The 288358-nt window shown below is 34.1% G+C and overlaps 1 protein-coding gene and 1 pseudogene across 6 annotated transcripts; one reads left to right on the forward strand and one right to left on the reverse strand.

Annotated features, from left to right (window-relative positions):
- Positions 1-1022: 1022 nt before the first annotated feature.
- On the forward strand, positions 1023-137190 carry KTN1 (kinectin 1). Of its 6 annotated transcripts, XM_074290202.1 has the most exons (44): positions 1023-1239; positions 44436-44977; positions 48996-49130; positions 49350-49520; positions 50190-50320; positions 56173-56289; positions 58758-58898; positions 60528-60634; positions 63830-63962; positions 65107-65191; positions 68874-69040; positions 69463-69531; positions 72279-72316; positions 73092-73182; positions 73902-73970; positions 75841-75878; positions 76041-76122; positions 76781-76849; positions 86576-86610; positions 87023-87113; positions 87829-87897; positions 90814-90851; positions 91841-91931; positions 92088-92156; positions 93582-93619; positions 95242-95332; positions 95716-95784; positions 96303-96340; positions 97488-97578; positions 97669-97737; positions 99908-99945; positions 101837-101927; positions 103626-103712; positions 106092-106181; positions 113817-113897; positions 119924-120013; positions 120132-120224; positions 121521-121592; positions 121862-121945; positions 122135-122218; positions 130350-130433; positions 131570-131662; positions 134405-134525; positions 136707-137190. In XM_074290202.1, exons 2-43 carry the CDS (start codon positions 44461-44463, stop codon positions 134504-134506), a joined length of 4038 nt encoding a protein of 1345 aa, XP_074146303.1. In that variant the 5' UTR covers positions 1023-1239; positions 44436-44460; the 3' UTR covers positions 134507-134525; positions 136707-137190. The 6 variants fall into 6 exon arrangements, 5 of the variants coding, with proteins under 5 accessions (XP_074146303.1, XP_074146305.1, XP_074146306.1 ...); XM_074290204.1 differs by lacking the exon at positions 122135-122218; XM_074290205.1 differs by lacking the exon at positions 103626-103712.
- Positions 137191-148166: 10976 nt separating this feature from the next.
- Positions 148167-174498, reverse strand: LOC141555970 (RNA polymerase-associated protein CTR9 homolog; annotated as a pseudogene).
- Positions 174499-288358: the final 113860 nt, after the last annotated feature.

The raw sequence follows: 288358 nt of genomic DNA on the forward strand, positions 1-288358 counted from the left end.
CCTGGACCTCGGCAGGAGATGAGTCCAATGGGAAGAATCAGGTCTCTTTTCTTTTCTTTCTTTTTTTTTATTTTTTTTTTTCTGAGTCTGGGGTTAAGTGACTTCCCAGGGTCACACAGCTAGGAAGTGTTAAGTGTCTGAGATAAGATTTGAACTCCGGTCCTCCCGAATTCAAGGCTGGTGCTCTACCACTGCGCCACCTAGCTGCCCCAGGTCTCTTTTTCTTTAGGAGGGTTGTGATGGGAAGCGTGTAAAACACTTTGACAACCTTAAAATGCTGTAGACTTGGACAATATATAAAAGTTATCTATAAATGTTGTTACCAAATAACAGTAAAACAATTATTGTCATTCATTTGAATCCCAACAAAATCCCATCTTTTATTGGGAACTTTTCCTCTAGTTCCATTGCCTTCTCTATTAAAAATTTATTTAACCTGTGTATAGATTGTGCCTTTTTGTTTGCACGTGGTCTGGCCCATGAGAGTGCAAGCTCCTTGAAGGTAGACCCTTTTGTATGGAGCGAGTAGCATGCTGCCTGGCACACAGTAGGCGTTTAAGGAGGCGTTTGTTTATTAGCTGTTTGTCCGGGTGAGATGACATCCGTTAATGCCGTCCTTCCAGATTCACAGCGCCTGACCAGCCAGCGGTTGGGGGTCTGGGAATGGCCCACCGGACCATGGGATGTTGCAAGCATATGATTGCAGCCTGCCCTAGGAACCGGAGCCAGAGGGCACTCGGTGCAGCTGGACTCGGGTGACGTTGGCTGAGCCTCAAATAAGGTGTCCCCTTATCCCTCTCACCGAATAGGATTCTTGAATTCCAGCGCCCGGCGGGTTTCTGGGTGGCAGAACACCAGCTCGTCTCCACAGCGGGGAGCTCCCAAGGTGATGGCCAAGCTGGTGAGTGAGTCCCGGTCCTAGCCGGCAGGGGCCGGGGGCGGGGCGAGCGGGGGCGGGGCGATCGGAAGAGGGCTGAGCGCCTGTGTCTTTAAGGGGCCGGTCTCCGGGCACCCGCGGCCCAGACGCCGGGGACGTGCCGCGGCTGCCTCCGCCCCTCAGCTCGGTCCGCTTCCTGCCGGGCGGCGACACAGGCACCTGAGTGGCGGCGGCGGCGGTGGAGACGGCGGCGGCGCGTCGGGACTGGGTTTCCCCCACCGCTCACGAGCTTCGGGACCAACCTCAGCTCCTCCAGCCTCCGCCCCTTTTCCCTTTCACCGGTCCCGCGGCCGCCGCGCACGGTGAGGAAGGGAGGCCGGGAAGGAGGAGGGCCGGGCCGGAGTCTGAGAGCCTCTGGCCCCGGGGGGAGGGAGGGAGGTAGGGAGCGAGCGAGCGAACGAGGCCACGGCGGGCCGTGCCCGGCTGGGCTGGGAATGGGGCGCGGCCGCGGGGATTCATCCCGAGGCGCGGCCGGGCCTCTCTGCCTTAGCGGGCTCTAGGCCTTGGGCCGCTCGCTTCTCCCGGCCTTCTCCCGGGACTCTGTGGCGGGCGGAGGCCCAGGCGATGCGGCCCGGTCCGGGGGACGGGACGGGGGCGGGGCAGGGAAGTCGGGGCACGGGCTCAGTTCTCTGTCCTTTCGCTGTCTTTTCCACACTTGGCCCCGGCGCAGGGCACCCGGGAGGACGAGGGTCTCCTGAAGTCACCGAGCTGCCCAACGGGTCCGCGACGTCTCCTTCCGGGGGCTTCTCGGGAATGTCCGAGGCTACTCCGAGAAGGGTGGCGAGGTGACTGTCCGAGGCACCTATTTTTAGCCCGACCCGAGGCCTCTCGGAGGAAGGGAGGATTATCGCCTGTAGCCGAAGAACAGGCCCTCCCTCCCACTCTGCCGGTGCCGGGCCATGCCGCTGCCATGCTGTTGCTCTCGCCCCACTTTTTCCCACAGAGACTTCCCGGCTGTTCCCTTGCCCAAGTTTTTCCCGCGCCCCTTTTTTCTCCTCCTTTCTCCCCGCCCTCCCCAAAGCGAAGCCTCTGAAAATATGACCTTAAATAAATGAAGTCAGAACCTTGGAATGGAAGTAGCCTTCCTGAGCAGCTTCCTCTCCTTAGTTTCCGCAGGCAGATTTTTTTTTTCGTGCTATAGAAATCTCAGTGAAAAAGCGGGACTGACTCAGAAAAATCGGTAATAAAAATGCCTTATATATAACAAGAATAGGATAGCACCACAGCTACTTATATTAATCTCTGGTGAAGAAGCATCTAATTGCATTGTGAAAAGTGGGACCAGGAAAGAGACATACAGCACTATGCAAGAGTAATTTTAATTTTTTTTTTTCAAGACAAGATTCTTTTAAATTTAGGTTCTTAACTAATTTTGGGTTAAATCAGAACTGCTATAGAGTCCTGGTGACTTTAATGGAGCGAACTATAAATTATAGTTGAGGTTAACTTTTAGAAATTTGCCACTGTAATTAGTTGAAATATAATGTGGAAAGTTTATGTAAATAAGTTTTTGTGGTGAAAACATCGTATTAGAGAGGAATTGAACAAAAAAAGATACAGATTTCTTTATTTCTTGTTTGGGCTTATCCAGTCTTTTTATGATCTTTTTAAAAACTTCCAATTTTGATTGTTAGCTTAGAGCTATCTCACTCATCCAGTTTCCTCAGCCTCTTGCTCTTCAGATTGAGGTTGAGTGGACTGATTTCAACTTTTTAGCTTTGAAATGACTGTATAGACATATTGTTGAGTTGATTTAGATATTGGGTCAACTTTTGTTCTGGACTTTTTCTTTATGAACTCATTATTTATTTATTTATTGGCTTAGAATGTTGTGGGAAATGTTGGTTAGCTAGTTTAGTGTTTACTAAATGCTAGACACTATGCTAAACTCTGGACATAGAAAGATTTTAAAAAAAGACCTTTTCAAGTAACTCATAGTCTAATGGGGGTAAATTGCTATATGCTATAAACATGCTATAAACAAGATGAGGGTAAATAAACAGGAGAAATTGGAGGTTATCTAGAGGCAAGATATCAAAGAGCACCAGGAAAGGCTTCCTGCAAAGGGTAGGATTTTAGCTGAGACCCGGGAAAAGATGAGGGGAGAGCATTTCAGGTATGGGAGACAGCAAGTGAAAATGTCTAGAAATGTAGCTTTTTGTATGAGAAACTGTAAGGAAACTGTAAGGTGGAGGGGATTAAGTTGTAAGAGTAGTAGAAAGGTATGAGAGGGCCAGGTTATGAAGGACTTAGAAAATCAGAGAATTTTATATGCAAGTAGGGTAGCTAGCATTGGAATTTAAGTAGTGAGGTTGACTTGAGAAAGATAAGTTTGACAGCTGAGTGAAAGGTAGATTAGGGTAGTGAGAAAATTGAGGCAGGGAGATTGAGTTTATGGAAATGAACCAGGTATGAACTAATGAGTCTGCATTAGGGTGGTGCAGGACTAGAAAGGGTCATATGTTACACTGGTGGAAGGAAACAAAGGGTCTTGACTACCGATGGAGTAGTCTCTGTCAGACTTTTTTTTCATTGAGTGCCATTGAGAATGACACCTACTTTGAGAGTCTGAGGGCATAATAGGGAAGTTCAGAAGAGGAAGGATTTGAAAGGGTCAATTTTGAAATGTGGAGTTTAAGATCTATTTGGAAATTTGTAAAAGGAGGTGAGAGAGCTTAGGACTGGAAAAGCAAATCTGGGAACTATTTGCATAGAGATAGTAAAAATCAAGTCTGATAGTATGAAGGGGGAGAGGAGTCCCAGGACAGAGTCTTGAGGGGATACACTATGATAAGTGGTCATCACCTTGTTGAAGATCTAGCTAAAGACACAGACTGGTAGGAGATCCAGGAAGGCAGTCATGAAAATGTAGAGGAGAATATCAGGGCAATAATCATTTCATTTTTAGAAATGGAAGCTAGGTAATCCCCATATGCTATGAGGATTGAGAAAAGACTTTAGATTCCTATTGAAGGCTGAAATTGGAAGCCAGACTACAAAAGGTTAAGCAAAGTAAGAAGAAAGGAAGGGAGGGAGGTACCTAATTCTAAACCACTTTCTTCAAAAGTGTTTAATAAATTCAAAATTTTCTTAGTTTTTTTTTGTAATGATGTTGCACCTGATCTTTTCTAAAACTGCAGTACCTGTATTATTTTGTGCCATTGTTAGAAAAATCTTGTGTCCTAAATAAATGAATTTTATAGATATATGAAATTTACCCTTTCAATGCCTAAAATCTTTAATTTTTAATAAATTTTTTCAAAACTGTTAATCTTATATTTGTGGATGTCTTTTTGTTACTTCTGTTACTTAGCAAGACATTGCCATCCTTTCAATCACCCAGTCTTGCTACATAGGTATTCTAGTCTTTATATTATTGTCCCATTCTTTATGTAGCAATGTATTTATAAATCCTGCAGTTTGTATTTTTATAACGTATCTCCTATATACCCTTTCTGTCTTTTTGCATTGCAGCTACTTTGGTGCAGACCCTCATCTTGTCACTCCTGATCTATTGATGTAGCCTTTTCATTGATCTCCCTACCTTAATTCTCTCCTCTTTCTCTTCCCTTCCCCCCTCCTCCCCATTCTCCTCTTAGCTGACAAATTAATCTTGTTAGAGTTTTACCCCTAATTAATAAACTCCAGTGATTCCCTATTATCTCCAGGATTAAATATAAAAGTCCTCTGAGTTTTAAAGCCTTTAATAGTTTAGCCCCTTCCAACTTTTCATTCATACACCTTATTTCTCTCAATGTAGTATTTGGTTCGGTGCACTAGCCTCCTTCTTGGTGCCAGGAGATGCTCGTCTTTATGGATTTTCTCTGGTTCTCCTTTATATCTGGACCGCTCTCCTTCCTTATCCACCCTCTTTTGGCTTCTCTGGCTTCATTCGAATCCCAGTTAAAATCCCACTTTCTGTAACCATCCTTTCTAAGTTCAGAAAGGCTCTTTTTGCCTTTTTTGGTTATCTTCAGAGATGAGCAGTGCCTGCTATTGTTCTTTTTTGTAAATACATGTTTTTGACTTGATTTCCCCTGCTTTCTTAGGGGATATTAAACTATATTGTTTAACCTTTTTCCAGACTATATATATATAATGATATATATATAATCATGAACATCTGTTATCGTATAGTGTTCTAATTTGAATTGGTAAATGAATTTAGTTTTGTCTCCTTCGTAATCAAAAGTCATTTTTATCTTGGTGCTGACCTCCAATAATGTGGATCCTCCACTTTGCTTCATATTTGCTGTAAGCTGGGGAAACTATAAGTTTTAAGAAGTGATTTTTATACTTTTTATTATTGTTGTTGTTTATTGTTGTTGCTGGGTCCAGCTCTTTGTGACCTCATTTGAGGTTTTCTTGATAGGAGATATTGAAGTGATCTACCATTTCCTTCTCCAACTCATTTTACAGATGAGGAACTGAGGCAGAATTGTGACTTGCCTAGACTCAGTTAATAAGTTAATAATAATAATAATAATAATAATAATGAGGTCAGATTTAAATTCAGGAAGATGAGCCTGACTTTGTATTTTATGCATTGCTTACCACCTAGGTACACCATTCCACTGAATGAAGTCCCTAAAGGATCACATGACAACTTTGAGAGGGCTCAGAGACCACCTTCTTTTTTATTGCTGAACACTGAGATTATGATTGGTGTCTTTTGATATTTTATTAGTACTGTGTTCTTACCATTCCTTTGTATTTTTCCTAAAAGAGGAAATTTAACTTTTAAAGGCCTCAAAATGTAATTACTGATTTTTCACATGTTAATTCTAATGTTACCTGAAATCTTAGTAAATAGTTATGATACAATTTAGATTCCTACACAAAATAACCTGACAAATTTAAAAATTAAAATATTGCTGAATTGTATGATCTTGCCTTTCCAATGTGTGCTACTTACTCCATCAAGTTCTGTTTTAAAAAATAAGTCCAGAGTATCTTTTTTTGGGCAGGGAATAAAAGTGATTCGATTTCTTTGTGTAAGAAAATGTAGATTAATTTAAAAAAAACCAAAAACTTTTTTTTTTTCCAGTGTATGCTAACATAACTTGACATTGATTTTTAAAAAATAACAAATGTGGGAAAACATTTGAATTAGATGAATGAGTAAATGCTCTGTAGGTTTTGTGGTAGAAATTGCAAGAAAGAAGAATTATAATTTGTCAAGTTACGAATTGGAATTTTTTTCAATGTTTTCAGGGCTTGGAGAGAGTAGACTATACATTTTTTAAATTAATAGTTGTAAATACAAAGGATAATTGGGGAAAAATGGTTGATTTGATGAATAGCTATCATACAAACCCACTAGAACAATTCATTCGGAAAGGGCAAATCACAATACAAATTTGCATATAGTAATATTATTTATTCATATGAGATAGAATATTTTTTGCTATTTCTTTTTTTGTGGGGAAGCATTTGGGGTTAAGTGGCTTGTCTAGGGGTCACACAGCTAGTGAGTAAGTGTTAAATGTCTGAAGCAAGATTTAAACTCAAGTCCTCCTGACTTTAGAGTTGGTGCTTTCTCCACTCAACCATCCAGCTGCCCTCACTTATTAACTTCTTTACCTGATTCAGAGGTAATGGGAAATTTTCAACCATTACTTACATTAACTTTAATAGCATGATTTGCTTCAATTGATAAAATTCAGTTAGCTTTGCTTGGTCTTAGTGATATTTAGTAGATTATGACCTATTGTTGTCACCTCTTAAGAGATGTTTCTTTGTCATCTTCCTAGAAATCAGCTTGCTCATCTCTATCCTCTTAGGGTAGTTTATCATTTGACATGGGTTTTCCTTTATATTTATGAAATATATAAAATATATGAAACATCTATGGAGAATGTAATGAGAGTACTGGAGTGCAATGAGGAAAAGTAGAAGGTTTTTTTTGAGTATTATATAATGCAAGGAGATATAGCATTGGAGTATTTTGTTAGAATGTTATGAATTTTTCTTTTGAGAATTGAAATGATTAAATTTTCATTATTCCCCTTTGCAATCAGAATCTATACTATATAATAACAACTATATAATAGTTGCTGATTCTAATATATATTGAAAAAATTTACATGGAAAAGATTGTCATTTTAGTTTTGACATCAACTCCTTATAATCTTATTCCCATGTGATCTTTGAATAGTTTCCTCATGTTAAAATGGGTGGTTAAATTGGTAGCTGGAGAATCTGGCATGAATAAGGACTTAACCCGTTTGGATCATCTGATTTTTAAAAAATCACCATATCAAAAGTCCTGTTTTCATGCACTGAGAAAGAAAGTGGAAATTGGAAAAAAAAAAAAAGTAAAATAACCAATAACCATAACCAGTCCTTTCCTTACACAATGAAATTGAATCACATAAGTTATTAGAGTGGAATGTTGGTAGACACAATTGAGAATTAATTGAATTGACTTAATCTAATGTAAGAGTATACATCTGTCAAAAAGAGCAAATTAAAGACAAATTAGGCTTGGGGCATAAGGGTATGTCCTCCTTTGACAACATTTGTACTTCTTCTTTTTTCAAATTGCATTTCCAACTAGTATTGAACCTCATTTCAGAACCACCCCTGATAAAGGATATGAAGCTTTGAGTAATTCATTTGCAGGTGAAAAAACCAGGAAACACTTGTCCTTTTCACCAGCCTTTCCTTTGATTTTATACAGAGGAAACTGAGGCCCAGCAAGGTTGAATGAATTGCTCAGGGTCATGTAGGTATTAAGCATTAGGTCCACTGACTTTCAGAGCTTGTTCTTTCTTTTATTTCTTAAATAGTATTTTATTTTTCCAAATACATACAAAGATAGTTTTCAATATTCACTTTGTGTTCCAAATTTTTTCTCCCTCTCTTCTTCTTCCTCCCCCTTCCCCTAGACAGTAAGCAATTTGATAGAGGTTAAATATGTGCAAATCTTCTAAACATTTCCATATTTGTTATGGTGGTCAGGAAAAATCAGATCAAAAGTGGAAAAAAACATGAGGAAAAAAACCCCTCAAGCAAATAACAACAAAAAAGGGTGAAAATACTATGCTTTGTTCCATATTCATTCTCCATAGTGTTCTCTGTGGATGCAGATGACTCTTTCCATCACAAATTTATTGGATTTTCCTTGAATCACTTCATTGGAAAGCTTGTTCTATTCTTGGGAGTCAACTGATAGCACAAGGGATAGAGCACTGGGCCCAGAATGAGGAGGAGATGAATTCAAATTTGACCTTAGATTTTAGCTTTATAACCTAATTGGTCTCAGTTTCTCCATCTATAAAATGGGGATAATAGTACCTATTTTACAGGGTTATTGAGAATCAAATATGATAACTTTTTTTTTTTTTAAAGTGCTTAGCACAGTACCTGGCTTATAGATGCTGTGAATAAAATAAAATTCACATAGCATTTTCCCCTTCCCCTTTGCTTTTTGCTGAGTGCAACTGAAGGTTTTTATTTTTTATGATCAACATTATCTAAATAGTTAAATTTGGCCAAATCCTACTTTATCCCATGAAATAAATTTCTTTTTCTTATGTTTCTTATTTAGGATTTTATTTTCTGGATAAAATTTTAGTTGTTACGCTGATTCTTTTGTAACAAAGTCTTTGCTGATAAATGCCACTCTGGGTATGATTGATGAACAATTTTAGATTTTGGACTGGACAACTGTGTTGTTAATATAGAATAACAGCAAGTAACTAAAAAGACAGAACACCTTATTGCTATTGCTTTCTGTATGGGAGGAGAGGAAGATTCATATTTTTACCTTCCTTATTATTGGGGTCATAAACTAGAAGACATATTTAGCAAGGAAGTATTGCCATCTTTATTGTTCTTTTGCTGTCATGTCAAGAATCTATTTTTGTCCAACAAATCATTTCCTGCACAGTGAAGAATATTAGTTAGAAAATCAATTAGATTTAAAAGTATTACTCTCCCCCCCCCCCCCCCATTAAGTGACTTGCCCAGGGTCACACAACTAGGAAGTGTTAAATGTCTGAGTCACATTTGAACTCGGGTCCTCCTGAATTCAGGGCTGGTGCTCTATCCACTGCACTACCTAGCTGCCCCAAAAGTATTACTTTTAATTGTAGTACTCAGTATCCTTAGTCTTCTATCTCTGTAAAGAAGGATAAGGATAGTTTATTTTCTCATCTTTTCAGGGGAGGGCCCCTAACTTTCTAAATCTGTCATTTTACAGATGAGGAAGCTGATTCCATAGATATTAAATGACTTGGTCAATCTTAAGTCCTTCAACATTTGTGACTGTTTAAGGGTTTAGGACCCCCATGAATGGGGAAAAAACATGGCCCCACCCCAAATCTTTTATTTTTAATAATTCTGATCTTTCTTATTTAACACAAAAACCCACATAAAATAAGATACTACCTGAGAGAGACTAGAGTCTTTGCAGCCCTTTGCAGTTTAACTGCAGCAGTTGCTTCATGATTTCCTTCTATGAAAAGCTCAAGATGCAAGGGATAACTGCAAGAGAAAAATCACCTAACTGTGTCTGAATGGTAGAAAGATTAAAAAAGGAGGCATTCACAAAGAAAATTCTTAGCTCACAGTTCTTTAGAACACTGAAACTTTAAACAAAATTTAACTTTATATAATAAATTTGTATATGGGTACTTAAGATCATAAGTGATAAAGTAGATGAATAATGCATTTTACTTAAATTTTTTGTTTTCTTTACAAACATGCATTGTCTGTGATTTTCCACATTACACAGTAAATTTCAATTCAAAAATTGAATTCACATTTAATTACAAGTTGTCAACCCATGAATAACTAAAACTGAAAATGTGAAACCCATGAGTTGAGGAATAACTGTAGTAGAGCTGATGTCTTCTGTTTTCAAATCCAATGGTATTGTTAAATATCTTGAAGTATATTAGTTGAAATGTTAAGCAATTTTTCCCCTGTACTTTTTTCACTAAGCTGTATGAGTTCAGTAGTTTTGTAATTAAGATATAAATTATAATAGCTGTTTTTCTTTCCTTTTTCTCGTAAATTCATCCCCTATAATGATGTGGTAAAATCAGAGTTTTGTTAAACTCCTTTAACAATATTTAAAATGTTTACATAACTATTGTTGAAGTTTTTTATTTTTTTTTAACTTGGGGAAGTGTACAAAAAGGAGAGATAATATCCAATAAGAACTGAGAAAAATGTAAAGAGTAACAGTTGCAAACTAGAAAACAAAGGCAAATCACTTTTAATCCAAGTGCTTTTTATTCATTTAAAATGTTTTTAAGTTATACTACTTGTTAAGTTATGTTGGGGAACTGATTTTCCCCCCAAAATATAGAATTCATGTAGTTCTGAAAAAGTACTTAATTACAAAAAGTTACATATTCATATTTTTGTTTTGTTATATACTTCATTGCTTTATGGATGAGATTGTCAGTTGAGTAGATTATTTATTTCAAGGACTTTTTCCCTCATTAATCCTTTGATTTTTGCTAGGATAATTGAACAATGACTCCTAGATCAATCACTTGTTTCACTGCTAAAAGTAGTTTACTTGGTGTTATTTAGATTAAGAAGGGAATTTAGGGATGATCTACCCTAATAACATTTATGTTATTAGAAGAACCTGAAGCCTAATGAGGCAAAGGGAATTGATTAGAATTGAGCAGATAGTAATAGTAGAGTGTAGGTTCTGTGTAAGTTGTGACTTTTTTTTTTTTTTTTACTTCTTCTATTCATCTAGTCTCCCATATTTGAAATATTAGTTTTATCTTAAAGGCTTCTCATGAAGATAATTAGTCAAAGAGACATGCAACCCAGATACCTTTCTTAGCATTTTTAGAAATTTCTTAGCATTGGTTAAAATGAGATTTTTTTTCCCCCCCATGCTTTTAGGTGGTAAGTGAAAAAAAAATTAAGTGATTTTCCTTAAGTTAAAGTGGGAAGTGAATATGAAAGGCATGAGTAGTATAAAACCCTTTTGTCATCAAATTTCAAATACTAAAACTAGAGAACTGTACTTAAAGGATATAAGTTTAGGGTGAATAAATTTAAGTATTGATAGAAAAGATGTTTTTGCAAATTATAAAGTGGTGACACCTTTATAAATAGGGGCTTCCTGTAGCCGACTAGAATCAGTCTTATTTTCATCCCTTTTTATTAACTATCTTTTCTTTGATAAACTGATAGCTTCTTAAGCTATCAGTCAAGTCTGACTTGGGAGTTTTCAAACCTTTCAATTCTCCAAGGAAATATTCTTACTGAATTCATCCTTATACCTTTTCCTTCAAACTTAACCCCTGAAGTTTCAATAAATGTTACCAAAAGCAAAATGGGTATAATTGTGAAGTGTTGGAAAAAATCTGCTTTTTAAGATATTAAGAATACAGCTCTTGAATTAACTATACTACATTTAAAATAATATCTAAGGGGAGAGTCACCATGGAAAGCTAGGTTGGGAGTTTGATAGATGTAAGTTCAGGTCCAATTCCTGTATAAGTTGCATAATATCTCAGATAACTTGTCTAATTCTATAAGTTACCAAACAATTTTGGATCTGCATTGGTAGAGGGAATTTCCTAATTGAGAATTTCTTGTAATAATGAAATCTCAGATTAGAGTAAAAGTACCTATCAAAACAACAACAGCATCATACCTGTTGGTCAATGTTTCTCTTAAATAGATTGGGTAATGAACAGAAACTTGAGCAGATGTCTAATTTGTTGTGACAATACCACTTTTTGTATGGACCTTTGCTATGCTGGGATATAGAAGTAGATATATAAAACTAGATAATGTATAAAATAATTTTGGGGTAAAAAGGAATTTTTTAAAATTAAAGTTATTTTATTAGAAGAATGTTATGAACTGGCTTAATTAAAATTAGATCAAGAATGAATGGAATTTATAGCTCCTGAGTGAGTTAAGAGAAGTTTAAGGATAAAACTTGGACTTTCTAAACATTTATTTTTTTTTTATTTTTTTGGTGTTAAGTGACTTAACTATGGTCACACGGGTAGGAACTATTAAGTATCTGACATCAGATTTGAACTCAGGTCTTCCTGACTTAAGGGCTGGTGCTCTATCCACTGCACCACCTAACTCCCCATTTATTTATTTATTTTTTAAAGATAGAGATTATGGAAAATGATTCAAGTACTATGTTACATCATGTACTCCTAAATGGTCAAGTATGGTAGCATTTACTGTCTTTTAAAATCTATAATACTTTAGTGAATTTATGATCTCTTTGATGTGGGAATTCCCTTCATCAATACAGATTGTGTGATTCATCTGTAAGTTTTTATCCATTTCAGTTAATATCTATGTTCTGCCATAGAATCTCTTAAAAGAATTACTTAATGTTTTGGAAACACACTTCCATGTCTTTTTAAATATTTTATGAGTACCAATTCAATATCTGTATTGTAAATTTGTTATCCTTTACTCTAGTCACAGGACTTAATCATTTTCTTTTTCATTATATATTTTTTTGATGCTCTTTATCCTCTTCTTTGTGTTTAGGTGATAACTGGAAATGTATTGCAGCCTACTTCTACCGACTAGGTACTTCTTTTTGCTCACATGAATTTTTTTTTTTTTTTTTTTTTTTTTTTTGGTATATCATGGTTTTCAAAGAATCACAATTATACAATTTTTTTTTAAAAGCAGAATTTCTATACTATTAGAAATACAGCAAATTTGCCCAAACACAATGCAGCGTATTCTTCTCAGTTTTCTTAACTCTTTGCAGTATAATTGCTTATTTCATCATTCAACTGATAGGTCTCTTGTAAGGGGCTAGAACTGAGCAAATGCACTTGGATAATGGAACACGTGAGACTAATTGCCAATTGGACAATTCTCTAAAAATATGTTTGAAGGATGACCTTCCCCAACTATTCTGTGCTGGCTCGATTGGTGGGACAAAGAGGGGGAGTGACTTGTGTGGGTGGAGTAGGAGGAGGAAATTGAGGCATTCTCTTGTCGGTGGAGAGAGAGGAATGTAGTCTAGAGATTAGTAGATCTAATCCCCTGACTGGACCTCAAAAGACCAAGAATAAACACTTTTGATTAGCCTGACTCCAGCTGATTTCTGGGAAGACAGAGTTCCAGCAGTCTCTTTTCAACTTTACCAGTCTCTTAATTACCAAATTGAATGGCCTTTTCTCATTCCTCATACTTCCAAACCTCTTATAGATTTTTGACACTATCAATCACTCTTTTCTTCTTGATATTTTCTTCTCTGTAGGTTTTCTTGACACTGTTCTCCCAGTTCTCTTGTCTGTCTAATGACTCCTGAATCTTCTTGCTTGATGTTCATCTGGATCATGCTCACCAAGGATATCTTGTCACTCTGTCCTGAACTCTCTTCACCTCTGCCTTTTAATGATATTATCAGCTGCTTCAGATTTGATTAATTTCTCTCTGCTGATTAAGTCTCAGATTTACTTATCCATGTATACTTTTGTCTCCTTCTAGTCTCCATTCTTTAGCCGGAACTTGATAAATGTTTGTGGACTGTGTTTCTATCTTGGTAAAATCTTTCAGCATTTGTATTTTGAAAATGTGCTTAAAATATGAGAGAGGAAAAAGCAGGATGCATAGTCTCTTGAACAGATCACATCTTCACAGTCACACCTGAATGAAAGGCATAAAGAATTCTATATCCTGCAGTGCTAGTTTAATTAAAGAAGCTTAAATCAAAGAAATAGAGCTGGAAGGAACCTTAGGATATGATCTATTGAACCCTCTCCATTTATATATGCATAATATAAGATCTAAGAAAGGCTAAATGACTTGCCCAAGGTTACAAAGTAGTTGTAATTAATCTGGTCTTTGGGAAAACGGCCTCGGTTCTCTAAATTCAAATTCAGCTCTTATTAAACTTTTATTTTAGGTTGGTCTGAAGCATTTATAAAGCATTTATTAACTTCCTATGTATTATCCCCTGGGAATAACAATAATAGTTGGGATCAGGAAAAAATATCGAAGGTAAATGATAGAAAGTAAATTGAAGGAAGAAAAGGAATCTTTGAGGTGAGGTTAGGATGGAAGTACATTGAGATTTGGGAGAATAGCTGGTTAAGGTACACAGTTGGGAGATGGAATGCTTTTTTTTTTGAGGAGTGTTAATTCACTTTGGCTATTCTGTAGAATTCGGGGGCGATGGGTGGGTGTAATTAATGTGTAACAAGATTGGAAAGATAGGTTAGGGCCAGATTGTGAAGGGTTTCCAAGCCAACCAGAAAAATACCTATTGTCCTAGAAACAATAAGAAGCCATTGGAGTTTATTTGATAAGAAAGTGATATGTCAGTTCTGTGCTCAGAAAAATTATTAGGGCAGTTGTTTGGATTTGGATTGAAGAGAAGTATGAAAAGACTGAAGACAAGGAGACCAATGTCCAAGAAGCCATATAGGTTACCTTGATAAGGGCCTGAACTATGATGGTGATTATAATTATGTAGAAAGGCAAGATTTGGCATTTGATGGCATATAGGAAATGAACTAGAGCTAATAATAAGAAGTTTGTTAACCTGGAAGAATGACTTTGCCTTCAACAAAAGACTATTGGATTTTTTTGGGAAAGATCATTAATTCTGTTTTAGACATGCTGAGTTGGAGTTGTAGCTGGAATACCCTGTTTGAAATGTACAGAAAATAGTTTTGGTGAGGTGTGTTTAAGGTACAGAATAGGACTGGATATGTATATCAGTCATTTGCACAGAAATGATACACAGGAATTCTTAACTTGGAGTTTGTAAACTTTGTTTTTAAGAAAATGTTCATAACTACATTTCAATTTAATTTGTTTCCTTTGCAATGATACATATATATATATATATATATTTTTTTTTTTATTTAATGCATTTAAAAACATTGAGAAGTCTTTAGACTTTATCAGATTGGCAGAATCCCTGGTATAAAGAGAGAACAGAAGTATGCTAATACCATAATTTATTCAGCCATTTTACAATTGATGGGCATCCACTCAGTTTCCAGTTTTTTGCCACCACAAAAAAGGCTGCCACAAACATTTTTGCACATGTGAGTCCTTTTCCCTCCTTTAGTATCTTAGGACAGGCCTACATGTCATTCTCGTGCATCAGGTGTGGAATTGGTATAACACAAACCAAACACTTAACATCTAGCAGATAAAATAATAGCTGAAATATGGGAAGGCTACTGGGCAGGGATATAATATTAACTCATTTGAAAACAGCTTTCCTGATTGTGTTAGCTCTGCTGTTCTGCTAGTCAGCAGGCTGAGGGAGTTGCTCCTGACTCTTTTTATTTATTTGTTTTATTTTTATTTTTTTAATTAAAGCTTTTTATTTACAAAACATATGCATGGATAATTTTTCAGTATTGACCCTTGAAAAACCTTTTGTTCCAAATTTTCCCCTTTCCCCCCACACCTTCCCCTAGCTGGCAGGTAGTCCAATACATGTTAGATATGTTAAAATAGGGGCAGCTAGGTGGCGCAGTGGATAGAGCACCAGCCTTGAATTCAGGAGGACTGGAGTTCAAATTTGATCTCAGACACTTAACATTCCTAGCTGTGTGACCCTGGACAAGTCACTTAACCCCAGCCTCGGGGGTGGGTGGTGGGTGGAGAAGATATGTTAAAATATATGTTAAATCCAATATAGGTACACATATTTATACAGTTATCTTGCTGCATAAGAAAAATCAGGTTAAGAAGGAAGAAAAAAAAAACTGAGAGAAAACAAAATGCAAGCAAACAAACAACAACAGAGACAGTGAGAATGCTATATTATGGTCCACACTCAGTTCCCACAGTCTTCTCTCTGGGTGTAGATGGCTCACTTCATCACTGAAAAATTGGAAATAGTTTGAAACATTTCATTATTGGAATAGAGCCACGTCCATCAGAATTGAATGTTGTATAGTCTTTCTTGTTGCTTTGTATAATGATCTCTTAGTTCTGCTTATTTCACATAATATCAGTTCATATAAGTCTCTCCAGGTCTCTCTGAAATCATCCTGTTGGTCATTTCTTAAAGAACAATAATATTCATATACCATAACATTCCATATGCCGTAACATTCATTTACCATAATTTATTCAGCCATTCTACAATTGATGGGCATCCACTCAGTTTCCAGTTTTTTGCCACCATAAAAAAAGGCTGCCACTAACATTTTTGCACATGTGAGTCCTTTTCCCTCCTTTAAGATCTCTTTGGGATATAAGCCCAGTAGAAACATTGTTGGATCAAAGGGTATACACAGTTTGTTAACTTTTTGAGGATAGTTCCAAATTGCTCTCCAGAATAGCTGGATCCGTTCACAGTTCCACCGACAATGTATCAGAGTCCCAGTTTTCCCATATCCCCTCCAACATTGGTCATTATTGTTTCCTGTCATCTTAGCCAATCTGACAAGTATGTAGAGGTATCTCAGAGTTGTTTTAATTTCATTTTAATTTGCATTGATCAATAGTGATTTGGAGCACCTTTTCATATGACTAGAAATAGTTTCAATTTCTTCATCTGAAAATTGTTCATTTCCTTTGACCATTACGTATCAATTGGAGAATGGCTTGAACTATTATAAATTTGTGTCAGTTCTCTATATATTTTAGAATTGAGGCCTTTATCAGAACCTTTGTAAAAATGTGTTCCCAGTTTTTTGTTTCCCTTCTAATCTTAACTGCATTAGTTTTATTTCTACAAAAACTTTTTAACTTAATGTAATCAAAATTATATATTTTGTCATCAATAATGATTTCTAAATTCTTCTTTAGTCACAAATTCCTTCCTCCACAGATCTGAGAGGTAAACTAGTCTATCTATGTTTTTCTAATTTGTTTATAATATCATTTGTTATGTCTAGATCTTGCTATTTTGACCTTATCTTGGTATATGGTGTTAGGTGTGGGTCAATGCCTAGTTTCTGCCATACTAGTTTTTAATTTTCCCAGCAGTTTTTGTCAAATAGTGAATTCTGATCCCCAAAGCTGAGATCTTTGGGTTTGTCAAATACTAGATTGCTGTTGTCACTGACTGTTTTTTTCTCTGAATCTAACCTATTCCACTGATGAACTGCTCTATTTCTTAGCCAATACCAAATAGTTTTAGTGATTGCTGCTTTATAATATAGTTTTAGATCTGATACAGCTAGACCACTTTCATTTGCTTTTCTTTTTTCATTAATTCCCTTGAAATTCTTGACCTTTTGTTCTTCCAGATGAAGTTTATTTTTTCTAGGTCAGTAAAATAGTTTTTTGGAGTTTGATTGGGATAGCACTAAATAAATAGATTAGTTTAGGGGGTATTGTCATCTTTATTATATTTGCTTGACCTATTCAATTGCATTTGCTATTTTTCCAGTTGCTTAGATCTGACTTTATTTGTGTGGAGTTTTGACTTTCCCTTGGCAGATAGATTTTCAAATATTTTATCCTATCAACATTTATTTTAAATGTAATTTCTCTTTGTATCTCTTGCTGTTGGATTTTGTTAGTGATGTATAAAAATGCTGATGATTTATGTGGATTTATTTTGTATCCTTTAACTTTGCTAAAGTGGATTACTTCTAATAGTTATTTAGTTGATTCAGTAGGGTTCTCCAAGTATACCATCATGTCATCTGCAGAGAGTGATAATTTGGTTTTCCCATTACCCACTCTAATTCCTTTAATCTCTTTTTCTTCTCTTATTGCCAAAGCTAGCATTTTTAATACAATATTGAATATTAATAGTGTTAGTGGGCAACGTTGTTTCATCCCTGATGTTATTGTGAATGATTCCAGTTTATCCCCATTATATATGATGCTTGCTGATGGTTTTAAATAGATGCTACTGATTGTTTTAAGGAAAAGTCTATTTATAGTGTTTTTAATAGGAATGGATATTGTATTTTATCAAATGCTTTTTTTGCATCTATTGAGATAATCATATGGTTTTTGTTAATTTAGTTACTGATATAGTAAATTATGCTAATAGTTTTCCTAATATTGAACTAGCCCTGCATTCTTGGTATAAATCCTACTTGGTCGTGGTGTATTCTCCTGGGGATAATTTTTTTATAATCTCTTTGCTAATATTTTATTTAAGACTTTTGCATCAATATCCATTAGGGAGATTAGTCTATAATTTTCTTTCTTTGTTTTCGTCCTATCTGATTTAGGTATCAATACCATGTCTGTCATAAAAAGAATTTGGTAGGAGTCCTTCATTCCCTATTTTTTTCAAATAGTTTATATAGTATTGGAATTAATTGCTCTTTAAATGTGTGTAGAATTCACATATAAATCCATCTGGTCCTGGGGGCTCCTGACTCTTAATGGGCTGGATTTTTTGTACTCTAGGTTACTAGAAAGCTCTGTGAAGAGCTTGAGCTTTAACTCTCGAAATTATTTCTATATCAAGGATGGTTTCAATAATTAGTAAGGAAAAACTACAGATAGTGCTTTTGTTTGCATTTGGGGAATGTCCCTCACTAAGGGGATATATGGTACAGGAACTTAGAAGAAACAGCCAAAAAAATAGGAGAATCAGGAGAGAAAAGTGTTCTGAAAACCCAGAGAGAAAAAGAGTATCCAGGAAGAAAGATGGTTTATAGCGTCAGATGTAAAAGAGTAGTCAAGGTGAATAAGGGTTGAGAAATTAGTATCAGATTTGGCAACTACAAGATTGTTGGTAATTTTGGAAAGAACATTTTGCTGAGTGCTTAAATTGGAAATCAAATTGCAAGAGAAAATTTGGCAGTCGAGTCAGTGAGTGGTAGCAACATTTTTCTAGGAATTTGGCAAAAGAAAGAATGGATAGATATAGAGGATGATAGTTTGAGAGGAGAGTAGGTTCAAATGAAAAGTTTATTTCATTTTTTTTTTTAAGAGGGGTCATTGCCAAGTTTGAAAATAGAGGTGTGCCAAAATGTTTGTGGCAGCCCTTTTTGTAGTGGCTACAAATGGAAAATGAATGGATGACCATCAATTGGAGAATGGTTGGGTAAATTATGGTATAGGAATCTTATGGAATATTATTGTTCTGTAAGAAATGACCAGCAGGATGAATACAGAGAGGCTTGGAGAGACTTAAATGATGAGACTTACTGATGCTGAGCGAAATGAGCAGAACCAGGAGATCATTATACACTTCAACAACATTACTGTATGAGGATGTATTCTGATGGAAGTGGATATCTTCAACAAAGAGAAGATCTAATTCAGTTCCAATTGATCAATGATGGACAGAATCAGTTACACCCAGAGAAAGAACACTGGGAAATGAGTGTAAACTGTTTGCATTTTTGTTTTTCTTCCCAGGTTATTTTTACCTTCTGAATCCAATTCTTTCTGTGCAACAAAAAATTTGGTTCTGCACACATATATTGTATTTAAGTATACAATAACATATTTAACATGTATGGGACTGCGTGCCATCTAGGGGAGGGGGTGGAGGGAAGGAGGGGAAAATTCGGAACAGAAGTGAGTGCAGGGGATAATGTTGTCAAAAAATTACCCATGCATATGTACTGTCAAAAAAGTTATAGTTATAAAATTATTAAAAAAGAAAGAAAGAAAATAGTAGGGAAAGAGCCAGTAGATAGAGAAATTAAAGATGAGAGAAGGGATAGTATGGAGGAAATAGTTTTCTGGAAAAGAGTATATGGGGTCAAGTGCCTTTGCAGCATAGCAGTATATAATGATGTATTGTCTGTGGTTAGGGAAAAAAATGCAGTTGACTTCACAGAGCAAAATGTCATTCTCTTTGAACAAGATGTCGCCTATGTATGACAAAAGCTTATTGGATAAATCCAACCAGATTGCTCTGATCAATAATAACTTCCTCCTTTCCTTATTAAACAAGGTAATTGTGAAGTTTAAATGAGCAAGGGATTCAGAAAGAAGAGGGGATTTCCTGTAGATAATGACAGCTATTCTATTTGCAGAATATCAACTGTTTGAGGGAATAGATTTTATTTTTGTTTTTTTTTCTTTGAATCTCCAATATTTAGCATCATTTTGTTGAATACTAAGTTCTTGATAAATGCTTTTTGTTGATTGTGGATTGATTGGTTGGTTGGTTGCTGACTTTCATTTCTTTTTTTTTAATTTTTTTTTTTATTAAAGCTTTTTATTTACAAAATATATGCATGGATAATTTTTTCAACATTGATCCTTGCAAAACCTTTTGTTCCAAATTTTCCCTTCCTAACCCCCATCTCCTCCCTTAACTGGCAGGTAGTCCAATACATGTTAAATATGTTAAAATACATGTTAAATCTAATATATGTATACATATTTATACAGTTATCTTGATGCACAAGAAAAATCAGATCAAGAAGGAAGAAAAAGAAAAACTTAGAAAGAAAACAAAATGCAAGCAAATAACAACAGAGAGAGCTATATTGTGGTCTACACTCTGTTCCCATGGTTCTCTTTCTGGGTGTAGATTGCTGTCTTCATCATTGAACAAGTGGAACTGGATTGAGTCATCTCATTGTTGAAGAGAGCCATGTCCATCAGAATTGATCATTGTATAATCTTCTTGTTGCTGTGTATAATGATCTGAAATGTTTTGTTCATTTCATTTAGCATCAGTTCATGTAGGTCTCTCCAAGCCTTTCTGAAATCATTCTGCTGGTTGTTTCTTGCTATCCTTCATTCTTGAAGAAGATCAAAATCACTATGTCCCGTTACGGTGTGTCCTACTGTAGCTGATCAGAACTATATGAGCTCCAAATACTCTGCTACTAGTTGGACACAAATAATCCCTTTGAACATTTGTTGTTGTTGTTGTTGTTGTTGTTTGCACATCTTGTATTTCTTCTGAGCTAAATCAGTTCTGCTTTGCTCCCAGAGCATAGCACCTCTGATCAGGGCATACCATGCTTGGTGGTCCTGTGTCAATGTCTCTCATGCTATGCAATCAATTCTAAAGTTCTTAAGAGAGACTTTGAGGATGTGTTTTGTATCATTTTTTTTCTGACTACCTTATGATTACTTATCCTTTGTGAGTTCCCCATAAAATAATCTTTTTGGCAAGTGTATATTTGACATTTGAACAGTGTGGCCAGCCCAATTGGTGTTGGGCTCTCTGCAGTAGAATTTGAATGCTTGGTAGTTTACTTGGAGAAAGAACCTCAGTTTCAGGTACATTATTCTTCCAAGTGATCTTAGAATCTTCCTAAGACACAGCTATTCATTACAGTTTTCTTAGGGAGATCCATCATTGCTCAAGAAAGTGACCCTAATAATCAATACAGGAAAAAATTAAATAAAATTTTAAAATAATTTCAAATTATAATTAGTTGATTGCTACTATTTCATGGAGCAGGGATAAGATTGCTCTTATAAAAAACAGCTAATTTCCCAGATACTGGAATCTTCAGAAATGAAGTAAGCATGATGACTTTTGCTCTGCTAAGAAGAGAAGTCAAAGTTTGCCAAATGGAAAATGTCTTCATTTGTATGAGTTGCTATATAGAAATATCTATTAATAAAAAGTTCTACGGAAGCAGTTATGTTAGTCAAACTTTAGTGTTGTCTTATTGGTTCTTGGTGTTTCCCATGTGATAGAACTTTTGAGTTATGGTTTGAGCAGCTGTTGGGGCTTAAAAATTTTATTTAAAGCACATACCTACTCTCCTTGGTTTATTAACATTCAGGGTGCTATTTTCATGAGTGTCTTCAGTATTGGTTACACACAGTTATGTGATATGAATTGTGATCAGTTAAGCCAAATAGCTCTACTGGCTACTAATCTATCCTGAGTGACCAAGCATTTTTTCAACCAAATATAGATATCCTCTAATTCTTGTATCTTCTATCTTTTCATTACACGATTCTTCAACTCTTTTATTTTTATATTAAAACATATGCATAATATTTACATAAAAATAAAGCCTCAAGAATTATGATATTATTTGAAAACTTGATGATAGAGAATTTTGTAGTTCCTTTGGTTATTATAGCTTTTCAGGAGTTCTGTCATATCATTCTTTCTGTGCCTCTTCTGTCACTATTGCTTAAATGTATTTCCTTGGAATGGCTGTTTTCAACATAGCAATTGCTGAACTGGAGCAGTACCTTGAATATTTTTTTTAAAGAATAGAGACATTGTCACCTTAGGTTATCTATCAGACTTATCTTTTCATTTAGATCTGTCCTGAGAGTCTTCAGAGTGTTATAGAGAATGCAGAAAGATGGTTTAAAAACTGATTTATCTGTAAAGAATAAGATGGTTAGAAGTCTACTCAACAATTTTATTTTAGAGAATCCAACTTGTAAAAGCCTTCAAAGACTATATTATTACCTTATTGCATCTATTCCTGATAGTCATCAGTGAACAAGCATTTATTAAATACTTACTGTGGCTAAGCATCTTGTATGCTAACAAATTTTATTTTGTAAAGAGTCAGTGAGTACATATTTCAGGTTTGGCAAGTCATGAGGCAAAATTGAAGTTATTGAGTAGACATAACAGGAGAAAAACAAATTTCTAAAAATTTTTATTGATGAAATTGAAAATATAACGAGAGTATATACATATATATATAGTAATACACTAAGAAGAATGAGTTTTTTTATTTTTAATTTTTTGAAGGGAGGTGAATAACATTTTGCTTAATTGGGATTCAAAGTTAGTGTCCTGATTATAAAAATTGGTTGCAAATGTCATTTAATAATGCTGATCTGTAATAGGATCTTATTTCATAGTTGAAAATGTCTTTTCACATGGGTAGGCACTATGTCAATATAGGAGCATATAATTTTAAATATATTCATCATTTGGAAAGCATTTATAGAATCTTACTATATTCTCTTCATATTTGCCTTTTATCATATAGTCATTACATTGCAAATTGATAACTTCCAATTGAAATTTAGATAGAAACTCCTTAATTATACAGTTAAATGGATTTTTAAATATATTAATTTCTTTTGTACTTGAATTGAATTTCCCCCAAATGCTGCTGTGCTGGTATTGTAGTTTAAATTTAGAAAGTATATCCATTGCAAATTTATGTAGAAATGGAGATTTTCTTCCTTGTTTGAACTTGCAGCCTGGGAAATGTATAAAGCATTTTACTCATTACTTGTGATCTAAATGTTACATGTCATTGAAGTAATTTTGTCACAGTCTAAGTTTTGTATGTATGCATTGTTTTATCTAGGAACTTTGGGTCAAATTCTGTAAAAAACAAAACAAAACATTATGAAGTATGCAATAAAAGCAATTTTTCCATATTGATTTAATCTTTGATAATACTCCGTACAAGTAGTTCCTTTATGGAAAAATTTCAAATTTAGCCTTGACATAAAAAATTGTTAAGTATCTTTTACTTTTGTTTAGACATGATGGGTATGCACTAGTAATTTAAAAAAATGTTATGGTATGTGAAATGCATGGTATTCTGCATTATGGAGTTATATCTCTGTATTCTATATTCTCTGTGAGAATATAGCACTTTTAAGCAGTGAGAAAGCCATATAAGTTTCTATTGCAACCATGCAGTTCAGCTGTTATAGCGCAGAAGAAGCAGTCACAGAGAATACAAACAAATTAAGTGTGATTGTGTTCTAATAAAACTTTATGGAAACCGAAATTTCAACTTCTGAAACTGTCACATGTTATGAAATATTCTTTTACTCCCCCCCCCCCCAATTATTTACAAATATAAAAGCCATTCTTGGCTTGTGTGATGTGTTTAAAAAAAAAAAAAAAAAGTAGCCAAATAACCCCTGATCTAGACTTTGCTTCAATATTTTCGAAAAAAGGTAATGCTTGAGGTAGTTCATTGCATTTTTGCATAACTTTGCTTATTAAGAAGTTTGTCTTTACATTGAACTTAGCTATTTTATCTTTTTGTGTCTGTAGTTTCTACCCAATTGTTCCCTAGTTTGTCCCTGTGGGGGCTAAAGCCAAGCATAGTAAACCTAATCCCTCTATCAGCTATTAATTTCTCCTTTTCCATTCTCTCCCCCATTCTTACCTTTTCTAGACTAAATAAAGAGCACCATTTTCTTCACAACATGGCATGATATTGAGATCCTTTAATATCCTTGTTGTTCCCTAACCTATAAATGCCTTTGCTATACTGATATACCCAGAAGCGAATATTATGTTACAAATATTGTCAGACCAGAGTAGATTTTATTGGGACTTTAGATACATCTACTCAATTTAGCCTAAGGTTGTATCAGGTGTTTTTTTTTTTTTTTTTTTTGACTGCTGGTGAAGTGATATCAAGCATTCCTTAAATCCCTGAGATCTTATAAAAATGGATTGATATGTAGCTATATTCCTTATTTTATTTTTATGAAGGGTTTTGTGGTTTTTTTTTTTTTTTTTTTTTTGAGTTCAAAAGAAAGGCTTTAATTAAAAAATAATTGTTCATGCCTGTTATTTTGCAGATGTAGAGAAATGCCTGGGAGGAAACACCCTCTATCAGGTAAATCAATAATTGCTCTGCATCTTAACAGTCTTTGAATTGTTTGGGGACAATCAGAAGCTTTTTTGTTTTGTTTTGTTTTTTGTTATTATTACATGTATTATTATTATTTTTATATTATTATAATATATTAATTTTATTGTTAATACATGTTTTACAAATCAAAATGCAGCCTGCAGGGATCTTTATGTTGGATTTAGTAGCCCCTGTTTCTATTAGAGTTTGACACCACTGACCTATACTTACTTATTTCCTGACAATTGATAGATTTGTGATGCAGAATGAAAAATACATTTTTGGACCAGATGATGTGAGAATTTATTTTGTGCTTGATTATGCATATTTGTTTCAAGAGGTTTTTTTCCTTTTTTTTTTTTTTTTTTGCTTTTAAAACTGGGGGTGAGTGGTAGGAAGAAAATAAATGTTTGTTAATTGAAAATGAAGGGAAAGTGTTACCATTGCCCCTAAGAAAGGTATGACAATGTATTCTCCTATGCTCCACTCAGGATGACTGTGATTGCAGAGTTAAAGACTAGCTATAGAAACACTCCATTTCCTTTGCTTCCACTCTTACTCCTTCATACCCATCTATGTTAGTCCCATCCCACGTGACCCTCACTTTATCCGCCTTTTCTACAGAGTCCTCTAGAGCCTCCATTATATTACTAACAAACTGCCTTTTAGAATAGACCTCTTCCTCTCAGTCGTACATATTCCATCTACTTTCAATGTCAGAAATCTGACTCTCTTTAGAAGACACAGTATTTCTATCTTCTCCAGGACTGCAGACACTTTCTTTCATGCCCTCTGACATCCTGGAGATATATTTCTTCTTGTCTATTATTACTTTTAGGACTTTCTCCTCATACCATCACTCATTAGCTTCTCCTGAGATTCTATCCTGATGTAGCACTCTAGAACCTGGGGCTGCAATTTAACTCTTTCCCCTTTTGTTTCTTCCTTTCTCAAGGAATTCAGAGCCACCTGGTCATACTCTTCCTCTTCATTCCAAGGATTGCTATTATTACATGGAGACCTCAAATTCAAACACCCTTGCTTACTTAATTCAGACAATGAGAAGTTAAATGACTTTCTATAATTACACAAAAAGCATTTGGCAGATAGGACTTTTTTTCTTTCTTTTCCTTTTTCTTTTCTTTTTTTTTTTTTTTTCCTGAGGCTGGGGTTAAGTGACTTGCCCAGGGTCACACAGCTAGGAAGTGTTAAGTGTCTGAGACCAGATTTGAACTTTGGTCCTCCTGAATTCAAGGCTGGTGCTCTATCCACTGCGCCACCTAGCTGCCCCAGGACTTTTTTTCTTAATGGTATTTTATTTTTTTCTAATTACATAAAAATTTAGTTTTCATCATTTCAACATTAAAAAAAAATCCCAAGAAAGAAAAACAAACAAAAATATGTTGTTTTACATTTAGTCTCCATAGTTTTTTGGATATTGATGGCATGTTCCATTATAAGTTTATTGAATAGTCTTGGATCTTGATAAGAAAAACTAAGTCTTATCATAGCTTATCATCACATAGTGTTATTCCTTTATACTGTGTTCTGGTTCTGGTCACTTCACTCAGCATCAGTTCATGTAAGTCTTTTTAGGTTCTTTTGAAATCCACCTGCATCTTTTTTTTTTTTTTTTTTAATTAAAAATTTTTTTTTTTTATTGTAACTTTTTAATTGACAGAACATATGCTTGGGTAATTTTTTACAACATTATCGCTTGCACTCACTTCTGTTCCGACTTTTCCCTTCCCTCCCTCCACCTCCTCCCCTAGATGGCACGCAGTCTTAATACATGTTAATTATGTTGTAGTATATCCTAGATACAGTATATGTGTTCAGAATCGAACAGTTCTCTTGTTGCACAGAGAGAATTGGATTTAGAAGGTAAAAATAACCTGGGGAGAAAAACAAAAGTGCAAAAATTTACATTCAATCTGATTCTGTCCATCTTTATCAATTGGAACTGAATTAGATCTTCTCTTTGTTGAAGATATCCACTTCCAACAGAATACATCCTCATACAGTATCGTTGTTGAAGTATATAATGATCTCCTGATTCTTATCATTTCACTTAGCATCAGTTGATGTAAGTCTCTCCAAGTCTCTCTCTATTCATCCTATTGGTCACTTCTTACAGAACAATAATATTCCATAACATTCATATACCACAATTTACCCAACCATTCTCCAATTGATGGGTCAGTTTCTAACCACTACAAAAAGGGCCGCCACAAACATTTTGGCACATACAGGTCCCTTTTCCTTTAGTATTTCTTTGGGATATAAGCCCAGTAGTAGCACTCACCTGCATCATTTCTTATAGAATAGTATTCCATCACATTCATATGCCACAACTTCAGTAATTATTTATTAATGATTTATTTAATAAATTTATCTAAATGCATCTAATTATTTAGTGGCAGTTAAGACCTCTTGAATCCTAGAAAGGGGCAAAATCAATATTAAATTCAATGAAAAGATAAAAATGAAAAGTTTAATTTTCATTTATATATTATCCTGTTTAAATTATTTCATCATCCTGTTTAAGTAAACTATTGCCTGTTTATAGTGAAAAAACAATTTGTAAAGGAAAAGAATTGACTTTGAAGTTTAGTACCAATCAGCTAGTACAGTGGAGCAGTAAAAGAACTTCAAAATTACCTCCAATCAATAAGCAATATGAAACAGAGAGTCAGGTGGTACAGTAGAAGGAGCATTAAATTTGGAGTTATACTCCCTACATTCAGATCTTAACGATTACTTTCTACCTGTGTGACCTTGAACAAATCACCCTCTTGAAAAAAAAAATCAGTACTATTTTCTTTTTCTAGTTATATGTAAAGATAGTTTTCAACATTTATTTATTTATTTATTTTCTGTGTGTGTTTTCTCAATAGTATTTTTATTTTTCCAAGTACATGTAAAGGTAGTTTTCAACATTCATTTTTGGAAGATTTTGTCTTCGAATTTTTTTCTCCTCCTTCCCCAAGACAGCAGTTAATCTGATAGAGGTTACATATGTACAATTCTTTTAAACTTATTTCCATGTTTGTCCTATTGTACAAGAAAAATTAGACCAAAAGGGAAAAAAACATGATGAAAAAACCCTCCAAATAAAAAAAAAAAGGTGAAAATATTATGCTTCAATACACATTCAGCTTTTTGCATGTGGATTTTGTAAGAGTTTGAGTTCCAAATTTTTTTTCTCTCTCCCTTAACTCTTCCTTCCCCAAAACAGCAGCAAAAATCTGATATAAGCTATACATGTACAATTATTTTAAATGTATTACTATTTTATTTCCTGTCAAATGCTTTTGATGATATTGATCCATGCATGTATCAAGGTGAGAGAGATGGCAATCAAAGGTAACAATTATTTAGAATAAAATATATTCAAAGTTTTTTGGAGAGGGCTAATGGCAGATGAAGACTATTAGCACTTCAGGAAATTAAAAAAAAATCAATGGAGGGAGAAAAGTGATATAAAAAAAGCTTTAGTAACAGCTGTTTTAGCAAAACCATTGCTAAGAAATTTAAGATTGAAACTGGATAGCAAACAACAAACAAACAAAAGATGGAAAAGATCTGCAAGATTTTCTTTTGTAATACATTTTTCACCATCAAGAGTAATGGAGCTATCATATTTGGAGTTTGACGTCATATTGTGTTTATAAAAGAAGTGTAAGTGATACTGAATAAAATATGGGGAAAGAAGCTACACTATATCAAATTTACACTCAGGAAGTTTATGGTGGAGGTAAAACAATTCTTAGGGAATCTGAAAGAGGAAAAAGATATTTAAAGTATGGAAAAAATCTTACACCATTATTAACTGGAATAATGCCAACTTAAGTTTATGGATATTTCTTTGAAAATAATCATATGTATTAAAGGTGTCCTTGATCAATGTGTCAGAAAGGTTCCTCTCTAACACTTAGATTTTTTTTTTTTAATTAAAGCTCTTTATTTTTCAAAACATATCCATGAACAATTCTTCAGAACCCTGCAAAGCCCTATTTTCCCCCTTCCCCCACATCCATGTAGAGACATGGCAAGTAGTCCAATATATTTTAAATATGGTAGAAATATATGTTAAATCCAATTATTGTGCAGTACAAGAGAAAAAGGGAAGCAAAATAAAATGCAAGCAAATAATAACAAAAGTGAAAATGCTTTGTTGTGACCCACACTCAATTTCCACAGTCCTCTCTTTGGGTATAGATGGCTCTCTTCATCAGTGAACAATTGGAACTAGTTTGAATCATCTCATTGTTCGAGAGCCATGTCCATCAGAATTGATAATTGTATAATCTTGTTATTGCCATGTATAATGATCTCCTGGTTCTGCTCATTTCACTTAGCATCAGTTCATGTAAGTCTCTCCAAGCCTCTCTGTATTCATCCTGCTGGTCATTTCTTATAGAACAGTAGTATTACATAATATTCATATACCACAATTTATTCAGCCAATCTCCAATTGATGGACATCCACGTAGTTTCCCAGTTTCTGGCCACTACAAAGAGGGCTGCCACAAACATTTTTGCACATGTGAGTCCCTTTCCCTCCCTTAAGATCTCTTTGCAATATATAAGCCCAGTAGAAACACTGCTGGGTCAGAGGTCTGCACAGGTTGATAAATTTTTGAGCATAGTTCTAAATTGCTCTCCAGAATGGTTGGATCAATTCACAACTCCACCAACAATGCATTAGTGTCCTGGTCTTCCCACATCTTCTCCAACATTCGTCATTATCTTTTCCTGTCATTTTAGCCAATCTGAGAGGTATGTAAAGATATCTAAGAGTTGTCTTAATTTGCATTTCTCTGATCAGTAGTGATTTAGAGCACCTTTTCATATGATTAGAAATAGTTTCAATTTCTTCATCTGAAAATTAACACTTAGATTTTGGCAAGAAATTTCACAGCAAACTACAACTTTATTATCTTTTGCTTTCCTGAAAGATATAGAGCATTGGTATCAAGCTCAAATAGAAATAGATTTCTACAACTACATTTTGAATGTTAAATATTTCTTAATTACACTTTGAAAGTATGCTGTGCTTAGGAATTTTGAGCTATACTGGAGAGTTTTACAGCTGAGGATCTTGAGAATTTAAGAATTTAGCTCAGACACTAGTAATGTCTAGTCACTTATTCCTGTACTTCAGTTTACTCATCTGTAAAAATGAGTTGCAGATGTAAATGACAAATTCCAGCTATCTTTTGTCATGACTCCAAATGGGGTCATGAATAGTTAGGACTGAGAAATGACTGAACGAAACAGGCTGCATTATTGATTTAGAAAATTACAAGTAATATTACTATTTATGTTTTATTGTGTTTTCATTTACTTTTCTTAAATATTTTCCATTTTAATCTGGTTTGGGCCGCATTCACAAGTGTTATGAGCCATATGTAACTGATTGAGGGTTTGAGTCCTTATAATGAACTTTGATGAATATGAGAGCTTCACAAGATGGATCTAGCCTATATAGGTTGCTTGACATGGTTGAAGCAAACTCCTGAATCATGGTATTATATTTGAGCTTATATCTCCAAAAATTAAATTTCATGAATGTGTGAGGATGTAGCCAAATATTTGTTAAGGTATTGACTTAGACTGCCTGAGTCCTATAACTTCTAATAGATACATGTCTAAATAATTTTTGATGAGAATTTTCTTTCATCTAATAAACAGCTTTAATGAATGATGATTTTTTCAAGCCATGGTTACATATAACATCTTACTTTAAGTCATTAAATTGCTTACTCTGATAAACTTGTAATTAATTTTTTTACTAAAATAATCTTCATTTAAATTCTCAAGTTTTATCTTAAGATCTGTCTTCTGGGAGATATTGGTACTCTGTTGATTGATGAAAATGGAACTCCTCCTTAACTTTGTAGTTGTTGCTTTAGAGTTTCTGTGATCTTAAAACTTAGCCATACCTATGCTTAACGTGGTAATTAGTTTCGTTGACTTAGGTCAATATTTGGACACTTAGCCCCTATATTCAAAGACTTCTTACTTAGGGAGAACCTAGCCATTGATAATGCACTTGAGTATATTTTTAGTGACGGATGTATCAAAATGAATACATTATTATCTGATATTACTTACATATAAACTTAGGAAATCTGAACAATATTGATTTTTATCTTTTTAAATTCTGCCATAGTGTATTAAGTTAGGAATTGTGATTTTATACAGTTACTTGTTAAAAGAATGGCATTTGAGAATACTGCTTCCAATTCCAATTTCTCTTCTTTTTTTTTTTACTTTGAAGCTTTGAGAATAATTGTTATGGATCCTCTGCTTTGGAAATTTATACAAGGGTTCTAGTACTATTGTACTCTCATTGAAATTATCTTTTTAAATTATAAAATAGCTTTAAATATTTTTATATATTCTTTCCCTAATTGGATTGGGCTTCTTGAGCAGAGACTGTCTCAATTTTCTATTTGTTTCCCAATATGTAACATCGCTCATTTGGGTTCATGAGTTCAAATCATTCACCTTGTGTGTGACTGAGCTAGTCACTTAGTGCTGTTTACCTCAGTTTTCCCAGCTATAAAATGAGCTGGAGAAGGAAATGCCAAATCACTCAAGTATGTCTTCCAAGAAAACCCTAAATAGGATCAGGAAGGGTCAGACATGACTGAAATGAGTCAGACATGACTAAAAGAACTGAACAACAAATTATAGCACAGTATTTGGCATGTAATAGGCACTTACTGTGTATTGATTCATTTATTCTTGGATTAAGATTATGAGATCTTTTCCTCATACTTAAATAAGTAAAAGTAAGCCTAAAATTACAGAAAGAAATAAACTTTTGACTTCATTTATTCACAAATTTATTCACTGGTACCTAAATTAAAAAAAAAAATTATTGTTTCTCTGCCCCTAAATACTGATTTGGAATTTCATTTAGTATTGATTAGGCAATGGACCAGGACTCTCAGAACTATTTTTCTTTTTTTTTAAATTTTATTTTATTTATAAATTTTTTTTGACAGTATATATGCATGAGTAATTTTTTTTATAACATTATCCCTTGTATTCATTTTTCCAAATTATCCCCTCCTTCCCTCTACTCCCTCCCCCCAGATGACAGGCAATCCCATACATTTTACATGTGCAGAACTATTTTTCTTGATAATTTTACCTAGTGTTGATAATTGCTCGGTAGTAATTCCAGAAAGAGGAGTTAGTGATTCATATAGTAAAAATTTTAATGGAAAAATCATTTTTACATTATCAAGAAAAGGTTTTGCAATATATTTTAAGACATAATTTTACATTCAATCAAGCTTGTGCTATTAAGTTAAGCAGTGTACCTTTTGCTAAAACTATTTGGCTTATAAGACTCAGGGAAAACACTTTTTAAGCATTCTTTTCCTTCCCTTCCTATAATAATTTGTTAGAAAAATCAGGTTGGATTCTTGGTTAAAGAGTTTTAGAAAATTTTTCTACAAGTTACTTTTAGGTATATAGCAGTCAATTCATTTTTTCATTATATTCTATAGTACTCTAGTGACCTAATAATAGAATGTTATTGGGAAGGAGGAGTAATGGTGGTAGTAAGATAGCAAGCTCTCTCCTGTTGGTCTATTCCTATTATTTCACAGTTATGGAAATTATATAGTGTAGAAACTCCTTATACATAGTATGTTATGGATGGGATTTTAACCCGGATCTTCTTAGCTTTAAGTCCCTTCCCTTTATTCCCTTTATTTATCCCCTTTTGCTATCTTTGAATAAAGTTGTCTGGAGCTGCTATCAACACATCAGGATAGTAAAAACAAAACAAAACCTTGAAAATGACACCTAATAACCTGTATTGGATTTGTCTTAGAGAAATAAAGAAAAATTCTGGTTGTATTATCTCTGAAAGATCATGCTTTTAGGGAAAAATTGAGGGGCATAGAAAACAATAAAAGGAACAAAAATAGAAAGGAAAAAAGCAGCAATACTGTATTTTGAGATTAAGATGTGAATAGTGGATTACAAAATTTTTGACTGTTTAGGAGATTGAGAACATTCTACATTTGGTACAGGTGAGGAAGTGCTCCCAACATTGTAGTTCTTCAGAAACTAAAGAAGTGTGATCTTCTTTCTAAGTGTGTGCACATGTTTGTGCAAAGGTTTAATCCTGTCATTCTTCTGCTTATTAGGGGCCAGTGGTGGCTTTCTAGTCTCTCTAGGATCAAATAAAGAAGAACTCCTTTATAAGAAGGTATGAAAAAGATTACAGATCCTATTATCATCCAAAAAAGGTGATTCAGAAGACATTAATTGACTACCTACTTTCTTAGAATGATGCATATATGGTTTAAGAGTATACTTGATTAAAAATATGGAAAGGGAACAGAAAACTTCATTAGTCATCACACATTTGTCAGGTGGTTACTATGTCCAGACTGTATCTTGAGATAGACAAAAGCAAAAAACAATCCTTGTTCTCAAAGAGTTTTTATTACAAAGGGAGAGAACATGTATACCTAAAGATACATACAAATCAAATGTAAGGTAAAAAAGGCACTAACAGGTAGGGAAATTTGAAAGACCTGTTCTCATATTAGTTGGCACATGAGTTGAATTTTTAAGATAACAAGGGAAGCCTGGAAGTAAGGAGAGGGAGAAAGTGAGGGAGAAGGAGAAGGAGAGAGAGAAAAAATGAGAATTAAAAAAGTTTTTGTGAGTATGAACAGGTAGGCCAATATAACTAGATAAATTAGAGTGCATGGAAGGAGTAAAGTTTAAGAGCTTACTGTGCTCCTCTTCTAACATCTTTCCCCTAGCAGAGAAGGATCATCAAACTTTGGCCTTCTCTTTTTATAAAGCCCTCAAGCTAAAAATACATTGTTTTGAGATTGGTTCTTAACATTTTTTTAGTGCAATAACACATTCTTATCTTCTAAGGCCTACAAAAATAGATCAATTCATAAGATTTGTCCCTTAGGAAATGTATTACCCTTTACCCTCATCCTCTTGCCTCTTGAATAGTTTCTAAATTGGTTTCCCTGTCTTCTCTTCATTTTCATCTCAATCCCAAATTGAAATTCCTAAAGCCCAGATTGGTCTTGTTACTCTCCTGCTCATTAGGAGTTGGTGGTGGCTCCCTCATCCCTATAGCAAGGGTGTGGAACTTTTTTTCTGCTAAGAACCATTTGGATATTTATAACATCATTCTCCATCTGTAAAAGAGTATCAGCTTGTAGAACTCAAGCTGTAGGAGGTGGTTCTGTCTTGCTTCCAGCTAGGATCAAATAAAGACCATATCCTTTGTTTTACATTTAAAACACTTCACAACTTTACTCTACCCTTTTTGAGTATATTATTCTTCAATTCTCTTACACGTATATGTTTGTCTGGCTAGACTGACTTTCTTGGTTAATTAATGTTATTCACCATGTCTTTGTACAAATTGTTTCCCATTCTGTATGCCAAAGAGATAATAGAAGGAAAAGGACCCACATGTACTAAAAAATGTTTGTAGCAGCCCTTTTTGTAGTGGCAAGGAACTGGAAATTGAGGGAATGCCCAACAATTGGGGAATGGTGGAATAAGTTTGGTACATGAATGTAATGGAATATTATTGTTCTATAAGAAATGATGAGCAGGCTGATTTCTGAGAAGCCTGGAAAGACTTAAATGAAGTGATGCTGAGTGAAGCCACGAGAACATTGTACACAGTAACAAGATTATATGATGATCAACCATGATGGGCTTGACTGTTTTCAACAATGAGGTGATTCAAGGCAATTCCAATACACTTATGATGGAAAGAGCCATCCACATCCAGCCTGGAACTCTGGAGACTGAATGTGGATCAGAGCTTAGTGTTTTCACCTTTTGTTGATGTTGTTTGTTTGCTTGTTTTTCCTTGTCTTTTTTTTCCCTCTTTTGATCTGATTTTTTTTTTTTTTTTGCACAGCATGATGACTATGAAAGTATGTTTAGAAGACTTGCACGTGTTTAACCTATATTGGATTGCTTGCTGTCTTGGAGAGGGGAGGAGAGGGAGAAAAATTTGGAAAACAAAGTTTTGCAAAGGTGAATGTTGAAAACTATCTTTGCATGTGTTTGGAAAAATAAAAAGCTATTAAAAATTATCTCCCATGCCTAGAATATATTTGATCCTCTTTCCTACTCAGAATTGAAAGCTTATGGCCTTATGCTTTGGTTTCCAAACTATAGAATACTCTCCATCATCATTTTTCTTAAAAATTCTTGTGCCCCTTAACATTTCTTAAAATCTTTGCAAATAATTTTCTTAAGCTGTTATTTTATTCAAATAAGATCTTTTAAAGGATATCTTGACTATTGATGAACACACATATAACCAATTGGTATTTTTATGTTTTCCTTGTTGAGGGAAAGTTGGTAGAGGAGGTTATCAGACCTTTACATCATTTTGACTGCTGAGCATAGGATGGACTGAAATGGAGGAGATACTTGAGGCAGGGAGACCAAAAAAGCAGGCTAATAAAATAGTTCAGGCCTTGAAGTGATAGAGGGCCTGCATCAAAGTGGTGGCAGTATCAAAGGAAAGAAGGGGACATATATCAGAGATAGTAAAGGTGAAGCTGATAGGTCTTGATAACAGATTATGAGGATGAGATATCGTGAATTGAAAGATGACATCCAGGTTTTGAGCTTGAGAAAATTCAGTTCAGGAGACATATAAGCTTAAATTAAATGCTGGGACTACTGGATCATAATATTTGGGGAAGATAGTTATATGATGTAAGAAAATTTGAAAGGGGTGAGAATTAATTTATGAAGAGGTTTAAATGCCAAAGGATTTTTATATGTGATTCTGGAGATAATAGGGGAATCACTAGAATTTAATATTCATTAAAACCTATATTAACCTATGCTAAAAAAAATTAAATGTTTTATAATAGTAGCTAAGTGATTTCCTATTTGGATAGAATTCTGAAAAAAATATCACTATGATAAATAATTGTGCTACTATGTGCCAACTGAAAATACTCATTTGATTAAACTGAAGAATGGTTAGTATTTGCTGAAACTTAGAGAATCAAAATAGAATAATGCAGTTTTTTGGGGGGAATAGTCTTAACTTTTAAAATCTCTTCATCTTTACCTTTCTTTTGTCCTTACTGAGCTGAATAGCATTTAATTTGATAAGTCAACATTCAAGACAGTGAATTAGGTTGAGAATACAAATATATACAAAGAGAATACAAAGAAGAATAATAGCTTTTGCTTTCAAGGAATTTACTTTGTACTGGAAAGATGCAATATTTACACAAATAAGTTAATGAAATATAATTTGAGAAAGGAAAATAGGATAACAAATAGGGGAATTCAAGAAAGGCTTCTAGCAGGAGATGATATTTGAGCTGATAAGAGTTGGAGGTGAAGCAGAAATTCATTATAGGTTTGAAAGATAATCATGCAAAAATAAGGCATAGAGGTAGAAGGAGCAAGCAGGCCATTTGGCTGAAAAATAGAGCTTGTCATGGGGAATAAAATAATTCCATAAGCTGCATTTGAAGCCAAAATCTGTGAGAGACATTTATTAATATATGTGAATTTCTGCTTACAAAGACATTTAAATATGGGTAAAGATAACTTGGTCATAATTATCTTTGATCTAAGCAGTTTCTACTAAGTTTTTATAGTAATTGTGAAACAAAAGACAAAACTTTTACAGAAAAATAAAATAAAAATATACAGTTGAAATTTAGACTTTTGAATTTATTTAATCAGATTAATAGTAATATTAATGCTTGCACACCATTAGAGTAATAGTTTTTAGAAACATTTTTATAAGATTTTGAGTTCCAATTTTTTTCTCCCTCCCTTTTTAACCTCTTTTCCTCCCAAAGACAACAAGCAAGCTGATGTAGGTTATAAATGTACAGTTATTTTAAATATATTTCCATATTAATCATGTTGTGAAAGAAAAATCAGAACAAAAGAGAAAAACTATGAAAAAGAAAAAAAAAAACCAAATAAAAAAGGAAATTGAAAATAGTATGCTTCAATCCATATTCTGTCTCTATAGTTTTCTCTCTGGATGTGAATGGCATTTTCCATTGCAAGTTTTTGTCTTAGAGCTAAGTCTGTTATAGTTGATCATCACATAATCTTGCTGTTACCATGAATAGTGTTCTCCTGGTTCTTCCCACTTCATTCAGTATCATTCATTTAAATCTTTCTTGAAATCAGCCTGTTCATCATTTCTTATAGAACAATAATATTCTATTACATTAATATACCATAATTTATTCAGCCAATTCTTTATCCAGTCATTTTCCAATTCCTTTACTGGCTGATTTTTTGTATGGTTCTAGGTTAGAAGAAGTCACTTATGAATTGTCATTGCATTTTTGATCAATATTGGATCAGATCTCATTTTCATATTTTTGCCTGAGCTGGCTTGTGGGTACCACGTCATTCTGTCTCTGTTCAGGCATCCATCTTGGCTAGAAGTCGAGTACATTTTTTTTTTAACCAGTAAATTTAATCACTTTTCTCCTTCCCTCCACCCCCTCCCCTAGATGACAGGTCGTCTAATATATGTTAAATATGTTAAAGTATATGTTAAATACAATATATGTATACATATTTATACACTTGCTGCTTAAGAAAGATCGGATTTAGAAAGAAGGTAAAAAAACCTGAGAAGGAAAACAAAAATGCAAGCAAACAATAACAGAAAGAGTGGAATGCTATGTTGTGGGCCACACTCATTTCCCATAGTTTTCTCTCTGGATGTAGCTGATTCTCTTCATTACTGAACAACTGGAACTGGTTTGAATCATCTCTTTGTTGAAGAGAGCCACATCTATTAGAGTTGATCATCGTATAATCTTGTCGCTATGTATAATGATCTCCTGGTTCTGCTCATTTCGCTTAGAATCAGTTCATATAAGTCTCTCTAGGCCTCTCTGAAGTCATTCTGTTGGTTGTTTCTTACAGAACAATAATATTCCATAACATTCATATACTACAATTTTTTCAGCCATTCTCCAATTGAGAATGTCAGCATATTGTCTCCTAAAAACGGTAGCTTTATTACATCATTGTCCAATTGGCTCTCTCTCTTATTGCTATTGCCAGCATTTCTAATACATTATCGAATAATATTGGTGATAGTGGGCATCCTTGTTTCACCCCTAATCCTACTGGGAAGACTTCTAGTTTATACCTGTTACAGATAATGCTACTGATGGAATGGATACTACCTTTCATTTTAAGGAAAGCTCCATTTATTCCTGGTCTCATTAGAGTTTTTAATAGGATGGGTGCTACATTTTGTCAAAAACTTTTTTTCTGTATCTTTTGAGATAATCATATAATTTCTGTTGGTTTTGTTATTGATGTGGTCAGTTATGCTGAAAGTTTTCCTACTATTGAACCAACCCTGGGTTCTTGGTATAAATCCCATCTGGTCATAGTGTGTGATTCTAGTGATATATTGCTATACATCTCCTTGGTAGTATTTTATTTAAATTTATTATTATTATTAATAATTATTATTATTAATAATTTTTTGTCTGTTTTTGCTCTTCCTGATTTAGGTATTAGCATCATACTGTTTCATAAAAAGAGTTTAGTAGGACTACTTTGCCTGTTATTCGAAGTAATTTATATAATGTTGGAATGAATTGATCTTTAAATGTTTGGTAGAATTCACTTGTAAATCCATTTGGTCATGATGCATTTTTCTTGCCTTTAATTTTTACAATTTTCAATTTGATGTTTAATTAGGAATTTTTAATTTGTTCTTTTTTCTAATTTTTTTTTAAACTGCATACCCAATTCATTGATCTGCTTTTTTTCTATTTTATTGATATAAGTGTTACAAATAAGAGTTACAAATTTGCCTTTGATTATTGCTTTTGTTGCATCCTATAGATTTTGGTATGTTGTCTGATTATTGTCATTCTCTTTAATAATATTTTTTAAAGTTTCTATGATTTTTCTTTAACCCATTCATTCTTTAAGATTAGGTTATTTAGGGGAAGCTGGGTGGTGCAGTGGATAGAGCACTAGCCCTGAAGTCAGAAGGACCTGTGTTCAAATTTGGCCTCAGACACTTAACACTTCCTGTTGTGTGACCCTGGGCAAGTCACGTAACCCCAATGACCTCAGCCCCCCCTAAAAATTAGATTATTTAGTCTAATTACCTTTTAATCTGTTTTTCATGGTCCCTTATAAAATGTTATTATTAATTTAAATTATTGCTTAATAAATTATTTTATTTATTACTGTAATATTTATATTTGTTAATTAAATATATATTCATTAAATTATGATCCGAAAAAGGATATGTTCAATATTCCTACTTTTCTGCATTTAACTATAAAGTTTTTATGCTCTTATATGTGGTCAGTTTTTAAAAATAAAGGTATGATATTTAGCATGTATGGGACTGCCTGCCATCTAGGAGAGGGAGTGGAGGGAAGAAGGGGAAAATTCGGAACAGAATTGAGTGCAAGGTATAATGTTGTAAAAAATTTACCCATGCATATGTACTACCAAAAAAAAAGTTATAATTATAAAATGAATTAAAAAATTAAAATAAATAAATAAAAGAATAGAAGTGGGGAAAGCTTAAAATATAAATAATAATAATAATTTAAAAAAAATATAGGTACGGAGCAGCTATGTGGTGCAGTGGATAGAGCACCAGCCCTGAAGTCAGGAGGACCTGAGTTCAAAGTGGCCTCAGACACTTAATACTTCCTAGCTGTGGGACCCTGGGCAAGTCATTTAATCCCAGTTTCCTTAGTAAAAACAAAAAAACAAATAAGTAAAGGTATTATGTGCTGCTGAGAAAAAATAAATTCATTTCTATTCCCATTGATTTCTTTCTAGATACCTATCATATCTAGCATATATAAGATTCATTCATCTCTTTAATTTTTTTATTTGTATTTTGGTTAGATTTATATAAGAAGGGAAGTTGAAGTCTCCCTTTGTTACAGTTTTGCTGTCTATTTCTACCTGTATTTATCCATCTTTTCCTTTAAAAATTTGGATGCAATAGGATTTGGTACATATAGGTTTAATATTAACTCATTATCTATGGTACCTTTTATGATAATGTAGTTTCCCTGTTTACCTTTTATTCAAATCTATTTTAGATTTAATTTGATCTGAGATTTTTACTTCTACTTTTCTTGCATCAGTTAAAACATAATAAATTTTACTGTAGCCCTTAAGTTTTACTCCTTGTATATTTCACATTTTTTAATGTGTTTTTTGTAAACAGCATGTTGTCAGATTTTGGTTTTTAATGCATTCTGCTATCTCTTTCCATTTTATAGTTGTTCATGTGATTCACATTCAAAATTATTATTATTAATAGTACATATCCTTCCATTTTATTTTTCCTTACAGTTTATCTTTCTCAGCCTCTCTTTTTGCCCTGTCCCTCAGATGTGTAATTTCCTTCTAACTTCCACTTCCCTATTCTGTACTTTTTGTAAGAATCCCTTCCTTATCCTTTCATCTTATCCTCCTATTTCTTTTTGTTTTGTTTTTGAGATAATTGGGGTTAAATGACTTGGCCAAGGTCACATAACTGGTAATGTCAAGACACTTAAGGATCAAGTGTCCAAGAACAGATTTGAACTCAAGTCCTCCAGACTCCAGGGCTCGTTCTCTATCCACTGCCCCACCTAGCTGCCTCCCTACCCTCCTAATTCTTGATCTGGATATTCTTTTTAGAGTCTCTCACTATCCTCTGTCCTTCCTGTTTGTTTCTCTTTAAGAAGATTTAAAAAAAAAAATCTTTCTAGATGTATGTTATTTCCTCTTTAACCCAGTTCTGTCTTCAATTCCCTCTTGCCTTCACTGTAATACACTTCTTCCAAACTTGCCTGCCTCTCTCTCTCTCTCTCTCTCTCTCTCTCTCTCTCTTTTTTTTTTTTTTGCGATAATTGCTCCCTTTTAACTGTCCTTATCCAATTTTAATTTTTAGGATCATCTCATCACCCTTATCACAAAACCTTGTATCTTTGTATGTTCTTTCAAAACTAGCGTAGTAATGCTGACCTTTTAAAAAATGTTTTCATTCTTATGAGTTACAGAAAAAGATTTCCCATCTAACAAGCAGTTTGATTTTATTGAATCTCTTTTAATTGGTTCTTCATATGTTTCTTTTAAATTCTTGTAGGCTAAATTTTTTATTCTCTTCTGGTCGTCTTGTCACAAATATCTGAAAATCCTTTGATTCATTATATATCCCTCCTTATACCCTATGTAGGATTATAATTCCTTCCTTCTCTCCCTCTTTTTTTCCTACCTTCTTGCCCTCCTGCCTTCCTCCTTCCTCCTTCCCTCCCTCCCTCCCTCCTTCTCTCCCTCTCTATGTCTCATGCTTGTTTTCCTTGCTATTGTTTTCTGAACTCTTACATAGACCTGATCTCAGGTACTCCTCTTAACTCTAGTTATAAGCAGAGGCCCCAGCAATTGTATCACCACACACAGTCTTATTACTCCTTTCCCATGGCTGCAAGTTTAAGTTTACCACTCTCCTTTGGAACCAAAACTAGTGACTCTATTCCCCATTAGTGACCATAGCCAGCATGGCCCTCAACCTGTGCTGCACTGGTGTGTGACTGGACACACTTGTGTGTGATGGTTCCTTCTTGGCTACAGTCATAACCTGAAATCATGTCTAGTCAGTGCAGTTGGGCCCATATTCAGTGCCAGCAGAGTGCCTTGGAATCTTTCCTTGATCAGTCTTCTGACCTACTCTGTTCATGGGGCTAAAGTTCCTGAAGCTGAAGCTGCTACTTACATATCTGCTCCCAAGGGCTAGTTACTGGTAGTTTAGATGGTATTTGCACTTCAGTTATGTCTGATCACCACTCCAGAAGTCAGGTCTTTCCCAAAGTCCTCCCAAGTTGTTGCTTGGACAGCTGCTTTATCATGATTTTAAATTATTTCTGCCTCTCTGATGTTCATTTTGAGGCATTATTTTTAATTTTTGGTGGGGGAATTTGGGAGAGCTAGGTAGTTTCTTGTCCTATCTTCTCCAAATCCTCTTTCTAAACTTTATTCTAGGACTTAATTTTGAAAAGATATAGTGGTGAACTGCATAGATCCACTGCATATGTCAGCAGGAGCTTTGTCAACTAATAGTAAGATTTAATATCTATGGCATGTTAGCATGCTATACATTACTTAGAATTAGGAAGACCAGAGCTTAGAGCTATAAAGATTAGAGCTGACCTTTAAGCTAATTTAGCCACTCTATGACCATGGGAAGTCACTTAACATAATCTGAACTTGACTTTCCTCACCAATAAAATGAAGCTCTTATGCCTAATGTACTTGTTTCCTTAACTGTAAAAAAAAAATGGGAATAATAACAGTACCTGCCACTCAGGATTTTTATGAGGTTCACATGAGATCATAGTTAAAGTACTTATTTATTAGCACAATACCTGGCCCGAAGTTCACCTTATATAAATGCTTGTTTCCTTCCTTTTTTTTCCTTGTCTCACAAAACTGTTTTGAATCTTAAAATTATTTACATAAAGCACTGTTCAAACTTTAAAGGGATCTGTCAGTGTTGATTCAAGTTTCTGGCCTTTTTTTTTTGTCCCCCCCTTCAATATGGACTTCTGATGGAATCTGTAAGGGATATTTCTGCCTCAGCCAGTGCCAATCAGCAGCTTTTCTGGAACTTAAAGGCACATATTCAATTAATTAAAAAAAAAGTGAGCATTTATTTCCAAGATACATATATTTACTTAAAAATTACATATATGTGCTATATTCAAAAATGAATATGGAAAAAGATAACAAAAATGAAATTGAGAATGTTTATAATTTTTTTTAAATTAATGGCACCAAAATTTTTTTTATTAAAATTTTCTCAATATTTCATCAATGTTAAATATTAAATAATGAAGCATAATCTATTATGTTGCTGGCACTAAAATATGAATAATAGTGCTATAAAATTTTTGGTATAAAATTTTGTGACATCAGAAATCTGATCGATGTTCACTTTATATTAGTGTTATTGTTCAGTCATTTTCAGTCATGTCTGACTCTTTGTGACCCCATTTGGGATTTCTTGGCAAAGCTACTGGAGTGGCTTATTATTTCCTTCTCCAGCTCATTTTATTGATGAAAAAGCTGAGGCAAATAGGGTTAAGTGATAAGATTATATCATCATTTTTATTTCATAATATGTATGATGAAGAGTTTGTTCCAATAATGGTAGAAATATTAGTTCTATTATTTTTGTTCACTTATTTTCATGTAATTAGTATTCTAATGATTTATTGGTGGGAACCTTCTTAAATCATTTATTAATTTTGTGAAAATTAGTTTAGTTAAAGCTAGGTAATTTCATTCATAAATCTACTTAATTGTTTACATATACACTGAAGTATGTTAGTATGTTGAAAACTAATAAACAAGAAAGGGCAGTACTAGCAAAGGAGTACTGCCATTTCTTCCTTAGAATAATTTATGTAACATGTAACTATTTGACTTATGGACCAAGTATTTAAATGTTGGTGTCATTCCATATATTTAATTTTAGTAGACTTTTATTTCTTTTTAGGTTAAAGATAAATAGAAACAAAATTTGCTATTTTCTTCTTGTACCCCATTAGATTTTTTGCATATCTCTTTTTGGAGACCCTTCCCTAGGACTTGATATCTAGGTCTTTCAGAATGAAGCTTATTTTCTTTCTGTAATCCAAAGTAGTTTTTCTGGTTTCAGTACCTACTATTGTATATAGTTTTTCTACTGAACAGGTATTTTAGGAGCAGTGATATCCACTAAAGTTAACTATCCCTATTGAAAGATGTTTATACTTGTAATGGTATTAAAAATTGCCCAGCACAGATTTTTGCTAGTATTTCATTGTAATATGTTATGTGCTTGTACTTAAATGTTAAGTCTAGTTCCCTCTATAACTAGCCTGATCCTCAGATATTCTCAGAACTCTATGTCAAATCTCTTGAAGAATGTTATAATATTCCATCTCTTCTGGGAGAATCTTAGAAAATTTAGGATAATTTAATTGTAGAAAGAGGCCTTGGGTTTGGAAAGAACTTCAAAGAAATGCATGATGGAAAATAGTTGGTAGATTGATCATATAGGGAAAAGTATGAGATGAACAGGCTGAGTATCTTATTAATACCTTTAGTATTTGAAAAGTTAAGTTTCTGGAATATTGAGTAGACCACCCATGGAGGAATTATAGGAAGACATGGATAAGAATTTCATAGGAACAGTAGGCATGGATGGCATGAAAACTGTACCGTGATAGGGGAACATTCATCTTAGTGGTAGCACAGATTCATTTAAACATTGAATGCATTATTCACCTATTAGGTGAAATGTTATCAGGGTTTTTGAGTTTTTTTCACTTGCATAATGCTGTATCAGATCTGTCCCTAATGAGGCATTGTGAATCATGAGGCATCTGTATGAATAAATCTTGTAGAAGCTTTCTTCAGCAGTGTATCTTATCCATTCATCCTTAACTTAGAACTTTGAAATGTCGGCTGGGACCCTGAGGTGTTAAGTCAGTTATTCATGGTCACAATTTAATATATGTCAGAAACAAAAGCATAATGTGAACCTAGTTTTTCTTCAGTTGAAAGCCATCTCACTATCTGTTATGCTTTTCAGCATTACTTTGTTATAAAAATAATATGTCAATTGAGATATTTATACATTTATAAGGAAAAAATAATATTGAAAAATAGAATTTTTCTATTGTCATTGTCTGTTGTCTTGAGGTTATTAAACACTAGAAAACTGCCTATGAATTTGTTTCCAAGTTTTATTTTTTTTCCTAGTTAATTTGTTTTCCTAGTTAGGTACCACATGCACAACTTATTTCATAAACTTTAAATATAGTTTGCAAATTGTCATCAATCAGTTATATATGTGATTTTATATATAGATATCTCTCATAGTCAAGTATATGTGACTTAAATAACTTTTAGTTTCTTAGATTTGTATTTGTTGTAACAAATACCAATTGAAAGTGTGTATTTTAAAAATTCTTGTGACATTCATGAAATATTTTTTCTTTTGTACATAGGTTTTATAGGACATTACGAAGCACCATGGAGTTTTACGAGTCAACGTATTTTATCATTCTTATTCCTTCGGTAGTTATTACAGCAATTTTCCTCTTCTTCTGGCTTTTCATGAAAGAAACATTATATGATGAAGTTCTTGCAAAACAGAAAAGAGAACAAAAACTTCTGCCCACAAAGACTGATAAAAAGAAGGCAGAAAAGAAAAAGAACAAAAAGAAAGAAACTCAGAATGGGAATCTTCACGAATCTGATTCTGAGAATGTTTCCCGGGACTTTAAAGTAACTGATGCTATAGAGGATGAGCAAGTAGCACCTGTTCAATTGAATGTTGTTGAAGCTTCAAGTGGTGTTAGAGAGCGGAAGAAAAAAGAAAAGAAACACAAGTCTGTGCAGGAGGAACAGGTCGCCAAAGAAAATGATGGATCAAAGAGCCCAGGCAAAAAAGTCGAACCAATTCCAATTACTAAACAGCCCACACCACCCTCTGAAGCTTCAAGTTCAAAGAAGAAACCAGGGCAAAAAAAGCCTAAAAATGGAATCGGTATTGTGATCCATATAATTTTAATGACATAATATGGTTATATTTATGGTATAACAACAAATTTTAGAACTTTATTTAGTTTTTATGCTTAACACTTGAGGGCTCAAAATATATTAGATACTAATTGTTCAGCTGAACTTGATAAAATGAAGGGGAAATATTTTTACTTTGTAGTTTTTACTTCCCTTTACCTTGGTTTCTGAGACAATATAAAATTAGGGGTTTATAAAATCTCTTTTGTGTGCAAATATTTTTAGATTATTGAAACAAAGTAAATTTGTAATACAGAATTGACTATTGTAAGTAAAATGTAAGTAAAAGCAACTGAATATTTTTAACTGTTCAGTTATCAGTAGTTAAGATTTTGTTCTCCAAAGTTAAAAAAAAAATAGATAAACTTAGAAAATTTTGTCTTTAGATGTTGTCTTGCTTAGATGAGTTTTTTTTGATTTGTGTAATCTTTTTTCTTAAAGATGATTGCTAATTATCAAAGTGATGATCACTGTGCTGTGTTGTTAAGTCTTTAACTATATATTAGAAATAGTAGACAACAAAAAAGAATTCTCTTTAGGTAGTGAAGCATGTGGATTGTTAGAGTAATACATTTATCTACTGTAAGTGGTTTAGTGGCTATATTTTCATGAACTACTTCCAATTAATCTTTGAAGATGTTACAGATAGGTAGTTGTGCATTTATAGTTAGGGAATTGCTGTCACAAAGCTTAATCATGTAATGTGAGGTCACAGAAATTTCAGAATTGGATGAAATCTCAATGGCTATTTTCTTTAATTTGAAAAAGAATTCCCTCTATAACATACTAATAAGCAAGCAGACTTCTAGCCTATGTTTGGGTACTTCTAGTGAGGATGGGAAAATCTACTACTTACTAATGTAGCCTTTTCTACTTTGAGATAGCTTTGATTTTTCCCTTATGTCATGCCTGAAGTTGACTCTTTGCAACTTAGAAACTTGAGGCCTAAAAAAAATAAAAATAAAATCCAAGTCTAATTTCCTTTTAAGTAATAGCCGTTTATTGTTAATGACACCAATTAAAAAGTATAAACTATGACCAACATTTTATCACTTTAATGAATGTTGTTTCTCAAAGTAGTCACACTGACATTCTGCTTTTGCTTATTAATTTGCATATTAGTAATGATGCCATTGGGCAAAATATTTTTGGACCTTAAGAACCAGTTTATAAGCCTCCAGAAAATTTGACTTAATTACTTAGGCCCTTCCTTAAATACATAAATCATAGAATCATAGATTGAGAATTGGAAGGGACTTTGAAAATCATCTGGCCTAGTCCTCTCATTTTGTAGGTGAGGAGACAGAGATTAAATAATTTTGTGCTCAAAGTCACATAGAAAATTCAGTCAGATTCACACTTTGGGGGCAGCTAGGTGGCGCACCGGCCTTGAATTCAAATATGGTCTCAGACACTTAACACTTCCTAGCTGTGTGACCCTGGGCAAGTCACTTAAACCCAGCCTCAAAGTGGGGGGGGGGGGGGGGAAGATTCACACTTTGGTTCTTTGACTTAAAAAAAAAAAAAAATCTAATTTATTTTTTATTGTACAATGCTGCCTTTAAGGCCAACCCTCCTGGGGCTGCACTATCTTTATGGTTTGCTAAAAACTGTCTTTGATTTCTGTATACAGAAGGAAAGCCACATTCTTTGAATGGATTTAGAATTCTGATTATTAGGGATCTTTGATCCCTCAGGCGTTTATTAGATCTGACACCAACGTGTGGTAGCCTGATTGGAAGTTCACATGAAATCTTTGTACTAATGGAAATAGAAGTGTTTTTTGTTATTTTTCACAAAGTTATTTTGGATAAAATCTATGGGTAGATAAAAATCAACCTTAGAAAAATCAGATTTTTTTTTCCTCTTTAAAGATGTTTTTATAAAAAATTAAAAGAAACACAAGCATACATTGCTAATCATCTCTTCATAGAATTTGGATTATATGTTGTAATTCCATAACTAAAATAGGTCACCAAAGAACATGGATACTATTGACCAAATACAAAATGTAATAGGCTAATTTTTAAGTTGATAATTTTGTATGGCCCGCTAATGATGTTATAAATATCCAAATGACCCTTGGCAGTAACTGGTCTAAATAGTTTGTTCTATTCAGTGTGCATCACATCCACTCAGATAAAGGTATCAGATATCCTCAATAATTCTCTTATTTTCAGTATAACCTGGTTTAATTTTAGCTAATATCCAAGTTTAACTTGGTTGAACAGTTATGAAAGTTCAGTGCTTTTTTTGAAAGAAGTTACAGAACTGACTCAAAAATGTAAAGTTATTGCAGACTATAATAGTTATGATTTTTTTTTTTTTGGTAAAGAATATTGAGCACAGGACATACATTGAACAAAAGGACAATAGGAACCTCCTTTAAATCTCTGAAGAAAACTACCCTTTACTGTATTTAAACAATGATCCATAACAGTTATACAAGATTAACTGTTAAGATTTAACAGGCTTGAATATAATAGCTCTGTTGTATACATTCTTTGGAATGGTTTCAGTTATTGTATTGATCAGAGAAGTTAAGTTTTTGACAGTTGATTGTTCTTACAGCATTGCTGTCATTGGATACTGTATTCTCATGGTTGTGTTCATTTTACTTTACATTAGATCCTATAAGTTTTCACAAGTTTTTCTGAAACCATTCCCTTCATCATTTCTTACTGCACAGTAGTTTTCCATATTATATATCACAATTTGTTCAGCCATTCCTCACTTGATGGATATTCCCTCAGTTTCAAGTTCTTTTTGACACTACATTTTCAGAATGGTTATCTTTCTAAACAAGTTATGTACTTGATCTTAAATACATGTTCATCTTGTAGATTGAATATTATGCTTAATAGCACAGTGCAGAATTTGGTGTGATATATTCTTGTTGATAGCCTAAGAAGAAAATCTGGTATCTTAATTTAATACATTTTACTCAGTATTTTAAATTATTTGATTATATAGTTGCAGTGGACATCAGAGAGGAGATAATTACTGAACTGGGTCCTGAAAGAAGCAATAATTAATGAATAGAATGAAGGTAGAGAGATGAAGGAAAAAGGAAGGATTAGCATTAAATAGAACTAGGAATAACTTTTATTAAGACCAAAGGGGAGAGTAAGAAGGAATGATTCTGTCATCTTCTTTATCTTTATTTGAACCTCACATGACCCATGTGAGGTTGGTAGTATATTATCATCCTGTTTTATAGAAGAAAAAATTGGTGATATTATAAATTATGATTTTTCCAAGATAGTAAGCCACAGAACTAAGATTACAACACAACTATGCAACGAGTCCAGCATTCTTTTTAGTATATTATATTATTTCTGTAAATGAAAATGTTAAGTACTCTTTTAGAAAATGGTAATAATATGTAAAAACAATTTTATTTGTCATAAAGAAATTATGTGCATTCAAGGTGTCTTTTTTAATACACAAATGATTCTGACCTAACTCATTAATAGTATTATTTACCGTCTTTATTTACTGAGTATAATTCCTCTTGTTAAAGTATATCTTTCCTGGTGTCTTAGAACTATTTTTTGGCATCTGAATAGGTTTTGAATTTTGTTCTGTTCTTAAAATACAAATATAAGATGATAATTCACATTTATGTAGGACCTAGAAGATTTATATAGCACTTTTTTTACCTCTTAGATTAAAAGGACAAATAGTATCATTGCAAACCTTTATAAATATAGAAACTAAGTCTTTGGCTGTAATTTACCCATAGTGTACCCAACTGGTAAGTGTCAGAGATTCAAAAATTGAGTCTATGTCTGATACCAGGATGATTTTTATAGGACACTAGCATATGTTATTGAAAACTGCTGTGCTCCTTAAAGGCATATGAATACAGGTGACATAAAATATTGAAAAAAGTTTAGTATATAGAATTAACTGTGGACTGACTCAGCTTACATGTGTTGCATCTTTACTGTTTCATGTAATACATTAACGATTATCTTTTTTAGATGACCAGGATAAAAAGACTGAAGTGGTTTTGTCACCTACCAAAAAACAAGAACCATTACCCCTTCACCAGGAGACTAAAGAGAGTGCATCAGGAAAAAAGAAAAATTCATCAAAGAAACAAAAAACAGATAATGGTAAAATAATCTTTTAAATCTTGATACTAATCTTGTATTGATAATGTGAATTTATATGATATGAAATATTAAAAAAAAATTTGCCCTTCCCTCCCTTGTAGTGGAAACAATATCACCTAGAAATATAAAATTTTGATATATATATACATATATGTGTATGCTTTACTCCAATTTTTAATTTCTTCTAAAGAACAATGATTTGTTGAATTTACAAAACAGCAGTGGTGGATGAACCTCCAAGTCACTCAAGTTCTTATACTTCTCTGATGGATAACTCTGACCCAAATCCTGCAGCAGATAAGAGAGAATTAATTGATCTTGTTAAAAGTGAACAAGCAGAAGGGAATCAAAAAACAGGAGCTAAAAAACTGAAAAATGAAACTGATAAAGGTAATAAAAATATTAACAGAATAATTCTAGTTTCCTTAAAAATATCTGAACAACTTGTTATAGTGTATTAGATTAGAATAAAGACTAACAATGATGTCATAGGATCTTATGTCATGTTAGGGCTAGAAAAGGAGTCTTAGAAGCCATTGGTCCAAACTGATTATGTAGAGGAAGAACTGAGAAAGATTATGCATTCAAGTTTATGTATAGTTTATGAGTATAGTTCTACTTCAGTTAAGAACTATTGTACTAATAGATTGTGGATCCTAAGTCTTGAGTCTAGGTTTGAGTGAAGGCAGATGAATGGGGGAAGGGATTCTTTGGGATCTGGGGTAGGCTTCTAATTGCAGAAAGATGAGGTGTCAAGTAAATGATGAGTTGCAGGGACCATTTGTAAGTGTAAATGTCTATAAATGTTTGTCTTTTTATAATTATTTATGTTATGTTGTCTTTGATTTTTGTCATAAAAGAAATTAATACTAGATCCTTAAATAATTGTATGTATTCTTATCCAACTTTGAGAAATTTATTTTCAATAGAATGTTAAAGATAACATTTAAGTAGCAGTTTTTTAATGGTCCCCAAATTCATTAATATTTTATATATTTTTCCCTGTATAATTTTGGTCTTTTTGAATGTTTTGTGACATACTATTTTTCTTCATTTTAGAAAATGCAGAGGTAAAATTTAAGGATTTTCTTCTCTCCCTGAAGACTATGATATTCTCTGAAACGGAAGCTCTTTGTGTTGTAGACTTGCTAAAGGAGAAGTCTGGTACTATACAAGATGCTTTAAAGAAGGTAAGCATGTGTTTGGGTATGTATTCATTGAGAGTGAAAATGGTGAGAATTGTAGATATAGGTGAGCAGCAGTTAAGAACTATACTTAATGTTATACTTAAAGACTCATTTAAATAAAGATATAGGTATTTAAAGATTAATAGATGTAGATAATATAGTTATTGTTGTTGAGTCATTTCTGTTGTGTCTGATTCTTTCCTGATCCCAATTAAGAAAGATGAATATTATTCCTGATTCCAGAAGTGTCATGTAGCTGCCCAGATACAGATTAGTTAAGAGCAAAATCGTCAGTATTTCTAGCTATATAGGGCTGTCCATTTGTGACTAGTAATTAATAGACATTCAGAATATATTCAGATAAGAAGTTATTGCCAGAAAAAAATAAGTCCAGACTGCTTAGTCTTACATTTAAGATTCTTCACAGTTTGGTATCATTTACTTTTCTTTTTTTGGGAACTTTTTGCGCCATATACTCTATATGATTAAAGAGTAAAGCACTTATGTTCTTACTGTGAGCTAGGCATTGTGCTAAGCATTAAGGATACAAATATTAGAAAGCCATGTAGTCTGTGTTCTACATTCTGATGGGAGAAGTCAACACATAAAAAGGAACTAAATGGGGGAGATGGTATATGCTCACAGTGCTTTGGTTTGTTTATGATGGCTGGGAAGTAATGTGAAGGCTTACTCTGGCCTGCCTTTTACCTTGGCAGATAAAAAGCACCTATGATAGAAGTTCTTTGGACTTCTACAAGCATGTGTTTACTTGCTTTATATCATGCTTTATGTTGCTATTCAAAACACTGTTGAACAAAATTATCTCAACTACAATTGTAACTTATATAATTTTTGACATGGACAAGTGAATACTTGACCTAAGTTCCTAGATTTTGATTAGATTTTTGCTGCAATGACTCAATTGTTTTTGGTAATCAATAGGATTTTATATTCTCAATATCTCATCATCTGTGTGACTCTTAAGGTGTAATTTGTTGTAGAGAATAGTGCCCAAACCCCGGACTGCATACACCATGCTCAAATGTTTTTATAGAAATGAGAAACTAGATGTATGTGTTGCTAATTTTGAAATCTTCTCAGTTAACTTTTTCTGTCGGGGAAGAGGAAAGGGAATGGAGTGGCAAGGATACCATCAATAATTTTTCCCCTTCTTTTAGAATAGTTCTCTTAACAGTGAATTGCATGCACTTTTGAATTACATATATTTTTGAAACTGTCCCCAACATGGTTTTGCTTTGTTACATACCCTATTTAGTTAGGTCCAGCTACTGTTTCTAATTTCATCTTTTTAAATATCATGTCATTCTTAAAAATGCTGATTCAGTGACCTATGTAGATCTGCCTGTTTCAAGTCTCTCCCCATTCCATTTCATCCTCTCTCAAGTGATTTTTTTGAAGAAGGTAAGAGTGTAATTATGACTTAAAGATATCCTGGGAAGCAGAAAGTAGAGAACTTTCCAGGGTTGGGGGATAATCAAAGAAAATGTCCAGAATGCAGAGACTTATTTGTGGAATATCAAAGAGATCAATGTCACCAGATCCAAGACTTAAGTGTCAATGAATAAGATGTAAGAACAAAGGAAAAGCAGGAGAACACTAGATTATGAAGCACTTTGAATGCCAAATAGAGTATTTTATATATTTTTTTCTGGTAGGCTATAGGAGCCACTAATAGGGAGTATGTATAGTGGTCTGAACCTACATTTTAGGAAAATTGCTTGAGTGGCTGCAGGGAGGATGAATTAAAGTGGAGAGAGACTTGAAACAGACTGATCTACTAATAGGTTATTATAATAATCCAGGTACGAGATGATAAGGTCCTGGTGGTAGTGTCAGTGGAGAGAAGGGGGCATATTTGAGGGCTATTACAAAAGTGATATTAGCAGACCTTGATAATGGTTTGATTATGAGAGATGAGAGATAGTGTGAAGTCAAGAATGACTTTCAGATTATAAGCCTGAAGGATTGGGGGTTGATGTTTTGAACCTAGTGAGTTTGGACTTGCAGTTCAAACTGTCTGAAAGGCAGTTGGAGATGTAAGATTAGAGAACAATAGAGAGATTGGGACAGGATATATAGATTTGGGAATCATCAGCAAAGAGAAGGTAATTAAATCTTAATAGTTAGGTGGTGCAGTGGATAGAGTGCCAGGCCTGGAGTCAGGAAGACTCATATTCCTGAGTTAAAATCTGGTCTTAAACACTTAACTGTTGTGTGATCCTGGGTAAGTCATTTAACCCTGTTTGCATCAGTTTCTTCATCTGTAAAATGATCTAGAGGAGAGGCAAAGCCAAGATGGTGAAGTAAAGGCAGAAACTTGCTGACCTCTCCCCCAAACTACTCCAAATTCCTTTAAATAATGACTCTAAACAAATTTTAGAGAACTAGAACATTCAAAAAAGATGGAGTAGAACATTTTCCAGCCAAAGATAACTTAGAATGTCAGCAGGAAAGGTCTTTGGCATCTGGGTAGGAGTCCAGTGTGCAGTTCTGGGGTAGGCTATGTCAGTGTTGTCTCAGTCCTAGCCTTGGCTCCAGCACACAAAACAGAAAGAGGTCTAGGATCTCTGTGGCAGTACTGGTGCCCTCTAAACATTTTACCCCAAAGACACCAATAACTTGAAAGGTCTGCAGGAGTGATTTGTTAGTAGGGGGAGAGGGCTTTGGGAAATCAGCAAACCAACAGTAGGCATGGGCAGTGGTGGCTGTGGCATCTAGAAGCCACATCTCACCAGGAGGTCTTTATTGTACTGGAGAAGGATTCTGTAGACTTAGCACACTAGATCTTAAAGCTACAGGGGGGATGGGAATATTCCTAACATGTCCAGGCCAGAAAAGAGTGTTTGTGGTCAGATCCTTAAAAGGATCTTTGAAAACAGCTGCACAGAACCTCTGAAGCTTGGGATAGGACACCCTCCACCCTGGAAACAGAGCTCTACTTTAACAAAGAATTAAAATCAGAGTAATAGATTAGGAAAATGAGTAGATGACCAAAAAAAAGTTTCTGACCATACAAAGTTACTATGGTGACCAGGAAGGTCAAAACTCAAAACTCAAAACTCATAACAAAGTCAAAGCTCCTACATCCATAGCCTCCAAGAAAAATAAGAATTGGTCTCAGGCCATGGAAGAGCTCAAAAGGATTTTGAAAATCAAGTAAGAGATATAGAAAAAAAAATTAGCAAGAGAATTGAGTGGTACAAAAGGAAATACAAAAAGCTAATGAGAAGAATAACTTAACAAACAAAATTGGCCAAATGGGAAAGGTGGCACAGAAAATCACTGAGGAAAATAATTCCTTAAAAATTAGAATTGAGCAAATGGAAGCTAATGAGTTTATGAGAAATCAAAATACAATAAAGCAAAACAAAAAAAAAATGGTGAAAAATATGAACTGTCTCATTGGAAAAAAAACTGGAAAATAGATCCAGGAGAGATAATTTAAAAATCATTGGTTTACTTGAAAGTCCTGATCAAAAAAAGAGCCTGGACATCATCTTTCAAGAAATTATCAAGGAAAACTGTGCTTATATTCTAGAGCTGGAAGATAAAACAGAAATTGAAAAAAAATCCACTGATCACCTCCTAAAAGATAACCCAAAATGAAAACTTCCAGGAATATTATAGCCAAATTTTAGAATTTCCAGGTTAAGGAGAAAATGTTGCAAGCATCCAGTTCATCCAATTCAGGTATAGTGGAGCCATAGTCAGGATAACACAAGATTTAGCAGCTTCTATATTTTTGGACTGGAGGGCTTGGAATATGATATTCTGGTGAGCAATGGAGCATGGATTGCAACCAAGAATCACCTACCCAACAAAATTATAATCCTTCGGAAGAAAAGGGAAATTCAGTGAATTAGAGGATTTTCAAGCATTTGTAATGAAAGGAGCAGCGCTAAATAGAAAATTTGATTTTCATATTACAGAGATCAGGAATAGTATAAAGAGGTAATCAAATATAATAAGGGGCTTTTAAAACGGTTATCTGTTTAAATTCTTACATGGGAGGATGATACTTATAACTCATAAGAACCTTCTCATTTTTATGGCAATTAGAAAGAGTATATGTAGGCAGAGGACACAAGTGTGTGAGTTGAAAATGAAGTGATACCTTCTTTAAAAAAATGAAATTAGAGGTGAGAGAGGAATGTTCTGGGGAAAAGGAAAGGAAGAGGAGGTGGAATGGTGTAAATTGTGGTGTAAATTGTCTGCCATGAAAAGAAGCAAGAAAAAACTTTTATAGAAGAGGGGAAGAGTGGGAGAGTGAATGACCCTTACTCATCAGAATTGTCTTATCTCCTTCTCCCCTAGCCTTTTTTTTTTTTTTTTTTTTTTTTTTTTTTTAAATGAGGGAGCTCTGCTTTCTTTCACAATATGACTTATGGAAATGTTTTGCATAATTTCACATATACTTTCTTAATGGGGTCTGAGGGCACGGATAAGAAAGAGAATCTAGAACTCAAAAGTTTTAAAAACAAATTTTTAAAAATGTTTTAAATAAACTAGGAAAAATAAAAATATTAAATAAAAAATTAAGTAAAATCGGCTTGAGAAAGGAAATGGTAAATTATTCTAATACCTGCCAAGAAAACCCCAAATAGGATTTCTAAGAGACAGACATGAGAGAAGTGAGTGATGAACAATTAAACTTTGGGAGCAGCTGGGATCATCAAGAGAAATAATTTAGAGGGAAGAAAGAAGAGATGCTAGGACAGAACACTGAAGGTTGCCTACACTTAGAGGGTATGATCTGGATGAGGAGACAGAAGGACGAGTCAGGTAGAAGAAGAATCCAGAGAGGAGTAGTGTGCTTTAAACCTAGAGAGATGAGCATATCCATTAAAGGCACCAGATAAGTCAAGGAGAATAAGAATTGAGTAAAAAAAAAAGCAATTGGATTTGGTAACTAATAAGTGATTAATAAGTTTGGACAAAGCAGTTTCACTGGAATGGTAAAGTTGGAAGCTGGATTGTATGGTCCTAAGAAGGAAGTGAGAAGAGAGGTAGTACAAAGTTACTATGGTGACCAGGAAGGTCAAAACTCAAAACTCATAACAAAGTCAAAGCTTCTACATCCATAATAATAATTGTGGATGTCCTTTTCAAGAAGTTTACCTACAAAGAGCAGAAATAGAGGATGATAGTGAGAATGGAAAGATTAAGTGAGGGCTTTTTTTAGGATACAATAGACTTGATCATGTTTGTAGGTAGTAGAGAGAGCCAATAAACAAGGAGATATTGAAAATAAGTGATAGAATGGAGATGACAGAGGGGTCCATTGTAGGGGATAGAAAGGAATGGGATGACTTGAACAAGTAGAGGTCCTGGTAAGGAGTAAAGCCACATCATCATATTAAGTATTAGAAATAAAATGTGTTAATATCATTCTTTTTTTGGTAATAAGTTTTGTTTCCCTCTTGCTTTTCTATTTAGCCTTTTGACTTTTAGTGGGGAATACTGATTGATGCTAGTTGAATTGATTTCTTAATGCTGTTGATAAAGGACCCTGGTCCTTACTTGGTAAACATTCCCTTTTTTAAGAAGGAGGATCTAGGCACTTTTTTGTTTAAATACAGCTTTCAAAGTTTTTTGGTGTTATAAATCATTGATTATACAATGTGTCTTGGTTTGGTTATCCTTTAGGATTAGATGTCATCCACTTGATTATGGAGATTAATTTCTGAACCATGTGCTCCTTTTGTATCAGTTTAAAACTTCTGAGATAATTACAAGGGACCTTTCACTAGTCTTCTGATAGTGGGTATAATTGTTTGAGGGGATTCTTTAACAAATTATGATTATTGGATCTGCCTTGACTTCTTTCATTATAGTCTAGTAAAAGTGAAGTAGCTGCAGTTTTACACCAACTTCAAGAAAAAGAGAAACTACTTGCTGTTGTAAAAGAAGATGCTGTTATTGCAAAGGATCAGTGCAAGCAGTTAGCTCAGGTAAAGTAATTCTTTTGTAAGTACCTTAATGATTTCAAGAGGGAGTCAAAATGGGTAATAAAGAAACCATTCTCTAAGAAATAGGCAGTGATTCTAAGTTTTATTTTGTTAAATAAGAATTTTACAAAACAAAGGGAACATTTTCTTTTATAAATATTTAGTTTTCTTTGTGTTTAATGACATTTATATATACTGAGTTAATGATATTGTTAGTATATTTTTGGTTTTGCTTGGGTTTCATGGTGTTCTCTGATTTTTTTTTTTTTTTTTTTGCTGAGGCAATTGGGGTTAAGTGACTTGCCCAGAGTTACACAGCTAGGAAGTGCTATTGCCTGAGACCAGATTCAGATTTGAACTCTGGTCCTCTTGATTTCAGGGCTGGTGCTCTATCTACTGCACCACCTAGCTGCCCCAACATTTTTTATTTAAATAAAATTAATATCTATATATAAATTTTCTTTTAATACAACAAAAGAATATAGACATATCAGTGGTATTTATCTTAATGGAATTTGGATTGTAATTTTTTAAAATGAAATAATAGAATATTCATTTGTTCATATTAGGTTCTTTATAGAGAAACATCAGCATGTTTTTAGCTTTTCTTTTTTAATCTTAGCTCCTAAAATTAAGAAATAACAGAAAAAAGATTTCAGGGTTTTTTTGGTCAAACATCTTATTATAGTAATTGAAGGTCAATGTGTACACTTATTTAATTTTTTTGATTTTTTTAAAAAAATTTTTACATCATCTTAATTTTTCTGAATGTTTTCTTCCTCTTTTCTGAGAACTTATTCTTTACGACAAAAGAATGGAAAAGAAGGAATACAAGCAGTTTACAAAAATACTTAATAGACCAACCAAATCTGATATTCTTTTTTGATGCTTTATTCCTGTAATCTTCCATCTCTGCTTGTCCTACCCCCTCTCAAAAATGGAGGAGGAAAGTTTCTTACCTTAAGAGAACTTAACATCCTTTCTCTTTTCCTTGGGATCAGTACTTTGGGATTGCCCTGATAATGAAGTTCAATTTAAATGAAGCAAATTAGGAAGATTTAGATTAAAGCATTGAGAATATAAAATATATGTTTTATTTATTTTTTTCTTTTTCTTTTTTCCTGAGGCTGGGGTTAAGTGACTTGCCCAGGGTCACACAGCTAGGAAGTGTTAAGTGTCTGAGACCAGATTTGAACTTGGGTCTTCCTGAATTCAAGGCTGGTGCTCTATCCACTGCGCCACCTAGCTGCCCCCTAAAAGCTATGTTTTAAAATGAAACTAAACTAACCCATACTGCCCTTGTTTATTAATTTGTGCCTTGGGAAAGAATTTTAGAGAAATATATAAATTTTCCTTTCTTTTTGAGATTTGATGGAGGATGAATCGAACTATATTTGTTGTTCAGTGAACCATCTGGTCCTGTAACTTGAGTCAAAAAATAAGTTTAGTTTGATTATCAAAAAAGATTTAACTATGTAGAAACACCCTCCCACACACACACACACACACACACACACACACACACTATCACATGCTTTTTTTTTTTTTTTTCCTAAAGGATTGTTTTTGTTGAAATAATGTTCATTGTAGATATTGAGTAAATGAAACTAGTATTCTTGGATATTCATATTTCATTTATATTTATATGCATATACAAAATTTTAAACAAAATGCTTTTAGTCCCTATGTAATTTTGTATTTAGGAAAAATATGTTTGAGATAATATTGGGTTAACTATCAGGTAGGAAAGGAAAATGAGTGAGCCTTTGACTTCTTTGGTATAAAAAGCTCCCAGATGAGTAAAATGCTACAAATGAACAAAATGTAGGACAGTGACTTCTCTATAACTTAGTTTTCTAGAACTCCCTAAAGCATGGTGAAAAATATCTGGCCTGTGGCCATATAAGACTGCTGAAATCATTTGGTGTGGCCCTGTCAAGGCAACTGCAGGCTACAACAACCTGTCCCACTGCTTGAGTTCTTTAAACTGATAATTTTGTATGTTCTGTAAAGGATGTTATAAATATTCAAATGGCCCATGGCAGAATAAAGGTCTCTCACTCCGGTAATGGTACAGGGACCTTCCTAAGGTCACCCAGACATGATGGGTCAGAGACAGTATGTAAAACCTGATTCTGAGGCCAGTTCTCTACTTTTGTCTCTTATTCTAGAAATAGGGAAGATAATTATTTGGATTTAAAATGATCTTAGTAACTAGTCCTGAATATAGGAAGGGTTGACCCTTCTCATGAGCTACAGAATGTAATTGAAAAATGAGTCAGTAAAAGTTAAATGCAGAATAGGTGATAATATACTTAGATAAGAGTCATTGTGTTGACTAAACTCCTGCTAGTATTAACATTTCAGGTTTTGATTGCTTCACTTAAATTGAAAATTAAAAAAAATATATATATATATTTTTAGTTTTAGTTGAAAAAAATTCCATTTCTTTTCTTGATTCACAATTTTAGGAGATGATGACAGAGAAGGACAGAAGTGGCATGGTTATAACAAGGATGAAAGAACGGATTGGTACTCTAGAAAAGGAACTTAATGTTTTACAGAACAAAATACATGTTGGGTATCAGGAAGCTCAACAGATGCAAATGAAGGTATATTTACATTGCTTGAATTCAAATAGGACTAAACCTAAACTTCTTTTGGAATATCTAATATTTGTGTGGACTATTCCATAGTCTTATGGGAAGGGTTTCAGTACAGATATATTTATTACAGATATCTCATTAGATCTTCATAATAGTCCTCAGAGGTGTTTTTATTTCTATTTCCATTTCATAGTTGTGAAGAAACTGAGTCAGAGGTAACTTCCCAGGGTCACATAGGTAGTTAGTTTTTGTTTTTGTTTTTTGCTGAGGCAATTGGGGTTAAGTGACTTGTTCGGAGTCACACAGCTACAAAATGTTAAGTGTCTGAGGTCAAATTTGAACTCAGGTCTTCCTGATTTCAGGGCTGGTGCTCTATCCACTGCCCCACCTAGCTGCCTCAAGAAATTAATTTTTAAGACTGGATTTGAACTTTAGTCTTCCTGACTCCGGTCCATTTCTCTATTCACTTCACTATTAGATGCTTCCTTTTTTTTATTCTAGTTAGTTTTTGTACTGGCTAACTTGAACAATATTTTAATTTGGAGTGTTGGAGAGATTCATTTGAATTTTAATTTCATGTTTCTTCTCAAAACTTTACATGTTTATATTCTTTGAAGGATAAATTTTTGACTCCATTTTCCCTTTCCCACCTTCCTTACTTTCCCCAATGCCCCCATTTCTATTTTTTGCTTGAAATTATATTTTGTTGCTACGGTTTTCTTTTAAACTAACATTCTTTAAAAAAATTTATTTAATTTTACTTTCAGTTCCAGATTCTTTCCTTCCTTCTATCCATTAGGAAGGCAAAAAACCTGCAAACCCCATTACAAATATGAAGTCATGTAGAACAAATTTCTGCTTAACAGTGCTTTGGTGGAAAAGAAAAGAAAAACCAAAAAATATACTTCATTCTGCAATCTAAGTTCGTCTTTAACCCAAATTTTAAGGATGAAATTATTCTCTGCAGAGGCTCTTCACTGATTATATATTTAGTTACATTATAGTCAGGAATATTTTATGGGGATTGGTTTTGTGCATTTGCTTTTGAGAGTTTTTTTTTTGTGAAGGTGACATGCATAGCTAAAAATAATTATAATTCTTTCACTTTCCTTTTAGTAGTCACCAGAGATCTAGTATACCTAAATCTCCTGAAATTCAATTTAGATCTTTTTGTTAAATTTTCCTATGTTTGAAAGGACTATATTGATGGTACCCAGTTGTAATGGTTTTGTTTTTTATTTCTCCCAGTATTTAGGTTTGTCTTTCCTTTAATTATCAAGTTGCTATGTCATTAGGTAGATAATGATATTAATTCACAAACTATGGTACTTTTTAAGCATAATACAATTAAACCTGCTTATGTGATCTATTAGGGTGACTTTTTTTTTCTGTAGTATAATATGACATTGAGGTGAGTACATCAGGATCTATTTAATCTGTCTTAATAACTTCACTGTATTCTGTATTGAAACCTTTGACAATGTAACTTTTCTTTTTTGACACTGATATACATGAAATAAGCTCTCACTTTTGGTTCTTGATGACATTTTCTTGTTATAATTAGTTTCTGTTAAGTAGTTTTTATGTTTTTCCATTCCTTTATAAGCAATTTAAATAAAAATCTTTTATCTCTAGTTTCAGAAAGTTCGTGAGCAAATGGAAGCAGAAATTACCCACTTGAAGCAGGAAAATGGTATTCTGAGGGATGCGGTCAGCAATACCACTAATCAGATTGAAAGCAAGTATGTTAGACTAGAAGACTATTTACTTAAGATATTTATCTGAGTGGGAAAGATTAGTTTATATGCTTAGTATTTATGGCATTTGCTAATTGGGAATGGAGAATACTTATGATTATTGCCTCCTTTCTAAAGCTGATTCTTCTTTGAAAAAATTCTGCAGAAATGAGACTTGAGGACTTTAATTTAGTTAAGCCATTACATGAAGAGCAATATTTGTACAAGTCTAACTCCTCCTTTTTTTAGATTAGCTTTCTAAACTGCAGAAGGAAATCTATTCAATAACTTTAAAACTTCCTGGTTCTAACATATGTTTTTTTTTTATATCTGTCTGTCTGTCTGTCTGTCTGTCTGTCTATCTATCTATCTATCTATCTATCTATCTATCTATCTATCTATCTATGTGTGTGTATGTGTGTGTGTGTGAGTGTGTGTGTGTATTTTTAAATTTAAAAAAAAATTTGTGTTTTAGTCTTCACTTTTTGTTGCTTGTGTTTTCTGTATCTGACATTGTTGGTTTTGGTAATTTTATCATTTCTAGACTGATAGCTTTTTTTAATGTTGAAAGGGCTTTGTATCATCCAGTTTGTTAGTTAATAAGTATTTATTAAGCATCAGGTATTAGGATTAGCATTGAAAATACAAAAAGGAGCAAAAAGTCATCCCTGCTCTCAAGGAGCTAGAAATATAATGGGGGAGACAATAAGTAAATAAATGAGACAAAAAGTAAACAACAAGCAATGTATAGGAAAAATGGAACATTATTAAAAGAGTAAAGGCACTAGAAATAAGAGGGTTTGGGAAAGGCTTTCTATAATAGATGGAATTTTACAGAAAGGGAAGCCAGTAGATGAGGAAGAACTGTATTCTAAGCTTGTGGAACAGTCAGAAAAAAAAAGAAAACAAAACATTGGATCCAAGGGATAAGGTATCTTGCTTGTGAAGAGCTAAGAGGACTGTGCTGCTGGGAAAAAGAATACTAGCTTCCCCTCAGCATTAAACATACACTTGGTCATAACCTATACATTACAGTGATTCTGAAACTCTGTGGATCATCATCGAAACCAAATCCTCATTTCCTACCATATGATCTGTCTCTCTGAACCCTCCCATTCCAGTCTCATCTAGATGCTATTTACCTCTTCATCTGTGCTCTCCGAAGTACTTATTCCATGGGCAAAAATATTCTCTTCATCTTAAATCTTTTCCTCTCTTTCTCCTTCCATCTTCTAGCAGTCGCTGAAGCTTGATTCTTTTCCCTGATAACAATCTTCCTGGCTACTCTTTTTATTACTTGTCTTTTCATTCTCCTTGGCTCTTTGGTGAAGCTTTTTCCCTACATCATGAATAACCTCTTTTCCTTTATCATTCATGCAATTCATATGTACTACTCAATCAAAATTCTGATAGCTGTTTACAGACCTGTAGCTTACTCCCCTTCCTCAGTAAATTCAGGACTTGGCTTACAATTTTTTCCTTCTCTTCAACTCCTGAACTCATACGAAGGAACTTAAATATATCTTCTAGATGTCCTTCAAACATGTCCTTAATCTATTGATTTCTCATGACTTGTTCCTTCTTTCCCATGTCATTCACAGAAAGGAACTTGCTATTACCCACAAATGCTGTATTTGTGAATTCAGAAATCTCTTTATTTGACCATAATCTATTTCCTTTGTTCCTCATCATCTTCCTTCCCTTTCCAAATTTTATTCTTCCATACTATGTCCAATCTCTCCACCCTTCAAGAACTCCCTCAAAAGGTCATGGTAGAATTGAGCTGGTTGAGTAAGAGGTCAAGATGGGGAAAAGAGGAGACTGGCTAATACATAGAGAGAAGGGAAGGCTAGAATATATATTTCTTGAATTGGATGTCCAGTAGACTTCTTAAAACTAAACACATCCAAAAACAGAATTCATTATTTTTCACTGTAAACTGCTGCGTCCCCTCCCTATTTTCCTTTATTTTATAGAGAGCAATGCTATCCTCCCTGTCTCTTACACTTATAATTTATGTGCATTCTTGGGCTCCCTATTTATTATCTCTCAAACTCCTCGAGGACTCTTCCTCTCCCCTATATACAATAGGTTGCCAAGGCTTGTTGATTTCACCTTTGTACCATTTCTCAAATATGCCTTCTTTTTTCTGACACTGCCACCATTCTAATGCAGACCCTCATTATTTCACCCCTGATTATTTTAATAATCTTCTGGTCAGTCTGCCTGCCTTAAGTTATTTCCCATTCTAATTTATCCTCCATTCAGCTATCACTGAAATTGCAGGTCTGATCACATAAATCTCCCCTTTTCTTTCCCCCAATTCAGTAAACTCCATTTGTTCTCTGTCCCCTTGAGAATCAGTTGATTCTATTTCAACTATTCAACAATAGTTTTTTTTATTAGACCACATCCACTCCTATATTCCACATATCCTATGCTCCCTTGTTAAATAAGATAGTAAACCTTATCCCACACATTTAAAAAAAAAATTAAAATATAGGGGCAGCTAGATGGCGTAGTGGATAGAGCACCAGCCTTGAATTCAGGAGGACAAGAGTTCAAATCTGGTCTCAGACATTTAATACTTCCTAGCTGTGTGACCCTGGGCAAGTCACTTAACCCAGCCTGGGGGGGGGGGAATTAAAATATAAACTTCACATAAAGTAGGGATGAATTAAACTGAAGTCTCTTTAAACCTTTGAAAGCAAGGTTAACCGAAGTTATATTCATAAGTACATAAGTACATGATACCATCTTCATATTAACGTGGAGTTAAAACAGTCAAATTTGTATGGAAGCTCCAACTGTTATAAGACAAAATTCTGATTACTATAAAATTTCAAAGGGATAAATTTTAGAAGATATTCTTGTGTCTTCTCTTTTGAAGGAGTCATAGAGACTGCTAAGATGAATAATATCTACTTTTCATGATGTAAAAATTAGAACCTCACATTATTTTAAAAAATTATATCTGACTTTTAAAAATTATATCTGAATTTGGCTATAATTTTGATTGTTTTTTAAAAAGGATAATGAAATCTCACTAAACCTCATTAATAGTTACATTTAGAGATAGAAAAAGAAAACTTGGAGTGAGTTACTTATTTTTTGTGTGTGTGTCTACTTAAGAATATCCTAAATTTTGCATATTTCATATGCTTGTTGTAGCAATTTAATTAATTCAGTTCTTATTTTCAGGCAGTCTTCTGAATTGAACAAGCTCCGCCAGGATTGTACAAGATTGGTGAATGAACTGAAAGAGAAAACAGGAAAGTTGCAGCAGGAGGAAATTCAGAAGAAGAATGCCGAGCAAGCAGTTGCTCAGTTGAAGGTGACTTACACATTTTTCAGAGATGTTCTATACCCTTGTGTAAACCTGTTAATTTTAGAAGAGCATCACAGTGAATGATAACCTAAATGTAAATTTAGGTTAGGTTAAAGGAATATAGTGTGAATCTTAATAGAATTTCTGTTCTCTGAGGTGACATGGCTATAGGGAAATGAGAATTTTGACAAAAAAATGGCCATACATTGTCATGGACAGTGCTGAACTTAGTGCAAACACTATTTCTATTGCATGCCTTATGATTTTAAGCAAAACTCTTTACATCTGAGCCTTAATTTCCTCTTCTGTAAAATAGGAATTACTGCTATTATAAAGTTGAATTAAGATAGCATATGTAAAAACAGTTTTCAAAACTTCTAATACTGTAGAAGTGCTATTATTGATATGTTGTGATTTTAATATTTATGTAGTGACATTGTTGCTTTTTCACAGGTGTCTGTTAAAATGATAAACAGACTATTGCAACAGCAATCATTATCTCTTGTTACCAGTTACAGAAGGTGTTAATTTGGCAGAGAGATAAATGGAACATATAGGACAGAGTATAACTATCTCATTTCTCAATATTTTAATATTTTTCTATGTTGGGGGAAAAAAAGAGTTAACTTTTTTGGTTAGCCTTTATTCCACATTGGTTTGGCTGGTGGCATTACAGCATTATTTATGTTGTAGTAGTCCATTATATTTTTTGGAATATGGTATATGGATGAATAACATTAAAAATTATAGTTGCTGTGGTCTACTTTTTTCAATCACTGCTGATAAATATTTATTAATATAAAGTCATTTCGCTTAAGCTTTTGGATATTTACAATGTAAGATTTATTAATAAGGTGCAGGCCTATCCTAAAAAGAGGTAATGAAAATAAGGCCTACCTTTTGGTTCAATTATTGTAATAGGCATCTCAGGATCTAACAGTTTTGAGAGTTCATATGTTTGAAATAATCACTAAATTGTTTATCCTGTTCATGTATCATTACCAGGTTTTGCAAATTTGCAGTTTGAGAAAAGAAAATATGCAAAAGAGGATTTTGGCAACATAAGTTGAGAGAGATCATTTACTACCTAATATGTGATGTTAGTCTGCTGAAAGCTTTTCTGCTCTTTCCTTTCTTTTAAAACCTTAAGGTTCAACTACAAGAAGCTGAGAGAAGGTGGGAAGAAGTCCAAAGCTATATCAGGAAAAGAACATCGGAGCATGAAGCAGCACAAGGTGGGCAGAAGAATTACTCATGTAAAATTTTTAATGAATCCCTAACTCTGCATTAACTTTTAAGGAATAATAATAATTTCATGTGGATAGTTTTAATGTTTTTGTTTGGTTTGAGAATGATCATTAATTTTAAAGAAATTAGTTTTGATGTTTCCTTTGTAAGACTGTATTTTTTTCTGGAAGTTCTCTGATTTTCCTTATTAAAAGTTATATTAGATATAACATTAGAATATCTATATTTGAATATTCATTTTTGTAAGTGTAACTTTTTTCTTTTGTTTCCCTTTGCTTCTGACTCTTTCTTTCTTTGAGATACAAGGAGATACTATGTTATTCCCTCATTTTCTTTGATAAATCTAGTGCCCTGTGAAAAGGGATTATTCAGAGACCATGGGACAGAGAATTGAGGTTTTAAATCTTTTATATCTTTTGATTTTATTATGACTTTTTTGAATGGAACAGAAAAGGAAGATTTTTTTGAGTATGCCAAAATATCTCGATTTTCTTTTACCTCTTAGAATACTGTGTTTAGATTTAAATAATTTCAACTAGCACTATTAAGCATACTTGTTTAAAGTAGTGGAGAAATAACTTATAGATATTGCCTTTCCATACTCTAAAAGGTGTGACTCCTCTTTTTAAAAAATAATATTGAGTCAAACAAGGAGCCTGTGATAGGTAGATATGTCTTTTGCATTCTGAGCATGGCATCTCTCAAGGTTTTGCAGCTGAACTGTTAAAGCCCTTCATACTCTAGTCTGTCGTTTTAGACTTATTTCACTTTATTCTTCCTGCATATTCAAGCCAAACTGATCTACTTGCAATTCCTTGTACCTAACATTCCTGTGTTGGTGCTTTTGCATAAGCTGTCTTTCATGCCTGGAATGCTTTTCCTCTTCATTCCTTATCTGTTATTGCTGTGTTCAATTTTGTTATGCTTCCTCATTCATGATTCAACTCCATCAGTAGACTTTTGTTTCCTGCCTTAGAAATGATTTAGTGTGTACTTTTTCTTTAGAAAGGTGGCATGGTATGATGGCTGCTGGGGTCTTATATACCTTTAAATTCTGTGATCTGGAGGGAAAGGCACTAGTAATTGAGGGAAGATAGAAAGGTGTCATCCTAGGTTTTATCAGCCCATCTTCCCTGTTAATCATGTTATTATTAACCATGTTAATAACTCATATTAACTCTGTTAACCATCTTAACAGTGAATTATTAGATATTGTGAGAGATTATGAAGGTATTCTTTATATAGCATCTTCTCTACACTCACATAATCATACAATTCAGGCTCTTGCCTTTTTTTCTCTAAGTTTATTTTTTGGCTATGCTATATGCTAACTAAGTACTGGAATTCTGAATGTAGGTTTTGAGAATGCAAAGCAAAAATGAAAGAAAGGTATTCTCAGGGGGCTGAGAGACACTATGTTCTTTTATTCAAGAACCTTATTGGATCTTGGATAAATAAAATTATTCAGTCTGGAGTTTGAATCTCCACTCTGACTCAAACTTAATTTTCCAGCTATTCTTCAAACTATATTCCCATTTCTATGCTTTTGCACTAGTTGCTTTGTAGGCCTGAAACATAATTTCTTTTCATACCTGTCTTCGAATAATTAGCTTCCTTCATGTATTAAATTAGATATCACTTAACAGTGTAAAATATTCCTTATCATTTCTCAGTGCTTAGTGTTTTTTTTCCCTCAAATTATATTAACTTAACTTTGCACATGTTGTGCACTATTCCTTAAGTACAGACACTATTTGATTTTAAATTTTTATATCCTTTCACATAGTATGTTGATAATAAATGTTGGATTGAATTGAGATTACTTTCTGTATTGTAACCTAAGGGGTGATGGTGTAATCATGGAAGGGTTCTTGGAGATGTGTGCCCTTGAGATGGGTCTTAGAGGAAGAAAAGGAACTTAGGTGAAACGGAATGCTTAGGGACAAGGAAATGTCTTTTTCAGTCATGGGATGATGGAAGCAAAGGCTAGAAAAGACAAGAAAAAGGATTGTATGTGGTTTGACTGGAGAAAGAATGTTATAAGAGAATTGTGGAAAGTTGGACTGGTGAAAGATGATGGAGGACCTTGACTAGTACATTTAGGAATTCAAAATTTATATGTTTGATGTAATAGAAATGAAGTATAATAAAAACAGGTCATAAGAAGCTTTCTTGAATAGTGTTGTAAATCAGTAGTATCAAACTCAAGTAGAAACAAGAACCACTAATCCAAACATGAAGATCTTTTCAGATCACATAATTGAGTTAGAAAACCATATCAACAGTATATCATGTTTTTATTATTTTGTTAATTATTCCCCAGTTACATTTTAATCTAGTTTGGGCTGGTTTGTGGCTTGAGTGTCACATGTTTAACATTGTAAATGATTGATTGCAGAGAGAGAATGAGTTTGTAAATGATACTCTTCTAGGTGATAAAAATTAGAATCTAATCAATCAACCAGAATTTTTAAAGGGCCAACTATGAATCAGGTGCTGAGAGAGTGAAGAGGAGAAAAAATACAGAAGACATGTTATAGAGAGAAAATTTATATCTACCACTTTAAAAAAATAATAATAGTTTTCTGTTGTTGTTTCTAGCTTTTAACATTTAACTAATTTGTAGGACCACAAGGAGCCTAATTTAATAACAAATTAAGGTAATTCTTGGGAAGTGAAGGTTATTTTTTTTTAAAAATGAGATTCAACAAATTAATTTTAAACATTTATTAATGGTGTAGTGGATGAAAGTATCAGGAAGACTTGGGTTCAAATATTGACTTGTACTGGCTGTTTGACCGTTATCAAGTCATTTAACCTCTTGTTGCTCCAGTTATCTCTCTAGAAGACTATAAGTTACAGATAAGTTGATTTATGTTGGGAGAGGAAGTTTCTATCATGGAAGGTTTGCCTGCACTGATGGAATTATAAAAGTAGACTAAAACTTCCAAGTCATTGAGCTCACTCTAAGTAGCTAGATAAAAAAATATATATATTGTATAACTGCTACCATACGTAGTCCTTTAAAAATACTTGAAACAAAATGGGAAAAGGACCTACATATGCGAATATTTTTGTGGTGGCATAAAATAGAAATTGAGGTAATGCTTATTAATTATAAAATGGCTGAAAAAACTATGGTATATGAATGTAATAAAATACTATTGTGCAATAAGAAATGATGAACAGAATGCATTCAGAAAAACCTAGAAAGACTGAAAAGAACTGATGAAAAATGAAATGAGCAGAACCAGGAGAACATTGTATACAGAACAGCAATATCATGTGATGATCAGCAATGAATGATTTAGCTTTTCTCAACAATACAGTGATCTAAGACACTTAAAAAAGATTTATATTAGAAAATGCTGGTCCACATCCAGAGAAAGAACTTATGAATACTTAATGCTGATCAAAGAACACTATTTTTGCTTTCTTTCTTATTTTCATGTTTTTATTCTTTTGGTCTGTTTCTTCCCAAGTATGATTAATACGGAAACAAGTTTTATGTAATTGCACATATATAACCTATATCAAATTGTTTACTGGTAGGGAAGGAGAAAAATTTGGAACTCAGAATTTTATAAAAATGAATGCTAAAAATTATCTTTGCATAACATTGGGAAAATATTATTAAAATAAAAATATTTAAAATATTGTGTGTTGCAGATTTACAGAATAAATATGTGGCCAAGGAGAATGAAGTCCAGGGCCTGCATAGTAAGCTTACAGATACCTTGGTATCAAAACAGCAGCTGGAAAAAAGATTAATGCAACTAATGGAATCTGAACAAAAGAGGGTTAAAAAAGAAGATTCTCTTCAAATGCAAGCACAGGTATCACATTTGTTTTTTATTCTTTTTGGAGAAAGCAGTGCTGGGTGGTGTTAAATTACTTGTAAAATAAGTGATGAAATGTTTATTAAATAGGACAATCTTGGTGGTATGCTTAAATTTGGGAAACTTCATTATGGAATGGAGGGCTTTAGCTTGAAGTTATATATTTCACTTTACTAGTAACAGTGCAACCTTGTGTTTTATCAGTTAGAGATTGTTCAACTACCAATCTCCAGGCTTGAAAATAATCTTTTTTTATTTAAAAAATAGTTTTAAAGATTAATTACCTATTATTATTAACCAATGCTCTTTTTTCAATATGGATACACATACTTTATCTTCATGGTTTTTTTTTTTTGTTGTTGTTTTTTTGTGGGGCGTGTGTGTGTGTGCATGTGCGTGTGTGTGCGTGCATGTGAAAGGATCTTCTGGAGCAAAATGAGGCTTTGAAAGCTCAGATTCAGCAATTTCATACTGAGATGGCAGCCCAGGTAATAATGTTGTCTTCCTGTTTGGCATTAATCAAATATTTGAAGGCTATTAACAGCTAAAAATTCTTTTGGTCATTTAGTTAAAGTAGTTAATGTAGATATTTGAGTGTTCTACAAAAAAAACCAATTTTATGGTTTAAAACCAAATGAAGTTATGTTAACATCTCTTATTTTTAGTAATTGTAACTGCCAAAAAATCATCTCATCCTCATTGTCCCAGTGTTCCATTTACTAGATCACAGAATGAATTTTCTTTATCTGAACACAATTTATCATTCATAGATTATGCCTTATTTTCTATGCCTTACTCTTAAAATTTGTTCTTCTTCATGACTTGAGAGTTTCTAACTCTCAATCCTTTCTCAGGTCATCATTCCTGTTGTGACTTAACTTTCTTCAGTTTTCAGTTTTGACTTTATGGTTAATTGATTAAACTCCATCTTGCTTTTTGCTCTTAAATCCTTCCTTGCTTTGTCTTGTCTTGATGCTACTTTTACCTTACCAAACTTTTATTGCTGTTATTTATATAGTTATGGTTTGCTTTTATGTCAACCATCTACCACCCACAGGGCATTCGAGCCAAACTTGCTGTAACAGTTGAGTTCTGGACGTGTCACATTTTCACTATCATCTTAACCATCATCTCCATTGGGATTCTAAAGGAGACAGATCCATGAGCTCTAGATTCTTCAGAATAATAGTATCCCTTAAGCCAACAGACCTGCTTCCTACCCTGCCCCACTGAGGGAAGAAGTCATCATAAAGAAGGGCCTATTTTCCTTATCACCAGCAGTTGCTGGCCAAATATCCTCAGCAGGCAGAGGCACAGGAACTTTGGGAAATAGTGCATGCCCAGACTACCAGACTGGCTTCCAGTTTAGCTCTCAGAGTCATCCCTCCCAACAGCCATTCTCAGAGCAAGCAGGCCAGCCAAACTGAGTGAGCAAGTTCTGGGCAAGTCAGATCACTGCCAGGATCTTGACCATCATCTGTCCTCTGACTGATAGAGACAGCCTAATATTTTGAACCCCAAAGTCTCTGGAGCTTCATGTCCACAGTTCTCCATTGTTCTGAGAAGAAATCCTGTGAAAATGCCTCCTGTAAGATTGCTCTCTTAGGGTCTATCTATCTATATATTTTGAAGTTCCAGAAAGGAATATTTTTGCCACTGAAATCTTTGGTATTTTAGTTGGTTCAGAAACAGATTACAAAGGGTTAAGAAATGAGAGGAGAGAATGTATAGATAGATTGCTTTTGGCAAGGGTTTATCTGTAAAAGGGAAAAGAGAATGGATTGAGGGAATAACAGGTTCCCTTAGAAAGAAAAAGAGAGCTATATGTGAAATTTGGAATTTCCATTACATAACAGCTTGGTTTTTTATTTTAAATAATTATAATAAATTCAGCATAACATTCCAAGCTGACTTGTAGGCCTTTGCCTTCTTCTCTACTTTTTTTTCTTTGTAAAAATGACTCAAAATATCATTTTTTCTTTTCCTTTTTTTTTTTTTTTGTTATCCTCTTATGTCTTACCTTCATGGTAAATTATTTTTTACCTTGACTATTTGCTTCTTCCCCTCTCCAGGCCACCCTATATACTTACATCCCATTGAAGAGGAAAACCAACCCATGTAACATAATAGACAAAATAAATCCCCAAAAAAGTGTGCTTTTTATTTTTTGTTATCAGTTTATCATTCCTTTATCAGAAGTTAGACATGTTTCATCATCACTTCTCCAGAAACATGGTCATTGCATTAAATAAAATTCTTAAGTCAGCATAATTTTTGAAAAAATATAATCAAAATATAGAACTTTTTTTATATTCTTTAAAATTCAGTGAAAACATAGTTGTAAGATGAATTTTCTTAACTTTAAAATGCTACCAATCTGCCTCTTGTGGATATACTTGATCTATATACTAGATTATTTTAAAGTATATTATAAAACTCTGATATTGCCATAACTTAAAATCCTCTTATCTTTTGAACCTTGGAAGTTGTGGTCAGCTTATAATTTCAACTTTGAATTTTAGTAAGAGAATGTTATATAAGGTAAAAAGAAAACAAAGTACTAATTTATTCAAATGTTATGAAGAGAGAACAAGTCTCAAGCCTTACCCTTTGCTGTGTGTAGCCGTAACAAATTTTAAAATACCAGTCAGGATTCATGTGATAGGGGAATATCATTGTAAAATGATATTGTATTGATGTTTGATTTCATATTTCTTTTTAAAATAAAAAATTTAAATATTTCACATTTCTTTATTTGGCTTCTAAAAATAGATCATTTTAGTATTATAATTTCTTGTAAAGGAAGAAATTTATGTGATTACTTGCTTATTATTTATCATTTGTATCCTTATCCATTAGTTTTAAACAAATATAATAAATCTACTGTAATGTAGTACTTTAGTTGTGGTTTCACTTAAAGAGTTTCTGAGTTTCACTCAGAGTTTTTAAAATTGAATGTTTTTAAATGTGTAAGATAAAATACATAGCATTGTAAGGTAAATCAGTTATAATGCAATCATCTGCCAGTCTATCTATATATGTATCTATCAGTCTATTATCAATCTAATTGTCTACATATCTATAACCCAAACAAGAATAAATATCCCAAGTTAATACCTCCGTACTACTTTAAGGATCTTATTAGTTTTTTGCATATTTGAAGATTTTGTTGTACTACATTTCTATTTCCTTTCAAATATGTATTTCTATTGATTCTGTTTTGTTTTGTTTTTAGACCTCGGCTTCAGTTCTAGCAGAAGAATTACATAAAGTGTAAGGCTTCATAAATTCATATCTTCTTTTAAAAAAAAAGATAATTGCTTGTTCATCATTTAGTCATTGTAGCAGGCATAGCATCTCCCATTTGATTTATAGATTTGAAATAACTCTTTTGGTGTAGTAGTGAAAGGATTCTATTCATCTTGCTTTTGTTCCTATTATTTAGAAAACAAAAAACCTCTTCCTTTATAATTAGTCCATAAAGACTGATTTAATTGTTGAGTTAGGAATATCCTAATATATATAGCTTGAGTAATGATAATGTATTAAAATTTTTGTGGTGTTATCTTTTTAGAGGTTGTGTTATAAAAGAAGAAAATTATAACTTCTGATTTGTCATAAAAAATTTAAGTGTACACATCTAAAAATGAATATAATAACAGTTTCATATTTTAGTCATTTCATAGTGTGAAATAATCTATGTACTAGTAAAGGTTTAAACCCCTTCAAATCTACCACAAACTTGTCATGGATGGCTTAATTCTTGTGGCCAAAAATTTCAAATTGTTCTTGGTGGTCAGATTTTTTTTTTTTTTCAATCTGAGACTTCTGATCACAGATAGGCAGGTTCTTAAATGACGTTCCACTTAGCATCCTGTATTTGAAGCTTATTAAAGCCTTTTAAATCCTACTAGGCCTTGTGTTTCGCTGATAAGGCCTTAAGAATGAGATATCAAAATAAAACTTAAGTATTGGATTTATTAAGATAATATTTACTGCTACCAGGACTCTACTTTTTTTGTGACTCATGACATATTTATTTTTAAAGGATTGCAGAAAAGGATAAACAGATAAAACAGACAGAAGATTCCTTAGCAAATGAACACGATCTTTTAACAAGCAAAGAAGAGGAGCTTAAGGTATTGTAGAATGGTATATAGCCATAATGTTAAATATAGGTATTAAGGCTGGGAAATGGGATTTCTTAAAACAGAAGAGCAGTTTTATCATTTAGCTGATAGCTTTGCTTTTATCATTCTGAGAACACCTGAGAGAAAAATATTTCTGATAAATAGAATCATTAAGACTTGTCAAAAAGAATTTGAATGGTTTCCAAAAGACTTTAGTATTCCCTTCTAATGAGTAAAAGCTTATTCCTCCTAGGAAAAAAAAATTCCAAAAATTTTTTCCTTTTTGAAATATATCATCAAAATACTTAAAATGTGTCTTGGTGTAAGACATTTGCTTGGTGCTCTGTAAAAAAAGTTTAAAATTTAGAGAAACACCAGCTCATCTTTGAATTTTAAGCTACACATTTTTTAATTAGCATATTCTATAAAATCTAAAGAGGGTTTTAATTTACTAAAATAATAATAGTTAACATTATATAGTGTTTTTAAGGTTTACGGAGTGTCTTAAGTATGTAATCTCAAATGAGACTCACATTTCTGTGAGATATATATGCTATATTACTAATTTCATTTTACTTTTTAGGAAACAGACAGAGATTAAATGATTTATACAGGATTACATAGCCAGCATTTGTCTAAATCATAATTTGAACTCACATCTTTTCGACTCCATGTCTACCACTCTGTTAACTAGATCACCTAACATGATTTCCCCCTCCTTTTTCTAGGTTATCCAGAACATGAATTTCTTTTTAAAAGCCGAAGTGCAAAAATTGCAAGCTCTGACAAATGAACAGGTAAAACTATACATTGGTAGGTAAGTTCCAAAAAGCAAGAAAGTGCTTTATAACTATTTTTACTTCATTGCAATGACCTGATTTCTTTATATGAGAAAAGAGGCATAATGTCTAATTGTAGTGACTCATTACTTATACCAGCAATGTTGCACTAGAAAAGGAATCCTGTGTTTTACGGGTGATGATGGCTTAGCCTTAGTTGCCTCTTTGTAAATGCTTAAGTTGATGAAGTGATCTATTTTGAAATAGAAAGTTGTTGATGTAACTAACCTATTTTTAAAAATTTATATATATATATATATATATATATATATATATATATATATATATATATATATATATATGTTTCATTTGGCCTATAAGGATATTAAATTGTATAGGTTGAATAAGTAACACTTGGAAAAATAATGTGTGATATAATTGCAGGATATTAGAAAAATAAAACCCCTAACAGTGATTCGACATAGGAAAGCAGCATGTTATACTCCTATGTAGGGCTACTCCCATGTTGATGGACAACATAGTGCCTTCTTGTCATTTTTTGGTTTTTTTGCATGTGTTTTCTTGTTCTAATGTTTTTATACTGATACTCTATGGTTTTTCTTAGAATTCCATATGAGACTAATCAATATCCTGTAGATCTATCCATTTCTTAAAAACGTGTACTAGGGATACCAGTGTCCTCCTAAGATCTGTTTAATCTCTTCTTCATTACCAAGTTGACCCACTTCCTTTTTGATTATATTTTGCCCACTATTTTTTACATTCAAGTCTTTTTTTTGGCAGCATATCATTGTCCACCTTTCTCATGCATGTATCTTAATATCCTTTTGTTATTTATAATTTTGATTCTGATGTCCTGTGGTTCTCTGATTCACAGCTTAAATAGATAGTATATTGGTGAAGATAATGACTTTTTTGCAGCAGAGTGAGCCTTTTGGGATTTTGTAGCAATATGGAAAAAATATAATCATGACATAATTCTTTCTCCTTAATTTTGTCAAGCTCATTATCCATTTGTAATACTTTTTTTTTTTTTAAACTTTTTAATATTCTTGATAGAGACAAGAAAAGAAAAGAGTAGATTTCCCTATCTTGCCCTGCCGGGAAATAGAGTACTCAGGGGCCATTTCCCATTGCTGATCTACACAAAAGCTTTGACCATTTCCATTTCTGACCTGGGCCAGTTTTTTCTTTCTTAGCCCAACATGGTAACCTTTTTATACTGAGAGCTCACTAAATGAGTGAAGCTGTCAAATTGGTTTTGGTTGTTATTCAACTTAGAACTCCTGAACTCAGATGGTCCACTAGAATCAGCCTCCTTAATAGCAGGGATTAAAAGTATACCCTATTACACTTGGCTTTACTTCATTTTTCCAGTGTATGTAGCTGTGTATTTTGCTGAAAAGTTGTAGTGCTCTGGGGATCCTTGTATAAATATTGTAGTGAGTATAAGTATATTTGGAGAACCTCACCAACACTAGGAATCCTATTTTTGTACTTCTGTACAACTATGACATTGGTAAACTACTTGAGACAAACATTATCTCCCTATTTCATAACTTGTAGGAATTAATACTTAGAAAATCCTTGTAGGAAGTTTTTTCTAGTTAAATCTGTAGGATTTCAAAGTATGTTTGGGTATTATCTTGTCTGAAAAATGCTTTCAGGAGTGCAGTTAGTTTTGCAGAGTCATGCCCATTATTAAATTCAATAAATCAGTGGTATCTTTGATTCTTAGTTGTGTTACTAGAAATGTGGTTCCAATATAGAATAAATATTAAGGTGAATGCTTGCTTTTTCTTTTTTTGGGTTGAAAAATGAGTGATTTCTGTGATGTTAATGATTTTATATTTCTTTTTAAATATAGGCTGCTGCTGCACATGAACTAGAAAAGATGCAAAAAAGGTGATTTAAAAAAAAAATCAGTGTTGTAATATAAAAGTTGTAGATTTATGTTGCTTTAAATCAAAATAAATCCAGAAATCTTATAATGTACATGTTAATTGCTTTAATCATGTAACCATTTCCATGTGACATTTTAGTTAATCCCATTTATCTGTATTATAGCATTCATGTTAAGGATGATCAGATAAGATCACTTGAAGAACAGTTACAAAATGAACTTACACATAAAATGGAAGAATTTAAGGTAAGAAAAGATTTATTAAAAGACCAATGTGAAGCTTTTCATAACTATTTCAAGATATGTGGTATAATTATTTAAAAGTTGAAAAAATTTTAGAAATTATTTCTTTCTCTAAAAATAAACAAACAGACATCTAAAATAGTACTTCGAGTCTGACTTGGATAAGTTCAGTACATTACCATTGTCTCTATTATATATAGAGATACTATATATATATATAGATCTACTTTGGACTTGAAATGATTAAACTGGCAATTAAAAAAAATTAATTTGTGGTTTATATTCTGTAGCTTAACATTGACAAATACCAAATTACATTTTGGTTAACACTGAAATAAAAATAAAGACAATTATTATAAGCCAATTACTTGGAGTATTCAAAATATTGTAATTGGTAGGATTCTTTACTTTTTTTTTAAGTAAAGTCTCTGCCTTCAGCAGTGTATGGGACTTTCTTCCACCTGCAGATTGCAGCCAGTTTATAATCTGATATATAAATCCTGAGCAATTGTTTAACACATTTAGAGATTAAGTGAATGTTCAAGGTCATATGGGGCAATTAGCAAGACGCCTAATTTTATCTGTGCTATTGGAATTGCCTAGGTACTTCTGAAGTGATAACATTTTGATAGGTTATTAATGAGAACCTAAATTCTTTCAGATTCTAAAGGATCAAAACAAAGCTTTACAGATAGAAGTTCAAAAATTACAGGCTATTGTAGCTGAACAGGTAAGTATCTACTTTGCTTGTTGGATACAGAGTATCTCACAAAGGCTAGTTTTTACAAAAATTATAGTATTTTCTAAATTTTGGGAATTGTTTCAATTTGATGTAACTTAATACTTTTTTACTTTTTTGGGCTTGATATATATGTGGGGATTCAAAAATTTTTCATTTTTTTGAGGGAAGTTATTCTAATGAACATTTGTAAGCACCTTATCTAAAGGTATTATAGTTTACAAAAAGGAATATAAAAAGCTATATTTAATATATGTTGTTTTTCTAAATAAGAATCCTCATTTTATCATAAGTAGTTGAGGCTAATTTTGATTCCAGCTCAAAGGCTTTTCTCGCCAGTCCGTTTTCTTGTACCCCAGTTATTTATTTGAATTTTTCTATAATAGATGGGAATTATGGTGGCTTACTAGAGTCTTTTATTCAATAAAGTTATGTTAATAACTTGGAACATTTTGATTTGCTTTTGACTTATGTATTTCTTAGAAGTATGAATGGTACAGGAGGTGAAAGAAAGCACTGGTATGCATGTGAATTAAGAAACACTAACTCACATGTCAACAAAATCACAATTAGCAGTGTTTATATTCAGCAGTCCACTAAAAATCTATTTCTTCCTTATATGTTTTTTCTGTTTTGAATATTAAATCTATTATATTCTGATTTTATGCTGACGTCTATATTTATGGAAGCAGTTCCCCCCCCAAAAAAAAATTCTCCTTTATTATTAAAAAGTTTCATTTATATAACACTTTAAAATTTGCAAACCAGCACTTTATAAACATCAAGTTTCACAGTTATACATAGAAATAAGAACTACAGGTATTATACCAATTTTTCATATGAAAACATCAAGGTTTAGAGAAGGTATAAAAATTCATGTTTGCACAGGTTTTAAGTGTTAGAAGTATAAAGCTACTTATTTGAAAGATAAAAGCTGTAGATAGATGCCTATACTTGTATAAGATGGTAGGATCATCCAAAGCCCTCGTTTTACAGATCAGGAAACTTATGTTTAGTTTCTCATGGAGTATCTCATGAAGTCATTAGCTTCCTTTTACACAAACTTAATTTTTAAATATTTTAGTGGGTTTTTTGGGGGGGAGGGGTGGGCTGAGGCAATTTGGGTTAAGTGACTTACTCAGGGTCACAAAGCTAGGAAGTGATAGGTCAGAGGTCAGATTTGAACTCAGGTCCCCCTGACCTAGCTACCCCAATTTTTAAGTATTTTATGCTTAATTTTTAAGTACTTTCTTTAGTGTATTTTTGTACATCTTTTTTTCCATTTGGCCAGTTCTGCTTTTAAAGGCATTCTTTTCTTCATTGGATAGTTGTGCCTCTTTTACCATTTAGCCTATTCTGGGTTTTTAAAAAGTTGTTATTTCTTCTCTCCCTCCTTCCCTATTTCTCTCCCTCCTTCCCTATTTCTCTCCCTTCTTTCTTTCTTCCCTTCCTCCTCTCTCTTCTTCCCACCATTTCTCTCTTCCTTCTTCCCTCTCTCCCTTCCTCCCTCCTTTCCTTCTATCCTTTCCCAAACTGTTGACTCTTTTTTCATGATTTTCTAGTATCACTCTCATTTCCCCTTTACCATCTCTCCCTCTCTCCTCCCCCCAACTTCCCCTTCCCCAGAATACTTCTCTTATTTGATTTGTAAAATTCTTTTTTGAGTTCTTCCAGGGATTTTTTTGAGCCAATTCATATTTTTCCTTGAAAGCTTTGTCTTATAGCAATTTTGACTTTATTGTCTTCTGAGTTTGTCTTTTGATCTTTCTTCTCAATAACTGTTTGTGGTTAGTTATGTTCTTTTTTTCTCTTGTTGGCTCATAAAGCCAACATAAAGTTAAGTTAGATTCTGTTCCGGAGATGTGGAGGGGACACTGTCCCAATCTTCAGGGTTTTTGGTGCAGCTGTTTTCAGAGCTAGTTTTGAGGCTTTGTGAATTTTTAGTTCTTACAAGGTGGTATTATTTAAAGAGGGATGTTCTTGCTTAGTTCCTGCTCTGTGCTCCAGCCTGTGAGGACCATGAGCACTCTTATTATCTACCTGGAATTGTGATCCATATGATGAATACAGCAGTCCTGCATTCATTGCTAGTAAAAGGTCTTCTGTAATCTCCTTTTGACCATTTGTCTAATCCCTTAACTGTCTGTGGAGTGAGAGCTCTGGAAACCAGTGCTGCCTATTCAGTGATCCTAAGGCCTCCTATTGGCTTGCTGGGATATGATTTGCATTGGACTTTGCTGAAGTCTTACCCCATTGAATCAAACCTTTTCTACCAACCTTTTAAATTGTCTTGGGCTGGAAAATTGTTTCATTCCTTCCTTTTGTTGGTTCTGCTGCTCCAGATTTGTTTTAAGATGTTTAGTTGTTTAAAGGGAAATTTGGGAAAGTTTCCTGCCTTTACCATTTTGACTGTTCTCCTCTAAAACTTTAAAAAATGATTTCTTTTAGGATATTTTAGAATGTTGTACTTTTTTCATTTGGGGAGAGGATAAATTTCTTTTTTGGGGAAGGGTAGCTGGAGGAGTAACTCATGGTACTAAATCCTTTGTAATTTAATCATTGTACTTATGAAGGTTTTCTTAAAAGCCTGTTTTTATAGGATAAATTTCTAACAAATAGCTGGCCACCTTATAATGATGGTATATATTTTGTGTTACTTTGTCTCCCAAATCTTGAACACACTACCTTACTTTGTATATTTTGTTATTATGTGAAAGAGAAAAAATTGGCTAAAGGAAAAGATCTGAAGTTAGTGTGTACTGATATCAAGTAGGGAGTATAATATTGATTTCATTGCTTCTTATTTAGTTTCAGGTTCAAAGTAGAACTTTATTATTGAGTAAAACACTGAGTTTTAAATCACTTTCTGTGTCTGGAATCAGATTACTCAATTTATTGTCACAGTTGATGTTTTTCCCTTAAGATGCTCTCACTTGCCAAAACATTCGTAATTGAGAAATCCTCATCATATTCTATTTTTTAATTACATATCTCCTTCAGTCTTCAGGAAGTGAATTACCTTAATTTCTTAATTTCCTTTTTTTTTTTTTTTTTTTTTTTTGGTGTTTGAATTTTTACTGAATTTCATTTAGAACAAGAAGATTATTATAGCCAGATTCCCAAATTATTAGAGAAAATCTCAAAATTGCTTATCAGAAATTGCGGCTTATTCAACAAACATTTATTGAGCCCTGATTTTTCTCAAATTCTGGGCTAGGTGCTAGCAAACAAAGACAAATATGTATCAAGCCTTGTCCTAGAGAAGACAGCAAATACATACATATAAATTCATAAAAATTGTATGTAAAATGAATACAAGATAATTGGAAGGGGAGAGCATTTTCAGCTAAGGAAATCTGGAAAAGACATTATGTAATAGCTAATAAGTGGAATTTTGAAGGAAACAAAGGATTCTAAAAAGCTGAGCAAAGAATATATCCAAAGCATGAAAGCTAGCTATTGAAAAGATAGGCAGAATGGGACTTGAAGTTCATGTATGAAGAACAACAAGAAAGTACAGAAGAGGGAGTAATGTAGAGTAAAATTCCAAAAATACATACTTCTTACCAAAATAACTGTCTGAATGAGAGCCAGATCCTTTAGCTATCACAGTGGGATATCTACTGCAACAAAACCCTGAAGTTTATACCAGGCCAAATAAAGATTAAAATATCAAATGAGAATTTATATTAAATTACTTCTTCCAAATTTCAGACTGCACAATTCATCCAGAAGTCTGATGGTAATAGGAAAGAACAGTATTAACAAAGCCAACATCAGTGCAGAGTAGAATCCTGGTATGACCAGAAACAATTTTCAAGGCATTGTGTCTGGAGGCAGCATGAGAAGAGCATTGTTCTTTAAAAAGCCTTTGGGTGGGAGCTTGGAAGCCTTGAGGAGTAGTAGTAGACATCCAACAGCAAGATACCATAATCCTGGGAAAACATAGGCTCAGGAATTCTGAGAGCCTTAATACTCTGTCCTTGGATAATAGAGAAAACTGAATATGCAGTCAGTACTTGGTATTTCAAAGATCCAGAAATATTAATCCTGGGAAATAGAGAACTCATGTGATTCAGTATAAGATTAGACTGTACCAGTCACCTTTTCCAAAATTGCAACAAGGTATAGGCTAGCTCTGGCCTAGGGTCTCTATTCAGAATTTAAAGATAAGAGATGAGTAAATCAAAGAAACACTGACCAGCATCAAAAATTGTTGTTTATGTAAGTTTCTTTAAAAGAAGGACCAGATAATTACAACTTTAAGCAGATACTCAAAGGAAAAAAAAATTTGTATTTAAGGCTCTACAGAAATGAAGTAAGAGATTAAAAAAGGAATGAAGGGGAAGGAATTAGAGACCATGCATTTTAAAACAGAAGTGAAAACTACAAAATGAATTATTTTATAAAAACTAGAATAGACCAAATCAATAGCTAACACTCTAAAAGAGCAAGAAATATTAAAACTAAATTAAAAGGTGGAAAAAATAGAAGGAAATATAAAATGCCTAATATAAAAAAAATTGACTTGAGAAACAGGTTAAACAGAAATAATTTAAGATTCTAGTGGACTCCCTGACTGCCATGATTAAAAAAACCAACTTGAACATCGTATTTCAAAAAAATACACTTTTAAGTGCACAGATCTATTAAAAACTGAGGCTAACAATATAGAAATAATCTGTTGATTACTTTCTGAGAAAAGAACCTCAAAAGAAGGTGCCAGGAATGTCATACCTAAAATCCAGAGTTTTCTGCCAAAAAACAACTATCCAGAAAGGTATCCAGAAAGAAGTTGTCTTTAAGTACCAGAGAACTGCAGTCAGACCTAAATGAAACCTAGCAGCTTCTGCCTAAAATGATTTGACCTCTGAGGCTGAATATAGTATTACAGGGAACAAAGTGTATTTTTAGTGAAATAGAAGATTTTTCAAGCATTTCTGATGAATATTTAAGCATTCAGTAAGAAACTTTGAAATACAAGCAAGATTTTAGAGAACCGTAGAAAGATAAATTGGAACATTTGAAAGGAGTTATATGATGATATAGTGCTGCAATTCTTATGGAGTGAAGAAATAACTATCCCTTCAGAAACTTAATATCTTAAAAGGGTATTGAGATAACAAGAAAAACAAGTCTACAGGAGTAAATTGATTTTGTTCTGAATACTTAAATTGGAATAGGAGAAGGGAGAGTAAAAAGAATAAAATATTGTATAAAGGAGAAAAAGGTAGTGCGGCTTGCTAGTTTTCATGTGAGAATATGCCAACAAAAAAGGGAGTGAGTGGGAAGAGTGGGGGCCAAATATTCCTTCCTCTTATGTGAAATGAACAAGTAGTGGTTGAATGCACATACATACATATCACAACATTTTAATGTAGAATATATCAGATAACAGAGTGGGGGGAACAGTGATAGGGAGTTAAATAAGTGGGTAATATTGAGGAAGGGATTGTTACTAGCAAAATGGATTTCTTGATCCTGAAGAAGATAAATCAACAGGAAGGTAAGGGAAAATAAAAACAAAGAACTAGAATCTAAGGAAGTAACTTGAATTGCCTCTTAAACAATTAGAGAATAACCAATGTCATATATGAATATACTGGAATATTATCATAGTATAACAATCTCTAGAAGACCTGTAGTGAAGTGTTTTACCCATTTCCTGACAGAAGAGAAGGTGATAGACATACGAGTTAGAGAAATTGACTTTTTTAGAGAAAATACATTTTTCAACATGGTTACTGCATATATTCATTTTGTTTTAACTATGTTTATGTCTTAGAAGAATATTCTCTCTCCCCCATGCCCCTCAAATTCTTAATTGGTAGTGAGGTCAGAAGGAAGAAGAGGTTAGCAATAGTGATATCAAAAAAAAAAAAAAAAAAAAAAAGGACTTTGAAACTTTTTTTTTTTTTTTTTTTGGTAATTAGATTTATTTGTTTGTTTTGTTTATTATGGCTTTTTATTTACAAAACACATGCATGGGTAATTTTTTCAATATCGACCCTTGCAAAATCTTTTGTTCCAAATTTTAAATCCTTCCTGTCACCAGCTCCCCTAGATGGCAGGTAGTCCAATACATGTTAAAATATATGTTAAATCCAATATATATGTATGTGTGTGTATATATATATATATATACATACATATATATATATATGCAGTTATCTTGCTGCACAAGAAACATCAGATCTAGAAAGAAAAAAAAAACCTGATTAGGAAAACAAAAAGAGTGAAAATACTATGTTGTGGCCCATACTTAGTTCCCATACTCCTCTCTCTCTGGGCGTACATGGCTTTCTTCATTACTGATCATTGTATTGTCTTCCTGTTGTCATGTATAATGATCTCCTGGTTCTGTTCCGTTTCACTTAGCATTAGTTCATTTAAGTCTCTCCAGGCCTCTTTGAAATCATCCTATTGATGGCATTGAAACATTCTTTAAAATGTACAGAAGACATTGGCTGTCTCTGTGCCTTTGCACTAGCTTTCCCTCACACCTGAGATAGTTTACTTATTTATGTTTGTTTCCTTGAACTTTTCCTTTTAAGACTCAGTTGAAATTTCATTTAATCTAGAAGGTTTTTCCCATTTCATTCTTCTGAGATTACTTTTCATCCACTCTCTCTTGTCTCTACCTAGTTGTTTACTTTATTCTCCCAAAAGAATGGAAGCTCCTTGAGGGCAAGGGCTATGATTTTTGCATTTAGAACAGTGGCCAGCATATAGTAAGCATTTAATAAATGACTTACTAGGAGCACTTTAAAATGACATTTTGGGCTGAATAGAGCTATATGAGTAATAAATTACTAATGCAAATTCAATTAAATGCAAATTCAAATAAAAAAATAAAATGTACAGGAGAGAACAGAAAGACACAGAGAAGAAAGCACAGGCCAGTTGGATAATTTTGAAAGTAATGTATAGAATTTATTCTTGAAAATTCATACTTGAAAGTGATATAAAATGTGAATCAAAATTTCTTTTAATTTTTGAATTCTGCTGTGCATATGACGTGGTTCCTGTGTGTGTGTGTGTGTGTGTGTGTGTGTGTGTGTGTGTGTGTGTGTGTGTGTGTGTGTATTCAGATTAAAAAAAAAGGTCATTGGTTAAAAAAAAAAAGAAAAAAAGCAAAACAGTTTTGGTTCATCTATTAAAACAATAGGGAGCCACTGTAGTTTATTGAATAGGTGAATGACATGCTTATAACCTGTGCTATAGAAAAATTCCATCAACTGTGTAGAACAGAAAGACTTGAGACAGGGAAATTAAACTTGTTGGAAATGGAGTGGGAAATAGTGGATTGAATTTTGATAGTAGTAACAAGATTTGAGTTTGGGTTAAGCCTGTGATACTAGGCAAGTCATCATTTATTTAAATTGTCCCAGTCATTTTCCTCTTTTATAAAATGGCATTAATAATAATTGTACTATCTTCCTCAGTAGGTTGTTGTTAGTAATATATAAAGAAATATAAGAATTGCTTTGCAGATTTTTAAAGCTCTGTCATATGCTGTAATTACTATAGATCTTAAATCTTGTGATTTTTCTCTCAGACTGATGTGGTGAAGACAAGTTGGTTTATTGTAAATTCCACAAATGTACTTGGATGTAAATTTCCCAGAACATTCCCAAGTAAACCATAACTGCAATATCTCATTAAATCACTCAAGAATCTTGTTAACAGAAAATTCCAAATTTCAGAATTGTCATTAGCCTGCCTTTTTTTCTATTGAAAAATATTCTTGTTAATTGGCCACAGACAATCACTAATCCTGAGTTGTCACACTTATCTTTGACCTGAACATAGATTTTCTAATAGTGTGTTCCTTTATAAGAACTCTATTCTTTTGCTGATCACTTCTTTTAGTGTTTCCCTTACTAATAAATGCACATGATTTCTCTGAATCCCTTTTAACCCTCTAATATTTCATTTCTGATAGTTAACATAAATTCATCCTAATTTTAATTTTAATGATTTATTTCCTGTTGCTATAACGATTTTACATAGTTTTAGATAGTTGATTAAAGTAGCAGCTTTTCAGATGGGCTACTCTTTAGAAATTTCTATAGTCAAAATCTGACACATATAAAGGAAAGGTGATGCTTGTTTCTTGAAATCAGTTATTCAAAAGTGTAGGTCAATAGCAATTCTTAAAAGTTCTTTCCTATTACTGAAAATTCTTTTATAGTTCTAGAAAGTAACTGACCCACAATATGTGTATGGAGAGGTGGGTTTTTTTTTTTTTTTTTTTTTTTTTTTTTTTTTTGGTTTCATGGAAAATGAAAGAATCCATCTTTGGCTCCTTGGATTCATCGTTGCTCATACTATCAATATAAGAGAACATAAAGAATGATATAATTCTTCCTTTCTCAACCCTTTTGCAGCATTCAGAATTCTAAGTGACAGTTGGGAAAGGGAACAGTTTGGTTATCCAATCAGTCCTTCCACCTCAGGTTTCTCTTCATCTTCATCCTGGAGATTGAAGTGCCACTTGTTGAAATAGATAGCATAATGTTCCCATGTTGTTTCTTCAGGTGCAGGAAAAAACGTCAGGTGGAGTAATAGTCTGCTTATATGTCATAAGGGGAAGAGTATTGTTAGTACAAAGCCTTTGAGTAGTCAGACATGGGAAATAAATTTATTTTTAAAAGCTTAGGCAGATTTGTCCACAATGAATTAGACTTTCTTTATGTTATAATTTCAATAGGACCCCGAAGTCATATAGAAAAGGGTTTTGCAGATTTTACTTACCTAATTCTAGTAGATTAGAATATTCATTGTTCAAACAATTTAAAAAACAAACCAACAACAATCCCAAAACTACCACTAAGACTAAAAAACATCATTTAAATCAATTTCCCTATTTTCTGGCAAACATTTGTTTATACCTTCACTGCAGAGCTATAATAGCATTAGTTATTTTGTAGTCTTCTTGAGCCAATGAAATGTTACAGTAATACACTTATTTTAACACAATCCCTTGTACAGAGTAGTTACTTAGTGGTAAAAGAATTTAAATCGATAAAAAGGAAGTGATATAAAAACAACATCATTTTTACCTATTGTTGGTAGAGGCCATTCAGATGACCTTTGAATTGGAATTTGATTTCTGGTATTTGATCAGTTGATTAAAGAACAGATTTAATTATAGGGAAGTTAACAATGAAAAGTCTGAGTTTTCCAATTTAACAAACTGGAGGGTTAATAGTTTGCATATGATAAACAATGAAACTTGAAACCTTGAGAAATATAGAAAATTTGAAGTTATCACTCTGTTTTTGTCATTCTGTGATGAAATCTAAGTCAGTCTTAATAGATTATATAAGTGATGCATCAGAGATAGTGTATTGTGTCTTAGCTAATTGTAGGAAATAACTTGAAGATGATAGTTTTGAAATTTGTTATATTCCTTTCCTGTTTTTGTGGATCATTTGCATGTATTATTATTTTCTCCATATCCTTTTATTTTGGAGAATAATATTTCAAAAAGTTATCACTTCATCAGGACACCAATTGTTCCTTCCTAGATTTCGTGGCTAATTAAACTTTCAAATTATTACTATTTTTTATTAATGAATGAGCCTTTTAAGATTTGGTTTTGATTAGGATCATAGTTCTAGGGCTAGAAGGCCATCTAGTCCAACCCCTTCATTTTATATTTATAACCTCATATAAATTTAGTAAGAATGACCATTATTTGTGTCTTTTAAGGCTCATAAAGATGTTGTGGAACAAATGGAAAGAAGGTAAGAATTTTGAATTTTCTTTCTTTTGAAGCCATTTTTCTTAAATTTGAGGGTGCTAAGACCTTCAATTAGCTACATAAGAAATCTAGATGCTGCACTTATTATACGCAGTAGTGGAAGAGAGCAATGGTCCTTGAGGCCCCAGAAGTCATTAATACTTATGTAAGGGCTCAATCTTTTTTTCTCCCCAACAGATCAACTGTTTTATTTAGAATAATCACAGCTGAATTTCCTGAGTATATATCAACTGATGACACAGGAGAAGCAGCTCAAAAATGTCCTTGGATGAGCATGGGAAACTAGCCTAGAATTTAAAATTTGACCATGAATATTGAAAAATAGATGTTCTAAATGAGACTTACTGAGACTTTTATTTGTATGTAAAGAATGTCAAATGTGTTTAAATTTTTAGTATTCAAGAAAAGGATGAGAAATTAAAGACTGTAGAAGAACTACTTGAAACTGGTCTTATACAAGTGGCTAATAAAGAGGAAGAATTAAAGGTAAAATATATTTCACTATCTTATATAAAAGCTAGCTGTGATGAGACGATGAGACTTAATATGTTGTGCAAATGCTTTTCGTAGCTTATAAAATTTGTATTTTAGAATATTCAGAATGCCTTACAAAACTTGATTTTATTTGGTTTTTATTTCAGTGAAACTTAGATCTGTTGGAATAGCTTAAGTCATGAAATTGCTAATTTATTATCATGTAGAGTGTCAGTGGGATAAAAAGTGTGTAGAATGCAAAGTTCTTCTTTCTGAAAGTTATTGCCTGTTGAAATAGGAAGATTATTTTGAGAAATTTGAACTAAAGGTGGGATTTTAGTTATGTTTTGTGATATGTGTTGGTAGCCTTACCTAACTTAAGGTAGATTTAATGAAGAAAGGAAGCATCAAAATAAATATTTGAATAGAAAAAGAAATATGGCTTAGTGGTTGTAAGGTGGGTACTGTGGTATCATGGAATAAGGTATGGAAGTAGGTTAGAAGAACAATATGTAAAAAAGAAAGTTTCTATTTGAACTCCAGGAATGTGTACAAGATCAGGAAAAGAAATGTTGGTGATCCAGAAAGAAATGGTAAGATGTTATGGTATATGGGAACTGTCAAAGAAGCAGTTGAAAAATGAAAAAATAAAATAGAAGTGTAGGAAATAATTACTTGTATTGACATGATATGTTTAAAATGTTTTCTGATCTAATTTATTAAAAAGGTATTAAGAACAGAAAATTCATCCTTGAAAAATGAAGTTCAGAATTTAAAGGCTCAACAGACGTCTCAGGTAATACTTAAAATAGCTAAGGCATTGCAAATTTTACCTTGTATTTGAAGTATTAAAAAACTGTGTAGTATAGCGAGTAGATAGAGAAATTCAAGAAGACATGGGAAATCAAGTCCTGCTTCAGCTCTCCAAGTCTGTCAATTATTGATGAATTTCTTATCTGCTTTGCTGGAGCAAATTTTGTTCACAAGTGAATTATAGTTGTGGAATAGGTTCTCTTTGATTGTTTCTTCCCCATTATTATTCTATCCCTCCCTTCCTCCACCTCCCCCCCAAAAAAAGCATTTCAAAGAAGTAGTTTAGTTTAAATAAACCACTAAAATATTAGTTAATAGCAATCATAGTGAATTTTTGTACAAATAGTCTTTAGTACAAAATTGTCTTTTGTGACATGCTTTGGGAGGCTATAATTAGATACATTATTTTTAACCTATTGGTACTTTGGCTTTATTGGTAATTAACGATTATGATCATTTTATTGCATCAATACTCAAAAAACTTCTGTGGTTTCCTGTTGTTTACTAAATAAAGATTCAACTCCTTGGCCTGGCTATATTTGTATCCTGACTATATCCTGGCTTTGCATTTTGAGTTTAAACTACCTTTTCAGCTTATTTTTCATAATACTCATCTTTCTAAATTTTTTCCATCTACTGAATGGATCCTATACTTTCTGTTCCAGCTCTCTACAAGTTATTTTTTATATTCTTTTCTCATCCACTTCTTACCCTTAGTCTAAAGTCATTTTGCTTGTTATCTCCCTCAGTCATTCACAAAGTTTTTATCACCTATCCTGTGCATGGTACTATGTTAATTAAACATAATGAGTCAGTACCTGCCCTCAAAGAGTTTATATTCTATCTGGGTTGACAGTATGTGCATATAAAATAAAAAAGTAATAGATGAGAGAGGCATCTCATAAAACTTCATGTAGAAGGGAGTATTTGAGCTGAGTTTTGAAGAAAAGAAGAAATTCTAAGGTAGAGTTAAGGAGAGTTTTCATTCTAAGCATGGAATTTAACCAATGCAAAGTCATGGAGTTGGGAGGAAATATCTTGTGTGACTTAACAGCAAGAATACCAGTCTGATCACATTATAGAATCCAGGAAGTGAAGTAATATTGAATTAATGTTAATTAATGTGTAAAGGTTAATGTTGAAGGTTAAATGTTGTATTAATGTTAAGGTTAAAGTTAAAATAAGGTTGAAAAGGCTGCATTGCAAAGGACTTTTAAGTGTCAAACAGAAGTTTATATTTGAACCTTAAGGCAATAAAGGGTAATTTGAGTTTAAGAGAATAATGTAATTCTTTTTTTAAAAAATAAATTTTCAATATTTTATTTTCCAAATAAATGTAGATAGTTTGTTTTTGTAAGACAGTGCTGCAAATTTTTCTTCTTTCCCTTCCCTTCCCCTTCCCCAAGAAAGCAAGTAATCTGATATAGATTAAATACATGTAGTTCTTTTAAGCATGTTTGTGTATTTGTCAACATGATCATTCTGTTAGAAAAATCCCTTTAGCATCTACATGGAAGAAGAATTGGAGAGGAAGATATTGGAGACCAATTAGGAAGCTATTACAGTAGTCCAAGTGAAAGGTGATATGTAGATATGTAGGCTTGAACCAGAGTAGTAACTTTGTGAGTAGAAAGAAGGGGGCTGGTTTAATAGATATTGTAGTACTAGAAAAACTGAAACTTGATAGCTAATCAGATATGAAGTGTGAGGAGTTGAGAATAATGCTGAATTTGTGAACCTAAGTGACTGGAAGGATGACAGTGCTCCTAAAAGATAAGGGAAGTTTTGAAGAAGTGTGGGTTTTGAGAGAAAGAATTTTTTTTTTTTTTTTTTAGCTATTTTGAGTTTGATGCCTTGGAGACATGAGGTTTTTGTAATGTTTCTTGATTAGATAGAGGGAATAGGAGACTGGAATTCAAGAAACTAGAAGTCAGGGGTCATCTACAAAGAAATAACAAAACCATGATCTCTGATGAGGTTTTGTAGAGGATCTAGAGTGAGAAAGTGAAGGATAAAATCTTTCCTCGAGCACAGTCAAGTGAAAATATGTTATGAACTACAAAGGAGCTTGCAAAGGGATAGGAGAACAAAAAAGAGTGATAGCATGAATAAACCAAAAGGAAACTTTCTTGCATCTTCCAAAAGTTGGAAGTAATTCTTCCCTTCCATTCCCTCTGCCCCATATCATGGTGCTTTGGACTCTTATGTTTTTACTTGTGTACACACCCAAAGCTGTTTATTTTTTGTTTTAAATACTACATTTTTTAAAGTTATGTGTAACAACAATTTTTAACATTTTTAAATAACATTTTGAGTTTCAAATTCCTCCCTCCCACCCCCAATAGCTGCTAATACCTAGCCTGTAGTCATGGGTGTTTAAAAAGTTTGTAGCATTATTTGATCTACATGAAGTGAGATTAATTCAGGTACCTATTATTAGAAAATCTGAACATTCAATGGCAGTTATAACCTAGAGAATATCTGTGTAATCACATCAGAAGTTACTTCCTACTTCCTCTTCTACCCCCACTCTTTAGGTAAGATTAATTTGTGTCATCTTCTTATGTTACTTTTATATCGATAACCCTGGTATTTAAATAGTTAAAGAAACTTATGATAGACTGTGTTGTTGTGGCCAGAGCTCTCACTTGGATTTCAAAATTTACTTCCTGGGCCTTGTTGTAAATCCCTTTATGTCTTCAAGGTTCAGTTTCCTCATCTAATAAAATCTTTACAAGAATATTCATTTCATGATTCATTTTGTGTATTACAGATAGAATTGCTTCAAATAGAAGTTGGGGTATTTTTAATGGGAGTATTTCTTTATTTTTATTTATTACTCAGTCGTCATATAGGGGAAAACATGCCATATTTATCACTGTATCTTCTCCATTTCTAGGTATCTTTTGCAGCCATAGTTGAAGATCTTCAGAACATGTAAGTAATATTAATATGTGTTTTGGTTAATTAATATGTAATATAATTTGTATATACATATGTTCCTCAATGTTTTTCCTTCCCTTATTTTTCTTAAATCCACAAATATTTGAATAGTATTTGAATAGCTGCCACATGCAAAGTAACATGAAATTTGTAATGTCTCTTGATTAAATATACATATGCTTAAAAGTATATTCAAGTTTAACCTTGCTGTTAATGAAAATATATTTGTGTGAAGTCAGTGGCTAATGCTTTAAGTTTAATATTATTTTACATATATCCTATATTTGGTAGAATTATCAAACTTGGTTTGACACTAGAATTTTAAGTTATTCTTATTTCTAGAATAATAATATTCTTTGAAATCATCTGAGTTAAAGAGAAAACCACTTGAATGTTAGCTCTCACATATTCTCTAAAAGTTGTTGGTGCTGCTGGAGCATTAAGTTGTTCAAACTTTGACTCTCTTAAGAGAGTAGAATAGAAGAGTGTTCTTGCTCAGTAAACTAGGGTAGTGGTTCCCATTTAGTGGTTCAAGATGATGAGCTATAGGGTTTTAGTTAAAAATCTTTTAATAGCACTGTAAGCAGTATTATTTGTGTGCTAAATTTCCCTAGGGTTTCATAACACATCTTTGTTGTTCTTGAAAAAGGTATTCGAGGGATGAAAACCATTGGGAACCATTTCTCTAGGGCAATGTGTTTGTTATTATTATTCTTTTTTAAAGAGTTTTTGAAGCATCATCATCATTCTGGCCGTGATAATCTGCCTCTTCTTTTGGCCAGAACTGAAAAATATGGAGAGATGGATTTCTTCACTTTTTTCCCACTAGAAGGATTAACTGTCATGATTGTTGTAGATGTGCAGAAGAAATTTGGGCAGCTTATTAATGGGCAGCTTCTACTTGTGAATCCTGGGGAGGAGGGTGTGTGCATGTATGTATGTGTGTATGTTGGACTCAATACTCTGTTTCTTTTTTTTTTAAGAATCCATGAAAAAGATGGAAAGATAAAGTCTGCAGAACAGCTCATGGAAGCTGAACTTCTTAAAGTTGCTAACAAGGAGAAAACTGTTCAGGTATTAAGTAGGAGATAGTTGTTTTCCTAGTCTCAATTCACATCATTAACTTTCATTTGTTTGACCTTGCATTGTGTTTTATAATAGAAACTCAGTCCATTTTTGTCAACTTTTGTGTTTCCATTGTCCAATCTTGTCTGTTTTGTCATTGTAAAGGCTTTGAAACAGGAAATAGAGGCTCTGAAAGAAGAAGTAGGAAATATCCAGCTTGAAAAGGCTCAACAGGTAAAAATGCTCAGAGCCAGAGCATGATAGATTTTTAGGGTGGTGGTGATGATTTTTTTTTCTGCTACGCAAGAAAATTTAGTTTCATTAATATGTATAGGTCTTCTGACCACAATCATATGTTGAAGGATCATGAAAAGAATTCTTCTGCTTTGCTGTTAGTTTGTCACCTTTTAAAATTTAGGTAATTAAATTCATTTTTTCAGTATTTTGTTTACTTTCATATTTTTTCTTTTACAGACTATAGATGAATTTATAGATAATTTCACTTTGTGGTTCCCCTGCTTTTAAAAATACAACATAGTCATAACAAAGTTTGAGCTTCCTTTTTCTATAGACAAGTGGTGAAAGGTTATGAAAGAATTCTTGATTCCCTGCCTCCTTTAAGGAATTTATAATCTTAAGTAGGAAGAAAAAAAAAGAAATAGCAAACAAAAAGCAAAGCAATAGAATATCATTTAAAAATGTCAGTAATAGGGGCAGCTAGGTGGCGCAGTGAATAGAGCACCAGCCCTGAATTCTGGAGGACCCGAGTTCAAATCTGGTCTCATCACTTCCTAGCTGTGTGACCCTGGGCAAGTCACTTAACCCTAGCCTCAAGAAAAAATAAATGTCAGTAATGATCTAGGTCTCTGGAAATTGATGGGTTTTAATCTGGGATACCTTCATGGGAAGAAAATAATGGTATGATCGTGTTGAAGAGGATCCATGGAAAGGAGAGAAAAGAAGTTATTAATGACCTGTATGGCATGATAGGAGGGTGAGAAGATGCTAAGAGGGTTATTTTGGGTTATTTTGAGGGCAATATTAGGGGAGGAAAGTGTACTGTACAGGAAAGCGTCCTGAACTAAGGAGTCAGGTAACATTTTTATTAGTTTTAATTAATTGGTGAAATATTTGGACCAAATTATATTCTTTCTGCACCATGATCTTAAAATAAAGAATGATCTTGAGATTCGTTTCTAGGATTAGTAGTTTATAATTTTGTTGTTTGGCTTTGAGGTATAGATAGAGAACAATTCCAATATTAAGGAGGAGTATTAAAAATATCTTCTGTTTTTCACAGTTACCAAATTTTTGGAGTGAGTTGCTTTTATTACTGAGGATTGTGAGTTGTTTGTAGTCAGCTGCCTTCTTTAATTGTGATAATAGTTATTATTATAATACTGGTTTTGGGAAGGAGAAAGCGCGCCTGCTTAGGGATGAATTGTTCAAAGTGTTCCATCCAAAAAGGAACCTCAAGTAAAAACCTCAAGTAAATTGTTTTGGAATGGAAAATATGAAGAACAACAATATGAAATAAAACTGGAAAACTAGGTGGGGGTTAAATTGTCGTCCAGTCACAGTTATAGCTTAGTAATATACTAGATATATTAAATCCATTAATGATTTGCCCTGGTTTTGAATTCTTTTCTTTTTTTAAAGGTATTAGTTGCTTCTCAAATTCAAGAACTTCAAAATTTGTAAGTATCACTTTCTTAATTTTCATTGTGTGTGTTCTCAAAATAGATATTGCTATGTTGAAAATTTCTAGTGGGTTTACAATACCTGGCTGATTAAACTTTTATAGGTGCATGACCCACTTTAAATTTGATATTTAAGAGATATTTTGTATGACAAATTGTTGTCTTTGATTTTTTTGTTTTTTTGTTTGGCATTCAAGCTGAACCACATTTTTATATGTGGTTCATATAAGTAACCTATAGGAAACAAATTCTGTGCTTCATTTTCACTTATTATAATAGGATTACCAATCCTGATAGTGATTTTATTTTTAATGCAACATTTTCCTTTTAGATCTGGGTGGAAGCTTATTGGTGAAACCAGACTATCTTATTTTTTTTTGTCAAGCTATATCGTATATTGTAACTATTACTTCTTTAAAATGCAGAGTTAAAAAAAAACACTCTTATTTTAAAATACAGTATTGGTCTACATCCAACAAATAAGTATCTACTAAGACATGTAATACATTGTCTGTAGACTTCAAGTGTACATAGACAAAAATAAAACTGTTTCTAACCTTAAACTTATGATTTGTTATGTGGGGGAGTGGAAGAAGAGATGTAATACAGTTTGTTCATTAGTAAATACAAGTTATATATGAAGTAACTTTCTGTGGAAAAGGATGCTTATATTTGTAATGATCAGAAAAAAAGCCTCAGCTGGCAACTGAGCTGTCCTTTGAAAAAAGCCAAACCTCAGAGGCAGAAGTAAGGAGACTGTTCTAGACATCTGAGGGGCTGGGACATGGAGGACCCTTTTGGAAAGACAGAAACAGTAACTAAAATGTCTTGTGTATGGAATATCAAGTAAATTGTTTTGGAATGGAAAATATGAAGAACAACAATATGAAATAAAACTGGAAAATTAGGTGGGGACTAAATTGTCGTCCAGGTAAAAGGTGATGAGAACCTGTATAGAGTGGACCCAGTATGAATAGTGAGAAAGATGGATATGAGATATTGTAGAGATATAATTGATGAGACATAACAAATTGGATGTGGCAGTTGAGAGAGATTGTGGGCTTGATTGCCTGAAAGAATAGCACATCCTTCATCAATAGAAGTAGAAGTTTTTTTGGGAAATGAAAGCTACTTTTTGGACATATTAGTTTGAAATTCTTTTATTACATCCTGGGGAGAAATGTCCAAAAGTCAGTTGATAATACAAGACTGGAGTTTAAGAGAGAGAATAGGACTGGATAAACAATGCAAAATAACTAGATAAAAATTTTTAATATTTCTTTAGAATAAAATAAAATGTTATCTTCATTTTTGTTCTGTTTTCCTTTGCCATCACCATTTTCATTATTTTCTTTCTATTTAGAATGTGAAAAATAAACTGTACTGAGATTTGAGGGGAAAAGGCATGGCTTTCATTTGGATATATATATTATCTCTAACATACCTAATTAGTAACACTTTTATAAATAAAATCTCAAATTTAAATTTTATTTTGAAACATTTTTGAATGAGAAAACACTGGGAAAAATATTACTAAGTCCTTGGAATACAAATTGATTTTTAAAAAACCAAACACGTTTCAACATTTTATCTGTAGTTCTTGTCAATTTGTTATACAGATTGAAAGGGAAAGAAGAACAGGAGAATACCTTGAAGGCTGTATTAGAAGAGAAAGAAAAAGATCTTGTTAACCAAGGAAATTTGTTACAGGTGAGAAATTTCAAAATAAATACACTATACACATTCTGGGGCATGAATAAGAATTCTTCATTCCAGTCTTACTTTGAAGCCTCATTGTGCTATAAAAGTGCCCCCCTGATGGCTATGGGACACAGGTCTGCAGGTTTCTTACCAGTATAGAAAGAGTTCAAGTGTGGAATTGGGGACATTTGAATAAAAATGAGCTCAGCTAAGTTCCAGAATCTTCACCATCCTATCATGAATTCTTAGCTATATTAAATCAAGAAGAAAATCTATTAAGATTTTTGATGGTTTACTATCTGCATCTGTAGAGGACACTGATCTAATTGTAGATATATTGAAATTGAAGAATCAAAATACCAGCTAAATTTATCTTTACTCTTATATCTAAGGACCTTCAAAATGAAAATGCAGCTTTAAAGGCACATGTTCAGGAAATAGCACAACAGAAATTACAGCAGGTATGTCATGAATTACACTTGGGGATTGTGTATGGATTTAATTAATTTGTTGAATTGGATAACAAAATGGCAAATGTCTCTTGCTTAACTTTATTTTTAGGTAAATTGTGTTCTGTTCAGTGAAACTTTCTGTTTACAGAAAACTTTTTTGTTTTGTTTTAGCCACCAAAAAATTTAAAGCCAGATATTTGGCCAGTTATTATAATTTTCTCAACTCTTATAACTGAATGAATCTATTCATAAATTTTGTACTTTTATCTTTATTTATCTTGCCTTGAACAGTTTTAATCTGTCAATGGCCTTATATCCTTCTGGGAAGGGAGAATTATTCATCTTAAATTCAGAAATTAAATGAGATATCTCTTTTTTTTGTAATATGTCATGGAGGATGTTGAAAAGTAAGTCTATATTCACTTTGAACTTTATGAAGGTAAATTGTATTTTATTTGAGTATATAGTATTTTTCCAATAAATAATTAATTTTTGATGTGATACAAAAATATGAATTTTTTTCTTAGGCATCTTCAGAATCACAAATTCAGGAACTTGAGAATATGTGAGTATTTATTTAGCAATAGGCATGTATAGCCAGTACCTTTAAATGCATTTTTTAACTTCTCTTGAGTTTGTCTATAAATAAAAAATGTGATTTTTTTTTTTTTTTTTTTCAAAACCAAAAATTTTGACTTTTAGTCATTCAAGTTGTTATCCAAGGGCAAGTGAGCACAGTAAGATTCATTGTAAAGCAGATAGATGGATTGTTTATGAATATCTAGAGGCATTTCTCCCTTTTCTTTCTTTTTCTTATATGGTTCTCTGCATGCTTAGCACAGTTTTAAAAATGTAAATGAGTAAATAAAATATTAAATCCTTACTATGTGCAAAACATTCTTCTAAGTGCTGAGGATTGAAATAAAAAAGTAAGATAGTTCCTGCTCTCAAGAAGCCCATCTTCTAACAATTGTACATGTAAGATTTCCTTTGCAAGTCAGATGGAAATCATGGTTCTTAGAGCACAATGGCAGTATAGATGATAAATGACTCTTTTCTAATATAATTTTCAATAAGAAAATAATTATCAGTTTCTGAAGTTGAACCATTTGACGTTGGCAACAAGAACTTTCTTTTGGGGTGTCTTCAAGGAGATGGTGATTAAATTCTACTGAGTCTTATTGAAGTAAGATTCAGTAAAGCTGAATGAATTCAGCTTTAATAAAATCTTTTTACTTTAATTGTCAGATATCTGAAGGACATTAAATAACATTTTATTAATTGATGCATTATTTATGAGTGCTTATATTGCTTATATATGCAAATGTGTATTTATGTATATAACTTTTTATAGTATGATTTGAAACAGTGGTTGCTATTGTTCAGAACAATTATGATTGAGAAGTCCTTTTTAATTAAAATTAGTTGTTATCATTATTTTTATAAGTATTAAGCATCAAATAAACAGTAGCAACAATTACAAAACATAGTTTGAGTGATCTAGGATAATGAAATGTAAATTTAAACTAAAGAAGGTAGCTGTAGGACAAGTTTGAGGGGTATTCAATGTGTTTATGAAAGGAAAGCTGCAGGTATTTTTTATGTTGTGCCTATTTTAGATTAAGACATATATATATATACATACATATATTTGTGTGTGTGTGTGTGTGTGATAGATGAATTTAAGGATTAAAATTTTTTTTTTCTTCTAGCTTAAAGGCAAAGGAAGATCAAATGAAGTTAATGGAAACTATTTTAAAAGAAAAAGAGAGAGATCTTTGTTGCAAAGGGAAACTACTACAGGTAAATAGATAGGTGATTGGGTTAGTGAATTTCTATTTATGTGGAATTTAATATAAATCAACAAGTGGTTTATTGTCTCAATTTTAATAGGATGTGCAAGATGAAAATAAACTGTTTAAATCTCAACTTGAGGCACTTCAACAGCAGAACTACCAACAGGTACTGTCATATCTTAATTTTTTTAGTTTTATATAATCTTTAAGCTGGAAACCTAGTCATTTCCAAATTTTATGAAGTGATAGCCCATTTTTATTTTTAAAATTTATTTTATTTCTCACATGCATTTTCTGAAATCATTAATAAAAGCAATTTTCCTAGTGTTTAATCAGATAAAATAAAGTTAGCGCAATTTTTGTAACACAGATGTCAGTCTTATAAAAATAAATGTAAATTGTGGCCATACTATACCCAGGTGTACACTCATGGTGTTATAGACTTAGAGTAGAAGAGACCTGCAAGGTTTATCTAGTCCACTCTCCTCATTTTACATTTGAGGAAATTGAGGCAAGGAGATGATGAGACTTGCCCAACGTTGGCAGGTAGAGCAGAGTCAATGTTGAAGTTTTGGTCCTTTGGCTTCAGTCTCAGCACTCCTTCCATTGTCCACAATGCCCTTCAAAGATAAACAAGAAAATACACTAGTGCCTTGTAAACTCAACAGATGTATAAACTTCTGTGAGGAAACCTGTGAGATACTTGGGACCCAAGGGTTGGAGAATGGCATGGGATTATTGTCCCACTTCTTATTGGTAGGCTTAAATAGAGCTTCAGCAGTACCTGGCTATGGGAACACTCCAAGGATATATGAGAGGGTAGCACATGCTATACTGGCGTTGGAGGGGGCCAAAGAGCTTTATCACCACAGTGTATGACTGCTACACTGTTACTTTGGGGCTGCACTATACTCCATTTATAGAGAAATTAGTAAGTGGCTGAGGGAGGGGAAGTGACTTATACCTTGGCACAGAGCCTTAGAAGACATTCTTCAGAGCTTTCATGAAAACTTAGCTCCTAGCTCCAAGTCTATGACTTCTTCAGTTATACCCTGATTCTGGAAGCTAGTTCTTTGTACAAAGTAGTTTAATAACATTGAAAATTTGGAGGTTTTCATGGCAGTGGCTCTCATACTTGTCTCATTCCTTCTCAACTTCCTTTGCTAGTTTATCATGCACATTATATTTTGGGCAGACCCTTAGGCTCTGTTCTGAACCCTCTTGTTTTCTTAATTGATTCTTTAGTATAAATTATATAATTAGTATAAAATTCTTTAGTATAATTTAGTATAATTGGCTCCAGTAGATTTGAATAACTTCTCTCCCCCCCCCCCCCAGGCTGGGGTTAAGTGACTTGCCCAGGGTCACACAGCTAGGAAGTGTTAAGTGTCTGAGATCAGATTTGAACTCAGGTCCTCCTGAATTCAGGGCTGGTGCTCTATCCACTGCGCCACCTAGCTGCCCCTGAATAACATTTTAATATAGATTATTCTCTAATTTTATTCTTTCCACAAGTTAGTTATTGGCAGTTTCAGAACTTTACTGTCCTTTAGTTATCTCCAAAGCAGCATGCCCAAAAGAAAATTTATTATTTTCTTCAGTATATATAATTTATTATATTTCCCCCCAGACTTCAGGTTTGAAATTTTTGGTTCATCCATTTCCTTCTTTATTTTTTCTTACCCCACATATTCTATCTGTTGAAAAGACTTTTTGATTCTAATTCTACATCTTTTCTCTTAACTCTTCCTTTTCTCTACTTGTAAGTAGAGTAAGTAACTTCCACCCTAATTCAGGTCTTCAACACCCCTGAGTCAGTGGATCACTGTCCAATTTCTTCATTCATTCATATAGACACCCTGTCTACCAAATCAGATCAAAATTCCCTTCTACTTTAGGTAGTTTTCCTTCACCATTAAATAATTCATAACCTTGTGGCCAACATTCTTATACTTTTAGCTTTTTCTTGGCATTTAATATTCTATCATTGGTATAGATGGTTGTTATATGTTGTTACCATAAGTTTAGGTTGTAAACTTCATTTTTAAAACAAATGATGTAGAAGAAACAAGTGAGGGAGGAAGATGAGTTTTAATTTTATCTTGGAGTGAGAAATCTCTTCCTCTTACTTTGACCATAGAAACATGCTGGTATTAAGATTCTAAGAATCTTAATATTGTATTAATATTTATATTATATAATATTAATATTGTATCTTAATATTTGTATTTGGAAATACAAATGAATTGCATGTGTGACACTTTTGTAAAATATGAGATGCTAAATATCATCCAGAAAACATTGTTTTTAAAATAAAATTTAAAACTATTTTGTAGATATCTTCTGTACCCCCACATGAAGAATTGTTAAAAATGTAAGTAAAAATTTTTACTATTTGGTGTTTCCCTCATTCAATGTTTTTATGCTCTTTTGTGCTACAGGGTTCCGAGATACTCAGTTCTGTGCATTTTGCAAACCTATTATATAAAATAATATTCTCTTCTTTCACTTCCTTGTATTCTATGGATGCACTGAACTACCAGCACTAGAATGTATTTCTGGCTACTGAAGGGGAACAGTGGTAGTTGATTTCCTCAAATTTTCTGTTTGTATTTTTGAATCATATTTTTATACATTATTTCTTTTTTGATCTTATTTTTATTGGTATATTTTGTTTTTTACATTATCTTCATTTCTAATATGTTCTTATCCTCTTCCTACCTAATGATCCATCCCTTGTAACAATGGCTAACAAAAAAAGTGAAAGAAAAAGCACTTCAGTAAAATCAACACATTATTTTTATCTGGAAGTTTATCTAGTTTTATTTATTTATCAATAATATGTTCAGTTTTTTAGCATTTACAGTCCTTCAAACCAAACAACAAAGCCATTCTTTGAAGACAAATTTGAAAATACTGGCCATCCATCTAAATCTATTCTAATATCTAATTATCCCTTTTCTATTCCTGTGTTTACTTAGGATGAATTGTATAAATCATCAATCTGAGCTAGATTCTGGGTTTTACTATCTTTTTTGGCTTATGTCATTTGGAAAGGGAGAGGTAATTAAATGTTTTGGCTTAGTTGGCCTTTCCTGGAAGCAATTTCAGTTTCCTTTTTCTTTTAGTTTTTATATGGCTACATTCAATTTCTCTTTTTTTAAATTGAATGAGCAGCTCAGTTTATATCAAATAAGGTAATATATCTACCTGACTATTGTGTCAAAGTTAAATAAATAGAAATTATTTTAAAAGATTAAAAATTATTTTAAAAGTTAAAATACAATTTTTTTCCCTTTAAATGAATGTTATGGGAGTTTAGAAATTAAAATTGGGAATAATAATCCACAGAGGGAATAAATAATTTTCCAGAAATTAACCAAAAATTGACTAAGGTTTTAGCATGAGGAAAGAGTTAGTTGTATTTTTGGCCTTCCCTCTAACTAATAATTTTTTTTCAGTGTAAATTAACTAAGATTGGAACATATATACACAGTCTCCTTTTTCTTTGTCCTTGTTATTGTCTTCCTTCTTGCATTGTTCTTTAGTAAAATGTAGAAGATGGATTATAAGAAATTGAATTTGACTAAGAAAAAATGTGGGGCATATAAAAATATGAAAGAAAAAGAGATAAGTTAGTGTCATACTACTTTTCAGCATAAAGTTTTCAGAAAAAAGAGGATTTCCATTTTCAAATTAGGCTGCAAATAATTTTAATTCATATCTTTGAAAATATATGCTTTCTATTACTACTACAACCATCATCTGACATTTATATAGTGCTTTGAGGTTTGCAAAGTATGACGCCACTTTTATTATCACTCTTCCCATCTCACCTTCTTACACCCTAACCACTTTGAAGTTAATACTGTTAATTCCATTTTATATACTAAGATACCCAGGCTGAGGGGTGGAGTGACTGAATCATTGATCATGTAGCAGTAAATGGCAGAAGTATTATTTGAATTTCTTTTCCTAACTCCAGACCCAGTATTAATTACATTTAGCTTAAATGAAAATGGCATCAGTCACAATTACCTCATCAGATCTCTGGATAGGGGATTTTCATCTCAACATAAGCAGCAAATTTTTGGCACTTGAAAAATTGTAAAAATTTCCTTTAATCCATGTTTACAAATTAGTTTAATTTTAAGGCAGGCTTATTTTTTAATAATGTGGTGCTGGTTGTTTAAGATGTTTACTGGTGAACTGTTTGAGAGTATGTATGCTGCTTTTCATTTGGTCATTTACTCATTACTGTTTAGGATTTCAGTGAAAGAAAAAGAAGTTACTGGTCTTCATGGTGAACTAGATGCCCTGAAAAATGCAGTTGAACAACAAAGAAAGAAAAATAATGTAAGTACGTGTCTTTTTAAAGAAGTTTTTTCTGTACTTCAGTTCTGAAGTACCTTTATTTATTTATTTTTAAGTCAGGTCTCTAACAGATAGCTTTTGGGTATATGAAAATTTTTTCTATGACCATTTCATTTTGCAGGATAATGAATTTGCTTTGGGAAAAAAACTTAATAGTCAATATAAATTCAAAGGAATTTATAAACTGCAGTTATAATTTACATTGTCAAAGCTTTTCATTTGATTGAACTGGTTTTTTGACACTAAAAAAAATTATAGAAAGCTAGGGTCCATCTTATAGAACTAACATTTTTAAGTGAGAGAAATGGAAGGCCCAGTTGCCAGTTGGTGAAGTTTGCTAATTGAGTTGTAAATGGAAATAACAGGAGCATTGTTTAAGCTTACTATTTGTTTGGAGAGTGAAGGAGGTGATACTTTTTGGAATTGTAGCCAAGTTTTAACTACTTCTAATGTAGTCAGTTAAGTAAGTGAATTCTAAATAATTTAATGATTATTCAGGCTACCTAATCCGAAGACCAATGTAACTAGAAGTCAAGGTGTTTTTAATTGCAAACGGATAATTGCTAGTATTAAATAGGAAGGAAAACATCTTAAAACTGTTAGGTAATTGTTATAACCAGTGATGTATATGTTTTCAAATGCAGCTTTAGTGTGTAAAATGTTTGCTATATGCTTCAAGTAACATTTTCCCCGACATTCTGGGTTTGTCAGAATTAGGACTATGAAATGCCCTTTGTGGATGCTTGTAACAACTCTAATGGGAATGCATATCCCCAATACTTAAGGGGGAGCTTACCAAATTGCTGTACTTTGACATTTCATTTAATTGTTTTGGTTCTTAATGGATTGTGGGAAGTAACAATTCATATAGAACCAATATTGTATTAAGACCACTGTTTGGATTTACAATCTTCAAGTAATAACTAATAATACAAATAATAATATATTTGCTAATATGCTGTTAAATTAAATCCTGAGAAAGCTAGATTTCCAGCTACCAGTACTTGTTCTGCAGAAAGAAGAAATTGTTTTGTGGTCTGTAAACTTGACTTCAGTTACCTAGTTTAGACAATTCATATCAAGGTGTTTTGTGGAGTATGTATTGATTGACCCTGCCATTAAAGGTGTAGGTATGTGGTTTTTTTCCCCAGAAGAGTTGGAATATCTTTTTAAGTTAAGGGAAAAATCTATAGGAAAATTCAGTTGGAATTAATAAGTACTTTCTGTTATTGATATTGGACTTTGATTTTGGTAACTGTAAACCATGTAAACTTTTGATATGCTGCTGTATTTTAGTCTGTTTATTAATTCTTTGCAGTTCATCATGCCTAAAATTCTGTTTATCTTGTATGTGCTTTACTTTTTAATGCTTTCTTTTTCTGTCTCACAAGTAAAGTCAAAATACTGAACTATATTGTAATAACACTCTTAAGACTACTATATTAGGTATCTATTCAAAACACATGAGATGACTGTCATTTTTCTCTCCATTTTAATGCTTTAAACATCACATTTATGGGTTTTCTTTTGTTGCTGTATTTCCCTCAACAAAATAATTTTGCAGTAACCAGCAAGTAAATGCAAATTACTGAATGTAATGCAAAATATTGACAAAATTAAAGACAAAAAGATACTTTTAATATTGGCTGAACTGAAATAATTCTTTCTAAAAATAATTAGGACCTTCGGGAGAAAAACTGGAAAGCAATGGAAGCATTGGCATCAACTGAAAAAATGCTGCAGGACAAAGTGAACAAGACTGCCAAGGTTGTAATGCTAACTCTTAAAAAACAATGAGTTGAACAGAAACAATCTGCAGCCTATCTTTACCCCCCCCCAAAAAAAATATATATATATATATCAAACTAGTGCATTTAACTTTTACTGCAATTTCAATACAAATTATTGATGAACATCCATATACATTCACCTGCTTCTATCTGTCTATTTGTTAAGCTTTTTTCTTTAATTTCTGGGCATGCTGATTTATTTGTTCACTTAATTGTTTTAAGCTTTGGTGATATGTACTCTTGCTTGAAGTAACTGAGAACAGAGACCTGATTTGTGATTCTTTAGTGGCTATGTGGTTTGTTTAGTGAGTTTATTCTGTTGGCCTAAGGGATATGTGTGCTTGGCTTTTAAAGAAGATTTCTATAGTTGGAATTAATACAACTTTAAATCAAAATATCGTTATTTAAAATTATTTGGCAGTAATGAATGTTCCATCTCTCTGCTTGTGAATATTAGGGTACAGGTCTTGAGCACAGGGTAGCACTCAGGATTCCTGAAAATTTTTTGGTATTGTTACTTGAAGCGATTAATTTAGCATATACAAATTTGTCTCAACAATAGCGATTGAAAAATAGTTATATTTAATCATGTGCAGTTTCTGGTGGAAAAATATCTAACTTATAAAATTTTAAATGTAAATCTTAAATGTTTGATAAAAAAAGGATAACTACCTTAAACTATTGTGAATGGTGTATACTCTTGATTTGAATGACACCTTTTCTTTATCTGTGTTTTGGCTCAGAGGATAGGCAATATCTCAAATTTTACACACACATAGACATACACACATACATACATATACATATCCTTTACCAGGTAACAAAAGTAATACTTTCATTTTGCAGATGGGGAAGTTGAGGCTCATAGGTTGTGACTTGCCCATAATTATATGGCTAGTCAATAGATGAACCCTAGTATTTTAATTTTTGTACTTTTCACCATACATTTTTTCATTATATACAATTTCCAATCTTTTTAGTATATTCCAGCAATCCAGGGAAATAGTGCTATTAAGCAGCCAATGTTACAAACAAGTTTGTTTCTTTATATCCTTTTAGGTCTGATCTGAACTACACTTTTTACATTTTACAGATGTCTTCTTGAAAAATGACATGGGAATTGTCATAAATTAAATAATTTAAAACATATTTCAGAAACCAACTTTTAATTTTAATTTTAAGGGAATTCTGCATTAGGGAAAGAAACCTTTTTGTAAAGGGTTTTGTAAAAATCACTCCCCGTTTCTGTTTGGATTTTTAAAAATGTATTAGGCCTGCCTAAAGAGAAGTTCTTTGTATTTGTGCAGACTTCAAGCTAGTAGTTATCTTTATGATCTGTTTCTAGATCACAGTCTAAAATGTAGATTTAAAAATGTTTTTGAAATCATGCCAATTCTAGTAAAATTCTCTTGAGTTCCATGCAATTGTTAGAAAAGTTTGGATGAACTCTATAAAATTTGACAATTAACTGTTTTGAAAAGAGAAGGCTATTTTCTCAGCCTGGTTCAAATGTGCTTTTACACAGTTTTTCATCTGATTGAATAAAATTATAGATATATTTTTAGATTAGATAATCTTTTTATTAAATTAAACAAATAGAATGTAGTTAAAACAATAATTTTGACAAATCATAGTTTGCAAAGTATAATATTCATTATACCCATTTGTCATGAATGCTAAAATATTTTGTCTATATTATTTGCATAGCATTATGAAATAATCATTTCCTTTTTGAATCTTCTCTAACTCCCTACCTTCTTAAAAATATGGTATTTATCAAATTATAGCATTCCAAATTTCTTGCTTTCTTGTTCAAGCTAGATTAAATAAATTAAATTCATGTTGAAGCTGGGTTTATGAAATACACACCTAAAAATTTGAATCTGTACCACTGTACTTATTTAGCCCATTAATTGTGAGCTGTGTGCACATTGTTGTTTCTAGTCCATTTGTTTGTTTGCCTGACTTGTGCATTCCTCAGATGAAAAAGCCAGGGGGCTGGTTGGCATGAATACTTTTCAAGCCAAAAATAGCAAGGTTTTAAGTACTATTTCATCCTATTAGATGTTATTATTATACTTAGCATTACTTTATTATTGTCATTGAAAAAAGGACTCATTGTCCTTGTTTTACATGATATAACATATGTGGCTTTGATATCCCAGGTGCCTTCACCATTTATAGTTTTTTTAAAACTAATTTGGAATTAGTTTAATATCTTGACTGAAAGTATTTCTTAATACTATTTGAAAATAAAACTTTAAACTAAATGACTTTCTTATAAAAAAAAAAGTTTACATCTATACTATCTCATGTTATATCAGTGTATATGTATGTGTATGTCTGTATGCTTTAGGAGAGACAACAACAATTGGAAGCTGTTGAGACCCAAGCTAAAGAAATTCTGAAAAAAATGTTTCCTGGAATTTCTGTTCCTTGTAATTTGGTAAGTTCCTATTCTATATTTCACATATCTCTGATGATTTTTTTTAAGAGCAATTGAGATCCTAATAGTTAACATGATAGCCTTGCTTTTGAAAGAAAAGGTAATTCTGTATTCCTTGTTATAGATCTTAGATACATTTTGTCAAACAGAAACAAAACTTTATTCTAGAGTTTATTTACAAGTCACAAAATTTTCTATTATAAACTTATGCTTTCTGTATATGAAGAGTTTATTAAGTTGCTGCAGACATTATAGGGAAAGGAATAATGCCTTTTTTTTTTTTCATGAGGGACTATTTAAAATGCAACTTTTTATTAAGTGATGCTTATTTCTTAGTCATTGGACTCTATTTTAAAATAAAACATATTGGGCAATCCTAATTAGGTTCTTGCTTATAAGCCTTCCTTACAAGGTAGTTGTGAGGAACAAATAAGAAATATATATAAAGTACCTTTCAAAAGGTTAAAGAATTATGTACATGCCAATTATTGTGAGGTGCTTGAAACCTCAGATTTGTGTATCACATCTCTGCAGTATCTTTGACATCTGATCCTTCCACTCATTCCTGTAGTTACCACTTTAATGGAAACTTTTAGTACCCTCCTTTGAATTTATTCAGTAATTTTCCTGATTTCTTTTTTGTATTTCATCCTTCACACTGCTACCAGATTAATCTTCCAATTATGTAGATCTATTCATATCATTCTACTGTCCAAAAGCTTTTAATTAGTTCCACATGCTAAATGAATTCAGATTTACTTAACAAACATTTAATAAATACTTGTTGCATGCTCAGCATTGGGACTATTGAGATAAAAACAACCAGTCCTTGACCTGAAGTGGTTTGCTTTCTATTGGAGGAATCTACTGAGTATATAAGATAGATAAATATAAGATAAATTGAGAGGGGAAATGATATTTTATCAAAAATGATCAGAAAAATCTTCCTATAAAAGGCAACACTCAAGTTAAACTTCAAAAAAAGTTAGGGATTCCAAGAAGTAGAGCTATTCAAAAAAGGTGTATTTCAAACATGGCAGGTAACCTACCCAAAATATACAGAGGCAGGAGATAAAAGTCAGTGCTTTACCTAATAGGTCAGTTTGTTTGGAATATAGAAAATTTAAAGAGAAATAATCTGTGCAGTCTGAAAAGGTAGATAGGAGGTCAAGTTGTTGAGCCCAGGCTAAAGAGTCCCTAGTTTATCTCAGAGGCAGTATGAAACGTTAAGATATTTTAAAGGCAAGTGATGTGATCATTTGTGTGCATAAATTTGCCAGCTTTGTAAAAAGAGATTGCAGAGAAAAGACTTCCTGGAAGTAGGGAAACCATTTAGAAAACTATTGCAATAGTACACATGAGTAGCAGTAATGACCTCAGCTAGAACAATGGATGAATGTGTGAGATGATGCAGAGGTAGAATCAATAAGATTTGGCAATAGATTGTATATGAAGGTTGAAGGAAAAGGAAGAAAGAAAAATGAGTGAGGTTGTGACCCTAGGTGACTAATGATAATGTAAACAAAAGCATTAGACTACTTTTAAAGTGAACAGACATAAGTTTGTATTATATGCTAGGTGCTAAAGATGCTGAGCTAGAACATGACTCCTCAAGGAACTATTCTTTTGGGAGAATACAACATGTATACAAATAAGTAAGTTTACAATATATGCAAAGGACCTTCCTCTCAATGAGGGCATAAGTCTGATTCAAAAGACCCATATAATAAAAGAACAAGAATTCCTTATGTTATAATATAATGACATAGGAAAATGATATAGGGACAGTGAAGGGAGGGAGATGAGCCTGATACAGATAGAGGTCAGGAAAAGACCTTCATTTTGCAAAAGCACTGGGAATTTGTTTTTGCTTCCCTTAATACCTAGCATAATATTTTGGAATAAAGGGCTTAATAATGTTTTGTTGTATGTATCTTTTAAGGAGGAATTATAAAAATTATATTGGTTTATATATTACAACCACAAGTATTTAATAACATACAAGATACTAGTATAAGCATAATTTTCTACATGTTTTATTGGCTTAATAGCAAAAAATAATTGTGTAAAAGAATTGTTGGAAATTTTTTCTGTGAATGTAATTTAACTAAACTAACTGATTTCTGAGTTAGCTATTTACTTATGGTAGCAATTAAAGCAATGAAAAAAAACTTTTTTTTCCCCAAATGCTAAGCATTTGTCTAAGCAAATGGCAACTTAGTTGAACTGATAGAGAAAATACTGATTAGGTTCAGCTGGTAAGTTTATGGTATGCTCTTCAATATTTTACTTACTATTTTAACATTATGAACCTCACAGTGAAATAAAGAATTTTTATAATGAATGATAGCTAATTTTTTTATTGCTCATTTTTACAAGAGAAAGTGAATTTTGGCCTTTTGGTTCAAATAATAATAATAATAATATAAATAAGAGCCCACTTACATGCATATTTTAAAAGGCCATTGGCCAGTATAACAGCCTTTTCTCAAACCTCATTCTTTTGAACTCTTTGTGGCAGCTTTTGATACTGTTGATCACTCTTTTCTCTTGGAATGTTCTCTCTCTCTCTCTTTCTCTCTTTGTCTTTCTCTTTCTCTTTTTAGGGTTTTATGACTTTTTTCTCTTTTGATTTTTCTTCTACCTGATCAGTTGTTGGTGGTCTTTTGTTAGATCTTCATCTGCCACTTCCACTAATTGAGTGTTCTGAAGATCCTTTTCTGAGTTCTCTTTTCCCTCCATGATTGGTTCATGATCTTTTTAGCTCTTGTGAATTCAATTATTATCTCTAAGCTGATTATTCTTAAATGTAGGTATCTACCCCTAATCTCCCACTATTCACTAATTATCTTTTGGATCTCTTCCTCTGAGTATTGTTTAGGTAACTCAGACTTACTCTTTTTTTTTTTCCCCCCTTAAACTCTCTGCTGTTCTCAACTTTCCTGTTTCTGTCAAGGGTACCACCATCCTCCCAGTCAAACAGTTTAGCCTAATACCTGGCATGTGTTAAGTATTTAATTCAGTACTTAATTGACTGATTTGAGGGTAGGTGGGGGTGTGGAAGAAATATTTATTAAGTGCCAATTAAATGCCAGGCACTGTGCTAAGGGTTTTACATATATAATCTTATTTAATACTCACAACAACCTGAAAGGTAGGTGTTATTATTATTATCCTCCTTTGAGGATAGCTTGAGGAAGCTGAGGCAGATAGCTGTTAAGTATCTGAGGCTGGATTTGAATTCAGGTCTTTCTGATTCCAGGCCCAGTGCTCTATCTACTGCACCACCTAGCTGCTATTGGGGCAAGAACTCACTATTCGACAAAAACTGTTGGGAAAACTGGAAAGCAGTCTGGCAGAAACTAGGTATAGACCAACATCTCATATCATATACCTAGACAAACTTCAGAAGGGTACATGTTTTAAGCATAAAAGGGTGACATCATAAACAAATTGGAGGAGAAAGGAAGAAATTACTGGTTAGATCTTTAGATAGGGTGAAAATTCATGACCAGATAATAGTTCACAGGAGGTATAATGGACAATTTTGATTATATAAAAGTAAACAGTTTTTGCATTAAAACAAAACCCAACTCAACTAAAATTAGAAGCAATAAATTGGGGGTGGGGGAATTATTTGCACTATGATTCTCCCATAAAGATCTCATTTCTAAGATACATGTGCAGTTTATTCAAATTTTTAATAACGAGCAATTTCTCAGTTGATAAAGGCTCAAAAGTATGAATATGCAGGTTTCAGAGGAAGAAATCCAAACTATCAATAATAACCATATGAAAAAATTTAAAGAATTTATAATACAGATTTTTTTTCTTCGTTTAAACATCAGCTTTTTAAAACATGGGATTTGAAAATGCATCAATATTTGCATCATTTTTTGTTCTGGTTAGTTGCGTAAATTGGTACATTTAGAGGCAATGTGGGGTAGTTGAGTTGGTGTCAGAAAGACTTGCATTTGATTCTGGCATTGCTATTTAATTCTGTATACTCTGAGGTAAATAACTTAAACTTAACATTGCCTATCTCATCTCTAAAGTGAGATATTTGAACCAGGTAATTTTTAATTGATGTTATCTTTTGTTTAATAATTGCTTTAATTCACAAATATATCCCTCCCTGACTTTCTGCCAATCAAGCCATTCCTTATAAGAAAGAAGGGCAATTTAGCAACAAAACTATCTCCCTCCCATGATCTTTCTTCCCAACCTTCTCTTTGCCACCTACTTCTACAAGTGAGGGAGAAAAAAGGTTCATTTTTGTACTATTTCATTTCATGAACTTTAGTATTAAGTTCGGTAATTTTAAGTAGATAGCAGCCTTTAGTTTTGTTTTTTCTTCATTCTTTCCACTTAACATTTTTACAGTTATGTACATTCTGAGGTCTTTTTATTTCACTTTGCCAAAGTTAGTATATCTTTCCATGTTTCTTTTGACTTTATATTATATTTATTGTTTCTTATTGAACAATAATACTCCATTATGTTCATTTATTGAACCATTCTGAAATCAGTGAATATCTATAATGACTATCAGTTCTTTGTTACAAAAAAAATATATATATATATATATTGGCCTGTAAGGGTATGTTTCTTTCTGTCTTTGACTTCCTTGGAGGAGGTCTATGCCTAGAAGTGGGTTCCCTAAGTCAAACAACTGAACGTTTTCTATACTTTTTAAAAAACAATTCCAAATAGCTTTCTAGAAATTTTGGACCAGTTCATAATTCCACACAGTTTCTTATGACTTTATCGTTGACTATTTCTGTTTTTGTCATTTTTTCTTTCTTGCTGAGTGTGAGATAAAACTTTAGATATTTTCATTATTTGGATATGGAATATTCTTTCATATGGTTATTAATGTTTGCAATTGTTCCTTTGAGAGCTCTTTGTTCACATTCTTTGACTATTGGTCCCTTAAGGAATATGTTGGTTCAGGTTGGGGTGGATTGGGATGAAGAGTAATAATGTAAGATAATTGCAAGAAATACTTGAATCCATGTATTAAGTCAATTATAAAATTATTAAGCATCTATTATGTGCCAGGCACTGTGCTAAGCATTGGGGATACAGTAAGAAGCAAAATATAATCCTTGATCTCAAAACATAACTTAATGGGTGAAAAAAATAATTAAGCAATTATTTAATAGAAAATGATGAAAAGAGAATATATTAGAATTAAGAGGGACTAGAAGACTATCTGTATAAGATAGGATTTTAGTTGTGACTTAAAGGAAACCAGGGAATGCTTCCATTTATTGATGGAGATGAAGTAAAAAAAGATTCTAGGCAAAAAGTTTAGCTAGCAAGAGAATGTGACTATACTTTTGACCTTTAGTTACAATAAAATATATGGCAATTACTAGAATACTAGATATTTTTTGACATTTAAAAAGGGGTCCTCGAAAAGGTTGGGAACCACTGTAAACTGTTTTGGTCATTCTTTATTCTCCATTGCAGCTGGATTTTGGAATCGGGGGACTAGGTTTGTATCCAAGTGCTTTCATTTTTAAATTTTCTATGAGGTTGTAGTAAGATGGTCTTTATGGTCTTTTCCTATATGCATACTTATATCCTATAAGTTATATCTATTCTTATATCTTGATTGTTAGATGCTTCTGAGAGATATTAAATAAAGATTTTTTCCCCCCATTTCTCCTTGTACTCCTGTATTCTAATGGCATAGATTTTATTCTGGAAATTTCTGTTTCAGATAAATAAAATTATGTTTCATCTTTTGTGATTGTCTCTATTATTACTGTAGTTAAGAAGTTTTATTAATGAGGTTAAGAAATCTGTCCCTAAATTATAAGAAAGGTATCTGATTTCTTTTCTTTTCTTTTCTTTTTTTGTGGTGAATCTCAAATATTCAGGACAGTATCCATTTTGAGCTAAACTTATTTCTGTCACATTGTTTCCCAGTTTTCTTAGCCGTTTTTGTAATAGTAAAAAGTTCTTGCCTTTCAATAATGTCACTTTATCAAACACTGGGCTGTCAAGTGTATTTTGTTTTAGATTCTTGTTTATCTACCATTATATACTGTTTTGCTTTTTAACTTCTAGCCAGTACCAAATAATTTTGATGATGACTGCTTTATAAATGAATTTGCAGTCTGGAAATGCTATTTCCTTTTTAGTTTTACTTAAACTTTTTTTTTCTCCTTGAAGTTTTAGAATTTCTGTTTCTTCAGATATATTATTACTATTTTGTCCAACTCTATAAAGATTGTTATTTGATTCCACAAAGCCTTAAGTAGGTCCATTAATTTTGGTGGTATTATTTTTTTTATATTATGACCCTTTTGTGAACAATGAATGTTCTTCCAGTTGTCATTTTCTTCTTTCTTTAAAGAATGCTTTGTAATTCCTTGTGTTTATGTAGTTATTGAGGGTATATTGGTTCATTGACTTGCAGATTTTATTATTATTTTGAATACAATTTTCTTTTGATCCTTCCTTTGTTTTGTTATTCTCATAGCAAAATACTTGGGGTTTTTTGTGTTTGTTTCCCACTCTTATTTTATTGTAGCCATTGTCTCAGTTTCTTTGCTGATTCTCTGGGATTTTCATAAATAAACTGCCCTGTTGTGAGCAGATTAGAAATAAGTTTTGTCTCCTCTTTCCCTATATTTAAGTGTTTAATTTACTGCATGATGACAGTTGCTTAAAATTATGATACTTAACAATAGAAAAAGAGACCATCTTTTTTTTTTTTTTTTACTCTTATTTTTTTATCAGGAAAATTTCTAATGTTTTCCTATACAATAAAGCACAAACTTTTGGTAGGAGAAATATACTTTTTAGTATATTAAAAGTGGTTTTTCTATACTCTGTTTTATATTAAATCTTACATATAAGTAAACATTGTAATTAAAGGATTTTTCAGTAGCTACTGATTTAATCATATATTTCAAGGTGTTTATATTTTTAATATTATGTTCTAACAATTAAGGTAGTACTTTGCTTGATGTTGAACTATCCTTGCTTTCAATGTTGAAATTCAAATTTGTCATGGTAAATAATTTTTTGATGTATTGCTGTCATCTTTTTATTAAGATTTTATTTAAAATTTTTGTCACTCTTCATTAATGTGAACCAGAGTTCCTTCTAGAACCAAATTTTTTTGAAGAAAATATGTTGTTCAGATGTATTAATATTATGAATATTGAAAGATCTTTTAAAAGTGAAGAGAAAGAACTATACATTAGAAGTTATTTCTTGCTGATTATATTCATGCTATACGGTAAACAGTCTATTTTATATTGGAATTCATTGTTTTCTTTTTTGTCAGTCTTAATAAAGAAGCTAATTGAAGCACCAGTCTATATTAATTGGAGTGGGTCATGTCTTTTTTGCAAGTACATGCTTGTCTGAAGGTGGAAAAAACCTCAACAACTCAGTGTACTTTGTCTTTGTCCTAATGGGGGAATGAATCAAGTTATAATTTTTATTTGCAAGCCTGGATTACATACAAAATAAGTTTCCTTTGGAGGTGGTTGTGCTTGCCTGACTTCTCTAGTAAATTTCTTCATAATTTTAATTATATTTTTAAAAAGTACCTTTTTTAATGCTGAGATTAATTTCCTTTTATTCCTTTCCTCCCCCCCCCCCCCCCCCCAGAATTTTAGTGAATGGTTACACAGATTTGAAAAGAAGGCAAAAGAAAATGCAACTGTACCTTTCATTTCAGAAGATGTCAAGGTTAGTTTGATTCAACAAATGTTTTTCAAGTATTCAATTAAAAAAAACCATGTATCAGGTATCTGCTGTGACAATGTACTGTTAAGTCCTAGACATACAAAGACAAAAACTTCAGCCCTCAAGAAGTTTATATAGGAGAGGAAGACCTTTGCTTTTGAAGAAATCTATAGGCTTTGGGGTACTTGGAGGAAAATGTGAAGAAGTGAAGGCATTCCAGGCATTAAGGACAATCTGTGTAAAGGAACAAAAGATGGAATATTGAATTCTGAAAATAATCTAAAAAGTTTGTTTGCTTGGTACATAAGTAAGCTAAGATTATTGAGTATTTGGAAAGGTAGATGGAAAAAGATAATAGGGAACCTTAAATGCCAAACTGTTATGTTTTTTCCTATATGCATTAGGGAACAGTGGAAATGTTTTTGAGCAAGAGGTTATAGTCAGGCCTGTGTTTAAGGAATGTTAAGTAGCTTTGTGGAAAAATTTGATTCTGAAATTGTTAAAACCCATTGGAGGAGGTTGTTGCAATAGCATAGGTAAGATATGATAAGGTTTTTTTTTGGGGGGGAAGGGCAGGAATTGTCTTCATTTTTACTGTACAATTTAAATTTTATTAGAGAAATTTTTACATTTTATCACAATTCTCAGAAAGTTCTACGAGTGTATGCATTTCACAGGGATATGCTAAAAACAGTATCTGTAATATTTCCTTTGACAACCCTGTTAACATAAAAAGTCCTTGTCATGTTTATTGTCTAAATTAAAAACCCATGTACACTTGTTTGATAGCAATCACAAGTCCCTGCAGTGGTTAATTTTAGCATAAATCCTTAAACGATAGCTTTTTGCAACTGGACAACCATTCTATGGTCTATTCCCAAGAGGTTAATCTACAAAAAATACATAGGGTGTCATGTTTTGCGTGGTGATTTTTCAAAAAGAAACAAAAGCCTTTGTCTTCATTTTTAATTTACAGCAGATAGAATATATAACATTTCAGAAAACATTTGCCATATTTTAAGGGCAATTCAAAACATTTTACATGGTTCTAGCTACTGTGAATTCCTCAGTAGATCCATTGATTCTATGTGCACAATTAAAAAATGAAAACTTACAAAAAGGAGATATCTAGACTAATTTTACATATATATGTCTTGGGGTCTCCCCCAATTATTGTGTGGAACTTCCATGAACAACCATGCAATAGAACGATAGAAGGGATTCATGTTAGAGTCTTTATTTCATTTACACACTACAGCTGATTTCAAATGTGTAATAATAGTAATTACATTTTCTGGAGACAGAATAATATTAGCTATTAATGAAAATGAAATTTATAATGAAATCCTACTCTTGCACTTGGGAATTCAGATTATGTGATAAAATTTTTAACTAGTATAGTATAGTATAATATGGAATAGAAAGGAGGTAGATGAGAGAGATATTTTGGAAGAGTAATTGGCAAAACTTGGGGAGTTGGGCGTAAGATAGTGTTGGGGAGCACTTTGAGTATAAGGGTCACTCCTATTTAAAGGGACAAAAAATTTGCGTACAATAAGGGAAATTTATTTTAAGTGTCTTGAGAGTATTATAAATAACCTATGTTCTGAGCTGCTGAAAACCAGGCAAAAAATGGAATTGTGTGGAAATGTTACTGTGCTGTTTTAGTTTGATTTGTATAATTCTATTTGGAGAAAAAACCTTTAAGCTCAATGCATAACATAGTTTTAAAGTTTAATTAGCACAAAATGTTTATTTTCACTTCTAACACTGACATTCTTTGCATTACTTTGTATTCAGAGAACTAAATAGTCAGGGAAAACAAAATTCCTGTAGCATGTTACCAGCAATGACTTGCATGCAGAAGATGTTATTAAAATATTTTCAGTCTATTTAAGATTTAAAAAGGTGGTGGACTGGTCACATGCAAAAACAAAAATGAAGAAAGATGGATAATGCCAATAGTCTCCCTAAGATAATTAAGGAATAAGTAAAAGAGTCCAAGTGTAGTGACACAAGCCTGTAATTAATCCCTGCTGCTGGGAACATAGCCTGGTGAATTGCTTGGCTTGGAAACTGAAGGGTAGGCTAGGCTAATTAGATGACTGCATTAAAACTGGCACCAGTGCTAATTGGTTTTAGTTGGAAATAGATTAGGTTCAAAGCTCTTTTGCTGATCAGGAGCAGAATTGGGCCACGTATGGCCAGTACATATTCAGCCTTGGCAAGTTGGGGAAACCCGATATTCCTCTGTCCCAAAGGGCAGGTCATCAGTTTACAATCTCTTAGAACCCCTTATTTTCTTAAAAATCTTCCTTAGGAATCACTATATGAAAGCTTCCTTGATTCCTATTAATATGTCACCCTTAAAAAAACCGTGTTCCTCACCTTATTTCAATCCTTTCTCCACAAAAAATGATTTTAATTTTCCTAAGCATAAGTCTGACTATATATATCATGTTTCTCCTCAATAAATTATAGTTTAGCTAAGATCAAATATAAATTCTTATATTTTGTATATAATAGTATTCACAGTTTGATCTTTTTTCCCCAGTCTTTAAAAAAAACAAACACATTATGAACTTGAAATATGGCACCAATATGCACACACACATGCACGCACGCACTTCTATATACAAAGAAAAAAATATGAGAAAAGGTTGTTAAACTGAATCTCTTATGTGTACAACATAAATTTTTTTTTTTGCTGAGGCAATTAGGGTTAAGTGACTTCCTTAAGGTCACACATTTAGGAAGTATTAAGTGGCTGAAGCCAAATTTGAACTCAAGTCCTCCTGAATTTGGGGCTAGTGCTCTATCTATCCACTGTGCCACCTAGCTGTCCTACAGCATGATTTTAAAAATATATATATTTTACATTTGACATGGCAGTGGTAATTTTTTCTTTCTCTGAACTCCCTTCTGCTCTCTTGTGTTTTTTTAAAAAATGTTTCATTGATGCTTCTCCTTTTCCCCCTTTTTCTTCTTTTTTCTTTCTTCCTTATCTTCCTTTCCATGCCATTTTTCTTTTTCCCAGTCTCATCCCCAATTTCATAACTCCCCCTAGAAGTTCTTCTCTAACAAATAATTATAACCAATAAAAATCATACATTGATATTTTCTTCCTCATTTTTTTCTGGTTTAATTTGATTTTTCTTGTGTAGCAAGATAATTGTATAAATATGTAAGCATATATTAGATTTAACATATTTCTACCATGTTTGACTTATATTGGACTACTTGCCATCTAGGGGAAGGAGGTGGTAGCGGGGATTGGAACACTAGGTTTTGCAAGAGTTACAGTTGAAGAATTCTCCATTTATATGTTTAGAAAATAAAAAGCTTTCATAAAAAATACTTTGTGATCAGTAAAAATTATTTTTAATTTTTCTATATTTATATATGTTTTATACTGTAAAAATACATGGTCATCTTTTACAAAGATGCCATGCTCAGCTTTCAAAAATATCCATACTATTTTTTTGGGTTCAGTAATAACTCTTTTCATATGGATTTTTATTCAGGCCCTTCTGAATTGTTTATCTTTTTATTTTTCTCTATATGTAATTCAATTAGTTTTTTCTTTAAGTACTGAGAAACTTTTGGCATTTGGTGCCTTAAATTAAAGACTGTTATTATTTTATTGTCTATGATGCCTCTAAGTAAAATGAAGTTTCCTTGATTATCTCTTAAAAACCTTATGGACTTTTATTACTACTTTGATTATGATCACTATCATTGACTTTTTGGGACTTATCTGCACCATACTATTTTCTGCTATAACTCTTCATTTTTTGCTTGTCTTCAATCTTTGCTTCAATTGGCTTTTGCAAACAACATTGTTGTCGAATTTTTCTTTCTCATTGTTTTATCCCTCCATTTTGTGGGTGAATTCAGGCAGTTCAAGTTCTTTGTTTTGATTGTTAATTGTGTATTTTCCTCCATTATTATTCTCTTATACATTTTCTTCTCTCTCCTCTTTTTTCATCTTTCTTTATAGAAGAAGATGTGGAGACAGAATATTAATGTGATCAGTACAAATAATCTGTAATCATTACTTTTTGTTTGATTTTTCTGGCCAGATCTCTGTTTTTAAGTTATTCATTTTTCTTTCATGCTCTATTCTCCTAAATTGAAGTTAGTTTTACTTTTAATTGTTCCCTCCCCAATTTTATCAAAACCACACTTTCCACCCAACTTGTTATTCTGTTGACTTTAATTTATTTCTATACTAACTGGGTACAGTTAAGAGTGAGATTCCTAAGATGTTCACTTCTCCCTACATTTTTTCCTATATTTCTTTATTCCTACATTACTTACTTTTATTGTGTACTCTATGAAAAATAGTGTCTACCCTGTTTTCTTTCCTGCTATATTCCATTTTGTCTCTTTTTTTAACCCATTTTTTTTTTTAAAACAAGAAAACAAAACAAAAATCATTTCTTTTGCCAGGCCTTGTTTTTATCTTATTTAACTTTTTCTTTGACCCTTGAAAATAGTAGTATTTTTGTAGGGGCTGCTTGTTTCTTCTTTCCTTATTAGAATGTAAGCACTCAGTCATCTTTTAGTCCCTTTTGTCCCTCAAATATATTAACCTTTTTTTTTTTCTCTTGTTTCTTATGTTTGCATTTCAGAATATCTCCCTTCTGTATGTCTTTGAACTTGCTGTCTTCTGTGCCTAAAATGCTTCTCTTTTCACTTTTTTTCTGAAGTCAGGAATATCTGACTTCAAGTTTGAGTTTAAATACCATTTTCTCTCAGAGGCCTTTGTCAGTCTTCCTAGATGCTAATGCCCCTTCTCTAAGGTTCCTTGAATCTACTATGTATGTATATGTTGTCCTCTCTGTTACAATACAGTCTCCTTGATGACAAAAATTTGTTGGTTGTTTTTTTTTTTATTATTATTTTTTTTTAATTCCCAAAGCTTGTATAGTGCCTGGAACTTAGTATGTATTTAACAATGCATTTTGATTGCCTTGTATTTTATATTTACTGATTTATATTTATATTAACTTCTTGATTAATTGTAAGCTCTTTGAAGGTAGGGAATATTTTCCCCCCTTTTATATTTGTAAGGCTTAATATGGTGCCTTGGTACATATTAAGTGCTTAAGTGTGCATTCATTGACTGACAGAAGGTATATGGGAAATTATGGACAAATATTAAATAGAATTAACAGATGTAGAAAGGGTTTTTATGTATATCAGTGGAGGGAGTGCCCATTCTCGTCTAATTGTAGCTTTTTCAACAAAGATATCATCCAGATTAGGTAGGAGGCAATATCTGAAGGGATGTGATGAGAATGGTCTCAGGTTGAATGGATTTTTATCCTTTGGTATTGAAATTTGAGTACTGATTTAATATGTTGGATGAGATTTCCAAGAGTAGCTATTGAAATGAAAATGAGACCTATTCTAGACATGGGTTTGCTATGGAGGCTTCTTATTTCCATACTTTATTGTCTGTGCTTTGTTTTGGGGGCTTTCCTCAATGATCATCCAACAGCCACTTGGAATGGTTTGTGACAGGTTGACATCAAAGAATTTTAGGGAGCTGTTTTACTACTCTTTTAGCAGTCTGCATTAGCTTGCTTATTTACTTTAAGCGTTTTGTTTTAGCTATGCTCAGCCTCTTAAAGACTGCCTTCCATTAATATAAAGGAAAAGGCAATACTCTCCTGTCTAGAAAAACTATGGGGAATGGTTAGCTTATATTAATGTCTTTAAGATTGCCACAAGATTTCTCAAACATAAGTATCAAATCTTTTTATTTAAAATTTATACTTTCTGATAACAGCAACAAATGGAAACAATTAGAATTTTAATAGAAAACTAAGTTGGGGGTATTGAATTACTTTCTCATCAATTGAGTAGTCTAAGAAATGTCTTTTTAGGAAACAGTTGAAAGCTATTTATCATGCCATATTGCAATTATGTTTTGAATATTGCATATTGAGAATAAAATTATAGTATAAAATTTTTATGTACAAATAAATGAATACTGGCATTTTGTGATTTTATTATTGCAGGTTCTACAGCAAAAGTTGAAAGAAGCTGATGATATGCACGCAATGTTACAGCTAGAATGTGAAAAGTACAAGTCTGTTCTTGCAGAAACAGTAGGAATTATTTTTAATCCACATTGTTATGTTTTCATATGACTAACATCTAGTAGCGTCTTAATATTTTTTCCTATGATATGTATGTTATAAAACAACTAATCTGTTATTCTCATAGGAGGGGATTTTACAGAGATTACAGCAAAGTGTGGAGCAAGAAGAAAACAAATGGAAAATTAAAGTTGAAGAATCACAGAAAGCTACTAGACAGGTATTAGCCAAGAAGAATTTATAATATTAGAAAAGATTATTTTAACATGTGAAGTGATTTGAAAGTACTATAAACTAATGTAACTTGAAATTTTTTTTAGAGAAAAAGTAAATATTTAAAAAGTTAAATGAATAACTATTTTTTTCTTAAGGATATCCATACTTGAGTGAATTTCTAATTTTAATGATGAAGGCACTTTTTCCATTTATATAGTGCCCATCCTTTATTTAACACTCATTCTGAGTGATTCATTAAACAATGAACCTTGAAGAAAGGAAGATTTCTACCTTTTGGGAAAAGTGGTAACTAGTAATCTGTTTCAGTCATCTACCAATAGATTCTGATCTAATGTACTAATTAATATCTTCTATTTATGTGGCATGTACTCTATTCCTTCTGCTTTGCCTTTCCCATTCTGTGACAAAATATGTGATTTCTCTTAAGAGCAATGTTCTTATTTTTATGTATTTTGTGTTTATTAATGAACATATTAAAAGTTACTTTCAAATATTAGTTGTTGAGTACATTAAGTCTTGGACCTAGAGTGAATCTCTAGGTCTCATTCCACCTAGTTTAAAAGATGAAGAATCTAAGCGCAGTTGGTTAAGTGATTTGACGGAGATAAAATAGATAGTAAATATCACAATTGGGATATGAGCAAATTGTAACCCAGAAAAAGATTGTACTTACTCTGGGGTTAATGCTTTATAATATTTTTGACATTTCTTTTTTTTTTTTTTTTTTCCCCCCTGAGGCAATTGGGGTTAAGTGACTTGCCCAGAATCACACAGCTAGGAAGTGTTAATTGTCTGAGGTCGAATTTGAACTCAGTTCCTCCTGATTTCAGGGCTGGTACTCTAACCATTACGCCACCCAGCTGCCCCTATTGTTTGCACTCATTTCATCAATTTTCTCTCTGGAGATGGATAGCATTTTTCCTGTTGAATTCTTCAGAATTATCTTTTGATTTTTGTATCAATCAGAATAACAAAGTCTTTCATAATTGATGATCAAAACAATATTGCTGATACAGTGATCTCATATACATATATGTCTACCCAGGTTTTCTCTGAAACTATCCAGTTTGTTATTTTTTATTTTACAGTAGTATTCTGTCACAATTATATACTTCAATTTGACTTCATTTTAATATGCAGTTTGACTCTTACGTACTCATTTTAAGGAATTTGCAATTTTGAATTGGTTTTAAACTGTATATTACTAGTAACTGCACAATTATTGGTTGATTTAGGTTTTTATTTTAGCATGTCTTTTGATCTCCATTTTAAATTGCAGATACATTTTTCATTAAGTTCTTTGGAACAAGAGGCAGAGAGATTAAGAGGAGAAAATAAAGAACTTGAAACTGTACGTACAGTTAAATAAAATAATTTATTATCTCATTATTTAATACATTTTAGTCTCTTATATTGTTAACCTTAATGAGAATTGTAATTTTTTTTAAAAAAAGATCTTTTTTGTCTTAAATTATTAAATGATGATATGCCAAGTGGTTTTTGAGAGTGTAATTTCTTATTCAAGAGTAGTATTATGAGTATACTTTTTTGTTGTTGTAGGGAAGCAAGAAAAATATAATCTTCAAAACTTAAGTATTTTAACCTTTTCCCCCCCTCTAGCTGAGAAGAGAGAGAGAACATTTGGAAAGTGAACTAGAAAAGGCAGAAATAGAACGATCTACTTATGTTTCGGAAGTTAGAGAGGTAAATATAATTTATCTCAACTTTGTTGCCCTTTTGAAATTAATTTTCTGATTAGTGTTGAGATATTTCAATATAAGTTTTGGGGAGTTCATGGCTGAGGTTCTGTCTAAGAGGATATCCTAATAACTTAGCAGAAGAAAAAGAGAACATCATAAGGAGATCAATCTTAAACTCTAAACTTCATTTCAGCTGAAAGATCTGTTGACTGAATTGCAGAAAAAACTTGATGATTCATATTCTGAAGCAGTAAGACAGAATGAAGAGCTAGATTTGGTAAGAAGTTTTTTCTCCACTGAGTATAAAATAAACTCTCAAAATATTTGTTCTGGTATGTGGAGAAACCATCCAAACCTTTTCTTTCTGCTAACATCTTTAGCTTGGCATTTTTCCCCCTAAATCATGATTATTTTTGTATTCTGATGATCCTTAAAATTATCTTCTTTTCTTAGCTCCTAACAAATGGCATGTTTGCTTCCAACTCTTTTCATACTTTTTTATATTTCATAAAATCTAACTTTTTCAGGACTGTATTATTTTTGTCAACAAATTATAAATATGCAAATAAGAAATTGTTGATTTGCAGAGATATTCATAGGATCATTGATTTTGGACTAAAAAAAGACCTTCCCTAAAACATTTAGATGTAGCTAATTGAAAACAATAACTGTGGAATTTTTGTTGACATTTTAGTTTGGAAAAAAAATCATTATATGTTTCTAAGAAGTGTGTTCCATTTTTATTTTTTTTTTTTAAACAAAAGTATATAATGACTTAGCTTATCAGGGTATTTTTTTTATGATATTTAAACCCATCTAAGAGGCACAGCTTTACAAAGCCAAAGGTACTCCTTTTATGCTGTCAAGATATACATATATATATATTCAGAATATTACTAAATTAGTTTAGGTATTCTTGTCCTTCTATACTATAAAAATCTGTTACTGTGCTAGAATTAAATCTGATTCTTAAATAGATGCAAAGTTTATGATTTGGATTGTCCTACTTTGGTAGTAAGACCAGATATGGTTATCTTAATTTTATTTACTATATTTAAAAAAATACATTTTAGATTTTTTTGGTTTCCTGAAAACAAAGTAAAACAAAACAACTTTAGACTTTAAATAGGCTATGGTTTATTTAGGATTCCTTCGTTCAACTCTGCTGCTGTGCCAAAGTAGAACATTTACTGTCTTCATTCATATATAAAGCCATTCATGGTTTTTCCAACCATGTATCATTGAACTGTAATGCCAGCAAACTATTCTCTATTTCACTGAAGATAAAAGTTGTTTGTATTGTGTATTTTGAATTGCCATACTTCTGTCAAAATGTTACAGTCATTATGTAGTGATCATGAGGATCATATTATAGTACTATGTAAGGAAGTAGCTATTTTACTTTAGTTTCTAGTTTACTCTAAATTTATATGTTCAGAAAATAATTTTTTCCATTTTCTTGATTTTCCAACTACTTTGCACTTTAATCTTTCAGTTATATGTATTTATATTATGACATTATATATCATAATTATATTAGATATTATAAATGTGTATTTTCTCAGAATTAGTAACTTAGAGGAAGTGAATCAACACTTACAAAATTATAGAATACCATTATTAATAAAGGGAGAAATATACTAAATAGCTCAATAGCAGAAAAAGACAAGCTATAAATGATTTCCCAATAAAAAAATATTTTAGGACCAATTGTATTCACATGTGAATTTAATAAAATTTATTAAACATTAAAAGATAATTCCAGTACCACATAAGTTGTTTGCATTAATTACAAAAGACATTCTTCCAGCCCCCCTCCATAATTTAGCAAATAGTGAATAATTTGATGTTTTATCCCCAATTACATATAAAAACTTTTTAACATCCATTAAAAAAAATTTTTTTTAATTCCTAGCAGCTCTTTTTGTAGTGGCAAAGAACTGGATATTGAGTGTTTGCCCATTAGTTGAATGTCTAAATAAGTTTTGATATATGAATGCAATGGAATGTTACTGTTCTGTAAGAAATGATGAGCAGACTGATCTCAGAAAAGCCTGGAAAGACTTAGTGAACTGATGCTGTGTAGTAACTGCAATAGATGAAGTGAGTAGAACCAACAGAACACTGTACACAGCAACAATAAGAGTATGTGATGATCAACGTGATAGACTTGGTTCTTTTAACATAGAGATAATTCAAGGCAATTCCAAGAGACTTAGAATGGAAAGATTCAACTGCAACCAGAGAGAGAATACTGAAGACTAAATATGGAGCAAAGTGTAATATTTTCGCCTTTTTTGGGGTTGTTGTTTGTTTCCTTGTTTTTTTTTTTTCTTTTACCTTTTGATCTGATTTTTCTTGCACATGACAAATATGGAAAACTTATTTTAGATTGCTTGCTGTCTGTGGGAGGATGTTGGAGGAAGGGAGGGAGAAATTTGGAACATAAGGTTTTAAAGCAAAGTTGAGTGTTGAAAATAATCTTTGTATGTATAGGGAAAAATAAAAAGCTAAAAAAAATTTTTTTTGAGTTACAAATTCTCTCCCTTTCTCTTTTCTCTGCCCTGTTTTTGAGAAGTTAAAATGATTTTATACAGATTTGACATGAGTAGTTATGCACATTTCTATATTGTTGAAGAAAACACAGGTAAATGCATGTTGCTCCCCCCCCCCCAAACTTAAAAGAGCCCTCAAAAACCAAATAAGAAAAAGGAAGTTTGATCCTCATTCATATGTCACCAGTTCTTTCTCTGGAAAGTAGATGTTTTTTTTTTTTTCATTGTAAGTCCATCAGAATTGTCTTGTTTCATTGAGAATAGCTAAGGCATTCACAGTTGATTATTATATAATATTGTTATTATGTTCAGTGTTTGTCTGGTTCTGCTCATTTCTCTTTGCATTTATTCATGTAAGTTTTTTCAGGTTTTTCTAAATGTATCCTGCTTATCATTTCTTATAGGATAGCAATACTTCATCACAATCATATGCCACACCTTGTTCAGCCATTCACACTAGTTTATGGACTTACCCTTTCCACCCCAATTTTTGCCTTTTCAAAGAGAGCTGCGATAAGTAGTTTTGTCCATATAGATGCTTTTTAGTTTTGTTTTTTATTTCTTTATGATATAGACCTGAGAGGAACAAAGAATCTACATGGTTTTATAGCCTTTTGGAGATAGTTTTAAATTGTTCTCAAGAATGATTGAATCAGTTAATAATTCATTAATAATGCATTAATGTCTCAATTTTCCCACCTTCTCTCTAATTTTTTTTCATGTCCCCTTTCTGCCATATTAGCTGATCTCATAGATGTGAAATGGTACCTCAGATTTGTTTTAATTTGCATTTTTCTAATCAATAGTCATTTAGAGTATCTATAGGATTACAGATAGCTTTGATACATTCATCTGAAAACTGCCTATTCCTATATTTTGATCCATTGGGAAATGACTTATATTCTCATTAATTTGACTTAATTCTACATATTTGAAAAATGAGATCTTTATCAGAGAAACTTGAAATAATTTTTTTTAGTTATGAAAAATTTATTTTCTGCTATCTTGTTTTCTCCATTTATTTTATTCTCTCCTTTTATTCCATCTACTCTTAAGTTAGCATGTATATTTTGTTTCTGATTATTGTCTCCCCCAATCCACCATTCCTTTTTACAACAATTTCTCCCTTTTTCCTCCCCCCTTTTCTTTTTCTCTTGCCCTGCTACTTTCTTATAGGGTAAGATAGATTTCTATACCCAACTGAGTATGCACATCACTCCCCTTTTGAGGCAATTTCAATGAGAGTAAGGTTCAAGCTCCCCTTACATATTCCATCTTCACTATAAAAGCTCTTTTATGCCTCTTTAATATGAGATAATTTACTCCATTCTATGTCTCACTTTCCCCCTTTCCCAATGCATTCTCATCCCTTACTTTTCCTTATTAATCTTTCCACATAGGAATATAAACAATTTAACCTCATTAAATCCCTTATGATTTCTCTTATCTTTTTATACCTCTATTGAGTATTGTATTTAAAAGTAAAATTTTCTTATTTTGCTCTGGTCTTTGACTTAGGTATGTTTAAAGCTTCTCTATTTCATTAAATGTCTATTTTTTAAGAAGAATGCAAAATATATTTCCATGTTAGCCATATCACCAAAAATATAAAGAAAATGGAAAAATTATATTTCAATTTGCATATAGATATCCATTCTCTTATATGTACTTATATATATTATATACATACACACATACATATGTGTGTGTATTCTCCAGTTACATGTAAAAAAGATTTTTTTTTACATTTGTTTTGAGTTTCAGATTCTCTCCTTTCCTACCTCCCCCACCTCATCCTACTATTGAGAAGAGACATGAAGTTATGCAAAACATTTTTATAAAAGTAACAAACAGGGGTAAAAAAAAAAATGATTCCCCTTGTATACACTCAAGAAAAACTTCAAGAAAAATGAAGTTTAAAAATAAAAAAAGGATGCTTCAATATATATTTAGACACAATTCTTTTTCTGGGTATGGAAAGCATTTTTTATCATGAGTCCTTCAGAATAGTATTGATCATCATATTGCTGAAAATAGCAAGGTCATTCACAGCTGATTATCCCACAAGATTGATAATTACTTTTACAAAGTACATTTCACTTTATATGAACTCATAGAGGATTTTCTGAGACCATCCAGGTCACTAATTCTTATAGAATGATAGTATTTCATTATAGTCACACATAATAATTTATATTCAGCTATTCCCCAATTGATGGACATCCCCATAATTTTCAATTCTTTGCCCCCCAAAAAGAGCTGGTATAAATATTTTTGTACATATGGGTAATTTTCCTTTTTTTTTTTAAATCTCTTTTGGGATTCATGTTTAGTAGTGGTATTGTTAGATTAAAGGGTATGTATGTTTTTATAGCTTTTGGGGCATAGTTCATATTTTTTGATCATTTATCAATTGGGGAATGGCTATTTTTTGAAAAAAATTAATTCAGTTCCCTCTACACTTGAGAAATGAGATCCTCATCAGAGAAACTTGCTTCAAAATTTTTATCACAATTACTATTGCTATCTCTCTTTAAGTTTGTTGCTTCTGACTACCTTATCCCCTAATATTCCTTCTCTTCTGTCACCTTCCCCTTTTCTAGTATTCCATTTCCTTTTACTTTCCTGCAGGATAAAATAGATTTCTCTACCCATATTGAATGCGTATGTTTAAATGTCTTTTTTTCCCCTGAGGGATTATTATGCTTAGTTTTTCTGGGTAGGTCATTTTTTATTGTAATCTTAGCTTCTTTGCCCTATCATGTTCCAAACCCTGTGGTTCATTAATGTAGAAGCTGCTAAATCTTATGCTATCTTGACGGTAGTTCCACAATATTTGAATTATTTCTTTCTGACTATTTGCAAAATTTTCATCTTCATTTAGTCATTCTGGAATTTGGCTCTACTATTCTTGGGGGTTTTCATTTTTGGATCTCTTTCAGGAGGTGATCAGTGGATTCTTTTAATGTCTATTTTACTCTGTAGTTCCCAGAATATGAGGGCAGTTTTTCCCTGATAATTTCTTTGAATATGATATTTAGGCTTTTTTTGAGCATGACTTTCAAATAGTACAAAAATTCTTAAATGGTCTCTCCTGGATCTGTTATCCAAGACAGTTGTGTTTCCAATGAGATGTTTCATATTTTCTTCTAGTTTTTCATTCTTTTGATTTTGTTTTATTGTTTCTTGATGTCTCATGGAGTCATTAGCATCTATTAGATGAATCCTAATTTTTAAGGAATTATTTTCTTCATTGGACTTTTATACTTCCTTCTCCTTTTGGCCAGTTCTTTTATGTAAGTAGTTTTTATCTTCGGTGGATTCTTGTGCCTCTTTTACCATTTAGCCTATTTTGTTTTTTAAGATGTTACTCCAGTATTTTTTTGTGGCTCCTTTATCAGGCTGTTGATTCTTTTTTCATGATTTTTTTTCCCCCTGAGGCAATTGGGACTAAGTGACTTGCCCAGGGTCACACAGCTAGGAAGTCATGATTTTCTTATATTGCTATAATTTCTTTTCCCAGTTTTTCTTCTACCTTTCTTTAATTTTTAAAATCCTTTTTGAGCTTTTCCTGGAATTCTTTTTAGCCCTGAAAACAAGTCATATTTTCCTTTGATGCTTTAGATGTGGTCATTTTGATTATTTTTTCCTTCTGAGTTTGTGTTTGGATCTTCCCTGTTAACAACTTTATTGTTGTTGTTCTTGCTCATTTTCCCAGCTTATTTCTTAATTTTTAGCTTTACCTTAAAGTGAAGCTTTGCTCTTGGGGTGGAGGGGGAACTGTCTTCAACTTCAGGCCTTTCTGGCTGCTAATCTCAGAGCTAGTTCTGAGGGTCTATATGTTTTCAGTTCTTCCAAGGTGGTATGATCTAAGAAGAGCTGTGTTTACTACACTCCTGGCCTGTTTTCTGGTTTTCTGGAACTGTGAACAAGGGTCCTTGCTCCCTTGTGGCTACAACTTCTGATAGGCTAGTGCTCCTCCTTGCCCTGCAACTGAGATTTACTTATGGGCAGTGAAACAGAATTCTGTATCTAGAACCAGCAAAGAGTAATCTTTGCTATAATCTCTTTTTGATTATTTGTCTGACCTACATCTTACTTGTGGACTGAGAGTCTTGGAAGCCAGTACTGCCAATTCAGGTGCCCCCAAGACTTGCTGCTGGCTTCCCAAAGTGTTATCTGCATTTGACTGCACTACACTCTTACCCCAGTTTGATAGACCTTTCCTGCTGACCTAAATTGTCTTGGATTGGCACATTTGTTTCTCACCAACCTTTTGTGTTTTTTTGCTACTCCAGATTTCATTTTGAGGCATTATTAAAAGTTATTTGGAAGGGAATTCATGAGAGCTTAAATGAAATCCTGCCTTTTCTCTACCCTCTGTGAATTGTAGCAAATTGTAGCAAATTGTGTAATATGAAATGCATAGAATTACAATTTTAGTTTGCATGGTTCTTGATGATAATCTATTTTTCCTGCTCCCTTTTTTGAGCTTAAAGCTAAATGACCTTTTATCACTTTAATTATTGCCTTTATTAGCAGCATCAAACAGAAATATACATCCGGAATTTTTTTGTGTGTGGCCATATGTAGAAATAAAATCATCATAGACTAGTGCTGCTACCCAAAGCATTAATTTTATCTATAGTATAATTGATTAACATTCGTTAGTATATCTTCTGCTTCCATCACAGGAAAGAGATATGAATGAAGAAGTGGAAACAACATATTTAAATTTGAGAATCTCAAACTAGGTTTCAGATTGTATATTCTAGTGAATTTGTGAAGTACCTTTCTCATATATTTCCCTTTTGAGGATCCTAAGTAACATAGGATCTCCTTGAGCATTTTTCGTGTTCAGAGCTTTTTACACAAAATGTGAATGAGAGAGGAAGTATTGCTTAGTGGATAGAAGGCTTGTAGTCAGGAGAACTTAAATTTCAAATCCTGCCTCTGAAATACAAGTAGCTATGTGACCAAGATTTTTAGTTATAGATAAATTATTAATCTATGTGGATGAAGAGAATTTCCAGCCTTAGGAAAACCCTATACACAAATGAAATGGATGATGTGAGTGTGCATATATGTGCAAATATATAATGGAATTAATGTTGATTTTATTATGTTCCCTTTACAAAATTTTATGAGTTTATGAGTTTTATGTGAGTTTGTGAGAATAGTAATCAGAGATGAAAGGAAAATATTTTTAGTTGAATTACAGGATTCCTTTTTTAGGATTAAGTTATTTTAAAAATATACCCAAAACCAGAACTTTAATAAAGAATTGAGATAATAGTGTAATTTGGGGCTAGGTATATATGATAATACTTTTTATATTTATTACCATAATGAAGTTTTAAATAATATTTTAAATTTTCTCAAGATTTTACCTTATTGAAGTGTTTAAAGTAGCCCCCTGATTTTTAGTTTAAATATATTCTTATTAATTAACATTATACATTCCATTTTTTGTAGTCAAGTGAGTTTTAATAACTAATAAGATTAGAATGTTTATTTGCAAAAATCCGTTACTTTACATAATTTAAATAGCTGCTTCATAAATAGTGAACGAAAATAACCTTAAAGCATTTTCCTCATTTTGTTTTTGCATTTACAATTTTCTATACTTTCTAAATACTTTCATTCTTAAAGCTTTCTTTTCTTGCATTTAGTATTACAGATGGAGCCACCTCTGCTTAGCTTTCCTGTATATCTATCTGGTGCAATATATTAACTAATGCCTTGTTTATGGAAACAAGTAGTGATCACATTCCCTTTGCAGTTATTAAGGCACTGACTTAATCTGAGAAGAATACAAGTTAATTTCATCATGGTCTTGATTTATGTTCACAGCTGAAAACACAATTAAATGAAACACGTACAAAACTTAAAATGGAACAAAGTGAAAGACTGAAAGTAGCCGGTGACCTGCATAAGGTAACACAGCTCTTTTGTATTAAAGGCTGATTTTTGTATTGACATTTAAATCTCAAACAAATTCAGAGTAAGCTTCTTAGTTTTGAATTTTCATTTGATTTTTGCTATTTTTAATCTTGTGTTTCTTTCTGTGGCTTGTTTTCTAGTGATTTTTTCTTAATAACATTTATTTTGCTATAAATTTCAAAGGAATTCAATCAGTTACTGTTTAGATACTTAAAAGTTTTTCTTTAACAGACTTTTTTTAGCCAGCCCATACTTAATCTAATGCATCCATGTTCTTTTTTTGGCACTGTTATATAAGTACTTGTTTATAAAGCATTCTGTTTGCTACATACTTCAAGTATAAAACAAGAAGATATGTATGTAGATGATGTATATCAGCAATATATTTCTTCCATTCATTATTTCTGTGTAGAATTAAATGCATTTGTATAATTGGACTGACATGTAGAGAAATCTTACTTTTAAGACCAAGGTTCACTTATCTTGGCTTAATAGTTGTTGCTCTTAGCAAGTTTTTGCAAGGGTGAATGTTGAAAACTATGCATGTGTTTTGAAAATAAAAAGCTTTAAAAAACTAAATTTAAAAGCATGTAAAAAATAAAATAATTGTTGCTCTCTCTATAACATTTACATTGAAATATGCTCATCAGTTTTCACTAATGTTTGAACTACAAGTGGTATTCATGGAATAGATGCTTGTTTGACTTTCATAGTTGAGAATAATATTAAGGGTAACTTTTGCTGGCAATTATACTCTGAAATTATCTCATAAAGTTAGTGAATGTGGTTTTTGTTTTTTGTTTTTAGTGTAGAACATAAGCTTATGGGCATTGTATTTAAATATTTTTGATGTCTTAAAACACAAATTTGTAAAGCTTTTCTTTGATACTTTTTTTTTGAACAAACTTCAGTAAATGCTTGTGTCAGTGATCTTTCTATCAAAGCTTCTTGTTTCCCTTAAATTGACTTTTAAGTTTTTGTTGATTTAAGTAAAACTGGTTCATGTTTTTTAGAGGAAAGTTTTCAGATACATTTATTTAGATAGACTCTGTCAATAAGCTCTTAATTTGTCATATGTTCTGTGTGTCCTTTAGTAATTGCTGACTTGTCTCATAATTTTTTTTTAATAGGCTCAGCAATCATTGGATCTTATTCAGTCAGAAATAGTAAAAGCTGCTGGAGATACCAGTATTATTGAAAATAGTGATGTTTCTTCAGAAGTGGTGTGTATTTTCTTCAATCCCCTTTTTTTTAGGGACTAATTGCATTAGAATTTCTATGAATGATGTTCACTTCAAAATGTAACTGGAAAAATCTTCTGGAAAAAAGTCTGTTAACAGCAATTATGTTGAACTCAAATTCATTTTCTTATTAAAGAGAAATACTGCCATTTAAATTTCTTAGCCTTGAATTGCAGTTATTGGATAACTACTGCTTTTGATATTATTATTTCATTGTTTTAGGGATTGCATAATGCTGCAATTGAGGGTACTAACTTAGAGAATCTGAAATATAACACTATTCAACTCTTGTCTACGTGGTGAAGTAGTGAGACTAAAAGAGAAGAAAAAAGAGCAGATTCATACTGGTAGCTATTTTGCCTGTAGTTTTAATTGCTGTAGTTATTTCAGTATTGGTTTGATTGAGACTTTGCATTACTCAATCTGAAAATCTGCTGTTTCTCTCTGTCTCTCAGACTCTATCTACCTGCATTTTTCACGTGTACCTACTAAACGTCTTATATTTAGTTTTGGATAATGTGATTTGATTATGACTCAAATGAATTTTCTAGAATGTTATGTACTTACCAAAAAGACCATCTTTGACCTCATAGAGTATCTCTGATTTTGATACTCAGATTTAAATGTATTTAAATTAAATAGATGAATTTAACATACTAGCTCTCTGTCAAATGAAAGTGTACTAGGAAATTTGCTGACTAGTTAACAGAGGAATGATAAGGTTTAACAAGTTTGAGTAGTTGTAGGTCAGAGTGAGTGGATTTTTTATTTTCTGGAAAGATCATCATACTTTAAAAGCTTTGCCTATTTTTAAGACCAAATCTGAAATTTTTTGATGGGAATTCTAAATGTTGTACTTCCCGTATAATTTCTCCCTACCAAAAATGTGCTGTTATCATTTTTAAGTTGTACTGGAAGTGCAGCCTTATAGGAGCTTGTTTTCTGCCCTCAATCAATATTTTTTGGGGATTTTTAGTCACTGCAAGAGTTTGGAAAGTGATTGCTAGAGAATTGATGGGTTCAGCTTACTCTTCAACACTTAATAGTGCTGTAGCTCACGTTTTAAATGAACTACAAGGCACTAATCTGGTATTTAATCAATGTGGATTATGCTTTATATTGTAGTAGGAAGGAATATGGTAAGAACCATGTCTTTATTCCCAAAATATTTCAAATGTGTAGAACATCCTTCTTTGCTCCTATTCTCCATTTTGTTGCATAGTGAAATAAATGTGATTTATCTGCAACACTATTTTTGGTTATATATTTTATTCCAGTGGCAAAATGCCACTCAGAAATAGCCTAATCTGCTTCTTTAGGCCATTCTAGGATCTCTCTTTATTCATTTCTAAATTAGAATTGCATTGAGAAAGGCATAGATTTTGGAATAGATATTACTTACTCTGCTTTGGTGAGATACTTTTGGAATATGTGTTCAGTTCTGGATAGTACAGTTTAAAAATAACTTACTTAAATTAGAGATCCACTAGAAAAGGGTAACCAGAATGGTAAAGGCCTTTGCCTCTTAGTAGATACATATGAAAAATGCGGGTAGGTAGACGGAGAAAAACAGCAGATTTTCAGATTGATTAATACAAAGTCTCAACAAAACCAATACTGAAATAATAATAGCAATTAAAACTACAGGGGAAGAGAAAAGAGAGACATGATAGCTGTGTTTGAAGGGCTGTCACATGGAAAGATTGTCTGTCCTATTTGGCCACAGAGAGCAAAAATGGAAGGAATGGGTAGATGCATAGTGTCAAATTTAGATTTCATGTCAGGAAAAAATGTCCTATCTAGATCTATAAGAGAATCTGGATGACCACTTGTCAAGTGTATCAGAGTGGGAATTCCTTTTTTAGTATGAATTGCATTGGGTGGGCAAAAGGCATAGTAGTGAACTTGGAGTTTGAATACTTTATCTCTTCACTTCATCTTCTTTGCCTTAATTTCCTCATTTGTAGAATGAGTGGGAAAAAGAAATGGCAACACAGTCTAATACTTTTTTCATGAAAATCCCAAGTGAGCTTGCAAAGAATCAGGCATGAATAAAAAGTCCTGAGCTGGAATGAATTGTGTTAGATGATCGATCACTCAGGTCCCTTCCAACTCTAAATTCTGTGATTATTCCTTTTGGTTGCTGAGAAAACTGATCCATGAATTCAGGGTTAATGTTAAATGATGAAATATTGTATATGTATAAAAATGAAGGTGGTGGGGCAGTTAGGTAGCACAGTAGATAGAGCACCAGCCCTGAAGTCAGGAGGACCTGCGTTCAAATTTGGCCTTAGACACTTAACTCTTTCTAGTTGTGTGACCTTGAGCAAATTACTTAACCCCAATTGCCTTAGCAAAAACAAACAAAAATGAAGGTGGTGACTTACTGTTTAAAAAGTAAATCAGAACAAGTGCCCTACTATTCATAGGAATGATTTACTTGTTTCATCCTTGCTTTGATCAAACACTTATATTTTGCATTAGTAATACAGGTTTCCCTGCCTGTATCTTATCACCATGCTTTGAAGCTTAACTATTATATTTTCCATGTGTATGATTCTCATAATTTTTTTAGCTTACTCATAATATCTAAAAAATAAAATCAATATAAATATAAATTATTTTGGGATATTGTTGAGAAAGTGTTTTGCTTTGAATTATAGTTGTGGTTTTTTTTTGTTTTGTTTTGTTTTTTCCTTTGAATTTTCTTTTTTTTTTTTTTAGGAGTCTTCAGAGAAAGAGACAATATCTGTAAGTCTAAACCAGACTGTAGCACAATTACAGCAGCTACTCCAGGCAGTAAACCAACAACTCACAAAGGAATAAGAAAACTTTCAAGTAGTAGGTAAGACATGAATAAAGAATGCTATACAATTTATTCATAAGTGCTGCATGACAGTTATTAATATAAGTAAGCATTCTTTAAAATCAGATAGAATTTATAACAGCAGCACTTTTAGAGCTATTCTGCTTGGTGTCATCAAATTAGGTATGGATATGGGATCCTCATGATGATTTTCAGTTCTCCGAGGAAAACAGTATTGTAAACAGATTTCTTTCCCGTTAGTATTGTTTGAGGGCTTATGGCTTGACAAAAACTGGAATTCTTAGTTCCAGCTTAATTTTGTATGACTATAATTCTTTGTCAATTTTCATTTCGGTTTGCCTTTTTTTTTTTTTTTTTTTTTTTTTAAGGTTTTATTCATTTCCATGATTCATGAAGCTTTGCATTATTTCTGTTAGTTTATTCTAGTCTTTTGCTTGGTAATACCATGTAATTCTAAAATAATGTTAGAGAATTATGCTGTGCTGGATATAAGATACAATTAAAGATTAATGTGAATATAATCACTTTGAAATTTCTTTTAAATATTTAACAATTTTAGCTTTCTATGGGATACTCCAAGAGAAACATTTCTCTTTGATTTATGAAAATAGATGCTTTTAGTTAAAGTTAAACTCATTATTGTTAAATGAATAGTGATGTAATATTTTCTTAAGATTTCTGCTGCGTCTTGCTAAGTTGATTTGTTTTGGTAGTTTTGAGACAGATCTTTTTGGCCTGAGGGATTGAGTTACCTATAGATAAAATTAATAATCTCCAAGTGAGCTTTATGCACCAAGTTTTCTGTACACTTTTAATATGGTTCTTCAGAAAGACCATGTCATTAATGGTATGCTAGTCATAAATTTTCTATATTGTAGATAGATCTGAACACATCAGGGAACCAGGTACCCAAATTCTTTTCATTAAGAGCATCAGTGCCATTTAAAGTTCTGATTTCTGATGGCACTGATGACTCTCTGTGACCAGATGTGCTCTACTAATGGGAAGGACCATTCTGTACTACTGTTAAAGAATGACCTACCTATTTCTACCTATCTTAAAATTCCCCTGTTTTTGAAATTGAAGAGTTAGCCTTCTTTAAAATCTAAGGATTAAGGATAAGATTTTCTACTTTGTTTTTTACATTTATTTGATTTTGTTGACTGTTGTTGAGTTTATGATAACATTTTTTAAATTACAAAGATAGGCTCATTTCCTTCAAAAAATGGTGCTAAATAAGTCCAGGACCTGCTCTAACATATCAACAAAATTCCTTCCCTGTCTTTTCTAACACACTCATAAGTTATTGTGATTACATATATTTGATATTTGGTTACATATTCTTGAGGGTAGAAACTTTTTATTTTTAAATACTATATTTTGCATGTATATAGACATGCATAAAGCAGCCAACATACCTTATTTCATAATTGTTTTGTTTATATTGAGAAATCAGGACAGATTGGCAATACAAAGTATGAGGAATATATTTCATTTTTTTGTTATATTAAATAATAATTTTTAAACTAGAAGCAGTTTGTTTTAAATACTCTTAAGTCTAATCTCAATTTCAGTACATTGCTGCTGAAAATACAATATATCCTTCTTCCTTTATAAAGGGATTAAGACCTGGGAAGGGCTTTCAGACTATGTAAATTTTAATTAACATATACTTCTTGTTTCTGAGATTGGCAGTTCTAAAATTTCTCACTTTTAGTCCCCATGCATATGTTGTTTTTAACATCTTCTAACCATATTATGCTGGTTTTAAAAAATTTGCTATTTAAGATTTATGGTCAAATAAATCTCTTTGGGTCCTTGTTTTCTCATCTGTAAAACATAGGGACTAAAGATAGTCTTTAAGGTTTCTTGCACCTCCCAACAAATTAAATAATATACTTGATCACCTTGATTCTTTGACTTAGTCACAGAATTTTTGGAAACCTTGAGAGATACTAAATGCTTTCTCTTGAGTTTTTGCTAATATATTTGTGGATTTTTAAATCTCTGAAGGCTTTTTCAGTTGTTCTGATAACTTTTAAGTGCTAATATCTCAACAGTGCTAAATGGGCTAAAATACCCATTACTAGAACCAAGTAAGCTGTGAACATATGCTATATTCAACAGTTTTCTTTTAAATACATTTACTTTCTTTGTTTTGAATAGATATACTTCCTTTTTTTTTTTTTTTTTTTGCAGAGTGACGTCACTGGGAAACTTAAACTGTTCTTTTGAGGATGGCAGAAGGCATTGTATTATATTTTGCCAAATTAAAGCCTTATTTATGTTTTCACCCTTTCTACTTTGTCAGAAACACTGAACAGAGTTTTGTCTTTTCTAATTCTTGTTAGACTACTGATTTAAAGAGAGAAATAAAAACCTCAACTCTGTAGACACCTTCAGAGTTTAGTTTTATAATAAAAATTGTTTGGATAATTAGACCTTTACATTCCTGAAGATAAACATGTAATCTTTTATCTTATTTTGCTTAATAAAATTTCAAAAGATTACAAAGCTCTAAAACGCTAACATTTTAATACTGATGTTATACACTGTTTTACTTAACATTTTGGGGAGTAGCAGCCTCTGACTTCAACCTCAAGTAAACACTTTTTTTGTTGTTGCTCATGTTAATCAGTTTTTGTACAGGTGTCAGCAAATAAAGGGATGCTTATTATTCAAACCTGGCTTCTATTTTTTATTTTGTTCAAATAATTTCATCATTTTAAAAATCCTTACAGTGTATATCTACACGTAATCTAAGGGCAAAACTATTGTTGAAATACTTGCTCAGTTAAGAGCTACTGAGTTAATTATTACTGCTTTCCCTTCTATTACAATGTTTCCTTCTTCCCTATCCTGTTTCCCTCTTTCATCCAAAAAATGTCATGTAGGTCTATTCCAGTTTTTACTCTTTTGTTCTTGAAAGTTGCTTTTTTGAGTATGTTCGCATTTAGAGATAGCATTGTTAATGCAACTCGTTTCCACTGAGAGAGGAAGAGAATGAGTGAATGAAAAGACATTTGATAAGTGTTTTCTAAGTTCAAACACTGTGCTAAGTACTGGGAATACATGAAATATACAACCTATTTCAAGGAGCTCATTTTTCATCAGGGGTCAACATCTTAGAGGTGCTTTTAGCTGCAAATCATAAGAAAAGCCCTGTGATCCTTAGAATGTTAGTGGCAAAGTGGAAAGTGAAGTTCAGACATCTAAATATTACAAAACAAAGAGATATGAATGAACATCTGATAAGACAAAGGGTCCTGTCGATTTCTAAGAAGATTTAGAACCACTGTGGAATGGTTCTTATTCTTAGTGAATTAAATGAGAAAGAATTGTTAAAGAAAAATTTATGGCCTATATAGCAGAGATAATTGACAGAATAGAAAAACTTGAATCCATGTTAACTAGTCTCATCAAAGAAACAAAATAAAAAATAAGAGGGATTATAGATCGAAATAAAGGACAAATATGGAAGAAAAGCACAAATTAACATTAAAAGAAAATAATTTTCAGATAGGCATTTGTCTCAGAGACAGGCTGTATAAGGAACAATTTAAGGATTACAGGTTTCCCTAAACACACATACAAACAATTCTGAACACCATAATGGAAGAAAGAATAGTAAAAAATTTCCTAGAACTTCTGAATACAGAAAAAATGCTGATCTTAAGAATCCAGATTCTTCCACAAGAAAAACAACAACCACCACCTAAAACTATACTGCAAGCTCCAAGTCATGTAATGGAATCAAACAATTCCACTGAAAAGTTCTGTAAATGACCAGGAAAAAGACCTTTCAAAAGTAAAGGAAAGAAAATTCAAATAACAAAGACTGCACCTATGAGAGGATTGGAATGATGTATTTAGTGGAACAAGGATGTACAAGATGCAGTTCAAGGTGATCTATTTGACAAATCTAAGCACCAATGAGAAAAGGTGAATATTTAGTCAAAGAGGCATTTCAGAACATTCCTAAAAAGAAAACTAGTCCTGAGGAAATTATTGGTTTCTTAAATGCCACAGCTAACAGAAACAAATGAAAGGTAAATGAGGACAACAAAATAATAAACTTTTAAGAGAATTTTTTCTAAATACACTAGGGAGGAGAGAAGGGTGAAAGCAGAACTCAAAGTAGAAGTAGGGAAATGGGCCTGATAACAATGACGGAGTAAACCTCATGATATCCCTCCTACAGGTGAATTAGTGGTTTTTGTGTGACTAAATTACAGAATGGGAGAGTATAGGAAAGGAAAAAGGGGAAGAAGAAAATGAAGGGGAATATGCCATGTACCTTAATAATTAAGAGAGAATAATTATAATTGTAATTGGTAACTATTGTAATTGTACAATTTTCAAAAAAAGAAGAGAACTTACAGGAAAATGGGCAAGGAGGTAAAAGTAGTATTGAAATGGGGGAAAGGGAGAAATCTTGTTTCAGTAGGGGGAGGGTGTTGCCCCTTATGAAATTTTTCCAGGAGAGGTGCTCTGTAAACAAAAATTGGGATCTTGATATAATCTATAGGGAGGAAAATCAGTTTCTGGGGATAACTGACCACCACCATTCCCTCCCCCATTCCCTCCCCCCCCCCACACACACACAAAGTGTGATATAAGACAGCATGGAAATAGGAAGATTTTTTTTAAGGCATATGAATGAAAAAAGTCCACAGCAAGGACAAAGGTCAATAATGGATCTTTCTTCCTTGGAAAATTTCTTCCATGGGACCTTTTCCTTTCTAAGAGTTAAGACAATAGAAAAAAGAAACCATAGGCAAGATTTACAAGGCAATATATATGAGGAATAAAGAAAGACTATAAGGACAAATCAAAAAATAAAAATCTAGAATAGAATAGGAAGATAAATAATGAAGAAAATTAAGAAACACTTTTTAGAGAAAGGTGCATAAAATGAAATTTTAAAACATTGATAAAAGTGGAGTAAAGCCACTTTAAAGAAATAGAATAAATAATGTAATGGAATGCAGGGAGAATTAGGAAAGTATGGACCAAAGGTAGAATATTAAACCTCCCATCAAGCTATTACCTGTAATTCTATTAGTTTCTGAAAGCATTGGTATTTTTCTCATACCTGCTCTATTCCCACTGTGCAGAACAAAGAAGATATTGGCTAAGAAACAACTCTTTGGGCTTTGTGAATAACTTAAGACTTATTGATTAACTGGTTCACAAAATAAGTCATAAAGGGGATTTCTAAAAAAAAAAAAGTCTTAAGCTAAAATATTTATCTTAGAACTTTTTGCCCTTAATTAAGAGTGCACTTTTCAATTTTGGATATTCCACTGTTTGCAAATTATACTTCTATGTTTAAATTTTTCCTCTCGACTAATTTTTTGTCTTCCTTCTTACATTACCAGCAGCAAAGATAATGAATCTTATTTCTAGATTAGATTTACTTGAGTTTGAGAGGGGGGAAAAAAAAAAGATGGAAATGAAGAACGCAACTTTTTGTTAGGAAAATTGCTTTGAATATATTTTGAAAAGACATTTATCTAACACTGAATGTTAGCACTGGAGGAGAAAATAAGAGTTCTCCTCACTCCTACCCCCTAACACATAATCTTTGAGGGTTGAAGTGAGGAAATATAATGGAGTATTATACTCAGTTTTTCTGGATGGGTGATTCTTGATTGTAATCCTAGCTCCATTGCTCTCAGTAATATCATTTCTCCCAAGCCCTCTAGTCCTTTAAAGTAGAAGCTGTTAAATCTTGTGTTATCCTAACTGTGGCTCCACTATACTTGAATTGGGTTTTTTTGGGGGTTTTTTTTTTTTTTTGGATGCTTGCAATATTTTCTCCTTGACCTGGGAGTTCCAGAATTTGGATATAATACTCCTGGGAGTTTTTATTTTGGGATATCTTTTAGGAGGTGATTGGTGGAATCTTTAAATTTCTACTTTACTCTCTGGTTTTAGAATATCAGGACAGTTTTCCTTGATAATTTCTTGAAAGATGATATCCAGGATCTTTTTTTGAACATGACTTTCAGGTAGACCAATAATTTTTAAATTCTCTCTCCTGGATTTATTTTCCAGGTCAGTTGTTTTTCCAAGGAGATATTTCACATTTTTTCCCTCCCTTCATCCTTTCCTCTTTCCTTCTCTTCCTCCCTCCTTGCTCCCTCTGTTCCTTCCTTTTTCCCTCTTTCCCTTCCTCTCAATTCTGTTTTCATCAGTGACCTTTTGTACCTCTTTTCCCAATTTTGCCTTTTCTCCTTTTGCACCTCTCTTAGTTTTCCCTAATTTTTTCTCTGTCTCTCTTGATTTTCAAAATCCTTTTTGAGCTCTTCCATAGCCTGAGCCCAATTCTTATTTTTCTTGAAGGCTTTGCATGTAGAAGCTTTGCCTTTGTTATCTTCTCAGTATTAAGTTTTGATCTTCCTTATTACCACTTTCAGTGGTCAGAAACATTTTCTGTTGACTGCTCATTTTCCTAGCCAATTACTTAGCTTTTAATTCTTTGTTAAAGCAGGGCTCTGTTTCCAGGGTGGAAAATATCCTGTCCCAAGCTGCAGAGGTTTTGTGTAGCTATTTTCAGAGTTCCTTCTAGGGATCTGACCACAAGTACTCTTTTCTGCCCTGGACCTGTTAGGTGTGTTCCTGCCATGCTGTAGTCCAGTGTGCTGGGCTGGGATCCACTGACTGGGGCTCCACTGGGACTGCACACCACACTCCTACCCCTACAGATCCTCTTCACTGACTTTCAGAGTCCTCCCTGGTGCCCCTGGGCTGAGAGGTCCAGAAGCCTTCAGCACTGCTGCTGATTGAGAGGTTCTGCCTGGCTGATGCTGGAGTCTGGGCTGGATTTGCTAGGATTGCACACTGGAGTCCCACTTTGTTTCTACAGGCTTTTTCTGCTGACCTTCCAGGTTCTCTTCCCAACCTTATTGCTAACTCTTTGGAGGGTGCTATGTTCCTTTCAGGATTTAGTCTTGCCAGCTAAGAGCTTTCTCCAACTTATGGGGTGTTTCCTTTCTCCTAGTAAGTGGCAAGTGCCATTAGGGAACTTGCCCTGTCATTAATGATTAAAACTCTTTTTTGTACTCTCTCATTCTTATTTCGTCTTTACCATTCCTACTATTTATTGTATCCCTTCATTTTGGTCTGTAACCTTTTCCCTAAATAAATTCCAAAGAGAATGGCCATTATGAATTCTTCACATAACTGAACCCCAACTTTTGGTGTCCACATCATTTTGGTGTCAAAAAACTACATCGTTTTGGTACCAAAACCTGGGACTATAATGTTATTTCTCGAGTTTGAATCCAAGTATGAGTATGAGGACTAATAAATTAGAAAATTCACCATCCCAGAGAAATGCTACAGAACTATAGAAAGTGGAGGTTTGGGGCAGTTAGGTGGTGCAGTGGATAGAATGCCAGCCCTGAAGTCAGGAGGACCTGAGTTCAAATTTGGTTTTAGATACTTAGTACTTCCTAGCTGTATGACCCTGAGCAGGTCACTTAACCCCAATTGCCTCAGCAAAAAAAGTAAGAAAAAAAGGTGGAGGTTTGTTCATCTGGACAAAAAGGAGTTTGAAGGATAGCTTTTTTGAGCTCTACTTAAGATTAGACCATTCTAATTTGATTTCCTCAAATTCTATTCCTTTCTTCAGGAATTATTCTCACCTATTTCAGAGTCTGGCATGGGGGCAGAATTCCTGAGTGGTTTTCCACTGAAGTTGCAAACAGCTAAGGATGCTTTGTCCTGTTGCTGCTCTTTTTCCTCTTATAGCAAATCTATATTCAGAGCAAGTGGTCAGCTTAAAAGTCATGAGCAAAATACAAACATATAATCTTCCTGTTTTCTGTCTGAAAATGTGTAGTCATTAGAGAAATGACTTTTCCATTAATGGATAGATGAAATATCTACCTGTCACTAGAGATATATCTTATTAGAAATATGTTTCTATAAGGTCTCTAAATCTTTCAAAATGTAAGAATTTAAGCTCCTGATGCAACTATTTTTACACAGTGTAACTTAGAGAATTTTAATGTCACTTTAAAAAAATGTAACAGCTTTTTGTTACATCCATGTAAAAAGTCAATTCTATTTAAGCTAATGGGGAACAACATTTGTTTGTCCTGTATCCCTATGGTACAAACATGTTTTCTTATAAATAACTTGATATACAAAGACCATGCATGTGCCCGTGCAGCCACAAAAGAGGCTGCTATGACATTGGCCTTATTAACTTTCACAGTTCTCCAGGCTTGAGACTTTTGATGGACTTTTGATTAAAGTCCATCCCAAATGGGAATCTCTGGAAATTCCAGCTTTACTGTATCCAAACCTCATTGGATAACTCCCTTCAGTCACCTCCTGGCCCACCCCTCCAAATCAGTTCCAAGCCCATTCCCAGCAGGAAATAGTTTCAGAAGATGAGATCATTGCCCCATACCCCAAAGGACTTAGAGCCCCATTTGTTTGGAGGAAAATTGATATTGCGGCCAAGGGACCTCAGCAAAATACTACCCAGCATCTGAGTGGGCCCCACAATAAGGTCCAAACTGACTGTGCTAATCTCTGCTACTGTGCCCTGGTAACTAACTTTGTACCCCTATAATATCTCCAGACTTAAGCTTCAGTTCATCTCTGTAACTTTGCAATCCTATAGACCACTGTATTTCACTCCCAGTTTTTGGATACTTCTTAAATGAACCAGAATTTGGCCCCTGAAATTTCAGCATTGGTCTGATAGACCTCTTCTGTTTGCAGTGGTCCTCAAATTTTTAAAATAGGGGGCCAGTTCACTATCCCTCAGACTGTGGGATAAAGTAAAACAAAAACTCGCTGTCTCTCCCCTCAGCCCATTTGCTATAACCTGCAGGGCCCCCTAAATGTCCTCAGTGGCTGCATCTGGCCCGTGGGCCATAGTTTGAGAACCCCTGATTTAGATATCTCCAACTTAGAGATCTCCAACCCACTTTTCAAAAGATTTCTTTAATAGAAGAGCAAGGAAGTGATGATGTCTAAAATGTTAGGTATGGTTAGTAGAGGAGTTGATAAAAAAATAATTCCTGAGGCAGGCAGGGACAAGGTTCTGGAGATCAGTTTTAGTTATGTGGTCCTACTGTCTAGGGAGATCTTCCCGTCTGAAATCCAAGTTATATCAAACCCCTGAGCCCCACCCCTTGTAGAGGTCTCCAGCAGTCTCATCTTGCCATTCCCTGTCAAATATCCTGGTCATTTCCCTGAGGTTAAAATTTCCCTGAAAAATCTACTTATGGACCATGCCATAACGGCTGCTTTCCTTTGGATTAGTCTGTCATGGCACTCTGCCTCATAGTGTCTTTCCCCTTTCCCTTTCCCCATACCATGTAGTATCTTTCCTAACTCCACTATGCTTCCCAACCCCGGTTCTCCTTCTTACAGCTAGCTAACACTTTTGGAGTGCTAAGTCCCTTTCAGGATTTAGCCTGCCAGCCATGGGCATACCTCAAACCTCATGGAGTGTTTCCTTTCTCCTTTACATCATTAATAATTAAATCCCCTTTTTGTGCTCTCCCATTTTTATTTCATATTTACTATTGCCAGTGTCCATTGTATTCATTTTGTTTTAACCTCTTCCCTAAATAAATCTACCTTTTGTGAGAGAATGTCCATTGTGAATTCTTCAGTCATGTGAAGCCACTTTTGGTGGCTAGTACCATCTGGTGTGTACAGACCCACATCAGCAAGATTAGAATTTGCTCTTCTGGAGTTTTGAGTGAAGGTTCATCCATTCATCCTCATATAAAGACATTTCTCAAAATGTGTTTTCTTCACTAATGGCATGCTTTGTAATGTTTTCAAAATGTTTGTTCAAATCAATGTTTTGGGACAGTCCCCTTGATGTAATAAAGACTCTATGTCTCCCTTATCTTTGTGGAGGGTGGACTACTTGGCCTGGGAAAATTCCTAAAAATGATCCCCACTCACCTGAATCTCCCAGTTCTGAGAAAGCTACCTGATTCCCACGGGAAACTCCCACTTTCAAATTGATCTGGGAACCACTTTGGTCTGGGAAACAATCACCTTTAATTGATTTGGAAATTAGCCCCTAATTGCTCCCTACCCTCAAACCATAGAAGGCTAATAAAAAACTAGATTCTGTACCCAAACATTTGCTGTCTTCCTAATCAGAAAGCACCCCACTGAGGGAAATTGTTTCTCAGTGAAAATAAACCTTTTTTTTTTTTTTTTTGCCAAAATTCTCGCTTGGAGATCAGGACTGCGAATTCTTTCACAAAACCCTGCAACATCAGCCTGGGAACTCCATCACTGTTAGGGTATCACTCCTCAAAATTTGGTGGCCCACTATGGAGATCCTTGAAATTTTACATCCACCTGGCCGAAGTAAGCCGCCTCTCGCCTTTGGGTGTCCTTTGCTATAGAAACACCTGGGAATGTTTGGGGCCATCAGGAACTTGATGCTCAACAAAAACTTCAAAACAGCATTGCAGGATGCTGCTGGTAAAATTTACTGTTGAGAAATCAAAATTAGAGACTAATCTTTTAAATAACCCCTCCTTTCCACTCTTCTAGGGACACAGGCCTCCTCTGCACCCCCATGTAGTCTTTAACCGAAGGCCTGTGAATCCCTTCGATAATCGCCTTACTAAAGACAGGACCTTATGTCTGACAATATTTATTCAACTCTATCCCCCTCACTTCCTGAACCAGATCCTGAGACCTCCTTATTCCCACTGATACAAGGAGTGGGACCTCTTTTTCTCCTCAGAATCCTGATTCAGCCACCCCTTCTAACCTCTGCCCCCTGAGAGAAACAGCTGACTCCCAGGGAGATACAGGTACAGGTGCCTTTTTCAATATCAAATTTGTCCCAGATTAAGGAAAAACTTGGTTATTATTCTGAGGACCCCACCAAGTTTATTGAGGGGTTTAAGGTCAGTGCCCTCCAATTTGATCTTTCCTGGAGAGATGTCAATATTAAACAATCTACCCCAGGTACATGGAGGAAGCTGCAGAAGTCAGCTTTGGGTCCTCAAACTTCTCCAACTCAGCTGTTTGTAATGGAGGCTTAAATAATAGGAATTGAGCAGCAGCAGAAGAAGAAGACTGCAGAGTTACAGTGAGAAATGGAGAACAGTCCCAAATTTTAGCTACTTAAAATATCTGGGAACCGTAGGAGTTTGTGCTTCAGGTGTAATGGACAGAGCAATCGAGCTTGCAACTGTAAACCCCCTGGCCTTTGCCCTAAGTGCAAACAGGAGAGGCACTGAAAGAGAGACTGCCCACAGAGGCAGGCTTTTGAGACTTGGTCAAGCTCTCCCTTGTTCCACCATGGCAGCTGAACCCTGCATATCTTTGGATGTGGCAGGTAAGACCATTGAATTTCTTTTTGATACGGGGGCTTCTTTTTCTATCTTGTTGGGGCACTCTGGTCTCACCTGCCCCTCCCCCACAAGATAATGGGGATTGAAGGGAAACTTAAGAATTGTTTTGAGACTTTTCCTCTGCCTTGCCAGTTTAATGACCTGTTATTTAAACACTCCTTTCTTATTATTCTGTCCTGTCCCTGTTCTATTATTGGGGCATTAATGGTGAAACTGGGGACCCAATTCTCTCTTCTCAGACCCCCAAATCACCTTTTTGTGCTTCTTTCAAAGCTCTCCTAAAATCCAAAAACTGAAATCTGGGAGAAAATAGATTCCTCTGTCTGGGACTAAGGAATCCCTGGGAGAGCCACTCATGCCACTGCAGCCTTAGTCAGGCTGGGGGACCCCCATGCATTTCCCCATGTTTGGGACAAGAAGAACTACCCAAATTGACTACTCAGAGATCACTCATAGAAGAGCAGAATTATTTATTAGAATCTCCAGAAGCGGACCCCGTCCTGGTCTGTGAGCCAGATTCACAGAAGGATAAGGCCAGAGCCTTGAAAATGCTTACGGCTTTTATACATTTCAGACAAAGAACCTCCAAAATCCCGCCCTCTATATGTTGTGATTGGTCACATAAGTCTACTGTTCCCCTAATTGGTCAGTGGAATGTAGTACACAAGGTGATATACAACTTTTCCACCACGTTGGACAAATGGAATGTTGTTTAGGCCTTATCTAAAAATCACATGACTCTGGAGAAGCCAAAACTGAGGCCTATAGGCTTGATCTACGTTAATTAACAGTCTCTGATCAATATGTGCGGTAAGTTCTTCATCTTTTCCCACACACCCATAAACGCCAATACCCAATAAAGGCAGAGCTGGGGAGGGATTGCAACCCCTGGCTAAGAAATTTCTTAAGCACAAGCTTTTAGTTCCCTGCAAGCCTCCCTGCAATGCTCCAATTCTCCCTGTTAGAAAACCGAATGGGAAGTTTCAGGATTTGAGGCTCTTAACTCAGGCTCTTGGACCTGACCCCAGACCGATCAAATACTTCTCAAAGAAACTGGACTCAGTTTCCCTAGGATGACCCTCTTGATATAGAGTGGTGGCTGCTATGGCCCTTTTTTAATTGAAGAGGCCTCAAAACTAACTTTGGGGCAGCCATTAGAGGTTCTAACCCTCTACCAGGTTCAGAGCATTTTAGAAACCAAAGGTCTTCAATGGCTTGTGACTAGGAGACTTGACTAGATACCAGGCTCTCCTGCTAGACACTCCCGACTTGACTCTCCAGGTGTGTCACACCCCTAACCCTTCCACCCTGCTCCCTGACAACACGGTTGGGTGACATCATTCATAATTGTGAGGAAGCCTTAGATTCTATCTACTCCAGCCCACCTGACTTGAGGAACATTCCTCTTGATAACCCAGATGATGAATGGTTTACAGATGGGTCTACTTTTCTTGAAAATGGGGAAAGGAAGGCAGGTTATTCTGTGGTCCCCCTCAATGGCACCCTGGAGGCTAATTGCCCCCCTGGAATTTCTGTCCAGAAAGCTCAGCTCATAGCCCTAACCAGAGCTTCGGAACTGAGGAAGGGAATGAGAGTGAACATCTATACCAACTCCAAATATGCTTTTCATATTTTGCATGCTCAGGGATATATGGAAAGAAAGGGGACTTTCGAGAGCAAAGAATTCTTCTATTAAATATGCAGGGGAAATTCTACAACTATTGCAAGTTGTCTACGAACCCAGAGAGGTTTCAGTCATATTTGTGAATGACACCAGAAGGGAGATTCACTTCAGGCCAAGGGGAATAGGTTTGCAGATTCAGCTGCTGGAGCTGCTGCCCATATATCCCTGACTATGGCACCTTTAATCCCCCAGCTCCCTGATTCTTACACCTCTTCATATAGCTCACAGGAACAAGCCCTTGCAGAAGAAAGGAAGTACACCTTTTCTCCTTCTGGTTGGTTTCCAAAACCCTCAAGCCAATTTTTAATCCCAGAGGCAAGTCAGTGGAAATTTATTTTTGGTCTTCACCAAGCTACTCACTTGGGAAGAAGTGCTCTTCAATCACTTGTGAAAGGCATTTTTACTGGTCACAACTGGACGAAACAATCAGACGGGGCTGCTAGGCCTGCCCAATGATGCCCAAGTAAATCCTGAAGGAGCTGTAAAACCTTCCCATTCTTAAGCCTTTTCAGAGAAGGGGCACATACTCAGGGGAAGATTGCCAAATAGACTTTACACATATGCCCCCTTGCAGAGGTTTCAAGTTGTTTTTGGTCTTTGTTGACACCTTTACTAACTGGGTAGAAGTTTTTCCCTGCAGGACTGAGAAAGCTCCGGAGGTCTCAAAGTGCTTGCTGAGAGATCATATCTCACTCTGGCCTGCCTGGCTCTTTGCAGAGCTACAATGGCCTGGCCTTCACTTCCAAGGTAACCCAAAATGTAGCCAAAGAGCTCAAAATCACCTACCACCTCCACTCTGCCTGTGGTCCTCAGGCTTCTGGAAAGGTGGAGAAAATGAATCACACCTCAAGAGAGTCCATACTAAACTGTGCTTAGAAACTCAAGAAGATTGTGTGGAGAACCTCCCACTAGGGCTTCTTAGAGTCCTCATTGCACCTTAGGACATTAAGCTGAGCCCCTTTGAACTTCTGTATGGGAGGCCCTTCTTAACCACTGATACTATTGTAGATCCAGAACAGCATCTGGTCACTCAATTTGCCATACAGCTCAGTGCAGTCCAAAAAGTCCTTTCTGAATACACAAATGAACCTATCCCTAAAACTACAGATGCTCATACTTAGACTGCCTCTGCTGTAAACCCAGGGGACATGGCATATTTGAACAACCTTGGAAACCTCAAGGTGTTGACCCTCTAAGTATAAAGTGGAAAGGCCCATATAAGGTCATTCTGACTACTCCAAAGTCAAACTGGAAGGTTTCCCCAGCTGGACTCATATTTCTAGGATTAAAAATGCTGCTTCTGTTACCTCTCCTTCAGATATTTCAGAATATTCCTGTGAACCCCTAGAGGACCTGAAGCTATTCTTTAGCAGGACCCCTGAAAACACTCTGGAGAAAGAAGGGTGAAATTGTCTGGGTCCTTTCTCTCACTCCAGTCCTTTTCCTCACTCCAAGGACAAGAATCTTTCTCCTAGCATTTTCTTTCCAGTTTTTCTTGATGGCATTCTGTGGCCCCTGCAATGGGGGCATCAGGAATGTTGGGTAGGCCTTCAGCATCCTCAAGGCAGCCCACAGATGGGACCTGATGCATTATTTGCAAAGGCCTCATTCCCAAATGTTATCATCTCCACCCTGGATGCCACCTCATTTTTAATCTGCTTGTAAGATTCATTTCCTCCAGGCTTCAAGCTATCCAGCTACTCTTTCAGTCTGAAGATCCCGGTACAACTGACTTGGGACACTCAACATCGCCTAGATGTTGCTGCTGCCAGCTTCAGATCTTGCACTTCCCCTCCTGGCCTGAACCCCCATTGAACATAGGGACAGCTCTAAGACCTGTATCAGCTTGAAACAGCTCCAGAAGATGAGACCTCCATCCCTTTGCCCCAAATGGATTTGGGGTGACTGCTTAAGGGGGGAATGATGTAATAAGAACTCTGTGTCATAAAGAAGATCCAACTCACTTCCAGTTGATCAATGATGGACAGAAATAACTACACCCAAAGAAGGAACACTGGGAAGCGAATGTAAATTGTTGGCACTGCTGTCTATCTACCCAGGTTACTTATACCTTCGGAAGCTAATAATTAATGTGCAACAAGAAAATGGTATTTACACACATGTATTGTATCTAGGTTATATTGTAACACATTTAAATGTATGGGATTATCTGCCATGGGGGGGGGAGGGAGTGGAGGGAGGGAGGGGATAATTTGGAAAAATGAATTTAAAAAAAAAAAAAAAAAAAAACCAAACTGTGTCTCCTTGATCTTTGTGGAGGGTAGGCCACTTGGCCTGGGGAAATTCCTGAAAATGATCCCTACCCTCCTACCTGGTTCCCACAGGAATCTCCTACCTCCAATTAATATGAGAATCATTTTGGTCTGGGAAATGATCACTGCCCTTTACTGATTTGAAAATTAGCCCCTAATTGTTCCCTATCTCCAAACCATAGAAGGCTGGATTAAAAATCAAGATTCTGTACCCAAACGTTTGCTAATTCCTATCAGGAACTTCTCAGTGCATAAACCCATATTGTTTTTGGCCAAAAAACCTTGCTTGGAGATTGGGACTGCGAATTCTTTTGGAAAAACCTGTGACAATTTGGTTGAGGACTCCATTGCTGTTAGGGTATCTCTCACTCCTCATTTCTCACTCCTCAAGAGGAATCATCATCTCCCAGGCCTTATCTTCACCTTAAAGAAACCATCTTTTTTTTTCTTTTTCAGAAGACGCTCAAACATATTCTGCATAAAACCTTTCTTGATTCTCCCAACTGCTAAGTGCCCTCCCCTCCTTAACTTTTGTTATTATTGTTCATTTATTTTCAGTAATTTCCAATTTTTTGTGATTCCATTTGGGATTTTCTTGGTAGAGATACTGATATAGTTTGCCATTTCCTCTCTAGCTCCTTTTATTGATGAGAAAATTGCCTTGCCCAAGGTCACAGAGTAAGTGTCTTAGGTCAAATTTAAACTCAGGAAGATGAATCTTCTTGACTCTGGACTGGGCACTGTATAGTGTCACCTAACTGCCCCCAAACTCCTTAACTACTTTGTGTGAATTTATATTTATTTACTTTATACTACATATTTTTTCATATATGATTGTTTTCTCTGTTAGAATGTAAGAACATAATTCCTTGCTAGTTGGAATTGTTATACTCTTTGTATTTATATTCTTGACTCAATACATAGTAGACATTTAGTAAATATTGATTGACTGATTGATACATATTCCAAGAAATCCTGCATGAACTTAATGTATGAATGGATAACCTCGTAAATGATATTTTGTTCTGACTTAATTTCTTTTATATTTGAAAGTCTTTCTTCTGATGTCTTGCATAATTGGCTTCTGAATGGAAATTTAACTACAATATATCTTGGAGTTTGCAGCTATGGTTTTTTTTTTTTTTTTTTTTTTTTTTCCTGGAGGTAATCTGCTGAGTTCTTTCCAGTGGAATTTCAGTTTCTATTTTTTGATATTCTTGGGCATTTCTCTTCTATTATTTCCTTCATGATAATGTTAAGGGTTGTTGTTTTGTTTTGTCCTATTTATTTATTCTTCTGGGAGACTTCTTATCCTTAGGCTGTTTCTTCATATCCATCTTTAAGAACTATATGTTTTCCATGTAGTGAGCATACATTCTTTTAATGTTATTTTTGTTTGTTTTTTAGTTGAAGTTGACCTTATTTCTATGTATTTGCATTCCCAATCAGTTATTCTTTCTTCTGTTTCTTTGATAGTGCTTGCCATTGCATATTCCTGTTTTTCTGTTTTGTTCATTTTTTTACTTGTAAGCCACGGCAAGGTTCTTATAATTCTCATTTCTCTTGTAAACCATTCAGGCACAGTGCATTGTGGTTCCATGTTTTCAAATCAGTGTCCTTTGGCTCATTAAGTGTTGGATCATTTTCCTTTATTTTTTAGTATTTATTATATTATTATCATAGATGCCTGAACTTGTTTACTAGATCTGGAGACCTTATTTTCTTCTGTTGTTACTATTTTTCCTATTGATTTATTTGTATATGTTCAAATTTTCTTCTTCCTGAAATCTTTGGTACTTTCGTTATGTATTTTTTTCTTCTTATTTTTCTTATCTCTCATTCCCTAATTCCCTCTGATTGTATTTTTTTTTGAGGGCTGGAAACTAAGGCCCAGAGAGGTAAAGTCATTTTCTCAAGATTACATAGCTAATATTAATAGCTGGAACTAGAACCCAGGTTTCTCTGACCTCAATTTATGATCCCTATATGCATGAATACACTAATTCACTATAACCTTGTTGTTGAGTTATGTCTGACTCTTTATGATCTCATTTGAGATTTTCTTGGCAAAGATACTAGAGTGGTTTGTTATTTCCTTCTCCAGCTCATTTTACACATGAGGAAACTGAGGCAAACAGGGTTAAGTGACACAACTAGTAAGGATCTGAAATCGAATTTGAACTCACGAAGATTGAGTTTTCCTGACTCTAAGCCTGACATTCTTTCTACTGTGTCATCTAGCTGTTCTTAATTCTAATGCCTTTTTATTCTTTACCTCCTATTTATCTTAAATAAAGCATTTGTAAATATATCCTTGACTGCTGTCTCCTTTATTGGATTGTAAGCTCATTAAGGACAAAGACTGTTTTTTTGTCTCTTTTTTGCATTCTTAGCACTCACTGTTCTGGCACTTGTCTGCTTCAAAACTCATTGAATTTGGTATTCGAAGTATATCCATGAGAAAAATTGTTTTAGCACTTGATGCTTGCTTGGCACTCATCACAAACTTGGTTTGTTGATGTTGTTGTTTGGTTGAGCAGCAGGGATGTGAAGTTGGCCAGGTATACTATCCAGCCCTCACTGATGCTGCAATTGCCCTCAGTGGGGGGGCAGCTCCTGCCCACTGAAGGTGACAGTACAAAGAATGTCAGGTTGGAGTCCCCAATGCTGAGGCTGTGAGCATCGCAGGGCAGGGGATAGGGCATGTCCTGCACAATGATATAGTCTCCTGGCTCCCAAAACAGTATTACTGGAGCACAGAGCAGCTGACAAGCTCAGCAGGAGAAGCAACGGGAGCAGAAGCAGTGGGAGACCAAGCAGAGACAGGGGCCTGGAGAAGTGACAAGATTCAAGATATGCTAGCAGAGAGCAGATAGGGAAAAAAATTCCTCTGTTTAGTATTCAAAAAGCTCTTCATTCTTGGATGTCTCCCTACCTTTTCAGTCTTCTTACACCTTACTCATCTCCACATACTCTGATTAAGACACTGGCCTTGCTTTTTCTTGTACAAGACAATCTATCTTCCTAGTTTATTCATTTTCTGTTTGATGGGTTTTTTTGGTTTTTTTGGAGAGGCAATTAGGGTTAAGTGACTTGCCTAAGGTCACCCAGCTAGTGAGTGGAAAATGGTAAGAGATGTGTTTGAGGCTGGATTTGAACTCATGTCCTCCTGACTTCAGGGCCATAGAATTTTATATCTGTTTTCATCATCATTTTTTGCCATTCTTGGCTTCCTTCCAAGTTCTAAATAAAATCCTACCTCTACAAGAATGCTTTCCAGCTCTCCCTTAATACCAGTGTCTTTCCTCTATTTCTTATCTCCAATTTATCATATATATGATATGTTAAACACATAGAAATTATATAACATGTGTGTAATATATCATATATGTAATATATGAACATGTATGATTTTATTTACATGTTCTCTTCTCCCTCCTTCCTTCAGAGTAGATTTTTGTCTTTTTTTCCCCCTTCATTCCTAGGATTGAGTTTTATGTTCCTTGATATAGCCATTAGAGGGAGACAATTCCTATAAACATTTTCTTTTGAGAAACAATAGGACACTTCTTTCAGTGGACAATGAACAATTGTTATAGGAAAATAAGAATATGTCTTTAGTTGATGAACTAAAGTATGAATTCTGAAGGTTTTTTGTCACATTGATAATTTAAAATTTAAGTTTGAAATTAAGTTTATCATCTTCCATATCACTAATTGGACTGACACTTTTATTTAGAGTCTGTATGAAATTATCTAAGTAAAATCAAAACTTAGATTAGATAAAAGATAGATTAGAAATTATCTAATCTCAATATCCCAAATCCATAAAGGAATCCACTCTATGGATCCCTCTCACATTATTAGCTTACTTTTATATTGTGAATATTTATTCACCAAATGAGAGGGAAATCCATTTAAATAAATGGAAATCAAAAAATAAAACCCAAAACTTAACTTCTCTCATTGTATCCCTGATGGCTGTCTTTGATTTCCTCTATGTTTTGGCATCACATCTTTCTAACTACTTTTTAGAAATACTTTCTACTCCATTACTCCATTTCAAGTTTATTAAAATTTTCACAGCAACATTCCCTAGCAGTAATTCATCTCAGCAATTCAATTGAATAATCATTTATTGAACTGAGGAACTTTGTTAAAGGTGGAGATATGAATTCAAAGACAATGAAATTGTCCTTTCCTTCAGGGACCCTATCTTCTAAGGGATATAAAATACATACATAGAGATAAGCAAAAACAATTTGAGGAGGAAAGGAGCTTAGAGTAGGAGAGATCTTGACAGAATATTTTCTGCATGCTTTTAGTTGAGTTTGATGCATTTCACTTCCAACATTTAGGTGGATATGGCGGATATATATGTGTGTGTACACAATACATATATGTACATACATTCATATACATGTGTGCATATATACATATACATTTATACACACATTTACATATATGATATTGTCCTGGACATGGAACCAGGAAGACCTGAACTTTAAATCCTATAAGAAACTTAGAAACTATGTGACTCTGGGCAAGTGACTTAACTTCTCTGCTTTTCTCATTCATAAAATGAAGATAATAACAGCACCAACCTCCCAAGGTAGCTATGAGAATAAAATGAGATATTATTTATAAAGCATTTCACTAGTGTCAAAGTGTTATTATTATTATTATTACTATTATTAAAAGTCTGGTCCACAATACAATGGGAAATAGTCATCCTTTGGGAGCTATTTTTATCTAATTATATGGAAACAAAACTGACAATCTAAATGAATGGATATTTATAAAAATATAAAGTATTCAGATTAGCAGAAAAGGAAATAAAATATTTAAATAGCCCTATCGTGTAAAAAAAATTGTCACAAATGAATTGTTAAAGTAGATAAGATAACTGGACCTGAATCAAGAAGATAGATGATTAAATCAGACCTCACACACTTGATAGCTATGTTACTCTGGGGAAGTTCCTTAAGCTCCTAAGGCTGTTGTGAGAATCAAATTAGATAATATTTGTAAAGTTCTTTCCAAAGATTAAAATGTTATATAAATGTGACATTTTTATCATTATTATTTTTTTTCCCTCTTTATATAGATTGGTATCTTACTGAATATAATCTGTTTCCTCTACTCTCTCACACACAAGAGTAAGTATCATAAAACTGAGGGTTTGGAAAGCAATATAATGGTAGTTAGGATTTAGTTAAGTTTATTTGATACCTTACTAGTGATTTATGGTATAGCCTTGAGCCAATAATATAAACTCCTCCAATCTAATTTTCTCTTTCTCTCAAAAAAGGCTATATCTGACAATGTGAGAGACTGAGCCCCATGAAATTTATCTCATTCTTCAAAATAGACTGTAAGGAATTCTGTATAGTAACAATAATCACCACAGTTCCCATTTGTATAGCACTTGAGAGTAGACAGGGAAAGATTACCTATAATTTATCAACATCATTGAGCTATACCTTTGATACAGAATAGAAAGTTCTCTGACTCAAATGCCTAAAATAATTGAGTATAGTCTTTGTAATGGTTGATTTTACCTTGTCAATTAGATAAAGGCAGGCTCACTACTCCTGGAGAAGTTAAATTATTATTTGCAAATGAACTGAGTTTACAAGTGAAAAGAAGACATATGTCCTCAGCTTCTCTCCCTCTTCATCTGTTTCTTTTACCTATCTTTCTCTCTCCTTACTCTCCCTTTCTAATAGAACAAATTTTAAGTAGAGTTTCTGCCATTAAAAATGCTGAGTTTCTATATGAAGTCTTTTCTAATCTCCCAGCTATTAGTGTACCTTCCCCAAATTATGTTGTACTTATTTTACATAAGTAGCACATCTCTGAAATATTTTCCTAGCTAGCATTCACACTCACAGATTGGGTAGAAGTTGGCTGCTGCTCTCAGTTTATAGTGTATAATCTTTGTGATATGTTGCTATAGTCTGTATGCTAATATTTAAATTTTTGCATCAATATTCATTAGGAAATAGTCTATAGTTTTCTTTCTGTATTTCAACTTTTGTTAGTTTAGGTAATAAGACCCTATTTGTATAACAGAAGGAATTTGGCAGGCAGGATCTCTTCTTCTCCTGTTTTTCAAACATTTTATGTAATATTTGAATTAATTATTCTTTAAATGTTTGATAGGGTTTTCTTGATCTTGGTTCCCACCCCTTTTTGGGGTTTCATTTATGCCTTATTCAATTTCTTTTTCTGAGATTAGAGTATTTAAGTTTTCTATTTCTCATTCAATTATTCTGGCTTTTTAATATTTTTCTAAATGTTCTTCCAAATCATTTAAATTGTCAGTTTTATTAATTTATATTTAGGTGAAATAGTTCCTAAAATTAATAATAATAATGATAATTAATGATGAGGCTATTTTCAAAGAGCTCCTTCTATTCCTTTGTTCCTTAGAGGGCTTCTATAACTATCTCTTCATCCCCAGAATATGTTATATTGCCTCTTAGTTGTCATTTTCTTTAATGAAATTTTCAGTTGTTAATAGAATTTCTTCTTTGATCCTTCTATTGTTTAAGATTAAATTTTTCTGTTTCCAATTAATTTTTAATGTTTCTTCAGTAGCTTTTTATTGAATAAAATTCTTATTGTATTTTGACATGTAAAAATGTGTTTAATATTTCTGCTTTTCTGAATTTATTTGTGAAGTTTTTATCCTGTAATACATGGTGGGAAATATGCATTTTTTTGGTAATTAAATACATTTTTGCTGTTGCTCTTTCTGAGATCATTATTACTCTCTCTGACTTCTTGTTAAATGTCAGCTAATGCATAATGGATTTTTCTCAAAACCCTCATTTTTATTATTTGTGTATCTTACTGTTTCAAGTGTGTTTCTTTTAAAATATATTATTGGATTCTGCTTCCTAATACATTATTTTATAGGTAAATCCATCCTATTCAGATCCTATTCTCTTATACTTTTTCTTCTTTTTTGTTTCCCTCTCCCTCTCCATAAAGAAAAAGAGGGTGATGAGAGAGAAGTAAACTCAACATCAACGCTCTAGATTTGGTGTAATCTTCCGCTCCTCTTAATAACATGTTCCTATTCTTTCTTTTATTTAAAAAGTTGATTTTTTAAAAAATAATAGGATTTTACAGTTTTGCTAGGTAAGTTATTTTTGGCTGTAAGTTTATATTCTTTGTCTCTAGGACAGCTAGGACATCTATCTCTTAGGATATTCTAAACTCTCTGTTTCTTTAGAGTGAGGACTATTACATCTTGTGAGTCTTACTGTGACTCCTTGGTACTTGAATTCTTTCTGACTGTTTACATTTTTCCTTTGACCTGAAAGCTTTGGATTTTGGCTAAGATGTTCTTAATAATTTGAATTTTGGAGTTTTGTTCAGGAGGTAATATGGACTCTTTTGATTTCACTGTGGCCCTCTGGTTCTAAAGAGATCTTGGCAGTTTTCTTTTAAAGATTTCTTGAAAGACGATGCTTAGGTTCTTTGGTTACAAATTTCAAGTAATTCACTGATTTTTATATTTTCCTTTCCTTGATCTATTTTCAAGGTTATTTTATCCATTTTATTTTATTTATTTATTTATTTATTTATTTTTATCCATTCTAATTTTCCAGAAGTTTATTTCTCACATGAGGTTTTGTATTTATTGTTCCAAGGTATTAATTTTATTTCTAAATTTGTCTTTGAAAGCTTTTGTTTATTTCCTGAGATTTTTCCTGTAATAGTCATTCATTTAAAAAATATTAGCTCTTTAAAAAATTCTTGCTTATTTGGAACTATGCCCAAAAGGGTATCAAACTGTGCATACCCTTTGATCCAGCAATGTTTCTCCTGGGCTTATTTCCCAAAGAGATCATAAAGGAAGGAAAGAGACCCACATATGCAAAAATGTTGTGGCAGCCTTTTTTGTAGTCACAAGAAACTGGAAACTGAGTGGATGCCCATCAGTTGGAGAATGGCTGAATAATGAATGTTATGGAATATTATTATTCTATAAGAAATGATAAGCAGGATAATTTCAGAGGGGCCTGGAGAGACTTACATAACTGATACTGAATGAAATGAGCAGAACCAGGAGATCATCATAGACAGCAACAAGAAGATTATACAATGATCAGTCCTGATGGATGTGACTTTTTTCAACAATGAGATGATTGAGGCCAGTTCCAATGATCTGTGATGAAGAGAGTCATCTACACCCAGAGAGAGAGGACTGTGGAAACAGCCTAGCATTTTCACTCTTTTTGTTGGTGTTTGCTTGAATTTTGTTTTCCTTCTCATTTTTTTTTATCTGATTTTTCTTGTGCGGCAAGTTAATTGTATAAATATACATACATATATTGAATTTAACATATATCTTAAAAATATTTAACATATATTGTTAAATTGCCATTAAACTTTCCATCTAGAGGAGGGGATAGGGAAGAAGGAAGGGTAAAATTGGAACACAAAATTTAGCAAGGGTCAGTGCTGGAAAATTATCCATGCATATGCTTTGAAAATAAAAACTTTAATTAAAAAAAAAAGAACCCCCCCAAAAAATTTTAAAAAATAAATAAATCAGACTAAAAAAAAAAAAAACAAACCTTTTTGCTTTATATTTTCCATAGTTGAACTTGTGCTCAAGCTATGTTTTCTCTTGAGGCTTTCTTTGTAGATGTTTTGGAGCCATTCTCTTTTCCTGAGTATGTATTTTGAGTGTTTGTGTTGCCTTAATAATTCTTAATTGTGAGATTTATTTTTAACTCAGTCCTAAATCTACTTCCTGACTTTGGCTTTTGTGTTAGGGCTTTACTCTGAGCATTTCTGGGGAGATTGTGCCCTGTTGGATCCTTTTGATGTTTTCTTGGAAGAAGTGACTGTAAAGATTTTTCACACTTTCAAAGACAATTTAAGGTAGGCACCTATAAACTTTTGCCAATACCAGGATGGTCTAGTCCAGAGCAAAATCTGATCAATACAATATAAGTAAATAATAATAAACTCTTTAAATTTCTCTAGAGAACTGCTATATAAGCAGATATCCTTAGTTAAAAGATTTCAAAGCTATCATCATTTTAAAAAAGGAGTACTTAAGTGCTAATTTAAGTGGTGAGAAACTGGAGAGGACAAACACCTGCAACTTTTAGCTATAGTTCTGTTTGTTATTATAAAGTCTCAAGTCACAATTAAAATATAGTTTAAGGTTATATTCCCATGAAAGTATCTTTACTCAGTTAATTCCACACAATTCCTCCACTTTAGTTTATCCTTTGAAGACCTCTTACACCACTCTTGATACATTTCTTCAACTAGTTTGTTCTCAATCTCAAATCCTTCTGGACCTGGCTTGTCTTTTTCCTCTTCTGGGGTCCATCCTTGTTTAACTGGACTTCCCTCTCCAGATTGCTCAGTTTTTACAAATTGGGTTTCTGTACCCCCAACTCTTATTTGGGGCCACCTATCACTCCAACCATTTGTGTCCTTAGTAATTAGGGTAGATAACCTTATACAAATAAAAACGCCTATCAGCAATAACAAAAATACTAAAAGAGACAGATCACAAACCTCCTACAGAAGAGACCCCTCAGGAATAGGACATATCCTGGATGAGCCCCCAAACTGTGTGGGATGATATAATTCACAAAAAGAATCAGAGACTCTCAAGTAAGAAGAAGCAAAAATGGACTTACTACAATCTCCTGAGAAAGGGCATCTTCCATCTGACAAGGTGTTTATCAGCAAAGAAGTGCAAAGCATAAACTGTAAAACATCAGATCAAATAGGACAGAAGCTCCCCACGTTGACCTTTTCTTCCATTGTTTGGGGGAATCCTGACTTATGTCTCAAACCTAGAAATCTAGCCCAGAAACAAAGGAGCACAAGTCAATAATCACAAACTCTTAATTTAAATTTCCCTAGAGAACTGCTATATAAGCAGATATCCTTAGGGAAGAGAATTCAAAGCCATTATCACCTTTAAAAGAAGTACTTAAATGTTAATTAAGAGGTAGTAGGAAACCGGAGGGAGCAAACACCTGCAACTTTTAAAGTATAGCTTAAGGTTATATTCCCAAGAGAATGTCTTCACTCAGTTAATTCCACACTTACCTGACCATCTTCAACAATAATATCAGTTATGAATAGAAGCAGTTGTATCTGTCAAAGTCTCAGAAAAAAAAAAACAACAGCTAAATAGCAAACACACAGAAGCACTTGATTCGTTTGCCTACCTGACCAGAAGATGGAGAACAAATCCTCTTTTTGGCTCTGCTCTCACAGAATTTCCTAGAAGTTCTCGTTGATAACATGTTACCAACCAGTAAACTGCTTGTAGTGTGTAATTTCCCTAGCAATACTACAGATTCCACAGATACTACACACATGTGTAAGAAACAAAATATCTTACCAAGAACTCCAGAAACATTGATAAATGCAGGAAAGATTTATTTTACATTCTTGCAAGAATGGGTGCCTAGGTGAGTAGACAAACCTTTGAAACTCCAAAAGCAGCATTTAATTTCTTATCCTGAAGCATAAGTCCCTCCCCATTTGCTCATTAATTGAATGCTATAGAAGTTACATAACATGATTCTCCACCCTCTCATTACATAGCCAGCCTCTGCTCCCAAAGGAGCTTCCCACACTTTAGAAAGGGGAAGGATAACAGGCTAAAGGAAGAGAACAAAAGATTCTTCTCAAATATCAAGCCACCATCCCTGATTATGAAAGTCAGTCCCTGCTCCCAAAGAGCTTACATTGTTTTTGGGGAAGATAATCTTTACTCTTGATTATTTTTCAATGTCCTTGTGGATTTCAGCTTTTTAATTTGTTTCATTTCTTCAATTTAATTTTCATATTTGTGGAAAACAGATTTTCATCCATTTCTCACATACATCTGTATTATTACCTCCTCTCCCTCATAGAATGTAAGATTTCTGAGAATAAGGATTATTTCAGTTTTGTTTTTTGTACCCCTCAGTGTCTGACACATAGAAAATGCTTAATTATTAATTGGTAAGTTGATAAAATATGATTTATTGTAATTATCTTAATTATCTGACTGAAATTTTTCTTTAAATATACAAAGCAATCAGAGAAATCCACTTCTCATTTTGTTGCAATATTTTAAAAGTCTAATACCCCACCCCCACCTCAGTTACCTTAATACTACATCTGCATGGCCTAAGAAGGGTCTTTGGGAATCCTCTTGGCTTTATTTTTATGCCAGTACCAGTGATATAGTGAATAAGATCCCAGCAAAAAGTCATGTCCCTACTAGCAACTCAGTGTCTAAAGGGGCCATAGGGAAGGAAATTGATAGGAGAAAGCTTTTGTTGAATTTAAGCGAAATTTAAATGGATCTTTATGGAAATGGGCATAAGTAACCTAGTTGAATCCCCAGTTACTCCCTGAGACAAGCAGGGAGCAATTTCAACAGGATTATCTAGTAAAATCAGAGAAATACAAATTAAAAAACTCTGAAGTACTACTATACATTTCTCAGATTGGCTAAAATGACAGGAAAAGATAATGATGAATGTTGGAGGGGATGTGAGAAAACTGGGACACTGATGCATTATTGGTGGAGCTATGAACTGATTTAACCATTTTGGAGAGCAATTTGGAATTATGCCCAAAGGGCTATCAAACTGTGCATACTCTTTCATACAGCAGTGTCTCTCCTGAGCCAGTATCCCAAAGACATCATAAAAATAAAGGACTCATACATGCAAAAATGTTTGTAACAGGCCTTTCTGTGGTGGCAAGAAACTGGAGTGGATGCCCATCAGTTGAAGAATGACTGAATACGTTATGATATATAACTGTTATGGAATATTATTGTTCTATAAGAAATAATCGGCAGGATCATTTCAAAAATATCTGGAGAGACTTACATGAACTAATGCTAAATGAACATTGTACACAGCAACGAGACTATATGACAATCAATTCTGATGGACTTGGCTCTTTTTAATAGAGATGATTCAGGCTAGTTCCAATTGATGAGGGTGAAACTAGACAGCCCTGTAATGTGATGGAAATAAACTTAAATAGACTTAGATTTTCTGGAAGAAATTCTAAAGAATGACTTTTTTTCATATACAAACCTAAATGGTCTCACACCCTCTGGAAGCAGGAAGAAGATTATCTAAAGAATGTACCTTTTCAGATGCAAACTTAAGTGGCATTGCCTATTCTGTTCTAGTGTTCTATTTCTGTATAAAGTAGGCCTTCAGAAAATGTCTCTTTGCAAAATCACTTCTCTCTTGAGAGTGATATTGCCTGCCAAGAGAGCCATCTTGGTGTCTCTCTAATCAATAAAAGCTTTTTTATCATAGTCTTGAGTATGTGAAATTCATTGGCTATGAAAAGCTCCAAAAGCTTTGGAGACAGGGACTGTAGACCCATCTCTGCCCCAGACCATACCCTCATCACAAGGTCTTGTGTTGAAGATGAAGATGATAACATAGTATTTTTACTTTTTTTGTTGTTTGCTGGCTTTTTGTTTTCTTTCTCATTTTTTTTTCCTTATTGATCTGATTTTTCTTGTGCAGCATGATAATTGTGGAAATATGTATTGAAGAATTGCACATGTTTAACATATTTTGGATAATTTGTGGTCCAAGTGGGGTGAAGGGAGGGGAAAAAATTTGGAACACAGGTTTTGCAAGGGTGAATGTTAAAGATTATCTGAGCATGTATTTTGAAAATAAAAAGCTTTAATAAAAAATTAAAGAAAAAAAAGGTTTGACAATTTAAAAAATAAAATAAAAGTAATCTTTTAGCTGGCTAGATAACAAGTTATCTGCTTTTTAAAAATAAGTCCAATAAATAAAGCAAGGAAATCTATTAAAAGATGGAGAAAAAAAAAGAATTATTTAGTTATTCCTTGCCTAATTCTTTGTATTGACAAAAATTTCATGATCCTATAATTACTATACCCAATTAGGGGTCAAGCTATAAATGTCAACCACCAAGGTAATTTTTCTCCTTATTATAAAAGAAGCTATGGGTGTCATGCTTCTTTCCTAATTCTTTTTAGGGTTAGTCTGGCAGTTAATGGTATAATCCCCACTAACTTCTTTAGGAATTCAGCCTGCCTTATGGCTTTACTAGTTCATTAAGAACTTGCTATGCCTAATGACAACTTTTCCCTGTTGTAGAATCTTCCCCTTGTTAATGGATATAACTCCCTTTTGGAAATTAGCTCGCTATCAGCAGCTTAATAAAATCTTTGTCTCTTAATTTGGAGAATCAAGTTTATAGATTCTTTTAAGACACTTTATAATTTTGTGATCTGTGATGTGGGGTTTGTCACCAAATGATGGCAGGCACCAAAATTGGGATTTGGTCATGTGAAGAATTCACAATGACCATTCTCTCTGGTGAAAGGTACATTTATTTAGGGGAATAAGTTACAAATAAAAAGAAGGTATACAATACAATAGACACTGGGAATGGTACATATGTATGTTGTTATTTTTTCTAGGTCATTAAAATAGTTTTTTGGGATTCTGATTGGTATAGCACTAAATAAATAGATTAGTTTAGGGAGTATTGTCATCTTTATTATATTTGCTTGCCCTACCCAAGTGCATTTAATATGTTTCCAATTGGTTAGATCAGACTTAATTTGTGTGGAAAGTGTTTTGTAGTTTTGCTCATATAGTTTCTGATTTTCCCTTGGCAGATAGATTCCTAAATATTTTATACTATCGGTAGTTACTTTAAGTGGAATTTCTCTTTGTAACTAGGAATGGTACATATGAAAAAGAATTGGGAGAGCATATGAAATACAAGTTCCTCAGTGGAATTCACAATTATCCAGTAGAAAGGGAGTAGAGTTATCCAGTAGAAACCTCCATGAGGTTGGGGCATGCTTTTATCCTGAAGGGGATTTAGCACCCTAAAAGAGAGAGTTAGCTGTAAGGAGAAGTAGGGTTGAGAATCATAGTTGAGTTAGGGGAGGTACCAGGTGGCATTGGGTGGGGGGTGAGGTAAGGAGAAAGATGCTATGAGGCAGAGTGCTATGGCAGACTGACCCAAAGAAAGGTTGCAGCCATGGGATGGCCTACAAGTAGGTTTTATTGTGTGTGGGAGGGGTGCTAGACCCCCTTTTTCAAATTAGCTAATCAGAGACATCTTCAGGTACAAAGAAAAAGCATTTATTTAGTCTTCACAGGGAGAGGCCCCAGCACATCTGGGAGGTATCCCAGCTCCCAACATGTGTTCATGAGCCTGATAAGCTTCCATTTTGTCAAGATTTAAATAGCAAAAGACCCAAGCCTTTTCATTGGACAGACGACAGACAAAAAGGAAGTAACAATCACTAACCAATGGTCACCCATGTTATCTGTTTCGAGTCATATCATTTCCTGTAACTTTTCTAAAAAAAAATTAGACTACCAGAAGTCAAAACTTTCTTTTTCACATCACTTCAGTCTCTCTAATTGATGTTATTTTTCTTTCTAATAATTTGTATCTTCAATAAATCAACAAAAATTTATGAACTGCCTACTATAGTCTAAGAGCTGTACATAGGGAATACAAAGATAAAAAAGAGAGGGGGGGAAAGAAGGAGGAAGGGAGGGAAATAGGAAGGAAGGAAGGAAGGAAGGAAGGAAGGAAGGAAGGAAGGAAGGAAGGAAGGAAGGAAGGGAGGGAGGGAGGGAGGGAGGGAGGGAGGGAGGGAGGAAGGGAGGGAGGAAGGAAGGAAGGGAGGGAGGGTATGGGGTGGCACGACCCTCACTCAAATTGACTACTCAGAGGCATCTCTAGGTTCAGACAGAAAGTTTCTTTATTTAGAATCACTGAGTCTAAGCTTAGTGCTGGAGGCCACTTATCAATCATTGTCAGCAACTTTTATCATCAAAAACCACAAAAAACACAGTACTTCCCTAACCCGCCCGTTCCTATTGGCTTCTAATTTCACTGGCTGAGTCCTTGTCCACAGGGACTAAGGAAACTCACAAGGTCTTATTATTAGTATTATTTTTATTAGGAAGCTTGTGGCCTTCCTGCAAGGTATTTTTGCAAAGCTCTTACAAGAATATGGTCATCATAAGAGCATTTTGCAAGGTCTAATATTACCATTATTGTAAAAGGGTTAGTAATTTTATTTCTGAGAAATGGAAACTTGGGCTCTCAAACTTTATTTTAATAAACTGTTTCTGGAAGACTTTCAATATATTTCACTCAGAAGGAAGGAAGGAAGGAAGGAAGGAAGGAAGAAAGGAAGAAAGGAAGGAAGGAAGGTTCTCTTTTGCAAATTTTCCCTCTGTGTTCCAGATATTTCTTCACTGATTCCTTCCTCCCTCCCTCCCTCCATCCTTTCTTCCTTCTCTCCCTTCTTTTCCTCCCTTCCTTTCTTCCCTTCCCTCCCTCTCTCCCTCCCTCCCTCCCTCCTCTTCTCCCTACCCCGCTCTCTCTTTTTTTTTGTCTTTGTATTCCCGATGTATACATATGTTCTTAGAACATAGTAGGCACTTCATAAATTTTTGTTGATTTATATATAATTGTGGAAATATGTATAGAAGAATTGTACATGTTTAGCATATATTGGATTACTTGCCATCTAGAGGAGGTTATGGGGTGAAGGGAGGGAAAAAATTGGAATATAAAGTTTTGCAAGGGTGAATGCTGAAAATTTTCTATGTGTTTTAAAAATAAAAAGAAAATTTAATAATAAAAAAGTGAATTTTGTGGAAAGCAGTTTACTGATAATTAACAGGAATATGGAAACTGATTAAAGTATAGGAAATGAAGTGATGGTGAATCATGAGCAGGGCATGAAAATAATGACATCTGGTGGAAATGAAGAGAAATTGAAGAGGGCTAGAGAAGCTATGGGTAAGAGAAAATAGAGCTCATCTGGGAGAGTGTTTTACAAAATGCAGATAAAATGCTACAATGAACTTGGAGAAAACTTGGAACTAGAATATTTTAAGAAGTAGCTTCTTTGTCAGCATTCAAGTGACTGATATTTATAACACTCAAGGTTACAATATAAGATTTTTAGAAATGTACAGGTCCTTTCTAAAAATATTCCATTAAAAATGTCCAAATTTGGAGACTATTATAGACTCCAAAATGTAACAAAGTTGGAAGTCATATACAAGATAATCAGAACTTATTCTGTACACAGTGGTGCATTTCAGGAACCTCTTAGTCAACACAATTCTATGGCATGAATGACTAGCAGTTTGGACTACAGGATAAAAATGATGGTTGTTTAGAAATCTTAGTTATTTATTTTGACTTTTATTGTCAGAACACTGGCGATGATGAACTAAGACTTGGAGACCATTACCCTGTGACAATGTTGTAATATGTAGCATAATTATGTATTTGATAGAGTCTAAGGAATGTATTCTACCCATGACCACATATGTAGCAATTGTGCTAGTTATAGCAAGATCAAGATGAAATCAGTACAGGAAAAGTGGGATTTAAGAGAGAAGATAAAGTTGGGGAGAGAGCAGTTACAAGTAAAACAAACCGTGTCCAGAGGGTAGATCATAAAGAAGGTTTACAAGAAAATAAAGGAAATATAAAAACTGACTAGAGTTAGGAGGGTATGACTAGAGTTAGGAGGGAAGAGAAGAAAGGTTCAACTCAATTCAATTACATATTACTACTATTGATACTTGTTTTCTTCAACCATCATTTTTTTTCCTTTTCAGGAAGGAACAAATAGAAGACATAATAAAAAATCCACAATTAATAATTATAATCATGAATGTGGATGGGATGCACTCACCCATAAAATAGAAGAGAATAGAAGACTTAATTAGAAACTAGAAACCTTATAGAAAAAATAATTTGAAACAAAGATTCACATAGAATCAAAAGAAGGGAAAGGGGCAAAATTTATTCTGCTTTAGTTGAACCACAACAAAAAAAAGAGCTGGAGGTAATAATTATTTATGATCTTAAACAAGTCAATTATAAAATACACTGTTAAATGAGATAAACTGATGAATCACAGTACAGTTAAAGGCACTATAGGCAATGAATTAATATCAAAACTTAGAATATAAGCACAGAAAAGGATAATATTAAAATACTTAAATGAAAAATTAATTCAGTTATAGGGAGAAATAGATAGGAAAAATTGTAATAGTTTGGGACCTGAATATACTGTTCTCAGTCCCAGAAAAATTTAACAAAATAATAAGAAATAATTTAAAGACTTGAATAGAGTTTTAGAAAAGTTGTACATATATAGATCTCTGGAAATTACTGAATGGGATTAGAAAAGAATATGAAGGAATATTGGTTTCTTTTTGGTAGGGGTAAGACATGGCAACTGGAGTGATATAAAAGTTTTGTTGAAGAACTGATCGTTGAAAGATGAGGAAGAATTGAATAGGTTAAGATGGGAACATTCCACGTAGGACAGGAAGATTAAAAGCAGAAGTGTTCAGAGCATGAGTCTGGGTTAGGAGAGCATTTCATATATGAAGATATAGGAGATAGGTTGGATAGATAAGTTGGGGCAAGATTATGGAGGAAGACCTCAAAAATCAGTTTATTTTTAAGACACTTTTAATTTTTTATTACAACAAAAATGAACTATTTGTAAACATATTCCCTATGTGTCCCTCCCCAAGCTCCTATTAAATAATTTAAATTTCTGTGAGCCAAAAAATCCTTCCCTTCAAAATAATAAGTTTATTCAATAAAGCAGCCTATTGCTTTAGACTTTAGAGATTATGAGAAAATGATAATTTCATTGTCACTCTGATAAAGTAATTTGAAACATAATCACTATCTTTTATGAAAACCCATTATCTCCTCAAAGCCCCAAAGATATTTCATTTATAGAAATAGGATGATTAGAATTGAAACCATTCACAAAAACTCTCCACAAATGTTGTTTTACAGCTTCTTTCAGTCTATTTTGTGCTATGTTGAAGAAATATCCAGTTCTAACAGACTCTTGTTTAGTTGGGCAGTTTCTGACTATGTGTGATTCCTGCACAGGGTTTTATTATAATTCGATTGATGATGCTTCCAATTTGAAGACAATCTCAGTCGATTCAGGTTTCATGGCTTTAGCCTATGGGGGCATGGGTAGGAGCTTTGAGGAGCACAATGTCTCCAATTTGTACTACTTCAATGCATCATAAGCACAATAGGTTTTTTTGCTTATTAACGATCTAAGAAGGCTAATTACTTGAACTTTGGCATTTTTTTTGTATCACGTTTCCTACTACTTACCCATGATCCATTTGACATGGATAATAAAATGAGTGATGGACATTATTTAACATTGGTTGTCTCACTGGAACATGTCTCCAAGTCCAATACCCTATCCAAGACTGACCTCTGAACACTGCCAAATGTTAGTTTAGACTTTATTTCATAAATTCCAGCTTCTTAAATTGTGGGTCATATCTACATAAGGGGTTTATAACTAAATGTGGGGATTGTGAAATTTTGATTTATTATTAGTAAGTTTTTTATTTGAATACCTAATTTATAAACCTATATGGCTGCGATCATGTAAAAATTTCTTGGGAGGAAAGGGCTTGTAAGTGGGAAAAGTTTAGGAAGACTTGTCATAGATTTTGGGGAATCACTGATGGTTTTTAAAAATAGTACTTTATTTTTTCCAAATACATGTAAAGATAGTTTTCAGCATACATTTTTGTAAAACTTTGTGTTCCAAAATTTTCTTCCTTTCTTCTTTGCTTTTCCCCTCTCCAAGACAGCAAGCAATCTTATAGAGGTTAAATACATGCAATTCTTTTAGACATATTTCCATATTTGTCATGTTTATAAGAAAAATCAGGTCAAAATGGAAAAAAAGAAAGAAAGAAAGAAAAAAAAGGAAAAAAAAGAAAGAAAAAAGAAAGAAAAAAAAACACATAACAAAAGAAAGGTGAAAATACTATCCTTTTATCCACATTTAGTCTCCATGGTTCTCTCTCTGGTTGTAGATAGCATTTTCCATTTCAAGTCTACTGAAATTGTTTTGAATCACTCATTGTTGAAAAGAGCCAAGTCAGTTCCGGTTGATCCTCACATAATATTGTTGTTATTATGTCTGGTGTACTCTTGATGGGCTCACTTCACTCAGCATCAGTTCATGTTAGTCTTTCCAGGCCTTTCTGAAATCAGCTTGTTCATCATTTCTTATGGAACAATAATATTCCATTGCATTCATATACTATAATTTATTCAGCCATTCCTTAATTGATGTCATCCACTCAATTTCCAGTTCCTTGCCATACACAAAGAGCTGCTTTTTTGTATATATGAGTCCTCTTCCCTTTTTTATGATCTTTTTGAGATATACAGTAGAGATACTGTTGGATCAAAGGGTATGCACAGTTTTATAGTTCTTTGGGCATAATTCTAAATTGTTCCCCAGAATGGTTGGATCATTTCACAATTTTACCAACAATTTATTGGTATGCTAGTTTTCCCATCTCCCCTCCAACATTTATCATTATCTTTTCCTGTTATCTTAGCCAATCTGAGATATGAAGTGTATATCAGAGTTGTCTTAATTTTCATTTCTCTAAATAATCACTAATGATTTTTGAGCAAAAAAGAGATGTGAATATGGTGTTATGAAGATTAGTTTAGAATAGGGGCTCTTAAATTGGGATCTTTCTTCCCTTCAAAAGGATTTCTAAATAGATTCCAAAGGGTTTATGAATTTGAATAAGAAAAAAACCCTCAAACAACGTTTATTTTAACTAACTTTAACTGTAATTTATTATTTCCTTCAACTACTAATATAGAAACATTTGTTTGAAGAAGGGTTCACTGTCTTTACCAGACTGCCAAAGGGGTCCATGTTGAAAAAATGTCAAGTGCCTATGACATAGATGTGTGGCCTCAAGAACAGACCAAATCTGTTTTCTGAATGAATTTATGCTAATTATGGAGAGGAACATTACCAGTGAGTGGTCTTATGATTATGAGCTGGTTATGATTTTTTAAGCTATGGCAGCTCATCAAACCCATGAAAAAAATGGCCCTTGGGTCCATGTGCTCATCATTTTTCACTTGTGCAGTAATGATGACACAATGGTGGGAAGGGGTCAGAACACCAATGTTTTTTGGACTAACAAGAAATGGTTTAAAGACCAAAATTGCTAAAAGACCACTGAAAAAGGATTTTAGTGTAAGCATCAATTTTGGTTTCTGAGGAAGAAGGGGTAGGGAAATCTTGTGAAGAACTTATTAAAATCAACCAAATCAACATACATTATGATATTAGATTATTTTAATACAAATAAATAACAGTGGGAGAAATGCATGGGGAATATATATATGTATATGCACATATATTAGAATAGAATTGATATATACATATACATATATAGTATAAATATAGAAATATAGAATTAGACTATAGAATTGATAACATATATGTACTTATATATCAGGATAGTTAGAATAGAATATATATTTAGGAGAAAAAAATGAGAGATAAAGACTTGTAGATTTTTCAGAAGCCTTACAACTGTGTATCATGAAGATTTTTTCTTTTTTTTTTCTTTTTCTTCTTTTTTATTAATTTTTTAATTATAATTTTTTGACAGTACATATGCATAGGTAATTTTTTTTTTTACAGCATTACCTCTTGTACTCACTTCTTTTCCGAATTTTCCCCTCCCTCACTCTACCCCTTCCCCTAGATGACAGGCAATCTCATACATGTTAAATGTGTTACAGTATAACCTAGATACAATATATGTGTATAAAACCGAATTTCTTGTTGCACGGTAAGAATTGGATTCAGAAGGTAAAAGAAAGATAGTAGTGCTAACAATTTATATTCATTTCCCAGTGTTCCTTCTCTGGGTGTAGCTGATTCTGTCCATCATTGATCAACTGGAACTGAATTAGATCATCTCTATGTTGAAGATATCCACTTCCATCAGAATACAGAAGATTTTTTTTCAAAAATAGACTTGGAAGGAGACATACTAAGCATAAATAACACACAGAGAATAACACTGACAGTGCATTTTAACATTTTTTATTTTTCCCAAGTAATAAAAATCTATGTTTTCTCCCTCTCAGTGGATTAGAATATAAGTTCTAAAACTGTAAATTAAGCTAAGCACATGGATTTTTTCCCCTCATGTGATTCCAAACTGAATTCCTATGAGTGTATGCCCACTCTTTACCTTACTACTGAATGCATTGATGGTAGTATGTGTCAATGTGTGTATTATGGTGTCTTTTATTATTTATGTATTTGATTATATATATATATATATATATATATATATAATATTTCTTTTGTCTTATTCTTAAGTCAATAGTCATATTTAAGATTGTAGAGGCAACTAGGTAGTACAAAGAACAGAGCACTGATTCTGGAGTCTGGAGGATCTGAGTTCAAATCTAGCCTTAGGCATACTACCTGTGTGACCCTGGGCAAGTCATTTAACCCCCATAGCTTCCCTCCCCAAAAAAGATATATTGTGTGTAGCTGGCTGTGTAGATAGGCAACATATTGAATGAAAGCTTAGGAACTAGAATGGTGAGTAGAAAAAGGGTATTTTCTCATAGTAAGGTTACCTAAGACACTGAGAGAGTTTGAATATAACTAAACTTATTTTTAAGAAGATTTATACTACATTACTTTTCTTTGCTTTATGAGGTAATACTACTTATAATCATCCACTATCTTTCTTCAGAAGATTGCACAGAAGAGTTTATATTCTAATTCTCCATTACCTTTGGAAGCTCTGTCCTTTTGGCCAAATATGTTAAATGACTGCTAAGAGCTGGCCTCTTTTGCTCTCTTTGTAGTAGCACTCAGTTTACATTGGTCTAACTTCTGGATGAAATTATTATAACTGATCAATGTTATTTCTGTTATCCATTTGCCATTTTAATTTTCAATAACTTGTTTGAATAATTTAAAATTAGATCATAATTGTACAGGATCATTCTTGTTTACTATCAGTTCTAATCTTACCTCTGATGAGTTAATGGTCTTTCATCAAACTCGCCACTCTTAGAACGCCTGTCCCCATCTCCACCGCCGCCTCCCTTTTTTTCCTTTGTCCCTTTGGCTTCTCCAGTGAACATGAGGATATTCTTGGTCTTCTCTATGTACTGGGTGTGCTGTTCCAGAAGCTTCTGCTCTTCCTTCTCTTGGAGACGCTTCTCTTCCTGCTCCTTCAGCAGTTTCTACCTCAACAGCTCTTTCTCTTGCTCCTGCTTGGCCTGCAGCTCCCTCTCTTCCTCATTCTGCTTGCGTGTGGGCCACATGGTATTGCGCCTGGATCAGTAAATCAGAGCACTGCCTGGCTTCTGAAGCAGCAAGGGCCAAGTCAAATCTCATTTTGTCTCCTACTTTACTTAAATAACTAAAATACCTGTGAGCCAGTTCCAATTCTTTAACTGTATTAAGTATCTCCTTGAGATTACTCTTCTCATCCTTAAGAACAGAAGTAGCTAGCCTCTGAAGTACCAGAGCCACATTGAACATGAAAACTGTATCACTGGGTGCCACATGTCTAGCCTTTAGCAAAGTTTGTTTATATTCTTGCAGCTTGCCACACTTGAAGAGGGCATGGGCCAAATACAGCACAACCTCTGTATTCTGATGTTTGTAGAACTTTCGGAGGCAGTTTTCATGCATTTGAACAGCACTGATATATTGCTTCTGCTCCATAGATATGTGCTAAGTTTAGCCACACATCACTAATATCTGCAGTTGCCTCTCTTACTTGGGCAAATACATCACGAGCCTCATGGAAATATCCCTTGTGGGCCAGCACAGCACCTCTGCCATTGGCAGCACAGAGGTTCTTAGGATCATTTCTGAGGACTTGCTTGTAGATGGCTAGTGCACGATCCTGAAGTCGCTTTTCCTTTTCTCCGTCTCTAGTGGATTGATGCAAAGTTTGTAGCCAAATATTGCTAAGGGCTAGCATAGACGCTGTGTCATTTTGAGTTTGGTTGTTTTAATATTTTTTCAAATTTCTTTTGACCTGGACCTCATTTTTGCTTGGCCAAATGAAAATTGCCAATCAGAGACCAAGCATCTGGATGATCCTGATTGATCTGAAGAGCTTCTTTAAACCAATCTGAAGCCTCATAAAAGTTTCCTTTATCTCTAGCCATTGCTCCTAAGCGCAAATAGCAGTCAACATAATTAGGATGTTCTCGTAATATATTTTTATGTAGCTTTTCTGCTTCGTGGAATTCACACATTGCCTCATAAAGCCTGGCCAGATTGTACGATGTTGTAACTGAGATGGCATTATAGTAATGTTCATCATGCTCAGCTTCTGCCTTTGCACGATCCAAAGATGCCAAAAAATATTTCTTTGCCTCTTCTAAATTTCCAAGCCTAAAATGGAAGGCGCCCACATTATTCAGAATCTCTGGTGGGACGTCAACCTGTACCTTTTCCTGGAGGATACAGATTGCTGTTCCATAAGCTGACAGTGCACCCTGTATGTCAGTCCACTCTAGGATTTCTGCCAATTCGATCCAGGCCTCAACATCATCTGGCCCTTGGCAATATCTCGTTTGTCTTGATCTTCTGAGGCAGCATAGAGAGAGCCAAGAATTTTCATTGTTTCATAATTATTGGGATAGACTTTCAAAACTTTCTCAAAGCATTGAGATGCATTCTCCTTGTCACCTCGGTAAATATACATTTGGCCCAAACCAAAAAAGGGTATTAGAAAAGAGGATGAGGCAAACTGGGTGGCCTGATAGTAGTACTGGAAAGCTTGGTCATAGTCTTCCTGAACATGAAAAGACATAGCCAACTGATAACAGCTTTCTGCCTGCATAGCTTCCACCTCTGTGTTATGAAAAGCATGGAGAGCCAAGTGTTGGATTTTGCTATAATGCTTTTTGAAGAAGAAGTTATTTGTCAAGTGGTTCAGTATCATAGGATTGCTAGGATCAATTGTATATGCTCCAGAAAGAAGCTGGACACCATTTTTGATAGAGTCTGACTCTTTATTATTGAGTTCTAGGACAGCCAATCCAACTAATGCTCCCACACACTTGGAGTTGAGCTCCAGGGCCCTACTGAATGCCAAGTGAGCTTTCTTCAGTTTGTTCAGTTTCACAAAGCAATGCCCCATTCCCAGGCGGACTTCAGATGGACATCCTGGGTTGGTCTGCAGTGCTTTTTTTATAGTATGCAAGGGCTCCTCTATAATTTTTCTTGTTGAATGAAATACAAGCTTTCCCAAGAAGGGCTGGTATGTTATTTGGAGACTGGTTGAGTGCATCAGCCTGGTCCATTTTGTCACCTTCCAACAGACAGAAGCAGACTCTTCCCAATAAATGGTTCTGATCATAGATGATAATTTTGTCAGCCATTGTATACAACAACATAGCCTGGGCGATGAGCTCTTTCTTATTGTCCTTGCTTTTTTCTTTCCTAGCCTGCTGGACATAGTAGGCTGCCAATGTACCTAAGCAAGTCATTTGGTCTTTTTCAGGGTCTCTATAATCCAGGTTGCTATCTATTCATGCTGCTTCCAACAACTTCACAAAATCTTCTGTTTTGCCTTCCTTGTAATATTCTAGCGCTAAGGCAATCCATACGTGTAACTGAGTATGTTCCTGTTTCAGAATACTGATAACTTCATCCCCTTCTGGTAATTGATCCAAGTCGAGTTCAATGACCTCATCAATGTCCTGGAGGGAATCTCAATGGAGCCTTGAGACATGGCGAGGCCTGAACTGACACTGTTCCTTCTGGGAGCTCAACTCTGGCGGGGTCAAGCGCTTGCTTGGGTCAAGGATGGGCGCCAAAATATAATGTTCTGTAGTCTCTAAATTGTGATTGTTCTCTTTGGGGGCAGATTTCTTGGGGAGACTTCTTGAGGTAGCCTTAGTTTTAGTTCAGTTCAATAATTCCAAATCCATCCAGGAGTTAAAATCTGGATCCTTTATTGTGTCCTCCAAAGTCTTGAATATTTTCCTGGGGTCCGGCTAGCTTTAATAGTTCTTGTCAGAATGTCTCCAGCCAGCCTCAGTCTCTAGCTCCCTCTGAATCCAAAGCCTCCAGCCAGCAGGAAGGTAGATGTGGGAATGAATCAGACTCTGCCTCCAAGAGATTGTGGATTTCCCAGATTGTAGATGTGAATCTCCCGGAAGTCCATGAGCAGGTTTTTCCTTTATAGTTGTGAATCTGCTGGACTTGTGAATCGCCCCACTGAAATCCTGGTTCTCTGAATCCCCTCGAGCTTCCCTGAAGTTCTCCTGGGAAGTCTTCTCCTTGACCCAATCCAGACTGACTTCCCCACTCAATGTTGGCTCCTTCTATCCTCCCAGGGAATGGGTTTGTGGGTACTCCATGGGCTTATGGGAACTCCTTACGGAACCAATGAGCAAACTCCTTTAAAGGTGTAAACTCCTTTAAAGATTTTAACTCCTTTAAAGATGTGACCTAGAGAATTACCAGACAACCAATTTAGCACCTAGTAATAATCCTAACACTAACTGAAAACAGATTACTGTAGAAAACACTATTGTAAAGTAATTTAAAGAGTGGATATCACATGACAGTGTCTCCCTTTTTCTTTTTTCAATCAAGGAGAATTTATAAATAACATGGTTCCTGCCCTCAGAGTACTTACAATTGAGCTGTTTAAACACTATTTATAAAGTTTATGCATAGTGGGTTCTAGAAATACACGTGATAGTCCTGTAAAAGCTATATCATCCAACTGGCCCTTTCATTTCTACTTTCTCCAGGATACAGAGTAAAACTGTCATATAATTAATAACTAGCTTGGAGGGGTGTAGTATATAATTTGGCCACCAGGTGGTACTACCCTCAGGCCAATAATCCAGTAACTACAACAGATACCCCTATGCCAGCTTTTATCAATAGCTGAAGTCTCTCTCATTGCACACCAGATAGTGAGCTGACTCCACACGTGTAAGCTGCTACTACCTCTCAGAGTTTATTCTTTCCTGAGCTGGTGGCTCTAGCTATCCCTAGGATCCATATAATCCTAAATAAGACTTAGAAAATGTTAAGAAAAAAGAGAGGAAGGAAGGAAGGGAGGGAGGGAGGAAGGGAGAGAGGGAGGGAGGGAGGGAGGAAGGAAGGAAGGAAGGAAGGAAGGAAGGAAGGAAGGAAGGGAGGGAAGGGAGGGGAGAGGGGAGGGAGGGAAGGAAGGAGGGGGGAAGAGAGGAAGGGAAGGAGAGAGGGAGGGAGGGAAGGAGGGAGGGAGGAAGGGAGGGAGGGAAAGAGGGGGGGAAGGAAGGAAGGAAGGAAGGAGGAAGGAAGGAAGGAAGGAAGGAAGGAAGGAAGGAAGGAAGGAAGGAAGGAAGGAAGGAAGGAAGGAAGGAAGGGAGGGAGGGAGGGAGGGAGGGAAGGAAGGGAAGGAAGGGAGGAGAGGGGGGGAGGGAGGGAAGGAAGGAGGGGGAAAGAGAGGAAGGGAAGGAGGGAGGGAAGGAAAGTATGTGTATATGGAGGAAGAATAAGAAGAGGTTATGGAAAGCTTTAGAATCCACTATGATTTTCTTGGTAGCTACTAAGGAAATCTAGAGGAAATGCTGCAATTGATCTTACTTGATCTCCTGTGGCTGTTGTTAATGAAAACCTCATTTCTCTCCACTTGTCTGTAATAAGAGTGACATACCTATAGAGCTTCTCTTTATTACAGCCACTCAGAAGGAAAACCCAAATTGAATTCCCACTAGTATCACTTTTCTGTCCCTAACTTGGGCAGGAAGCATTTTTTAAAAAACAAGAACTTTGGGAAATTTATATGTATATACATTTCCTACTTTCCTCATAATATTACTGATCTATTAGCTGGTGTCATTGGACAGTTGTTGTTCAGTCATTTCAACTCTTTGTGATCCCATTTGGGGTTTTCTTGGCAAGAACACTGGAATAATTTGCCATTTCCTTCTCTTGTTCATTTTACAGATGAGGAAATAGAGGCAACCAGAATTAAGTAACTTGCCCTGAGTCACACAGCTGAAAGTATCTTAGGCTGAATTTGAACTAAGAATCTTCCTGACTCCAGTTCAGATACTCTATCTACTGTGCCACCTAGCTGTCCTGTCATTTTCCAGATCTATTAGCAAAGCCTTGTTCTGAACTTAGATCTGCTATCTCTTTTGAGTCATATAGGGAAATGTAGTGGGTCACAAATAGTGGGGGAACTCTTGGTGAGGTATAAGAGCCTTCAGCCCAGAGAGAACCTGCTAACAACGTCTGGTTCAGCTCTCCTTCTCCCTTAAGGGCTCTCAGCTTTCCTGAGAAGTCAGGGGGCAGTGACAACCTGTGTTGTGATTGAAACAGAGTGATATCAGGTGGCAAAGAGTGATACCAGGTGGCAATCTGTATATTTTGTATATCTGTATATCAAGTTATTTATGTGGTCTCATGTGTGCAGTATATATTTAGGTCCTGCTCAGTATTGTTTTGTTTACATAAGGGTATTAGGGTATATAAAGGGGAAAGAACTTTGAATAAATAGACTCCATTTTTCCATTATTCTCCAGAGTCTTGCCTCATCACTTCTCCATATGATGGAGATGGCCTAAGATGGTATGTTTTAATCACCCCGGCATGGGGGCTCTAGAAAGCATGGTAAGTTTTGTCATCCCAACTTTGGGGATCTAGAAAGCAGGAGACAATATTTTAATCACCCCAACTTGGGGGCTCTAGAAAACAGGACACAACAGGGGAAGAAGGACTTCAATTCAAATGAAGAAGTGTTGATTAATTCATTTCATGAAACTCAACCCAAATTTATTCATCCTTCTGCCAGACACTGATGATACAAAGACAAAAATAAAAGTTGTCTCTTAATCAAGAAGTTTAAATTCTGTTGCAGGGTGGGCGTGGGGAAACAACATGTATATATAGATGAACAAATACAAAATATATAAGCAGAAAATAAAAAGTAATTTGGGGAGAGAGAACACAAACAAATGGAGAAGTCAGACACTATGGAGAAGATAACTCTTGAATTGGGTTAGTGGAGAAAGGTAACAGCCTGCTAGCCATGGGGGGATATGGCTGTATCAAGTCATGTAAAGCTGTTACTTCCATATCACAAAGGTTAGGGACATAATATCCCTGTAATCTGGAAAATCCATGTAAGACATTTTTGACTCTTTGTACCAGAGAAGAAATCTAAATTTTTTCTTTTTCTTTTATGAGGTTTTTACAGTACCTTATTATAAAATTTGGGTTGATATTATACAATACTCTCTATGTCATCAGCAGCTTCTACAAAACTCACCCATTTAATTTCTTATACTAATCCATGATATAGCAGAATCACACTAAGGAAAGTTGTTAAGGGGGAAGGATAGCTGTATAAAGAACAAGAAGCTAGGTTGGCTGGAATTTAGACTGTGGGAAGGATAATAATATAAAATAAGGTTGGAAAGACAGTTTGGAGCCAAATTTTTAGTGATTTTAAGGGCCTAGCAGAGAAGTTAAAATTTTTATCCCATATCCCATAGACAAAGAGTGACAATCAGAGTTATGTTTTAATACTTTCAGTCATTGCTTGAAGTATGGTCTGGAGAGGCAAAAGACTGGAAGCAGGGAGATCAATTGGGTAGCTTGTGCAGTAGTACAGGTAGGAAAGGATAAGAGTTTGATATGTGTGATATGATTAGAGAGAAAGGGAAAGATTTGAGAGGTTGTGGAGTAATCATCAAAAAGACTTGAAAAAGTGTGGGAGAAGGACACTGAAAGTTAGGATGACTTTCCCTCTTTTAATTATTTCCTATTTATTCTGTATATTGCTGGCTTTTAATATATTTATTTACATGCTGTCTTATCTACTAGACTGTAAACTCTCTGAGGGCAGGGACTGTCTTTTGCCCTTTTTTGTATCCCCAGCACATAGCACAGTGCCTAGAACAAAGGAGGCACTTAATAATTTGTTGAATTATGGAATTGAATTGAATTGTGCCCAGGACAGAAGTAGGAAAGTTCTAAAGAGGAGTGCATTTTGGGAAAAGACCGTGAATACCATTTTGGACATACTGAGTCTGAGATACTTATTAGACATCTAGCTGGAGGCAGTCATTGATTGGGACTAGTTCTCAGGAAAGAGATAAGGATGAAAGAGTTAGATTTGAGATTAATTTATATTAAAATGATAGTTTGATCCATGTGAACTGATTATATCATCTGCCAAGAAAGAGTTGGGGAGGGGCACTTGGCTAGAGGGTTAATATACATCAATTTGTGGGTTGGACTGGATGGGACATGGATGGACAATCTAGCAATAAAGCCTAAGGAGTTTCCATATAGGTAGGAATAGAACCAGAAGACAGCTTTGTACTGAAAAGTCATGAAGGACAGAATATGCAGGGTGAGAGAGGAGCCAGAAGTGTTCAATACTGCAGAGAGATCTAGAAGGATGAAGACTGGGTCCATTCGATTCAGGAATTAAGAGATCATTAGTAATCTTGAAGATACTTGAGAGATGTTATCATCCAGTACTAATCGAAGGTGCTTGAAAATGTAGTTGAAAATGTAGTCACTGTTTTTGATGTTGCTTTTATAAGTGTGAGACGTCTTGGGTAGACAATCCTCTGTCACTTACATGTGATATCAGAGCCATTGTTCTGCCTCTTCACACCCAGAAGGATTACTTGAGTCCCGTGATTGGGGTGGAAGAGAACGAAATCTGGAATTCTCCACTCATAGAAACCCTAGAGCCATATGAGATGTGAGTATAGGATCAACAGTGTCCCCCACTCCCAATTTACATAAGTGACTCCAAATGATTTGCCAGATTAGGGACCTAGGAATAGTAAAACCTATTGGCAGATACTGTTTTGGTCAGTGATTGCCACTCCACACAGGTCTTATCCTCAAAACAAAATCTCTCCTCTTCAGAGGAAAAAAAACACACCATAGTGATACAGAAAAAATAATTATAAAGAATTGTCTTGTTAAACAATTCATCGGCTTGTTTTTTTTTTTTTTTACATTTTTTCAATTGAAATGAAGATGTTTTATTGATTTTTATCAACATATTTCTTCTTTTTATCACTTCCATCACCAATCTATTTTCCCCAATCTCCTTATAACATGTCATGTCCACTACCATCCATTATATTTGAAGGACAGCATTTTTTTTTTAAGCTACAGATGATAGATAAGTGATATTCTTTCCTACACAGATATCGAAATGACTGAAGGGTACTGAATACTAATAGCATGATTATATGGTTCATCTTCATTTTGCACAAGCCAGATTTTATAGAAAAAAAAAAGGTACAGACTATATTCAAACAAATACGGTAATTACAAAGAGGGAGGGAGGGAAGAGCAGAGATGGGGGGAGGGGACGATGAAGGGAGGGGAAGGGACAGAGGGGCAGGGGAATAGAAGGAAAGGGGAAGAAGAGTAGGAGAGAGAGAAGCTGGTCTATTTCCTCCTATAAGGCAGACCTTGAATTTAGTAGTAAAAGGAATAGAATGCAGAGATCTTCTGTTACATTTTTATCCATCTAGGAGCCTGTCAGCTTTAGAGAGCTAAATAATTTCCTTTCTCTACATCAAAAGATCTAGGGGACCTTCAAGAACTGCTGAAATGATAAGATGTAAACAGTTCATTATCTGAGGCCACAGAAACCAATTCACACTCCTCTTTTCTGTGTCGCTTTCCCCCCTCCCTTCCTAACTGCAAAGACAAGCCATAACTATTCAAATGTCACTCAGTTAGACAGGGGACCAAACACCTCTTTGAAACTACATTTTTGTGGTATAAAAACTTTTCTTCAATGTGACAGAAAACATTTTCTTCCTCTTCCCACTCCAGGTTCTGAGAAAAAGTATATTTTGGCAGTGTGACATTTCATTTGCGTGGGCAACTACCTATTATTAATAGAATTCCCTGTGCCACATTTGGATTTGTAAAGTAGGGTCAGGAATCGAGATCACAGATTGTTGTAGAACATGGACAGTGACTAATTGGAAACCAATTGGATTCATCAATGTAGTGATGACAAATCTTTTTTTATTTTCAACAGTACAGTTACATGTGAGAAATTGTGAAACTACATGTTCCCATGGCAAGATATACTTCTAAATCTGGTCTGTCCTGTAATATATCATGAGATGGAATTATTTGCCTCTGAATCACACAAAGTGTCTCAAAAAGTCTTAGGACAGTTTTACACTTAATAACTTTAAATTTGGGACACCTTTTCTGGATTTCTGGATGTCAATAAACATTTGTCAGAATTCTCAAAGATACTTGTTTAATTTTTTTTCCCCAATTTTACTTTAGTAGCCAGAAAAGACCAAAAAAAAAAATTCTATTAGGAAGACAGTATTTAACACCCCCTAATAGCACCATTAGATGGAAAAACGTCTTTAGGGAAGGGAGAAAAGTTTCTATAATATGAGCACTATGGCTGTTTTGAAATGTTTTGGATGACCAGTAAAGAAGTGAATGCTTGAAATCAGTGCTCATCATCTGTTTATGTGTATTTATTAAATTCTCTCTAGCTATCTACATAGCAGTTGTATTCTGACCCTTAAAAATGTTCTTCAGTAGAGAGTCAGTTTCTATATGCCAAAAGTCCTATAATATTTTGGGTATAAATATTTATAAAATTTGAATTTTGGGAAGACAGTAAAAAAAAACCAACTTCAACATTCAGCAGAGTTTGTGATTCATTGTATTCTTGTATTTATGACATACATTGCATAAAGCACTCACATGAAAATCAGGACTCAGTACAGAAGCTCACATTTGTTACTTTGTAAAAGCTTTTGTACTAAAGTGTATGTGCTGCTGTTGTTGTTGAGAATCATATGCCTTTTTAAAACATCATATATCAAATCAAACCCTGAGTTTATTGTATTTCATTTTAAAAGATAATGTTCTGTTGCTGCTAATAACGATAATAATAATAATCGTAGTAATAACAAGCATCACCTTCTGCAAGAAACTTTATTTTTAGTCCTACCATCGATTAGAAGCTTCCTTTCCAAGGTTATCTTGCATACACTTTGTATTTCACTTATTTATCCCTATATATGCATTCATATTTGTAAGTTGTATTCCACTTTAGAATATAAGCTTCCTGAGGTTTATTTCCTGGAATTTAGCTCAGTATCTATTCCATAGTAAATGCTAATCAAGTGACTAACTGGTCTCTAGTACATCTTTTTACTCGTGCTAAAACTATTATGTATTCTTCCATTTCAGTGGGAACCCTTTTCCAAAGTTTTTCCTAAAAACTCCATTTGGGGAAAGAAGCCCAGATTGACCTCCCTTATTCTACTGTCTTAGCCCTACTCACTTTCTGTGTTCTCAAAATTTTTTTAAGATATAATGGCATTTTATTTTTCCCTCAAATACATGATAAGGAAATTTTTTAGCTTTCATTTTTACATTTGGAGTTCGGTTATTTTTCTCTCTTTCCCTCTAAAGATGGTAAGCAATTTGATCTAATTTATAATGTGCTATGATGTAAAACATATTTCCATATTAGTCACAGTTGTGACAAAAGATACCAATGAAAATTAAAAATACCCACAAGAAAGAATAAAGTGAAAATAGAATCCCTTGATCTGCATTAAGTCTTTCTCTAATATGGATAACATTTTCCAACATGAGTCCTTTATACTTGGATATTGTGTATTGAGAAGAGACAAATCCCTCATAGTCAATATAATGTTGCCGTTAGTGTGTATAATGTTTCTTGATTCTGTTCATATCACTTTGTATTAGTTTGTACTTTGCAAGTCTTTCCAGGTTTTTCTGAAATTTGCCTGTTCATCATTTCTTTTTGCATTATAGTATTCTACTTCATCCACATACCACAGCTTATTCAGACATTCCTCAATTGATGGACATCCCCTTAATTTCCAATATTGTGCTTCCATGAAAAGGGCTGCTATAAATATTTTAGCATTTAGGTTATTTTCCCTTTTTAATGATCTCTTTGGGATATAGACCTAGTAGTGGTTTTTTAGTTTTCAATCTTTTGTATATTGTTTTCCCCAATTGGAATATAAGCTCCCTGAGGGCAAGGACTATCTTTCTGTTTATATTTTTCCCAGAGTGGATATTTAGCACAGTGCCTGGAACAATGTAGGAACTTAATAAATATTTGTGGACTGACTTCAAGGATTTAAATTCTAGGTTTTGAGTTCTATAATTTGGCTTTACCAAAGTGCATATTCATCCTACTTATACCTTTTAGGAATTTTTAGAATTGGTAATAATCTACAGAAACATTGCAGTTAGAGAGGATCTGCTTTTATAGATGGGAAATCTTCCTTCTTAGTCATTGTCTTTGTAGGTCAAAAAGCTTTGTTTATTTGATAGTATTCATATCCACGTGTGAAATGAGTCCTGGGAACTTGCTTTTGGAGATCATAGGCAAGCAAGGTTGGGCAGTATAAATCCAGCAGAAATGAGCAGGAAGGAAACCCTGAGTTTACACAAAGTTTCCTAATGTGAGTACAGCATGAGGACAAATCTGGAGACAGGAGGGAACACAGGTAGAAAAGGAGATTTCTAAGCAGAGAAGGCAAAATGATTGAGGCGGTGTGGTCGAAGATTATAGGCAGGAACAGATACTTGTTGAATGTGTGTAATTAGCAGGCTGGGATAGGAGAAACCAAGAAAATTGTAAGTTAGGAGCTGGAGCTAAACTATAAGGCTGAGAGAAGGACAAACTGAGATAACAGAAACTTGCCATTTAGTTGTTTTTGTTTGTTCTTTGTTCTTGAATAGGGCCATGACATCAAGGAGGTGATGGAGATTTAAATGAAGGAGGGAAGTGCAAAGTCACCAGCCTCACTTTCTCCTCCAGAATCATCTGAGTCCAGTAGCAAGATGTAAATCAGGATGAGTCAAAATGGCTCTTGATACAGTGGGAGACCTTGGCTTAGTGCTGCCTTTTAAAGTAACTTTTCTGAGTAACCATATTTTGCTGGAATGAGAAACATGAGATTAGATTATAAATACCATCTTGGGATACATTAAGAGAGAATTAACATGTAAGGCAGGGGAAATAATAGCTCCACTATATTCTTGTCTAGTCAGACCATGTGTAGAATACTATGTTCAGTATGCCCAAAGGTCTATAAAACTGCATACCCTTTGATCCAGTAGTGTCTGTACTGGGTTTGTATCCAAAAGATCATAAAAGAGGGGAAAGGACCCACATGTGCAAAAATGTTTGTAGCAGTTTTTTTTGTTTGTTTGTTTTATTTTTGTGGTTAGCAAAGAATTGAAAATTGAATGGATGCCTATCACTTGGGAATGGTTGAATAAGTCATGGTATATGAATATTATAGAATATTATTGTTCCATAAGAAATGACTAACAGGATGTTTTCAGAAAGACCTGGAGAGACTTACATGAACTGATGCTAAGTGAAGTGAGTAGAACCAAGAAAACATTGCACTTAGCAACAATAAGATCATGTGATGATCAATTGTGATAGACTTGGCCCTTTTCAACAATGAAGTGATTCAAGGCATTTCCAATAGTTTTGTGATGAAAAAAGTGCCATCTACATCCAGAAAGAACTATGGAGACTGAATATGGATCAAAGTGTAGTATTTTCACCTTTGTTGTTTGCTTGTTTTTTTTTTTTTCTTTCTTGTGTTTTTTTCTCTTTTGATCTGATTTTTCTTGCACAGCATGACAAACATGGAATTATGTTTAGAAGAACTACATGTGTTTAATCTATATTGGATTGCTTGCTGTCTTGGGGAGGAAGAGGGGGATAGAGGAAGAAAAATTTGGAACTCAAAGTTTTGCAAAGATGAATGTTGGAAACTATCTTTGCATGCATTTGGAAAAATAAAATACTATAAAATAATACTATTCAATTGTGGAAGCCATTTTGGGAACGACACTGATAAACTAGAAACAGAGTCACCAATTTAGTGAAGGACAGCAAGGTAATTCTACATGAGGATTAGTGGAACAAAATTTGGGCCGTTCAGCTAGCAGAAGAGAAGATATGAGGGAGACAAGATTAATTTTCCCATGTAAATGAAATAAAATGTGTCTTCAAATATTTAAATTCCTCATATGGAAGAGGAATGAAACTTTTTTCTCCTTGTTCCCCCAAGAAAGAACTAGGAAAAGCAAGCAGATGTTTCAGAGACAAGTTTAGACTTGTAAGGAGGAATTTCCTAAAATTAGTTATTCAGAACTGGAATAGGCTTTCTTAGGAAGTAGTGGGTTAAGGAAAGACAGAGAGAACTCTTTTCAGATTTTATATAAAGGGTTTGGGTTGAACTAGATGGCCTCTAAAATCCCTTCCAACTTAAAAAACAGGTAGTTCTATGAGTTTCTCTTTTTTTGGTGGGGAGGATGGTGGCAGAGAGAGGAATTATTTATAAAAGTCAAAATGACTTATTTGCTCAAAGTTGTTCTTAAAACATTACATTGTTGCTATATACAAGGTGCTCATGGTTCTGCTCATTTCACTATTCATTCATGCAAATCTATCCATGTTTTTCAGAACTAATCTTTTCTTATAGCATAATAGTATTCTATTACAATCTTATACCATAACTTGTTCAATCATTCTTTCACAATTGATGGGCATCCTTGCAATTTTTAATTCTTTGTCACCACAAAGAGAGCGGCTATTAATATTTTAGAGCATATAGGTTCTTTTCCTTTTTTCTTAATCGATTGTCTTTGGAAATAGACTTAACAGTGATCAAAGGATATAACCAGTTTAATAATTCTTTGGGCATAATTCCATATTGCTCTACATAATGGTTAGGTCAATTCACAATTCTACCAACAATGAATTAGTGTCCCAATTTTTCCACATTCTCTTTAATGTTTATTGACTCTCCCCTCAGTTATTTTAGCCAATCTGATAGATGTAAAATTATCTCCCAGGGTTTCTTTAATTTGCACTTCTCTAATCAATAATTATGTAGAGCTTTTTCATATGAATATAAATTGCTTTGATTTCTTTGTCTAAAAACTATTCATATCCTTTAACCATTTTTCAATTGGAGAATGACCTAGTTCCATTAGACCAGGACTTCTAAAAGTTTTTCTACTTGCCAACTTTTTTCATCCAAGAAATTTTTATGCAACCCTAGGCATATAGTTATAAAATAAGTATACAATCAATATAATACAATACAAATATGATAATAAATCATAATTTGTGACCTTCAGTTATGTGACCCTTCTGGACTTGTGAACCATAGTTTAAGAAGCTTTGCATTAGACAATGATTTTATCTTATTTTGTTTAAGAAATATATGTGAATTTGATTGGAAACATCTTAAATTTACTTATTTATGTGTAAGTCACACAAGTTTCCCCCTTTCTCCTTAGCTGATATAATCATTCAGGATGCGATTTTAATGTAAAAATGAAAATATCCCCTTATGAGATATGAACCCTTCTCTGGATTGAGTCAAGAAAGAATAGGTGTATTTTAATTACCTGAACAAGCATGTTAGGTACAGTTCCCAGGACTAAATTACTGGGCTTTAGATGAATTCCAGAGTTTGGAAGTTACAGGAGTTGTGGAAGAGACCCCCGAACTTATACTAGAAAGCAGTAAAGTAGAAAAAAGATTTTATCTTCAGATCACACTACATTTTGTGTGACTGCTGAAGTCATTTCACCTTCAACTTGGACCTGTATTTTTGATACAACTATCTTAAGTGCATATCCCCTGTAAAGCCAAAGCATGATTTGGGGAGCTTTTTCCTGACCCTCGTTATCTTCTCCAGGAAGTGTTCAACAAGTAGTACTATACCATACTTACTAACTTTAGTAGACTGTGGTAAATAAATATAGTGAAAGAATTCTTGTAAAATTTACATCTAATTAGAAGTTAAGTACTTCTAACAATGAAAAGAAATTAGATGATAGGAAAATTAGCTATATAGTTTGAACAGCCCTTAGATAACCCTCAAATCAGGGATTTTATTAGAGAGGATACTTTCTAAAGGAAAGCAATTCTCACTGCTTCCATGACTTTTCAACCTGTGTATTTCTTTTACATGTCATTTCATAAATTCTCCATAGAGGATATATCCAATTGATTGGAAACTATTATTTTGCTATTTAATAGGTTTACTTGTCTCATTGGAAGTGACAATAAAGAAGATGTATTACAACTGATTTTACTGCTGTGGTTATGGTAAAGACGTTCCAGAGTTTGTTTGTTGTTGTTGTTGTTGTTGTTGTTTTGTTTTGTTTTTAAGAAAAGAGAATATCTCTGCTTTTACTATTAATATCCTTGGTCCTTAGTACAATACATTGCAGATAATAATGCTTAGCAGTTACATTTTCATTTATTCACTTACTTCCTGGGGTTTACCTCATAAGGAAATAATGAACTGTTTGTTACTAGGAGAATCTGATTGAAGTATTAGAGGCAGAGAAGAACCCAGCAGGAGAGAATGTAAGAAGCTAAAGACTAGGAAGGCAACAAGAGCTGAGTGAACAAATGCTTGCAGAGTCAGTCAGCTGACAGGAAGGCTTTAGATTCTGTATGAACATCCCGTTTCTCATTGAAAAGGGCAAGAGACAGCTCACTGGAAGAATGCTGAGTTCAGTTATTGATCATTAGAGTAATTTACGGTTTGAGGGAAGTTAAACTTTTGTGAATTGTCTGGATGTCTTTGTGTCTGTCCTCTAGTTTCAGAGTAAAAAACAGTGGGGGGGAAAAGCCCTGATTTTGCTTTGCTATTAGACAAGGCTTGAGAGCTAATTGGATGAACCAGTATCCTGTTGAGAAAAGAACTGGCTGGTCTTCTCTGTGTTGCCCAGAGAACTTTTTTTTTTTTTTTTAAATTCTTGGATCTAGGGACTTGCTTCTATCATTACAATGTTGTAACTGTTCTTAAACACTTTTTAAAGAATAATTTTGACTTAAAGATATTGTTACTGCTTCTTTGGTTTGAGATTAGAAAAAAGTAGATTTGCTTGACAAGAAAATGGTGAGGAGTAGAAGGGTAATAATTTATAGAGACACAGCTTCATTTAGTACTGATTGCATATGAAGGGACTAAGATGATGAAAACTTGCAGTTCATAGTTGAATTGCCTTGAACACATGGATTATTCTTAAGCATATATGTCTCTACTAGAGTTCTCTAAGTATGTGACCACTTTGCCTCATGGATATTGTGTGCACTGGTAGGAGTGTGATGCAAGTTTATGTATTAATTGTGATGTATTAATAATTATTGGTTTCACCTAATCATTAAGGGTTTTAGTGTTTGTGGTGTGATCATTTTAATGAACTGTTTTTGGATAAATGGAAAGCACATAGGGTTTAGGAGCTACAATTACAAGTTAGGGAAATATATTCTCCCAAAACAGAATTGCCCCAATTCCCTGAAAGAAATATCTGTAGCTACATGATAGTGATCCTTCCCTGGGAACCATGTGTATCAGTTGGAGGGAAGATTAGTGTGAATGAGTCAACCCAGAGAGCAAGTAAGGGTCTTATGCAAGTTTTATACATAAATTTCATAACTTTAAATATTTAACAAATATTAACTCATTCATTCTTGGATTTTTGTATGTTTAGCTAAACATGCAAATCACCTTTTCAAAGGTTTTAATGTATATCAAATCACTATTTTCATTTTTACACTAAGTAGCAAATTGTGATTATGTTAATTTGAAAGTATTCCAAGGTTCTCTATAACCTTAAAATTTCCTGTTTAAGCTTGTAGACATGTAGGACATACAACATTTTGCTATGGTCCCATCTGTCACAAAATATAAATTTTATTATGATGTCCTAAGTCAGTTATGAACAGTTTATATGCTGCATTGTTAATCTTGAAATATTCAGAGAATTTGAGGAATAACTAGCCCAGTGGTCCTCAAACTTTTTAAATAAGGGGCCAGTTCACTGTCCCTCAGACTGTTGGAGGGCTGGACTATAGTAAAAATAAAAACTCATACTCTGTCTCCACCCCTTTGGCGGCAGCATAAACGTCCTCAGCCGGCCTCATCTGGCCCATTGATTAGACCTCTTGTGGTGAATATTGGGAAGAGATTGATCAGTCATACAGAATGTTTGGGCATGAATGTATTGTATCTACTTTGCTAGAAGGAATACCTATCTTTATGAGATCATAGATCAATTGAAGTGTTTAATCTTTTAGCAAAGGCGCTTCTTGGCACTTCTTTTCCCCCCTTTCCTTATTACACATGAAAACTGTAATCTAAAAAACTTAAATGAGGTTATCAGACTTTGTTTAATTCATCAATCAATACACTGTGCTAAATATCTGGGATACAATAATCGCAACAACGATGACAACAAAAGAAATTCTACCTTCCCTCGGACAGTTTACAATCTCCCAGGGAAGGATGACAAACATATATAAGAATAAATGCAAAATACAGAAAAAATATAATAAAAAATTCAAGATAAGTTTTGGAAGGCACTGGCAACTGGAGGAAGGATAAGTAAAAGCCTCTTGTAGAAGATGACATGATTTGAACTTTGAAGGAAATTAAGGATTTTGAGATTATTAATACTTTTCCAAAGCACCATCTTATTTATTTCAAATTTACCCTGTTTTCATAACTTGGCTTTATTAGTCTGAATGTAGAGCTTCATGGGATGATGCCGTCTGAAGATAATCCTTTGTTTCTGGGTGACTAAGACAGCTCCTTACACAGTTGGTGATCAGGATCAGGCTAGTTATAATTAAAGAGAAAATGGAGTGCATTCTTGAAAACCAGCCATGCAGTATCTTCAGCAGAAAGTGATAAATGGACATGTTTTTATTAGAATAAGAGCAGCAAGGAGAGCCAAATAAAATAAAAGGTTAGCAGCATCCGAAGCTTTCTTATGTATGTAATTACAGAAGGTGGTGACAATGAGATAGTGACTACTGACAAAGTAGGGAATGGACAAATGTTCAGATCAGGCTGGGGCATACACAGACAAATCTGATACTGAAGAGACAGTGAATTTAAAGCTTATTTCTGCATTGAACTAAAATGAAAGAATGGCAGGATAGCATATTGAAATATTATATCTCAGGTTGACTGTGTTTTCTTTTGTCAAAAAAAAAAAAAGTAAACCACAAAGGGACTTTTCCCTCTCCTAATGAGAATCTAAGTGAAATAATAGTAATAAAGGAATTGTGAGGCAGGAATTTGAGTTGGTCCCCTGCCCTATTAATTAAAGACTAATCCTCATTGCAAAGGAAATCCTATTTTTTCCCTCAGTTCTAATCTGAGTAAAACCCAAATTATATATACCCTTTTAACCCACAAAAGAATTTCAGTTTTATTTTTCTTGGGAAAAACATTCTTCATTTGATAACAAGTTAATGTAAAGGTGTTGGTCACAGAAAACAGGTTAGTGAAACTGACTACAACAATCTGGTCAATGCCAGTTGATATCTTTTTGAAATACAATTAAATTAAGAAAGGAGAAATTTAAGATGAAAAATGGTTATTTTAATCAATTTAGTTACAACTCAAACTCAAGGAAGAAATCTATTTCTGATGAAGTGTTTAGAAGAAACTTGGAGGATTAAGATCTGTAAGAAACTGTGTGGAGCTGAGAGAACAAAAGGATAGAGGGAGTTTCCTGGAGGAATGGGGCCAGGAAACCAATATTGAGATTGTGTGGAGCAATCAAATGCAAAGAAATAATGGGACACACGATGTATATGTTGCAAAATCTGAGGCAGAAATTCTGGTTTTGTTTGTTTGTTTGTTTGTTTTGGGGCTCCCTCAAAGAAGCCTGAAACTTTTCCTTCTGGGTTCAGAAAAGTCTGTTTATTTTCTTTGTTTTAAAGGATTACTTGTTTTTTTTTTTTGTTTGTTTGTTTGTTTTTGTTGTTGTTGTTGTTTTGTTTTTTGCAGTTTTAACCATAGGCAATAATAGCTAATTTGGGTGTATGTAGTAAGAATTTATTTGGGAGGAGACAATTGAAGAGGAGAGAAGACAGAGATGAATTACTTTGCCAGAGTACTGTTTATGATAGAGTGTCAGAGCTTAAAGAAAATGAATGATATATATTGTTGTTTTTGTTTAATTGTGTCTGACTCTTTAATATCTCGTTTGAGGTTTTCTTGGCAAAGATACTGGAGTGGTTTGCCATTTCTTTTTCCAACTCATTTTATAGCTGAGGAAACTAAGGCAAATAGGGTTAAGTGACTTGCTGAAGGTCACACAAAGTAATAATCTGGGGCCAGTAAGTATCAGTCTTTTTGACTCCCCAGGCCTGGCATTCTATCCATTGTACCACTTAGATGTCTCTGGAAAATTCAGCTGGATTATGACACTACTCATATGACTTCCAAGTCCAAAACCCTCACAGTGAGGAGAGTTCCAGCCTATATGTGAAGGATTCTCACCTTCTTCACTGAACCTTCTGAGAGGTAGTCATCATACTGAATGCTTACCTAAAATCCCAGGAGCATCAGGACAGGGTCAATTTTGTCTCCTAACCCCCTTCTGCATTTGGACCAAGTTTTTCCCATGCAGAGATGGTAATCACACTCCATTTTATAACCATCATATCAATTCTCTTCCATTCAATTGTAAGAGTGAGTTTAAAAATGTGCTATTTAAGCATTGGAATCACAGCAGGTACTTGGATCATCATTTTGTATATTGATTAGAAAATCACATGGGATCTTAAGTACATTTCTTTTGCCCCAATTAAACAGTGTAATAATAATAATAATAATTTATTATTTATTATTAATTTATTATTATTATTATTATTACTACTAAGCTTGTAATTGGGATAACAAGTGAATAATCCTAACCTGAAAAAAAAGCCCCCTGGGATTGTATGCTGGTAGTTGGTCTTCTTAGTGTTTCTCTATAGAATTGGCTGCAACGTGTGACTTAGAATCCTGTCTCCAAGCATACAAGGCTAAAATTTTTGGGCCTAGGAAATCCTCTGGGATTAGAACTGAGGACAAACAAAACAAGATCAAAACTTCAAGTTCATTTTGGGGACCATATGGTTTAAAGAGAGGAAAAAGAGCTTTTCAACCTGTTGTGGCTATGCAAAAAAAAGGTTGCTCACACCTACAGAGGAATGTAGGATTTCTTCTCCCAGAATTAGGTCCCTTGTGTCTTCTGCATGGATGTCTCCATCTTAGGTGATCTGGGTATATATATAAAAGCTACAAGCATGGTTTTCTTACTCTCTTAAAGGGAAACTAGCCCAGAGCAGCAAGAACAACAAATGCTCCTAACATATTCTACCATTTGGCTGGAAGGCCCCAATTTTTTTCTCGGGATCCTCCCTAAGTTTTACAAAATGAGTTGTCTGCATCTTGTCAATTAAAGAGACCCTGAATTCTTTTCTGGGTTGTCGAAAACCTTCAGAGGGACAGAAACTTCAAGACTGGAGAGACTGTATAGAGAATGAAATACGAAAGCTATAGATATTGAATGAAGGGAGCAGAATCAAGAGGATATTGTACACAGCAATAAGATTATGTGATCAACTATAATTGTCTTGGCTCTTTTCAACAACGAAGTGATTCAAAGCAGTTCCAATAGACTTTTGAAGAAAAGAGCCATCTACATCCAGAGACAGAATAATGGAGATTCTATGTGGATCAAAGCATAGTATTTGCATTTGTTATCGTTGTTGTTTACTTGTTTGTTTTTTCTCATGTTTTTTTCTCCTTTTGGTGTGAGTTTTCTTACACAATATGACAACTATGGAAATATTTTTTAAATAATTTCATATATTTATCCTATGTCAGATTGTTTGCTGTCTTGGGGAGGGTAGTAGTAAGAGAGAGAGAGGCAGAAGAATTTTGGAGCACAGTCTTACAAAAATGAATGTTGAAAACTATCTTTACATGTATTTGGAAAAGTAAAATACAAATGAGGAAAAAAAAGTCTGGAGAGGGTTAACTGCTCCCTTCAAAGTAATCAATGATCCCTTACTCTTAAAATCTAACAGCCTTTTTCAAAATAATAATAATAGCTTTTTATTTTCAAAATATATACAATGATAGCATTTACCCTTGCAAAACCTTGTATTCCAGTTTTTTCTCTCTCTCTTTCCCCTGCTTCCTCCCTAGAAAGCAACTCTTCTATTATATATATCCACATTTATCATGCTGTACAAGAAAAGTCAGATCAAAAGGGGAAAAAATGAGAAAAAAAGCAAGCAAGCAATAACAAAAAGATGAAAATACTATGTTGTGATCCACATTCAATACCTATAGTCCTCTTTCTGGATACAGATGGCTCTCTCCATTACAAGTCTATTGGAATTGGCCTAAAGTCTTTCCTAATCTTTATCCTTCTTGACTTTTTTTTTGATACTGTCTATCACTCTTTTACCCTGGCTATTCTCTTCTCTCTCATCAAAGGTTCAGAGCCTATCAGGGCTCAGACTTATATATCTCTCAAGTACTGGTGGGAGATTGTCCTGTTATCTGTAGGACCAACATATGAAGATATTTTCCAAATTCTCTAACAAGGAATAGGGAATGAAAAGTGAAGAAGGAAAACATTTAACCCTGAAGATACTATTCCAGCAACAGGCTAAACAGAATTAATACCCATTCTCTATATTTATAAGTTTCAGCAGGCTAATATCCTGGGGGCCTGGGGCTATTTAGTCAAGTTCATTTTCACTAATCAACAGGTTTATCTTCCATCTCATCTCTCATATGAATCACTATTTAACTTACATGTAAGGCCTTTGTCACTATGCTGTCATCTGGTTAGTTAGGAGGATGAAGCAAATGAAAACATTTTCCCTAATGGAATGGGTAGATGAGAATAAAATGGTCATAAAGGTGGTTGAAGCAAGTGCTGTGGATCACTTAGAGCTTGGTTAGATTTTGGAGACACCTATATTAGTCACTACATCTTGGGCCATCATCAGGCATTTTGACTTTTGTCTTGTCATTGTCTTCAATAATTCTGGAAGAGAGAGTGAAGTTGACAACTTTGTGCAACTCTGCCTCTCTTAAATTTAATTTATTAACAAGTCAATACATCATCCATTAAGTCATTAATCCTCTTCAAAAATGAAGGACCGACCACCACCACAGCCAAATAGCCCAGTAATGGATATCAATGTCATCACAAAATAGAACCTTTTTCAAGTCTCTGCTCACCAATATGTGACAATATGGAAGAGGACTCAAGTAACCCTGAGGAAGGACTATGAAGGTATATTAATTTCTTCTCAAGTAAAGGCAGACTGCTCCTGCCTAGCCTCAGTGTCTTTTTAGAATTTTTTTCAATCTTCCCAAAGCTAAAAATCCATCCTTCTCTTTGATGCCCCTGTAGAGAAAGTCACTTCCCACAAGATAATCCTTGGAGTAGTATTAGAATAAGTCAAAGTCAAAGATAAAGTCAAAGATCATATTTCCTTTATCCTTTAAGCCTCTATCCACACATACTAATGTATAATTTTTTTTCACTTGCCTTGTTAGATTTAAAGATTTCTCCATTACCTTCAAGGCATGATTCTTAAAAATAAAATTTTAATCAAATTTAAATCAAATTTAAATTAAATTTTAATTTAAAAAGCCTCTAATTGTTAAATACACAAGAACACTTTATTTTCTTTTTCTTTATGTTAGTGATTAATCTTTTCTTAATCATTAATAAGATCAAAGGGGTAGTCAATCTTGTAAATTACTACTCTTCTTGTCAAACTCTTGAAGCACTCTTTGAACTAATTTTATAGAATTTATAGTGGGAAAATCTTTATTCCATTTAAAAAGTTCTTTTTTTTTTTCCTGTTCAAGTTTGGCTTCATTGCTTCTTATATTATTTTTTCTTAATTACTTTTTACATTATTTTCACATCATAAATTGCCAACTTGACTTTCAACAGTCTTGATGCTCCTTGCCCCAGGCACCTACAGCTCTAGGCTTCGCTACAAGATATATGTTTACAAAGGATACAGTGATATCTGAGACCAAAAATTTTCCTCCCCTGGTATGGTTTATATAGGAATAGAATAGGTACAGGTGAACCCAACTACTCATACAGAATTAGAGGCCAGGGTACAGAACAGAAGGTTCTTTACATATATAAATAAATAAATAAATATATAGAGATATAGATATAGATATAGATATAGATATAGATATAGATATAGATATAGATATAGATATAGATATAGCTAAAACTGATGTAATAACAGGATACCAGGCTCTTGCTTCTGGTCATATCATTACCCAAGAATCCCTTTCTTTGGTCTGCTTTTCCCATTCTTCAGCAATGAAATTAACAAATAGATCCATGACTAATATCTAAAAGGTCACAATATAAACAAATTAGAAGAGCTAGGAAAGAAATATCTTAAGCAATTGTGTATAGGGGAAGACTCTATAATCAAATAAAGCATAGAGAGGACAACAGAAGATAAAATAGTTAACTTGGATTATATAAAATTAAGAAGTTTTTGCACAAATAAAATAAATGAAATTAAAATTAAAAGTCAAAAGGCTAATTAGGAAAAGACTTAGCAAGATTTTCCAATAAAATCTGATATACAAGATACATAAGGAACTGATTTAAATATATGAGAACAAGAGCAATTCCCCAATAGAAGAATGATCAAAAGATATGGCTAGGAAATTTCTCAAGGGAAGAAGACCAGCTATAATAGTTATATGAGAAAATGCTCCAAATGACTAATAATTATAAAAATGCAAATGAAAATAACCCTGAGGTTTTATCTGATATTATCAGACTAGCAAAAATGATTAGAAAAGGAAAAATGGTAGTTGTTGGCATTGCTATGAGATGACAGGAATATTAATGTCCTGTTGGTAGAATTGTGAATTGATTCAGTTCTTCTGGAAACCAATTTGGAACTGCATAAAACAGGAGCCACTACTACCATATGAGAGATACAGCACGTTCGTTCACAAATAACCAAATATAAGATGCATACAAAACAAATATAAAGTGGATGGTGAAAAGGAACACTAACATCTAAGATAAGCAATAGACTGGATGAGAGTGTAGCAATACCTTCAGACTTGGTACTTTGCTTTGACAAGGACATTTTGGGATACTTTTGAAGGAAAATTATAGGACTAGATCAGTTTCCATCAGTGAGTTAAATGAATAATTTCTCTTGGGAAGATTAATGTCCTTTTATCTCATATATTACAAATGATTTTTGGAAGCCTTTTTTATGAAAGTAATTTAAAGAAATGCTCACTAGATATTCAGGTAGGGACAAGCTTATTATAGAGTTCATATTTTCCAGCATTCTGTTTTTTTGTAGGAGTTCTTAAACTGGGGTTCAGGAACTTAGGCTTAAAATATATTTTGATAGTTGTATTTCAACATAATTGATTTCTTTTCTAATCCTATGAATTTTACTTTATGCATTTAAAAACATTCTGAAAAGGGGTCTGTGCCACAAACATAGTTAAAACTGTCTACTCTGTAGCTATTCTGATTTAAATAGTCCTGTAAACTAATAACCCACCTCATAACTACCTCATAAAACAGCTGGAAGGATAAGTTAAAAAGGATATTGCCTGTTTTTTTTTTTTTTCTTAAGCAATGAGGAACATGGAGGGAAGCCAAGCTTTTGGAGAATGTAAAGTATAATCAATGACCATAACACACACACACACACACAAGCAAACACATATAGGCACCCCTCCCTCCAACCTATGTAATTAAAGACTAGTCTCTGTCTATACTGGTATTCATGCAGAAATGAACAATGCTAAAATAGGACTCAGGCTAGTAAGGTGCTTCTGCTAGCAATTTTCAAATCCTATAGGTTCAGGGGGTATATAATCCAGTGCAATTATATGTAATAAGTAAACCAGCTGAAGCAGCTGGTGGCACAATGGATATAGTACTGGTTCTGGAATCACGAAGCCCTGATTAAAATCCAGCTGGTGCTGATCAACAAGTCTCTTGGTTATATGCAGTTCTGGGTCACAGATCTAGAGTAAAGGGGAACATTTACGGTCAGTAATAAGGCAGAAGTGAATCTAGTGACAGTTCCAGGGCTGAAAGGAATTCTAGTGCTTGTGGCTATAGGGGAGTGTAATGTTCTCTTTTGGGTTTTCTTGGAGGTCTCTGGAGGTCTTGGGAGCAGCCTTCCTTTCAGTCAGTAATCACAAGTGCAGCCAGATGTTAAAGCCCAAATCCTTTATTATCTCTTTCAAAGTCCTATCTCCTTCACTTGGGGCTCACCTAGTTTTCTTAGAAGCCTACCTCCCTCCTTGGTTCCGAGAGCTTGAGCTCCTGCTGCCAATCCTTTGCCTTCTTTGCCTCTGCCAGCTTCCCTCTAGCTTTCCGAATCTACCTGGCTGAGGTTTCTAGCTTATATGCTCTACACTGAGTAGAAACCAATCATTATATCACTAGGAAACCATTATTTGTTGTAGGATTAAACCAGTGCTAAACTAGATTTTTTTTTTTTTTTCCTCCTGAGGCTCCTGAGGCTGAGGCTGGGGTTAAGTGACTAGGAAGTGTTAAGTGTCTGAGACCAGATTTGAACTCGGGTCCTCCTGAATTCAAGGCTGGTGCCCTATCCACTGCGCCACCTAGCTGCCCCTGTTAAACTAGATTTAACCATTGTCTCTATCAATTCCACTTAGTACCTTGTTTCAAGTTCTGGCCTATAATAGGGGAGCAGTGACTCTTCCTGGGTAAAGACCAGAGTACATAATGGAAAAGCACTGATCACAACTCTCCCTGGATCATCCCATCTTTGAAGCACCAAAAACTTGTATACTCTCAGAGCCATCTCTGAAAAGAGTAGCATGAAAAATCCTGAACTTTGGGACAGTGCTTCCTATGTCCATGTGAGCAGAGCCCTACTTTAAGATAAAGTTCAAAGTCAAGAAATAGTCTGGAAAAAGGGCCAACAACAACAACAAAAACTATATATGTTATAATATAAAGCTATTGTGGTGACAAGCCAAGGCACAAACTCAGAAGACAATAATTTAAAAATAGCTACAACCAAAGCTTTAAAGAAAAAGCTAATTGGACATAAATCCAATAAGAATTCCTTAGTGAATTAAAAGGAGATGAATAGTAGAGGAAAAATTGGATAAGAAATTAAAGTGATGCAAGTAAATTATGAAAAGAAATTAACAGTTTAGTAAAAGAGGCACAAAAATATCAAAGAAAATAATGTTTAAAAAAAAACCCAGAATTGACAATGTAAAAGAAACACAGAGATTCATTGAAGAAAAGAATTCCTTAAAAAGTAGAATAGGCCAAATGGAAAAAGAAGTACCAAAAACTCACTCAATAAAAAATTAAAATCAGGTAACTGAAAGCTAATGACATCATGAAGCAATAAAACAAAGATTAAAAAAAAAAGAAAAAAGAAGAAAACATGAAATATCTTATTGGAAAAATAAGTGATCTGAAAAATAAATGGAGTTAATTTAAAAATTATCAGACCACTAAAAAGTCATGTTTTTTTTTTTAAGAGCTTAGATATCATATTGCAATAAAGTATAAAGGAAAATTATTCTGATATCTAAAATCCAGAGGGTAAAATAGAAATTGAAAGATTTTTACCAATCATCCTCTAAAAGAGATCTCAAAATGAAAACTCCTTGGGAATATTAGAGTCAAATTACAGAGCATTAAGGTCAAAGAGAAAACAAGTTCAAGCAGCCAGAAAGAAACAATTCAAATATTTTAACACCATAGGGCTCAGTTGATAGAGCACTGGTCTTGAAGTCAAGAGGGCCTGAATTCAAATGTGGTTTTATTCATTGTGTGACCATGAGCAAATCACTTAACCCCCAATTGTCTAAAACAAAAAAATAAAAACAAACAAATAAATGAAAAGAATAGCACAAGGTTTATCAGTTTCCATGTTAAAGAAGTGAAGAGTTTGAAATATATTATTCCAGAAGACAGAGGATCCAGGATTACAATCAAGAATAACCTAACAAACAAAACTGACTTTAATTCTTCAGGAGGAAAAATTGATATTTAATGAAATAAAGGACTTTCAAACATGAAAAGAATAGAGCTCAACAGAAAATTTGACATTCAAACACAATTCTTAAGAGAACCATGAAAGGTTCGACATGAAAGAGAACTCATAAGGGACTCAATAAGGTTAGATTGTTTACATTTGTACATGGAAGATGATTTATGTAATTCCTAAGAAATTTATCTTTATTAGGGCAGTCAAAAGGAATTTACATATACAGAGGGCATGAGTGCGAGTTCATTATTTTGGAATGATCTTTCCCCCTTCCACCTCAAAAAATGAAGAAATAAGAAAGGGATACTTTGGGTGAAAGGAGAAAGGAGAGGGTAAATGGATTAGAAACTAGAATCCAACAATAGATTATTTACGAGACATATTGGAAACAGAAAACACAATTAAAATAAAGGACTGGAACAGATCTAAAATGTTTCAGCTAGAGTAAAAAAAAAAGAAAAAGAAAAAGAAAAATAGGGATATCAATCATGATCTCAGTCAAAACAAAAGCAAAAACAAACCTAAGTAAAAGAAACAACCAGGAAATTATATTTTGCTAAAATATACCATAGACAATGAAGTAATATCAAAGTTTTTTTTTCCCCAGAAAGTTTCTCTGATGAAGGCCTCATTTGTCAAATATGTAAAAAAATTGAGTTGAATTTACAAAAACAAGAGGTATGCCCCATTAATAAATGGCCAAAGGAATTGACCATGCAGTTTTCAGAAGGAGAAATCAAAACTATTTAAAGTCAAATGAAAAAATGCTCTATGTCACTACCGATTAGAGAAATACAAATTAAAACAACTTTGAGGTACTCCCTCACCTGTATCAAAACTGACAAATGTTAAAGTGGTAAGAAGAAAATAATTAATTACATTAATGAACAATTCCAATCATTCTAGAAAACAATTTGGAACTATAAAACTGTATCATTACTAAGTCTGTATCCCAAAAAGATCAAAGAAAACAGGAAAGAACCTATATGTACAAAAATATTTATAGTAGCTCTTTTTGTGGTAGTAAAACATTGGAAATTAAGGCAATGCTCATAAGCTGGGGAATGACTGAACAAGTTGAGGCATATTATTCTGATGGAGTACTATTGTGCTATCAGAAATGATGAGAGGGTGATTTCAAGGGAAAAAATCCACGGAAGACCTTTATGAATTGTAATGATCAACTGTGAAATACTTAGCTACTCAGATCAATACAGTGATTCAAAAACAATTCCAAAGGACTCATGATGAAAAATGTTCTCCACCTCCAGAGAGAGAAACTCTGAGTGCAAATTGAAGTATAATTTTTCTTTCTAGCTAATATGGAAATGTATTTTTGCATGATTTCACTTGTATATAGTAATTTATATCATAATACTTGCTTTCTCAGTGGGGTGTGAAGTGGTGGGCAGGAGGTAGAGATTTGTACCTCAAAATTTAAAAAGAAAAATGTTTAAAAATAAATAATAAACCAAAAATAAAAAATGAGGGGAAAAAGCACTCAGAACAATGTGTGGCATATGTAAGCATCATATAAATGCTTATTCTGAACCTATATATATATATATATATATATATATATATAACCATTTTTATTGTGAAGGAAAATAAACCTTCTAGCTACAGGTTAAGACATCCATGCCAGTTCAATTACTTAGTCTCTATTTGTAAAATTGTAACAAGAACCATGGAACAATAACAAATAAAAAAAACGATCACAGTTTTTGCCTGGGAATAATATTTGGGGCACTGACTAGTTATTATGTTTGCTTTGGGAGGCTATATGGTGCTGTGGAGGCTTAAGACTGAATAATTTGGTCAAGTCACTCCTCTACACTTCTTCTGTTTCTTCATTTATAAAATGGGAAGGAGTGTGGACTGGATTAGTTTTATGATCTGTTTCAAATTAAATCTATTATTCTATTTTAAGATGTTGAGATAAAACTTTAAGTAGGAAATGCAACCTACAGCATATAGTCAAATCAATAATAAATTCTGGAGTAGTACATCTTTGCAACTCTTGTTACCTCCCTCTTTCTTTTTCCCTTCTTTATCTTTATCCATTTCTTCTGAGTCTTTGAATTTATGTTCCTATACACAAAGCAGCTGTCTCATGTTTCTGGACAGAAAGTCTTGAAGCATTATTTATCTTACAAATGATGAAATAGAATAGTTAAAAATTTACCTAATCCTTGGCAATTTTCCATCATGAGAAGCATTTTTTTCTAACACACAGAGCCTTGAAGAGAAAGAGGAAGGGGAGAAGGAGGAGGAAGAAGAGGAGAAGGAGGAGGAGAAGGAGGAAAAGTTATCGTCTGAACCAAAGCATGAAGCAATTCTCCTTTCATACTAGACAGTAATTGTCTTGTGATGTGAGATCTTGAGCTCTTACAAGTAATAGGGCCAAGGAGATAAGAAAGATGGATCAGGGAGAACCATAAAAATGGTTAAAGGGTAGGAAGCTAAACCAAGTGCAATGATGGTTATTTCACATTTCTCTGGCTATTCTCTGATAATTTTTAGACACCTTGGTTGCACAATGGATAGAGCATTGGACTTGGAGATAGGGAGAGTTGTTTGATTTTGATTACTTACTAGCTATGTGATCCTAGATAGATTACTTAAACTCTTGAAACCTCTGTTTCCTCATCTGTAAAATAGGGATAATAACAGCACTTATTTCCAGAGTTTGTTGTGAGGCTCATGGGAAACATTTATAAAGTGATTTGCAAGCATAAAGCTTTACATAAATATTTTGCCACCTCCTTCTCTTCCTCCTCTTTTTCTTCCTCCTCCTTTTCTTCTACTTTCCCCTCCTTTTTTCTTCTCCTTTATCTCCTCCTTCTCTTCTTCCTTCTTCTCCTCTTCCTTTTCTTTCTCCTTCTTCTTTTCCTTTTTTCTTCCTCCTCCTCCTTCTCCTTTTTCTCCTTTGATACAATGGATAGACCAGTTCCTGAGTCAGGGAAATGTGAGTTCAAATTGGCTTCAATGTGTCCTTGACCAAATCACTTAACCCTGTTTGACTCAGTCCCTGATGTGTAAAATGAACTGAAGAAAGAAATGGCAAACCATTCTAATACACTTGCCAATAAAACTCTAAATGGGATCATAAAGAATTGAATATGACAACTCAACAACAATTCAGTTGATTGAATTTGACAAAATTTGAACACTATAACTAGAATTCCAGTTCTGCATTTAGTTTGTTTCACAATCTTCAGGCAATCAACAAGCATTTATTTAGTGCCTTCTGTGTACCATGTACTTTAGAGAGAAAATGGCATAGTGGACAGAGAACTAGTTTCATAGCCAGAAAGAACTGGATTCAAGTCCTGATTTTCATACATACAGTCAGTGTGATTCTAATTAAATCACTTAACCCTTCAGTGTTCTGGGCAACTCTTTAAAAATATATAACAGAAGATGCTGACTTGCATCAGTAGAGGAAGTGTTCTTACCTGACAGTTAATTCTCCATACCAATAAAACCAAACATTCTCCTTTGGAGGCACTTGAATAACTTGCTCAAAGTGACACAACTAGTGTCAGATTTGGAATTTAAATGCTTGCCTCCTGGCTCTAATTTCACTACTTCTTCCATTCCCTTAAACTCCCTTTCTGTTTATATGTCTTTCTTCAAGATGGATTATTTGTTCATTTAAATATGACCTTATGAGTTGGTTTCAGATATCAGCACATTAAAACTGTGTCTGAGTCTGAGCTCCTGCTGTGAAATATGAAACTATGAAATTAAAATGTAGTTTAATTTATTAATGGCTTTAATCAAGGAAGAGCATCTTATTCAAACATCTTCACAAGAAGAATGTAAACTAGACCCTAATTCATGAATGCCTAATGATATATTTATGTGTATGATGTAGTAGAGGAAATAGGAGGGTAGTCTCAAGCAATTAAGAGTAGAGGGAAAAAATGGAAAGCTTTTTCATTGGTGTGTGGTTTACTTGGTCCATCATTTACTTACTACTACTCATTTCTCTTCTCAATACCCTGCCAGTGCAAGGGTATCTTCTAAATCTTCTCCCCTCCCCCTTCAATTCTAGAATCAGGATTAAATCAATTTTGCTAATGTTTTCTGAAAAGACTCTCTGGGAGCTCCAATCACTAGATTTGTACTTTTCTGGACCAAAGTACCCTGGCCAGCATTCCCATGTGTAATGAGTATCTTGCCCTTTCAGAATGTAAGATTGTTGAGAGTAGAGATTGTCTTTGTTTTTCCATTTTTATCCCCAGTGTTTAGTACAAAGTAAACATTTAAAAACACCATCTATCTTTCACTTCCTTCCTTCCTTCCTTCCTTCCTTCCTTTTCCTTCCTTCCTTCCTTCCTTTTCCTTCCTTCCTTCCTTCCTTCCTTCCTTCCTTCCTTTTCCTTCCTTCCTTCCTTCCTTTTCCTTCCTTCCTTCCTTCCTTCCTTCCTTCCTTTTCCTTCCTTCCTTCCTTCCTTTTCCTTCCTTCCTTCCTTCCTTTTCCTTCCTTCCTTCCTTTTCCTTCCTTCCTTCCTTCCTTCCTTCCTTCCTTCCTTCCTTCCTTCCTTCCTTCCTTCCTTCCTTCCTTCCTTCCTTCCTTCCTTCCTTCCTTCCTTCCTTCCTTCCTTCCTTCCTTCCTTCCTTCCTTCCTTCCTTCCTTCCTTCCTTCCTTCCTTCCTTCTTTCCCTCTCTCAAAGCAGGATGAGTAATAGAAGGGACAAATTAATATAAAATATCTGAAAAACAGATATTTATAATAATTGCTTGTATAAAGCCATTTCAAAATCTATTGCTATGTAATAAAATATGACTGTCGTCTCTACATAAGTGAATATAATTGTAATGTGGATTGTATAAAATATATACTGCTATAACCTATTTGATTCTCATTAACTGTAAGGGAAATTTGGAGGCCAGTTTTTGTCCATAGACTTGAGGGTTGACTGAGATGATTAAAAAAAAGTCACTAATTGGCTGCTGACCCAAAAAAGGTGATGACTCAGTGGATATACAAAAGTACTAACTAGCTTCCTCCTCTCTTTCCTTCCTTTCAATTTCCAAAGTGTGAGGACTCAACTGAAAATTGAGTGAGTAGAGGGACGATTACCTTGTCTTTCTTCTAGCTTCTATGTAGCTCTGAGTATATGACTTCCAGCTCTGCGTGTTCTTCTCTTGTGTTGTTATTTTCTGTTACTAGAGAAACAAGTATACCATGGTGGAAATATCAACGACAGGATGTGACCTGGTGAGATTTGAAAACTCCAAAAGTCTTGAGAGGCTGGTGATGAGGCTGGTGATGTAGTGTCCCCAGAGTAGCAGCCATAGGAAAGAAAATTATTTTTTCCCCTTTTTTTAAAAATTAATTTTATAATTATACATTTTTGACAGTATATATATATGCATGAGTAATTTTTAAAAAACATTATCCCTTGTATTCATTTTTCCATATTTTCCCCTCCCTCCCTTTACTCCCTCCCCTTGATCACAGGCAATCCCATATATTTTACATGTGTTACAGTATAACCTAGATACAATATATGTGTGTAAATCCAATTTTCTTGTTGCACGTTAAGTATTAGATTCCAAAGGTATAAATAACCTGGGTAGATAGAAAGTAGTGCTAATATTTTACATTCAATTCCCAGTGAGAAAAGAAAATTAAACTTAGATGTTTAATCAGTGTCTAGAAGACACAAAATGTAAATTTCCAGATTAGAAATTTTACAAAAACTTTATGTTCTTATGAGACTTGGATATTACTGTCCCAAATGATTCTAATAATAGTTTTAAGTTGTTACTGAATTCATTCTAAATCATTCTGCTAATGTACATTATGATTATTTTATGATTAGCATTCCTTTCCCCTCACTAAATAATATTTTATTTTTTCCAATTACATGTAAAGATAGTTTTCAATATTTATTTTTATGAGATTTTAATTTCCATTTTTTCTCTCTTCTTCCTTCCTTTCCCACTAATGTGATAAGCAATCTGATATCGGATTATATCTGATGTGGATTATGCATGTGCAGTCATATTAAGTATATCTCTACATTCATTGTGTTGTGAAAGAAGAATTGGAACAAAAAGGAAAAGCCACAAGAAAGAAAATAAAGTAAAAATAGCTTACTTCAACCTACATTTAGATTCTTTCTCTGGATATGGATAGCATTTTCTATCATGAGACTTTTGGAGTTGTCCTAGATCATTGTATTGCTGAGAAGAGCAAAATCTATCAAAGTTGATCATCACACAGTATTGCTATTACTATACACAATGTTCTCCTGGCTCTTCTTACTTCACTCTGCATCAGTTCAAGTAAGTCTTCCCAGGTTTTTCTAAAATCTGTCCTGCTCATTATTTGTTATAGAACAATAATATTCCATTATATTAATATACTACAATTTGTTCAGCCATTCCCCAATTGATAGACAACCTCTCATTTTCTAATTCTTGGCCATCACAAAGAGAGCTCCTATAAATATTTTTGTACATGTGGATCCTTTTCCCTTTTTTATAATATCCCTTTTGTAAGTAGGAATATATTAATTATTCCATATTCAATTTATCTTGTGCTGTGAATGTCTTTGCTATTTTCCCCATTGCAAAAATCTGAACTTGTGAGTTGCAATTGGCAGTGTTTGCTAATAAGACATTAAATGTAAGAAAAGAGAGATCTCTCTTATTAGAGTGTTAGGTTGCCCAGGTTCACACATCAATGACTATCGGCTAGGAAAAGGAAGGGTAAGTATTATAATTATCATGGTCTGAGCTGAGTAGTCTTTCAATATTATACTAATAAAATTTTTATGGGGGTGAGGAATGTAACAAAATTAATAACCAAAGACCAAGTAGGTGGATTGTGGCAGAATCTATTGTGTTCTTAAATAGAAAAATAACACTTCTAAACATTGCATGCTGTTATTCCCCAAATAAATTTGTTGTGCTACAGTACCTTGATTTATGTTTCTTAATATGTGATGTATGAATTTTGAAATTTCCTAATTAACCCTTTGCTTTCCTTATGAGTTATGTAAATTGGTGGATTTGTATGGTAAATAGCATAATGAAGAAAACACATCAAAAGAACACAAGATGCTACCTTAATTCTTGAGCTCATTAAATGAGGTTAAGCAAGGATATTTCCTCAGAATTAATTTAATACTTTAAATGATTTTTTTCTTGTTTACATTTGACCTTACCATTCATTTTGTGATTAATGTTATTCACAGATATTATTGTTGTTCAGTCAAGTCTAATTTTTGGGACACTGTGGATCATAGCAAGCCAATATCATCCATGGGGTTTCTTGGAAAAGATATTGGAGTGGTTTGCTATTTCCTCCTTCAGTGGATTAAGGAAAACAGGGTTAAGTGACTTGTCCAGGGTCACATAGCTAGTAAATGTCTCTGAGGCTGGATTTGAACTCGTCTTCCTGATCTAGTCCTGGAGCTCTGAAGAGTGAGACTTTTAGTTGCCTCTAGATCTGATACTTGAGTCAATAGCCCCTTTTTAGAGTACTTTTCTTTGGCATTCTTGTCTTTCTATATTTATAACATGAAGGGGAAAATGTAAAAAAATATTTTCTAGAAATAGTTCCATTTTCTTGATCTCTCCTACTGCTTCCGTGTTTGGTTGACTGCATTGGAGAACATCTCCAGTTGTCCTGCTCTATATCTTGCCACTGGACCTACAGTGATATTAAGAACCATGCCTAGGTGAAGAGGCAGGTCAATTCTCTGAGAGCCTTCACAGCTGTGCATCATAACATCTAAAGGAGTTGCAAAGCAGTCTTTATTGACACAGATGTTGCTTGTGGACTGGGAATGAAATAAATTGGAGGCAGAGAGAAGAGGAAAGAGCTCAGACAATGAAATTGCCTCTTAATTGAGAGGTCAGATAACAACAACAGCTTCTCAATCTCCTTGTTTCTCATCATCCTCTCACACGAAGAGATCCATTCTACAAGTCTGAGTTAGACCTCCAGCGGTCACTGACAGGTGGCTCCTTTATCACAATCAGAAGGAGAGAGTGAGGCTGGTGACTTTGCATAGCCCTCTCTTACTTAAATCCAAATTGCTTGCAAGTCAGAGCATCCATCACCTTCCTGATATAATTGGTCCTCTTTAAGAATGAAGGACAAACAACAGCTTAAAGGCAGCAACCACTCTGGGGTTTCAGGAAATTTGTCAAATCTAATAAAAAACAAGATATATTAGCTAGAAAAGATATTAAAGATTGTGACATTTAAAAAGTTGGAAAGATATAATTTTGTGTAATTATTCATTTTATTAATAATACTGGTATTTCAAATAATTTGTCAGTGATAATCTTGAATGTCAAAAATCCTCTTGGCAGAGGGCTCATGGCCTTATATGCCCTTGAAAGAAGGATGTTCCTGAGATGGCAATGAAGTCTGATTGGTTAACAATTAATGAGAGGTAGATTTTACAAAGAGAAGTGAGCTCACATCAAGGAAGGGTGGAGAGTGACATCATGTCACTCTTGACTAGAGAGAGACTATGCCTGTATTTAGACAAAGTGTATATTCTCCACCTAAGCCTCAGCTAGTTGAAGGGAATAGCAATATCCAGAATGAGGAGAATGTTAATCTTATCTTCCATCAGCCCTGTTCTTGAGAGACTGGACCAGGAAATAGGATAGGGGGAAAAAAAGCTGGAGTCTCCCCAGTTTTTATAATTAGCTATTAGCATGAGAGAAATAGCTATTTCTCTTAAGATCATTTAGTCAAATCCTCTTATGCTATAGATAAATAAGTTGAGACCCAAAGTGGCTGCATCTTGCTTAACATAATATAATTAAGGAGTTACAGAATATAGGCTCAAAAATTCTCAGGATGACAAATCACCTATGGGATAGAAATAAGAAAGGCAGACAAATAAGGAGTGACTGTTTGAAATACTCTAATCTTCCGTTTAACATTTTAAAAGGGATTTTGTAATAATTTTGTGACATTAGCTCCCCAAATGGTCCTTTTGGTTATATAATTTGAATAAATACATTCCTTAGGCCTATAGTAAGGTAATGTGCCATGGTGTTAATTATTTACAAGGGAATTTGATTAGCAGGGTGGGACATATGAATTGTCTACTACATGATGCTTGAGCAATTAGCTCCTTGGATTTTTGTTACTTTCTTTGGCACATGTGCAAAACAGTCCTTTCCCAAGAGGTCACAGTATAGCTGCTGGCTAACAGAGGGTATTCAGATTACAAATGCATAGGGTGCTCTCAAGGCACAAGAGTTTGCCCTTCTGGTTCTTTAGTATTCTCCTTTCCATCTGCCTTCCTGCCCTGAAGAGAGACTGTCTCTGTCTCTCTCTGTCTCTCTCTCTGTCTCTGTCTCTCTCTCTCTCACACCCACATACATACACACACACAAACACTTCAAGAAAATTTGTGACTATCTCTTTAGACTATTAATACAAGAAAAGCCTCAGTTTTTTTTGCATCCCCCAACTCTCAAACCTTATTCTCTTCCTCCCCCACCTCTCCATAGCCTCTTCTTTTAATCCATTTCCCCAGTTCTACAGTCATGAATGATGACAAATTCTACTATTGTTTCTGAATAGACTGTGTCAATGTACAATTCCTCTATGGCTTATTCATCATTCCTGAAAGTTGACAAGTCAAATTTCCTAGCTATATTGTATGTTGTCTTCCTCGTTAAAATATAAACTCATTGAGATGAGAAGTTGTCTTTACTTTTTAAAAATTTGTTTCTCCTTCCAGTGCTTAGCATAGTACTTGACACATAGAAAGCACTTAATAAATGCTTTTTCTTCTATTCATTCACTCATTCATTCATATCACACACAATGGGTTGGGCAGAAGGTGGCAGCACTAAAATAGCTTTGAGGGAATTGCTGTCTGGGTTTGAATTAATCTAGGAGATAAAATAGAATATTATTCAAAAATACTAAAACACAAAACTGATGATTGCTAAATTCAGAGTTTCCTCTGCATCTCTGGATTTCCCTTCTCATTTTACTTTCCATTGCATTTATAGATCCAGAGACTTGCAATGCCATGATCATATAGCTTGTTGTACATAGAACAGAATGAAAAAGGAAACTGGATAAAAAAAACTTCTGTATTCTGTTATTTGCCTCTATCTGATAAAATTGAGGTAGGGTACCAAATGATGAGATTTACACCAATTGAAGAGATTGGTGTAGACAACAAATATTGGGATTTGGTTATGTGACAATTATGAAAAGAGGTTATACATGTATTGGTCAATCTGCCATCTGGGGGAAGGGGTGGGGGAAGGAGAGGAAAAGTTGAAACAAAAGGTTTTACAATTGTCAATGCTAGAAAATTGCCTATGCATAAAATTTTTGTAGACATTTTAAAAAAAGAAAAGATACTAGACAAAATGAAGAAGTAAAGAAACACAACAGGAGAGGTAAATATGAAATGGATTTGGGAGAGCATATAGTTAGCAAGGAGAGTGGTTTTAACAATTAACAATGGAAAAGACATTTTCCCCCTATAGTTTGAAATACTCTAATCTTCTGTTTAACATTTTAAAAGGGATTTTGTAATAATTTTGTGACATTAGCTCCCCAAATGGTCCTTTTGGTTATATAATTTGAGGGAGCTCACAGTTAGCCAGAAGAAAGGAAATACTCCATGAGGTGGTAATATGCCATTGACTGGCAAACTAAATCCATAAAGAGACCTGAGGTATGGGGGAGAAGTGAGGAGAAAGATATCAAGTGGCAGGCTACCCCCAAAAAAGGATTCAGCAAAGATAGTGTAGGCCATGGACAAATTTATAGGGGAATTTAACCTTGGGGATATGATATAACTTGGCTTTCTCTTTAGATACAGTAAAGTGGGATTACCCAAAGTCTCCACAGAGGGTGGAACTATAAAGTTGAGTTAATCCCCATCAGTTCCCTTTCCTTCCTGCTTCAGGGAGTAATCCTATCAATACTTAAGACTTTCTCTGCCAACCTGTCTAGTGACCAAAAACCTTGTCATATCCATCTTTTCCTTGGCAGATTTTAGAATACAACTGGAGGGTATCCCAATTGTAATGTTATAATAGGAGTGGCATTCAATCTCAGTCTCAGGATCATGGGTAAAAAGAAAGAAAAATGAGAAACTATGGGGAGGGAGAAATAGCTTAAGATTCACCCCAATACAGCTGTTTTTCCCTTAAAAGATAATGAAACTGTTCTCAATATTTAATTGGCTCTGAGCACTAAGGCTTAGGAAGTAGACAAAGCTTAACTGATCACCGTGGATAAAAAAGCCATGAGAAGCTTTCTGTTGCTTGACCAGCAGACCACTTTGGGCAATACAGAAGTGGAAGAGCAGAGTTTAGCTGAATTAGTATAGTGTCATCTTAGAGTATCTTTGTTGAATATCTTTCACTTGCTGTAGCTAAGTAAAATTCTTCTTGTTAACTGTAACATCTTCTATAAATGTTTCTTAAAGTCTCAAGCCTCAGGTATCAGATTGAATTGGCTTAGATGGTGAGAAATACCTAATCCTTATATTGGTAGAGACTCATGTACTGATAGAGAAATCAACTTCTTCAGCAACTCATCAACTCAACAGAATTCACAATAATTAGTAGTCAGAGAAAACCGGGCCTTTTTTCCTTAAGGCTGCTTTGACTTTTCTTGGATCCCAGTCTCTGTTCCAGTTTCAGAACCTCTTCCAGCTATTTTCTCTTTAATGTCGGTGTTTTCAGTGCAGTCTTAGTTAAAGTTTTTCTACCTCTTATTTAGTCATAGCTACTCCTCGCTTCTCTTCTGGAAATCCAAAGGAAGGGAAATAAAAAAGAGAAAACTATAGCATAGAGATAGCATCCCTGCATCCTATTATGTAGCTTATCCTCCCCCTAAAGAAAAAGGAAGAGGTCATGATGAATTTTACTTGCTGGAATGATCAGAAATTATTTTCTTTCTGTGAATCACCATATCTCGTCTAGGGGAAGACAATTTAAAAAGCAGTCACTTACACACACACACATACACACATATGTATACATATATATACATATACACATACACATATAATATAGTTAGATATAAATATGAATGTGTCTGTTTTTTTCATTGCTTATATTTTCTATTATAAAAGTCTATATCAATTTACTAAACAATGAACAATTAAAACCTTTATTAAGCACTATGTTAGCACTGGGAATACAAAAAGAGGCAAAAGAGATCCTGTCCTCAAGTATCTTACCACGGAACAGTGGAGCTATATATAGGATAAATAGGAAATAATTAAAAGAAAGAAGACACTGGAATTAAGAAGGGTTGGGAATGCTTCCTGGAGAAGGTGGAATTTTAGTTAAAACTTAAAGGAAGCTAGGGAGGCCAGCAGTCAGAATTGATGAGACAGCATTCCTGGTATGGGGGGGATCAGGTGAAGAATCTTATGTGCTGAACAGCCAGGAGGTCTGTTGGTGAGTGTCACTGGATCAAAGCATTTGAATTGGGGAGTGAGGTATAAGAAGACTGAAAAGGTAGATGGGGGGGGTAGATTATAAAGGATTTTGAATGTCAAGAAAAGCCTTGCTCCTGGAAGTGATAGGAAGTCACTGAAATTTAATGAGTTGGAGGAGTGGGATTGTTATGGGGTTTGATTTGCATTTTAGGAAAATCACTTTAGTTGCTAAATGGAGGATGGATTTGAGTGGGGAAAGACTTGCAGCAGGTAGACCCACCAGTAGGCTATTGCAGTAATCCAGGGATAAGATGATGAGATTGAACCACAGTTATAGCACTACAGGAGAGAGAAGAAGGGGGCATAGAGGAGAGATGTTGTAAAGGTGAAATTGACAACAGCTTGGACATAGGGGGAAGGAGAGGGGAGAGGAGTAATGACTCCAGGATGACTCCTAGTGTATAAACCTGGGGGACTGACAGGTTGCAATTGCCCTTCATAGTAAGAGGGAAGACAAGGGGAGGAGGGAGAGGCAGGAGAAAAATAATGAATTCTGGTTTTGACATATTGAGTTTAAGCCAAATCCTATAAAAGCTTCTGTTGTGATTTTAGGACCTAAAGGGGATGAAAAGAAGACTTCAGATCAGGAAGAATCAACCTGAACACACTCAGGATTTCCAGGGGCCTGATAATTATAGGAAATACAGCACCAATTGGACCCAAGGGCACACCAGATGGAGGAAGGTCACCGTGACTGGATGTTGATGCTTAAAATGCTATCTTCAGGAACTGGTGGCTCTGGGAATTGTATAACTGCTGCCAGCTGTTGTGTGAATTCAAACTAAATTTGGCTAATAAGAAAATGGTTTTATGAATTACAGAAGTTTTAGCTTGCTTCCTATTTGTTCTGATGGATAGCTGGAATTGCCTCAAAAATCTCTGGGTGATGAGCCTCACAATTCAGCTAGTCTGGTTTTCAGGTAGCAAATATGTTGTCCCTCACTGTGCCTTTCCAGTTTGTTACTACTACCTGTCTGAGTTTGTGGGTTTTTGTTTTTGGCTTAGCATGCAAGAATTCAAGGTCATCTCCACACCAAAATGAAGCAAATTTTTCCTACAAAATTTTTGCAAACTTTGTGTAACACTGTTTATAATAATTTTCTCAAATATCTATGACAAACAAATTACAGAGTTATGTATCTATATGTAATATCTTTCTCTGCATGTAGGAGAGACAGATACATAGAGAGAAAGATTTTATTTTAAATCTTACAAAATTATAGATTCCTTGGTAATGGGTGTCAATGATGTTCATGCCATAGAAGTTGTGCAGGAGGCTCTGCCTGGTCCCAACTCTATTGGATTCTGGCCCAGTCCTAAGAACATTCATGTATGCTAGTACCAGACATAACCCTCTGTTCATGTTCCCGTAGGTTAACAAGTTGCTTTACAAAGTATTTCTTGAAAAGATAAGCAAGAACAGAAATACAACAATGTTGTCCTGAACTGAAGCACATTCTCATCTCTACCATGACAATCAGGGGAGACTAGGCTCAAACTTAAACTGAGTAACTATAAGCATTTTTCCCACCACCTTCTGGGTGTGGTATAACTCATTGGATGAGTCATTCTCTTGCTTAAATAATGTCTTGGTTGCCAAGTTAAAACACTTGTGAACTGGGTCTAGCTAGTTATTTCTCAGGTCTGGCTCCTTCTGGGCTGAACCTCTCTGGGCCTTTTTGGCTGTTTGAGACCTTAAGACCTTATACCAGAAGAAATATGACACAAAGAAGGTTGTCCCATCCCAGATACAGGTTTATTTTTCTTAAGACCATATAATCACAGACTTTTCAGGTGGAGGGTGGGAAAGTGAAGGGGAAGAGAATACTTCACTGGTCAAGCAGAGTGCAGAGAATTATCTTTGGATCCTATTGCCAATAGAAGAAAACAGAGATTTAGTTTATGTATGAACAGTTCTAGCTCAATTCTAGCTCAACAGCCAATTAAAAGGCTTCATGACATCATTCAGGAAGTCAGTAAGTAAATAATCACAGAATACCTATAGATGCTCCGAAAGGGAGGGCATGGCCCTCCATTTTACTTTTCCTGAAACGACTTTCCCAGGCATCTATCTGGGTAGCTACCAGGTGGAACAAACTCTAAAGTAGCAAACTAGGTTCCAATAGTCATATACACCTCCATAATTAGCATCCCCATAGATAAAAACTCTCTGCACACACATCTGGGACCAGGACTTCATTAGTCAGTTCATCTATCACACATTTTTGTGACATGAAGATGACCTTGTTTTTCTGAAGGTTATACAAGTGAAACACAAGTGTTAGCAGGTCCTGCACAGCTAAAAAAGGTTGAAATACAATTCTAGCAGTAGACTGTTATTGGAAGACTGGTTTAGCTAATTTCTGCAAGGCCAGAAAGTTAACAGTGTGATATATAGTTCTGGGGACTTGTTCTGGGATTAGAGGAGTTGGATTCAAAATACATTTCTGGTACTAATTACCTTTATGAATGTGATCCCTATGCCTCAGTTTCCTTATCTATAAAGTGAGGAAGTTGAACCAGACCTGCATTTCCAGGTCTAAATCTATGTTCCTCTCTTTAAAAAAGCTTAGAAGTAATTTTTTTTTTTTTTTTTTTTTTTTTTGGCTAAGGTATTTGGGGTTAAGTGACTTGCTCAGGGTCATACAGCTAGGAAGTGTTAAGTGTCTGAGACCGGATTTGAACTGAGGTCCTTCTGACTTCAGGGTTAGTGATCTATCACCACCTAGCTGCCTCTAGTAGTAAGATTAAAAAACAAAAAACAAAAACAAAAAACTATGCTATAGGCTTGGTTCCATCTATTTAAACACTCCCAGGTCCTCTGTTGATCCTTCTTTTATCGAGCAAGATAAAGTGGTAAAATGTAAAGATCACTGGATTTAAGTTGAAGGATTTCATTTCAAATCCTGGCTCTACTAGTTTTTGCCTGTTAAAAATAACTGTCTAAGCAGTTATTTGATCTCTCTGGTAGTAAGTTTATAAAATAAGTGGATTGAGGTTAGAGAATCACCAAGGTCCTTTCATCTCAGAATTTGATGTTACTGTACAGTTTTTCCCTTTTAGCTCATGTTTTTGCAGTATGGCAAGCCATTCTCCAAATGATAAATGGTCAAAGGTTGTGAACAGACAATTTTCAGATAAAGAAATTAAAGCCATTTCTAGTCATATGAAAAAATGCTCTAAATCACTATTGATTAGAGAAATGCAAATTAAGACAACTTTGAGGTACCACTACACACCTCTCAGATTGGTTAAGATGAAAGGAAAAGAGAATAAAAAATGTTGGAGGGGGTGTGGGCACAAATACATTCTTTTTGTTTATTAAAGTTTTTTATTTTCAAACCATATACATGGATAATTATTCAACACTGACCCTTGCGAAACCTTGTGTTCCAAAATTTCCTCCCCTTCTCCCACCCCCTCCCCTAGATGACAAGCAATCTGATATATGTTAAACATGATAAAAATATATCTTAAATCCAATATAGGCATACATATTTATACAATTATCTTGCTGCACAAGAAAAATCAGATCAAAAAGAAAAAATGAGAAAGAGACTAAAATGAAAGCAGATAAAAATAAAAAGGGTGAAAATGATATGTTGTGATTCAAACTCAGTTCCCACAGTCCTCTAGTATAAATGACTCTCTTCATCACAAGATCATTGGACCTGACCTCAATCATCTCATTGCTGAAAAGAGCCATGACCATCAGAATTGATCATTATATAATCTTTTTGTTGCTGTGTACAATGATCTCCTGGTTCTGCTCATTTCACTCAGCATCAGTTCATATAAGTCCCTCCAGACCTCTCTGAAACCATACTGCTGGTTATTTCTTACAGAGCAACAATATTCCATAACATTCACATACCACAATTTATTCAGCCATTCTCCAACAGATGGGCATTCACTCAGTTTCCAGCTTCTTGCCACTACGAAAAGGGCTGCCACAAACATTTTTGCACATGTGGGTCCTTTTCCCTCCTTTTTGATCTCTTTGGGATATTAGCCCAGTAGAAACATTGCTGGATCAAATTTCATCTTGAGGTAAAAGATATTTGGTCATATTTGACAAATTCAATTTGTCAGCAGCCTTTATTATTGCTTCGTAAAGTGATGTCTGCTTCTTCTAAAGCTATTTCTGAAGTTTTTTTTAAAATGTTTAAATTCTTTTCTACCTTTGACATCCATGTGTTGATCTTTCTATAATTATCTCAAGGCAATGAGTTCCATGTTTTATTAATATTGTTCAGGTTTTTGTCAAAATACTGTCTAAATATGTAATTGTAAATCTTATAGTTCTGAAGCTTATAATTATTGTCATTATCATCCATTATTTAATAGGCTTTTAAAACATGTTGAAGGTACAGATTCTTCCATCTAAAAAGCAAAAAAAAAAAAAAATGGCTCCAGGTCAGGTATTATCCACCCATGCAATGTTTTTAGCTATCATTGACAAGGAGAACTTTTTCATCTACAACTCAGGTCATGTAATATCTATCTCAAATTGGTACTTTTCACTTTTCCTTCTTAGTAATTTTAACTTGAGCTTTCTGCCTGATAACACAGTATGATTTTTTTCTTTTGTATTTTGTCGCCAACAACAAAATTTTGAGAAAGACTTGTTTGGAGTCTTGCTGACTTCTGCAGGAGCTGTAGAGTTGCAAAGAAACAGTAAGTATCATTTGAAGGTTAAAAGCTGGAATTTAGATGAAATGTGATAGTAATGAGGGAAAGGAAAGGGGGAACCCCATTTCTCGGTGCATAGATAATCCCATGAGGCACAGGGTCCCCTGTAAAATGAATTTACAGGCCCAAAAACCTAGATTGATAAATAAAAGGTTTATTGTAGAAATTTGGAAGTGAAGTTAAGTTAGAAAGATGCCAGGGCCAAAGGTGGCCACTGGGCGGGCAGGAACCCCTACATGGCTGGAAGGATACCATGTGTTGGCTGGGAGGGCTCCTGCAATGAGAGAGTTCCAGCTCACCTCTTTTATACCCAAAAGATTGTGGGCGGTACCAAATTCTGGTGAGCTTTTCAGTTAGCTCAGATCAGGTGAGGGCTGGGGGAAGCTGAGCTGATAGTGGGGGGTTGGGATAATCTTAAAGGGACTTCAACCCCCATCAATAGTGTGTGGAGTAAGCTATCCAGGTCTTTAAAATTGAAGGGGAAAGTTTTTAGCCATCATTTAATCTTTATTGTATAGTGCGGAATAAGGAATGATAGTAATATTGAAGGAGTTCTTGCAAAGGAAATAAAGTGAACAATAATAGATTTACTTATAAGATATTTTATCAATGGATTTAATGTTAATAAATAATGCATATGCTTCTTTATGTAAAAGAAGCATAATTATGTCTTTGATCCAATTCAAAGTGTCCACTGTAGAAAATGTAAAATGTTAATTAGCAACAAAATGCAGTTAGGAGAAAACTCTTAATTATGGAATAAAGCTTTTTATAATGAGCAATCAACAAGGCTACCAAATTAGTCCTCAGATGACATTTATCTATCTGTGTAGCAAATAAACCTTTGTGGAAAATGTCTCAGAATAGATAGCCTTTTATTGCCTTCCAAGAAGGGAACACTAATGAGCCCCAGGAAGAGTTAAAAGTGACATTGTATTCTTCCAATTTAACGAATATATTTTTAGTATTGGTATTGTTTCATTTCTTGTACTATCTTTAGGCATGATGTAATTTCACTGTTTATCTCTTAACATTGTAGGTTTTTTTTTTTTTTTTGCTTCAGCTGATAGCATAATTGTAGCTTTTGCTTTTTTGAGAATCACCTGATGCATAGTGAAATTCCATCTTCTCCTCTTAATTTTGTACATCTTTATTCTTCAAAAATGTTTTGAGTGTACAGAAATTGTTTGGTTTTCCTATTCAATTTGATGTTTTATTGGCTTGTTTAATAATTTGTATTTAAGATTATGGTTGATTATTAATGTTACACTTTCATGTATTTATTTCTTTTGAATTGATTTTTATCCTTTTTCCTTTTTAAGTCATTAATTTCCCTCTTACTTGATTTAGTGTATACTACTTTGATGTTAGTCTCTTCCCATAGGTTCTCATACAGTTCCTATTTACCTACCTTATTCTGAGTTCCTTGAATTTGCCTAAATTATCAATTTCCTTCCTTCCTTCCTTCCTTTTTTCCCTTCCTCCCTTCCTTCCCTCTTTTCCTTCTTTCTTCCTTCTTCTCTCCCTTCCTTCCTTTCTTCATCAATTTCTCCCTTGCTTTGACCTTTCTTCTTACATGGTTCAATAGATGGTTTTAAATATTTTCTCATCCAAATTGCCTACAACCCCCTTCTTTAATGAACATTATTGTGTACTATCCTTTTTTGCAATTATGTTTTTTAAACTTTGTCTTCTTCCTAATTTATAATTTACTTTGAATTCTCTTTTTCATTTTTGGTATTTGATCCAGTTTTGAATACTGTAAATAATTTATATTATCTTGACAGTATCTTTCCAAGGATATATACATAGAAGATGAGGTTGATATATGCATTGTCAGAGCCAACTTAGTGTTTCAGAGGCATTGAAGGAAAGCATGGAAGAGAAAAAGTGTTAGACTACTTACCAAACTGAAAATCTTATATATCCCTTATGCTGATCTCATTGTTGTATGACTGTGAAACCTGGACGATAGAGCAGAATCATGCCAGAAAATTGAATTGCTTCCATTTGAATTGTCTTAGAAAAATTCTGAAGATCACCCAGAAAGAGAAGGTACCAGACAAGGAAGTCTTTTCTTGAGCTGAATTACCAGACTCTATTGCAAAGAGCATAACTCACAAGGATTGGCCAAGTTGTTTAAGAGCCAAAAGTATATTTGTTTTGCATTAACCATTTTTTGTGTTTATTTTATGGATCTCTTTGATGAAACATATGGATCCCTTTTCAGAATAATTTTTTTAATGTATAAAATAAAAATATATAGAATTACAATGGAGACCAGTAACTTTAAAACTCAGCTGTCAATTTTTTTTTAATTTTCTTTTTTACAAACCACACACAAGTTCATCAATCCCTGGCACATAATGATAATTAGAGGTATGAGGATATTTGTTGAGTAGGAACTTTGAATGTTTAAGTTCTTGTATATTAATTCATGATTTTTTAAATTATGTGGTGGTTCTGTCTTTTTATGCATTTAACTTTTTTTTTCCTTAATATAACTTTTTCCCCTGTGGTTTGAAGGTGTGAGAGATCTACGGAACCCAACCAATCTGCCATCTTGCTGATTACATCTGGATCAAGTTTCTCAGGAAATTTTAGCCACTAGAAATCAATAAATAGGAAGCTCTTTTTCCTCTAGTTTCTTTCATATGAAGGCATAGTTTGCTTTCTGATTTAACATTTAAGTTATTCTAAATTCCAGAAAAAAAAGGGAAAGGTAGATAAAGTACAAAAAAAGAGCTTAAGTAATTTCTTTTTAGTCAATTCTACAGTTCCTTAATGGTTCTGCTAGGGATACAACTTGAGAATGATTCATTAAAGACAGTCTTACTCAGAATTAGTGAATCAATAAACTATTGCTTCAGTAATAAGATAATATGGAGTTTCAAGGGGAAAATAAAAGCACATCACTTTAATGGAATCATCTTAAATGATTAAAAATTCTTTTTAAAAAAATATTGAAATTTTATCATCACTATGCTTTATATCTGCAATCAAGCATTCTTTTTATGATTTTTAAATTTTAAATAATAACTTTTTAATTATCAAAATATATGCAAAGATAGTTTTCAACATTCACTCTTACAAAACCTTGTGTTCCAAGTTTTCCTCCCTCCTTTTTCTCCTACCCCTTCCCTAGAGAGTTAGCAATCCAGCATATTAAACATATACAATTCTTCTGGACATATTTCCATATTTATCCTGCTGTACAAGAAAAACCAGATCAAAAAAGGGAAAAAATGAGAAAGAACAAAAAGCAAATAACAAAAAGGTGAAAATACTATGCTGGAATACACATTGAATTCCAACAATCCTTTTCTGGATGCAGATGATTCTCTCCATCACAAGTCTATTGGAATTCAATCAAGCATTCTTATCCTAAAAATTTAGCCTTAAGAAAGCCTTTGATTTATATGTATTTTGGCTATTTCATTCTCTGGTCAGTTTCCCATTTATTTCATCTCTGAGATCTAGAAGTCTAATTTAATAAAATTGCAAAAGATTCTAATCTGCTCAGTTTTTAATCAGCTTAGTTTAAGAGAATTAAATAAAGATCTCTAGATGTACATACTTTAAACCTCAGATGAAATCTTATTTTGGGAAGCAAATATATTTGGTTACCAAGGATTTAAAGTGGGTAGGCATGTTGAAATTTGTGTGTTGGGGTGGAGAGGGAGACATTAGTTTGATTTTGAAGAAAAAAGTCAAGGATGGAAAAGGATTCAAACTGTTTGTAGATATATTCTTCTAATTTATCTAGTATCTTAGAGCCTGGTATGATGAGAGGTGGAATATTAAAAAGTCAAAAAGAGGTGAATGAATGTTTTTCTTCCTGGATCATGGCAGAAGCTTAGGAAGCCAGAGACAGGTAAATTGGACTCCAGTGTGTTTGTACTTATTTTCTTGTGGTCTCTGGAACAACTCATTTTCTCTCTCTTTTTTAATTGTGGTGACAGAAAGAAGAATCACCCTTGTTTTGATTTCATGTGAACTCAGTCCTAGAATTTTTAGTCTGATAGCATAGTGAAGCTTCTGAAGTATAGTGGTGTGAAAGGCAGATTCTTCGACATCAGCGTCGTTCCCAAATTTTGCTAAATACTAGATGCATGGATTCATTTTGCAAACTCATGTATGGGAAGAAACTTCTTAGAAGAATACCAAGGTCCATTAGGAAATTCCAGACACACATCATTGTTGACATTGTAAAAGAACGTGTTCCTCTAAATATCCTTCAATAAAAATGTAATGAAAGTGTTCTGACTCACTATCAGGCTGTTATATAAAGAGAAAAGCCCTCAAAGGAATTTCTACCAATGTGAAAGTTTATTGATAATTGTACCTTCTAAAGAGGATATTTTGAACTAAAAAATTATTATTTCCTAGAATTTCCATAGAAATATCTGACTATCTCTATTGTGAGCCAGGCCTGCCTTGAGAGAGACTGTTTAGTTCAAGCTGCAGATTAGAATAAAATGTGACATTCCTAGATCATATTTCATTTAATATAAAATGAGTTTACTTAGGAGTAACATAGGAAGGATATTCAACAATAATACAGTTATTCTTTAGGTAGATAATATGACATGATTCAACAGCCTAGAAAACTAATCCAGAATGGACCTACTTTATAGAAATCAAGTGTTTTCAATGGGATTGTTCTAATTCTCAAACCTGTAAATTCTTAGCAGAATAAAAATTATATATAAATCAAAAGAGAATGGAATGGCATATAAGAGGCTACATATCATCAAAAAGAAGACTTGGATGTAAGAAATTATATAATTTAATATTGGTTGGTTGGTTGATTGTAGTCCTTTGTTCTCGAAGAAGACCAAAAAAAGTAACTATGTTAGAGTTGAGTTACAGTGTGTCCAACTGTGGCTGATCAGACCAATACGAGCTTTTAATGCTCTGCCACAGGTCAGCTACAAATAGTTTCTATGAACATTTGGGGTGGATTCTCTAACTGCGCATCTCACTTCCTCTGAGCAAATTTAATTCTATTTTGTTCACAGAGCACAGAGCCTTCTCTGATGAGGGCATGCCACGATGGGTAGTTCTGTATCAGTGTCTCCCATATCATACAATCATTTCTAAAGTTCAATCTCTTGAGAATGTTTCTGACCATCTTTTGAGCACTTGCCCTGTGTGAACTCTTCATAAAATAATCTTTTTGGCAAGCAAACATTTGGCATTCAAACTAAGTGGCTAGTCCAATGGAGTAGTGCTCTTTGCAGTAGAGTTGAAATGCTGGGCAGTTTAGTTTGAGAGAGGGTTATAATGGAAAGAGGATGTTTAGAATCAAGGGGCCTGATTTCAAAATCTGCTTCTGTCATTTATAGACTATATGCTTGTAGACGATTGATCAGGTTTTTTTTTTTTTTTTTACTTAGCAATAGCAGCAAAAGATTTCAGTAAGGATAAAGCAGTGATTCAGTTGGGAACAGCTTCTTTGCATCTGCATTGACCCTTCTGGTCAGAAGTATACAGGAAGAATTCCTTATTCCTCAGAATTGGCCATCTGTTCTTAGACTACCAGGAAATGACACTGAATGATCTGAACTCTAGTTCCCCATTCTAATTGTTTCAAGAACTGTTTCAATACTTTTTAATTTTTAATTTTAATTAATTTTTTTATTTACTTTTAAGAAGAAACAAGCCTAGTCTACATGGTAGATATTGCTTTTATTATAGACTAGATGACCTCCAAGGTCCTTTCCAGCTCTAGATTTTAAGATCTGCAAAGAGAGATGTTTGGTTGAAGGAATATATTAATTTACATAGCAGTGGGACATTTATCAAATCTGAGGTGCTCCAAATTGGGGACTTTGTATGAATTTGGTTATGAAGAAATGGTGTCAATAACTAGAGCCCAAGACTCTTAAGTCAATCCAATCTCAAATTTGGCTTCCATGACTTCTAGGGGAAAACCTAGTCCAACCTACTTGGCCTGAGTGCTAGTAAATGTTTTCCCTACACAACCTCTTATCATTTCTTTTACCTCTAATGATTCTGTTTTAGTCCTCTAGCTATGATGTTGTTGGTATCATTGGAGCGATGTCTTGACTGGTACAAGAATTAGATTTAAGAGCTGTATAGAGCTGTATAAAGTCATCAGTCTCACTCTCTCTTCTAGTCATCAAAATTCAGGGGCAAGACAAAAGATGACTGGAGATGGTCTGGCTTATAAGACTTCTATATACTGAGTTGAAGCACGAAAGGGAAGCAACTAATATCATAGAAGCATTTTAAAAATTAATGTTGATATCAGGAGGAAAAGCAGTTTATAAATGCATAAAGGGGCCACTGCTACTATTGTTGATAGTGATGGTGCATGCAGTTCACCATTCTCTTGGAATCTCAGTGAAAATACCTCACATTTATTTTCAATTTAATGTAGCAAATATTCATCAATGATCAACTATCAGTGCCTACTTAAGGGTAGAAATTGTGCTAGGTGCTAGAAGACAAATAAAAACTGTGATCGTTTCTGCTCTCAAGGAACTTATATTCCACTGAGAGGATGAAACCTTTACCCAGATAATAAGAATATCTAACATTTATATTTATATAGCACCTGCTAGGTACTATAATAAGAGTATCTAAGAGATAATAAGAGTATCTAACATTTATATATCATCTAACATTTATATAGCACCTGGTGCTATATAAATGTTAGATACTTTATTATCTGTGTAGAGGTTGCATCTTCTTAGTGGAATATAAATATATAAATTCCTTGAGGTATGTGTGTGTATAGTTGTGTGTATGTGTGTGTATGTGTATGTACATACACATATATTATAGTAAGAACAACCAGGCACGTACTAAGCACTTTATAATTATTATCTCATTTGATCATCACAACAATCCTGGGAGCTAGGTGCTTATTATTATCTCCATTTTGCAGATGAGGAAACTGAGGCACATAACTATTAAGTGATTTGCCCAGGATTAAATTCAGGTCTTCTTGACTCCAGGCCCAGGGCTCTTTTCACTGCACCACTGAGGGCCAGATCAGTAACAGAGAAGGATCCCAGATTCAAGGTACCCATAAATAGATCACAAGCTGCCAATGTGTGTACTATTTTTATTATTATCAAAACACATTTATCTTGGATTATATTGCTTGTTAATTGATAATTTGTATCATTAGAAATAATTATATAGTTGCATGCTTTGTTAAGAAGACAAGAAAAATGGAATATTTCTGAGTCAAAATATTTCCTTTAAAAACATTTTATTTATGACTTTTCTTCTAGCTTAATCGTTTTTAGATTATCAACATACAAGAACATTTCAATACCCAAAAGACAGAGAAGAGGATTGTATATGAAATGGAGAACTTCTTTTGCATGCTCTTCATTTGAGGTAGAAATTAAACTTAACATAATAACAAAACTATTTTGCTTGTCTCAACCTCCTTTTGAATTTCTCTTAGCTCTAGTATGTACATTTTTAATGCTTCAAATGCATTCTTTTCTTTGTATCACTATCACTAACCACCCACTTCTTCACCCCTTCCTCCATTCCTCCCAAAAGTCTTTCCTTATAACAAATAAATATAGTTAAACAGAACAAATTGATGCATTGGTGGTCTGAAAATGTTTTATTCTTTACTTCTAAGCCATCACTACTCTGCTAAGAAATAGGAATCATGCTTCTTCATCAGTTTTTAGGTGTAATGATTAATCATTGCATTGGTCAAGTTCTTGCTTCTCTTAAGTTTTTTTCTCCTTTACAATGCTATAAATATCATATAACTAGTTTGCCTAGTTCTTCTCACTTCTGTCTTTGTCAGCTCATACAAATTTTTCCCAGTTTCTCTGAATCCATCCTTTTCAGAATCTCTTACTTCATAAAAATATCATTGTTGTTCAGTCATGTCCTACTCTTTATATCCCTTTTTGGGGTTTTCTTGGTAAAAGTACTGGAATGGTGTGGCAATTCCTTCTTCAACTCATCTTACAGATGTTATTATTGTTTTTCTTTCATTCTTGAAGAGGACCATGACATACAAATGAATTTGGATTTAAATGAGGGAGGGTTGTGCAAGGTCACCTGCCTCACTTTTTCTTCCAGTGCTATCTGGGTCCAGAAGAGGAAACTTGGGCAAACAGGGTTAAGGCAGATGAGAGTTAGGAAAGGGGGAATCCCTTTTGGGTTGGTGCAAGGATAGTCCCGTGACAGTGCAGAGTCCCCTGTAAAGGAACTTACAAGCCCCAAAACCTAGATTGATAAAAAGGTTTATTGTAGGGATTTGGAAGTAAAGTTTAGTTAGTAAAGTTAGTTAGTTGAGGGTAGAGATAAAAGGGCACCGGAATAATTCCTGTGGGCAGAAACTCTTGACATGACCGACATAAGGACGCCATGCTTAGGACTTCTGCAAAGCATGGACTCCAGGGTTGCCCCTTTTATAATGGGGATTCTTGGTGATCTTGAAGGTGGGTGGAGTCCCAGGCCCCTGGCAGGTTTTTTAGCCAGGGTCAGCATTGAATAGAATTCAATGGGTTTTCAGGTAAGGAAGAAACTGTGGGGGGTGGGAAAACCCAAATTAGCTCAGATCCAGTGGGGGCTGGGGAAAGCCTGGATATCATTGGAATTCAAAAGGGTGCTTTTTGACCAGGATTTGTGAATCAGTCATCCTGAAGACAGATTAGTTCAAAGCAAAGCGTTTTCCCCCCAATTTGCTCAGACTCTGGGGCAACTACAGAAAAATGGCTTTTCTCCTCAGACAAATGTCTATCAGATGTCACTTCTTTTTCAATTCAACTGTTTTTCTATAGATACATGGCTAAGATCTTATGAATTTCCTTTCTCTGGCATTTTTAGGGTGGCAGATTCTTCTAGTCTTGAAGCTTTCTGTCACTGGTTACCTTTAAATGTTTCTGGCAGGATTCCTGCTAGACCATTTTGGAAAACAAAAATTCATTACACACATCATTATTGATTTTCTTCTCCTTTATTATTGAAATGTCATGGTATTTCTCCTCTTTCTCCATCTCTTCCCCTCCAACTTTATGTTTCTTAGTCTCCCTCCCTCTTTCTTTCTGACAGTTTCTGTTTCCATCTCTCTTACTCTCTCTGACCCTATCTGTTTGTCTCTTTTTCTCTCTCTCCCTTCCCTTCCCCCACAGCATTGCAATGACTGGAAGCTTAGCTATCCCTAACATTCTGTCATCGTTTTCCCACCCCCCTCTCGAAGGATCACAGGACCTTAGTTATGCTCTTCTTAGTGAAGGACCAGATACAACTCTTCCCCACCCCCACCATCTCAAAGTGAATCAGTCGATTGTCTCTTGCTTGAATATTCCCACAGTAACTCCTGTGTACTAGGACTCAGTGGTAGTGTAATATAGATAAATGTCTGAGCTGTGTCTTTGTGATGAGAGGACTTCTTATCAAGTTTCTTTCCCAGATAGTTTTGGAGGTGATTGGCATTGTGAAAATCTGTGTAAATGGGGTATTTTAAATTCATAGAATGAAGACAAAATGGCCTGTGTTTTCCTCATGCTTCCAGTGTCTCTCAGCTGCTCCTGTGTAATAGTCCTCTTCTAAACATCTCTAGGGGAAAGGGCTGCTCAAAATTTGCATAAATTATCAAGGGCATTTGAGTATGTGATAGCTAATATGTTTTGGTAATGCATATGCATTCCCTGAAGTGGGTTTAAATGTACAGTATTTCTATTTTTCATGTCACCATTATCTGTAGGTAGTGCTGATAGTCATTTGCTGGGATGTTCAATGTGCAGGCAGTTTGTGCAAACTTGCTAGGCTGGAAGTGCTGAGTAAATCCTGTGCTCTCCAATAATATGAGAGTCATTAGTTTTTCTCAGTCTTTCTATCTGTCTGTTATGCCTCTCTCCCTTCTCTATAGGAAGGCACCTGTTTGTTGTCAAGAAATGTGAATTTGTGAATCTATTCAATTCAATTAGTGTGGATTTCTCAACTGTTAAGGATCATGCCTAAGTGAAGGGGCAGGTCAATTCTCTGAGAGCCTCCACACCTGGAATCATAACATCTTGAAGGAATTGCAAGGCAGCCTTTGCTGACACAGGTGTTGCTTGTGGACTAGGAATGAGATAAATTGGAGGCAGAGGGAAGAGGGGAGAGGTCAGACAAGGCAACTGCCTCTCAGTCTCCTTGTGTCCTCGTCCTCGTCCTCGTCCTCGTCCTCGTCCTCGTCCTCGTCCTCGTCCTCGTCCTCCTCTCACATTAAGAGATCCATTCTACAAGTCTGAGTTAGACCTCCAGCAGCCACTGGCAGGTGGTTCCTGTATCACAACACTCACTTAGTAGTTAATCCTACTTCTTCATAACTGTTGTACTTGTTATTAATAATTACTGTTCTTCACTGGGAAATGAGTGTAAACTGTTAGCATTTTTTGTTTTTCTCCCCAGGTTATTTTTTTACCTTCCAAATCCAATTCTTCCTTAGCAGCAGCAGCAGCAGCAGCAGCAACAGCAGCAACAGCAGCAACAGCAGCAGCAACAACAACAACAACAACAGCAGCAACAGCAGCAACAACAACAACAGCAGCAACAGCAGCAACAACAACAACAACAGCAGCAGCAGCAACAGCAGCAACAACAACAACAGCAGCAACAACAACAACAGCAGCAACAGCAGCAACAACAACAACAGCAGCAACAGCAGCAACAACAACAACAGCAGCAACAACAACAACAACAGCAGCAACAGCAGCAACAGCAGCAACAACAACAGCAGCAACAGCAGCAACAACAACAACAACAGCAGCAACAGCAGCAACAGCAGCAACAACAACAGCAGCAACAGCAGCAACAACAACAACAACAGCAGCAGCAACAACAACAACAACAACAACAGCAACAACAGCAACAGCAGCAACAGCAGCAACAACAACAACAGCAGCAACAGCAGCAACAACAACAACAGCAGCAACAACAACAACAGCAGCAACAGCAGCAACAACAACAACAGCAGCAACAACAACAACAACAGCAGCAACAACAACAACAGCAGCAACAGCAGCAACAACAACAACAGCAGCAACAACAACAACAGCAGCAACAACAACAACAACAGCAGCAACAGCAACAACAGCAGCAACAGCAGCAACAGCAGCAACAGCAGCAACAACAACAACAGCAGCAACAGCAGCAACAACAACAACAACAACAGCAGCAACAGCAGCAACAACAACAACTGGTTCTGCACACATATATTGTATCTAGGTTATACTATAACATATTTAATATGTATGGGAATGCCCGCCATCTAGGGGAGGAGGTGGAGGGAAAAATTCGGAACAGAAGGGAGTACAAGGGATAATGTTGTAAAAAATTACCTATGCATATATACTGTCAAAAAAAGTTATAATTATAAAATTAATTTAAAATTTTTTTAAAAAAATTACTGTTCTTGTTAGTAACAATAATAATAGCTAATATTTATATAATGCTCACTGTGTTCTAGGACTAAGCTAAGCATTTTACAAATATTATCTGTGACCCTCACAACTTCAGGAGGTGGATGCTATTATTATCCTTATTTTACAGTTGAAGAAATTGAAGCAATAGGACTCATTCAAGTCACACAGCTAGTAAGTGTTTGAAGCTGGACTCCAGATCCAGCATTCTGTGTACTATGACCTCCCCTATTTGCCCTAAGAGTGCACAATAGAGTCAGGCAATAAGCCTAGAATTTCATCATTGTGGCACAATATACTTCCTGAATTGGAGTTGGAAATTGGTAGAGGGATTTGAGGTTGCTCTGGAAAAGCTGTCTCTGGAATGCAATAAAACTTAGTTATCTTTAGTACAACTCTCATAAAGCTATGAGAAATTGAGTCCTTTGCTACTGTGAGGAAAACTAAATATATCTGAATATACACAAAGGATAGAGAGTAAAACTAGATCTACGGTCCACCATGATTTCATCATCATTTTACTAATGATACCTGTTTACCCCTGGTCTTACAATCTGAAGGCTCATAAATGGAATGGATAATGTATAAATGAAAAAGAACATATTAAGTACTTATGTATCAGGTACTACATTAAATATCAGGATACATATATAAAAAGTAAGACAAATCACTATTCTCAAGGAGCTTGCACTCTTATAGGAGATAATACATAAAAGAAAGTGCAGCTGCAGATGGAGAGGTCTAGAAGTATTAAGGGTGCTATGGCAAGGCTGTTAGCAAGAACCCATGGGTCTATAAGTTATATTAGGAGGTGGGTTGACAGTGTCAGGACATAAGGGCAGGGTATGGGTTGACCTAGAGGATCTTAGAAGGTAGTGTAAGGGCTGATGATAAGGTTCTCTATCTCACTAGAAGGAATAGCATTGGTAATCCCTTCTCATCCAACCTTTTGAACAGTGAAAAAATAAGGATGTGTTCTAAGTGACTAGGTTCAGAGAAAAGGGCAAAGGAAAGATTATGGAAGTCTAGCTCCCTTGGTAGTGGGGAAGTTTTCCTATTGTCTGTTTTCTCAGAACTTCAGAGGACAAAAATAATATAATTAATACTGTATGATATTTATGTGATACTTTAAAGCTTATAAATACATTAATTTGCATTATTTCATATGATCTTCCTAACACTCCATAAGACAGGCAGGACAGATAGTATTATCCCAATTTTACTAATAAGCAAACTGTGACTTAAAGGAGTTGTGACTTGCCCAAGATTAATAATGCTAGGACTTAGAAAAGGACCTATATTGTCTGACAACCCTGGCAGTGGGCTTTGCATTACAACAAGCTGAGAAGTAATTGAATGTAAGACTTTCTAGCAAGAAATAGCTTTAAATATGGAAGCATTAATTAGAATTGCAAGTGACCTCAAAAGCTATCTCATCTTAGCGCCTCTTTTTATAGATGGGGAAGCTGAGATACAAAAAAGATGTAATTTCTTCAAAGCCAGGTAATGACAGAGATGGTTTTGAAATTCAGGTCTTCTGGCTTGCTTCAATTTCATTATGCCAAGCTGACTGAGTCTACTTTTGGAGAGCCATTAAGAATCTGGGGGAAGCTTTTCAGATTGTCTAACCATGCTTTAAAATTTAAAAAATAACAATTTAAGTTGGCAAAGTTGCTCTTCAATAAACAAATACTTTCCCTTAGGTTTCTCTGAATTGCATTTATGTTATAGTAGTACTTTTAAGAAATTCTTAAGAAATTTAGGTGTGCTGTATTCATGTCAGGCAACTTATAGGGGAGTGGGGAGAAAAGGAAAGACTCTTTCTTTTAGCATTTGATGAAAAATATTTCTTTGTTTATAGATCAAACCAAACTCAGTACTTGACAGTAAAAATTTAAAACATAATAAGATGAAGGACTGGATCATAAATCCTGGATTTTAAGTTTGACTGAGCTTCCTATGTGTTGTGAGAGAAATAATTATGTCTCTCTCATGTTTAATAACTAATTATTTAATTAAGACCAAGTTTTTTCTTATTTTCTACTTCCCTATTCAGAAATCAGCCCTTGTAGGTTATTCAGGCAGACTTTGAAGTGCAAGGCTGATACTGAGAGGGAGAACTGAGATGTGTCCAAAAGATAAATTTGGGTGGATTGATGGAGTCCGACCTATTGTGTCTGGGGAAATGTGGATTCTCTCCTGTGTCAGACAGTGATATGGATACAAATAATTCTCTTTGACCAAAATGGAGTGATCAAAGTCACATATCCCAGAATGTCATTGGAACAGGTTCACAACCCCTTATTATATTAATTCTCTCATTAATTGTTAACCAATTAGAGTCGATTTCTGCCCTTAGGAATACCCACTCTTCCAAAGGCATATAAGCATTGAGTGGGTTACATAAGGAGTTTTTGGTCTAAGAAAGACAGCCAGATGATCATCATTTTATTAATACATGCTATCATTATTAATAAAATGATTAGTTATCAGAAACTGTCTCTTGAACTCTTTATATATTTCACTTAGTTCATAAATAGTTACCTCGAATATCATTCACTTGAATAGAGAAAGAGAATAATAAGGCATTGATGAAAACGGAATCTCTAGAGCCAGTAATGTGGGCTCTGGTTAGAAATAATTACTACTAGAGAATTTTGAGGAGATAGACATGATTGGTTTGGTGGTTTAGGATCTGTCCTTGGAGTGAGAATTGGGAGACTTGGGTTTTGGTTCTGATTCTGTCCTCAACATCCCTGTTAGACTTGGAGAAATAATTTCTCTCCTTATGCTCAGGTTTTCTCATCCATAAAATGGGTGACTTGAACTGATAAGCTCTAAGATTCCTTCTAGTCTCTGATTATTCAGTTATATTCACTAAAGCTATTTCCTTCTTTGCTCCATCTTTGACCAGATTTGGGGTAAATTTGTCGCCATCACAGGAGTGCTGTCAACAGGAACTTCAGTTGTTCATGTTGTAGAGATTTGGCTAATGATAATTCATTCCAAGCCAGGTCAGGGTTGGGGGATGGGCTGATTTGTTTTGACACTAAAGACAAATCTGCAACAGGATAATAGCTCATTAAAAAGTCAAGAAGCTTATAATGACATTTAATTTTAGTAATCTGTTAGCCTTTAGATAAACATTTATTTTTATCCATTCTTCTGATGCTTATACACACATTATAGATATGGCATTGGTGAAAGTGGAAAGAGTTGAGCCTTCTAGGACTTTAGTACTGTTATTTTTTAATATTTGAATAACATCATGGAATGTTAGAATGGAAGATTTGGGAAGAACCTAAAAGATCATTTCATTATTTTACAGAACAAACTGAGGCCTGTAGAACCAAGAAATTCAACAACTTGCCCAACATTACCCAACCAGTGATTAGAAGAGCTGGAATTGTAATTATGACTTCTAATTCTGAGCCTCTGCTATTTCTTGGCTCTTTTCTTCTCTCATGACTTTTTGCTTTTAAGCTTTTTCAAGGTGAAGAGTAAACAAAAGAATTCAATACTGGAACCAAACCAGTCAAGTCAAACTTGAGGGGAAGGTGTGGGGAGAAACTTAAATCACCTGACCCTTCAAGTTTTAGGATTTTTCATTCATTCAAGATAGCTCTCCTGTCTTACAGTGTTCTGGTCTAATGTATTTGGACTAATGTGTTTAATTCTGTTAGTTACATTTTTAAAAAGGATATTGATAAACTGGATCACTTATAGAACAAGCCCATCAGGATGGTGTAGGAACTGAGGACCATGCCATATGAAGATTAGCTGAAAGATTAAAGTATCAAAGAGAAGGCAGTTTTAAACAAGCTATTGCATTTGAATTAGCAGACAAGGGCTGATATCCCCCTCTATCATTTAATGCCTGTGTGATTTTGGTAAATCTATGGGCTTTTATTTCTTCTTTGTAAAATGAGAGAGTTGGAATAGATGAGATCTAGGGGAATAAATGGTCCCTTCTACTACCAAAACTATGATTTTATAAATTTAGAGATTGATGGAACCTCAGTAATCATCTGGCTCAAGTATGGATGTGTTGCTTTGCAATAGAATGCAAATTGCTTAAGGGTTGGAATTATTTCATCTTGTATATTTCATGTAAATGTTTTATATCTACAAAATAAACATATATATGTATATATAGGCACAAAAATAGAAATTAATAGAGAGACAGAAGCTGGGTGAAGTTTTGGGATCAAAAAGAATGTCATGTAGGAGATCTGAACTTGGAAGGAAACTAGTCAATGATAAGAAGAAATGATTTCCATGCATGGGAGAGAGCCTATGCAAGGAAAAAGAGATGGGAGTTGGAATAATGTGTGTGAAAAGATGCAAGAATGCAGTTTGGTTGAATTGAAGGACATATGAAAGGAAATAATGTAATAATGTTTGAAAAGTAGGTTGGAGCCTTGTAAAGGCTTTTTAATGCTAATCAGAGTTTCTATTTTATCAGGGTAATAGGGAGATATTGGGATTTATTGATCCTAGGAATAAATGCACATACCTGTACTTTAGGAATATAATTTTGGCAACTGTGTAGAGGATTGAAGAAATGACAGAACTGAGGTACATTGTGTGCCAATTAGGAGGCTATTGCAATAATTCAAATGAGAGATAATAAGGGCCTCTACTAAAGTACTGCATAATTAAAGGTAACAGCAGAGACTAAGACTTCATCTTTGATTTCACTGATGTAAGGAACTCCAACCAAGCCATGGCAACTTATAGTCTTATATAATTGTCTATATTATAGAAATGTAAGTTCATTGAGAGGTTAAATGACTTATCTAGGGTCACACAGTCAGTATGCCAGAAGCTGAATTCAAAACTAGGTTTTCCTGGCTCCAAGATGAGTTTTCCATCTATTATGCCAGACTGCTTCTTTAAGGATAATAGCATTAAAAAAAACAATAAAACAAACAAACAAAACAAACAAAAAAAAAACCCAGCTAAATAAATTTTCTCTCTTCTGGAAAAAAGTTCAAAACAGACATTAATTTATCAAAAGGAAGCACATGCTATCTCTGAAATAGTTGTGTTTTGTTTTTTTAAGGTAGCATTAGCAGCTGCCAGGAGAGTAAAATGCTTCTAAATTTGGCTAATATGCCACAGTTCTTTGGCAAACAAGTGTCTTGCTTCTCACCAGCTAAACAGCTTTCTCTTTCTAATACAGTCTTTTGATCTTTTTAATAGCTCACTGTCAAGTAGATTGGTCTCTTTTGGTGACACTGGTTAAAGTCACTTGAAACCTTGTGAGCAATTGGGCTTGATTTTCTATGGATATCATTTTAGCCATTGATGTTTTCTAGCAATATTCTGGACTCCTTCAATGTTCCTTTAAAATTTCAGCTCTCAGGGCTGTGAATTATTTTTTTTTGTATTGTTATTATTGCAGATTGCTGAAGGATAGATCATTTTTTACCTGAATTATCTCACCATAAATGTCCCCCTCGCCTAGTATTTTCTGCTCCCCAAACTTTATTTCTTCATAGAAAGATTAAAAGCAATTTATTTGAAACATATATGGCTTCCTTTTATTGAAGCCTGCTTACAGGATTTTAGATTTACATTTATTAAGAGATATTAGAAGCCATTTGGTCTAACCCTTCATCTTACAAATGAAGAAACTTAGATGAAGTAACTTGCCTAAATTCATATGGGTAAGAATCAAACTCAAATTTATGTGAATTGATGCTAAGTGAAGTGAGTAAAACATTGTACACAGAGCATTGTATACAACAACAAGATTGCGTGATGATCAATTCTGATGAACTTGGTTCTTTTCAACAATAAGGTGAATGATTCAAAGCAATTCCAATAGACTTGTGATGGAATGAATTATTTGCATCCAAAGAAAGAAATATGGAGTAAAGTATTTTCACCTTTTTGATGTTGTTTGTTTGCTTGTTTTTTTTTCCTCTCATTTTCCCCCCTTTTGACCTGATTTTTCTTGTGCAAAGGGATAAATGTGGGAAATATGTTTAGAAGAATTGCACATGTATAAGCTTTATTGAATTATTTGCTATGTAGAGGAGGAGAAGGTGGGAAGGGAAAGAGAAAAATTTGGAACACAAGGTTTTGCAAGGGTGAATGCTGAAAACTATCTTTCATTGCATTTTGAAAAATAAAAAGTTATTAGTATAAAAAAGAAATCTTAGAAAAAAGAATTGAATTCAAATCATCCCAACACCAAGCCCGGCTCTACCTTCTATACCTTCTAGTTGACCAAAGAATATTGTAAATTTTGGAAACACCATCCTCCTACAACATTATCGTCGTTTTCTTTATTCCTTATTTCTGTAATGGGGTTGCTTTTTTGTTCATGAGCATGCCTATAGAGGTTAGACTTAGAATTTTTTTTTTTTGCTAATGTGAAATCAGCTGATATAGAGGGAACTGGGTCATAAGTGAGCTCCTACCATCTGAAAATGAAAAGAGGAAAAAAAATTTTTTTTTGTAGCTGAAATGGCCTTTAGTGATAGGTTGACCTGCTGGAATTTTCCATAGTACTACAGAATTGAAATGAGTTTTTATGATTTTTTGAATGCCTGAAATTACAGTTATTAGCCAGAGGGCATTATTAAGAAATCATTGTAATAGAGGAGCTTCGTATGATCTTAGATAGTATTTGCTGTGGGTCTTATTACATGCTTTAGGTCCTGAGAACACTGAATGATAAAGTGATATGTTAACAAAGCAAAACCTTTCCATCTTTATAATATTTGACAGAGCTTATGATGGGATAACCTTTCCAAAATCTGTCTCTATACCACAATAAAGCAAAAGGATCTTTCCCAGTGCTGAGGTTACTCTTCATTTCCTGCTAGATAGATTTCTCTTATGGTTTATTGGTGATCGCTACCGTTTCTAGTTTCAGATTTGGCTGTGGTCCTCAACTAGGGATATGGCTGTACACTTTCACAAGAGCAAAGCCCTTGGTACTAGGACCAACAGAATCTCCAGTTCTGTTCATTTGGGGCATCTGTTCTAAGTCCTGTTTCCTCTTAGGAAGGTGAGAGAAGACCATGATTTTCCAGGTGAGCCCTTCAGGCTTAGCCTTTCCTTACAACAACACTTCTTGGTTTAAGTCTGAGAGCTCTCACTCTTACTTAGAGTGACTACTAGTATATTTCCCAAGTCTTCTTCTGCAGATTAGGCTGTAGCCAGGGAATGGTTATTTGCTGAATGAATACTAAATATCTGAGGGTTCTGAATTTGCTAGACTCTCTTTCTCCTATTGGTCTATGCAAATGAGGAGATGAGAAATTCACTGGAGACAATCTATCACCTGAGAGTTCATATTACAAAAATAATAGGTAGCATTTATCAAGTGTTTGTGATCAACTGTGATGAACTTGGTTCTTTTCAACAAGGAAGTAATTCACAGTAATCCCAATACATTTGTGATGGAAAGTGCCATCTGCATCCAGAGAGAAAACCATGGAGATGAATGTGGATCACAGTAAAAATAGGAGAAAAAAGAGTTCAAAAGGAGATACAAAAATAAAAATTGATGTGTATGGTATACTTATATTAAAATATGTATTCCTTTATAATATTAGAAAAAATATCACGTTTGATCCTTACAATAACACTAGGAAGTAGTGCTATTATTATTACTGTTTTTAAAATGAAAAAAAAACTAAGTAAGAAAAAGGTTAAATGATTTTGTCCATGGTCACATAGTGGTTAATTGTTTGAGTCAGGATTTGATATGTCTTCTGGATCTCAAATTTTGAGCTCTAGTTGCCACCTAGCTACCTCTGATGTCTTCTTATTTTTTACCCTTTTTGTAATGCAAAAATTACTCAAAGCCTTACATTCTTTATAAGATACAAATGAGCTTTTTTTGAAGTTAACATCTTAGATATTATTGAAAAAAAAAAAGAAAAAAAAAGAAAAAGATTTACCTAAATCTGAGAGTTACCTTTTTTTTTTAATGTGTAAATACAGCCTGAATGGAATACACCTTTATATCTTATTGTCTTTGTTATCTGCCACTTGCAAATTTAAAATTTGCTCATCTGAAAGGAGACTCATGGAGCATATCTTTGTATATATACATATTTACCCACACAAATATATCTATTTATTACACATAGAGATTACATATAAGATTAATACAAAGCAAGTTCAAGATGAAGAGAACACTGACTATTGGGCAGATAAAGAAAGATTCCATGTAGCATTGAAAGAAAACCAATGATTCTGAGAAGAGGAAGAATATTTTAGACATGTGGATCAGCCTATTTATGCAGTGCATGGAGATGGGTAGTACAATATCACATATAGGGAACAGCTATTAGGCCAGTTTGATCATAATGTTCATAAAGGGGAGTAAAATGAAAAGAATATTGGAAAGGTGAGTGGAAGTCAATTCATGAAAGACTTTCAATGTCAGGCTAGGGATTTTGTATTATATTCTAAAAGGTATCGAAAGTCACTAAGGATTTTTGAGTAGGCAAATGTCATAATCATGTTCACAGTCTAGAAATATCAATTTGACACTGTGTGAAGTATGGATTAGAGAAATGAGAGACTGGAAACAGGGAAACCAATAAGTAGCCTATTGGAGTAATCTAAGCATGAGGGTAGAAATGATAGGAATGGAGAGAAGGGGAAAGAGGAGAAAAATATTTTGGGAATAGAATTAATGTCTTGGTGACTAATATAGAATGCAGAAGATGATGAAAAGGGAAGAGTCAAGGATGACTGAGGCTGTGATCCTGGATAACTGAGGTGATTAGTGATGACTTCAATAGATATAAAAATGTTTAAAAGAAGAATGGTTTTTAAGAAAAATATGAGTACTGTTGTGGACATGTTGAGTTTGAGATGCCTATGAGGCATTCAAATGGAGATGGCTAGCAGAATTTAGAGACAATTTAGAAGATTGTTAAGGAGAAAGATTAGAGATGAATATATAAATTTAGTAGTCATATGTATTGAGGTAATAATTGAACCCAGGGGAGATGAGGAAATCCCAAAGGAAAATATAGAGAGAAGAGGACCCAGAAAAGACCTTGGAGGATGACCACATTTAGTGGATAGGAATAGTGTAACTATTTAGCAAAAATATTAAGAAGAAATAGCTGACATATAGAAGGAGAACTATTAGAGTAATATCAAGGAAGATAAATAAATAGAGAATAGCCAAGAAGAAGTGGGCAACAGCATCCAAGTGGCAAAACAGAAGGAGGACTGAGAAAAAACCATTGGATGTAGCACTCTACTGGGGAAGAGGTATAACAAACACAGAAAAGCAAACATATAGCAATTCTTTTAGACTTTATATTTTTTCTTATTTTTGATGATGTCTTTTGTTTTTACATCTTATTCATGTCCAAATGTATACCTCTTACATTCTCCCCTGAGAGCCATTCTTTGTAACAAAGATATTAAAACTAAAAGAGAAAATAAGCAACTCAGTAAAACTAATATCACACTAACCATATTTAGTAATATTTACAAAATTATACACCCAAAGTCCTCTCACTTACAATGAAGGTACTTGTTATTTATCTAGTACTGGTCATCATCAATATAATCACACAGCATTCAGGATTTTGGGATTTTTTTGTGGTGGTGTTCTTTTAATTTATATTTTTGTAGTTCTATGCTTCTCTCTGAATAAGTTTATATATGTTCTAATGCTTCTCTGAAATTTTTATAGATATCATTTCTTAGTATGTAGTATATTATATTATATTCATTTCACAATTCATTCAGCTCTTTCCTAATTGATGGGCACCTACAAATGCTGCTATGAATATTTTGTTGTATATGGGCCCTTTCTTTTTATCTTTATCCTCCTTGGGTGTATTCCTAGCAATAAAATCTTTGCATCAAAGGATATGAATATTTTAATGATTTTTAAAACATTATTACAAATTGCTTTCCAGAAAGACTAATTCACAACTCTATTAATAGTGTATTAAGTTGTCTGTCTTTCTGGAACTCCTCCAACACCGACTATTTCTGTCTTTTGTTTGCTTGCCAATTTGCTGGGTATGAGTTGAAATCTCAGAATTATTTTGATTTGCATTTCTCTTATTATTGGTAATTTGGAGCAATCTTTGATTGTTAATAGCCTGTAATTCTTCCAAGAATTATTTATTCATATCCTTTGATCAGTTATCTAGATTTTATATATTTGTGTTAATTCCCAAATATACTTTGGATATCAAATGCTTATAAGAAACATTTGATACAATTTTTTTTACTAGTTGTTTGTTTTGATTTGGTGACTGCAAAATCTTTTCAGTTTTACATTGAGAATTATCTATTTTACTATCTTTTGTTATATCCTCTATCCCTTCTCTGGTAAAGATATTATTCCCTTAGCTAGAGATGTGAAAGTACCTGATCAGATCTCATTCTATACAATTATTTTATGTGTGACTTTAATACTCAAATCATATATTTATTTTTAATTCATTCTGGTGAAGGATATACATTTTCACAAAGTCTCACTCTGATGCCTCATTGCAACATAGTGGTGAACCTAGCTTCTGAAACATCATGCTAGTGGGGTATAATCATTGGTCTATTCAATGACTCTGGAAAGGCCTTGACAATGGTTCTGAATCTGTTTTCTGAGGATCACCCTCTCTTATTACAGAGATGAACATCACCAATAGTCTGTCTATAATCACCTTCTCAGCCTTTTGGCTAAAATCAAATATAGTACCAATAGTCTGGCTATGTGATGATATTTGTGTGTGTGTGTGTGTGTGTGTGTGTGTGTGTGTGTGTGTGTTTGACATAGCAATCCATGAAACAAAGAATAATAGAAAAGTGAGATCCCTTTCCACTTTTCTGTGAGAGTCAGATTATAAAAAAAATGCTATAAGATTTCTCATTTGATCTTGGAGGTGATAGGGAACCATGGAGTTTACTGAGTGCAGGCATGATATGGTGGGATGTGTGCTTTGGGAAAATTATTTTGGCAGCTAAATGAAATTAAGACATGAAATTAAGATGGCCTGCTGGATCAAAGATTATGCACAGTTTTATAGCTCTTTAGGTAAAGTACCAAATTGCTCTCCAGAATGGTTGGATCATTTCACAACTTCACCAACAATGCATTAGTATTCCAGTTTTCCCACATCACTTCTAACATTTATCATATTTTTTCCTGTCATTTTAGCCAATCTGATCTAAATCACTATTAATTAGAGAAATGCAAATTAAAATAGCTCTGAGGTACCACATCACATCTCTCAGATTGGCTAAATGATTATAGATGGTTTTGATTTCATCATCTAAAAATTGTCTGTTCATATCTTTTGACCATTTATTAGTTGGGGACATGAGATGTTTCAAAGGTAAAATTGACACACAGTACCAGATTAGTTATGAGGAGTTGAGGGATGAAGAAGAAAGGAAAAGAAGATAATCATGATTCTGGAAGAAGACCTCAGAAAAGCCAAAGACATAGGTTACATAGAAGATACATAACTCTATGTCATGCAGTTTAAAAAATATGACTGATAGGTGCTGGACATAATAAGCATCAAACACCAAAAAAATTTTATTAACAGGCAGAAATATACTCATGTAACCACAGACATTTGATGGAATCTGCACAGATACTTTCTGTCTGGCTCTGGTTACCACATGGAAGCTGTGGGGCTAACTCCCAGCCATATATGACTCAAATCTAAAGGATTCACTCTTTAAGATGATTAAAAAGTCTCTTCATTAGTTGCAGAGTCAGAGAAGCTGAATGTTTAATGCTCTATGAAAAGGGAAATTCTTACCTTTTTTTGCTTAAGGGCCATTTCCAGCTATACTCCAGGAGTCAGGGTGCGGGAGGAGCAATTACCCTGTTTCTTACCTCCCTTCCATGCAATCATGAACACATATTGTGTTTATGTAAGTCTAAACTTCGGTTTGTAGTTATTCTTTCATAATCTGAGTAACAAGAATCTCATTGTGGATAAGTCAAGGCTGGGCAGCAAAATTGTGAGTTTGAAAGGTCTGAAGGTATAGGGTAAGAACTGTTGTTTGTTTCAGTGGCAGGGGTGGGCTAGTATCAAGGGAAACTCCAGCATCATTGAGGACAACCAAATGAAGGAATATTGACTGAAGCTTGGGCTTTAATCAGACAGTGTCCAACTAAGGTAAAATGTAAAGTGGCCAGTTATCAGTGTTGAAAATTGCTTTGATGAGTTTTAAACATTAATTTCCTAGCCAGTTATAACTATTTATAAATTTATAAATTCTGTTAATTCTGTTAATTTCTGCTATGAATCTTTATGTTTATAATATTTTTGTTTATGTATAACAATTAATTACCTGTCCCATGGCCAATTAATTTATTTAATACATTGGATATCTTTGTTATTTTCCCCTACTCCTGTCTTTTGGGGAATCCTGTAGGTCTGGGAGCCATCATCTCTTTCCTATAATTAGCATCATATTCAGGATGTAGTAAGTTAATAAGACAATGAGTATAAGAAGAGAGACCTCTTCTTCCCAGAGTCAGGCTCCTCACAGTTGAGCCTGATCTAAACCACATGATCAGGTAAAAGGACATGGAGTTGCAGATGCAAGTATATAAAGATGAGATCTATGTGGAAGGTAATAATAAGGGCATGGAAGAATTTATATTAAAAAGTATCTGGAGGAGCAGAATTTACCAAAAGTATGGAAAAAATTTAGGTTCTTATATACATAATCTCAATAACTGCTGATTTATGTATCTGTGTGAGAATCTCTATATACAAATCAAGGATACCCTTAATAAGTATATCAGCAGGGAACAATCAGACTTTTGCAAATGATATATAACAATGGAACATGTCTTTACCATTTCATACTCAACTGAAAGAGCTAAAGACTACACGTTTCCATTATACTTATTGTTTGTAGACTACAAAAAAAGAAAAAAGAAAGAAAAAAAGAAAAAGGCAGTTGGTTTGGTAAAAACAAAATGGGACCTTTGTAGGTTCTAACTTGCCCCCACAAAGAGAACTGCTGGAGAGCTGCATATGAATGTCCATAGACAATTCAAACTCAACATTTACATAATGGAACCCATTATATTTCCCCCTAATACCCATCCTTCCTCCAAGCTTGCTTATTTCTGTTAATGATGCTATTATTTTAGCTACCTAAGCTTAAAAGCTTAATTCTTCTCTTTCCTTCATATATTTCTACAGTTATTCAGCTGCCAAGTCTTGTTGAATTTACATTTCTCACATTTGTCTGCTTCTTTCTATCTATACATTCCTTACTCAGATTTAGGCTTCCATCATCTCTCATCTAGACTATTACAACAGCCTCCTGGTTGGTCTCCCTGCTTCCAATCTTTCCTCTCTCCTCTCTCCAGTTCATCTTCTAATATTTCTAAGATACAGATCTGATCATTTACTTCCTCTACTTGGAAATTTTTCAGTGGTTTCAAGTGATATAAAGGATAGCCTGCTGGGCTTGGAATCAGAAAGACCAGAGTTCAAATCTTATCTTAGATATTTAAGAGCTGTGAGACCACGAGGAAGTCACTTAACCTCATTTTTTTCCATTAGTTAAAAAAATTTGGATTCAATCATTCCTAAGGTCTCTTTAGCTCTAAATATGTAATCCTATGATTTTAGGATAAAATGCAAAATTCTCAGCTTGGCTTTTAAAGGCCTTCACCATCTGAGTTGTGCAATGTTTCCAAGCTTATTTTATCCTTCTCTCCTTCTTGCATTCTATTTTCCAGCCAAACTGATTTATGATAGTAACTGTTTGCCAGCTCAATATGCTAGTTTCCATCTCTGGGCCTTTGTATAGGCCTGGAAAGAGCCCCTTTTCTCTGCATCTTAGAAATTTTGATATCCTTTAAGCCTTAATTGAAGTACCATCCATATGTATGTAAAATCTTTCCTGATACTTTCAGTTCTTTGTGGTCCTCTTCCTCATAAAATTATGTGTGTGAACATATAAATATATGTGTATATAGAATTATAGATTGTGTATATACATATAGACATATAATATATACCACACACATATATACATACAAATCCATCTATAAACAAATATACCAACATATATACATATATCTACATGTGTGTATGTGTATTGTATATATCTATCTATAATCACTTATAAATTCACACCATTGACTTCCCCCAGACCAGGCTACTTCAAGTGCAAGATATTCTGTATATCTTTAACCACTTTAAACCATAGCTCACAAATACTAATAATGTAAGTCCTTTAAGTAGTGATTGATAGAGCTAACAAATCTTCAACTGCTGTCATGCTTTTCTTAATATCTAGTCTCTGTAATTCTATGTCCTTTTCTTTTTGTATATATGAGAATGGTTTTGTTTTTTAGAATTATATCTTCAAGTGCTATTTCTTTTTCCTGAGTAATGTAAATGAATTTCCTTTGCTTGCTATATTTATATTTGATTACATACATAGACACATTTATATATAACAATATTCATCAATAAGGCTGTATGAGAATCTTTGCATATGTGGTCTAGTTTCTCTCTTTCAATGTGGGGAGTAAGTAGAAACAACATAAAATATAAGCATCTCTATGAGGTTTTGTTCCCTTACTTGAAAGAATGACCCAAGGCCGCTCTCCTGGACTTGTCAAAAAAATGGCATGCATTCCATAAATGTTCATTATATTTTGATTTCTACTTTTACCTCTAAAACTGGTCAAATTCTCATTTGTTCAATAATAATTTCATAAATAAATGTCTATGTGGATTAAGATGATCCCATAACACTTGGATTCTTAGGTATCCTTATATAATCCAAACCTGGGCACATTCATTTTCTGTGTTTTCATTCCATTATACCATTTAGCATGTTTTAAGATCTCAGAGCATAGATCTGGAAACAGAGGAAGCAGATAAAACTTTGATCTACCAATAATACTATACAAAAATCCCTAAAAAAGGAGAGAGACAAGGCTTTTCTTACCCAAAGGGAGAACTGGGGAGCCATCTTGGGAACGCTATACCCCATGTAAGGAAATTCTTTACCATTACCCCAATATGGATTTTTTTTGCAAGGCATTTGGGATTAAATGACTTGCCTAGGGTCACACAGCTAGTAAGTGCTAAATGTCTGAAGCTGGATTTGAACTCACATTCTCCTGATTCCAGGACTAGTGCTCTATCCACTGAATCATCTAGCTATTCCACTATGAACAAAGATTTGGGTCATTGTAATTTCACAATTTTATTGCTGCTATTGTCTTCCTTTCCATTTACATTGTTGTAGTTTATGTGTATACTGTTTTTCTTGGTTTTGTATATTTCACTTTGCATAGCACATGAATCTTCCCATGTTTCTTTGTAGTCTTTTTATTCATTGCTTTTTAGGGAATGGGCAATATTCCATTTACATTCATTGCCACAATGTGTTTAATTGTTCCCAATCAATAGATAAATAGTTAACTAACAATTCTTTAGTATTGTAAAACAAAAACAAAAACAAAACAAAAAAAAACTCTGAATATTATGGTATATGTAAGACTTTTCTTTTTTTTCCCTTTAGGATATATATTTAACAATGGGATCTCTGGGGTGAAGAGTATGGATATTTGGTCAGTGCATAATTTCAAATTGCTTTCCAGAATGGTTGGATCTATCTTTTGGCAGCTCCTTCAACATTTGACTTGCATTTCTCTTGTTAATGATTTGGAGCTATCTTTTATATGGTTCTCAATAGTTAGCTATTCTTTTGGGAACTATTTGTTCATATTGTTTGACTACTTGTCTGTTGGAGAAGAGCTTTTGGTCATATATTTGGCTTAGCTCCCCATGTAACTTAGATATTAGACTTCTTTGTTTGATGCAATCTTAAAAAATGTACCATTTCGAACTCTGGGGATGGAGTCAAGATAGAGAGCAAACACGACTCTCTGTAATCTCCTCTAATCTCTCAAAACAACAGCAGATTGAGCTTCTAAACTAGTTTTGTAGTCAAAGAATCCACAAATATTTAGAGTACAACACATTTCTATAAGAAGATACCTTGGAAGAACTTCAGAACAGGTCTGTTTCAATTGGGCAGGGGGACAGTCTGCCAAGCTCAGACAGCAGCATAGGGAGACCAGGGCAAGAAGGTAGAACAGAGACTTAAAACTTCAGAACTTCAATGCACATAGGAATCTTCTGTGAGCCTCTTAAATTTTTTTCAAATCATGATGCAATAAAAATTACATGCAATAGAAAGCCAGGAGAAAATAGACCAAAAGTAATTGGAAACTAAATAATCTCATCCTAAAGAATGAATGAGTGAAACAGCAAATCATAGACACAATTAATAATTGCATCCAAGAGAATGACAATAATGAGACAGCATACCAAAATTTGTGGGATGTAGTCAAAACGGTAATAAGGGGAAATTTTATATCTCTAGATACTAACTTGCATAAAATAGAGAAAGAGAAAAATCAATGAATTGGGCTTGCAACTAAAAAAGCTAGAAAAAGAACAAATTAAAAACCCCTAATTAAATACCAAACTTGAAATTCTAAAAATAAAAGGAGAAATTAATAAAATTGAAAGCAAAAAACAAAACAAAACAAAAAAACCTACTGAATTAATAAATAAAACTAAAAGTTGGTTTTATGAAAAAAACAGGAAAATAGATAAATCTTTAGTTAATTTGATTAGAAAAAGGAATGAAGAGAATCAAATTGTTAGTCTCAAAAATGAAAAGTGAGAACTTTCCACCAATTAAGAGGCAATTAGAGCAATAATTAGGAGTTACTTTGCCCAACTTTATTCCAATAAATTTGATAACCTAAGTGAAATGGAGGAATACCTATAAAAATGTAGATTGCCCATATTAACAGAAGAGGAACTAGATTACTTAAATAGTCCCATTTTAGAAAAAGAAATAGAACAAGCTATTAATCAACTCTCTAAGAAAAAATCCCAGGACCAGATGGATTTACATGTGAATTCTACCAAATATTTAAAGAACAATTAATTACAATACTATATAAACTAATTAAACTAATATAAACTATTTGAAAAAAATAGGGAATGAAGGACTCCTACCAAACTCCTTTTATGACACAGACATGATGGGATGAAAACAGAGAAAGAAAATTATCCCTAATGAATATTGATGCAAAAATCTTAAATAAAATATTAGCAAAGAGATTACAGAAAAACATTCCCAGGATAATACACCATAACCAAGTAGGATTTATATCAGAATGCAGGGCTGGTTCAATATTAGGAAAACTGTTAGCATAATTGATTATATCAATAGCCAAATTAACAAAAAACATGATTATCTCAATAGATGCAGAAAAAGCATTTGATAAAATCCAACATCCATTCCTATTAAAACCACTAGAGAGTAAAGGAATAAATGGGCTTTTCCTTAAAATAGTCAGTAACGTATATTTAAAACCATCAGCAAGCATTATATGTAATGGTGATAAACTGGAACCATTCCCAATAAGATCAGGGGTGTAACAAGGTTGCTACTATCACCATTACTATTCAATATTGTATTAGAAATGCTAACTTCATTAATAAAAGAAGAAAAAGAGATTAAAGGAATTAGAATAGGTAATGAGGAAACCAAATTACCACTCTTTGCAGATGATATGATGGTATACTTTGAGAATCCCAGAGAATCAACTAAAAAGCTATTAGAAATAATCCACAACTTTAGCAAAAAACAAGATCCTAATATCACCAATAACCATGATGTTGTAGTTATTAATCTAGAGCCAGACATCCTGGAGAATGAAATGGGCCTGAGGAAACATTGTCAATAATGAGGCATGATTATTAGAGGTGATGAAATCCAGCTGAGTTATTTAAAACACTAAAAGATGATGTTGCTAAGGTACTGCATGCAATGTCCCAGCATATTTGGGAAATGTGATATTGGCCACTGGATTGGAAATGATCAGTTTACATCTCAATCCTAAAGAAGGGCAATGCTAAGAAAAGTTCAAATTACCAAACAATTGCACTCATTTCAAATGTTAGCAAGGTTATGCTTAAAATTCTGCAGCAGGTTTTAGCAATCTATAAACTGAGAATTACCAGAAGAGCATGATGATTTTCAAAGAGGAACAGGAATGAGACAACATATTTGCCAACATTTGCTGAATTATGGAGAAAGTAAAGTAGTTCAGAAAACTTTTACTTTTGCTTCATTGACTACATTTGACTATGTAGATCACAACAAAATGTTGCAAATCCTCAATGATACAGGAGTACCAGACCACCTTGCTTGTTTGTGGGCCAAGAAGTAATAGTTAGAACATGGAACAATTGATTACTTTAAGATTAAAAAAGGAGTTGGAGGATTCTGAGAAGATGACAGAATAGGTTGGTAAGTTTTAAGCTCTCCCAATTTCCCCCACAAATAGAACAGATTTGCACCTCAGAGCAAACATAGACTCCTAAAAAATCTAGAAGGCTTGGGGTAGAACAAGGTAGAACAATCAGAGAAGATCTGAGGAAAGACAAGAAAAGATCAGATGAGAGATCTGGGGCCTGGATTAACTAGTATGAAGTGCAAATAACTCCAGGCTAGCTCCTCTGAAACACCAAGTGGGGAACCCTGGGTTGAGCTGGGTGTGGCTAGAGCTAAGTAAGAACTACAGAAACTTTCACCATCCCAAGTGTTTGCCAATTGGGGTCTGAATTTGAGAAGACTAAATGAACCATAGCTGATTAGCAATGCCAGGTCCATACCTCCTGGGAGGTAGGTGATATTATTATCTCCATTTTATAGTTGAGAAAAAGGAAGCAAACAGAAATTAAGTGTCTTGCACAAGTTCACCAAGATAGTAAATATCTGAAAGAAAATTTGAACCAAGGTGTTCCTGATATTGAACCCTAGCCTTTATCCCCTGAATAAAAATACTAATTAGCTAGAGAAATTCAAATTAAAGATATTTATTGAAATAGAATAGTAAGGAAAGTAGCAACAAAACATTTTCCCCCATAAATCTGGAGCACACTTTCCCACAAAAATTCTCATTCTAAGCAGGAATAGTAAACCTGGGTACAGCAGTACATGGCCAAGGTGCATGTGTAGAGCAGTAACATGTTTTTTTAGCCTACATTCCCTCAGTTTCAGAACTGCAGATATATCATAGTGATATCATCATGCTCTGCCTGTTGGGTATGTTGCTAGCTGGTCTCATGTGGTATCTCCCAAATGGTATGTGGAGCCACTGCACAAGAGTAACAATGTACTCATTTGCTACTTATTGATCTCTTATAACTACTGTGTTACAGTGATCCAATGTCATAACTGGCTACCATTAGGGGTAGCTCTACTGAACTCAAGGTTGTGGGATTCTTCTCTGTTTTCATTAAGTCCTCATTTGTATGGATACAGGGATTTGTAGAAGCTTAATATGTTTATAAACAAAGGCTCATAATGATATGGTTAATGACCACCATCTGAACCTGTCCAACAATAGTATCAACCTGCTTAGGCAGTGATTTTGGTTTGAACTTGGTTGGCCAGCAGAATAATCTGGAAATTTAAATGTCCCTCCAGGATTCATATCCAAGTCTAGGCAGCATAAAACACCCACCTGAATTAGGCTAGTTGAAGCCTCTATTTATATTCAACCAGTGAAGTTGAAAGATTCTCTTATATGCTGCATTTTCACAGGGTCTCCTGGAGTTTCTCTCTCAATTATTCTGCTAATTATTCCCCACTCAAAAAAAAAATCTATTTACCACCACGTTGTGGTTCTCTTGCTGGTTCTTGCTGTCCTAGTACTCATACAGCTCAAGCTGAGTCCCTGCCAAAGGCAAAACATAGTCATTGCAGGATCATAGGGCACCAGCTGGAGGCCATAGAATTGATTAGAACCAAGAGGGGGTGTGGGAAGAGAAAGAAAAGAGAATTCTTTGTAAACTAAAAAAAAGAAAAGATGATAGCTGTGACATAGCCATATATTGATCATGATCATCTGGTTGGGTGTAGAGACCTTTTGCTTTCCAGGTAGCTGATGTAGACCTTCACAGTGGAGACTGTGCTCATATTAGAAGCTATTAGAACCAGATAGTCACCAATGGGGCTGGCCATACAAATTCAGGACCCTAACTGTAGGAATTAGAGCTAAAAAAAAAAAAAATGTAGATCGAGTGGGAGCTATGACCATTTTTCTTTTAAAGATCAAATATATACTTTGAATTTGTTGCTCCCTTGTGGCCTTTGGGAAAAATAACTTTGTTTTAGAAGTTTGTTTGTTTTGTTCTTAAATTGATTGGCAAACTATCTGTTGATTCAATGCTTACACCTAGAGGGCAGGGAAAGTTCCGTATTTTAGGGAGATAAAAGATTTGATTTTGCAAACTCATCTGGTAGTTTTGCAGCTATTTTATAATTAGACAAATTGGGAGAGCAGCCCTGCATTATAGAAGCCCAAGTATGATTCAAAATTCACCTACATCTCGAGATAAATAGTGAGTACTATATTGGTAAGATATATACTGTGGTAGGACAGCAAGTCAAGGAATCCAGTGGCAGAGAATGGTGCCTTCTTGAACTGGTCAAACCTCTTCAACTTGTTTTATAATTTATAATTTTATACCTTACTTTTTGGAAGGCTGAAGAATTTATAGTTCAGAAGCAAAGCTGAAGGGTTCTTGCCTAAAGTTCTAGGCTGTCACTTCTATAAGCCCCTGTCTAATGGCACTCTTAGCTTCAGTGGAGAAAGGAAACAGTAGGGAAGCAAGAATATATGGTGTATTGCCTCATAGTTTGGAGTATTATACTAGTCCCAGAACCTCCATCCTTTTCTAAGAGGGTACCCTACGCCAACTTGATCTCTTCTTGCAGATTAAATCTTTATATAGTTATCCCTTTCCCCATCATGGTTTTGATATGTCCTGGGTAGGCACAGGAAATTGAATGGGAATTTTTTGAAGTTTTGTGAAGGCTAGCAGACAACACAAAGCCTGTGACCAAACACTAAATCTAAACTTTACAAAAAGGTATTGTAAATACCACAGAAAAGAAAAAAGAAAAAATTCAGACATCTTTTCTGGTATGAAGTTATTTATGCAGATTTTCTAGATTACAGGATGAGGGCAAGGGGCAGGGTGTATGTTTCCACTGTATTCCCTCCACACAACCCCCACATCCCAAAATGTGAAAGGGATAACTGTATAGTTAACAAAAGATTTTATTTTTAAAAGCAGCATTATTCATCACCATTCTCACTCCCTAAGTACTCAATGCCCTTACTCATGAATATTTTTTATTAGAGAGCAGTTAAGTACTACTTAGTAGATACTAAGTATCTGCATGTGCTTTTGACCCATCTTTCTGGCTATAGTAAATGATCTATAGTGGTTTCTTGAGACACTCCCTGTTGTTCCTTAGATTGATCAAATATTCCAGTCCCTTGAAAGTCTTCTCAATTCCAGGAAATCTTTTTTTAATCTACCAATGATTTAAAATTCAGACGTGTCCTCATTTCCTGCTTAGTCTTTAGGAACTAACTTAAGCCATTTTAGTCCGCTATACCTGGGACATTGTTTATTAGTTATACTATGACCCTTTACACTACTTTCTTTTTAATTATTTTCAAGCATATTCGTAGTACTTTGCTTGGCCATACCCTAAACACTTTACCTACATTTGTGACATATTCCCTTTTTTGTTATTCTATATATTATTTTAATGTTTCTTTTATTACTAGACAAAATACTCATTTTTAAAAACATAAGTATTGTTGTATTACTAATCCACCCATTTGTCCATCCATCACTCCATTCAACAAACAAGTATTGGGTACCACTATAAACAAGATATTGTGCTAGGAGTAAGGAATACAAAAGTAATGAGTACCACCTAACACCAGAGACTATTATGAATGTTGAAAAACTTGTCTGTTTCTCTCTCAAGATCTCAGGGCAGCTGGCTTCCTATCACATCTTAGCTCCTCTTTTACATAAGTGGTGTCTCCTGGTATATGTAGATGTTTACATCAATTAAATCATTCAGATTGTATGCCTCCTCCTTCTTTTCCAGGTCAAACAAAAACCTCTGCTAGAAAGTACCTTATGTTGAAACATCAGATCTCAAAGTAGTTTGTAGATCTCTGGGGATCTCTGACACTCTTTTAGGGGATTTGCAAGATCAATACTCTTTATAATAATAGTAAAATGCTTATTTACCAATTAAAATATTCCTCCCTTTTCCAACTATATATTTGTGCGACTTGGTTTTCTTCATATACTTTAACCAAAGTTGTTAGGGACATTTCTCCTTCTCTGAGAATTGTCATGTATGCCATGTCAGCTGGTAGGATGGGCCCAGGAGGTAAAAAAAAAAGGCTTGGCTTCTGAGGCAGGAGGTTTCTTACAGGTCTTAAAGGTTCCTCGAGATGGTGAGGGGTGTGTCCTCTTGGTAGATCTTCTCTTATTCTCTAACTCCAGGTGTCTCCCTTCTCCGGATCCACCTACACAGTGTTGAGTGGGCTAGGCATAGGATAATCCCAGAGGAGAGTAAATATAAATAACCAGCTTTGAGTCCAGAGAGAGATGCAGAGACATACTTGCTCTTTCTTCCTGCTAGCCCTTGCTGAGATTACCAATAAAGAAAGGCTGTTTTGCACCTTAAGATAGACTCATCTTCATGTATATCCGGGGATATCCCAGAAGACTGGTGTGTATGGCCCTGGCAATCTAGAATAGTGTATATGGATGGTCCAGTACACAAAGATTATAATAGATTGAATGTAGAAGATGTGAGCTATGAGCTGTCTTCTATTAGACCAGACACTAAGGAGATATGCAAATATATACAAAATATATAAATATGAAATATGTAAAACAATAACATTCTTCCTGGTAATTTTTTATTTTGAAAAATTGTTTTTAAAATAAAAATTTTTATATTCACACAGAATAGGTTTATTTCTATTATTTTAAAATAAATTATTTTTAATTAATCTCTAGTATTAATATGTGATTAATTAATTAATAACAATATGTGAAATCCACATAAACAAAAGCTCTTTAGAATCCTCAATAATTTTTAATAGTGTTGGGTCCTGAAACTAAAAAATTTAAGATCCAACTATCTTAGTAAATGCTTTAAGTGAATTAGATAAGTAGGAACTATGTAAACTACAAATATTTAATTCATAAATAGCCATCTCAAGTATTTTCAGTCTCTACAGGGTAGAATCTCATTCATACTGCCTCTGAGTTAAAGGAAACAAGACAGTTCAGGTGCTTGGGCAAATTTCTTATTTCCTTTTGATACAATAAAGGGGCAGATTTGAATCACCCACAAAGTTAACATTTCCAGGGACTAGAACTTAACAGTTTAAATGCTTTATCTGTCTTCTAACTATATTTACAATACTCATTGATGTAGCTGGATGAGGTCTCTGATGGTATCTCTCCATAGAATCAGAAAAATTTGAAAGTTGAAAAGAACCTCACTGACTTTTTAAAAAAATCTCAAACAATACACTTGACAAATGATCATTTAGTTTTTGCTGAAGACCTCCAAACAGAGGGGATCTAATACTGCTTGAAGCAGCTACTTTCACTTTTGAAAAATTAAGACATTATCCCTGATATCAATCCTAAATTTGTCTCTTCGTAGCTTTCATCTTTTGCTCCAACTCTTTCCTCTAGGTTTAGACAGGATAATAAATGATATTTAGTAGGAATAGAAAATTTTTATGTTTAGGCTAAAGAAAAAATAATCAGTTTTAGAAGTATGAGGTGGAGAAGATATAATCTTCCTCATAAGTACTTGAACATGGCTATCACGTTACTGCTGAATTTTTTCTTCTTCAAGCTGATCATCCCCAAATCCTTCTTGACATGGAAATAAAGTTGTTCAACATTCTTGCCCTCTTTTAGTCACTGCATATCTTATCAGTCTTCTTAAATTTAAGTGCACATATCTGAGCATGATATTCAAAATGGAGTCTAAAAAAGGATAAGGAACAACAAGGCCTAACACTTCCTTATTCTTGGAAGATTTGCCTCTTTTAAAGTAGTCCTCTAAATCATTTTAACTCTTTTGGCTGCCACATCACACTATTGTCTCATATTGAACTTGTGGTCCCTTGAAGCCCTTAGATTATTTCAAACTAATGTTTATGCCTACCCCACCTTATTCTTTTGAAGTTGATTTTTTGAGCCTAAGCTTAAGACTTTGCATTTATTCCTATTGAATTTTATTTTACTGGATTCTGTCCAATGCTCTAACCTACAAGATATTGAGTCTTGACTCAGTCATTCAGTGTGTTATGTTAACCCTTCCTTCCAGTTTTATGTAGTCTTCAAATTTGATGAGCATTCCAGATTAAATTGCAGAGTCAAATGTATGTATTTTGGGTACTCCACTAGAGACTCATTAATGCTTAGTTTTGAGTTTAGTAATTAAATTCCATCTAATTGTATTATCATCTAATCAACACTTTTCTTTTCTTTATAAGAATAACAAGATAACATGTTAGGTATCTAGGTAGTACAGTAAAATGGACCTGGAATCAGGAAGACCTAAGTTTGAATTTAGCCTCAGACACTAGCTGCAGAACATTGGTTAATTACTTAATTTTTGTTTATCTCATTTCCTCATCTGTAAAAGAGGGATAATAGTTACCTCTCAGAATTGTTCTAAGTATCAAATGAAATAATGTTTGTAAAGTTCTTGGCAAAGTACTTGTACTTTACATAGAGTATAAATGTACAATATAAATGTTAGCTATTGTTATGTCATACTTTATATGATTTGCATATGTTATAATTTCTTCTCATCTATCAATTTGGTATTCCTTTTAAGAAAAAGAAGATTAGTCAAAGGATAATAAATTTAGAGCTGAATATTGAAATTAAGTAGCTTTTCCAGGGTCACATAGATTGTACATGTTTGAGATAGGATTTGCTCTCAGATCTTTCTGACTCAGCATAGAGAGCTATGAAAACCAAGTTTGTATGTTCTCTTCTCTTTCCTTTTTTGAAAATCAGAACAATTGCTCTTCTCTAAACTTGGGAGTTCTTTCAAGTACCTCAGGAGTTGGGCCAGCTGATTTGAATTAATGACAGACAACTAGATTATTTCTCACTGTTTTCCTTACTTATATAAGTCATCAACTCCCTTTTAGTCACTTTTATTCTGGAATTTTCTACAGGGAAAGTCATTATTTTTGGCAGAGAAGAAAGAATCAAAGTAAGTATTCGATAATTTTTCCTCCTCACTGTGGTTAGTTATTATTGTCCAATCCATCCCTTTTTTAATCCTCTCTTTTAAAAAAAATTATAGCTTTTTTATTTACAAGATATATGCATGGGTAATTATTCAGCATTGACAATTGCAAAACCTTTTGTTCCAACTTTTCCCCCTCCTTCCTCTTACCCCCTCTCCCAGATGGCAGGTTGACCAATACATGTTAAACATGTTAAAGTATAAGTTAAATACAATATATGTATACATGTCCAAACAGTTATTTTGCTGTACAGAAAGAATCGGACTTTGAAATTGTGTACAATTAACCTGTAAAGGAAATCAAAAATGCAGGCGGACAAAAATAGAGGGATTGGGAATTCTGTGTAGTGGTTCATAGTCATCTCCCAGAGTTCCTTCACTGGGTGTAGCTGGTTCAGTTCATTACTGCCCTGTTGGAACTGATTTGTTTCATCTCATTGTTGAAGATGGCCACATCCATCAGAATTGATCATCACATAGTATTGTTGTTGAAGTATATAATGATCTCCTGGTCCTCCTCATTTCACTCAGCATCAGTTCATCTAAGTCTCTCCAGGCCTTTCTGAAATCCTCCCACTGGTCATTTTTTACAGAACAATAATATTCCATAACATTCATATACCACAATTTATTCAGCCATTCTCCAATTGATGAGCATCCACTCAGTTTCCAGTTTCTGGCCACTACAAAGAAGGCTGCCACAAACATTCTTGCATATACAGGTCCCTTTCCCTTATTTAAAATCTCTTTGGGATATAAGCCCAGTAGTAACACTGCTGGATCAAAGGATATGCACAGTCTCCAGAATGGCTGGATGTATTCACAATTCCACCAGCAATGTATCAGTGTCCCAGTTTTCCCACATCCCCTCTGACATTTCATATTATCTTTCCCTGTCATTCTAGACAATCTGACAGGTATGTAGTGGTATCTCAGAGTTGTCTTAATTTGCATTTCTCTGATTAATAATGACTTGGAGCATCTTTTCATATGGCTAGAAATAGTTTCAATTTCTTCGTCTGAGAATTGTCTATTCATATCCTCTGATCATTTATCAATTGGGGAACGCTTGATTTCTTAAATATTAGAGTCAATTCTCTATATATTTTGGAAATGAGGCCTTTATCAGAACCTTTGACTATAAAAATGTTTCCCCTGTTTATTGCTTCCCTTCTAATCTTGTCTGAATTAGTTTTGTTTGTACAAGAACTTTTCAATTTGATATAATCAAAATTTTCTATTTTGTGATCAATAATGATCTCTAGTTCCTTTTTGGTCATAAATTCCTTCCTCTTCCACAGGTCTGAGAGGTAAATAATCCCATGTTCTTCTAATTTATTTATAATCTCATTCTTTATGCCTAGGTCATAAACCCATTTTGACCTTATCTTGGTGTACGGTGTTAAGTGTGGGTCAATGCCTAGTTTCTGCCATATTAATTTCCAATTTTTCCAGCAATTTTTGTCAAACAGTGACTTCTTATCCCAAAAGCTGGGGTCTTTGGGTTTGTCAAACACTAGATTATTAAAGTTATTAACTATTTTGTTCTTTTAACTTAACCTATTCCACTGATCAACTAGTCTATTTCTTAGGCAATACCAAATAGTTTTGGTAACCGCTGCTTTATAATATATTAGATCTGGTACAGCTAGGCCACCTTCATTTGATTTCTCTTTCATTAATTCCCTTGAAATTCTTGACCTTTTGTTTTTCCATATGAACTTTGTTATTTTTTCTAGGTCATTAAAATAGTTTTTTGGAAGTCTGTTTGGTATAGCTCTAAATAAATAGATTAGTTTAGGTAGTATTGTCATCTTTATTATATTTGCTGGCCTTCCCAAGAGCATTTAATATTAATCCTCTTTTCTTTTCCAATACAGTAAAACAAGAACAACTATCTTTTCTGTTGTTCTTAACTTCTCTCCTCAATCTCAGTTCATTCTAAACTTGGACATTTGTGACATTTTTTAATAGGACCATGGATTGCTGTTATATTCCTTCTCCATTAATTGGCCTTCAGTAAATTTCTTTTTAAAATGTAAATTAGTCAAAGAACTGGCTGCAGAATTAGGAAGACCTAGGTTCAAATGCCACTTTTAACAAATAATAGATTATGACTCAAACAAGTCATTTGATTTTTTTTCGGTGTTTCAGGAAACTCTTCAAAACCATACATCACAAATCCAGTGTCAATCTTGGTATTCCTTTCACATATGAAATAACAGATTAAAAAAAAAAAAGTTGATTAAGGTGTTCTTTGTACATTAAAATGAATTTCTTCAAACAAATCCTATTTTTCCTTTTCATTGGAATTATTGTCCTTGGTATCTTCAGATTTTCATTTTTGGGATGATTTCCCTTTCAGAACTTTAATTTATAGAATCTCACTTCCTTTGAATCCTTTGAAATCTGCTTTGCTAAAAGCTAAAGTGCATATCACACTATGTCTATGTGCCTCTAGGAGTTAAGTGGTCATTTCGCCTAGGGTGCCCAGCATATCTTACTCAAAAAGCACTTCTTTCCTATTATTAAGAATTAAACCCAGACTAGAATGACCTCTTCTTTCTTTCTTTTTTTAGGCAATTGGGTTAAATGACTTGCCGAGGGTCACGGAGGTAGTAAGTGTCTGAGCTCAGATTTGAATTGAGTTTCCCTTGACTCCAAGACTGATGTTCTAGCCACTGCACCACCTAGCTGCTCCTTTCCCTCTTCTCCTTTGATTTTTCTCTGACAGCTCTAGTAGATGTGTGGATAATTGAAGTTTCCACTCATTACTGTATTTTGCCTATTAGATTTGTGATTTGTTTCCCAGATGCCTCTTCCATTTCTTTGATTTTTTTCTGTCTAGATGATCTTGTAGTATACACTCACGAGAAAATTATTTCTGTGTCTCTATACATTGACTTTTACTCTCCAATATGATTCATTTCTCTGGATTTTGATTTCTTCTTTTGTATAAATATATATTGCTACTGTTCCTCTTTGCCTATTCTGCCTTTTTTTTTTTAATTATCTTTTCTTGGAGCTTGGAAATTTTAACCTCCTAGGTATCACTACAACCTGAAGTGAAGCACAAGATTAGAATGTGCTTCACTTCAGATTATAGTGATACGGAGGTTAAAATTTCTGCTGTATGCTAGAATCTCTTAGTGTCTTCTATTGATTATTTTAAATTTGGGTATTATTATAAAAACACTTAAAGCCAGAGGCTTTACTATTGGCCCTTTTCTTGGGTTTTGCTCTCCATCAATTGAACTGTTGCTATGAAGGGAAACTTCATTGCAAATATTCCATATGATATCTTGCTTGGGAAAATATGCAGCAGGACACAACCTCTTAAACTGTGAGTTGTGACTCCATATGAATTCACATAACTGAATGTGAGGGTTGTAGAAAATTTGGCAACAGGAAAAGGTATCAAATATTCTGCCACAATTTAATTATTTATGTAAAAGTAAACAGAAAATACATCTCATTAGTGGGCAAATTTGCTTTCATCTTTAATAAATAGCAACATAATAAATACACCAAAGTATTATTTTAAAATAATTTTAAATGATTATCAGTAAATGTTTGATTTGTATACCTATCTTATATACCTATATACTTGAGGTCATGTAAAAATTCTTGGGCAAAAAGGAGTTATGAGTGGGAAAAGTTTAAGAAATTCTGACATAAGGGATTTCTATACACCTACCCTATTTTTTAAGTTTTTTTTTTTTTTTAGTTTAAACCTTCTTTTGATTAGATTTCCAAGTCACCTGGCAAATACATTCTTCAAACATGGGTTACATGAACTCCCTCTCTGGCCAGGGATGTCTTTCCTATATCTTAAGCTATAATCCAGAAATCCAAATCTCATTCTCAGGATACAGCTTTTTTTAGTCAGTTTAATTTGCCAAATCATGATTTCCATTTGAATCCTTTCCCTTCATTAGGCAACAGTGAAAGAAACCTAATCTTATGATTTCCTGTCTAAGACAATATCATTATCTTTGTTAGTATTTTTTAGCTTCCTTCTAGTTGTATCATTAATGTCCTTAGGAATCAACATCTCTTGGTAATTTGCATCCATTTTAATAAGTTTTGGAAAATTTTTTATCATTTTTTTAGGAGAGGAAGATAAATGAATTTCTCTTTTGTTAGTATAAGAATGACAGAGAGCTAGCTACCTCAGTAACCCCTGGAGAGGAAATAAGCTTCTCTACAACTACACTTATTCTCCTTCCAAGTGTTACTATATAATCTCAGACTAAATAATTTCTATGGCTATACTATATCATTCTTTGGGGAACCAGCAGCTGCATCCTCCCAAGAGCACCTAGATCCTTCCTCTTTAAGAAGAGCTTCACATTTTTTTTTTACATTAAATTTTTTTCTTTTATTTTTTCTCAGTTACATGTAAAAAATTTTAATATCATTTGTTTAAAATTTTGAGTTACAAATTCTGGATCTTCATTTTATTTGAAGCATGGCTAATATGGAAATGTTTTGTATGATTACTTATATATAATTGATAACAATCAGATATATATATATATATATAAAAGTAATCATGCAAAATGAAGATCAACCCCAAAATACCAAGAAAAATAAAACAAACAAAAGTGTACTTCTATGTGCATTCATCAATTCTTTCTAAAGAAGTGGAGATCATATTTCATAAGTCCTTCAGAAATGTTTCAGATCATAGTATTGTTGAGAATAGCTAAGTCCTTCACAGTTGGTCATTATGTAATATTACTGTTACTATATAGTTTTTTCCTGTTCTCTCATTTTACTTTGCATTAATTCACACATACGTCTTCCCAAGTTTTTCTGAAGGCATCTCATTTGTCATTTCTTATAGCATAATAGTATTCTATCAAAATCATATGCCATAACTTTTTCAGTCATTCCTCAATTAGTAATTCCTTTGATTTCCAATTCTTTGCTATTACAAAAGAGTTGGTATAAATATTTTTGTACAAATAAGTCTTTTTCCCCTTTAAAAATCTCTTTGAGATACAGACCTAGTATTTGCTAGGTGAAAGGATATGTGCATAGTTTGATAGCCCTTTGGTTATTGTTTCAAATTGCTCTCTAGAAAGACTGGATCAGTTTGCAACCCTACCAATAGTTCTTCAGTGTCTCAATTTTCTCATAATCCTCTCCAACATCCAACATTTTCCTTTTTTGGTCATATTAGCCAGTCTGAGAGATATGCAGTTGTATCTCAGAGTTGTTTTAGTGTATATTTCTCTGATGAATAATGATTTAGAACATTTTTTCATATACTATATGGTTTAATTTCTTCCTTTGGAAATTGCCTGTTCATATCTTTTGACTATCAATTGGGTAATGATTTATATTCTTATAAATTTGAATCAGTTCTCTTTATATTTGAGAAATGAGGTCTTTATCAGAGAAACTCACTACAAAATTTCCCCCCCCCCATTTCCTGATTTCCTTCTAATCTTGGCAGCATTGGTTTGTTTGTGCAAAATCAAAATTATCTATTTTACATCCCATAATGCTCTCTACCTATTGTTTGGTCATAAAATTTTTCATTATCCATGGATGTGACAGGTGAAATTTCCATGTTCTACTAATTTGCTTATGATATCACCCTTTGCACATGATATAAATCATGTATCTATTTTGACCTTAATTGGGTATATGATGTAAGATGTTTGTCTTTATCTAGTTTCTGTCAAAATTCTTTATAGTTTCCCAGTAATTTTTGTCAAATAGTGAGTTCTTGTCTCAAAAGCCTAGATCCAATTTGGTTTACCAAAAATACTAGATTACTGTGGTCATTTATTACTGTGTTTATGCACCTAATCTACTTCACTGATCTGCCATTCTATTTCTTAGCCAGTACCAGATTGCATTGATAATTACTGCTTTGTAATGCAGTTTGAGACTTGGTACTTCTAGGCCACCTTCCTTTATTTAAAAAAAAAAAAAAAAAGATTTCTTTCATAGTTTTGGCTTTTTGTTTTTCCAGATGAATTTTGTTATTTTTTCTAATTCTCTAAAATAATTTTGGTAGTTTGATTGGTATGGCACTGAATAAGTAACTCAATTTAGGTAAAATTGGTTTTTTATTATATTGGTTTAATCTACCTATGAGCAATTAATATTTCTGCAGTTGTTTAGATCTCATTGAATTTTGTTTGAAACATGTTTTTTAATTGGCAGGTAGACTCTCAAATATTTTATACTATTTTCTGTAATTTCAAATGGAATTTCTCTTTCTATCTCTCTCCCTGCTGGACTTTGTTGGTAATATATAGCAATACTGTTTTTTAAATTGATTTTCTAGAATGCTGTTAAGTATAAAATCATAACATCTGCAAAGAGTGTTAGTTTTATTTCCTCATTGCCTATCCTAATTCCTTCAATTTTATTTTCTTCTCTTATTGCTGTAGCTAGTAGTTCTAGTACAATATTTAATAATAGTGATGATACTGGGCATCCTTGCTTTACTTGTGATCTTATTGAAAAGACTTCTAACTTATTACAGGTAATGCTTGTTGGTGGTTTTAAAACAATATTATTTATCATTTAAGTTTTCCTTGGTAGTTTCTTGAAATATAATCTGTAGGTTCTTTTTTGATCATGGATTTCAGGTGCTTCAATAGTTCTTAAATTATCCCTCCTCAATCTATTTTCCAGGGAAGATGGTTTTCCATGAGATATTTTACATTTTCTCCTAATTTTTAATTCTTTTGTTCTTGTTTTATTATTCTTTGATGTCTTGTGTAGTCATTAACTTCTACTTGTCCAACTCTAATTTTTAAGGAATTATTTTCTTCAATAAATTTTTGTAGCTCTTTTACCAATTTACTAAAAGCTAAAAAAAGGGATGGGGGAAGAACAGAATTCAGACTCCTGCTCTCTTGTGAGAGACCACAAGCCCTCTTCTCTTGTCTGTTCTAGAACTGTCCTTTGTGGCCAGAGGCACCAGTGCTCCTCTTCATCCCAAGACTATAATCTAGAACTGTGTATAGGAAATACAATAGGGCCATGAATCCAATGCCATCTTTAAGATTCACAGAACACTTTGTAAATATTTTCTCATGTTATGCTCACAACAATTTTGGGAGTTAGGTACAATTATTATCAGCATTTTACAAATGGGGAAACTGAAATTGAGAGGTTATAACTTGCTAATAAATGTTACAAGCTGGATTTGATTTCAGAGTTTTTGGATTCTAGATCGTTTTCTGTCCATTGTATCATGTAGGTGCTTTTTGCAACAGTCAACAGGTCTAATCAATAGTAACTCAAATAGCATTTATCAAGCACTTAACTATGTGCCAGACACTGTACTAAGTGCTAAGTACACAAAGAAAGGCAAAAAACCAGTTTCTGCCCTCATGGAGGAATATTTCATTGTCACTAATAACTTCGAGCATGTTGAGATTTAACTCAAATCCCTTAAACTTCTTCTCTAGGAGAGAAAAATCAGTTTAGACTTGGAATACAGATAACAATTATTTAGCTATGGCAGAAATACAAACTTTAAACACTTGATGCAAATCACTGAACAATTTCTTCTACTCTCCATACTTTTGGGAATATATATGCTTGTTGGCTTCTCTGCTAGAGAGTTTATTGCCTAAACAGAGAAACAAGCCATAGCATGAGGATGAACCCTCCTACTGGCTGTCATTCCTTTGCATCTTCACTTCCAATATTCTCCTTCCAAAAACCCTGAACCCACAGATTATGTCATTTAGTTCCCTGGAAAATAAAATCTTCAGAACTCCTAATCCCTAAGCATTATTGGTTATGTAGTCCCAGAGAAAAGCTATGAAGTCCCAGACATCATAGGTATGGTACACAAAGATAAAAGGAGATACATTTCCTAAGTATAAAAAGCTTATAAAAGCAGTAGATGTGTACAATAACTTCAATATAATATACATTGTAAAATTCAAGAGAGGAATACAAAATACTATAGAGTTCACAAAGAGGAGGTGATTTCTGTTTGTGTGCCTCCTGGGTACTTACCTCTTAATGCTGGTAAAATGTAATTCTTTGTTTCCATTTCAAAGGAAGAGGATTTGACAAATTAACGCATAACAGAAAACATGCAGGTGACTTCTGTTATCAATCATTTTTGGAGATTTATTGTCCCATTATATACATTAGACAGGGGTGACTGGGTCAATATAACCTGGAATTGACTAAAAAGAAAAACTGATTTCCTGCTTATTATTTTTGTAATAACAGGGTCCATTGGGTACCACTCTGGCCCAGGAAATCCTGGGAAATCAATAATGCTCTTCTGACCTGGATACTAATACCTTAGTGTTAAGTTGGGAATGCTAACAGGGAGAAAAGGGTTGGGAAGGGGGTGGTTATCAGTCACATGAACTAGGAAAGGCTTGTTTTCTGTGGACTGAGACTGATGAAGAGATGTCACTTTCTCTTGTCTAACACATTCTCCTCTTGTGCATAAGAAATTTTTCTGAAACATCAACAAATCTACTATTTGACCTTTCTAGCTGCTGATTGTGAATGCTTTTCGACTGTTTGCTTGAGGAAAGTTTTCTTTTTTTTTTTTTAATTGCAAGAGTGCTTTGTTAGAACATTAAGCCTTTTTCAAAGTAATAAGCATTTTCTAAATGCTTACTGTAAATCAGACACTATGTTTATCATTGGGGATACAAAAAATGGTAAAAGACAGTTTGTTCTCAAGTAGCTCACAGTTTAATGGGGGAGACAATATACAAACAATGCTAAAAAAATATATAATACACAGGATAAATTGGAGGTAATCTTGGAGGCATCCCCATCATTTTAAGAATCTCTCTTTGTTTTGTCTGTGCATTCATTTCAGTGGAAATACAATTGGAATATATTGTCACAATGATCGACTGCATATTAGAGACTAAGGAAACCGCAATTATGATGCTGGTATGCTTTCTCCTGGTGTAAAACAGAGGTTGAGGCCAGCTAAGTGATACAATAAATAGAGTGCTGAGCATAGAGTCAGGAAGTTTCACCTTCCTGACTTCCAATCTGACTTCAGATTAACATTATGACTCTGGGCAATCCCTTAACTGTTTGCCTCAGTTTCCTCATTTGTAAAATGAACTGGAGAAGGAAATGGCAAAGCACTCCAGCATCTTTGCCAAGAAAACCCCAAATGGGGTCACAAAGCATTGGATATGGCTAAAATAATTCAACAATAACGACACATGGTTGTCAGTGTTAATCTCCAGAGAATTTCTTTCCAGTTACAAGGAATTGCATCATTTTTTCTACAAAATGTAGGTGGGGGGGTTGAATTATATATACTCCAGGTGAAGCTCAATTTGAAGACATGAAGGAATATTTGGGGTTACATTGTATAAAGAGTTCTCTTCCTGTTGTAGGCTTCTCTAAGGGTGCAAATATTAAAAAAGAAGACAGATCTTGGGATTCTCATTCAGAAGTCAATAGTCTGCTTTTTTTTTTTTCCTGTATGAATGAAAGAATATCTTTATTACACAGTCAACTATATGTGAATGGACTCTACTGCTGCTCTGTCTTCTCTCCCTACAGAATCATCTGCCCTGGATCAGAGCCAACTATGCTAGAGCTGCCTGCCTTTTGTCCAGAGTCATGCTATTCAGAGCTACCCATTCTATCCTAAAGCAACCGAGGCTAGTCCTAGAAACTGCCAGAGACACTTCTGGTTGATTGTCACCTCGCCCAGTCTGGACTCAGGTGTATACTCTCTAAGAGAAATACCTCTATGTATGACTCATTTGCCAACCCTCTTGGGAAAAGGCCTGGAGTCTGAAATCCTTTTATGCTTTTCTGATCAATTCTGTTTGTATTTATCTTTAAACCTTCAACTTTAAAGAATGATTTCATCTTCTATTTTACTGAAAAAAATTGAATTAAGGTTTTTCATCAAAAGCTATTTTCTCCCCTATTTCCCATTTCAAACCCCTTTAAACGTGACATTATTACTTTTATCACTATTACCTTATTCTTCTTATCTTTTTTGATAGAGTACAGATAGAGATAAGTTGCTATCTTGCTATTATTTCCTATATATTTAATATTTTTCTAACACTTCTAGTAATTCTAATAATATTTCTTCTAATAATTCTTCTGGTAGTTCTTCCACAGACTGTACAAATGTATACAACCTAATTTTACTGAAAGCCTCTCAAGACAATCCCAGGAACAAACAGGACAACAAGGATAAAATATGCCCCCTCTTGTTTTTATAGTTTTCCTTTCTTCTGCTGTTACTATATTTTGAAAGATTTTCATTCTCCATAGTTTGGAGATTATAGCTATTGGATATGATAACATCTATTTTAAAAAAAACCCTTAAATTTTGTGAACCAGAGTTTGATGTGGATGGTTATAGATAACAATTTTTTTCTGTGATGGTGTTCTAGTTTCATTAAAATTTATTTACTGCATTCTCAAGGATATTTGTAGATTTTTATTTTTACAAGGACTTCTCTTGTATTGTTCTAAAGAAGACAGTGAATTTATGGGGATAAAATTCAAGTTATCTGATCATGTATTTCTAGGTAATAATAATAATAAAGGCTAGCATATATAGCACTTTAAAGATTATAAAATGTTGTGTATATGTATATAAAAACATAATATATAAACATAAATAAATGATACATTTAAACTGTATATATAATATATAATAATGTAGCACAGCATAGTATCTACTATGAATAACATTATATAATATGCAATATAATATAATATATAACATAATATATCATATAATATATCATATCTTATGTAGTATATATAAGTACATGTATATGTATTATGTGTGCATTATGTGTATGTGTTTGTGTATCATCTCATTTGATCCTCACAGCAATCCTAAGAGGTAATAGTTATGATGATAATAATACCTAATATTTATATGGTGCTTAATATAAGCAGATATTATGCTAAGCACTTTCCAATTATTATCTCATTTGATCCTTACAACAACTTTAGGTAGTGCGTGATTTAATATTTTACAGTTGAAGAAAGTGAAACTGAGAGAAGGCAAATGACTTGTTAAGATTGTAGTTAGTAAATAAATGTTTGAGGTGAGATTTCATGATTCTAGGTCCAATGCTCTTATTCTCTGCTCCACTCGGTTGCCTGTATCAGGTATCAAAATATGCAACCTAAAAATGATTTTGTCCATCGACTCCATCATTTCATTAAACAAAATGCCTCAATTCTTAAATCTGGAATCCTGAAGGATAATCTTTTTTGTAATTACTAGGTAGGCAATGACTTGATTCTCATTGTTAAGTAAACCCCTCTATTTTTACAAACAAATCTGCACTACTCATTTGCTTGATGCTTCCTTGTCAGCACACTATGGATGGAGATCATGTGAATGTTAACAGAAGCTAATATTTAAACTTCAGAACATAAACCAATTTTTCAAGACTGCTAATCAGCCATTTTTCATTTTACCTCATTTCACACTGTTCTTATCACTTCACCAGTAAAATGATTAAGCTTGAACCAATCAATGACCACCTCATCAGATGTAGAAGCTTTCCCTTCCACTAGTAAGCTCCAATTCGAGACTGCAGGCCTCAGATCATTTGCTGACAAGGACATTTCTAAGCTTGGACGTGTTCATCTCAGGATACTTATTCATCTAATATTAAAAAAGAACAAACACAAAAGGGACAAAGGCAAAATTTAGGTTCAGGTTTGCCCAGATAGGTAGGGCATGAGACTCATGTATTCATAGAGATAGAGACATGGGGGAAAAAAAGAATGGGGCAAAGTCAGGGCTAGCTACCCCTCCCCTCATCCTACTCTTGGGAATCACTTGGGAATCATATGTAGTATGGAGTAACTAGAAAAAAGTAAAGAAAGGTGGAGGGGTAAGTCAATCCCTTTTACACATCCACTGAGTCATTAGTTACTTCAGTTCAATACCCTTCATCTCAGAGTGTGATCCCTTTTATCCTGATAAATCATACATAGCCAGAAGCAGGATCCAAAGTTCCAAAGCTTTGACTGGAATGAGGAAGAGCATTTCTAGTCATGCTCTACGGGATACTCCTCTTACACTTAGCAGTTCATAACCATGGGGAAGTCATTTAATTTCCCCCAGCATTAGGCAACTCTCTTATGAGCTGACCTTAAGTGTGCTTCTGGAAAACTGCTGATTAAATGAGCTTTTGTGGTCTGGTCTGGGAATGCAACCACCAATGCACAGCATTGTATCTATGGAAAATGCATTCTCAGCAAAGCACTCACATAATGCATTGGTGAGTTTGGGATGAGGTCAACTCAACCATAGTAATCTGCTATAGAAAGAGCATTGAACTAGAAAAGTATACACTCAACTTATGGTCCTGAGTCACCTATTAGTAGCCATGTGACAGAAAATGGTGTAAGGGAAATAGTATTGGATATGAAATCAGATAATGTGAGTTCAAATCCCAACTCTATTTTTTGGTATCTCTGTAATATTGGGCAAGGTATCTCACCTTCAGCTTTTTTGTTTATTTGACATTGTAACATTTTTATTTATAATTTTGATTTAAAATTTTATCTCTCCTTCCTTGCCTTTCCTCCCTAAGATGGTAAGCAATCAGATATGTTACATATGCACAATTATGTAAAACATTTCCATATTAGACATTTTGCACAAGAAGATTTAAAAATAATTAAAATTAAAGGAAGTGAAAAATAACATGCTTTAGTCTGTTTTTAATCAATATCAGTTCTTTCTCTAGAGGCATGATAATATCCATTATTAGTCTTTTGGGATGTCTTGGATTATTATATTGCTGAGAATAACTCAGTCACTCATAATTCTTCATCAAACAGTATTGCTGTTATCATGTAAAATTATCTCCTTGTTCTGTTCACTTCACTAAACATCAGTTCATGTAGATCTTTTCAGAGTTTTCTGAAATCATCCTGCTTGTTGTTTGTTATAGTAATATTCTATCAAAATCATATACCACAATTTATTCAACCATTTCCCAATTGATGGGGGCATCCCTTTGATCGCCTATTCTTAGTTTTAAAAAAAAAAAGCTGGTATATTTTTATACAAATAGATTCTTTCCCCTTCTTTTGGATGTTTTTGGAATGTAGACATAGCAATTGTATTATTGGATCAAAGGATATTGCAATTTTATAGCCCTTTGGCATAGTTCCAAATTGTTCTCCAGATGATGGATCAGTTTACAACTCCACTAACAGTGTATAGTCCCCAAGTTTTCCCATACCCCTCTAACATCCAACATTTTCTTTCTTTTTTTGTCACATTAGCCATTCTGATAAGTGTGAAAGTGGCACCTCAAAGTTGTTTTAATTTGCATTTTTCCAATCAAGAATTATTTAGAGTATTTTTTGTATGACTTATCTATTCATCTGAAAGCTGTTTATTTATAACCTTTGACCATTTATCAATTGGGGAATGTCCTGTATTTTTACAAAGTTTACTTTGTTCTCTATATATTTGAGAAATGAACTCTTATCAGAGATATTTGTTGCAATTTCCAACTAGTTTTTTGCTTTTTTATAATTTTGGTTGCATTGGTTTTGTTTGTGTGAAAATTTTTAAATTTTAAGATAATCAAAATGATCCATTTTATATTTGTAAGGCTATCTATATCTTATTTGGTCCTAAATTCTTCCCTTATCCATAAAACTGATAAACTATCCATGCTCTCTTAATTTGCTTATGACATCACCCTTTAGGTATAAATCATATACCCATTTTGACCTTATCCAGGTATGGATATGAGATGTTGGTTTATACTAGATTCACTTTTCTATTTATAAAAGGAATAACCTATCCCCCCTACTTCTTTAGTTTGTTGTTAAGCTAAAGAATTGTAAAAGTGCTTTGAAAATTTATCAAATGCTTATATATTCTTAATTCTGCATTTGTAATTCATCTCATCTTTGTTATAACTAGTGCTATCAACAAGCAGGCCTCAAACAGCTTTGTGAGGCCCAAGATAGGGGGTTAATAAATATTTAACAATCAGTTCTTTTAAAAAAATGTATTTATAACAGATTTCCTAAGTTGAATTAACATTTTCTCCATCACTTTCTGAAGTGTAGATAATCAACAAAGCAATACATTTATAGCCTTTCCCTATTTCTGAGGTGTATGAGTGTTCTCACTGAAATTTTAGCTAATGACTGAATCCTGCCTAGCCTGAGGTAAATTGTTATGATGAGGATTCCAATCTTCAAGGAACAGAACAGAAACTCAGTTTTTTCCAGGTTGGCTCCTGAGCAATGTTTCAGTGGGATTAAACATCATACTTCAGAATTGTTCTCAAAACTTTTGGCAGAATTGAGGGGGGAAAAACTGGGTCTAATCTAACAAGTTTGTACTGGAAAAAAACTACATAGCCACTTAAAACCCAATATTTCAAAAGGCTGATAGTTATTGGCAGAGAATATCATACCGAAATGTTATAAATCAGTTTTTCATAAGTCCACTCAGCTTTTTCTTGTTGTTATTGTTCAATTATGCCTCTTTGTGATCACATTTAGAGCTTTCTTGGCAAAGGTACTTCAATCATTTCCCATTTCCATCTCCAGCTCATTTTGTAGATGAGGAAACTGAGGCACTTACATAGCTAGTAAGTGTCTGAAGTCAGATTTGAATTCAGAAAGATGAGTCTTCCTGTTTTCAGGGCCCAGTGCTCTATCCACTATATCACCTAGTGATCCTCATTCAGTTTATCAATTATTTTTTAAGCATGCATATTGCACAAGGCCCCAGATAAGTGAGAGTTAAAAAGACAAAACAAAATTAAACAAAAACTGCCTCAGTTCTCCAAAGGTTGACATTCCACTAGCGAATACAAATGTAGCCCATAAACAAGGATCTATCTTTTTTCTTAAGACTCTGCTCATACAAACCACTTCTGACCAGAAAAAAACAAAAATCAAACAAAAACCAAACAATTCTTCCCCTCCCCCTCTTTTGTCTCATTGCCTCTGTCTGAAATTTACTCTGGGAAAATCCCATACTCTAAATGAAGCATAAGTTTGGTTCATGAATGGGTTGCCCCAAATATGAGTAATAAGGTTTCTAGCCTTCTTACAAATATTCAAAGTAATAAATGCACATAGGTTAAGATAGTTTTTATTTCACTTTTACTCATAGAAAATATAGAAGATGCATGATATTCACAGGATCCCATAAGCAGATATGGAAAATAGACAGGGTACACAAAAAGATGAAAGAAGCTCATCAAGGACTAAATAGCCCTTTTAGAGAGAACTATTTCAGGATCACCATCAAGACAACACTACAACATTGTAGTGAATCCCTAGCTGTCTTGTGTCTTTTACACACTCCTTCCCAGACTCATAGTACTTGTGCTTTGGATCTACCCTTGTGTACTCCCAGAAACTAAATCCCCTGTGGGACTGCTAGATGGGTGCCCTCCTTTCCATTAAACTTGCACAATCTGAATTACTTGATGAAATAGCAAGGATGTAATAGTCATATCAAGTCAGGATTTTGCTTTCCAACTTAGAGTCACATGGATGATCTTGTTTCTAGATGCATGCTTTTGTACCTAGGAAATTTACTCACCAAATTCTTAAGTTTTGAAGTTACCAATTGGCAAGGTAGGTGGAGCTCAATAATTCCCCTTGTTTGATTAGAAGGCTGAATACCATGACTTTCAGACTTAATATTATTCATAAGCCAACCTTCCTGGCCCAGGCTGCTCCTTTTCCCTCCTCCCCCAATCCCAAATAAAAATTTCTTGTATATAGCTTGAAGGATGTATTCTAAGATCATGTTCTCTTTCCTTTAGATTTAGCAACACAAGTTCATGAACTCCCCTCTCAAGATAAGTGGAAGATCTTGTACCTGCCACATGCTTCTAACGGAACTGTGTTATTGTCCCAGCTGCTGACGTTTCTTGAGCCAAGTTCCATTCTTAGACACTTTCTTTATGCTGAATGGGCAAAGAAAGCTAGGGTTGGCACATATAACTTTCAGGTATTTCTGCCCCAAAGGTAGGCATTATTAGTTTTTGAGAGGAAAAGACATCCATAGGTTTCTCCCTTCTAGTCTGCTGTATTCTAATCTGTTCTTTAAATGGGAAAAGGGAGTAAAAAAAAAAAAAGAAATCTTAAACTGTGGTCTCTTATTTTCCTTGTAGGAAAATAAGGATAAATTAGCTATTATCTGCTTCCCTAGAGGGACAAAAAAAGAGAAGCTAGAAAAGAGGGGGAAAAAAGATCATAGATTTAGAGCTGGAAGAGATTGGAGAGGTCATTTCAACCAACCTCTCATTTTAGAAATGAGGAAATTGAAACTCAGAGAGTTTAAGTGATAGTCATGGATTCTATAAGTGGATTTCATTCTCAATTATCTTCATTTTAAACATTCCCAAATGGACATAAGCTTGAAATAATGATTATTTCCTAACTGGGGTTGAGCTTTTTGCAAATGTGTCTGAAAAACCTGCCCTTTAATTTGGGTCTACTTTAAGTTATTTAATGAATCCTCTTTCTTAGTTAATTGGGCATTAGGCTTAAGAATGAATGAAAGTACTCCACATGCCACACAAAAGCTGAACAATCTAAGCAGAGAGCTCCCAAAGGCAGCTGACATTCTTGAAGGGAGGGATCAGTGTTCTGGTCTCAACCGCAGGCCTGGGAAAACCATTAACCAAACAACTTGAGATTTTAAAAAATTTGATACACTGTGTTTAATGCAAAATGTGTGGGCTCTCTGGAGGTTGTTTTCTCTGATTCGATGAATGGCTATAATTCCAGTAAGATTTTTAATGCAATTCTGTGGGACTGTTGCTATTTCCTAGTGGGTGTCTGAGGAAGGCAACAGGACATAGGGATTTAGGCAAAATGGAGAGATAAAACAACCCTTTGATTAGATTAGAGCATGCTTCATTTATCCAGTGCACATTAGGACTTTGACTCTTAGTGAAGGAAATTACAAGTTATGCCTGGAAATGTTGCCAGTGAGCATCCAGTTCACCTGCTTTTCCCCCTTCCGAAATGAAGGGTGACTGTCTCACTACCATGTGACCATGTACATATCTCAGTGCCAGTGATGAGAATGGATCACCTCAGGGAAAATGAAGCTAACATTTCACAGGTCCCTAGAGGGGTGATGATTAAACTCAACCAGGTTGTAATTCTCTGGTTCCTCTCCGGCCTTCTCACATCTGTCCCCTGGGGTGGAGGGGGGAGGAGAGACAGGGAGACAGAGAGACAGAGACAGAGAGAGAAAGAGACAGAGACAGAGAAATTGAGAGAATAGAAGGGAGAGAGACAGACAGATTCAGAGAAAGATACTGAGAGAGAACATGATATGAGGTAGATTGGAGAGAGGAGAGGAGAGTTTGTATAGTTTGAGGAATACCTAGGGAGGGAAACCTTGGTTTTGATGGTTTAAATGGATACCTCTTTCATTCTGTACTTATGAGGAAGCAAAACACAACTTAGGCTCTGTAGTCCACTGAACTATTGTTGCCTTTTTTCATCAAGTGTATAATTGGAATTGTGCAGAAGAAAATAGAGGGAGAAAAAGAAGCCTTAGAGACACGTCAGACTCTGCTTATGTGACTGTAATGGAGCTTTTGAGGACCAGTTTCTATGTTTAGCTGTGGTAGGGTTATATGAATTTTCCTTCAGTAGTCAGTGCCTAATCAAAGAACTTTATAGCCCTTCTTCAAACTCCAGGGGCCAAATTTGAGACTTTTACTGCCAATATGATTATGATCATGTCTCTATCTAAGGCCTCAATTTCCTAATCTATAAAATGGCCAGATGGTCTCCTTAAAGGCCCATGTAGCTCTAGAACCGTGATTATGTAAGATCATTCTTAAGTTGTGACATTTCAAAGTGTATTTTATAAATAATAAACATGTCAAAAAATTCATACACCCTTAATTCCCTTCTAGTATCAGTAATCTTCCTTTTTAGTCATTTCATTCCATTCCATTTCTATTTCTCTGGGAACTCAGGATGAAAAGTTAGAGGAAACCCTTTGTTCTTTTCTAAAGGGAGGGGAGAGGCAGAGAAGAGGGAGATGGATGTTTTGCAGCCCAGTCTGTAGCTAAATCCATGATAATCCATAGGAAGCCTATAAATGGCACAGTCACACCCTGTAGGTTCTATTCTATTTTCCCCACCCAGCCATACAACAGGACTGTTTTCCTGACACACTGTGACCTTGCTAGTTCCTCTGTAATAACCAATGTGTCCATTCTTCTTGCCAATAAATGTTGACATCTATTAGCTAACAGGGAAATGAAAATTCTCCATGTCTAGCTGCAGTACAGAAAGTGTTAGGGAAAAAGTGAGGAAAATAATTTAATTTGCCTTTAATTTGCCTGTAACTTTACAAATTGGTTAGAGCAATAGCTCTGAGAAAAAAAAAAATTTTTTTAACCCCGTTTAAAATTCACTAAAACTAATTTCTCTTTTGGTCAGGGACTTTGCACAATAATATCAGGTGGAAGCTTTTTTTTTTTTTTTCCTCTACAAGAATAGTACCTTATTGTATTGCATTACAGGAACAAGAAACAGGAACCCAGCTTAGAAATGAAAAAAGTCGTTGTAATGACTAAAAAGAAGATAGGAGCTAAAATTGCAACTATGTGAACGTGCCAAAAACCTGTAAGTTCTCTCTTAAGGAGCTAGTTACTGCTCTTTTGCATTCATACTGGGGCCTCAGAAATGATTAATGCTATTCTCCATATTCAAATGGAATTTCACATTTGCAACAGCCTAGGAGATACTTCTCCCTTGCTATAGAATAAAAATCAGCTACTTGAAACCCACCAGTAATCTAGAGCCCCAAACAGCTTAATATAAATCAGGTTTGTTTAGCCTGTTTGATTAGTAACTTATTTGGAAAGAAATGACTGATTAGGACTTGCCCAGATGTCATGATCAAAGCCAACTCTTCCTTTGTGGAGGATGGGATAAGCAGTGAAGTTGTTTATCCATCCACTGGGCTAAATTAGTCTCATTATCATTTCATTAAAGTTTCTATATTACTGTGTTCACTGCTGAAGAAACTAATTACAGTGTCTGCTGGACAGTACATTAAATGATGCTATTTAATTAAGGTTTAATTTCTTTTGGAATGAACAATATTTTAATTTATCATACATTATTTTGTTCAATTACTGGGAACCTCTGTCCATTTTTAAGTGCAAAGATAACTAATTCAGCAAGCTGACTGCCTGCAAGAGTAATTGTTGCCCTGCATTGTATTTAGTGTGCAGTGCCCAGCAACATTCAATCAAGGACATACTGTAGTACAGAAGCTTTGGGGGCTTTAAGAAATTTCAGGGTTTTTTCCCTTCAAGCCTCTCAACAGGAAGGAACCTATTCTAGGATTGCCATTTATTCCCTTTAAAGATCAGAGGATAATGAAGGCCACCAAAGACAGTATATTTAGAGAAATAAAACCATTAAAAGAATACAGCTCTCATACTAGAAGACAAACTATGTACCTGACAGGATAGCAATCCATTTCAAATGAATACCACATAGAGAAATGCAAAAATGGAAACAGAATGTAAGATGAACTGAAGATAGAGCCTAGAAGAGAAAATTCACTCCTGAGGAGAAAAGGATTAAAAGACAGACTTACAGAAAAATTGAATGTGAATAGACTTCCACTTTATCTTTCAGAATTTGATTTGATCTTCCCTACCATTTAAAATAGCCACTGAAACAAGTTGACAAAGATTGGTATAGTAGAAAGCCATTATCACTAAGTATAAAATTTCTTAAGTTTTAGTAACCCTAATGAACTATCTTTCTCTTTGATATCCTGCCCCTCCTCCATGTGCCCTTTCTCTCTCTCTTTCTCTCTGCTTCTGTCTCTCTCACACATACTATTATGCACCATTATAAAAATCTCAGCAAAGAAAGATATTGATGATATTTTTCTTCCCTGATTTTATGTACACACATACCAAAAACTTACATACACACATAAATAAAATACAATCCAGGTAGTCTTCAAACTTAGAAGTTTACATTACTAGAAAAGGTTCTATAAGTTGAAAAAAAATATCAATCAATAGGCATTTATTAAGTACCTATTTTGTTCTAAATACTGAGCTAAGTGCTTGGGGGTACAAAGATCAAAAGCAAAAGCAAAAAACAAACCAAAACAAGAAATCTCTCCTATTCTCAAGGAATTTTCTTTCTAGATATAGATGGGTGAGAATATATAGATATATGGAGAAGATATAGATATATATCTATATGAGAATATATAGATATATGGAGAACATATAGATATATGGAGAAGTATGAGGTGATTAAATACAAAATGATTAGAAAGGTAGTGCACTAGTTGTGGAGAGACTCCAGAAAGGCTTTATGTAAATGATAGAGCTTGAGTTGCATCTTGAAGAAAGACTAATCTTTAAGGTGGGCAGCTAGCTGAAATCTCCTCCTTCTCCCCAACAGGAAAGGGGCTAAAATAGAAAATTCCCCAACAGCCTTCTTTGATTCTCAAGGGGCAATACTTTTCTTCTATCTAGTTTTTTCCCCTTAGTCTTCCTTTTAATCTCTGTATTAGAAACGCCTTTATCCTCCAGCACTAGGAATTACAACCACAATGAAAGACTGGTTCATTTATTCAGGGGAAAGAAAAAGAAACCAATACTCCATTTAAAAAAAAAAAAAAAAAAAAAAAAAAAAAAAAGAGTTGTTTCTGTTGGGAGGTTTATTAGATTATTAATAAATTTTTCTTTAAAAATCGATGATTTGTCATGCCCCAGGCAACACCTAGCTGCCAAACTAGAAAGAATACTTTGTAAGCAGTTACAGTCTGATTAAAAAATGCCTAGAGAACTTCACTTGCACACTCTGAATGCAATTAAAAACACACTCAGCATAAGAAAGATTGATCTCTTTTATTGAGGGAAATAAGACTTAATAAAATTACCGCTGAACAGTAAAGATCAGTGTAAAAGGAAAGAAGAAATTTAGGTTTAAATCTTTGTCAAAATAGATGGAGGCAGGAAAAAGGAAAGAAAGGAGAAAGAAGATCCTTCTTTAGCTATCCAGATTCTTGGCTAGGAGGTCAATGAAGGGAGGCTGAAATCCACTACCAGTGGGGGTTTATCTTTCTCTCTGATTATTTCCCTCTCATCTGTCAAGCTGTGTGAAAATATGGGGTCAAGATCTGAGTGCTCTTCACCTATCAGCACTGATCCCAGGTGCTGCTGCTGCTATGGAGGGGAAGCACAGCCTCTCACATGCTGTCTCTGTTGTCTCTCTCCCACTCTTATTTTTCCTCATTCCCCTCATTTTTATTTCATAGATTTTAAAAACTTCATGTAATCCAATCTTTTCCTAAACTAGGAAAAGGAACAATATTATAAACTTCAGAATTCTTAATAAGAGTCTTAATAATTTCCCTCAGCTCATGGAGAGGAAAAAATCTATTTCTGAATGCTGCTATGAAAGTGAGAGATTTTGTGACACTGAGGTAAGGAGGGAGTGCATTCCACATATAGGGAATGGCTAGTGTAAAGTTCTAGAGACATGACATTGAATCCAAGTAAGGAAGAGAGAGAAGGCCAATTTGGCTGGACAATGGATAATGAAAAAAACAATAATGCATTGTGTGGGGGCCAGCCAAAGAAATGTAATAGAGGTTTGGTCAATGAGAGCTCTCTCCTGGAAGCATGTGCTTCGGGAGCCTAAGCAGTAATCTTAAAGAATCAGGGGCTCTTCCTGAATAAAGATCAGAATTCAGACCAAGAGATGAGTGGCCAGATCTCACTACCTTTGAAGCACTGAAAACTTCCTATCCTCCACAACTAGCTTTAAAAACATACTGTGGAAAAAGATTAAAGTTTAAGACAGTGTTCCTCCCCTTTCAACTTTTCATGTTTGCAACAGAGCCCAACATTAACACAAAATTCCAAATCAAGAAATAGACTAGAAAAATGAACAAACAACAAAAACAACAAAATTCAGCCATAAAAAGTCACTATACCAATCGGGAAAAGCAACATATTAACTCAGAAGAGACAATAAAATCAAAACAAGTATGTGTGGGATAATGACCCTTAACCAAGTTAAAATCAGAGCCTATATAGGTAAAAAAGCAAAAAATGTGATCTTTGGAGAAAAGTCAACTCCCTGCAGACTAGATGTTGTCAATAGAGGAGCTCAAAATGCAAGCACAAAACACAGGATTATATAGACCCATCTCATTCAGCTACAAGCAAAGTCTCAAAGAAAAATGTGAATTAGGACACAAACCCACTAAGAATTCCTTGTGGAGCTAAAACATTTTTTTTTTTAAATCTAACAGAGGACAAATTAGGTAAAGAAATGAAAATGAAGGGAGAAAATTATGAAAAAAGACAATTAGCAGCATGGTAAAAGGCACAAAAATGATGAAGAAGAAAATAGCATTTTAAAAATAGAATTGACCAAATAAAAAAAGAAATATAAAAATTCACTAAAGAAAATAATTCCTAAAAAATTAGAATTGGATAAATGTAAGCTAATAATTCTATAATACATCAAGAAATTATAAAACAAATCAAAAGAATGAAAAAATAGAAGAAAATGTGAAATATCAAAAAGGCAACTAATCTGGAAAATAGATTGAGGAGAGATAATTTAAGGATCATTGGATTACCTAAAAGTCAAGTTAAAAGAAAGAGTGTAGATATCATATTCCAAGAAATTATTGAGCAATAGAATCAAAAGGTAAAATAAAAATGGAAAGAATCTATCTTCTAAAAGAGACCCCTAAATGAAAACTCTCAGGAATATTATAGCAATGGAGCCATAGTCAAGGTCACCCAAAATTTAACAGCTACCACATTAAAGGGGCGGAGGACTTAGAATATGATATTTTGGAAGGTAAAAGAGAAGGTATTACAATCTAGAACCACTTATCCAGAAAACTGATCATAATGCTTCAAAGGGAAAATGGATATTTAATAAAATAGAGAAATTTTAAGTATTGCTGATGAAAAGACCAGATCTGAACAGAAAATTTGATTTACAAGATTCAAAAGAAACAAAAAGTAAATATGAAAGAGAAATAAGGGATTTGATAAGAATAAACTATTTACCTTTTTATATAAGAAGATGACACATGTTTTTCTAAGAACTTTATCACTATTAAGGCAGTTAGAACTTCTCACATAGAAAGAAAGTGCAGGAGTGAGCCAGTTATATTGGGATGACATTTAAAAATGCAGAAGTGAGAAAAAGGGATACTCTAAGAAAATGGAGCAAATTATCTCACATAAAAGAGCCACACAAGGAAAGGTTTTATAATGGAGGCAAAAATGAGGGCAGGAAGAAGCAGGCAATTCATGAACCTCCCTCACATTTAAATTGGTTCAAAAAGGGAATGTATACATTCTCAATTGGTAATAGAAATCTTTCCTACTCAATAAAGAAATAGGCAGAGAGAAGATAAGAGAAAGAGAAGAGGGACAAAAGGAAGAATAGATAAAAGAAGGCAGTGTTAAGAAGCAAAACAGACTTTAGAGTAGGACAGGATAAAAAGAAAAAAAAAAAGGATAAGTAGAAGAAAATAGGATGGGGGGGAATATTTAGTTAGGAATCATAACTGTGAATATAGGATGGGAAGAACTCACCCATACAACAGAAAGAGATAGCAGAATGGGTTAGAAGCCACCACCAATAATATATTATTTACAAGAGAGACACTTGGAAACAGAGACACACACAGAATTAAAATAAGGGACTCTTTAGAACACATTATTCCATTCCCTCTTTTTTTTTTTCCTAGTGAATATAGAATAGTTTTGGATTATTCAAGCATCCTTTCCCTTGTACTTGAAAGTTTTTTTCTTACTGACTTTCAAAACTTTTTCTTTTTAAATTTAACTATTAAATTTAATCATTGTATGTTTTGGAATTTGTTGCCTTGGATTTTTTTTTTTTTTCAATTTTTGTATCTTAAAGAGTTCTGGATAGTTCTCTTCTGTTATTGTCTTCATTTTAAGTATTTTTTTTCCCACTGTCATATTCTTTTGGGAGATTTATGATTCTTAGATTGTTTCTACACATTCTGTTTTCAAATTCAATATTTCTTGTATAGTGAACTTATGTTCTTTCAGTGCTTTTTTTTTTTTCCCCCCACCCTTTTTTTCTTCTAGATTATCCTTCATGTCTATGGAGCTAGGGTCTTTATGACACTAAAGAGAGGGGGCAAAGTCTAAGATTGAATTTTGATGTCAGCCTATTATGTCCTTGAGTCTGTTAGTACATCCTTGCCATTAATGATATGGGTGGTGGGAGTTGTGCTTAGTGAGCTCAGGTTCAGTTTATGACTTTGATCTGTTTTTAAAACTTTAATCTTTCAGATTTTAGGTGTTCTAGACCATGGAGATATCTAAAGTTGTCTTTGGTGCACAATTTCTATTTTGAAGAAGTTTGAGAGGTCTTTTGGATCAGAGAAAATGTTTAGCTTGCCATCTTGTTTGATCTTCAGGGTGGAGGAAACCACTGGAGTTTATTTAGTAGGAGAGTGATATGATCAAACATATGTTTGAAGAAAATTCTTTTGACATCTATATGGAAGGAAATTGGAGAGAGGAGTGACAAAGCAGGGAGATCACATAGGAGATCTTTGGCATATTCCAGACAAAATCTGACTTAAAAGATGGTTGTCAAGGATAATGTTAAGATTATGAATCTGGAAAACTAAAGAACCATAGTATCCTCAACAAAAACTGAAAATAGGAAACAAAAATGGGAAAGTCTGGTAAAGCAGGTGGAGGGGAAGTTAAAAATCATAAATTCTATATGCATATGTTTCAAATAAATTGAGACATCTAGTTTGAAGTGTATAAGTATTTGGTAAAAGTTAGACTGGAGATCAGGGATCAGATTGAGGCTAGATAAGGCAACCAGGAAGTCATCTGCATAGAGATGATAATCAGATCTAATCTCTACTTTAGAAGCTAATTTCTACTTTAGGAAAATATCTGCATTTCCTACCTTCAATTCCCCTCCTCTTTTTCACTCCTCAATCCTTACCAAACTGGTTTTTTGTTTCCTTTTGTTGTTGTTTAGTTGTTTTAAGTATAAAAGACCCTTAGTGACCCCACTTGGGCTGTCTTGCCATGGGGTATTTACCACTTCCTTTTCCAAGTCATTTTTTAGATAAGGAATTGTGGTAAATGCTTGAGACCAGATTTAATTCATGAAGATGAATTTTCTAGACTTCAAACCTAATTCTTTATCTTTTTTTCCTCAGCTGAAAAGAGAGAACCTAGAAGAGATCCTTTGGACTCACTCTTACATAGAATAGGAAGTATGGATAATGTGAAAATTAAGGTTATTCCACAGTGTTATGAAAAATTGAATTGGATAAAGGAAACTTAAATTAGAAAATTGAAACCTAAGAAATGAAAGGCATCAAAGTCAAGAAGAATCTTTTGGTTTTTGTCTCTAGCTTTCCACTGTTATCTTCCCCTTCTAGAAAGGAAACTCTCTTGGGGGCAGGGACTGGGTTTTGTGAGGTTAGAATTAAAATAAAGGAAGCCCTTGGAGCTTCCATAAACTGACTATGGAGGGCTGGGCCCCTTCTCATGAAAAATAATAAAGACCTTTCCTGATCTTAAATTCAGACTCTGAACTTTTGATTCTGGTGGTCTTTGTCCCATATCAACAGACACTGGAATAATCAGAGAGAAAGGAGAGAAGAAGAATTAGAAGAAAAATGTATCCCAAAAGCCCAGAGGAGAGAGCATGGTCAAAAGTGTCAAATATAGTAGAGAGGTCAAAAAAGGATAAAATAACACTCTACTATACATCGGCAGCTCTGCTTAGTTTAGACTCCATGGAATGAGATGCTTCAGCTCCGAGTACCCTCTGGTGGTATCGACCTCCCCCTCTCCTGCTCTTCCTTCCTTTTAATCTATTTTATGTTGTCTTTCCTCATTAAATTGTAACCTTTTTGAAGGCAGGTTCAATCTTTCTTTTTCTTATTTGTATTCCCAACACTTAACACATTGCCTAGAACGTGAAAGACTCTTTAATAAATGTTTATTGAATTGAATTGAAAATAAAATTTATAAAGACCAACCTCCTGAGGTATTAAGAGGTAATTGATAACTCTGGAGAATTCAATTTCAGTATAACCAAGAGACAGAAAACCGGATTGATAAGGATTGAGGAATAAATAAGAAGAGAGGAAGTGAAGGTAGTAAAAGTAGTTATCTTTCTAAAGATTGACTAAAAAAGGAAAGGAAGAAATAGGACAATAGCTTAAGGAGATTCTATGATCCAGTGAAATTAAAAAAAAAAAAAAAAAAAAAAAAAAAAGGATTGGAGCCTTGGGCAGATTTGAAGTCTTTAGGGAAGAAGCCGGTAATTAGGGAGAGATCTAAGATTAGAAAGTAAGGGTGGGAAATGTAAATCAAATCAGTTTCCCAGGAAACTGTTATGGGGGAAGGGGGAATACCTTATAGCCCAAGGGCTCTGACTTTTTATACAAATTACTCACAAGTGTTTGTTACATTTAATCAGCTATATGATATGTTTATAAGAAATCCAGTTTAAAGCTTCCTAAAGCCATATAAATCAATAAAGCAGGGTAACATAAGAACCAGTAATATGAACTTTTATTTAATTGTATTTATTTAAACAATTCCCTGAGAAGGAGATAGGGTGAGTAGTTCTGGAATCCCCAAGGAAACATTTGGCAGAAGTAGGAACCAGGCAATACCTGAAGCCAAGACCTTAAAGAAGCATCTAAATCCAGCTTCGGAAATACACACTTTAGACTGGTTCACCTTATTTTATTGCACTTTGCTTCATTGAGCTTTGTAGGTATTGCATTTTATTATTTTTTATGAATTGAAAGTTTATGACAACTCTGATTTGAACCAATCTATTCTCTCCCTGAACCCCCTCCACCCCATCCCTTAACAGCATGTGCTCACATTGTGTGTCTTTGGCACATTTTGGCACATCTAGCAATATTTCAATTTTTTTTTCATTATTATTATATATGTGATGGCGATATGTTGCTATTGTAATTGTTTTGCTTCAATACCAACTGCAACCATATAAAATGAACTTAATCAGTAAATGTGTGGGTCCGGACAACTCTACCAACTGGCTGTTCCTCCCCCTCTCCCCCTCCAGTTTTGCCACAGTTCTCTTTTAATGTTCTGACCAGTTTCCCTAATTGTCCTATTCAGTTACTCTGCTTCAGGTTATAACCATTCCCTCTTAATGTCTGATAGGATATCTTAGATCTTAGGCTATACTTATTCCCTATTAATGTTTAATGGGATAAAGGTCTTTATGCATTTTAGATATCATTAGAATATCAGCAGCCTCTCCAGTACCTCCCATTATGTCATCCTAGGTGCCTCCCCCCATTAGGTCTTCCCCATCCAGGTACCTCCCCCATTATGTCATTACTTTTGTTAATCTATAAAAAATCCTATATCGATATTCAGTGCTGGATTCTTTGAGATGATAGTCTCGTTCAGCTCTGGGACCAACCAGGACCCATTGGTCCCAGTAAATCTCTCCATTCAATAAATTCTGTATTAAATACTCTCTAATCTCTGTCTTGCTCAGTTTCTCCGGCATTACACCTCCCTCCCTCTCTCTCTGTCTCTCTCTCTGTCCCTCCCTCTCTCTCTGTCTCTCTCTGTCTGTCTGTCTCTGTCTCTCTGTCTCTCTCTGTCCCTCCCTCTCTCTCTGTCTCTCTCTCTGTCTGTCTCTCTCTCTCTTCTCTCTCTCTCTCTCTGTGTGTCTCTGTCTCTCTCTGTCTCTGTCTCTCTCTCTATCTCTCTCTCTTGTCTCTCTGTCTCTGTCTTTCTGTCTCTCTCTATTTCTCTCTCTTGTCTCTCTCTTTCTGTCTCTGTGTTTCTGTCTCTCTGTCTCTCTCCTCTTCTTCAGGCCTTCCTATTCCCTGAAATACACCAATACTGAAAAATATTACATAAACTTGGTGGCTAAAGAATAGGCAGGTTGGAGAGGATTGACTTCAGTTTTGAAAGAAATTCTATTGTGAGCAAAATACTATCAAATAGTGTTACATGTTACAGAGAAAACTTTTGTGAAATGAAAAATCAATAGATGTGAGAAATTCATTGTTGTCTTCTTTCAAGAAATTACCACAGCCATGAAGACTGTCAGCAGAGCCATCACCCTGATAAGTCAGAAGCTATCACCATCAAGCCAAGGCCCTCCATCGGCAAAAAGATTGCAATTTGCCAAAAGCTCAGATGAGAGTTAGCATTTTTTAAAAAACATTTTGTAATTAAGGTATGTAATATTGGGATTTTTAGATATATAATACTATTGCACTATATAAACTACTGGGTAGTATAAAAATAACTTTTACATACATTAGGAAACCAAAAAATTGTGTGACTTGCTTTATTTCAGTATTCACTTTATTGTGGCGATTTGGAACTGAACCTGCAATATTTCTGATGTATGGCTATAGTTGGATCCTGGGTAAGTCATTTAATTTTGGTTTGCCTCAGTTTCCTCAAATGTAAAAATGGGAATAGCAATAACACTCACTTCCTAGGGTTGTTGTGAAGATCAAATGAAAATTCATAATTAGTACCTTGCACATAGGAGGCAGTAGATAAATGCTTGTTCCCTTTTTCACAAGGGAGGAGGTACATTGGTAATAAAAAGGCTTTCTGAGATCCAGAGCTGGGAAGATAGGGTGTTGTACGCTGAAGTCTCTCAGGAATCTGAGTGATTGGATAACTTGACTACAGTTTATGTGCTACCTGCTATAAATAATAAGTATAATTGGCAGACCTCCTCTGTGTGAATTGATTTAAGTTGATGGCCATGTGTACTACTATTAATATTACCAAAGAATGTCATTGTTAAGTAACAAGTAGTCAAGCTATAAATGACACAGGCTATATCAGGCTATCACCACATGGAGTAGTTATGATTTGGACAGAACAGCCTTCTGTCCCATAATATGAATATTGCACTGAACCTGTACGATGTCATAGAGCATCAGGGTTAAAACTATTATGTTTGTATAGCTACCCCTATTTCTTCTTCTTCGGGCTACCCCTAATTTCTTGAACTGGATCACTTCTCACAGAGTTGGACATGTGTACAGGTCCTTGTTGAAGTACCTGCACCTTTTTTCATACAACACAGAGAACTTCTGATTGATTCACTGGGAACCAATCAGGTTCAGGATGTGTTGAAGATGACTGATGATTGTTAAGGATAAGAGATAAACAAAATCTCTCCTTTGTGAAGTCAATAAAATAAGCCAAGGAGAAGCAGCTCTGGGCTTCTCTTCCCATGCTTTTTATTCTTTGAATTTCCAGCACATGTATATTATTCATGCATATACATACTATTTCACTTCTTCCATTATTATTTCTCTTATAGCACTAATACATGGCAGTAGGAACATATGCTTACCTTATTAGACAAGGGCCAGAGGGTCTGGGACTGGATCTTGACTCTCTGGTTCCCTTTTTTTTTGCTTTTGTTTCCTACTTTGAGCTCAGGTCCACAACTAGCAATCCTTAAATATGGACATTTTCAGCCTTGGTGGTTAGCTCATGAGTTTATGAGTTCCTGAGTTGGGTACTGGCTATCTAATAAGAGAAGATTTGCTTAAAAGTTCACATCTCAGAGAAGATGACCATTGCCACAATTCTCTGACAGTTGAAGGACTAAAATGAAACAAAACAAACAAATAACTCCCCCCCCCCTCCAATTCCAAACCAACTCTCACTCCACCAAAACCAACAGCAAACAAATACACAAATCCAAACCTTGGCTTCCCAAGAGAGTTATACTTCTGAAAGTTGCATGAAAAGCACAGATTTGGGGAAAATGTGATCTATTCATGATTTCCATATATTTTTTTAAAATACCAAAATAAGTGCAGTATTTGAAATTTTTGTGATTTTTATATTTGTTAATATAGTCTGTAAATCTTTGCACATTATACAATTTCTATGGTAGATAAAATAAATTGCTGTCTTATATGTGATACTCATATTATGCATTGAATGCCTTTTCTAGAAAGGATTCTGTTGCCCACATATTGAAAGACTCCACAAATGAATCATACATAATATTTGTATTAGAGATTTTCTCAGTTACTCCAGCCTGTCAGCAGAACCAGAGATAGAGAGGAAAACCTAATTTCTTCTCTCCTCCACCCTCCTTTTAATGTCAGTCCTACCTTTTAGTCTCTATAGATTGAACCTATCTATATATAAACCTGAAGTCTCTTGTGGGGGCCTCAGGTCCATGGGATATGCAGCAGTTTTATGCCTCCAGGCAAATTTTCTTCCTGTGCATTTTTCTGCCAGAGTTGGTGACCAAAATTTACATATTCTACTATGCATTTGATCACCAAGTCACTTACAATAATAATTATAATTTAGATAGGAATATGACATGCTTTACAAATATCTCATTTGATCCTTGCAACAACTTTGAAAGATGTTATCATTATTCCTGTTTCACAGCAAGGGAAACTGAGGCAGAAAGATTAAGTGATTTGTTCAGGGTCACATAATAAATGTCTGAAGTTGAATTTGAATTCAGGTCTTCCTGACTCCAGATTCAGTCCTTTATTCACTAGAACACCTAGCTATTTATGTATGTACACCATACATGTATTCAGTGTACATTTAGCATCTACTTTGTTTTCAGGTTCATTTTGGAATAGTTTCAACTGTTTTCCTCACACTACTGAAAAGATGCTAGTTAAGATTGATAGAAAATGTCAAAGTATATCCCAGGATGACCTATTCAACACACTGAGCTCCCCATCAACATTGAAGGATCAAGAGCCTGTGTTGATCCATCACATAAGGGAAAGAATAGTGCCTTAAAACCTCTCTACAAGATCACCTGTTAATTGAGGAAATCTGAAGATCCCAGGACATAGATGTATTGGAAGCAATTTATTGTACAAAAAGATCCTGAGCAGGTCAAGTAATAAGGATGTGAGACCATGAATGGAGGGATGTAGACAAGATCTGAAGGAGTGAATAGATAATGGCACAATTAAGTGGAGGGCAGCTAGTTGGCACAGTGGATAGAACACCGGACCTAGGATCAGGAACACCAGAGTTCAGATTATTAGGTGTGTAATCTCAGGCAAGTCACTCAACTATGACTCAGTTTCCTCATCTGTAAAAGGAGCAGGAGAAGGAAATGGTAAACCACTCTAGTATATTTGCCAAGAAAACCCTAAATAGGATCAGAAGAGTTGGACATGACTAAAAAGAAACGAACAAAAACAATTATAGTTAAGCGAGCTTAAAACTACTTGACTGACTAGACCCTAAAAGAGTTGATCAATGAGCAGTTTGGAAGTGCAAGTTTCCAGGCATCTGTCTGGGGACTAGTCTACTCAATATCTTTATCAGTTACTTGGATGAAGGTTTAAGTGTCATGCTTGTTACATTTCCAAGTGACATGTAGATAAAAAGAATAATTATTGTGTTAAATGATAAAATTAGAATCCACAAAGTTCTTGAGAGCCTGGAGCAGTGAATCTAAACTAACAAGATAAAACAATACAGATGTAAATTCTTATAGTGGAGTTTAAAAAAAAAATCAGTTGTACAAATATTGGAAGGGGGAACATGGTTAAAAAGTAGTTTATATTAAAACAAAAACAAAAACAAAAAAAAGACTGACCCTGGACAAGTCACTTAACCCCAATTGCCTCAGCAAAAACAAACAAATAAATAAATAAATAAAAATAAGACCTTTGGGCAGTGGTATGCTGGAGCCAACCCTAACCAGAGTTGATTGTTAAATTTTTGATGTGAGCATTTACTCCTTATAAATCAGCAAATACTACAAATCAGGATTTTATTATTTTATTGATTGTTTGAACTTAAGAAAAGAATGAAGAAAATGTTAAATTTAAAAGTATGTTGCCAGTGCATTTTCCTGCCAAAGAGATCAGGTTGTTAAATAGCAGAATATCATCTTCTAGGAAAGTGGGAGGGATTCAGTGGATTGTAAAGTTAACATTAGTCAACAATATAATTGTCCCCAAAGTTATGAAAACTTAAGTTACATAGAAGTGAGGGTCCAGAATAAGGGAAGTAAAAATTCTACTCTACTATTGCAAAATATCATCTAGGATACTGGATCTCATTCTAGGCCCTATTTTTAGGAAGGACATTGGTTAGAGAATTCAGAAGTTATTGGTTAATATGATGAGGGTAATCAGCTGAGTGGTACACTGAATCAAGTGCTAAGGTTGGAGTCAGGAAGATTTGAGTTCAAAATTCTGCTTGAGAAATTTATTAGATGTATGATATTAGGCAAGTTACTTAATCTCTCACTGCCTCAATTCCCTTATTTGTAAAATGGAGATGATAATAACACTTACCTCTCTGGATTGTTGTGAGGATCAAATAAGACAATATTTATAAAATACTTTGCAAATTTTAAAATGCAGTTTCAACCAATCATTTATTAAGTACCTATTATATTTCAGGTACCATTCTAAACATTGGTCATACAGAAAAAGGCAAAAGATTATTTCTTCCTCAAAGAACTTACTATGTTATGGGAGAGACAACAGGGAAATGTATCCAAAACAAGGTATGTGCAGAATTAATGGGAAATAATTGACTGAGGGAAGGCATGAGAATTAAGAAGGAATGAGGAGAGTTTATAGTAAACAAAAGAATTTTGGTTGGTGCTTAAAGTAAGTCAGGGAGGTTAATAGGTGGAGTGAAAAAGTGCATTTTAGGTATGAAGGACAGTCAGAGCAATAGCACATTATTATTATTTTTGTTATTATTTATTAGATTTATTGTCAATCATTGGTAACAGAACCAAAGGATGAAAGTTACAAAGAGGCATATTTTGACTAAATATAATGAAAGACTTATAAAGACTAGAGTTGTCCAAAAGTGGAATGTTTTGTCTTGTAGAAGTGATGACTATTCTGTCTCAAAAGATCTTTAGATGGAAGCTGAAAGATTGCTTCTCAGGGTTTGCTGTAGAGGCGGGGTTCACTCTTCTACACTGGACGAAAAGGCCTCAGAAATCTCTTCCAAATTTACCACTCTAGTGAATTAATTAATAAACAACCACATATTTAATAATTAAATTAATAAACAAAAAAATAGCTAAAAATTCGCTAGATAATGTAACTTCTACAATAATTTGGCCAGACCTATTATTATTATTTTTACTATTACATTATTATTGCTTGTCCATCATTTTCAAAGAGGACCAACGATATCACAAGTGATATCTTGATTTGCACAAGAATTGGATTTAAGTGAGTCAGAGCTTCATTCTCTCTTCCTGAGTCATAGAAGTCCAGTGATAGGACAAAAGTCAAGACAATTGTAAAGGCCCAGGCTGCAGTGGATGATCTTAGTGCCTTTGATGATGGAACAAGCTCTAAGCACTCCACAGCATCTGCTTCAACTGCCTTCACAGCCATTGGAGGAACAAAAGGAACAGGTTGCATATCATGGTTTGGCCTTCGCCATATGATGAGCCTTAAGAGATTTGAATAGAAAATTGCAACAGGGTCTTGATGTAATTAAAAGGCACTTTAACCAATTTTGATTAAAAAAAAAGTGTAAGTTTGTGATTAATAGGGTCAGTCCTATATTAATTTCCTAGGTGGCAAAAATGAAACAGAGGGAGAAAAAAATTTTTTTTTATTCACTAAGATCTCACAGGAAATGAGTGGGAAAATGGAGAGTTAAGTCCAATACTTTTTTGTTTTTGTTTTTATTTTCAAAACGTATTAACTTTATTTTCTTCATAAGACAATCATGCATTGCAAGATCCAGCACATGATTTCTTTAGAAAGTCATATAGTTGAACATGAGTATACTTCATAGTTAATGCCAAAGTAATCCTGAGTTTTCAAATGTTAAATCTTTTTCCACAGCCACAAACTCTTTTGATGTTTGGGTAATTGAAAACAAATTCACTGGACATTTTACTTCTTCATTGTATGCTTCTCTTTTTTGATGAAAGAACAACTTCTATAGTTTAAGATGTAAGAAAGTTCATTTTAACCTCTGGTTCAGATCCCAACTTTTAGACCTACATTTTCAGGTTTATTTTTAAGAAGCTCTTGTATCTTTTTCACAGCTGTTGGCATCAGGGTCAGAGCTACTTGAGTGGGCTAGTGTTCTCCACTAGCTCACACTAATGAAGCAGACATCTTTGTCTCCCTTGCTTCCTTCACCTCCTCCCAGCTTCCTTTTCCTTCCCAGGGAGGCCCTGCTACAGCTCAGTGATTCTTCAGGGATGTAATTAATGGGTGCCCCAATAGTTCTTAAAGTCTGCTACTTTATGCATATCAGATATTCATAAATTCTGATTGATGATGATAAATTCTTCAGGATCATTTCTCTTATGTAAAACCAATGAATAAATGGCAGGATAGATAATTTGCCTCTTGCTAGTAGAGATTCAGCCATGGTCTTTTTTAGTAGTGGATGTGTTTCAAGCCAATATTCTGTCCAACTGAGGTTCAATGTTAATATAAAATGAGGCATAGTAAACAAAGTGAGGTTTACTTAGTCCTAACATAGAAAGGATATTCAAGAAGAATACAATAGCACTTATTTCAGGTAGATGCACTCCTCCCATCCATACCCATCCATCTTTCTACATGGAGATATTATTGGTCAAAAGGGTAGGGTGAGATGACTTGAACAGGTTTCAGATATTTGTCAATTATGTGGTCCCTAATACATCTGGTTGACCCTCAGAAAACCACAATACGACTAGTAAAAAGTTTCATCAAGGGAGGTGCCACTTGAGTTTTTCCTCACCTTAGGTCAATCAAGTCCAAGCTTTGCCACCTTTTAAGGAACAACCAAATCAAGCCTAGTCCATATTTCAGAGATGGGGATTGAATAACCCAAGTAATTTAGAAGCCAATGAACTGTGCTATTGAATAATCTCTATCTTCACCTCTTGTATTTTTTCTTTTTTTCCTTTTATCAGAAGCTGAATTTTGGTATTGACATTCCTAGAAAGAGGTAATTTGTGGATTTTTTTTTTTTTTTGGTATTTTTCACACTGCCCTCTTGATAATATGTTTGGGTAGTTTTCCTTAATGATTTATTGAAATATGATATCCATTTTCCTTTTTTTTTTTTTTGGTTATGAATTTCAGATAATCCAAATATTCTAAAATTCTCTCTCCTTGATTTGTTTTCCAGTTGTTTTTGATGTGACATATTTTACATTTTCTTATATTTCTCAGTCTTTTTACTTTGCTTTTTAACCATTCCTGCTGCTTCTTGAAGTCATTAATTTCTTTTTGGTCCATACAGATTATTAGGAAGCTTTTTTTTTTTTTTACTAGGGTTAGGTTTTATATCTCTTATGGTAAACTGTTGATCCTTTTTGATGTTTGTGTTTTTGAAAACAAATTCCCTGGACAATTTGTTTTCTACATAGTACATTTCTGTTCTTATTATATCCCTATTTTACAGATGAGAGTACTGAGGCAAATGAGCTAAGTGAATTGTCCAAGATCATACAGTTAGTATCTGAGAATGGGTTTAAGCTCAGATTTCCTGACTTCAGGACCTGAGCTCTGTCCACTTACTTGCTTTCTATCTATCTATCTATCTATCTATCTATCTATCTATCTATAAAATAACATATGGCTATGTACATGTCTCCATAATGTGTACACATGTGTTTATTGTATGTATGTTCATTCTGTTTTTATGTTATGTATATGTGTTTATCCTATATATTATATATATATATATACACATATATATGTGTAAGAGAGAGCTGAAACTATTTCATTTTGGTCCTTGAAACCCTAATATCTAGCAATGTGTCTTTCATGTATTAATATTTGTTGAA

This window comes from Sminthopsis crassicaudata, chromosome 2 (genome assembly GCF_048593235.1).
Source record: "Sminthopsis crassicaudata isolate SCR6 chromosome 2, ASM4859323v1, whole genome shotgun sequence".
NCBI lineage: Eukaryota > Metazoa > Chordata > Mammalia > Dasyuromorphia > Dasyuridae > Sminthopsis > Sminthopsis crassicaudata.

Bases quoted from the DNA above. Each gene is read 5' to 3' on its own strand.
- KTN1 (XM_074290202.1), top strand. From the start codon at position 44,461: ATGGAGTTTTACGAGTCAACGTATTTTATCATTCTTATTCCTTCGGTA. The intron at 63,963-65,106 runs GTGACTTACACA...TAAAACCTTAAG, and splicing joins AAGCAGTTGCTCAGTTGAAG to GTTCAACTACAAGAAGCTGA. The intron at 93,620-95,241 runs GTAAGTATCACT...TTTGTTATACAG, and splicing joins ATTCAAGAACTTCAAAATTT to ATTGAAAGGGAAAGAAGAAC.